Genomic DNA, 257974 nt, shown 5'->3' on the forward strand with positions numbered 1-257974 from the left:
GAAACAATAAGAGAGGTAAATAGAGAGCCTACATCCTGGGAACAAATCTTTACTCCTCACACTTCAGATAGAGCCCTAATATCCAGAGTATACAAAGAACTCAAAAAATTAGACAATAAGAGAACAAACAACCCAATCAACAAATGGGCCAAGGACCTGAACAGACACTTCTCAGAGGAGGACATACAATCAGTCAACAAGTACATGAAAAAATGCTCACCATCTCTAGCAGTCAGAGAAATGCAAATCAAAACCACCCTAAGATACCATCTCACTCCAGTAAGATTGGCAGCCATTATGAAGTCAAACAACAAGTGCTGGCGAGGATGTGGGGAAAAGGGTACACTTGTACATTACTGGTGGGACTGCAGATTGGTGCAGCCAATTTGGAAAGCAGTATGGAGATTTCTTGGAAAGCTGGGAATGGAGCCACCATTTGACCCAGCTATTCCCCTTCTCGGTCTATTCCCTAAAGACCTAAAAAGAGCATGCTACAGGGACACTGCTACATCCATGTTCATAGCAGCACAATTCACAATAGCAAGACTGTGGAACCAACTTAGATGCCCTTCAATAGATGAATGGATAAAAAAATGTGGCATTTATACACAATGGAGTATTACTCTGCATTAAAAAATGACAAAATCATAGAATTTACAGGGAAATGGATGGCATTAGAGCAGATTATGCTAAGTGAAGCTAGCCAATCCCTAAAAAACAAATGCCAAATGTCTTCTTTGATATAAGGAGAGTAACTAAGAACAGAGTAGGGTCGAAGAGCATAAGAAGAAGATTAACATTAAACAGGGATGAGAGGTGGGAGGGAAAGGGAGAGAGAAGGGAAATTGCATGGAAATGGAAGGAGACCCTCAGAGTTATACAAAAGTGCATACAAGAGGAAGTGAGGGGAAAGGGAAAAATAATACAAGGGGGACAAATGAATGTCAGTAGAGGGGGCAGAGAGAGAAGAGGGGAGGGGAGGGGAGGGGAGGGGGGATAGTAGAGGATAGGAAAGGCAGCAGAACACAACAGACACTAGTATGGCAGTATGTAAATCAATGGATGTGTAACTGATATGATTCTGCAATCTGTATATGGGGTAAAAATGGGAGCTCATAACCCACTTGAATCAAAGTGTGAAATATGATATATCAAGAACTATGTAATGTTTTGAACAGCCAACAATAAAAAATTAAAAAAATAAAAAATAAAAAATAAATAAAAGTGCCAAAAAGAAGAAAAGGATGGAAACACATTTTCAGTCACTGAAGTGTGTGTGTGTGTGCACATGTATGCATATATGTTGTCTGTGTTTGGACATTAGCTACACCCCAAAACCTTCTGGCAAAAGCAGAGGCATCTGGGTGCATACAAACCAACATCTACACAGGGGAGATGTTGGAGCTCATGTGCCTAAGAACATATGGAGCGAGGGGTTTGTTTTTCCTTTAGGATAGGAATTCCAGTGTCTCCAGAAGCTAAGGAGAGGTACAGACTGGAAATGGGCCAGAAGGTGACAGGCAAGGGCACACCCCAGGGAGGGAAAATTGAATAAGTGGAGACAAGAGTAACTGTCAATTCCTGGAGGCAAGAGAAAAGTTCTGAGTCAGAACAGGTCCCTGGCTTTCTAAGCTCAAGACTGGTTCTGCTTCACTGTGTAACCTTGGGGGGCTCTATCCTTACTTCTCTGGGATATAATGGCCTTTACATACGAGCTAAGGAGACAGGATAAGATACACAGACAACTGACAAGCTATCTGGTCATGGACCTAGAACCAGTAGAAGGAATTAAGTAAGGTAGAGGTCACTGGGGACTGAGACTTTCATCGAGATTTTCTGGAGGCTGTAGCATTTGCAGGACTGGAAGGACTGGATAGCACATGAAGGTAAAGCCATGAAGAATAGAGAGTTGCATGCAGAAAGCAGAGAGGAGCCCTATGGCAACAGAGGAGGTTTGCTGTGAAGGATCCAAGGAACAAGAATGGAACCAGATGGCAGGCAACGTCAAACAGTGCAGGCAGGGACAGAGAGGTTCAAAAAGAAGCAGCACCCACCACTCAACTCCAGCACCAGCACCTGCATCGTGGTCTATGCATGCCACAGGCACATAATACTAGCAAATGATGGAAGGTACCCCTCCTATTATGCAGCAGAAGCTTGAGTACAAGACCCCAGAGTCCCTGTAGTTTCACTTTGCAGCTGCCGTGCACAATACTGAACCAGACCCCCGTTCTAGAACCTAGAAGAGTCTGGGGTACTGGCTACTGCTGCATCCTTAGGGAACATGCCCCTTAGGCCCACCCATGCCCACTTTCTCCTTGCTAACTCTCCCCCTTCCTTCTTTGCTCTTTGATTCACACTCTCTTCCTCTAGAAGCTTTATCTAACACCCAGGCTGAGTTCATTTATTTCATTATATAATGCACTTCTGTTGTACCCCTGCCAAAACTGCTGAGCACACAAGGGTGGCCCCCCTGGGGCCCCTCAGCACCACTTGGTCCCCTACACCATAGAATTTACCACATCATGTTGTAGTAGCATGTTTAATAGTCTCTCTCTTTCACTAGACCCTGAGTTCTTTGAGATCAGCACTTTCATTTTATTAACCAGGAATCTCTAAAGCAGAGCTGCCATGTAGTAGATGTTCATTAAACGTCAGCAGACATGACTAATGCATGAAGGAGTGAATGAATAAATGAGTAACAGCTGTGCATGCAACCTATCAAAAGACATGCACAAGGACAGACAGAAGTGGAAGGAGGTAGAGGTCAGAGCAAATACATACTCGCCTAGTCTTAGGATTCCAGATTTGAACATTCCAGATTTGATGTTGTGGGAGGGGCCATTGGGAATCCTTTACATTGCTCCAAGGAGGTAAATGAGCTTTGTTTCATTTGCCTTGCCTGTGCTGTGTCAAAGAGCTAAAGCTCGCAGCTGCATGTAGTAGGGGAGAGATTGTGTTTGTAAATCTGAGCATTAGAAAGCAAACAACACGATGTTATAGAAAACATAAGGCCTTACAGATGAGGAAGACTGAGCAGGCTCGAGTTCTTCATCTGTCATTTATTACTTGCATAATCTTGGAAATTTGCTTTATCTTTCTGAAGCTCAGTTTCCTTATCTGTAAAAGGAAAAAAACTATAGAATCTGGAGAAGTGTGATGTAAAGATTAAATTAGGTCATGTCTGTGGTCTCAGCTAGTCGCTTAGTTCATAGTAAGTCTTCGATCCATGGTAGCTTCTAAAGTGAAGAGAAAAATTAAGAAGGAAGTAGGGAGGGAAGAGAAGAGGGAGGTAGAGAGCATCACAGGAGGTAGAGAGCATCACAGGAGGCGGCGGAGGGCCATAGAGCTGAGTGGCTGAATGAGGCCCTGCATGTCCGTGTGCCTCGCACACGTGTGCCTGTAAAAACATCTCGACACACCATCTTTCTTGTACTTCATCCCAGGGCAGTTTTCATGACAAGGCTTCTGAGACTGAGGTCCCCAGAGCAAAGAACAAATTGGTCTAATTCCGGAGACAGAGCCAAGGGCACCACCTACTGCACAGCAGAGGCATTGCCTTTGCTCCTCAGACCATTTCGCTTCTGAAATGCTCTGCCTTTTCCACTCTCACGCCCTCCCTAGGGCATAAGTGAAGAGGACGAACATTCAGCAATTTGGGTTTTCTCATTTTCCAGAAGATTATGGAAAGGATAGAAGCTGAACCTAAAGGAATGTCCGAGCTGCAGCTCCAGCCTCTCTCGGTTTACTGATCTCACAGCCATGAAATCCACAAGCTCCAGGGCAGCATTAGGGTTCCTGGGCTGCTCTCTCTTCCAGAAACACTTGCTCCTCAATCCTACCCCATCTTTTCCAGTTGAAATCCTGCTCATCTTTGCAGTCTTCAGTAGTTTCCCCTCGTTTTAAAAACAATACTCAGTCACTTAGCATGGCCTCCAGGGCTCAAGGAAGTCTTTGCTTTGGTGCTGCCTAAGCTCCTTCAACCACACTGTCCAGGCCTCCTGCTCACTTTGAGAGATCCACATCTACTAAAAGCTTTTCCATAGACACCCCCCTCCCTGGGAAGGTCTAGTACTCCTGTTTGTATGATTGCCCTATTTTAAAATTGTTTATGCATATTTCTCTTCCATTAGACTGTGAGCTTGTGTTGGGGAAACTCTACAGTGTTAATTTTCCTAGGTTATAAAGTACAGAAGTCCTTCAAATAATATTTGTTCAAAGACTAGAATAATCAAGCAATTAATTAAATAATCAACAAATCAGTGAGTGAGTGGAACACTTGTTCTAATCACATTTCTGGCGCTTACTAACGAATAATGTTTGGCCAGTCTCTTCATATCCCTTATCTCAGTTTCTCATCTGTAAAATTAAAGTACCAACAACATTTACTCCCGGGAATATAGCAGAGAACAAAACCAAATTCCTGTTCTTGGGAACTTACATTCTAGAGTGATAGAGACTAAAAATTAGCAAGGAAGAGCAATACAGGATAATATTGGAAGCACAGAGTAGGAGCTTTTAGACCACTGTCAGATATGATTATGACAGAAAAAAAAATAGAGAGATGACAATAAGGAATGAATGAAAGACAACAAAATAGGGGCAGTCAAGAGGCACTGTGAGTGTCATCCTGGGGAGGTTGCAGCATTGGGTAGGAAGGCCAGAAAGGTCTCTCATGGGGAAATAGAATGCAATAATGCAATTGGCTGGGTGGAAAGCATCCCAAGCAGAGGGCACAACCAAGAGATGGCCCTCATCTTCTTGCACCATTTATCTTGTATTCCTTTCCTAGGAAGAAGCTCCTGCCAAAAGCACACAGGGCATCTCAGAGCAACTTCTGCCTTGTCTCTGACATGTTCCTATATGGCCCACTGGGCTGAAAATCAGGCACAGAAGCTCTCCTTTGCCTCTTCTCACTTGACCTGGGAGCCTGAGCAGCAGGTTACTTGCTCCTTCCCTTCTGGTATCTATGTTCATCAATGCTAGTCCCTTAACACAATGGTCCCTTAATGGATGATGATCTCAGGGCAGTGGGAGTCAATTTTATCTTTTAAAGATCGCTTTAGCCACAGCATAAACAATGCATTTGAGGGTACAAGGTGAACAGAGGAATATGTATTAGAAAGCTGTTGCAGCAGGCCAGTAAGAGAGCATGGTGGCTGAAGTTCAAGCAGCAGCAGTAGGAATAGAGAGAAAGTAGGGCAGAGGAATTTATGAGTAAATTATTAACATCATTCCATGTGGAAGAGGGAGGGTTCGGGAATGGCATCTGGCTCTTACTTTGGCAAGTAGAGTTTAGTGATGTCACTCACTGAGATGGACAAGAAGAACAGAAATGAAGTAAAGAAAGATGGTGTGTTGTGTTGCATCTGGAGCATCTTATTTGTCAATCAACAAAGATATGAAGAGAGCTGAGGTTGTAGCTCAGTGGTAGAGTGCTTGCCTCGCACGTGGGAGGCACTGGGTTCTATCCTTAGTACTATATAAAAATAAATTAATAAACAAAGATATATTTTAAAAAGAAGTATAGTTTAAGTGAATGAATGTGCAATAAAAATATGAATAAAATCACTTTTATGTGGAAGAAAAGATAAAAATTCTTGGAATAAGTCCTAAGGAGGTACCTTGAAGCAGGACACACTTAGTTGCTGAAAGATATGTCTGGAACCCAGCCACAGGCCCAAAGGAGGCTGAAGGCTTGAGATCTCCGCAGAAATGAACCTGGTCACCACTGCCTCATCCACTTCTTCCCTCCACCCATCAAAATCTTCAAATCTCAGTCATGGCCCCATCCTAAACAAATCCATACACATTTGTGGGGGTGAAACAGGTGTGAAGCAGTGATTCAAAATATGTAAAAATTGTCTGTCTCTGTTGTCTGGGCTGCACTGAAATTGGGGAAGACATCTCAGTGCTGGTTGAAGACAAATTCTGGAAGTACAAGTTGTACAGGAGCTTCCAGTAGCTTCCTTTGGGTGGAGTATAAAGAGCACAAGTTTCAGAGACAGATAAGACACACAACCCGTGGCAAGCTTTTTTAATGAGCTTTATGGTGTTAGGCAAGAGAATTAACCTCTGTGACTATGGAATTCCCCGCATGAAAATAAGAAAAGCAATTCTTATGATATTCTGAGGAGTACCCATGATGATACAGTGAACACTCCACACATGTTTGTGGCTTTCTACTACTTCTTTTGAGCCCCTGTGCCACCTAACTTACCCAAATGAAATAAGAGGGCCCCCTTATATCACACTGTACAGGCAGATGACCTCAGTGTCTATTGTCACAGAAGTTCTTCAAGTTCAAATTGCAGATTCTATGAACCAATCAGTCTACAGGATGAGTTGGGATGTTACACTTGAATATCCTGAATATTCCAAATAAATTGCAAATAACTCACAAGTGTTAATGCCACCAAAACATAGTGTCCAGCGCCTGCTGGTCTCTCCTCAGTTCTTGCACCTGTACCCATAGCCAGTGGCAGGGCACAGTCTGGCCCAGGTCCACACCCATTTCTGCTGGTTCTCTGGCCTCGCCTCCCTGCTTCCATGCCCAGGTGTCAGCACCCACTAAACTGCCTCAGATTCAGCCCTGAGAGTCACAGGCTTTCTGCAATTAGAAGAAGAAATGACAGACTAATGCCCTTCCTCATACACTAATGTTTAAGTGAAATAGCTTGTTTTCCTTAATGAATTCTTTCTTTCTCTTCCTTTAAAAATGTTATGAATATATATATATATATATATATATATATATATATATATATATATATACACACACACACACACATCCCTTTGCATCAGTGGGTTCCAAACCTGTGAATTCCACCAACCCCAAAAGGAAAATAATTGGAAAAAAATGTGGATGTCCACTGAATATGTACATATTTTTTCTCATCATTATTCTCTTAACCATGAATCATAACTATGTACATAGTATTTACATCATATTATAAATGAAAAGTAATGTATCAAACTAGGTTATGTCTACATACTAATATGGAATAATTAATTTCATTACTAAATACAATTATAATGTACTGCAACAATAAATAAAAAATAACAGCAACAACAAGAAAAGTAATCTAGACATGATTTAAAGTATACTGTCAGGGTGCATGAATGTTATATGCAAGCACTGTGACATTTCTACATGAGAGACTTGAGTATCTTCAGATTTTGGTAACTATGGAGGATTCTGGAACCAGTCCCTATGGATGTCAAAAGACGTCTGTACGTCTGTAGTCATTTGATTTATTGCCTTTATCACCATATTTATGCATATTTCCATGACCAGCCCTTCAATGGGCAAGTGTTCTAAAATATTTTAAACATGTTCTTTTGCATAGAGGTGTTTAATTAATGGATTAGGTGACAGCACTCTTTATTCTAGTTCTTCTGCCTCCACCTTGACTTTCTTCCCTAGGCTGTGAGCATCTCCATGCTTTGGCTACCCTTCATGCATCTTCATCCCTCCAAGACTGTTTAGAACAGTCTCTGAACAGTAGTTCTTAAAAAAAAAAAAAAACCTTGTATCTTCAGGTGGGATCTAATTCTACCCTTTTCCAGAGACCTAAATATTACACATCTAAGAAGTTTGGTGTGACTCAAAATGATTTAATTATGCCTGTTGCCAATTTGTAAATTCATTAGCTGAGCTTTGTACGAACTGATGATTAAGAACCAATCAGGGCTCTGATAGATTCTGAAGGATAAAGAAAAGGGCTTAGGAACCATGGAGTAATTGTGATTCTTATTACAAATGTTACTCTTGACTTTTTGTTTTGTTTTGTTTTTGCTGTTCCAGGTTTTTAGATAGCTTTGATTTCACAAAAAGAACCCTGGAGTCCTAAGACCCATGATTAAATCCCATTTATAAACTTATTATCATCTTGGGCAATTTCCTGAAGTTTTTAACAAGGTCAGGCTTTCAAAGGGGAGAATAATGTGGACTGGGGCAGTATCTACTTGAAGCATTTACACTGAACAGAGCTGGAACTTTGAAGTAAAAAGTTATCAGGGATGGAGACCTAGCTCCCAGCTCTGGGGCCTAGCTATTTTTCCAACCCTCTCGAGGGTCTCTCTGTGGATTAGTATGTGGTGTGACCATATGGGTTGTTAAACGCTGAAAGCCTTTCAGATTAGTTGATAAATGCCCTCCATCTCCACCCCAGGCTCCTAGCATCATCCTCTGCCTTTCTCCTTAAGTCTTCACAGCTTTGGGGCCTTTCTAGAAAACAGAGAAATGCATGGCAGTGTGACTCAGGATCTGCTGGGGACCAGCCATCCAGCTTCTGCTGTAGTTCATCATATCCTTGATGAGCTGGTTACTGGCCATGTTGGAGATGGGGTGGGGTGTCTACTCTGTGTATCTCCCTGCCTCTCTCCTTTCTTGCCTCTGCTTTTCTCTGCACAAGATCTATCTCCTCTCTCTAATGTAAGACTTCCTGTGCTCCCTCTCAGCTACGCTTCACTTATAACCTCAGCCTGCACAGGACTATCATGAATGACCTCACCAACCCTGTCCACATCCTCACCCATATGTTTCAGCTCCTGTTTCTAACCACCAGTTTTAAATTCCTGGTGGCAAAAACCATGCTGACCTAGTTAATTTTCCTATTCAAAGTCATGTCCCTGACCCCTGGCTCCTTGACCTGGCCACAAACATAGCAGGATGGAGAGGAATGAAGGTTCAGTTTCCCTGGGAAGGTTGCACATACAGCATTGATTTGCACAGAACAGATAGTTTCTGTCAGAATTAATTCTTAATTAGTCCACAGAAATTCATTTAAAGGGCCTGGAACACAATGGAGAGTCAATAAGTCCTTTCTAAATCTGACTTTGTGAGAAACCAGACTTTAGTCAAAGGCCAGCACCATCACCTCCAGTTTGTGAATTTATTTTAGTGACATTCTGGAGTTCTGTGTCTTGTGCTACTATGTGGAGTAGGATTTGTAGTTCTGGGACTGCTTTGAGAGACACTGAATTTATAGAGATGAACACTAAGAGCTCTGTTCTATAAGGGTCCATAGGTCTGTTCCTCCACTCAAGAGCTGAGGGCAGGGAGCAAGTCACCCAACAACTTTCTTCTGACCCTCTCCCAAGATGGAGTTGGGGTTATTAAAAAACTGAAGCAACCCACATAATGAAGTAAGCTCCCGCACAGGATGGGCAGGAAACCCGATCTGGTCAAGCCTGTCTCTCGAGAGCGGTACTTGGAGAAGCAGGTTCCACTCTAGTTTCATCTTCCCATAAGGAAACATCTGTTGGGCTCAGCTTTGGTTACCTCTACCATAGTTGAACGTCCGCATTCCTCCCACCAAATTCATTTGCTGAAAACTCATTCCCCCTAAGATGGAATTGGGAAGCAGGGCTCTTACAAGGTGACAAGGTCATGAGAGTAGAGCTTTCATAATGGGACTTGTGCCCTTCTCAAAGAGACTCCCATCATGTGATAACATAGAAAAAAATGATTGTCTCTGAATAAGGAATCAGGCCCTCACCAGACACCAAATCTGACAGTACCTCCATCTCCGACTTCCAGCCTTCAGAACTACTAGAAATGAACGTCTGTTATCTATAAGCCACTGTCTGTGGTATTCTATTACAGCAGTCCAAAAGGACTACAACACTGTCTTTCCTAAACCAATCAGCCATGTCCCAGAACAGCTGAGTTGTGGAGAAGAAAGTTAAGGGCACCCCAGCGTGACTGCTGGGGCAGTGTCATAGGTGAAGATGAAGTGACATAAAACTCTATGACCTATCAGACACATAATTGGCACTCAGCATAGCATTACTACATGACACAGCTTTGCAACGTGTGAGCAGCTCATTATTTTCCTACATGTCTGTTAGCTAGCTGAACCTGTGCTTCACTCCATGGGAAAGAGAGAAGTAGAAGAAACTTTCCTATGTACGTACATGAATTAACACAGTGAATCCCAACATCAAATATATCCACAAGACACAACTTTAAAAAAAACTATAAACAAATTGCAGAAAGGTCAGTAGAGTATAGGAAGGGAAGCAGGTGGGGGGAGAGTGGGAGAGGGAGGAAGTTCTAGGGACTAAATTAGAGCAAATGACATTGTACCCTTTTTTGATTATGTCAAAGTGTACCCTGATGTTATATATAACTAAAAATGATTTTTAAAAATAACAATGAAAGAAATAGCCCTCTTTCAGTCTAAATGAGAAAATGGCAAGACACAGTTAAGGGCTTGATTTTATGAGACAGATCACAAGGTAAAAACACAAAGTGGAATGCCTTCAAAGAGGGAAAGGTGGTAGTAAATGAAAGAAAATTCCAAGAGACAAATAGAAGTGTTGTAAGAAAAATAATTTGGAAAAAATTGATTTTGAGGCTAGACTGGCAAGTGATTTTCTATTCCATTTCCTGAGCAATCTCAGACCCATAACAAAAATAGACTTATTTATAACACCATTGATTGCCTTGTGTATAGAGCTAAGAATATAAAGTAGGAGGGGAGTACATTCCATTTTGACAAATGCAGAAATAATATGAAAAATGCACTCATCATTCCTCCACTGCTCCCTCTGGATCTTGTCTGTTCTCTCTGACTCCCTGCCTTGCAGAACAATTTAGTTTTATCCCCACAAATGAAGCAATTTTCATGATTTGAGTTTGGCTTTGTTTGTGTATTGCCGGAAAATGTCCTATGCCTCCCCCATCAATTATCTTGAACCACATTGTGAGGATTTATTTGAAAATAAATTAAGAAAAACACATCATACACACACACACACACACACACTCAGAGAGAGAGAGAGAGAGAGAGAGAGAGAGAGAGAGAGAGAGAGAGAAATCATATACAGTATCAGAAGATAAATTAACATTCCTACTAATCTAAAGCAGGCTCTTTGCCCATCTAGAACACAGGACTAGGAGCATCTCTTAGTGAGATGAAAGGGCAGCAGAGGAGTCACGCACCAGCCTGTGGATTTTTGCCAGGGCTCTGCTTTCACCTCCACTTTATGTCCTCTCTCACGCAGGCATTTCAGCATTGCTGCATCTTGATTTCCTGCAGTGAGAGGCTATTTCATAACCAACAGTCCTGCAGTGCAGAAGACCAAGGATAGCTTGGACATGACACCTTCAAAGGAGGTGTCTGTTCTAGCTTAGAGAAGTGTGTGTGTCTGTGTGTGAGTGTGTGTGTTTGTGTGTGTGTGTGTGTTACATTAAGGTTATTTAAAGCTCCTCCTTAAAAGAGCTAGCTTTTCCAGGAAGAATAATACTGACCTTGTATTTTCCTTATCCACCAAAAAGAATGGCTAACAATTTCCTTGCTGTGTCCTAGGCATTTTATACCTGAAAGTACTCCTTAATCTCTCAAAACTGCTCAGTTAGGGTCAGAGCATTGCTATCAACATTTTATAGATGAGAAAACTAAGGCAGAGAAAGGTTAAGAAAATTGCCCAGATCAAAGAGCAGGTCCATTCTGGAGACAGGATTTGATGCAGGTGGTTTGAATCCAAAGCTTATACTCTAAATCCCTTTACTGTTCTAGCTGAAGACATTTGGAAACCCTCTTACTGCTACACACACACACACACATACCAAACTCAACAATGTAGTCTAAAAAAGACAATTTAAAACTCAGTTACAAGCTGGGTGCTGTGGTGCACACTTATACTCCCAGGGGTTCGGGAGGCTGAGGCAGGAGGATCACAAGTTCAAAGCCAGCCTCAGCAATGGCCAGGTGCTAAGCAACTCAGTGAGACCCTGACTCTAAATAAAATAGAAAATAGGGCTGGGGATGCAGTTCAGTGGTTGAGTGCCCCTGAGTTCAATCCCCAGTACCAAAAAATAAAATTCAGCCACAAAATACTCAATTTCAGATCCCTGGTTCAAAAAAATGGCCACACAACTTGATCTGGAATTGTAGCTCTATCTTTTTCTTGCCTCTCTGGTCCATGCCTTATTGATGCACTACCATCTTCATTCCTACCAGTGACAGGAGAGATGTCATTCCATTGCATTCTGCAGAAATGATCTCATTTAGAGTATTATGGCCCTTTCTGAATGCCTTTCTGTTACTGGCACATTGTCATGAAGTACCTGTTATATTCTGGGCTCTGTTCTAAGCATTGTCCATATGCACTGGGTTATTTAAACCATGTCACAACTCCATAAGGGTTATTACTGTTATCCACATTACCAAAGTTTGGGCATTAAATGAGATCTTGCAACTGAAGCTCATTGCTTATTTCACTAAGTATAATGTCCCCCAGGTTTACCCAGATTATTACAAATGGTAGGAATTCCTTCGTTTTCAGTCTGTATGTATTCACTGTACAGTAATCACATTTTCTTTATCTCTGATCTGTTGATGGACACTATGGTTGCTTCCATACCTTGGTGATCAAGAATAATAAACATGGAAGTTCAGACACCTCTAGTATTATTTGTCAATTAAACCTAAATATTTTTAAGAGTTCACTCCATAGTTTCTGTTCCATAGTAAACAACTGAAAATGCCATCTGTTGTTATCATTGTCATTGTTATCATTTATTATTATTGGACTTTTTACTATGGCTTTAACATTGCAAAGGAGATGCAGTACAGATTGGAACTTGAATCCATGTGCCTCAAAACACTGTGCGTTTCTCACCCTCATAGAGCCTCTATCCAGAAATTAGCAACCAAGGTAGTGAGAAAGCTGAGAACCAAAATGTGTGGGATTGATTAACAGACAGGGTGTGTTCAGCAGAGAGTAGATCAGACTCAGGCAATTGAAAATTATGTAACAGCTGTCCATCAGAGATTGTGGGAAAAATTTCTTGAGATAGTTTCAGGAAAAAGTTCCCAGGATGCATAAAGAATCCTGGAAGCCAAGAGAAAGCCTCTCCTCCCCCGCAGTTGCCATGTGAGTTGCAAGCCTTTCCCTCAGTTTACCTTTCTTTCTACCCCTTTCAAATCTCAGAACCTCAAAACTTATATGTGAACATTAGGAAAGTATCTGATTTTAGTGGGTCAACATGTTACTTCCTCTAATAAAAAATTTTAAAACAACCAGCAATTTTAACTAAACAAATAAGATGTTTCAGAAAGAACATTTTTTAATAATTTTAGATTATTAAAGAAAATTATAAAAGTCACAGAAAAAGCAAAACAATTTGCCTATAATCACCATCAAAATATTGGTGTATATTTTTCCAGAACTTCTTTTTAATTTTTGCAACTTAAAAGATAAATTGTGAAAATAGTCATGGCTTTGAACGTAGAAATGTTCTGTACAGTCAGATGTGTATATGGAAATTATACATGTTATACAAATCTTCATTGCATTCCAACAAATATTGAGTGTGTACCTATGTGCCAAACATTATATAAGTGACCAGCAAGACATAACCAAATAAGTCAAGATCCCTTCTCTTAAGACACTCATATTCTAGTGCAGGAGATCAACACATAAAAAATCTAATAAAAGCATGGGTGTCATATACTTTAACAAACACACCTAAGTTTATTCAGGCTCCTAAAAATAATGATCATAGTCACAAACATAATGACCATGATCACTATAGTAAGAGCACACAAAATTTTGGTGTTTATTTTAGCTGGTTTCAACCTAAAAATAACCTCAGGAGTCAGAAACATTTTGATTGTAATCTCCATTTTAAAAGAAAACAGACTTATAATGAAGACACTGTCAGGCTATAGAGCCAACGAGGTTCATTGAACTATAGATTCTGGCTCTTCTTAGCTGTGTGGTCCTAAGCTGGCCACTTCCATATTCAACTACCTCTCAGGTTGCTATCAAGTGTAGAAGTAATACCTTTAACATGCCTGACACATGGCAAATGGTCTCTAAATTGAAACTTACATTACTGGTCAAAGCTTGGGATGAGTCAGTGATTTGCCCAAGGTTGCACTAAGTGCTGTAGGGAGTAGGAACTTTAAGCCAAACTCTCTGATTCTAACCTATGTTCCTCCTTACAGTGCCCCTTATAGTACTTAGGCAATCATCTACTGTTGGCAATGGACAATGCCAAGAATACAGCAGGTACTGCTTAGATATCTTTATGTGTCGCGCACATTTTACGTATTTTTGTGAACTTCTTTTCTCCTTATGTGAGCATGGGAGGCAGTTTAATTAAAATTGTTGCCTACTTTTACCATTAAAAATCTGCTGCTCAGATCCCTAATTGCCCAGATATGAATACCAAGCAAGACCACAATCAGAAGAAGAAATTAGAAGGGCTTGTTTATGCCTGTGCAGATCAAGTCCTGGAAAGAAGCTCTGCTCAGATGACATGGGCTGTTCACCTTCTAAGCTATGACTACTGTCCTGTGGACTGGGCCAGAAGCCCACCTGAGACCTCTCAAGACTCCAGGTTACATTCATTTGCATCTGGTGGACAACGAATTCCTTTTACAGAAGATGCTCACCTTTCTTAGTCCCTTTTAAAAATGAAAGAGAGCTGATAAGGAGCACAAAGAGCAATGGTAAAGAAGAAATTGCCATTGACCAATGACCAGCCCCATACCCTGAGTCAGCAGGATAATGGTGCTGTGTGTTGTGACAACCACACAGCCTCGAGCTGCAAGGGACCTTAGAGCAGCTTAATGTAATCCACGATCAGATGTACATTACTCTATATAACAAAATTTTTATGAAGTAATTCCTGTCTTTACCACATGTGATACATTCCAATATTGCTTATTCTTATCCACTCTGTTTTTTACTACTTCCAAGTAAATTCATTTCTCAAGATGCTGTTGAATCACAACATGTCATTTAGGGGCAAAGAAAGCTGCTCTGGAGAACATCTCTTTCCATACCTGATACAATGCCCATGCAAATTCTGACTCATCCAAGCATGAGGTCATCTTTAAAAATGTCACAGTTATTTAAAAAATTTGAGCTTACTGATAATAATAAAACAGCATTAATAACACTCACCTACCATTTTAAGCACCTGGCACGTACTTGATCCTAGGCATGTGTTCCAAATCTAGACACTTTTAATCTACACCTTGAGCCATTTTTATCAATGTATATTGATTATACAGAATAATGAGTTTCATTTGTCTTTAGATAGTTTTATTATTACTTCCATTTTACAGATGAGGAAACTGAAAGGCCACCTCATCAAGGGCCCCTTGGAACTCAGTTGTTTGTATTTTATCTATTAATCATTGTCTGACTCATTTCATAATCTAATCCATTTGGAGTCCCACTGTTTTCAATAGAGTAGACATTGGGTACCAAGACATTTGTTTTCTTTACCCCTTAGCTGTCAGTTTTACCCTGGTCCTTGTCAAGGTAGAGAAATGCTGCAAAGACCCAGTGATCTTATGCCTTGAACAGTGCCAAACACAGAGTAGGTTGTCAAGAAACGTTTCTGATTAAGTGAATGAATCAAAATATTAGCCATAATGACAACATTTTGCCTGTACCTCATACTTTGCTAAGTAAAACTGGTCTATTGACTCCATAATATTTAAATGATATAAGCTTCATGTCAGTTGCGACCCTGTATGTATTGTTCAAGGTTAAACCCTCAACTTATGGCATAGAGATGGCATGTAATCAGTGTTTAACATATATTGGTTGAATAAATGAGTCATCAAGAATAATTAGGGATACTGTGTATGCCATTGTACTAAATTCATCCATTTAACCATTACTTATTGAGCCTTGCTACATGCTCTGTCCTTGGTGCTGAAACAATGAGGTTTTGGGGGTGCTTTGTTTTGTTTTGTTTTTCCTCACCCCATTTCCAGCCTTTAAGAGATTCTCATGTTTACATAGAATTTCATGTCATTCTTAGGTTTTTCCACAAGCAGAGGGAATAAAAATCTGCAGCAAACACAGGCCTGGTCGCTCAACATTGACAGGCTGCATGAATTTTTATAGCATAGAAATAATACATGGAGGTAATTATGCTGAAGGAGCTGAGGCAGAAAATGCAGGACTGGCTGCTGAACGTGTAAGCACACAATAACTGAAGAATTCCGCTGAGCTCCAGGCAGCAAAGGAGCCTGCAGGCCCCCAAGGGATAGAATGAGTTTTGTTAGTTGATGGAATAGGTAGTTACTGCAGATGGTCTTTTGTTTTATGTTTTGTGTTTTGTTTTGTTTTAAGCTATTGGCTTGAAGGAAGAAAGAGAAACATTTAGAAAATCATCATTCCTCAAATCTCCCAATTGGGAGAGTATGTCGTTTACAGGAAATATTAACCTTAGTTTTATTAACACTTCAATATCCCCAGATTTTTATACAAGAATTCATGAATTCTCAAAAGTTTATCTAAGACTATTTTTTTAGACCTCTCTTTTTCTCTGGAAATATTTCTCAAGATTCATGACTTCACAAAGAGATAATCACTTAACCACTGCTATATAACCGGTAACTACATAAATCAATGCTTTTGATTACCTAATATGTACAAAATTCTATGCTTAAAAAATGGTACATATAGTATCTCTTTTTAATTGAAAGATAAGGCCAGGAGGCAGGCACTTTAATTGTTCTCATCCTCTAGGTGAGGACTTGACCTAGTATGGAAGACAGACTGCAACCCTAGCAGTTCCAATTCCATGACACCAGGTGGACTAGGTGAATTCCATCCAGGTAACTATCCGTATGACCTTGGGTAGTAATGTATCTCCTCTTATTCTTTCATTCTTCTTTTATAAAACTGAGTTAATAATAATAACCATTTCATTATATTGTCATGAGGATTAAATATAAAAGTTTAGCAGAGTACGTGTCACATATAAAGTAGACAATAAGTAGTAACTACAATTATATAGCTCCACTGTTTAATTTTCTACTACTACATACTACAGATAAGAAAAATGAATCCCAAAAGAAGGTTTGCAACTTGGTCAAGGCCACAGGACTGAAGAAGACCACTTAGAGATAGATCTTAAATCTCCAATATTAGGGAAGAACCCCTTCTGTCTCATCCTGACAAGAACCAGGCAGAAGCAAGCAAGCCCAAAAGCAGTAAAGGTGATCCTCAATCTCAACTCACTACTGGTATTTGGAAACCTTTTGAAATACACATTAAGCAGCTATGTCCCATCTGTGTTTTTGTTGTTGCTGTTGTTTTGTTTTGTTTTTTGTCTGATTGTTTTTAGCTTATCCATTTTAGGTTGATAAGGTTTCTATTACTTACCTCCCTTCTCTTTAGGAATTGATAAAAGAGAAGGGAGGTAAGTAATAGAAACAAAGAATTGGATTTATATCTCTTTACAGAAAAATCCTGATGACATCACTACCTAAATCATTCTCTTCTCAGAATAACACAAAAGGATTGAGCAGTCAGAGGTTTGGAAATGAGACAAATCCTAGCTCCAAACCATGCAAGCTCATGTTGCTGGAGTCTAATGTGAGGTGAAATGCCTGCTCACCAGTATTGGCAAAGGAGTCAAATAAGAGCTTAAGACACTGAAAACAATGAAGTTCAGACTTGGAAGTTCAATACAGGAGAATTTGTCTCCTGATTCTACCACTTATTAGCTGTGTAGCTGAGCAAGGCTCTTCACCTCTGTGAACCACATCATCCTCAGCCATGTTTTGGGGATGAGGGTGATGGTGATGATGATGGTGGTGATGATGATGATGATGATATCTTCATCACAGGTTTTTGTGAAGGTCATGTAATCTCATATACATGTAGTTTGTTTAGTAATCTGGCAAAAATATAAGTATTCAATACGTGCTAATAAGTATAATAAATTATTGTCCTTCATAGTAATTTTTACTGAGATTAGTGCTGAGTTTCATTTGTCTTTAGATAGCTTAGTCTTTAGATAGCTTTAAAAATGATCTGCATAGTCATTCAAATATATATTGAATAACCACTACATATCATATTTTGTATAAGATTTTACAAACCAGATTTAAAAATCATAATACTCAAGAAAACACCCTACACAATTCAGAAGAATATGAAAGTACCTCAAATATCTGAGGAACTGTCACATAAAAAGATTTTTAAATATTTTTAGCTGTAGATGAACACAATATCTTTATTTATTTTTTTATATGGTGTTGGAATCGAGCCCAGTACTTCACACATGCTAGGCAAACGCTCTCCTACTGAGCCACAACCCCAGCCCCTATGATTTTGTTTTTATTTTAACATCTCCAGAGAGGAAAACGAGGGTCATGTAGTAAAAAAATATATATATATAAGATGTAATATTTCCATCTTTCATAAATTTTCCAAACTATATGAGATATTCAACAACATGATTATTAATCTCAAAAGGTAACTAGCTTCCCATTATTGACAAGACAGTGTCATTATCTTTCTTTCCCTGCCACATAGACATGCTATTTCTCCAAACACACCATACCACAACACATCTCTGTGACTCTGAGCATCCTGCTACCTCTGCCCAGAAAGACCTTCTCCCAACATGTTCATATGACCCTCTTCATGATCAAAATTTCATGTTCTCAGGATCCATCACCAAATTTATTCTATTCTCTGTGGTTCTATAAGAAGTTGCTCACCATCTATGGGAACATTGCCATTATTTTAATTTTTACAATCAATATAAAAATTACAATTGACTGCTCTGGATACCAGAGTCAACTTTCTCAATTTTGTGTCCTTTAGGGCAGCATTCTCCCTGAATGTACTATTCTCAATCAGCAAATTGCTCAGTGATAATCAGTAAATTGTCATATCCTGAGAAAAATAAGAGAAGAATTGCTCTAAACCTTACTAGACCACTCCTATATGGTCTGCTTCAATCAGACCAATTAGGTTAACCCTATGCTGAGACCCACAGAATGCCAAATCTAGGGCTTAGCTCATAGAAGTTTATTATTTCTGACTTGTGCAGAGTGGTGCATAGGTCCAGCAATTCTCCAGGAAACCTGTGCTCCATGATTGACTTGGGGACAAAGGCTGCTTTGGGTTGTGACTCCATCACCCAAATCGAGGCCTTCATTACCTTCACAGCAAGGAAACGTTGGAAAATCTCAAAGGTGGTCTTCTCCACCTCAGTCAGAAGTGACACACCCCACTTCCACTCACATTTTTTAGCCAGCACCAGTTCCATGGTCTTAGCTAACTGGGACATGGAGTATTATATAGGCCCAAAGGGGAGAACCAAGAAGCAGGATTTCTTGAAATCCTAATTATCATCTTTACCACATGGTCATTGGGAAAATGATAGCTTGGAACCTCTTAAACTATGTACTGATTTTTTTGAAAATTACAGGATGTCCATATACCTAAATATTATGTAGTAATTAAAATTTACAATAAAGAAAAGGTTTACAAAATGCTAATTAAGATGTCATGCAATAATAAATACATTATGTCAATAATTTTACTAAAAAGTAATATAGGCACATAGATGCACAGAAACACTAGAAGACCAGGCACCAATATGCTAATTCTATTTGTCTTCAAAAGGTGGCATCAATATGTTTTCATTGTCTTCCCTGTGTTTTTCTGTATTCCCTATTTTGTATAAGAAAGAATTATTACTTTTGATATCAAAAGTAGGAGATTTTCTCCTAATTTACCAAAATAATATTCCTACATAGCCCAGAAACTATTAAATCACAAGTGGTATCATCTTTTAGGGCTTTGAATTCTGGGTACTCCTGGGGATTCATAAAATTTGCCAACAGGGAGCAGAGCCTTTGTCTTCTCTTAAAATAATAGTTCTAAAAATAATACCCTGCAGATTCCAGACTTCACATGTGAGAAACAGCAACTCCAGACTTGAGAAGGAAACTCACCAGGCTGAGAAAGTGTTATAAGCCCAGCCTGTGGCAGGTGCTGGATGGTAGTAACAGGGACAAGCAGAGACATAGCAACAGCTGGAGCAGGTATCAGCCCCGTCTAGGAAGGCAAACTGAGGGCTTTGGAAAAATTCAGAAGGTCTGGTGCATTTTAAGACAGGGTAAAGATGGGGGAAGGGAATTAGAAGAGGGAAGGAGATGAGAGAATCAGAGGAGAGTATGAGTGATAAAATGTGAGGGAGAGGAAGAAGGACCAGGAGAAAAGTGACAATGGGCAATACAGGGGAGAAGAGCTTGACCATTTGGGTCTTTGAAGCCAACTACACCTCAGTGCAGGTCTTGCTCTGCAATTCATCACCTGTACCCCTGGTTGAAATATTTAACCTGATCCTCATTTTAAAATTTTCTTTACTTGCTTTAATCCAAATAAAACACAAGGATAGTTTTAACAGTCTAATAGTGTCACATGGCTAATAGAAGTCTACCTGCCAGCCTTTCTATCCTTAATTCCACTCTTCAAAAACACCACTTCAACTTTTCTGCTGATGCTTTGGGCATCTGCCCCCCTATTTCTAAAGAATAGGTCGCATCAAAACTTCTTGCTTCTTCCGTCTGGAACATTATCTACTGAATTCCCACTGTGGAAGATGAGAATTCCCCTCCTTTCTAAAGCCAGTCCGTCTCCCCTCAATTCCACGCCCCCCACCTCCCAGTAAAGAGCTATTTGCTCCCCTGCACCATCCACATGGTCACTTCTGGTTAAATCACTGCTCTGTGTTGAGACTATAATTACAACATAAGTATTATTCACTGCCGACCCAGGTTACAACACTCTCGTGGTCCTTCGACTTTCTGTTCGCTCTCATTTTCATGTCTAGATGTATTACTAAAGTCTAATTTTTCAGGCCTAAACAGCAACAAAATAAATTTTTTTCAACAGCTCTGATACATCAGGCTATAGGCAGTTTTAAATAACTGAAAAATTCTGTACCAACATCCCCTCCTGCTGTCCTTTGAGCCTCAGGTAAACGCCATTCTGCTCTCTAAGGAAAGACATCATGCAGTGTTTTCGAACTTCAGTCATTAGGGTGCATCTCACAGTTTTGTTTTTTATTTTTCCTAATGTTTTCTTTAGTTTTTTCTATAAACTGACCTGTGATTTTTTTTAATCAAATAAAATTATTTTAAATAAAATCATTTCCAAAGGAAACTCTAATTAACAATTAGAAAATCCTATATAACTACTAAGCTAAAGAACATTTGCTTAAAAAAAAAAAAAAAGCATCTACCTACCCTCTCTTGTATGTGTGTTAAGTTGAGTGACCCATGTGCTATTTTCAGATACTGCAAACAGTGTCTGAGGTATTTTGCGACTACAAAACAAACGAGAGTCACCTAGGACATGAATATCTTGTTCTATCAAGTTCATTATCACACTTAAATCTCACAATGATATGAAAAATGTTTTAATCTCCTGAATTTTATAGTTAGAAACTTAGGCTAAGGAAGGTGTCAGAGTTTGGCTAAAGCCACCTCACATGGCCAGAAAGTAGTGGAAATGGAATTTGCACTTCTGGATTCCAATGTTCCAAGCTTTGGGCACTGAATACAAAAGGCCATGTATGGTGAATGCTTCTATGCAGCGTGGGAAGGGCCATCACAGTGAACAGATGAGCTCCAATTCAGAAGAACCTTCCCCAGAGAAAAGGTGGGTCTACACTTAGCCTCCTCTTTAAAATATACAAAAAGGGAGAAGGGCCTCACAGCTCATCCAAATGCAAAAATAGACTCTCAGGAATGTCATGTGACTTGCATAAGGTCAGTTAGCACCTTTGCAAGAACAAGAATTTCTGTTTCTTGGCTCCCATTTTACCTTTTGATTTTGTTTGTATTTTCTCATTATATTTTGCCGCAGTCCAGCTGCAGCAGAATAACCGAGGGGTGACGAGCAACTTGTGTACATTGATACAGCAGGAGTGGGAACTGTTTATTGTAGGACAGGAGTGGTATATATACATTCCACACAGCTTATCTTAATTAGCATAAACTAGATACATCAGTCAACCAATAAGGAATCTGCACACTTAATGGCTCGCTGGCATTACTTAACAAACCACTCCCTCTGGCAAAATGCCAGGCGCCATCCAGACTTGTTTACAGACTCTAACAATATTTCATTTCTTTAAATGCTAGTCAAAATTTAATTACTAGTTCCTTGTCCAGACCATTGCTAATCACTTGTGTAACCTTGGACAAAGGTCCAGTACAGGGCTATCAGAGGAAAAATGATACCTGACCTAACTTCGTCAGGTTTGCTGAAGATACATTAATATAATAGACAAGAAAGTGCTTTTTATAAGTTGAAGGAAAGAGAAAAGTAGATGATTATTATAGAAGATCATTATAGAAGATAGATAGATGTTAGGTAGACAGAAGAGAGACAGAGAGATAATGAAAACCTTATCACCAATTTGATGGTATTAACAAGCAGGGCCTTTAAAGATAAATGATGTCAGTGCCCTAAAAGCCCAAAGAGTTCAACATGTAAGGGCACAGCAAGAGGTGCTGTCTGTGAACCAGGAGGAGGCCCCTCCCAGACTCCAAGTCTGCCAGTGCCTGGACCTTGAGTCTCCCAGCATCCAGAACATTTCTGCTCTTTATAAGCCAACAATTTATGGCATTTCTCTATAGGAACACAAATGGATTAAGACAAAGGAGCTGAAGGAAAGAGGAAGGGAGAAAAAGGGAGAATAAAAAAACTAGTTATCATCACATACCATAAGTATACCTGTTATCTTTCTATCACCCCACCCACCCAAGATATCCACTCGAATCTGGCTGGGGTGGTGTGGATGACCTGTTTAGCAGCACAGGATGCTGGGCATCCTGGGAGCCAGAGGTCACCATGATGAATTGTACTAATGCTGTTCAAGGAAATGCTTTTTCATATTACAAACTTAGATTCCCATAACTTCTTGCCTGCTGCCATCCCTGAGGGATTGAGCTGATAGACACCTTTCAGTGCTGGAAGAAAGCTGACTGTGAGCTTTCGCTGAGTGTGTGGTGGTCCTCCACAAACTGCCTGGGGACTGTGGCAAATTGCTCAGAAAGTCTCTGTTTCTTATAAACCATCCTGTTCTCATTGTGCTCTGCAGGATCTTAGCTGAAATCTGATTCATGGAGTGAGAATCAGAATACAAAATTATACATTTCTTCACTTTGGTTCCTCTTAGACATAATCTTGTCAAATGCTTGGGGCTGTTTAACTTTTATTAGTCATATTCATTCTCTCTCTCTCTCTCTCTCTCTCTCTCTCTCTCTCTCTCTCTCTCTTCTGAATTCCAGTTCCAAATATTGATCCATTAACTTTCTCTAATTTAATTTTCATAAATATTTGTCATACAATTTGTCTTATACTTGATGAAATAATCTTTCATGCATTTCTTTAGCAATATAGTGTGACATTTTAGCAATATGATGGCTATATAAATAGCCTATTTTAAGCAATATTAAAATACCATGTATAATTTAGCTAAAGAATATTGTTTTATGAACCAACAAATGTTCTTAGGCCCATGTTCACAAACTGACAGTTAAAAAGATTAAACTTGATGTTTAATTTAGGAGTGTGTTTGTGTGGCTTCTCCAAGAAGCGATACTGAGACCAAGAAGTTTATTGAGGATGATGTTCTGAAATATTAAAGCAGTATAGGGGAGCAGAATCAGGCATGGAGAGCCAGAGATTCAGGATAGGGATCAGATAAGTGTCAGCCCACTCAAAGGGAAGTGTTAGAACAAATGCTTCCCATGAGAGGTGCCCCACTTTAGACAGAATGGGCCCTAGATGCCCACCCTGCTGAATCATGACTGAGGCCAACTGAGTAGATCCCAAAAGCATTGACAGTTGCTAAACAAAAACATGTTTCAGAGAATATCAAACATGTTACAGAGAATATCAAACTGTAGTTTTACAGTAGTCAGCTTTCTGCAGCTGTGGACTCTAAACCCACAGTAGGAACCAAAGGAGGATCAAGAATATTCCCCAAAGAAAAATTTATTCTAATCTAAATATGTATGGACATTTTTTTTCTTATCACTGTTCCCTAAATAATACATTATTACAACTGGCAGCTGGGATTTGGTAGGGAGCCTCTATCCTGTGGTCCTTCAAATGGACAGTCATTCTGAGTCAAATCACCAGATTGAAGACAGGTAGAGGGAAGTAACTACCACTTCCACTCCTGAGAAATGAGGGCTCCCAGCAGGCAGAACACACAGGCTAATGCTGGGTGGGTCTCTAGAAGTTCTCAGAAAAGTGCAATGAGGTTCCACCCGTCCGGCTTTGGAACTAGCAGTCGAACGGACACTGACATTAAGGGGAACTATACTTTCTCTCTGAAAAAAAAAATACAGAAAAATAAATCCCTCTGTAGGAACCCCAGGAAAGCTTATTACTTTCAGAAAATATTTTTCTTCCTTTTTCAATGCTTAGTGAAGATTAAAATCAGAAGACAAATTGCACTGTTACTTGTTTTTATACGTGAACCAAAAACATTCTGTAAAGATTCAATTTTAAAATCAATAACATTTCTGGAAGAATTGTATAGTCTGAGGTTCCCCAGTAGAGAATCATAATTTAGGGGTGAGGAAGAGCAACACAGAAGGTTTGCAGAATTACTAATTAAAGAAATCAGCTCAAATGGGATGGTATTTCCCTGAAACATTCTGAATCATCCAATCTGGGGGCTGCTGAAGGGATGCAAGAGAGCATCTTGGCATCTTCCAGAACAAGCAGTTAACCAGAAAATCCTTACCTGTTCTTTTCCATAGGCCCTTGGACAATAAAAGAATGTTCCTTCTCCCTTGATAGTACAGCCAGTCAGAGAGTCACCAAGTCAATACTCATTGAGCACTTATTTAGCACCCACATTCATATTAAAAAGATGCCATTGGCATAATTGGGGCAAGCATGAGAGACAAAGCCTCCTGGGACGTCAGCCTTGTCAGTTTCAGGTCTCCACCCTTGCTATTCCCTCTTTTATTGATTTTTCTTCTCCATTCCTTCATCAGCAAAATGGGGATAAAATATCCACAACTTCATATGGTTGATGAGAGCATCACAAGAAAAAGACATGGGCTTTGCATTCAGAAAGCCTTGACCAGGATTTATCCATGCTTTGCCCTTCTGTTATCTGTATGATGTTGTCAAATCTCTGCTTATTTTCTTCAACTGGAAAATGAAAGTGCAAAATACCCTAATGAACTGTTGTGAAGATCAGAGACAATTTACACAGTGTGGAACACACGTGTCTGGTAAATGATTTACCTTATTTTCAAAGTAGTGCATAAACTGTGAAGTTCTGTGTGGATTATGGGAATGCCTTGCCTTAGCTGCGGCCTCTATGGTAACCCCGTGCACTTGGTGCATTGAACCCAACATGGTTGGGTATAAACATGAATGAGCTTTATTTCTCCCAACACTGCTTCTCCTCCATCCTCAATGCTCCCCATCAGTGTCTTATCTCAAAACCTTTTGCTGGCTGGTGTCCTCTTGCCTGGATGCTCAAGACTAGTTTTGAGGCTAAAGAAACACACAGGTCTTCAGAAGCCAGGTAATAGAAAGAGAAGCCTGGTTTGCCACCCTCTCTGCCTGACAGTTCCTTCCTGCTCTCTTTCCACCTGCCCAGGTAGGCTCAGAATAGACCAGTTGTTCCTGCTCCCAGCTGAATCCAACCAGGGCATGCTCTTCCTATCTTTACAGCACTGCTCCTTCCCTGAGCTACTGTGGAGTCCCCAACCACATAAACATTCCAACACCTCCCATGGTATGAGGAACACACTCCCTTCATCTTCATCATTCTCCTCTTCCTCGTCTCATTACCATCTTTATTTATAGGGTGTTGTTGTTTATTTATATAATAGAGTTACAAAATCAATGGCTAGTGTGATGTCTCCAGTTGAGCAACATCCTAACAAGCCTGGGAGAGGTGTCAGGCCCAGTTTCCATGGGCTTCTTAGTGCTGTTCCCTCTTTATATGTTTCTTGGTTCTCAGATCTGGATCTTGACTGCCCATTCACTCAGCACACTGGGACACTGGGCTCACCTTTAATACTCTCCAGAAGTGTCAGGTATGTTGAATGGACAATGGGACCCAAGCATTGTAGTGAGATTGAGACTCCACTCTGGAGATGGAAGAGGGATGGACATGGAGCAGGAATTATTTAAGAATTCTTAGATTGACATTCTTATTTTTCACATAGCCAGAATTATAAAGCAATTTTCTTTTCTTCCAGCCAAATACTACATTCAGAGCTTACATATAATTAGCTCCAAGTCCGCAAAGACACTCAGATTCTTTCTCATCATTTGCTCTATCTTTGGTCATGTTCTTTATATCTGAGTTGAAAAGCCAATTCTTATTACCAGTCAATAGGGTGCATGCATCATCAAATATTAGTTCATTTTCTCTACGCAGGCATTCTGTGAAGTAGTCATTGTTGTTCCATTCTTATGAATAAGAAAACAAAGCCTCTGAGAAATTCAACAGCTCAGAGATCAGAAATCTATTGTGTGAAATAGAGGTTTTCTGATTCCATCTTTTATGCTCCTCCCATCTCATGATATGACTGCCTCGCTTGTCCTTCCAGATTATTCTCCAAACCCACTTTCTTGAGACAGCAAAGGAAGGGGCAGAAACACAGGCAATGCCTTTGGGGTAGCCCCAGTTAACCCAGGCTCCACCACCCTCCTGCTCAGGCATGTGAAGCCATCGATCTCTCTGGATCTGCTTCTTCTTTAAAAACAAAAAGAATCACAGTGATGTCTGCATTGAAAGTTGCAAATACTAAATAAAATACCACATCTGAAAAGTGCTATGTAAACAATAAAGATCTCTAGGAGAGTTAGCTACAGCTTTTGTCTTCTCTGTGCTGTCTCATCTATTCTCACCCTGCTGGTCATTAGCTGCATGCAGTGGGTCTCTGACTCAGTTGGAAGATTCCTGAAGGCAGACACCATGTTCCTTTCCTCTCCACCCTCACAGTGCATGAGAGCACTGTGACCCAACACCACCTCACTCAAGGCACACCTGAAGAAAAGATGCAAGCTCACTAAAGAACACATGCTTCTCTCACACACTGCTCTTCAGACTGTAGATTGTGCACCAGTTTTGGAAAAGAGTGTAGCAGTATCTATTACCTTTGCATGCCATATGTCTAAGAACAAAGCAATTCCATCTTCAGGTGTATATGCAACAGAAATGCCTCTACATACACAGCAAAAAATAAAATGCTCTGGCAGCACTATTTATAATAGCTCAAACCTAAATATCCTCTATGGTTGAATGAATAGACTACAGTGTATTGATGTAAAGCAATAATACAAGTAGTGAAAAGTGAGCTATGAATACATGCAACAATACAGATAAGTATCACAGAAATAATGTTAGATAAAATAAACCAGACACAAGGAGTATATATCATTCCATTAATATAAGTTCACAAGCAGGAAAGATTACTCCATGGTGTTTGAAGCCAAGAGAGTAGTCATTCTTTTAGAAGGAGTAATAACTAAAGGGTTTTGAAAGGACCCTTTGGAGTGCTGGTTGTGTTTGGTTTCTTTATCTAAGTGCTGTCTACATGGGTTTATTTAATTTGTGAAAACTCATCAAATTTTGCACTTTCCTATTTGTATGCTTTATATCAATAAAAAAATTTAAGAAAGAATAAATTGTTTAATGAATGAATGGAAAAACACAATGGAAAATAATACAAGCAAATTTTGATAGAGAAGAGTTTAAAAGACCCAGAATGGCCTACATAAAGCCTTCTACAACCTAGTTGTTTTCCACTTCCCTAGCTTCATTTCTGCAATTCCTTCCATTCACTGTTTTCTTTTTTCTTTTTCTTTTTTTTTTTTTTGCTGTGCATAATTGTTCAGCATGTGCTATATTGTCAGTTTTACTGCATTCCCACAAGTTCACTGCAAATGCCTCCATACCTTGCACTTTCCAGCCTTAGCAAATGCTGCTGAATCAACACAGGACAGCCCTGCTAAGAGATTTGGTCCAAATATTGGTCTTAACTGTGTCCTTCCTTTCATATGAATTTACTTTTCCTCTTATGAGTGAATCAAGAAACCAAGTACTCCAACCACCAATACTTCACCTGTATTATTTTCTTTTTTATTATTTTTAATTGATTTTTAAAAAAATAAATGACAGCAGAATGCATTACAATTCAGATTACACATATAGAGCACAATTTTTCATACTTCTGGTTGTATATAAAGTATGTTCACACTAATTTGTGTCTTCATACATGAACTTTGGATAATGATGTCCATCACATTCCACCATCATTGCTAACACCCTGACCCTTCCCATCCCTCCCACCCCTCTGCCCTATCTAGAGTTCCTCTATTCCTCCCATGCTCCCTCTCCTTATCCCACCTTATATCAGAGAAAACATTCAGCATTTTTTTTTGAGATTGGCTAACTTCACTTAGCACCATCTTCTCCAACACCATCCATTTACCTGAAAATGCCATGATTTTATTATTTTTTATGCTGAGTAATATTTCATTGTATATATATGCCACAATTTTTTATCCATTCATGTACTGAAGGGCATCTAGGTTGGTTCCATAGTTTAGCTATTGTGAACTGTGGTGCAATAAACAATGATGTGGCTGTGTCCCTGTAGTATGCTGATTTTAAGTCCTTTGGGTATAGACCAAGGAGAGGGATAGCTGGGTCAAATGGTTCTTCCATTCCCAGTTTTCCAAGGATTCTCCATACTGCTTTCCAAATTGGCTGCACCAATTTGCAGTCCTACCAGCAACATATGAGTGTGCCTTTTTCCCCACATACTCGCCAATTCTTATTATTGTCTTCATAATAACTGCCATTCTGACAGGAGTGTGATGAAATCTTAGAGTAGTTTTTATTTGCATTTCTCTAATTGCTAGAGATGATGAACATTTTTTCATATATTTGTTGATTGATTGTATATCTTCTTCTGAGAAGTGTCTGTTTAGGTTTTTTGTCCATTTATTGATTGGGGTTATTTGGGTTTTTGGTGTTTAGTTTTGAGTTCTTTATATACTGAAGAGATTAGTGCTCTGTGTAAGGGGTAAACATTTGCTCCCAAGTGTAGGCTCTCTATTCATCTCAGATTGTTTCTATTGCTGAGAAGAAAATGTTAGTTTGAATCCATCCCATTTATTGATTCTTGGTTTTAATTCTTGTGCTATAGGAGTCTTATTAAGGAAGTTAGGGCCTACTTTTTCTTCCATTTGACGCAGAGTCTCTGCTTTAATTCCTAGGTCCTTGATCCCCTTTGAGTTGAGTTTTGTGCATGGTGAGACATAGGGGCTTAATTTCTTTTTGTTGCATATGGATTTCCAGTTTTCCCAGCACCATTTGTTGAAGAGGCTATCTTTTCTCCAATGTATGTTTTTGGCACCTTTGTCTAATATATCTGTAATTATGTGAGTTAGTCTCTGTGTCCTCTATTTTGTACCATTGGTCTGCCAGTCTGTTTACTTGTATTATTTTCAACTATAGACTATCATTAAACACACACTGGTCATGAATTGGTGATGTCTTTCCCATAGGACTTCATTCTCACAGTTACAGCCAAGAATCAGTATGTCCACCATCTATTCCCCAAATGCAGCAGCATGAAAGGCAAAAAAACAACAACAACAACAAAAAAAAAAAAAACAAGGCTCTAAGAACAGGATATATGCATTTATGTTCCCTGTCACAAACATTCCTGACTAGTGTCTTCGTCTACATCTGTATCATATCTGCAAACTAGATGAGTACAATACAGAGTGACACCTGGCCAGCTATTCCTTCATCATCTGAAACAAATGATACTGTTTTCTTCCATTTGCTTACAAGCAAGGGAGTAGTCAATCACAAAGTGGAGTAAAACTTGATTGTATTGGCGGCCACCATCCACACAGTTGTAGATTTATTATAAAGACTGATATGATTACAGTGGCAGTCAGATGATCAAACCGTTCTAGGACATACTGTATCTTAGTGTGAGCCTTTGTTTTGTCTTTTACTAACAATCTCCACTTTATTTTCTTGAATTGAGGGCTGCAGCCATGTCTCTAGTGACACAGACCAACTTCTTAGGACCTGGAGGAAAATGACAGTGCTCTCCAGGGAGATTTTGGCTCAGGCTCATATTTGTGTGAGTGTGCTAAGTAGCAGAGGCAAATGCTTTTCTCCCACCTCTCAATTCCTTATCTCTGATCAGATTTTCAGCTATTTCTGCAGCTTCTCTTTATTTAATGGCGTTTGCTCAAACTACCTTGAAGAGTTCTAAGGTGGGGGGGGGGGCTCTAGATGTATGCAACCATGGTCCTTCACACATATTTGGGGTAAAGCCTGTTTTAGTTAATTGGATTAGTTTAGTTTTTACTTTGATTGAATTAAAGCCTGTTTTGTTTTGTTTTGTTTTTTTAGTTCCTTGTGTCCATGTCTTTCTGCATGCACAAGAGTCTCCATTTCTCACAGATGAGAAAATGGTTATCACAATAACCTCTGAGTGTACTAGACATTCCAAGAATATCTGGTGAATTACCCTCCTTGTGGAAGAGAAATTCTCATTGAGAAAAATCAAAGGCCTCGATAAAGTCAAAATATGCTGTTTCAATTTTTCCATCCCTCTGCCACAGAAAGAAAACAGACCGGTTTGATGTTATCGATTCTTTGCAAAGCCTTGCAGTTTTTCACCCAAAACCTTGTGCTCTTATGTCTGCTTAGGGATTGATTTCTGGAGAGAGGTTTGGTTTGTTTGTTTCACACTATGACACTCCCATGGATCCACACCATGCCACACCACCCTCTCTCCTTTCAGGAGAACGGACTGAAATTGCTCCTTTCCTGCACTCTGACCACCTTCCCCCCAAGCTTCTTGAATCATTTAAAATCATTTCTAGTGGTTGCAATATCCCCAATTCGACTTCAAGTAAACTTGAACTCGCTGATTAAAAATGCAGTGCTCTTAGTTAAAATGTAACCAAGATTTCCCCCGGCCATGTCAATATAACAGTTAAAATGAAATTTTCTTAACATTGATAAAACAGTATATTTCTGCTTCCTCTTCACAAACTATTATGAGACTCCCATCTAAGTTAAAGTCTTCCCCACAAAACATTCCTGGGGTCACTGAGGATGTCTGGCACATTTGCAAACAAATCCTCTGGGCCCCGCCCCTGGGGACCCACCATGTTCTTCTCTCCCAGTCCCCTGCTTTGACTGTGTCTTCTTGTCATCAACCATGAAACCATCATGAAGTTGCCTTCCATGCCTGTGGTTTTGTTATCACCCACCAAAGAGGGACATCTGCTACCACTTCTTCACTTGAGAGAGAAGCTAATGTAGCTAATTCCCAGATGGATGAGACTGTGCTGCCTTCTGGAAAATTCTAACCTGCCTTGGAATCTCCCTAGAGTAGTCCTGCCTCAGGGATTTGCATCTTCTGTGCTTTTGCAGGGATGGTTCTTTTAGGTTTTACTCTCAGTCCCCTCTCCATAGGAACAGGCCAGGTATAACAACTGGGCCCTGAACAAGCTGAGTGGCAGACACTGGGCATGATTCAAATGACCCTGCACTTTCATGTAAACCAAAGTATTCCAGACAAAATCCTTTGTCCAAACTCTGTCTCTGCTCTGAAAGATGTCTTCCCCCAAGAAATTCGTAGTTCATCACAATAGAATGCTTGTGGGTGTGTCGAAGTGGCCTTTAAACATAACCGCATATATTCACATCAGAGTATATAGGGCTATTGTTTGGAGTCAAGCTGAGACCTCTACAGTATACAATAGGAAACTGACATCTGTACCCATGTACTCTCCTTTCCCATTCTCTCATCCTGTATTTTACCTTGTCCACAGATTATAGATAACATTTAAATTTTTCTATTCTTTAGTCAATTCAATTAAATTCAGTAAGGCTATACACAATGGTACATGCCTGTAATCCCAGCAACTCAAAGGCAGGAGGATGGCAACTTCAAGGCCAGCCTCTGAAACTCAGCAAGAGTTTCAAAATAAAATAGGATTGGGATGTAGTTTAGGAGTATAGCACTCCTGGGTTCAATCCCCAGAACTAAAAAGAAATTAGTAAGAACTTACTGAGAACTTCCAATATGCCATAATTGTCAGTCCTGGAGTGCATAGATAAATAAACCAGGAACCCTGTACTCCAGGTTTTTAGCCTGATGGAAGATATAAATAAGTATTTACCATGCAGGTTGATGATTTTTGTGGTAGGGGTTAAATACAGCTACTGTGGGAACACAAACAGAGAAACTTCTTTAGTTCAGGGATCAGAGATTTCCTGAAAGAGATAATATCAAAGTTGGGTGGTGAAGGACAAGTAGGCCCCACTGGATAGGCTGGATTGGAGACAATGAGGGCAGAGAGAATATCGTGAGTCCAGATTCTGAGGTAGGCAACCCATGGTGTTCTTGGGGGGGACTCCAAGTTATGGGGCATTATGAGAACATGAGTGAAGGATTAGGCAAGGCTAGTATAGGAAGTTGTATCTATTTGTGGCTGCTAAGACTTATGACCATATCTTTATATTTAGCTTATTTCCCATTTCCAGGCCATGAGGATTTGCATTTTCTCCATGAGTTTTCCAAAAGAAAGCACAATCATCCTAGCTACCTGTCACTTACACAAAAGAAGCTGCGTTTCTTTCAACTGGTAAAACACTTGTAACAGAAAAACTAAACCTTCAGCAGAGATAACTTCTGCTGTGATTTCTTCAAGCATTGGCGACTCACCTTCAAGGTCTTTAATTTACCATTCCTGTAGGTAGCTGCAGAGTTCAGCATCTATGCCCTAGGATACTGAAGAGAAAGGAGCTCAGAGGCTGGCAGTTTCTTGGTGAAGTGACATGCCAATATACCATCTCTGACCAAGGTGACTCCAACACCTTCATGTATGGTCAGCTTTTTTATGCACTTAAAACTGAAAGGCTGTCACTCAAAGCAGCTCCCTGACCACTTTTTAACTAGGTGTAGTGAAATTGTTCTGCACATAATACAAACAAGAGGAGGTGGCAATATTAAATCATCAGGATGGAGGACAGACTAACAAAACAATTCAGGAGTTTAGTACAAAAATTACTTTGCATGTTCATCTCCGAGTCCAATACAGCAGAGAGGAGCTCTGTTCCTGCCCTCATCCCTGTATCCAGGCTTCATCCATTTGCTGTTTAACTGTCTTCAACTGTCTTGAAAGTTTTCATGGAAGAGAAAAAGGGAGCACAGAGAATTTCATGGAAAAGGAGGTGTGAGTCTAGGAATGTTCGTCATGACTTCTGCACATGTATGTGCTCATGTCTGGGACTCAGTCATGCAGGCTCAATCCAATTCTAAATGTGCTCTAGAAGACAATGAGGCCGTTTAGACTAAACACATGGCATTACCTCAGACACACTAAGGAAAAAGAAAAAACTAGAGCTGACAATTTTCTTTTGTAGCATTGGTCACTAACTCAAGGGAACATATAGAAAACATGCAGTTATCACCCACTATAATAACTTTGTATTGAACATTAAGCCACTTCCTTGTGATGAGGTCAGGATGGACTTACCATCCTAGGCACTAAGAATGGCAGATTATACTTAAGTGCCTAGATATATATGTTTATGAACATTAGAAACATTTAAAAGAAGCTGTTACAGTTTGAATCTTTAAGGCCCCCTGAAAAGCTCATGTGTTAGACAATGCAGGAATATCAGAGGTAAAATGATTATGAGAGCTGTAACTTCATCAGTAGATTAATCCATTTGATGGATTAATAATCTGAATGTACTACTGTGTGGTAACTATAGACAGGTGGGATGCTGTTGGAGGAAGTAGGTCACCAGAGGCCTGACCTTGGGAACTATATCTGTCCCTGGCCTGGTCCTCCCCTGCCCTCCCTCTGGCTCTCTGCTTCCCAGCTCTCCTCTGCCACACCCTTCCAGCACGGTGTCCTGCCTCACCTGTCTCAGAGCAATGGAGTCATCTAACCATGCACCAGAACCATGAGCCAAAATGAACCTTTCCCCCCTAAGTGGTTCTCGTCAGGATTTTGGTCACAGAGATGAAAAGCTGACTAACACCAAAGTCTTGTAAATGACCACAGAGAACCAGAGAATGAAATGTACAGCTTTTGAAGCAATAAGAATCTGTGAGTTTTGCTAATAAATGCTATAGTCTGAGAAATGTCCTTTACTGTGTTCCCTTCTGAGTCTATACTGTTAAAGCTCCTATTTTTTTCCATATAACAAGATGTCACATTCATAAAAACACCCAGCAACAGCCATCTTCACAGACTACTCCTCATTGACTGCGGTTGCAAAAGAATCAAATTAAACTTGAGAGAAAAAAAAGAATGTACCTTTTCATCATCCAGGAGCAAATATCTACTTAATGACAGGGACTATGTAACATTTACACATAGATCTAGAATATTAGCATCTTGGGAGGAATGATAGAATATAAAGAAGGTCATTTTGGTTCATTACATCAGCTTATTGCAAAGCTTCACAGACTTCTGAGTTAATTCTACAATTTTTATGCTTATCATTTCAGGGCCTAGATCTATTTGTGGGTTGGGCATTTTTTTTAAACCACCAAAAAAAATTACAAAACATCTTTTTTTTTTTTTTTTACTTTTACCAAGCTTTAGATATTATAAGGGAATATAAAAGCAAATAGCTTGCAGAAAGACATTTCAGTTCAAGAAATACTTTTATAATGCTGGTTAGGGAGTGGTATTGAAATTCATCTTATGGTAATTGTCATTTTGTGTCAAACTTCTGTCACGTTTTGTGTTCCTTTTTCCACCCTTGGGTAATCACAGTCATTAATATTTTGATAATGTGAATCATCTTCTTATCCCTATTGGCACAGTGACCAAAATGATACAGGTAATCATGTTTTTAAATAATAAAATGTTGCCATTGCTCTTGCTTGACTTGTCCAGGCAGAGGTGGCTCTCTCTCCCCTGTATGCATTCCTCCATGACAGTTTCCTCCTCTTGGACTGTGATTATCTATCACACAATCAAGACTTGTGATAGGTCTAAGTTTCCTTAAGAACAAACTGAACATATTAGCTCTCAAAAAATATGTGAAAGTAGGCTTCAAGGAAAGCTAAATTGGAATGCTCAAATTACATGTTTTCTCTCCCTTTTTGCCCTCTTTTCTTCTCTCTCTCTCTCTCTCTCTCTCTCTCTCTCTCTCTCTCTCTCTCTCCCACACACACACCCCCATCCCCTTTCTCTCCATCTTTAGTTATGCTTCCTCAAAGAGTTTGGAGACATTCTGTCCCTGGGGGTAAAAGAAAGCTTACTGAGTCTCAATTTACATGATCTTCTAGCTTCTTAATTTCAGGAGGTACTCATTCTAAATCACAAGTCCTTTTGGTCCCCCCACATAGGAACTCTAATTGGTTCTCCTGGATGAATCACTCTGACTTAGGGGAAAGAGAATATTTGATTCTCAAGCTTTAGTCAGAGCCCTATTCACTCTGGATTTCAGGAAGTTCTCCCTTTAACCTCCAAATCAACACTTCTGCTTCTAGTGTACATATGACACCTTCAAGTGAAATTCATCTGAGCTGGATTCATTTGAGGAGGGACACTGAGAGCAACTTCAGGAGGACCACTTTGATGTGGAAAGGAGTGAATTTTTAAAAGTTGAGGATAATATGTGCACCACAAAATGCAGATTTGGGGGACAAATGGGGACGGCTAATAGAGGAGCATATCCGGTAGGTCCTGAGACTGAGGTGGAAAGAATTAGGGAAGAAAAGAAATTGATGGGAATAAAACCCCAAAAGAGAGAACTGTGGGATGTCTCATTTCTAGTGATCCAGTGAGCTCTTCAATTAGAGCTTTGGTTTCCTTCTCCTCATCTCTAAGAGTCAGGGGTAATAGAAAGAGCTATAAGAGCTACACTTTTGAATCACCTCTAGGATTCAAACTTGTAGGACACTACAGTTCTCTGTTCTCCAAAGTTGCTTCTAGGTCTTTCTATTAAAAGTGGATTAATGCAGGCCTACTCTGTGTTCAGCACAGAGCTTCTGTTTTGCAGCTGTCAATATAGACCCTTCTAGAGGAGTTTTAGACCAACTTCTTATGTCCTCAGGCCTTAGAGGATAATCATCTTTATAAAGTATCTTTATCACTGTCATCAACCATGGTCTATGACACAGTTGACCTTTACCCCACCTCTGCCTCTAGTGTCAGTCAATTTAGCATCCACCCTTATGATTCATTTACTGCCTTGACTACATAATTATCTTAATTGTGGCTTAAATAATGTCCTACTCTTCTCCATTTCACCCATCTAGTAATGTGTATTTTAACAGAGAACATTTATATATGATGCCTAACACATAAAGATAAACTCAGTTCAAATATATAAATTACTAAGGTAGAGGCCAGCAAGGAAGATATTTTGTACTCATACAGTCTTTTAGAACAATTCAATTTTATTATATTCTTTTATAACTCTCAGTCAGTCACCTATAATTACCTACCTGACTGCCCCCAACATGGACACCCTTTTAGTTCTTTCTATTTGCCTGTTCATATTTTGTTTTCAAAGTAAAATTAAGGGACATTGGCTCCATATGGTAATTCTTGTTCTGTTTTGTGAACTTGTCACAAGGATAAGAGCAGAATGCCATGTTATGTATGGAAATTTAGGAAACCCAGATGAGCTGAAACAACTTCCAAAAAAGAAGAATATTGGAGTACTCACTTCCCAATTTCAAAACCTACTACAAAGTTATGATAATCAATATAATAAGGATAAACATATAAGTCAATAAAATAGAATTAAAAATAGAAGCAATCACTAATGACTATAGACAATTTGATTTTTGACAAAGACAATTCAGTGGGTAAAGGAAGAGTCTTTACAGCAAATGGTGCTGAGACAAGAAAATACTACATTCAAAAGAATGAAGTTGGACCCCTACCTCACAAACTCAACTCAGCATGGGTCAAAGATCTCAATGTAAGACCAAAACTGCCCATCTCTTAGGATAGAACATAAGGTTAGTGCTTTTAACCTTGGATTTGGCTATCTATCTTAGATGTGACACTAAGTACACAAACAGGAAAAAATACATATGTTGGGCTTCATCAAAAGTAAAAACTTGTGCTTCAAAGGACACCATCAAGCAAGTGAAAGACAACCCGCAGAATTGGAAAAAACATTTGCCAATCATATATCTTATAAAAAGGATAGTTTGTGGTGTACAATAGAACTCTTAGAACTCAATAATTCAAAAACAAACAATCAAACTAAAAATTAGAAAGGGGGAAACATAATAAAAAAATAGAAAAAGGATATGAATAGATTTTTCTCCAAAAAAGATATGGAAATAGCCAATAAACACATAAAAATGCACAACATCATTAGCCACCAGGGAAATGCAAAATCAAAATCACCATGATATATCACTGTACATGCACCAAAATGGCTAAAATGGAAAAGATAGATGTTGGCAAAGATGTGGAGAAGGAGGAACTTTCACATACTGCTCGTGGGAACATAAAATCGTGCTTCAACATTGGGAAACAGTCTGGCAGTTCCTTAAAAGGTTAAAGTGGTATCATCATATGGCCCAGCCATTCTATTCCTACCCAAGAGAAAAGAAAATACATGTCTACACCTGTACATTAATGTAACATCCATCAAATGATGAATATGTAAACAAAATGTGGTATGTCCTTACAATGGAGAACTATTGTGGCATAACAAGAAATAAAGCACTGCTATATGCTACAACTGAACAAATGGGCTTTATATAAAGTGAAAAAAAAATAAGACAATTATGAAGGATTGTCTGGTTTCTTAAAAGAACACCAAGAATAAGCATATCTATTCAGACAAGGTAGATACATTATCTCATAGGGTTTAGAGGAAGTGGGAAATAACTTTTAATAGTTAGAATACTCTTTTCAACATGATTAAAATATTCTAAAATCGATTGTGATGATGTTTACACAACTGTAAACATGCTAAAAACTTTTGAACATTTTAAATGGATGAATTGTGTGGTATATGAATAATATATCTATAAAACTGTATTTTTTTAGTATCATGCAACTTTTACTAACCAAGATGAAAGAAAACAATCATGAGTTCATAAGAAAATTGTCTTCTGATCCTGACTTAGCCATTATTCTGAAAAACATGTTCTTTTATTCATATTCTGGAACGTTAGACAGGTTCTTCAATTCCCCAGTCATCAGGGTTTGAAATATGAAGGAATAGCCTTTAAAAAATCCCAGTTTAAGGGCTTTTTTGCAAATCTCTCATAAATGTGTCACCATGTTTTATGCCGAATGCTCTGTTACTTGAGAATGGTTTTGTAAATTCATTCTTCTTTTCAAGGTTAAGCATTTGATATGAAGACATATGGTACTTTCTTTATGACCCTCCAGTATCAAGACCTAGTTCCCTGATTTCTTCTACTAAAACCACTGGGCTAAAAAAACAACAACAAAAAAAAAATTAAAAGGTTTTACTATCAGGGGCAAGATCACAAGATCACAAGAGCTCTACTTCTTGACACTTGCCTTGATAAGGAAATCAGAGGTTTTCCTCTTGCTCTGGAGATTCAGCCTTTCAGAATCCATAGGTCACTCTGTAAGGCCACATGTAGGTGTCCGGTTGACAGCCCCAGGTTGGCACAGTCATTGATCACACGTGTGGGGAAGACGCCTCCAGATGAGTCAGCCCTCAGCTGGCTGAGTCACACTAGATATCAGGGAGGAGAGAAGCCACATCCAGAATGTGGTCTGAATTCTTAACCAAAAAAAACCCCAATGAGCATAGAAAAATGATTGCTCCGACACCAAGGTCCAGGTCATCTCTTACTGCAGTCCAGCAACTGGAACAGTCTGCGTCCTCCCAAGTCACACAAGTGACCTGAGAGACGAGAATGTATGTTTCTGGAAATGTGAGTCAGAATGAGGCAGATGGTAAGGAGCAAACTCAGACGGTGACACTGATTCCTGGAGGGAGTCCTCCAGGAACGAAAACTCAGACGCCATGGAGCAGAACTCAGGTCTCTAGAAACATTAATAAGAATACTGAGGTGAAGCCGAGACCTAACTGTGGATTATAAGAAGGAGGCAGGTGTGGGATAACTGATAGCAGGTGACTGCAAGCTGAGTTTCAGGAGGAAGGCAAAGGACCTTTTATGTTCATGATGATGATGTTTTAATCATTGTTTCTGATCTGAAGGAGGGAACTCTGGGGCAGGATGTCAGCATCAGTATCCTAGAAGTAGATCTACCAGCTTCCGCTCTTTCTCAAACTAGAAATCTGGGATTCTTCCCCACTGCCCTCTTGTCCTCACCCCCGTATCTAATAATGGGAGACAAAAGGGTAGAAGTCTTTAAGGAGCAGCCTTGGACCCAAATGTCTGGTTTTGATTCCCAGTGCATCCACTTCCTAGCTGTGAATTCTGGGGCAATTTATTTAATTTCTTGGGCAACTTATTTAATTTCTCCAAAGCTGTTTCCACATCTCTAAGTGGAGATTATAATACTAGCTACTATATGGGATTGTTCCAAAGACACTACGAGTTAACAGGTGCCAAGAACCCGAAGCAGTCTCTGGAATACAGTAATTCCTCAACAAATTCTACCTGCTGACCTCCTCACTGGTCAACTCTGGCAATCACACTTCTTACTGATCTTTTAAAGGTGTCCTCTCCACCTTTGTATGTCATTTCTTCTGGTCCTTCTCCAACCCACCCTCTACCATGACCCCAGTGTTATCCATCTACAGAGCTGGCCACTACCCAACTTACAGGTCAGCCAGAGGCCCCTCCTTACCTCAAAGTGCACGTGATCCCTGCCCATGTTTGGTCCCCTCATGGCCAATCTTCTCTCCCCGGATTTGGAATCTTGTAGCCTTTCTTCTTGTGACTGCACTGACCTTCTCCCATGTCTGTTTCGTCTTCAGCAATGAACACCCTCTGCCCTCACTCCCTCCCCCTCCCCTGTGATCATCTGTGACAAAATGTCCTAGCAAGGCATGCTGCAGTCTTAATGAGATCCCACTGACAGAAACCTCATTCTCAGAACTTTCTGTGCTTCATTCTGAAGCAAAGAAATGGAAAAAGGGATGTTCTCGGGAAGTTTGTTCTCAGGGAAAGAACCTGGAAATATAGTGATTTCCAGGTTCTTTTCCAAGAGTCCTTTAGTTTAAGCCACCTACTGAGGTCTGTGCTGACCACTCTCACACCCCCACCTCCCAGCGCATGGCTGTGGGCAATGCCCACCCACAGCTGAACAGCTGCACCATCCTTTACAAGCACCCAGCTTGCAACACTGTTCACAACTAAAAGAATCTGAGAATTTCTTTCTGCTCCGGGGAGGAGCTGGGAAGAAGGAAGAGCAGTTCAGCAAAGCCGTCCTGAGAGTAAGGAAACTGATATTATTATGATGATTGTGCTCTTATTTGTTTTCCCACCCTAACTTCCTTGACGCACATCCAGATAACACGGAAAAGGAGAGTGCACAGATGCTAGGTGTGAGACACACTGGGCGTGACACCATCGCCCCGACAGAGTGTACCTTTTTAATTTAATGCCTATACTCTTCCCTCCTCTTCATAAAATGCAAACCCCCTGGGACTTACTATTTGTGTCACTTTATACATGTAGTTCACAGCACAGTAGCCGCACATAGTGGGCTCTTCACACTAGGTGACGAATGGACGATGGATGACCGAATGATGGATATGACTCACTAAGTCATAATTGGTAGGGATCTTGCTACTTCACTTCACAGTCTTCAGTCTCCCTGGGGCTCAGTACTCTCATCTGTTTGTTTGGTTTGGTTTGGTTTGGTTTTGAGAGGGCGCAGCAAACACTTTAGAAGGTAAAATGTAACAGCAGAAAGAATTCCCTCTACTCACTCCTGGAGGCCCAGGAGGCACAGGGATCTGGTACAAAATAAATTAATTTAATTAATTAATTTTGAAAACATATCATCATCTCTGTGGAGGGGTCACTTGCTCCTCCAGACAGTATGTGGGCCAATTCCTCTACACTTTCTATTTCATCATCTTTATTACTGTTGATTGCTGTGTTCCACATGTGTGCCACGGAGAAGAACAGAATTTAAAGACCAACAGAGAAGAAACCCCCATAGAAAACTAACAGGGGCCAGAGGATAAAGCTAGAAACATACCAGAGGGCCATGGAAATGCTCTTTCACAGAAATAAGAATATTCACAGTGGTGGGGGGTAGAGCAGAGAAAGCAATAAAGAAGGAAAATTATAAATGTGGCCACAGCCTTCACAACATCAGAAAATTGGTCTCATGCAATTGGCAGATATTTTACAGTACAGAAGATATATGTTGAGCACATCAAACAGCTCCATGGACATCAGTTCCTCCTGAGAAAGGCCATGGGGAAATCATTTGTCACCTCAAGTAAGAGGAGGAGATGTCCATGTGTCAGTGAGTCAGTCACCTTTGTCCCTACACACGTACCTGGCACAAGGTGAGCAATCTAGGTGGCACGCTAGCTGCAGATCCAGGACTCCAGGCTGTGTGGAAGAAGAGCGCACTGTCACAGTTGAAGAGGAACAGTGCCACCCAGTGTTCTGACGCCCGCACACACCCAGTGTGCAATGCTGTTCACAACTGAAAGAATTTGAGGATTTCTTTCTGCTAAAACATTCTTTCAGCTAGGAGGAGAGGGTGCAGGTCTCAAAACCTTCTGATTTTTTTAGAAGGCTGTCGTTCAACAGGCCAAGGACAAACAGAAGGTAGGCACTAAGCTGCCAACTGGGCTAAAGAAAGGGGCTCAGGGGAGCAAGATAGCAAACCCCTCAGTAGAAGGAGATGTTAAGATTCTGCAGGACAGAGAGAGATGCAATTCATTTTACCTACATCATGGAAAGAATGAGATGCCGAACAACCAGAGTTCGAATCCCACTTGTACCACTTTCTCACTGTGGATCCAAAGACAAATTACTTTGAATCTCTATGAGTATCAGTTTCCTGTATGAAAATGGGGATGTTGATAACGACCACCATATTGCAGGCAGAATTAAATAGGTTTACATATATTTTATTTTTTTAGTTGAACACGGATACAATACTTTGTTTTACTTATCTATTTATTTTATGTGATGCTGAGGATCAAACCCAGTGCCTCACGTGTGCAAGACAAGTGTTCTACCACTGAGCCACAATCCCAGCCCCAGCTTCACATATTTAAAAAAGCCTAACACAATGCCTAGAATCATCAATATTCACTAAATGTGGTTTTCTCTTATTAAAAAAAAAGTTCAGAAAAGATTTCATTGGAAAAGTACCTTTTGAACAAAGCCCCAAAGAACTAAGACTTGCATTTTCTTTCCTGAAGAACCCTTCTTAATCCAGAGAACAGCTCAAGATGGATGCATATGAAGCACTGAGGACAGACACAGCTTTCCCTCCAGCCAAGAAAGGGACACACTGCTAAGGGTGAGTAGGTGATGCTGTCTCAGGCAGCTAACCCTGACATTCCAAAGAATGTGCAGGATGACCAGTGGAGAAAGACTACAGATAGAAGAGACTCTATTCCCAAACACCACTTTCTGCAGAGCTGCAGTTAGAGATCGGAGTCTCCAGTCTCTAGCTGTTTCTTTACAGATTCATGGGCTGTGTTTGAAAACAGCAGGCCTGGGAGATATATTTGTTAAAGACAGCAAGAGAGGTTATCCTTGCAATTTATGGGCATGATCTTCTGCTTTTCGGTATCTAATGGATTCAGAAGGCATTGTTACTGGAGAAGAGGCTTATTCTAGGCTGAAGGTACTGATTTCTCAGAAAGGCTTATTTTCCTGGCTGGTGAACCACACACCTTTAAATATTTCCCAGCTCTAACACTGGAATTTTCAGATCCCTCCAAGTCCTGATCAACAATCATAGCAACATTTCAGGGGAGAGAGAATAAATATGTATTGTGAAATTGAAAAGATTCTCCCTCCACACAGCCAAATAGAGGAGAGGCTCGCTGGCTACATGACTCTCCTACAGCACCACCTACTGTTGTGCACGAGCCTCCTCAGGCAGCAGATGGCCCTCCAGAACCTCAGGAAACCAGTGCTCTCTCACTTTAAATCCTGAAATCAAGAAAAATAGAGATCAGCACTGGACTCGGTGCCAGAATATGCCAAGAAAAATGGAAGGGGCACCCTCAACCCTAGAGGCATTTATTTTTATTTTTATTTTTGGTGCTGGGAACTGAATCCAGGGATGCTTAACCACTGAGCCACACCTTGGCCCTTTTTTGTACTTTATTTATAGACAGGGTCTCACTGAGTTTGCTTAGAGCCTTACTAAATTACTGAGACTGGCTTTGAACTTGTGATCCTCCTGCCTCAGCCTCCAGAGTTGCTGGGATTACAGGCGTGCACCACAGCACCTGGCCCATGAGGCACTTTTTTATTCTATGAGTAGGATGGGGAAAGACATCAGCACAGGAATAAATTTGTGAAATGTCAAAATTAAGTGTAATTGGATATGAAAACAATAATTGAGCACCTACCATATGCCTGGAATTGTGAGGTGCTGGAGGTACTACAGTGCTGGACAGGGACAGATATTTCGCCTCCAAGAGCTAACTTGAAAACAGACAATTCAAACAGACGGGCTGAGTATGGGGTCATGGTATCAGGAAGGTGCTTGGGAAGCACAAAGAAGACACACCTATGAGAGCCTGAGGACAGGGCCAGGGGTGCCTTGAAAAGTCTATCCAGGTAAAGGATAAAAGAGGAAGAGAGGGCTATTCAGGTTAGGGGTTTAATGGATGCATGCAGGGGTTGTCAGGAGCTGCCTGATTCATTGATGAGGTGGGGTCCTGCACTGCACTGCTCATGCTCTCTCTGACCTCCCCCTCCCCATGGCTGACCTGAGATGGGAATTCAGAATGGAGCCAATGCAGCCCCTGAGTGGACCCAGTTGCTGAGGAGCAGCCCTTTGCACTCTGTTGACAGAGCAGCTGATACATATGGTCTGTAGGTGGCGCTCGCCTATCAGGAGGCCCAGGCAGGAGGAACACAAGTTGAAGGCCAACCTTAGCAACTTAGTGAGACCCTGTCTCAAAATTTAAAATAAAATAAAATAAAAAGGGCTGGGGATGTAACTCAATGGTAAAGCACCCTTGGGTTCAATTCCTAATACCACCAAAAGAGAGAGAGAGAGAGAGCTATATAAAGTCTACAATAGATGTAAAGTCTACAGAAGAGAAACTATTTGAAGATCTTTCCCCCACCTCACTGCTCTCAGCAGCTGTCTCTTATTATTGTTGAAAGTTTCTTGTACTAGGAACACTGCAGCTGCCCTGCCCCCGGATCTGTTCTACACACAACGCTCAGGGTGATTCTGTTCAAGCTATAATTGGATCTTATCACTCACAGGAGAGCCTCAACTGTCTGGTGATTTTTTTTTTAATCTGTGTAGAAGCCAAAGTAACTAAATTTTAATTTCAAATAATTCACAAAATTCTGCGTGACCTTCCTGGTGATCCCCAGGACACCTGGAATCTGCTCTCCTACTGCCTCACTTTCTCCCTTGCTCATTCTGTGGGGTCTCCCTGTTCTCCCTGCTGCTGCCCACATGCTGTGCCTCAGGACATTTGCATTTGCTATTGCCACAGCCTATAATCTCTCTCTCCAGAGATCCGTGCAGCTCACTCACTTGCCTCCTTTAGGGTTTGCTCAAATATCAATGTTTTCACAAGATCTTTTATGATCTCTCCATAAAAAATTAAAATATTCTACCATATTCCTTACCCTTTGCCCCATTTTATCAGAAAATGTGTGTTCCTCTATTCCCCGAATAATTTACTAAACCCCAGTCACACTTCAGATGCTGGAGGAATATGTGCCTTCCTGGAACCCATATTCTAGTGGGAGATCTCTGTTAACTATGAATTCAATGAACTCGGAGGTGAGAATGGGGCCTACAGAGTGGGATAGGAGCTGAAAATAGAGACCAGCTCAGAGGAAGGGCCTGGTGGGTCACAGGCTTTGGTCAGTGGCTTCCCGAGCCTCCAAATTCCACGCCCCAAACATGACAGGTTTTCCCCTGAAGAACTACCTACAATTTCCTCATTTTCAGCAAAACACTTTGGACAAGATTGATTTCAACTTCAGCTCTAGGGGTGGGCCTCGACCTAAGAAAGCAGCATGGGTCCCTTTGGCCACTGACTGCTTACAGAGGAGCTTGTGACTCACTTCAAACTGGAGACATGTTTGTGGGGTGAGCCCACAGGAAGAACAGCGCAGTTGAGATTGGGTCTTCAAGAACTGTTGTAGCCAGGGCTACCATGAGCTAAAGAGTTAACGGCATGAGGTGGCAAATGGTGGCCAAAGCCACACACAGAGAATGGCAGTGTGGAGAGAAGGGCCCTAATAACATAATGAACACCTGGATCCCTCTGTGCCTGAAGCACAATTTCTGATCTTTTTCATCTTATGAGGCAACAAATTCTCTTCGTGGATTAATTTTTTTTTCAGGCTCTAAAATTAAAACATGAGGAGGGGGGTTTTCAAGATGGTGGAATAGAGGAGGTCACATTCCTGACTGCTCCAAGGCACGAAACCAAGAAAGCAGACAGCTTCTTAGCAAGGTGGGTGAACAAAAAAGAAAAGTGTGTGTGTGTTGGGGGGCGGGGGGGTGGGGACTGGAATTTAAAACTGGACATTCAAAGCAGATCGGGGATATGGGACATTGGAAATAATAAAATAAGGAAGAAATCCCCAGCGGAACAGCACAGCTGCAGCCAGGCCCCCAGCACCACCCACAGCAGTTCCTCCTCAAGCTAAGTGGAGGGATTAGGGAACTAAGGGAACCGCATTTGGGAGGCCTGAGGTGTGTCTGGTTACTAGAGATCAGGGACATTGCCCAACAGACCTGAAAGGCCGCTGCAGGATATCCCTGTGTGGGAAAGAAGCCCCCAGCTCTCCAGGGGCAGCATTGGGAAGACAAAGGAAGGGACCATTTTGCAGCTGCAGCGTGGGGGCCCACAGCTGATCGCAAACCCAAGTTTGTCCCAAAATACAAGCTCAGAAAACACACTGCATGACATGGAGTGTGCTTAAGTGACCAGGAGTAACCAAACTGGAGAGAGGTTTACACAGGGGACAACTGGTCGTGGAAATCCACCCAGCTCTACGCCTCCCTCTCCAATTCGACTGCTTGCAGGACCTGCTGGGAGACAGGGGGAACTTGGAAGGGTGGGAGTGGGAGAGAGTGTTTGGAGACTAGTCCCCAGACCAGGAAATGTGGGGTCTGCAGGTGATAGAGGGGACCAAGACTTGCTCCCCACCACAAAAGTGGAACCCAGGGGACATCCCTAAGGTAAAGTCTTCCAGTGTGGACCAGCAAGAACTGGGCCCTGGAGGGGCACTGATTTAAAATCTCCAGACCAATTAACACTCAACTAAGAGCCTGGAGCCTGCCCAAGCCTAAAGTCTGCCTCCTAGAACTCCACCTTAGGATGACCTCTTTCACTCCAGCAATCCAGAGGGTAGAGCATCACACTGCAGATGACCCCAGCTTCTCTGAGAAGAGAAGCTGAGAATCTTTTGAACTCCAATGGAAAGAATTCTTTAACTTTTCATCAAGATTTTTTTTCTTTTCTCTGCTTAATTGTGACCTTTATGGTACATGGATATTTACACATATTCATATTGGTTTTTTTTCTCATTTCTAGCAGTTTTGAAGCCAGTTATTTTTCATGGATGAGTTTTTTGAGGACTAGATTATTTGATTCGTATATTTTAGTTTTGATTTGTATTCCTTTATTTTTTAATTTGTTTGAAATTTTTACTTTACATATTTTTTTCTCTTACCTCTTGCCCTTGATTCTCTTTTCTTCTAATAACAGCAAGCTCAATTGTTTTCTTTCACTCTTTTTTTAACCTTTTGACTTATATCTTCTCTCTTCCCTCATAATCATCATATTTTATATCATTTCTGTTCTCTCCCTATTCACCGTTTAAAATTATAAACCCTTTTGCAAACTTGCTATTTTTATTGTAGACAATAATTGATCATATCATTTCTATTTATTGTGATAATTAACATCATAGACATCATAGTAGGATGTATTTGGTTTAATGCTATATATTGTTTTCACTGACTACTGTCATTATTTGTCTCCCCTTAAACAGTGAGGTACTGGAAACCTTCAGGGACACAAAAGGGATACAAGGTTGGTTCAACATATGGAAATCAATAAACATCACATTAATATACTTAAAGACAAGAATCACATGATTATCTCAATAGATGCAGAAAAAGCCTTTGACAAAATCCAGCATTCATTCATGCTCAAAACACTAGAAAAAGTAGGGAGAGAAGGAACATAACTCCACTTTGTAAAACCTATATGTGCTAAACCTAAGGCCAACATCATTCTAAATGGAGAAAAATTAAAAGCATTCCCTCTAAAAACTGGAACAAGACAGGGATATTCTCTTTCACCACTTCTGTTCAACATGGTCCCAGAAATTGGTCTAGTCAGAGCAATTAGAAGAAAGAAATTAAAGAGATATTAATAGGAAAATAAGGGCTCAAACTAACACTATTTGCTGATGACACAACTGTATATTTAAAAGAGCCAAAAAAATTTCACCAGAAATGTTCTAGAACTAATAAATGAATTCAAAGTAGCAGGTAATAAAATAAATACACATAAACAAAATGCATTCCTATACATCAGTGATGAATCTACTGAAAGAGAAATTAGGAAAACTATCCTATTCACAATAACCTCAAAAAAAATATTGGGATCAATCCAACAGAAGAGCTGAAATACCTATACAATGAAAATTACAAAATGCTAAATAAATTGAAGACCTTAGAGGATGGAAAGATCTCCCATGTTCTTAGATAGGCAGAATTAACATTTTCAAAATAGTCATACTACCAAAAGCACTATACAGATTCAATGCAGTTCCTATTAAGGTTCTGATGATGTTGATGGCAATTATCAAGAATACAATTATAAATCAACAATAAATATTAGCGAGGATATGGGGGAAAAGGCACATGCATACATTGCTTTTGGGACTGCATATTGGTGCAACCACTCTGGAAAGCAGTATTGATATGCCATGGCTAACTTGGAATGGAACCACCATTTGACCCAGTTATCCCACTCCTCAGCATATACCCAAAGGACTTAAAATCAGCATACTACAGTGACGCAGCCATAACAATGTTTGCAGCTCAATTCACAATAGCTAAGCTATGGAACCAACTTAGGTGCCCTTCAACAGATGAACAGATAAAGAAAATGGGGTACATATGCACAATGTAATATTACTCAGCCTTAAAGAAGAATGAAATTATGGCATTTGCCCATGAATGGATGGAACTGGAGGCAATCATACTAAGTGAAATTAGCCAGTTTCCAAAACCAAAGACTAAATGTTCTCTCTGATATGTAGATGCTGACTCACAGTAAGTAGGTGTGGGAAGGGAAAAGTGGAGGCTCACTGAATTGGACAGAAGGGAATAGGGGGGAGGGAAGAGGGATGGAAATGAGAAAGACAGTAGAATGAATCAGACATAACTTTCCTATGTTCATATATGAATATAAACCATATCATGTACAACTACAAGAATGGGAAGCTATACTCCATGTATATATGATTTGTCAAAATATACTCTACCATCATGTATAACTAAAAAGAAGAAATAAAAAAAGAGGAAAAAAAGCAAGTGAGACAATACATAGAAAACAATGGTTGCCTTTATAAGATTTTCCACTTTTAAAACTTATCTCAGAGATGAAAAGCTAAAAAGGCAAAATCTCTTATTTTCTTAAGGAAAATAGTATCAAATCTGTCCATTGATAATTACTTTTACTGTAATAATTACTCTTACAACAGCACTACATTTTTTACTGCTTTGTAAGAGATAATTGGCATAGATAAGTAGCATGTGAGCAATTTGTGCAGTTGGACAAGTTTTGACTCATATGTATACCCTTGAGCCCACCCCTAGGAGGAAGATAGTGAACATAGCCATCACCTTGGAGTTTCCTTGTGCCTTGGGGTTAATTCCTGACTGATGTCCCTCTATTCCCTCTAGCAACCACTACAATGTTGGCTGACACAGTAGCTTAGCTCAGCACTAGTTTTAATAGTCTGTAACTAAGCTAAAATAGTCCCTTTTACTCAATTAAAATTTGTTTTATTTCTTAACTAAGCAAGAGTAGTAGTTCTAGAGTGAGAAGGAACATACACAGGTGGTTAGAAATAACCCTTAATTGAGTAATGATTTTGCAGATTCTTCTTCATATTCCATAGCCTAATACTAATTGGATTAAAGATTTAAGGATCCAAGAAATGAAGTAAAAGAAGAAATGTGTTGATTTTAATAGTGTTTCTTTTTCATTTCTAATCCGTCAGCTTACTTCTAATGAATAAATGGATTTGCAAAACCTGGCCAAAAATGGAGATCAGATCACTGATAAATGTTCAGATAAGCTATATATGTAGAAGTCCCATGTCAATAATGAAATAAGGTGGACTGTTGGAAATAGTATTAAAGACTATCCTAACTTTGTCTTGTGAAAAGACGAGTTTACTCTCAATTTTACTAAAATATATAAAAATTATATATTCTCATAAGTAAAGATTTGTTTGAGATGGCTAAAAACTGTAGCAAGTCAGTTTTTTGTGGTTTGTAACCATATATATTTTGTTTTGAATTAGTTTTATAATGTATGCATAATAAATAATTTATATCTATCCTTTCAAATATACACCATTCTATTGAACTTGAAGGTATGCTTTTGCAGTTTGAGAGTGTTTTTATAAGATGTGATATCTGAAATAAACTCAACAATTCATTTTTTTAATATCATACATGTTTTCTGAAATGTGAGAAATAGTAGAAAGATATGTTAGACAAAGATAACCAGCCTCTTCCATGTTACCTCCCAACCTACCCTCTGAAAACCCCAATATTATGGATGTTGTTATGGGCTGAAGTGTGACTCCCTAAAAGTCATATGTAAAAGTCCTGATCCCAGTGCCTTAGATGTGAATATATTCAGAGACAGGCCCCTTAAAGAGGTAATTAAGTTAATAGGAGGGCATTGGGTAGGCCCTAATCCAGTGGCAGTATCCTTACAAGAGGAGGTCAGGAGATAGACATGGAGGGAGGACCTTGGGATACACATGGAGAAAGAGGGCCATTACAACCAAGGACACAGGTCTCTAAAGAACCAATTGCATCAACATCTTGGTTCTAGCTTCCAGAATTTTGTGAAAATAAACTTATGTTGCTTAAGTCACTGCTGTATACTGAAACTTGTGTCCCTCAAGACTTGGATGTTGAAACCTATCTCTATTATGGTGGTACTCAGAGGTGCAACTTTGGAGAGTTGATTGGGTGTAGATGGAGTTTTGGGAGTAGATCCTCCAGGCTGAGATTAAGGCCCTCGGAGGGGGATGAGATGCCAGAAGTCTCTCTCTCACCCCCCTGGTGAGGATGTAATTTTAAGACAGGTGCCTGCAAACCAGGAAGCAAAACAGACACCTGACTGTGCAGGCACCTGACCTGGGACAGCCAGGCTCCATAACTCTGAGAACCAAACTTCAGTTGTTGAAGCCACCCAGTCTGTGGTACTTTGTCTTGGTAGTCTAACTACCTCCTGCAAATTTGTATCTTTCCACACCTCTCTCCTTGTTCCTACAGGTACCTACAGCTTACTTACCAGAGTCAGTTCTATGCTGCTCTTCCTCAAAATTGAGAAGAGCAAAATCAATTTTGACATAGAACATTTTGCAAGCCCAATGACTGCAATTATGGAATAATGAATGACTGCAAACACTTCTAATCCAAGGGCTTGGTATCCAATATTTAGTTAAAAACTTTAGAATCAAGATCATTTTAACTACAAACTCATCATTTCTCTTTCTTATTTCTTTATAAAAGAAACTGTTCTTCTTATTTAAAATGATCTTCAGCATAGTAAAAGCAAAATAAAAATATATTCTTAATTCTTTTAAGATTAAAAGATAACTCCTTTCTCCATCAATAACCATGAGAAAAATGAGAACCCTTTATATGGCAGATTTACTAATCATGAAATAATCTGTGTTGAAATCATACATTGTGATTCCTTAATATTAATACTTGGTGGTACTCAGAGGTGAAACTTTGGAGAGTTGATTAGGTGTAGATGAAGTCTTGGGAGTAGATCTTCCAGGCTGAGATTTTATCTCATATTTTTCTTGTCTTCTTCTCCTTCCTCACAGCCAAGATAAACCGAGTCAACAATCTCAAGTATACCTTTGCAGCTATACTTTTCTTGGGCCATATAATCTTTCTATTGCCCAAGTTTCACTGTCCTAACATGACTCGAAGATTACAAGAGATGGACAGCTGTACCACAAAGGAGTGGCCTTATCCTGGTGAACAGTTTACAATCACTGGTTCCCAGGGATGCCATCATCCACGTGACCTCAGTGGTTGCTCTGAGGGCCTTGGAGGCAGACACTGCCCATAGCTGAAAGCAGAAGAAATAAGAGTGGCGGGAGCCTTCAGTCTTTGGGATGACTGCCTCTTGAGCACATGAGACACTGGAGGCTCTTCAAACTAGTTGGAAAAGCAAGATTGCGCTGCCTCACCACAGACCCAAAAGAATAGGGCCAACCAACTATGTGCAGTGGCTGCCAGACTTCCTAATTTTGCTACTCCTGCCAGACAATTGTATTTAGATGATAACACAGGAGCTAGACAACTAAGGTAGCAATCATTGCAAACAGCTCAGGTACATTAATACCAATCAGTTGACCTTGTTTTTATGCAAACATGCTTTATCTCATTTGACAGCAAAATTACAGACCCAAAGTTTTGTGCCCTTATAAATCAGCAAAATATAATAAGACAAACAGTTCCCATGTATCTTCCCTTTTAAGAGTTATTAACAAGCTCTGCTTCACTTTGCTCAAGGTGATCTGTCTTCAGCAAGGCTAGGAGAAAAAGAATCAGAGAGACTCCACACACAACAAAATGCTGTGTAGGTAGCAGCAGAATACCACACAAGATGGCCTCAGGTATGTGCCACTCAGAAAGCAGCTGCTGAGCCCACACAAATTTATGCCACTCCTCAGCGTATTGCCACTGTGTGTACCCTGCCAAGGCCTTTCCTTTTCCTGAGCCTCTGACTCCACCTCCTTCTCTAGCTGTTAAATATGTTCAGGAATCAAACATGCTAGATACATCAAGTCTTTAAGAAATTGGGCATTTTAATAATAACCAGGAATAAGACAGACTCTTCAAAAGAAATTATATCAGCAAAGGTTATCCAATGCTATGCATATGACCTATAAACAGATAAGAGGTTCAGTGATGCAATTTGAATCTGGAATTCCCCCAAAAGACCCTGTGTCAAGAGTTTGGTCCCTAGCCTGTAGCTCTGGTAGGAGGTGGTAGAAACTTCAAAAAGATCTTCTGGTCATTGGAGGTGCATCCCAAAAAGGGACTATGTGATGTGACCTTCACCTTCTCCTCCTCCTCCTCCTCCTCCTCCTCCTCCTCCTCCTCCTCCTTCTCCTTCTTCTCCTTCTTCTCCTTCTTCTCCCTCTCTCTTTTGCTACTTTTGGCCACAACAAGTTGAGCAGCCACTGACTGCCACTATATGTGCTGCTCACTGTAGTCCCCAAAGCAATGGGGCCAGCCAACTACATACTGAAACCAAGTCTGAAGGCCAAAGTCAAACTTTCCTCTATCAAGTTGATTATCTGAGGTAGTTTTGTTACAGTAATGAAAATATAAGCATTCAGCCTCACAAGTAAGGAATAGATGCAAATCAAAGATGTTATTAAATATGTTTGGGCCAAATAAAAGAAAAATAAAAACTAGAGTGTTGGTGAAGTTGCAACCATGGTGACATACAACGTTGATTGTAACTATGAAGTAGTACAAGCTTTGGAAAGATGGGAACTATAAAATAGTACAAGATTGCTGAAAGGCATTTTGTTAATGAATAAGCAAATAATGTAATCTGATCACTTTTGACCCTCAACTCTGTCTCTGTGAATACAACTTATTATATACAAGTAACTTCTCGTCTTAGAAGACTATCGAAGATACATGAGATTTTATGAAAGTATGAATAGGGGAACCTATTTCCACAGAGAAAAACATCTGTATGTATGTGCACACATGCATAAAGAAAATTCTGGAGGAATGTGCATGAATTTCAACATTTTTTTTCTGGGTTGAAGGGTTATGGAAGATTGTCATTTTCTTCATGTTCATCTGTAGTTTTTGTCTGTCATCACTACATATATATTGCTTTTTCACTCATATTTTCAAAGTTAAAATTGCAAAACAGAAACGGTTCCATTCTGTTGAAAAAATATACACACATGCATAAAGGAAACAAATAAACTTTTAACAGTGGCTCTCCATTTACGTTATTCTGTTTTAAAATTTCCTACAAGAAAGGTAGATAGTATTAGTGATTGTTTATAACTGGGAAGCTGTTGAGAGCCACAGTTTAGTTGGAATGACGCCTGGCATTTTGCTAGAGTGAATGGTTGAAAGGTGACCCTGCTCCTGCTCTGGGATTATTATTATTATATTAGCATTTGGTGGCCTGTAGGGGAAACCTGCGACCTTGGAGTTATCAGCACCAAGCTCTAAGGTATTTGCCCACAATGCCGTAGAGGGAGACATTGGGCTAATGAATGCTGCAGTCTGGCTGGGCACAAATAACCAAGCTGCCACAAAGCCTTGTAGGTTCAAACAGCAACTCTTTATTCCCCAACTCTCACCAGTGCTCTACACACACTTCCTGGGAACACACTCCCTCCACCGGCTCTGCGCGCCAATTCTCCCAGAACGGAACCCCAAAGTAGTGGGCTCCCAAAGCAGCAGGATCCACCCTAATCCCAGCAGGATCCACCGTAATCCCAGAGCCGCTCTAATCCCGGAGGGAAGTAGAACAGGTACAAATTGGCAGAGCCTTCACCATGTTCTTTTTTGCCAATCATGGTCTCTCCCCAGCCTTTCCTCCCCTGATGGTGCATGGCCCTTCTCTTTCCCAGATGACGATTTCCTTTGATCTATTTGCATCTTGTGAGGCTGCAGTGAAGTCAGCAATCTGCACTGGCCCTCATCAGAGCCCCACCATGCTGGCATCTTCATGTATATACACACACCCAAATGTTGAGATTTCTAGAGAGTCTGAAATCAGTGCCTATTCTTTATAAGCCACCTAGACTGAGGTGTTTTGCTATAGCAGCCTCCACTAACTGTGCACCCCAGGAGGCTCAGCTTCTTCAGCTCTGAGTCCCACCTTTACATCCTGCCCTAGGTGTACTTACTCAGCTCAGCTCTTTACCTTGTCCACATAGCCGACCCCTTCTTCAACCACCAGCACCAATCCCTGATCCAAAATATGAGTTGACTGAATATGAGCAATACCTACATTTTAAAAATATTTTAACATAAAATAGTGACTCATTAAGCACCTACTAGAGTCTGACACTGTGATACAGCAAATCAAATACTGTCACATCCCCATTCAAAGTCTACTTCATGCCAAGACTCTTTGATTATTGCAAACTGTGTTATGTGTAAATATGCATTTATGTCACGCTCACTGTGTACTATGTATGGCACTTAGTGTCTGAAACTATCTATTCACACAGTTGTTTATTTTCTGTTTCTTAACTAGACTATGAGTCCTTTGAAGGTATGTACTCTTGGGAGTCGCCCTGGCTCCAAAGACTAACTTCCCCATCCCCCAAGAAGAGCCGTCCAATGGTGAGCCCTGCTGGCTCACATGATCCTTACCCACCAATCAGACTAGCCCTGCTGGCTCACCTGATCCTACCCACCAATCAGAAAGCACCCCATGCCAACTGTCAAACCACCCCTGGCTCTATAAATATGCAGAGCTGTTCCTCAATAAATGGGCATTTGCTCTGATGACGAACCTTGTTCGTTCTTTCATATACCACGTCTGTTTTCCTTTATTACTGTGTCTCCAGCAGCCAGAACAGTGTCTAAAACATGATTAGGACTCAATAAATACTTGCCAAAGAGAAAATGTAAAACAAGTAGACATTTTTCTGAAAAGATCCGACCAACCAGACAACATCATCCGTGAGTATTATGGTGAGAGAACCACATACTTTTTGAAATGTTACTTATTTCCTAAGCATATCTCAAAATCCTGAGCACATGTTTTTCTGGAAAGTTCCTTGCTATTAGAAACATATTGAAATCCTAAGAAGAGCTCTAAGAATTTGTTTCCATTTCTAGAAGATATGAGCTTCTTTGTCTACCAGTTGCATCCCCACCACCAAGTCCCCTTTAGAAAACAGGAAGAAACATTAATCTCTGAAATTGCAATCATATACTTAACAAATTCTCTTTATTCTTTTACTAAATTCCTGGAGGTTTCCATTGTTAAACCAGGGTAAAGTTTCATTTGTGCTGTATTAGTGCAAGAAAATTTGCTATGGCTTAGATGTAGTTTGGATCTTTCTTCAAGGTCCATAGCTTGAAAATCTGGTCCATGGGGTAGTCATATTGGTAGGTAGCAAGACCTTCATGAGGTGGGGCCCCAGTGAGAGGTACTTAGGTCTTTGGGGGAGTTGCTCTGTGAAGAGATTAATGTAGCTTTCATCAGACTCCTGAGCTCTTTCAAGAACAAGTTGTTATAAGAAAAAAATTTACTCTTTTGGATTCCTGATTGTCAACATGATCTCTCCTTCTCCCCTGTGTCCTTCCATCCATCATGAAATTCTCACCAGAGCCAAGCTAATGCCAGTACCATGCCATTGAATCTCCAGAACTGTAGGTCACTAAACATCTTTTCTTGTTAAAGTTAACCTGCTTTAGATATCTCCTTATAATAACAGAAAACAGATTGACACAAATTTTGGCAAGATCTAAAAATATATAATTATAAGCAGTCTAAAAATATCTTTATACATGATTTGGAGAAAGATCTTCAAGGATATCCTTTGAGATATTCTTAAGAGAAAAAAATGCTGTGGGGCTGTACTCTCCTTGCTGTTTTTTCCCCCTTATTATTCACATAGAGGTGAGAACTTATTAATGACAAAGATGCCCTTAGGCTTTGTACTTCTACTTCCCACTGAGCTCAACAACTCTCACTGAATCATTGTAAGATATTTTGTTAACTTCTGCACTAGGGCAAGAAACAATTTTCAACATCTCAGTATTCTAGTCTGCTTTCAAAAACATATGTAAGCTGCATCATAAGGAATATGGAAAAATAGGTCTAATAGGTACAAAAACATAATAGAAGAGAAACATAGTAGAAGGTAGGGAGAGATAAAAATTGCCAATGGCTCCCTTTGTTTCCTATAAAGTTTAAACAGACCTAATTTTGTTGAGCCTGGATTGGGAAGAAAACAATGAGTTTCTCTTTGGAGAAGTTATGGTAATCAGAAATTGTGACAGTACTGACAGGCTGCAAGGCACAAGAGAGGCCTGATGGGGTTGTTGTATACTACAACCAGTTCCCATCTCTGTGAGGAAGGGATTCAGGGCTTAACTCACACATCTCTGCATATGAGAGCTCAGAAAAGTTTCTAGTCTGCAGGGTTGCATCATGGAGTTCCGAAGGATGGTGATATTGGTGGTGTTGTTTTTATCTTCTTTAATGTTTCCAAAATAAATAAAGCCTTTTCATTGTTATAGTAGGAAAGGATCTCAGAGTGCATGTAGTCTTTCAACCAGTGAGGCTACTGAAGCAAAGAAGTGTTTCTCAAGTTCAATAAATAGCATGGACCCCCCAAATGGCAAGGAACATTTTTAACTTCTAGTTATTAAAGCAATAGAATAGATTAGCAAATTATATTTTAGCTTTAAAAATCATATTCTCTCCACTTATCAGATTAATACCATTCATGCAGACAGAGATTTTTGAAGTTGAAATGAGAGAGATCAATGAGTTCCAGAGAATTTTGTTTTGAATATAATTGATATGACTTGATTATGTGATTGAATATGAGAACAGAGGAAGATAGAGATTGAAGACTTCAGGAACTTGACTTGGTAAACCCCTTATGAGTTCCATTAGCCAAGGAAGATTGTAGGACCTCATTTTCATAACCTACTTCTTAGCTAGGACTAAACCATGTTATTCATGCTCCACCAATCAAGTGCATCAATACAAGATGTTTATTCAAAAGTGAGCAATAGAAGGAGCCACCTGACACAGAATTCATTTTCTCAGAGTGAAATAGTGGAGGATCAAGCATACAGAGGCTAGTGTTTCATGTCTGGGTCAAGTATGGCATCAGTGAGTTCTGTTACTTAAGCCTTATATTGTGCTTTGGGCTCTGTCTCTGGAATAAAAAGATCCCAAGTCTGATTCTTTATTTCATAGAAGAGGTGTCTCCAGAGAAAAGTCCAAGGACTTCCCAGAAAGAAGGAGTAACTTCACTCGGAACCAACAGGATCCTTGGCATACATCATGGGAAAGAATTTCAGCACATACCAATCAGTGGCATTCACAGAGGTTTATTTAGGAAAGTTGCACATGGAAGGGAGAATATGGATAATCTCAGGAGAGAGACATTTCTGGGGTAAAGCAAGGAATATATGTTCAAGGGATAGTGCAGGCCATCTTGAGAGACAGAGGTACAATTCAGGAGTTCCTAGCTCAACTTTAAAAGGAAACTTACTATCTATACATAAAGGAAGGTATTTAGGAATGGTATCAGTTTAGCGACTTCAAGAAGGTTCCTGGTAGTCTGGTCAATCTCTGAATCCTTAGGCTGACATAGTCTTATTATCTGATCAATACATAACAGCAACAGAAAATCTCCTAAATTATAGGTTATCTTGTCTCTTTTTACTTAGTCTACTTATTGGGGGTTAATTAATAGTGAACAGGTAGATTTACAGATTTACCAGGAATTGGGGAGCAACAGGGTTTCAAGAGAGATTGTGGCTTACTGAATGAGAAGCTTAGAAAAGTATGAGGAACTTTAAGTTAAATTTTTATTTCCTTGCCCTTCCTTTATGCCTCCTTCTATCTACTTTTTGGTTTTTCTATCCTACACCATTTTGATTTCCTTAGGAGTTCTAAGTTATCTGTACTTGAGGGCATTTCTTTTCTGCTCACACCTGCTAGAAGGGAATGGTAGCTGGTCTCTACAGGTGGCTCCCTCTGAGCCTTACTTCCCAGGGTCTACACCCTCTTGAGTCTGGGCTGCCCTGTGACTCAGCCACAACAGAATGCAGTGTGGCTTCCAAAATCATTGTCAATTTCTTAGAGCTTCTAACTGTGCCTCTTGGAATGATGGCCCTTGGGATGCTCCACTTGGAATCCAGCTGCCCTGCTGTCAGAAGTCCAAGCCACAAGGAGAAACCATGCATAAGGAAAAAAAATGCTAATCAAAAATAAGAGACTTAATTCTTCCTGTTGAAAATAGACTTCTCTTCCCTTCTGGCAGCATTTACTTTAAGAACCATGTAAGTACTTTCTGCTCTCTTTGAAAGTAAATAAGTCCTTCTGAAGAAGAGATTGGGCTTTTGTCTGCTTTATGACTCAAGAATGCCTGTCTCTAGGTCCTGGGCACCCTCTCTTTGAAATGTAAATATCAAGGACAATAACAACCCTATCAATTTCTCTGAAAGGCTAGGGGCCTAACTTTGGTGACAACTTTCTTCAACTTATAAAACTACCTCCTCTCATAAAGAAATAAGTTGGCTTTTCCTCTGGAGAAATCCAGTTAGCTAACAAAGGGTCACCCCAATTACGAGGTAAACAGAGGATCAACTAGGTGTGAGAAATTGAGTTGTCAAGTCCTCTCATTTGAGGACTTGACTGTTCATTTTGAAAACGTGTAGGTTGTGGGTTACATCTCCTTGTCTACATAAAAGAGGAAGATTTTTTTCTGTCTTCACACTCTCAGCAGATTGTCTGTGATATGTATTCCATTCTGCCATAATGCTTTCTTTCTTTATTATCTTTTTAGTAAAGGGTTTCTGGGTCGAGAGAAAATATTATTTTAAGTTATATTTCTCCAACAGCAAATACCCCTGGTTGCCAGCCCCACCTGAGGTCACAGATTAGAGCCAGCATCACTTGCCAGCCATGGGAGAGGGCAATCCTAGATGTACAGCCCAGTGAGTCCAAGATGCCAAAGCCCAGCCAAAATATGACCATGACTTTAGGAGACAAACCAAGCAGAACTGCCCAAATGCACCCAAACAGAACAGTGAAAGATAGCAAGTTTTTGTTTAAAACACTGAGCTTGGGTGCAGTTCATTAAACAACAACAGATAACCAAAACAAATGACTTTGGTCTTTGTGACTCAGAATTCTGACTGGTGCATAAAACCTCTTCTTTCCTAAGTGATGGGTGTCCTGGGAAATGCAGGTCTTTTCCATTTCTGAACCTCCTCTTGTAATTTGTGTTATATTTTTTACAGAATAGTTGTTAATATATTTTCCTGTTGAAATCTTGTTCTGGACAGATTGGGGTTTAAATAAAATAAAAACAACAAATTGGATGCAATACATGTCAGTTGAACTAAATTGAATATTTTTATGTAACAACTGCTTCTAAAAAGCGTGTGCTTCTGTTTGTTTAAACACTTTGCCGATAATTTCCCTACAGTTTAAAGCCAAAACACAAGAAATTATGTTAAAGCCCTACTGAGTCTCACAACTGTTTTTAAGCTCTGCTTTTGATTCATTGAGCATTTATTTCTTATGTTCACTTCAGGTGACATCATCTGAGGTATTTCCACTTACATTTTCCCCATCTTAATGTTACAGTTAAAAGTCTACTGTTTGTTGACCATAAGGGCTTCTTTCAGAGGTATGAACATTATAAAGGCTGAAGCAAAATGGTTAGGCATACACACGCACAGATACACACGCACAAAGCCACTCTCTGGAGGGGCCCATCATTCCGCTTCTCTGGAGCATCAGTCTGTGCACGTAACAATTATTGGATTAAGTTTCTGCAGATGAAAGCTGCCTCCTGCTGTTTGACTTTCCCATTCCCCTGACAGATTACTGACTCAGAGGTTTGAAGATAAAAGCCATCCAGACATGGTCTTCATGCTTGTTCCAGTATTGGCAAATGCCTTTTAGTTGCAATTTAAATCGACCTTTGGAAACTTAAAGCTGCTTTCCTTACTCATCTAGGTCCTTCCTGATGAGATTAGTCTCTAACAGAGATACTCAGAAAACAAGAACTGCCAGCATCAATTTCCTGTCCTTCCCCACAGTCTGTCCAGGCCACCACCTCATGCCTGGCTCACTGAAATCTCCAATTTATTCTGTTATCTGTGGAGTTTGGGACAATGGCCTAAGGACAAGGAGTGAAAACTATTCAAGAGATTGGAGGAGTCAGGTGAGAGCACGAGGTTGGGGAGATGGCATTCATTCAGTCTCAGCAGCCCCATCGGAGGCATACACTTCCCACGATTGCTGGGAAGCCCCCAAATGATAAGAACGTTGGTCATCCCTGGAACACTGGGTCTTTGGAACTCTGACTCCATGTCACTTTTAGTATTGTCGTGTCCAGAGTAACACTGGCAGCCAAGGGCTTCTGTTTGGGGCACTATGGTTTAACTGCAAATGTAGAACTACAAGAGGAGAGGGAAAAGAGGGAAAAGGGGTACAAGAGAAGGAAAAGCAGGAGAATATAGAGGAATGAGGTAAAGAAGGGAGAGGAAGAGGACCAGAATGAGGAAAGACCTCAAAATAAAGCCAGAGGAGATTGTCTGCAGGCACTGAGAGCTCATGCTTAGAGAACATGGCACAGACATTGTGAGAACTGAAAAGAACGACAGTTAAAGGAACAGACTCATCGTTACATATCCAGTGCTAACTGTATGCTGGGCAAGCACTGTGCTGCAAAGCAAATGGGATCCCTGCCCTCTGCTGAACTTGGAGTACAGCAGAGGAGACAGTTAAGAGTGCTGTGTGCTGTGGTGAAGTGGGGGAGCCCACGCTGGACCACGGCATCTGAGTAGGTTCTGACAGTCTGGAAATGCTTCCCTGGCCATTTACTAGGACTGGGATACTGGGGAATCATTTAGCCACGGTGAGTGTCAGATGCACATTCATCAAATAGGAATAAGGACTGACCTGCCTCTTTGGTGTGTTGTGGGGAATCTGTGTAACCCCCCTGCTCGCAGACAGAGCTCCACATCCTAAATCTGTTTTCATCTGGGAGTGGGAGGACATAGAGACCTCGGGGTCTCTCCAGACTCCTCCTGGATGATAGAATAGGTGGAAAAATCCCTTGTCATCATCCACTGGTTCTGCAAACGTTTGCCTAGCACTTACAGCCCTGGCTCGGTTTACAGCACAGAGGAAATAAAGACATCTGCAGGTAATTGTCATCTAGAGATTATGAGAATGTATGATCATAATGTATGATGAGTTAGAGAGTCAGATTTCTGCTCAATAAGGAAAGGAGGGTGCTCCCAAAAGGAAACACAATTCATCTGTGCCTGATGTTATCCTGGGAAGCTTTTAAAATACAAGTGTCCGGTCCTCAGCAGGAACCAATCCAACCAAAAGGGCAGGCCATGGCATGATTTAAAAGCTACACTGCTGGAAAAACAAAGGCTGTCCTGGTGATTACAGAGTGCATCCAGAGTTAGGAACCACTTTTCTAGAATCTTTGCTGCCTGTCAAACATTGGCCTCAGGAGCCGCCCACGCTTTCCTCTTGGCTTTGCTCTCCTTCTGCCTGTTCTCAGTCTCCTATGGCTTTAAAACTTTTTCCTCCAGCTCCAGACACACATGCCCGCCTGCCTAATGGCCCATCTGGTGAGTGAGGCGGGGGTAATTCCACCCTCTGTATCCATCTTCTCCACCCTGAGGTTTCACCTCTGTGAATGGGGCTGCCTCCTTCAACCACACCCCACACACCCTGTCTGTCAGCCAGCCAAGGCCAGCACTCCCCCCCCCCCCAGCTCAGCTGCAGTTTCTGCCTCCACTTCACCTTCTCCATCCCCTCTGCCACCTGAGTGCAGTTGGGTCACTTCTATTTGCCTCATTCTAACTGGTCTTCCATCCCCCACACTGCCCCAATGCAGTTCTGGGCATGTTGCTGCTCTGATAAAAGTCCTTCCTGGCTCCCCATGGTCTTCAGAGTCCATTCCAGGGTCCAAAAAAGTCCTGTATAGCACCCATGGCCTGAATCTGCAGCATTTTCCTTTGGCATCCTCTCACTCTTGCCATAAACCCCAGCCCAGCTAAACTTCTCACAGGTCTCTTGCTTCCTTGCCTTGGCACATCATCTTCTCTTTATCTGGAATGTAGTTCCCATATTTGTCATTAGACAAGCACTTTGTATCCTCTGAAACTTATCTAGGACTCTCTCCCTGAGAGCCACGTCCCTTCACAAGCTGGAGCTCAGGGGTAAGTCTTCCTCCTGTGATCAGGAGTCCCAGTGCTCACCTGTATCACTGTCTTTCTCCTGTTGAAATGTACCTCTATCCCAACTGCTATTACAAAATACCATAAACTGGTGGCTTACAAGCAACAGAAATGCTTTTCTCATGGCTTTGGAGGCTGGCAAGGACAAGAAGATCCACTGTCTGGTGAGGGCCTGCTTGCTGGTTCATGGATGGTTGCCTTTTCACTATGTCCCCAAATGGGAGAAGGAATGAGGACTCTCTCTGGGTTCTCCTTTATAAGGGCACAAATACCATTTATGAGGACCCCACCTTTATGACCTTAATATTTCCCAAAGGTCTCCACCTCCTAGTAACATCACATTGAAGATCAAAATTTCAACATGTAAATTTTGGAAGGACATAAACATTTAATCTGTAGTACCCATAGTAGATACTCAGTAAAATTTTTAAGAAACTAGATTGAACCAGACTACAGAGATCCTTAAGAGACTGCTCAATATGGATGGTTCTGTTCCTGAACAATGTTGGGCAAAACTTGGAACTATAGATTGTTCCAATGGATAAATTATTATTCCTGCAACTCTGTATATTCAAGCATAAGACAGAAAAACTAACTAGGACAGAAATAGCTAAGTGACATTTACAAATTATGTGACATTTCTCAATTTCAGTTCACTCAGATATAAAATGGGAATAGCAACCACGTCTTCATCATAAAACTACAGTGGGGAATTTACCTGGTATCTAGAGAATCACACATGGGCAACGACATTAAGGATAGTGCAAGGGTTATTGATCTGCTGTCTCCTCCCAGGAAAATGTCAAAGCACTCATCCTGCCAGAGACTGTGAATGAAAGCTGGGAGACAGGAATGGAGGACTGGACACACAAGGCCCCTCCAGCTGTTGGGCCTCTGTGGACTCACCCCTTCCACTAATCCTACCCTTTCCTGGCTTCTCTGGAATCATCAAAGGGAAGGAAGTGCCTCATGCATCAGAGATGGCCACAACTGCTGGTGTATGCATCTGCAAGAATTACCATAATAACAAAGTACCACAAACTAGATGAATTAAACAACAGAAGTTATTACCTCACAGTTCTGTAAGCTAGAGGGCAAGTTCAAGGTGTCAGCAGGGGGGGTTTCTTCTGAGGCTTTTCTCCTTTGCTTAAATGTGGCTCTCTGAGTCTTTTCATATGCTCCTCCCTCTGTGTATATTTGTACCTAATCTTCTCATATAAGGACACCCATCATACTGGATTTGAGCCCAACCCAATGACCATATTTTAACTTACTTCTTTAAAGACATATCTCAAAGTATAATTGCACTCTCAGGAACAGAGGGTTAAGGGCTTCAGCATATGAATTTTGTGATGATGCAATTCAGCCTATAACTACTGGTAACCAAAATCCTTCCTAAAAGTCACGGGCTTTGAATTCTGCTGCTTCATTTACATTGACAACTTCAGTCACAGGATGTGGCTGGAAGGGTGATGTACCCAAGAACTTTTAGGTGTGCATGCTCAGAACAACCTCTTTTATCTATGCCCCAAGTCCACCCCTCATTGATTCTTCCTTTGTGCACTGCAAAGACCCATCCCAAATTTCTCCCTAACTTTATTTGAAGGTGGATCTTGTTAGATTACAGTTGTTCCATTCTAAATTATTATTTGCTTTATTTTTAAAGGGATTTTCTCACTTTAATATTAATGTGAGAAGAAGGCTTTATCCAGGGTAATCACAGTGACACATCCCCATGACCTGACTCTGCCTGGCTCTTGGCTCTCATCTCCTGCTTTTGACTTTATTCTAATTCCTTGGGCCTTGGCTGCTATTCAAATGCATAAGACAGTTCCCCTGAGGGGCCTAAGAACTTCTGATTCTCTGTATATGCAACACTCTTCCTTCTCCAAATGAGAGTTCACTCCTCATTGCATTCAGTTTTCAGCCCAAATGTCACCTTCCCAGAAAGTCTTTCCTTCAACAGCCTATTTGGAGAGACACCTAAAGATTTATATCAGTACTTCCTGAATTTCTATTCTGGCCCAGGCTGAAGCCAAGAAAGGACTGATCCACAGAAACATAAGGCATGACCCCAGTCCTATACAGAGCATCTTATAGGCACATGTAGACATAGTATCAGAATTCACCAGTGAATTCACCAGAATTCATCCATAATTATTGATGATACATGTAATATCGTAATAATTTCAGTAAATCCTAGTAACAGCAACCATTTGTTGAACACTTCATGTCAGACTGGCTTAGCGGCACAGTTGTGAGGGCCAGCAGACTCCTTAGAGTAGAAAAATGCAGCAAAAATGTGAAAGTAACAACCAACTCCCAGATTCCCCAAAGATATCATATGACAATCATCCATCATGCCCTCCACTGGCAACGTATAAAAGGGAGGAACAATGAGATGATGATGAGCCCTGAGAGGCCGGCCTTCCAGGCTGTCTCATATCTGAAGTGTAGGTCAGGAGCAGAGATGTGCTAGGAGCAAGCATGGAACCCAGGTTACCGGTTGTTATAGCTCCTGTGTCCCTGAACCCCATGTTCGCACCCTGGCACCTGGCCCTCTGGCAGAACCAGGTAAAGCAAGTGTTAATGTTGATTTTTTGTGTTATCTTTACAGGACCACAGGGTTATGAGAGTTTGGTCAAACATTATTCCCGGTGTGTCTGTGAGGGTGTTTGTGGATAAGATTAACATGCGAGTCTGTAGACCGACTGTACTATGTCTTCCCCAGTGTGAGGACCTGAGTAGAACTGAAAGTCTGAGCAAGAGAACAGTCTTCCTGTCTGTTGAGCTGGGATACTGATATCCTCCTGCCCTTGGGCTGGAACTCAACACCATCCATTGGCTCTTCTGAGACTCCAGCTCACTGACTTGCTTTGCGAATTGTGAGAGCCAATTCTTTAAAATAAATAGTGAATAAATCTTATTGGTTCTGTTGTCTGGGGGAACCCTGAATAATCTAGCAGTCATGGAATTTCGTCTGACTTCTGTGACCTATTCCCCCAGAGGACTAAGAGTGACTGGTGACAGTGACGGTGTGAGGTGGTGTGGGGAGCAGTAAGGACTACCAGGGGAGACCACAACCTCCCTGAGGGCAATGCTGAAACACAACCAGCTTCTTCATGAGATGACCCCACGACTTGCTAGGTGCAGACACTGTTCCAGTGTGGAATGCTCATGACAACCCTGAGGCAAAGTCTTCCCCCAAGCTTTACTGTGGAGGAAATGTCAGGCACTTGTTGAAGGTCTCACAGGTATATACCGGGACAAACTAACACTGAGTGTGACAAGTCAAAGTGCCTAATGACTTTCCTTAGTCTAGCAAAGACATACTCCACTGGGGAAACTCAAACTCACCAACATTTTTAGTCAGTAATTCAAAAGGAAATGAAGTGGCAATGTTTAAAAATTGTGAAATTTCACAGGAAATTTGTATTTCCAGCTTCTTGTGGAAAATAAGAAAATCTGGTATCTCTGCTTCCACAGTTCCATATGGCCACAGTCGGCAGGACATGAGTAAGAGCTGCCATTTGGGGCACATTTTCGGCCTTCAGTTTGCGATAGGTCCCAATGACCCACTTCTCTTGGACAGCTCCTGCAGGCCCTGCAGGATTCTGAATCGACTTCTCTAGGACTAGTCTGCTGACTATAGCTCAAATTCCTTAAGTCAGCTCTGACTCTTTTTGCTACCTCCCCCTCTTCATTTCAGCAATACTGAATAATCTGCAATTCCCCCGTGATCTCTGTGCTTCTGTTTCCCCTCCTGTTCTCTTTGCCTGGAGGATGAAGAATAAATTAACTCTTGCTGAGGTAGATTTAATTATGTTTTCAAGGGTGGAAAGATTTGACTAGACAAAGCCATAGGATAAATGACACATCATCCTCTGGATAGTTTTAGCCTCTTTAGGCAAGAGGTTAAAAAAAAAAAGGCTTAGTAATATTGATAAAAGGGAACAAGTGTGCTGTGTACCTGTTGTTTCCTTCTAAATAAAGGGACCTACATTACAGAAACACAGCTGGCCTCTCACCACCTTTGCTCACTCTTCCCAAGGGAATAGTACAATTCAGGAGTTTAGAAGAAGGAACTAAAAATGCACATCTTAGCCTTTTTTCTTCACCAATTTATCTATAGAAAGCATATTTGTCTTTTTCTCTGTCATGTGCTGAAATGAATCTGCCCCAGTAAAAGTGAGTTGTAGGTTCCTAACCCCAACTATGTCCTGGTGGGTAAGCCTGTGTGGTACATTATTTGCAAAAAATAGCCACGATTATTCCTCATCCTTATCCGTCTCTGTAAGTAATCCATATGGCTTCTGGGAGCAAAGAGCTGGAGACAAGGGGGAGACTAGGTTTGGGGGGCAGTGTGGATTGTAAGACATCACCTTTCAGTTTCAATCCTGGATCAGTCTGTTGCTTTGCTTTCCTAACTAGCTTGTTCTATAGAGGATAATCATCAATATTTATCTATTTAACACTTGACTTTTCTGGAGATAAGGCAGAATCCACCCCCAACTCTGCTTTCTGAAACGCCAGAACTTTGCTTTTCTATCTTCCCCCTTAGCAAGAGTGCCCTCTCTACTCCAAAATCTGAAACAGAAGTTTTCCCTGACCACAGAGGTTTTCTAGCAGGTCCATGGAATTTCCAAATGCCTTATTCATCATCACAGTATTGCACTCAACATTGCTTCTGCATGAGAACCTCATTTTATAGTAAAAGGGGAAAAAGTAATATATTTAAGGAATCTTTTCGTATACCTGTTGCTCAAGGACTCGTGGCCTTCTGGAACAATGGGAGGCTTTTTACAAAATCTCTGTTATAATGTCAGTTGCTTTCTTATGCAAGGCCAAGTTATAGATATTCATATAAAATGTAGTAGATTCTCTGAGCCAGATAATAATAATAAGACATAGTCTGTTTCATCTATACCCAGAATACATTGCATTCTATTTTCACAACTTTGGACTTTAATGGTTTAGAAAATTTATTGTCCAAGAGAAGAACATTTCTCCTAGGATACACGACACTATTTTCTTTGACGAGAAGCAATGCTACCATCTGCTTACTCTGGCTCCTCTGTTAGAGGAACTAGGGGAAAAGAATTTTAAGGAATTGTTTGAGTGATTCATTCTGACAAATTAAGAAGCCTAGATTGCTTACCTCATAGTAGGGACAAGGGAGGGTGTCTCTAAAGTCTAGCAGATCTGCTGTGGTGCTTCTTAAGTGTAGCCCAATATGGCAGTAAATGTTAGTGGAAGGTGACAGCAACCCATGTAGGCAAGTAGGACTTCTCAGGGATGAAAAATTGGCTCTCTCAACCCATTAGAGGACCTCCAACAGCTGGAAGCTGATGAGGTCAAAGGCAACAGGAAAGGAGAATTAGAGAACTCCTCAATCCCCACTGTGGTCTTATAAACAGCTACAGTAACTAGTACTCAGCACCTACTGGCACTCTTTCCTCATTATCTTGCATGTATCCAAATACATTGGCTAATTTTATTTTTGTTCTCTGTCCTCCCCTGTGCTTTATAAGACATATGAGTGATAACTTCCCTAATTATTTCCATAGCATACAGAATTATTGGGATGGGATTGTGACAACTAGAATCAGGATGGCACTCTAATCCTGGAGATGGATTTAGCAATGGATGACTTTGTGTTGGCTTCTTTATGGGCAGAGATAAGAATATTTTCAATTTCGTAAGTGATACTTACATAATATTAGTGAGGTTTCTATTAATTGGTTGATCTTGTGTATAACAGTAAAAATGCAAGGAAAACAAAGTTAACCTTTGATGTTGAGACGCCACATAGTGGGCAATTGTCATGATTTCTGGTTGTCTAGGATCCAAACCCTCCTATGTGTGGAGAATTGCTGTAGTGTGAATGTTGAGTGTCTCCCAGAGATCCATGTATTCAAGGCTCAGTTCCCAGAGTGCTCTAGGAGCTGGTGAATCCTGTAGGAGGTGGGGCCTGGTGGGAGGTCCTGAGGTCATGGGGCATGTCCTTGGAGGGGACTGTGGGACCCAGACCTCTCCCTCTTCCTCTCTTTGATTTGATGAGGTAAGTGGCTACTCTGCCACATGCTTCCCACCATTGCTGTCCAACACCCAACCAGGTGTCCAGAGCAATGGGTCCAAAAATCTTGGACTGTAACTTCCAAAACTGTGAGCTAAATAAGCATTTTAACTTTATAAGCTAGTTATCTCAAGCTTGCCCATCAAACATACCCATACCAAACTTTGAATTGTAAAGCTGTGGTGAAAAAGAAAAAGGAGCAGGAACCTCTCCGCATGTCTGCTTGGGACAGTTGACAGCAGATGTAGCAGAAGTCATCCTGAGCTGCCAGAGGCAATCACAGCAGTGTGCAGAGCCAGAGAGAAGAGCTCAGGACAAAACTGTTACCAGTGTTGCAGGCAGCACCAGCCAGTTTCATGTGACTTGGCTGTATAGACATTGAGCTAAAAACCTCAGACTTTCCTACTTATTCTGTGATTTACTCAGTTGTCTTTTACTAAATTCCTTTTTGGCTAACACAAAACCCACCTCTAACAACACCCCTTCTCAGTCAGACTTGGTTTCTGTTGATTGACATTTAGCACCCATATTGATATATAGCATGCATTCTGAAAACACTGACCATGTGTCAGGTACTGAACTAGGTGCTGTTGGATGCCACAGGTCCCATAATAAGCAAATGCAGATTTGGTTACTGCCTACATGCAACTTACAGCCAGGAAAGGAAAGATCAATTTAATACTAATGAAAATACATTTGTTGTCTTTTTCACATTTAGGATTCTCTGAAGTCTGTGGCAATTACATCTCCTGATACTAAAGTCTGAGTATTTAGACTGGAAGGAAAAAGGAGAAAATCTTACTTCTGAGTAGGAGTGAGGAGATTAGACATAACCGGTCTTTTCTTCTGTATACTTTCCTTCATTTTCCAGATTCTCTGTAATTGGCACACATGTCCTTTAAAAACATAATTTTTCCACTAGACAGATTGTACTTCATTTTCCAGCTGGAAATATTGGAACCTCCAAAGATTCTTAGTTAATGCAAACAAAAGCTGCTTTCCACAAGCCCACATCATTATAACAGCAGTTAGAAACTGTAGATGATTTATGTGAGACTCTACTAAATTTATTAGCATAATATATCTTAACATGATTTAGAAGATATGTTTTTTTCTTGTTAGCACAGTTATAAAACTAGTAAATACTGGTTACAGTATTTAAGAACAATTTTATTTAATATTAGAATAAATAACTATGAGGAAAACCATTCTTGAAAAACTTGCAATTAAATCATTTTAAAACTGACTTCTCAAATGTCTAAACTCTGGCGCCTGCCTAGTTATGTAAAATCCTATGGCTTAACCTCTCCATGGTGCATGAACACTCATATCAACAGAAACCAGTGACATTTTCTCCCTTCTCTTTCCCCATAGCTCATTTTTCATGCTGGGCTTGTTTATCTGAGTCATCTAATGGTCCCTTATGTTCATGCCTCTGCATTCCACCAAGCTTGCTTTGATGGTGCCATTTTAAAGTGCACAAACTTCACTGAGATTTTCCACAATTAGTTCAAGACTCAATTTAATAGCAAAATGGGAATTCATTTGCCATTTATCATGAACCCTTGGGGGTTTTCTGGACCAACTTAATGGCTTCTTTAGTTGGATTCCTTATGGTTTACTGCCAGTCTCCTAGACCTTCGGCCTTCTTTCCTCACTATCTCATTTTGCCTTCATTTATTTGTAAACTATTCAGTTAAAAAATGCACTTTCTATTGTTATTAGTGATCATTTAACCTCCAAACTCAAGAACCTATCTCTTTCCCAATTGGAGACTTCTGTAAATTATTTAGATTTCCATAATTTTTCAAACAAGTCTGTTCATTTCTACTGCTACAGCTAACATCTGACTTTCTCATTTTCCCCAGTTCAAATACTGGATAGAGAATGGACCTCTCTAGAACATAGTGTAAGAGTCAATTTGAATTATCAACTTGATTGGATTAAGATGTGGCCATGATTAAGAGGTTTATGGGTGTGTCAATGAGGGTGTGCCTAGGAATGATTGACATGTGGGATAGCCAACTGAAATGGAGACTTTCCCTGAGCATGGGCAGTAAGGCCAATATGATGATGGCTTCCATGGAATAAAAGTTGGAAGAATAAGGAAGCAGCAGCAGATGTAAGCTCCATTCTTCTTGAACTTGTTCTTGATTGCTACTGGGATAGTCTGAGGATGTTGGACTCTCGCTTCTTCACTCTTCCAAAGCAGAATCTGACAGTGATTCTCCAGAAACCTTAGGTCTCCCACTAGGCCAGCAGCACTGATCCCTCTTGTTCTGGGGCTTCAGCCTCTTGGACTGCGCAGCTACTGGTTCTTCCAGCTCTCCAGCCTGCAGACAGCTATTGTGTGTGGACTATCCAGCTTCTGGATTCATGAGCCAACCTAATAAGTCTCCTTTTTATAATTATACATCTTATTGATTCTATTCCTGTAGCAAACCCTGATTAATACACATGGTCCCAATCTCACTCTCTAGATGGAAGTAGATTTTTATTGGGCAGGTGCCCATCTCAAGGAGACCCAGAGTTATCTCATGTGTTTGTTTTCTAAATAATTCTTAACATGTTCTTTCTCTGTATGACAAAATATTTTTGTAATGATTATAATCAAATATAAAATCAATTTTCTTTTAAAGCAATCAAGTAATTTTTACCTAAAATATTATTCAAAATCAGTAAAATAGTTCCTTTATGAACAAAAATTTGTACTTAAATTATGCCTCCCAGTTCACAATTATCTGTTTTAAATTTTAAACACAAATAAAAGCTTCAAGTTGACACAAAACATGGAAGTACTTCAAGTTCTGTTTCTTAGTCATAGTGCTATCACTGTTTATTTCAAATCTACTTTTTAATTGCAGGCATATGTTATATCATAGGGTTTCATGAGAGAAGTTGAATCAGAATCAAACTTGAACAAGCTCAGAACCACTTCAAACCCACTGTCAGAATGAATATGTATCTGTGTCAAGGCCCAATGTTATAATTAGGAGTTCTCCAAAGTAACTTCCATATCGATTATTATGTTTATTAAGGGATAAGTAATAAAAATGTACTAATTACATATCAAGTCTTAGAACTCAACAGCAACCACAGAAACTGATTAGGACTAAACTAATTAGACTGTTTCAGAGAGTAATTTTATTACTGATATTGCTTACAATAGCCAGCACATGGTGATAATAAAAAGCAGATAGCTTTTAATTGGTCTTATTATTGTTGTTAAGTTCTTTACAAAGCTTGCATCCTTTAATATCCTACATCTGTGATGAACCATTCATACCACCCCATCTTTGGTAAGTCAATGAATGGAAAGGCCTCTCTGACCTCTAATAAATACATCTCAATGCTTAATTTCTTTAGCAGAGAATTCCATTAATATATTTTTAAAAACTTAACACAATTTAAATTTTTTTTTTCATGTACTTATTTACTGTCTGTGTTGCCACATTGCAATCACTGAGTTAGCAATGGTTCTGTCCCAGCACCTAGAGGAGTGCCTGGTATATGGAAAGAACTCAACACATTTTTTTTTTTGAGAGAGAGAGAGAGAATTTTTTAATATCTATTTTTCAGTTTTCGGTGGACACAACATCTTTATTTTTTTATTTTTATGTGGTGCTGAGGATCAAACTCAGTGCCCCACACATGCCAGGTGAGTGCATTACCGCTTGAGCCATATCCCCAGCACAACACATTTTTTTTTAATGAATGAATGAAAATCTTGTTCAGTTCGCAGTGGTCATAGAGATAAGGTTGTATGATACTAGCTGGCAATTTTTACAAAAACAAAGCTGTGACTGTGCTTGCTATACCTTGGAAAGCCCTGGCCAATTTACTCACCCCAATTAAAAACATAGGAAGCCATAGTATGTGAGTTAGATGTACATGTGATGAGAACTACAACCATTAGAAAGGGCAAGGATTGGCACTGGTCATATCAGTACATTCTTTCTTATAAGAATATAGATTAAGAATCAAATCAAGACGATTAGTGAATCTAGGATAGGGACAGAAGAATTAAATGTGTGCTTCAGCTGTCTAACAGAAGATTTATTTGGAATGATTCTCTGAAGGGGGAGAAGAGGGAACAGGATTTGTAGGAGAGACGCCATCTTGCTAAAGGAAATGCAAGGAAAACCCTCTGTGTTTGGCAGTGAGGGCATACCAAGAAGACAAATCCCGACCCTCCTCCACTTGCTGTGCTCTTACTCCTTTCTTTAGACTGGAAGAGTCCTTTAACTTGTGGGCTGTAGACCAGGGTTCTGGAAGCAAAAGGAAAGACAGAGCAGCCATGGCTGGAGAATGGAGGAGAATGTGCTGCCCTGTCCATTCTCTGAGCGGTTCCTTCCTTTCTGAAGCTTTACCATGAAGAGGGAAGATCCAACAACATATTGTCCACCAGTCAGTGAGAGAAATATGGTGACAGAGTGACAAGAGCACACCTGCGCTTATAGCATCAGAATTTCCTGCCTTCCCCCCAAAGTCTAAGAAACTATCCTTTCCCTGGGAAGGTGAGGTAGTGTATTTCCTCAGCTGAAATGGAGTGCCCCAAGGGATGTGCACTGGGTGGATGGCAATGACAGTTCTCTGAAGTGTAAAATCCTCAGCAACATGAGTACTTCTCATGAGATATGATTTTAACATTCATAGCTTCACTCAACCATTCATTGTTTGTGCCGATTCGTATGGAATATTAGCTTATTCTTCAAAAGTGGTGTGAATTAATTCCTGGAACTGAGTTCCAGCGTCTTGTCAAGGAAAACAAGTTTAGTGGAATTTCTCAAAAGGATTGCACATGGTAGTATGATCAGGTTTCTAAATAAAAGGAAGAAATTTGCAGAGGTATACAAAGAGCGCACAGTATAAACTTCTAGATGAAGACTCTATTTGATACCTGGAAGAGCAGTACTGGGAGGTGTTACTAATTGATTTTGATTCATTTGGTGAAGTGACAGATTCATTACTGTTTTCTTGGGAAGAATTGATACCTAGAAAAAAAAAACTTAAAATGTGATTGTAACAAAGGAGATGCTCTCAAGCAGAATTCTCCAGCCCTCAATTACACAGCGACATTGTGGTACATCTCAGCCCCTATCAGGATTATCCATTGCTCAGGGACCTCTTTGCTGGCAGAAGATTCTCACAAACTAATACTTTTTTCTTATTCTGAAAATAATCGGCCTTAGGATGATTAATTAGAGGGCTAGAGTTCAAGAGTCAAGGAGGACACCATCCCTGCTCCAGGAAGCTGGGCTCAGGCCACAGCTTCCTGTATGTCCCTCACTGGATGGAGTGGAAGTGGGCAGTCTAGAAATTAGCAGCTTCTTATACCCAGTATATTCAGCTAGGAAGAAATGAATAATGTCACTACTTGTAAAAATAATAAATAGATCTTGAGCATAGGAGACTGTCTTATTAGGGTTTTAACTCTACTTTGCATCTGCTTAAGTTCACAACATTATGGTTTTGTTTGTTTTATCTTATTTTTTGCTTAATTGAATTTCCTATCACTGAAAGCAAAATCACTCCGCCTGACATCAGTTAGAAGTATTTCCAGCCTGAACTTGGACAAGGAGTGATAGTTTTTGCTCCATTATTCAGTCATACCAACTTCCCTAGCTTTGAAAACAATTTATTATTATAGTCAGTAAATTTATGATTAGAGGAGATTTGCATTTTAGAATTGAGCAAATGTAGTGTTTTGACTTTATAGCTTCACTTGTTGAGTTGTGTCTTTTTCTCTTCCATTAGATGCCTTCAAAGTGAGAGAGATTTGCTCTCTCTGATGTCTCCAGAACCACAGTACATGTTTATGAATGTAGCAAAGCAGTTTGGTCATGCGATTTGCCAAAAACATTTGAAATTCCTTTCTCTTGGTTATGCCTAATTCTTGTGCTTTAAAAACAAATATTGTAGTTGAAACTCTAGTACACAAATATAGATCATTTAAAGTGCTAACTACAATATTGACCCTGATTCTCTAATAAAAACTGTGTCACACAACAACAGAATTCTTCAAGTTGATTTCAGCCATTTGCTTGTGAGGTTTCTTTACCCATATTTCTAAGAAGGCTTACCACCCCTGTCTACCAATTTGATGGCTGTAAGTAGGATTTGGTTGCAACTGGGTTTCTGCTTTAAGGGCATAAAGTGCTCTGCTTTTATTTCTAACACTCCATGCCCCTCATTCAAGATTCAAGGTAATATGATGAGCAATGACAATATCTAGCCATAAGTCTCTTATCTTATTCAAGGTAAACTTAATAGACAGCCCTTTCCTCACCCATTACTAGTTACATTAAAGACTGAGATGGCACAAGTTGACAAATTTGAAAATAATGACTAGATGTTTCTTACAAGGAAATAAGCTCTGCTCATGGGATACAACATTTTAAAACTTATTTTTCTAAGATAGATGAACATCAATATCAGCAGAACTTATTTGAAAACTATAGTCAACAGTCACAATGTCTTATTTCTATCTTTTTTCCAAGTGAGAGAAAAACAATTACATCGTGGTTGTAATTCAGCTTCCAGCCTGTACAAGAAGAATCAATATAAAACTTACAGGCATTCTTTAAGGATTTGGAAATCCATGGAAAACCTGTTTCCTCCTGTGGAGGATTTGACAGTTCTTTCTGTAAGACAAATTGGAAGAGAAACAATAATTGCCTCTTTAGCTGCACAGTCTGTATGTGCATCTCTTGTTGGGCCTGTAATTTGCTCTTCAGTTGACTATGCAGACTGTAGTTAAGTGCTTAGGTTTGGGGGCAGACAAGCCTGAATTCAAATTCCAAAACCATTCCTTACCTGTGTGGCTTCTGAAGACTTATTTAATCTTCTCAAGCTTCAGTGTCCTCATGCTAAAGCAACAAGGATCCTTGTATATTCATAGCACTTGTAAGGAAGGATTATGTTAGAAAAGATATTAAGCATGTTGCTTGGCACTTACCAATCAAACCTTCCTTATTTCTATACACTTATGATCAGTTAGCTGTTGTTATAATCATATATAGTAATTGTGACAAGGGGGTACATAGCTGACCCTCTCAAACTCAGTGGCTTAAAATAACCACTGTTTGTTCAACTCAAGCCTCCATGTGTTAAAATTTGGGCTGGTCTCAGCTGGCAGTTCTTAGTTGGCTTTGGTTGGCTCTCTTGAATCTCTGCTTATGGGTTGGTCAGCAGCACCTGGTCATGGCCACCTCTTCCGGGATGGTTGGGATGACTTCAACTGGGAAAGCCTTATACTTATTTCCTATAAACTGTAAATTTATTTCCTAAGTCTCAACTTATCTCATGTTAGTTGAAACTTTAGTACACAAATTCTCCCATTGACCAAAGCAAGTTGTAAGGCCAACCCACATTCAGGGGTAGAGAAAGATTGACCTCTTTTGGGACCTACCTATGTCTCTCCAAGCTTCAGTTTCCTCATTTAAAAAAAATATGTATATGTGTGTGTGTATGTATGTATATATATATATATATATATATATATATATATATATATATATATATAAAATAAACCGCATGCTGGGCACAGTGGCACACACTTGGGAGTCGAGGCCAGCCCCCCTGCCCCGCAAAAAAAAGAAGCCTCAGCACAACTAAAGAAAGAAAAAATGAAGCCATTTTTCTAAAGGACCACAAAGAGCTTCTACTCCCTTCTTTTACCTATCTATGCATCTAAGTACCTACTGTGTTCCCTGACAAGGGATACAGCAATAAATACGATTTGACACTAAGTGCTATAAAAATCTTATTAAGTACCTCACTGCCTAGATTGCCACTGCCATATTAAAAAGAGAGTTTTCTCTCCTCTTTTAGCAACTCCACTATACCCCAAATCAAATGCTAAACCTAACTGCTAACGTTTTAGTAAATAACAGTGAGAGATAGTGGTTTCCTCTAATTGTTTAAAATGATAGTTTTCTAGGGAAGGGTTTCCAGCTGTTTTGTCTGATTTAATTAAGACCTCTTAACCTTATTATCTCAGGATTTTGCTCCCTAGCCATTTGCAATTCTCTTTTTAAAGCACAGATGACTAAGACATTTGGCTAGGGCATGATCCTGTGTGTGAGCCTTGCACAGGGTCCTAGTTGGCACAGAAAAGGTTGGGCAATGGTTAGAAGCTTATCCTTTCTGTTTATTTTCATGAGTGTTTTCAGCTACTTTTGCTAGCACATGAGTGAACACATTACTTTGGAATTCAGAGTTCAATGGTCTCCAAATGTAGGGGTGGCCTTCTGCAGTACAGGAGGCTCCGAATTAGACTTGCACCATGCTCAAATCTTCCCGAAGACAACAGAGCACAATCTTGGCTATGCTATAGAGACAGGAATGTCTGGGGAGCTTGTCAACTAGGCCAAGGCCATGCTGCAGACCAACCACTGAATGAGAATCTTGGGAGTGGGATCCAGATATTTTGTTGAGTAAACTCATAGAACATCACAACACAAGGGGGGATTTCTTCATTTTGAAATTGAGAAAAATTAAGTGCAGGAAGGTCAAAGCTTGTCAAAAGACCAGGAAGGGGGAAGGCAGGATTCATCCCCAGGTTTTCTAAATCCAAAGCCTGTGCTTTTAGTGCCTCACAAACACTGAAAAGTCCTGAGTCACTATTGAGTAATGGGAGAAATAACATGGAATGATTTTTTTTTAAAGAGACATATTATTGATGTAAATATTTAGTGAGGAAAAGAACTCTACAACAACATCAAATTACATCATTATGACCTTTTGGTAATAAGTTCTTGGGAGAAGTAAATAGCCTTATACTTATTTCCTATAAACTGCAAATTTGCTAGCAATTACCTTGGAAGCACTAAAAAGCATGCTAATTAAAAGTGAATCATCTCAGTGCAGGGTTTAGAATTTGGAACAAATACTGGTCTAAACTGGGAGCAGGGCTATTTTGGGCAATTTGGGCTAAAAGCTAGTGCTCTAATAGAATATTGACAATGACCTTTCTAATATTATTTTTGACCTTCTAATTATTTTCCGAGAATAAATAAGACACAGGGGACAAAGAACTTCTATTTTTAATGGCCTATAGTCTGAAAATGTACCAATAAACATAAAAAAGGAAAGTGTTCTCCTATTTAAGTGCTAGTGAATGTTTTTCTTGATTTGAAGCTGACATTAGTTTTTGAAGAGTATAAATACAATAAAAATACATTATTATTAATGATTAGTGTATAGGTCATTATGTAACTAACGTTCTAGGCCTGACCAGCCTAGAGGTATAAATGAGGGCATGCTAATACCAAAATTCTGTTGCTTTTCCCAATGTGTGCTTGCAAAGTGTCAACAGCCCTCCTGAGAATCTGCCCCAGTTACACCTGGGGGTCCCTGCACTGAACCATGAGAAATCTTATTCTTTTGGGGGGAGGGATATTAGGGATTGAACTCAGGGCACTTGACCACTGAGCCACAATCCCAGCCCTATTTTGTATTTTATTTAGAAACAGGGTCACACTGAGTTGCTTAGTGCCTCACTTTTGCTGAGGCTATATTTATTTGTGATCCTCCTGCCTCAGCCTCCAGAGCTGCTGGGATTACAGGTGTGTACCATTGTACATGGCAATTCTTTTCTTTTTTATTTCTCTGTTCTCATTCTCTGTCCCTTCTCTCATTCTGTATCATTGTAAAAATTCATATTGGTTTGTGTATTTTTAACTTATACAAGCAGTATTATGCTATAAATATCAATGACCTTTAATTATGTCACCCAACTCTATATTTTTAGGATCAAGAGTTTGGCTGATATGTATCCATAGCATGTGTGAATCCACCACATTTTACAAGTGATGAACACCTGAGTTCCTCTAAGTCCCCCCTGCCATGGATAGTGTTACAGGGAACCTCCTTACCTGTACCATTAATGGATACTTATGAGAATTTTCCCAGGGTATATACTTAGGAGGATGATTGCCGGGTCTTAGGTCATTCTTCATTCATGAAATACTCACTAGACTTTGGAAGGATGAACACAAGTTTCCTCCAGTAAGGGGGTGTAGGAAAGGCCACTCCTGCTGGGGAAACAGCAAGGGAGAAAGAAGAAAAGAATACCACAGCATGATGGGGTCTTGCGGTGGAAGTCATCAGGGCCAGAGGAAAGAGGAATATGGGGTTGGCAAGGGAGAACTGGAGAGGTCTCAAGACCATAGGTATATAGGAAAGCCTCCTATATACCTATGACTAGCTAGGGATTTGGATGTTAGGCAGGTAAGAAGCATCTCTAGATCTGTATGTTAGAAAGGAAACTACCTACCCTGCACCCTGAAAAAGGTGACCTCAAACACTGAAGTGGCTCAAACACCATGGCAGTGCATCCCTTCGTGAAGAGGGATCTATATAGCAGCCACCTCAATGTACACAACACCCACTGTGCCCAAATGCTAGGCAGTGTGGGGACTGATGGAGATGCCTATATCCCCATTTCTACCAGTCCAAACTAGGCTTCATGAAAGCAGCTCTGGCAAGAGGGGATAGATGGGAAATGGTGTTTGCAAGAGGGGAAAAAGGAAGTGGTCCAGGGGAGGCTAAATCTCTGCTTTTAGATCAAGTACCAAAAGTGGTAGCGACAAAATCATAATTCTCATCATGGGGGGTTGGAGAGTGCACAGGGAGAAGTGGGATCCGGAGGGTTTGATAGAGACAGGGGCTCTAGATAGTAACAGTGGTACCCAAATCCTATGTACACTAACTAGGAAAACAATATATATAACCCTAACATTATGACAGTATTATGTCTGACTTTCAGCTGTCCTTCCTCAGAATCTTTGGTTGCTGATTTTATTTCTGGCAGCAATATAAAACCAAAAGACCAAGGGGATAAAGACACACACACATACACACACACACACACACATTATGGGTCGAATGATCTCAGAGTTTGGGGATCTGCATCTTTTTTAAGTAATTCAAGTAGAAATGTCTGCTTTGGGGAATTATACCTCCCCTTGGTTTTCAGGAAACGGTGCCCTCTGGATCTCCTCTTTCCTGACCTCTGCTGGCTCCACATCCTTCCTCAGAGAGCTCTCACTGATACCCAGCTTCAGCTTCTGTCCCTGAACAAAGATTCCCAAGTCTCCCACTGGAGATCCTGCAGCTCATCTTCAGCCTGGTGTGCCCAGCTGCCTTCAGATCTATTCACTCAGATGACACCCTTGAAAGTCACCTCAAGCTCAGTATATCAGGGATACACACATCCTTTCCTCACATCCTTCCCCAAACAGCATTCCTTCCCAACCTGTTTTCTGCTCTCCCAGCACACAGCTTCCTTGTTCCAACCTTGGAGTTACATAACCAACAGATGCCTCTCTATTGCTCTCAAGCCAGCAGCCAACAAATCCTAGGGTTTCTGTTTCTGCAGTAAGATTCAGCTCTTTCCTTTCCCAGAACCACCACCAAGAAAGCCGAATGCTCTCTTCTGTACCCACATGGAAACCTCCTAATTGTCTGCTTACCTTTATGGTCTCTTCACTGTGTTGTTTAGAGCCCTATTTTTAATAATTAAAGGCTATTGTCCTTGTTCAGAATGGAATGGTTTGTTAAAGGATGACAAATATAAAGGTGTTTATTAACTACTTCTATTTTACCTGTTTTACTTTCATATTCTTGAATAAACAGTTATCCCTCAGTATCTACAGGGGATTAATTCCAAGATCCCCATTGGAAACCAAAATCCTTGGATGTTCAAGTTCCTAAAATAATAACATATTTGCATATAACCTACACACTCTGTTTTATGCTTGAAACCACCTCTAGATTACTTATAATACCAATACAATGTAAATACTATGCAAATAAGTAGTTCTTGTGTTGTTTAGGGAATAATGACAAGAAAGTCTATACATTTTTAATTCAGATTAAAGCTTATTTTAAAAAAATATTCATATCTGAAGTTGGTTGAGTCCAACTAAGGATACAGAGGGGTTGTCTATATGTATTTTATTTTTATAGTTATGAATTAAAACACTCCAGCTCCCTACTGTCTGCCAGACAAATATATGTATTCATATCTACATCTCTATATATGAATTCACATTTATATATTTATGAAGAGGTTTTGCCATTTTCTAAAACATATATGTACCAAGTGGAAGAATACAAGCACTTATGGCAGTTTAATTAGGACTCAAAGGGAAAAGTTCTACAGTAGAGGCAAATCAAGATACTGTGAAAGTCTTGGGGAGAAAGCTGTGAGTAGGAACGATATTATAGGTGATAAATGTATGCAATAGTGAAAGCCTCAGAGTTTGTCCTTTACTGTTAGCAAGGGACAGTCTTTTTTTTTTTATGTCAATTGTACATACTCTCCTCTCACCGTTTCTATGACTCACTCTAATGTGCCTTCCATCTTCTTCAGTCTCTTAAAGGGCTCCCCAGGTCTTTGTTAATTCAAATTCTGCTTTCTCCCAAGTTCACCTGAAGACTAATCCTCCCCCACCCCCACCCCCCATGCCCTTCCTGGCTCTTATCATCATCTTCTTTATCTTCTCTGCACAATCTCTGTTTCCCTGTCTCTCTCTCTCTCTTTTTTAACCAGAGCGTTTGCACTATTCTCTAAGACACAGGTTCTCCGATTTAAGTATGTGTTTAAAATCACCTCCCATGTAATTCAGTGGGGTTAGCTAAGAACCTAGGACTCTACTTTTTAACAGGCCTTCCGGGTATTGAGAACATCGTTAGATCTCTGCGGCTGGTTTCTGCTTCCCCATACAGGCTGTTCACAGCCCAGGGTGCTTCTCAAAGTGTATGCCTTCTGCCGGATGCTCTGTCTCCTGTGGGTGCTCAGCTCAGTGACTATTATGGCCATCAACTGTTAAAGATACCCAGCGTCAAGAACAGTAACTCAGCCAGGTGTACAGAACCGCCCTGTCCGGAGGAGACTAACTCACTCTGAAAGTCACCAGAAGAGCAAGAGGAAATGACATTTTCTGTCCTCTGGGGGGGAAAAAATAGCTATCATTCTAAGTGACCTTAGTGCGCCTCAAATAAATCATGCTTTTAGCGGCTGCGGGATGCTTTTCAAGTTAAGGAGCTTACAGGATAAAAAGCCTACAGGTACGCAATGCGCCCAAAGCCACTATCATCCTGTCACTCACAATCCTAAAGCTATACACCCTGCACGGGTTGAATAAAAACGAATGCCAGGTAAATCACCAGCATCTGAAAATAAAAGCGACCTCGAAGCTGCTCGAGAAGCGGTGCTTCCCCTGGCCCTGCTGGTGAGGGCTGCCAGTCCGAGCGGAATCCGCCGGCGGGGGCGGGGCGGGGCCGGGACGCCGGGGACGCGCTGACGTCACGGGCGTGGGTACGCCCAGCGCGTCGTCCGGCGCGGAGCGGGGCTGCCGCTGGCAGCTGTCTCCCCCCGCTTTAGCCCCTCGCTGGTCCGGGCCTCGGCGGACGCCAGCCGTCATGGTGCCGTTGGCGCGGCCGGCGCGGCCCCGCTGAGCCTCGGTGCGGCGGCGAGCGCGGTTCGGGGTCGCCATGCCTACCCGTGAGTGGGCGCAGGCCGGGTGGTCGGAGGGCGTTGGGGGCGGCCCCGGGGGCGCTCGCTGGGCGGTGGGCGCGGCGCGGCGGACCGAGCCGGCCGTGCGGGACCGTGCCAGGAAGTGCCGCGGGCTGCCGAGTTACTTTCGTTTCGACGCAGCTTCTCCGGGGCTGTCGTGAGCCCGCTGACAGACGGGGAAACTGAGGCCCGAGCGTTGAGGAACACGCCGGGACGCGCGTCCCGTCGGTGACGGAGCTGGTGGTCCCCGAGACCTGTATTGGGGTCCAGAGTCCGGGCGCTTTCCCAGCCCACCGCTCACCTTGGCGGGACGTAGGGGAAACTGCCCGTAACTGCGGCCCCAAGGTCCAGGCCTGAGGCCGGGCGTCCCCGGGTGGGAGGCGGCGCCCAGAGCCCTTCGCCGCGGCCCGCAAGTCCTCGCGGTCTGCACCGCATCCGGGGTGGTTGAAGGACTGCCGCTGGAAGTCGTTAGCACAGGCGCCTTGAAGTGCAGCCCCTGGACTCAGATTCACCTGGCAGCCCATTAAAACTGCTGGCCTTGGACACCCCTAGGTACACTAGCTAGCTCGCAGCGTGGGCCCCAAGTCGGCCTGTCCAGAGAGCCTCCCACCGAGGTGTTTCTGAGGGACCCCGAGGTTCAAAAATCACAGAGTAGTGGAGGCTTTTTGGACAGCTGCTGTACCACCTAATAGAATGACCCAGAAAATAGCAATGTGACTTTAACCCAGTGGCCCATATGAATTTGTATGAACTGGGATAGCTACTGACGTGGGAGTGGAGTAAGCACTATCCTAATTGATTTGAGATTCAAGTTAAGGCTCTTTTGAGTGATTCATATATACTGTGGAATCTTTAAACACTTGTGAATATGTGTCTTAGAATTCAAAACTAACTCCTACTAGTTGTCCATATTTTTATGGATGTATGGAACACTGAATTTCTAGGTTCAAATACATGGTTTGTCTAGTGGTGAGTAAAGAGACATTATTTCCTGGCATTAGAGAAGTTTACCTAATAACTGGCAAAGTTTACCTAATAACTTCACATCTTTAATCTTGATGTGGAGATTACTTTCAACTTTCCAAGTATTGAGTGGATTTTGTTTTCTTTACATAATGTGGGTCCTTAACTCATGTTTTGAACTTTGTATCCAGTAAATATGTTTACTAGATACAATCATTGGTGGCTTTGTTTTTTGTTTTAAATCTAGAATGGAGAGGTATCACCATTGTCTTCATTATCATTTTTTAATTTATTATTTCCAAAATTATGTTTATATTATTCAGTGAATGAGATTAGCAAGAGGGCATAAATGACTATTTCAAAAGTTGAGACTTCAAATGGAATTCATGTAAAATGCCAGTCAACATCCTACAAAATAAACACATTTTTATTTATGTTCTAGAGATAATATAACTTCATAGATAGGATACAGAAAACTTGTTCCTCTAAAATATTTAAGTCACTCTGCAGAATTAATTTAGGATGAGCTGTAGTGTAGTTGGCGTAGTTTAAGATTTCACATTTCACTCCCTGACTGGAAAGCAAGTGAAATATTTATCTATCATTGTTAATATTTGTCCTGGCTCATTTTCTGTGACTGAATAGAAGTGTGCTCATATGAAGAGAGTAGGATTTGTCTTCCTTTGCTGATCAGAACCATCAAAATTGCTGGGTAGTGCAGTGGACTGTACTATTCTTAGAAATTCTGCATAGAATAAACTTCTAACATAGTAAGTATATAAGCAGAGAAATAAAAATTATCACTTTCTTTAGGAATGCTTTTAAGAAGAAAATTTGGTTCAATTAGCCTAAGTATTTTTTAAATGTTAATTAAATGATGAGGATACTTATTTATTTAGGAGTTTTAGTTATTTACTTATTAGTTATTTAGTTATTTATTTAGTTTTATTTATTCTTTAGGAGTTTTAGCTAAATAAAGGTAATGTTTTCTGTAAAATTGGTGATTGTCTCTTGGATGTTTCAGTTGTAAAAGCAACTCTTGCTCTAAATCATAATTATTCCATTGCTATTTTGTTGTTTATTTGGGATATTAATAGTCACTGAAATTGATGTTGATGAGTAGAATCTGGTTGAACATGGTATAGCCCTAATAGCTAAGCAATTGTATAAGGTGTGGATGTTAATAGTAGCTTCATAGGAATTATTTTGGAGATATGCAATCTCTTTGAGAAAGCAGATAGCTGGAAGGATGTGTGACAGGAAGCTTCTGAGCACAGAAACAGTTCTGTGGTCCTACTGTCTATTTCCAGTCTGTAGTTTGAATCAGTCATTAGGCATAGATTTCAAGACTGTGTTACTGAATGATCTTGTCAAACCTAACAAGCGTTTAATTTTATACATGATTTCTCTAAAAGCCTTTATTTGATTCTCCATGCAAAGGAAATTAAGAAGCTTTCAATTTCAGAGGTTTTTCACACTTTGGATTAGTACTTGACTTGGAAGGAAAGTTAGTTTCTTAGCTTAATCTTTTTTACACATTCCCTCTCCACCCCCAATCAGGAGACTAAGAATCTGAGTTTTGGTGATTTTTCCCTGAGGTCACAGGTGGAGTACAATGTGGACTTGAACATAGATCTGGCTCCTATAATCAGTAATTGCAGTGAGCATAGATATAATGATAATGGATGCAACAAAGTTGATAATAATCTTTCCCCCTTTGAGTTACATTAAAACAAACATAAGTTAGGCCAAATTTTAAATCAAAATTTCTGTGCGTTTACAAGAACGTTTAACATTTGCTTTGGCTTCTGTCTTGTCACAGGAATCTATAGGAAGAAGGCGGTGGGTCCCACTGGTATGCTAAGTAGATGCTTGATGATATGGCATAGACTCAAACTTTAGTGAAGTACTTGTAAGGAAGGGGTTCTTTCACGTGCCTGAAAACAAGTCCATTAAAATATGCTTTTATTAAATATGGAAAGTTGTATATTGACTGGAAGATTCTAAACCACTCAGACACTGTTTGCTCTTAACTGTGCTTTCAGTAATTGTATGGTTAATGTATTTGGGTATTGGCATTGACATCTGGGCAGATTTGCTGAGACTGTGGGAATGTGGTTATGTTTCCACATTTGTTTGTTTTCCCCATGGTTGAAGCTAATTATTTTAAACTATTTTTTCAGTTCATTCATGAAAGAAGTCCAAAATGACTTGTGAAGTGAAAGATGGGTGTTAGTTGAAATGTTCCCTTTACAAACGTGTAACATGTAAGCTTGACCTACACATTCATATTACTGGCTTTGGAGCCTTTTGTGTTCCTTCACATTCATTCATATTCTCATTCTTTCTTACTCCTCTCCTTCCTTTCCTCTTTTCCCATCTCTCCCCCATGACTTCCATCTTCCTCCACCTAGCACCTTTGTGTTGCCAGAGTTAGAGCAGAAGATTTTTCTTTCCCACAGTGACCTTGGACTTGACATTGCTTTGGTTCCTGCCAGGGTCTTACCTTTTTGAATGTTATGCAGAAAAGCAATTAATTTCACTGAAAATGTGTTCAAGCTGTCACAATCACAGTTACAATAACTATTTTATAGGCATACTAGCAGTTTCCAATTTATTGCTTGCTATAGTTTGCTATTAATATTAGGAATTTTTGAATACTGATTGTAGCTAGGCTTAGTATACTTTGCACTTTACATGAATTATCTTATTTAACTCTCCTACTTTGGGAAAGGTCCTTTTCAACCTGTTGTAGAGGTGAATTGATTGAGGTTCAGGAAAGTTAAGAACATGCCTAATGATAGTAAATGATAGAGCTTGGAACTAACTGTCTAGCTTCAAAATTGCACTTATTTTTTCATACTACACTTCTCTGAGCCAAGGCAAGAGTTGAATCAGAGCCTGTGAGTTTTTTTTTTTTTTTTAACTGCTACTGTTGCTTAGTATTGGGCCCAGTTACATAGTGGGTATTTGCTAAATGTTCAGTGAATAAATTGTTGAATCTTGAGTCAGAAAAGCTAATCTTTGGATAACCTGAAGTAATTTTTTTTTTGGTGGAACAGTTTTATGAAAGTTTTATAATTTATGATTAGGTTTTTACCAGAAATGCCTGTAACATGTTTGAGGTCTGAGATGAAAATACAAACAAAGGCCTGAAATAAATGGGGGGTTTTCAATCTTTTCACTAAAGATATCTTGGACCAGATGATTTTTATTGGAGTTGGGAGTTGGCAGCAAGGGGCGGTCCTTTGTATGCAGGATGTTTAGTAGCAGCCTCGGCTTCCACCTACTAGAAGCCAGTAGTTACTCTCCATAATTGCCCCCAAAGTTGTGAGAACTGAAAGCATTTATAAACATTGCTAGATGTTCCCTGGAGGACAAAATTGTACCGGGTTGAGAACTCCTGATCTAAATGTTTAATACTGGTTAAGCTGTGCTGCATTGTGATCTATCTGTTGATGCAGCGAATTATGGTAGTGCTAGCCTATCTTTGCTGATGTGTCACCAGTGATGCAATTTTTCCTAGGAGCTGTCAATTGACTTGGTGTCGTGGCATTTCTGTATCCTCCTCCCTTCTACTAGTGATGGTCTAATTTTGGGGGCCAACAGAGGTGAGGCAAAGAACCTCACCCCCCCCACCGGCACCAAGGCCAAATTTGGGGGCCAACAGAGGTGAGGCAAAGAACCTCACCCCCCCACTGGTGCATAGGCCTATCCACAAGTATGGCTATATGCTGGACCGGTAGTCAGTGACGGGTATGATCCATTGCAGTGGTATCAACCTAAGACAGGAGGCTGATGCCTAGAGGTCAGTTTTCCGATGACGGGTAAGAACCATATGTTGAATTGGACAAACCTAACAGACAAGGTCCCGAGCCACTTTGCTTGTTGCTTAAGTAAACAGAAGGGGGGAGATGCTAAGAGTCAGCCAAGTATATGATGCGTGGCATTTTTGGTTGAAAGGTGACACCAGCTAGCCATTGAGATGATATGATTATGTTAAGATTTGCATTCATATGGATATTGGACTCCTGCTGTTCACCTTGGCCTGCTACGGGACTCCTGGAGAGTTCCCATTGGTTGGGGAAGTACAGTAGGAGGGAGTTCGGGGGAGGAGCTTGCTCTGGGGGTGCCGGGAGAATGCCGCTGTGTGTGGATCAGTGATCTTCCCAGGGGGCATACAGAACATTGGTGGCAGTTTCAAAAAATAAAGTTTGTTCCTGCTTGAGTGGCTCGTGATTTTGTGCCCAGCCAGACTGCGGCAGTTACTCTCCATAATTGCCCCCAAAGTTGTGAGAACTGAAAGCATTTATAAACATTGCTAGATGTTCCCTGGAGGACAAAATTGTACCTGGTTGAGAACTCCTGATCTAAATGTTTAATACTGGTTAAGCTGTGCCGTAGCCTGTGGCAGCTTCCTCAGCCAATTCCCCAGAGATTGCCTTCTTAACTCAGGGCAAAGTCTTTTAGGGCTGATCTGCTCAGCAGCCATCTGTTGGGGCAGGTAGGGTCTTGCCTGACCCTGGGCAGGGACTGCCTGTATCAGGTTCCTTAGGGAGCCAACATGGGCAGGTTGCCCTTCCCCTTACCTTGTTTTTCCATGTCATAATTTCTAGGAAGTTCTGTGTACCTCCCCAAACTGTACTGTGTGAGTAGTAGGACAGATGGCAGAAGGAAGTTTTCTGGGGAATTCAGTCTGCCTAGACTTCTACTTGGGTAATTTGTAATGGGCAACTTTAAACAAAAGCAGCTGCAGCCATCTTTTTCTAGTTTTCTAGGGCAGTGATTTCCAGTATCATTGCTCTGACCTGGCTCCACCTACACACTCTTAAACAAAGAAAATCCTTTGTGTTGGGGAGGTAGAGGTTTTTTTTTTTTTGAGGGTCAAGTGAAGATACTAGTTCTGAGTAGAGATGGTACCCTGTACATGGTTCAGTTCTGGTGTGGAATGATCCATTTGTCATGTACAGTGTTCCTGTGGTAGTGAGATGGATTATTTCACTTAGCATGATATCTGTAGATCCACTCACTTATGGATTACAGTAGACAAATCCTGTGATTCTATGTAGGTCATCGTGTGTTTGTGTGTGTGTGTGTGTGTTTGCTGTTTATTTATTGCTCTTTACCTTTAGATGTTAGATGGCATGACTCATTACTTAGGTATTTTCATCATACCTCTGGAATCATACAGTGTTTCTATCATTTCCATTACAGGCTCCATTTTTATATGTCAGGAACTCTCTCCTGGAGGAGGCCTGTGTAGGAAGTGAGCATTCCTTTGTCCTCTAGTGGTAGTAGAAAGGTTTTTATTGAGATTAAAGGAAAGGGGCCTTGGACATTCTGAGAAATGGAAGGGTACAGAAAATGCCCATATGGTCCCCAAGTGATCCAGGGAGGAAAGAGTGGATCAGAAGATATGCCAAGAGCTATTCATCTGGGAAAAGGGTCTTAAATATTTTTGTTAAATGACCCTGTTAAGAATCTGTTGAGAGCCATGATTATTCTTCCCCAGGGGGGAAAAAAAACAAAACAAAACAGATTTTCTCACAAAGTATGCATATAATTTGAAGCCATTTAAAGACACATGAGGTGGCTTTCTTAGAAAAACAAAGCAGATCACCTGAGTGGAGTTAAGATTATCATTATTTGCTAAATATATCATGCCATATTAAATACTTCTTTCTTCTGCTTTTGTTGTATTTTTCTATATGCTCTTTTCCTTATTTTTTTCTTAAAATTTTCTGTTACCCTGTTGACATCTTTTTATTATATAGATGAATATTTGGTAGACTTTTTTTTTTTAATTTAGAGACAGGATCTCACTGAGTTGCTTAGCACCTCACTTTTGCCGAGGCTAGCTTTGAACTTGTGGTCCTTCTGCCTCAGTTTCCCAAGCAACTGCAGTCTTGTGCCACCATGCCTGGCTTGGTAGACTTTTCTAAAATTGATACTATGAAGAGAGGTGGTTTTAAGAATTGCAGGATCACCAGAGAAAGGGACATACAGTAGAAGAGGCAAAAGTGTAAACTGATTTAGCTGATCTGGAAGCAGTTTGAAAATATATTATTAAGTGCTTTAATAAGTTTTGTATCAACTAACTCAGTAATTTCACTTTTAAAAACATAGTACACCAAGATTTCTGCATCAAGATGTCTGTCGTAGTAATATTTATAAAATAGTGAAAACATGGAAACATCCATAATGCAGAAGTGGCATAAATGGATTATAAAACATCCTTACAACAAAATATCATGCAATTATTAAAAATGATACTTATGGAGGTGCTGTGATTCTAATTTTTAGTTTCTTTTATAATTTGTGTTTTTCATATTTTCTACCATTAGCATTTGTATTATCATTAAAAAAATGCTTGAGATATTTTACAACTTTTTAACACGTTTTCAGAAATTTGAAGTGAAAAATTAAAATATTGCATTAAACTCATTCTTCTGTTAGCTTGTAGAAAAGAACTTTGAATATCTATCACATAACGTGTTTACACTGGCTTGGGAAAACAGTGTATTGCCGTCTGATTGTTGTCATATGCTTGGGAAATGGAAAATTTTTGAGAATGATGTGAGCAATGGTTGATGGACTATGTTCTCAATTTGGGAGGAAAATAATGGGAATTTTTTTTATCATTTGTATATTTTTTTAAAGGAAGAAGAAATAATTTCTGCCTGATTAAGTGGTGACTTCAATCATGAAAACCTTAAAGGCTGAGATGAATCATTATATGGGGGTACAATTTATTATGAGTTTGTAGGGTTTGTGTTCCTTTTTTGAAATGATTATGCATTTTATAGAGGAATACAGTTCTTGGGAAGTGTGATCACAAAGTGAATGCTGATAATTCCTCCTATGATTAATATGTCAAACTTGTCAAAATTCTATCATCATGTGTGGAAAGTTCCTTCAGTTCTTGAAATGAGCCAACTCTCAAGTATGTTCTGAAGCAAATAGGAGCTAATACTCTTTTCATGTAGAATATCATATTTTTTCCTTTTTCATAATAAATTCTTGCTCTCTAACTTTAGGTATTATTGGATGACAATAATTCAAGTTTTTATTGAAGAAGCAATCACTACTCAGGTTTTCTTTTTTCATTGTGCCTCTGAATCATATTAGCCTGTTCTAAAAAAGGCATTAAACCTTTGCTCTTCAAGAGGGGTTCTGTCTAGCTGCCATTATTTTTGCTTTTATTCTTGGTTTTGTGAGTTATTCAGCTCTTCCCTTTTCTTTTTATACCTGAACTCCAGGATTTATCTGCTGCAGTAGTTTTCTGGATAATGCTAAGTAGTCTTCACACCCCTGCTATTTAATTGGTTTTTAAACAACTGTCTGGCCATGTTCCTGGAATTGTAGTTGCAGTTAAATTTAAATGCATCTTAACTCGTGCTGAGCAGAAAAATGAATTGTAAGGTGTCCAAGGTTAAGGTTATTGATTCCTGGGATCTCACAAACTTTGCAAAAGGTACTGTGTCAGCTTAAAGGACTTGTCTGGAAGTTGAGAGGAGTAGCCCATTTATGACATCTGACTTAAATTGATTTATTTTAAGAACTTAGTTAAAAGTATTTTTACTAGCTGTTTGACTCACTAAATGGAAAAACATAATATCTTCTAAGAATGTTTAGATGCAATAGGATTTATGAAATCATGCTTTAGAGGTACAAATGTTTTATGGACATGTTGTTAAAATCATATATTGGCAGAGAAAGATAGTTGCTTCTGGCTTCATCCCATTATCTGCTTCAGTTGGTTCTAGAAGGGCGTTTGAGAGGGGAGGATACAAATGTAGGCAAACACATAGCAGCTAAGATTCTGAGTCTGGATATCTATGGCTTCTCTTATTCTCTTGGCTAGATTGGACTATGTGAGTATCAGAGGTTCAATTTTTTCATTTTTCAGCCAGGTTAGAAATATATTTAAGTGACTTGTTCACTCTGCCACTTTTTCTTTGATTCCATCCTGGTCTTTGCATTGTCTTCCATGCAAAAGTATTGTTGAGAGGCTGTCCCAGGTTTGTCTTACTGCAGCTGGCTTCATGAAATGGACTGGTTAAAGTCCAAGACAGTGGTGACAGAAAGACAGGTTTCTGAACCACTTCAGTCAGTTCTGTTTATCACATTTTTACAGTAGCTTCTTCCTTGGGTGCAGGATCCTCATTGTTGGTTCCTAAAGATTCCATATTGTTCTTTACCCATATTGGAGGGTGGTTCCAGGAAGGCTTGAGATGCTTTTAGAGCTGAGGTTTTCACAGTGCCTTGCATGGACGTGTAATAAATAATAAAGATGTGTAGAAAGGATGCTGAAGAGTCTTGAGTAGGTGGCCCTGGTCACTCAGCCCAGCTTCAGCTGGAATGGCTCTATTTTTATCTTGTTTATTTGTGGGATTTTGCATTTGATTTTAGTAGGGAGCTATAAGCTATAAGATGTTTCAGAATCAAAAGCTTGGGAACCTAGAGGCAAAAAACAAAGTCATTTAACTAATGGTGTCTGACCTATTTTGCTCTAATGATCTCCAAGACTGAAAATTTTGTAGTCATTTCAGTGACAGACAATGTGGCTATGCTTTTGGAGTCACACATGTTCTCTTCCAGCTTTGCTTGTTTTCTTGTTGGCTTTCTTTTAGGGACTCATTTATTTAGTAAACATTATAATGCCCACATTTGAAAGACACTGCTAAGTGGAGAATACAGTTTAATAAAGCAGCCCCTAGCTTCCAAAAATTTATTCCATTTATTAAAGGGTGTATAGGTAGGTATAACCCTGAGAAGGAAGTGGCAAGCATCATGAGAACGGGCTCTGGGGATTCAGGGGAAGAGGAAGGTAAGGGGAAAATGAGTGGAAGATAACCTCATTGACTCCCAAGTTTTTAATTTTATTTCAACAAAATTGACACAGAACATTAAAATGGATTGGAAATAATAATCTAGAGCTTATATAGTATTACATTAATATTATAGTTGTAATTGTATAATGATGTAACATAGATGTTCCACATCTGGGACAGTGGGGCAGAGTGTTAGGAAGGTTGAGTGTCTTAAAAACTATTACAGAAATAATGAACACAGGGGAAGTGCTGGTTTAGGGATAATGTTTGAGGTGAGTCATGCAGGTGGATATAACTTACAGGCAGTGGAGGTGACATTAATACTGGGGAAGGTGAAGATTTGAAATGCTGTGTGTGTAGATATGTTTTTATATATTTGGAGAGAAATTAGTTATTTGTCTTCTGTTCAACACATTTTTACTGAACACCTAATATGTGTTATGTACTCTGCTAGACACCGAGGATACTGTGTTATTTGCATCCTGGGCATGTGGACATTATCATAGACATTGTCCTTGCCCATTGAAGCTTAGTCTGGTGGGTATGAGGACTATACCTGTTTCCTTCACTGCTGTATGCATAGCTTTTGCTATAGGCAGTCCCTGACCTATGCTACTAGTCAGTGTGAATGAGTGAATCGAGTAAATGTAAAGTATGTTAATACAAGAGAAGCAGGTTGCTGTGGAAACATGGAAGTGAGGTTGGGGGAGAGCCGCTAGAGGTTATAAAATTATAATAGTCTGAGTGAGGAGCTTTGAACTTGGATGGTGATGGTAGGATAGGATTGCAGTGGACAAATGTGAACACTAATGAGGAAGTAATTGATAAGATTAATTGGATGAAGGGTAGAGGTAGGAGGAGGAGTCAGGATTCACAGGTTTCTGGCTTTCTCCTGTGAGTTAATTGCTCTGGTTTTCTATAAGGATTTTTTGGAGGAGGAGTAGTTTGGGAGAATTGAGTTGGAAGATGAGTCCATTTTAGGATATGATGAGTGTGTGGTGCCTTATGGGCATTCTGGGTACATTTGTAGGAATAACTGGATAAAATTACCAAAGGATAGGTTGTGAAGAGGCTGAAGACAAATCTTCCAGGAGCATCTTCATTTAAGGTTAGAATGAGACAGGAGACCCAAAGAGAGCAGGTAGGACATTTTTGAAACAAATAGCATTGCCCAAAATGTTTGCATGACAGGGTTGTGCAAAACTCAGATGATCTTCCATTTGTTTTTGTTTTTTTTTTGTTGTTGTTTTTTGTTTGTTTTTTAGAATTTGAATATTCAAAAATAGCAAGAAAAACAAAAATTGGGTAGTCTGGTATAGTTTGTTCTGTGCTGTTATAAAAGAGAAAATTTGTGAAATGTTATGGCTCACAGTTTGCTGTATGTATGTTCTTATTACTACTTCCTGACTAGGGGAAGAGATTGTCAAATTATACTTGGGTGAGAGGATGTAAACTCTTAATTGTGCAGTTTGCAAGTAGAAGTTAGCGCACCTCCACATATGTAATCTAAAACAAATCATGTAAAACTAACTAAACTGTTAGTGATTTATCCTGCCTATGCTGTCTCGTTTGAGTCTCATTATTGTGTATCTCTGAAAGAACTGGATGATTTGCTGGCAGCAGATATAATGTGTATGTGAGGTTACTGGAGATCTGCTTATTTCAAAGAATTAAGGGGCAGTTAGAAACTTACAATAATCAGTGAGCATCACTCCTTCCACAGTGAATGCTACTCTCCTTTCTGTTCCTCTCTGATTGTTACTATGTATTTGCTTGGCATGAAAGTGAATGAATTCTGTTCTCTTTTTTGAGCAACACAGAAATATTAATATTCTTTCCATTGGGTTTCCCATGATATGGTGCAGCAACGTGCTGATGGAAGATTGAAAAATTGTTATAGTCCTTTGTATGCTGGTTCAGAGAACATTAGCAAAGGCTGGGTGTAATTGTGGCTTAGTTGCTGTGTTCTTGCCAAAATGGCAATTGATTCAACCATTTTTAATATTTTTATCTGAAATTACACTGTAATTCAGCACATGAGTACCAGTATAGAAGTGAGAAAATTTTCTATGGATTCTTTTTATTTTGAAGAGTAAAATAAGTTTATTTTTCTAGTTGCCATAATAAACAGAATAGCACAAACATGCAGCTTTCCAAAGATTCTTTCTTTATATATAATGCTACTAAAAATGGGTTTGTGTATTTGTATTACAAGCCATCACTAGTAATGACCCTTACCTTTAAACTTGAGGTAATTTAGCAATTCATTGAATTCCTAAGGTAGCATCAGATTTTAGATTGTGATCCATTTAAAAATATTGATTAGCAAAGATTTGATTGCCTTCTTTGTATATATTGTGATCACTGTGTGTAGTTGGGATAAATTTTTTAAATGTATATATAAAATTTAAAGTATTAGGCTTTTGACTTTGTATGACCTAAAATCTCAAAATGAAATAAATGTTTAGAGTTTCTGTTTCAGTTGGAAGTTTAGGGAGAATATATTAAGTATAGAAACTTGAGTATTTAAATTAGTAATAACTTTTTATTGAACTTTCCACTTAGTTAAGTCTGCCAAGCATATCCTGTATTATGTCTTGCTGTCTTCAAACTGTGGATAAATTATTCAAAAATGTATTCTTTTAAGATAACGTAATTAGAATATTACCTTTCATTTCAGTTATTGTTTAACCAGAGAATTTAATCCTCTCAATGCAAATGAAAATCTTTTTAACATATGGCATAGATGATGTGGGTGTTGTAGAATCTATAAGAAGAGTTAGTGCTGTTGGTATATTAAATGTATTTCTTCTAAAAATAATTTTGGAAGTTAAAAACACTCCCACAGATTTAACACTTTTTGTTACTCTATGACTAATGAGGAAATCAAAGTTTGTTAAAATTTAAATAATTCAGGAATTGTAAAGTGGTTTTGGATTTTGCCTGAAATAGCTCATATTCTACTTGTGAAATGTCAGAGGACTTATAATTTTAAATAATCCAAACCAGTCTAGTTAGAGATCCTAGTCATTGTCGATGATAGATTTGCTGTATTTAATATGGTAACAGTTACTATCTTTTGACTATGGGTTTATTTTCTTAACCTATATTGTCTTTTTTACTTAAGTAGACACAGTGCTTTTGTTAGAGCTCAGCTAAACTGCAGAAAACTCCACTTATATCTATTATTATTAATATTATTCAGGTTTTCTTAGTGGAAAATAGAATAGTAGTAGTGTTTTGAACTGTGACCTTAGTATTACAAAAGCATATTGAAGTCACAATAAGGATATTAAAGAAAGAATAGATTTTTAAAAATGGCTTCATTGATACAGTTTTAAAGATTATTTAATCATAACATTAATCTATGTTTTTTTAAACATTTATTTTTTAGTTGTAGTGGACATAATACCTTTACTTATTCATTTTTATGTGGTACTGAGGATCGAATCCAGGGCCCCGCACTTGCTAGATGAGCGCTCTACCACTGAGCCACATCCTAGTCCTTAATCTATTTTTAAAGTATGGGAATACTTTATTTTTGTTCAACAAAAACTTTAGAAGGTAATTGAGAAGTTTTGGGAAATATAAATTCCCAGATTTATATTTCTTTCCCCCTAGATTTTGATTCAGTAGTCAAAATAAAAGATTCAGAAATTCCAGTTCTTTTAAACCTTCTTGTTAGAGATATTAATCTCTGAATTTTTAAACTATGTGATACATTTTTAAGTTTAAAAACCTGAAAGTATCCCTTACCAGATTCCTATAATTAAATTAAAAATTTTTTTTCATGTGGCAAGGGAGAATTAAATAGACTTTTCCTCTGCATGCTCAAGAAGACTGCCACCTTATCTTTGCAAAATTAAAATGGGTCCTTGGCTTCAAAACTGAAGCTTGCTTAAGGGTATATTTGCTGCTAGAATTTTATGAAAGACTCATAAATATGTCCAGTATTTTCCTTGTTAGTCTTGGGACACTCTTACCCAAGTGTGTCATGCAATTGGAATTCATAGCACACTCTGTAAGGGAAAACTTCTAAGACATCCTAGACCCAGCTGTGGCTGTTATGTTGGGAGTTTACCAGTAACTTCTTGTAGAGGCACTCTTAATAGCCACATTAAGGCTTCTCATTTTTTTCTTTCATATTTTTAGGAAGATTTTAGAGTTCAGAGTAACCTATAATAAGAAAAGAAGATAATTTCTGGAGCTGGTAAGCTTTGTAATGTGACAGTTTCTCAGGTAGTTCTCTAGAATCATACCTGTTTTTTTTAACCTCAGGAGAGTAGATGTTAATAATTGAATAATATTTTGATAGCTGCAAAACATTTTGGCTATGTTGCTTTAGTCTCCAAATTAGTTCATATATTTTTTTTAAGTGCCATCTCTGGAAGGCATTGTAGTACACAAAGTGTTTAGAGCACAAGTTTTTAAATTGATACTTCTAGCTATTGTGACCTAGCACCAATTACTTTTACCTTTCTGACTCTCTATTTTTAGGTATTAGTACCTAACTTATAGGGTGATTCTGAAGATGGAGTAAGATAAAATCTAGAATGTAGTCAACACTAAAACATTTGTTGAAAGCTTTTGGAAAGAATGAGACTGGCAGATGAAGGGTATATTAGGTCCTGTAGCTATTAATGACCTCTAGGTCTTTGGGTTTTTCATTTTGAACTTTGTCCATGAAACCAGAATTTGTGCCTCTGTCAGACACTTGGGTTTATTAATTGATGTGGTACTAGTTTGTCAGGGCTGCCTGTGACAAAATACCATAGCTGAGTGGTAGATAGTAGACATTTATTTGTCTCATAATTCTAGGGGTGAAATCTGAAATCAAGCTGTTGGCAGGACTGGTTCCTTTGAGGATTGTGAGGGAAGGATCTTTCCTAAACCTCTCTCTGACTTGAGATGTCCATCTATCTGTAGTTCTCCTGTGTACGTGTCTGTCTCCAAATACCAGTTGTATTGGATTAGGGCCTGCCTTAATGATCTTACCCTAACTTGATTACCTCTGCAAAGACCTTTTCACCAAATCTGGTCATATTCCATGGCATTAGGAATTAGGAATTCAAGATAACTTTTGTGTATGTGTGTGATGGGGGATATAATTCAACCCACAATAAGTGTATTTGAGATATGAAAGTGGAACTGATTTTTTTGTTGACAATGTTTTAATTTTTTAATCTTGCTCATTTGTAAAACTTGGATGTGAACTGATGGTATAATTACTTTTTCTTTACTAAGACCAGATATTTATTTTTGCTTTGCACCAAACTGTCTCTAAACTCAAGTGAAGCACTTGAAACAAATTGGTAGACTGAGGAAAAATTCCTTATTTCCTTGTTTCAGTTATTTTTGTATTCTATTCTTGGGGTGGGAAAAGAATGCTTCAGGTTGGTTGACTGAAATAGCAAGGAATGAATTAAATTCTCTGGGGGTTGACTTAAAGTCTTTTTGGCATTTGAGTTAATTTCAGGATGGCACATGTCTATTAAATAGAGAGTTTAATGGTCTATGTGTTATATGAAATCTTATTTGCATTAATTTTTTAGAACTGCCATCACAAGGAACCACAAACTAAGTGGCTTAATACAACAATATTTTCTTCTCACAGTTCTGCAGCCCAGAAATCCTAAATCAAGGTTTGAGTAGCAGCAATGGATTTCACCTTCGAAGGCCCTAGGAAGAACTCTTCCTTATCTAGCTTCTGGTGTTTGTTGGCAGTCTTTTGAGTTCTTTGATTGGCAAGCGTCTTCCTTTCTTCAGAATACCCACGTCTTAATAAAAAGTGGTATAGATAACACACAGGACATTTTTCCTGTGTGTCTCCATATTTTTCTTTCTCTGTATACAATAACAGCCATTGAATTTAAGGCCTACCCTAATCCTGTGTGGCTTCATTTTAACTTATTACATTTGCAAATCCCTTACTTGCAAATAAGAGGAACTAGGGCTAGGATTTCAGCTTTTTTTTTTTTTTTGGCAACACAACTCAGCCCTTACAGTTGTCCTTTGCTTTTAAAAATCAGCTTTACTTTAACTTCTCTCTTTAATCCTCCAGTTTCCACAAATTGATGTACTTGAGCCTGACAACTCATAACCCTCCCACTTGTTCTGACCGTTTGCCTTGGTTTTCTAGGAATATGATTATGCTCCCCCCTCTTTGTCCTTCTGTTTCAGTAGTTTGTTTCTTGACTTACCAGTTCAGTTTTATAAGAGCTGTTTGAAATTGTTGGACTGTCTATCTCATAACTTAAAAAGAGATTTCATCTCCAGAAGTTTTTGTAACTGGAATTCATATTATCTCACTTTGAATGCATAGTCACTTTTTCTTTTACTAATATCAAACCTTCATTTAAGTACTTGAAATATGAGTATTACATTAGAATGAAAAAGTGAGTAAGTATTTGGGGGTTTGTAGGTATGTTCTGAACGAAGCATCTTACAAATGGTTTAATTGAGGATACTATATTAATAATAATGTCTATTCTCAATGTGTGATATAAAAATGTTTTATACTCACAGTCCTTTTAATATGTTCATTTTGCCTTATGTAAACTTCAGTCTTTTCAGTAGCATATACGGGAATATCAGAGTTTTTCTGTTTTTGCTTCTAACAAGTTGGATGTGCTACATTCAGATGTCTTCTCGGAAAGAATACAGGCTCATTATTGTGGGTATAGATTTGAACTGTAAAGGTTTATGTGGTTTTAGTGTAGTGTTTTGTTGACCAGGAATATAAGTAGATTTTCTTGCCAAGTACATAACAAATTAATTTCTGAAGGGAAGTATCAGTGTAAAAAATGAGAAAAAAATGGGAATAAGTTATTAACTAACTGAGTCAGAGCTTCTTATTTTAACTTTCATTTCTGGTGTACAGTGTGAGGAATTGCTTTGCACCAAACTGTCTCTCCAACTTTTGCTGTATCCTTTGACCTATCAAAAAGCAGTGACAGTAGGAATGTGCATGGAGTAGACTTGGAAATAGGTATTGATAATTTAGGCATTGATAATAAGTTTCTTCTTTCTTTGAATAATTAAAATTCAAAACCTAGTGCACATGGATTAGCATTTTTTACTTTTAACTTGCATTCCAAGTCTCTGATACTTTATTGTAATTAGTGTATCTTGCTGAAAGTGTTGCTGTTTCATACAATTCTTCTTGGCTTATTAAATTGTTTCTCATGAACACTGAAGAGCAGTGTACAGTTATTTGTTACCAAAGTAGGACTATTATAGTACAGTATTCATTTCTATATACCCTCTTCAGTAATTTTTTGTCCTTAGGAATAATATTATTAATAATATCTATTAAACTGATTAAAGCTATTTTAATAGAAGTCTGAAAATATGATATTTTTTTAAAAAATTTACTCTTTAGTTGACTTAAGTTAATGCTTTCATTTATTTATTTATTTTAATATTTATTGTTTTTTAGTTTTTCGGCGGACACAACATCTTTGTATGTGGTGCTAAGGATTGAACCTGGGCCGCACACATGCCAGGCGAGCGCACTACCGCTTGAGCCACATCCCCAGCCCACTAAGTTAATGCTTTTAAATTATTACTTTTGGGAACAGTTGACTTAAACCAGGTTTTAATCAAAAGATCTTTGAAGAGCTGGGTTTGTAACTCAGTGGCAGAGCACTTGCGTCGCATGTGTGAGGCACTGGGTTCGATCCTCAACACCACATAAAAATAAATAAAATAAAGATATTGTGTCCATCTACAACTAAAAAATAAATAAATAAAATCTTTGAACCTTACTTTGTTTGACTCTGCGTTTTCCTTCATAGTTATTGTAGATTATTTTAGATTTTTTTTTTTTTTTTTTAACCAAGTATTCTTTTTGGTCCTTAGACACTGATTCATAATTGCACTGTTTTCATCATGCTTCTACCCTATTCATATATTTTGTGTTCTTCACATTGATTGCAAAGTTAAGTCCAAATTTACCCATTTGTGCAAGATCTTCAAAAATTTTGAGGATCTGCTCAGCAGGCTTAGGCAGGAGGATCTCTAGTTCAAAGCCAACCTCAGCAACTTAGCAAGGCCACAGACAACTTGTTCTATATGCAATTTGTAGAAATTGAGAGAGGCCAATTGTTTTTGTCGATCCTTATCTATAAATGTAATGAACACTTGTATTCTTTTAGGTCATTAATAAATTTGGTCATTTGTGTTTCGTGGTGTTGGCTGGGCAAGAAGATAAAACAAGTACTTAGAATTGTTTTTCATTATGGGAACCTTAAGATCTGATGTGCTGCCCGGTGAAGTGGTATACACTTGTCATCCCAGCAGCTTTAAGGTGGAGATGGGAGGATCACAACCTCAAAGCCAGCCTCAGCAATTTAGGAAGGCCCTGAGCAACTTAATGAGACCGTGTCACAAAATAAAAAATAGAAAGGATTGGGGATGTGGCTCAGTGGTCATGTGCCCCTGGGTTCAATCACTGATACAAAAAAAAAAAAAAATTGTTTAAGGTACACTAAAATGAAAGCAACTGATACGGAAAGCAACACAAATACACTTTGTGGCTTGTCCCACTTCCTCCTGCATTTTATTCTGCAGTTAGCCAGTTTTGTTAAGGATTGTGTTGATGCTGATTTGCAACCTTACATTTAGCTCTCTTACTGGAAATTGACTTATTTGTTTTTATTATTTCAGCAGAAGACAAAAAGAAGTGAGCACATAAGAATAGCTCTAGCTGCATGAATCGACTTGGGAACAAGAACAGATATAAAACCAAACCACTTGAGCCTGTGAATTCTCAATCTTTTAGAACTTGTTCATCATAGTTTCTCAAATATTACTGACAATAATTCTGCAATTATAATCTTAAAATTGTCTTTTGGCAAAGATATAATATCTAGAATACTTAAAATTTTACCTATGTATTTTATACATGGCACATATACATAAATTTATGTAGTTTATGCAAGGTACTATGGTACCTTGCATGTAGTGGGTACATCATAAACCTGCTTTGATTAGTTGACTGGTGAAGTGGTCAAAATGTTCGATTGTCTTGGAAGAACTCTTCAAAAGTGGAATTTCTGTTACTGTATCTATTATTAGAATAAGAACCCATTCTTCATCCTTTTGGAAGAAACCCTGCTCTTATCATATCTTCAGCAGCAAATGCCAAATGGTGGGGTTTCTGTAGACACTTAATTCTTTTACCCTTCAGTTATTTATTTTAGTAGAATTTTCCTTTTACTTTGGTCTCATTCTAATCAGTCATTTTCTACTTCAAAAATTGCAAAATATAATTTAACTTCTATATTTTAGATAGAAAATTTGCCTTTCTAAAAACTAAGATAGTGATAAAATGTTAGTGGATTCTTATAAGGGATACTTCTTGCTCATTCTTTTTAATAAGAAGCTGTAATTTTGTAAACTCTGTAGTCAGTCTTCCCACATTATCGTAGATAATTTTCAATCTAGTCATTCTGAAATTGACACTTTTATTTTAGGCCAAATATTTGATTCATCTAGTTATTTTAAATTATGTCACTGTAAAATCATGTTTTCATGTTTACTTGCATTGAAAAATATTCTTAATTTCTTTTTTCTGTTGTTTTCTTATCCTGGAGCATTTTTAGAAGCCCCTATATCACCTATCCATGTGATTGATAGTTGTGCAGAAAAAAGGACCAGATTTGAAAAACCTGCTCTTTTTTCCCCAAACACTCTATAGTTGTCTTCCTGTTTCTTCAGATGTCTTCTGTTTCATTTCCTCCTTTGAGGTGGATCATTCCTTTAATAATTCTTTCTCTCTTATGCTTGTTCCATAGCAACCTGTTCTGTCATAGTTGTTACAATTCTCTCTGCATGTGATTATCTTCTCTCACCAATTGTGAGTTACTAATGGCCAGAGGATTTCGGCCTGTATTTACCCTCCTACACATGAATGTATAGGTGTGTGCAAGTACACATTGAGCATAATGCATATTAAAAGAATAAATGAGATTGAGTCTACATATTTTTCCCAATCAGGTATATTTCTGAGACATCTATATTTGTTGATTTTTAGATGGTAGCAGTCCCTTCTGAGTTTGGAGCTAACTGAAACATAGCTTTACTGCTAGTAAAGCTGGGTTGGAGAATGCATCTTGACCTTTTCCCATCACTAAGCTTTCTAGTATTTTCCTCACAAATCTAGATCTTCCACCAGTATATCTAAGGGGACATTCCAGGTCAGCAAAACAAATACCCAGAATTTTTCAAGGTGCTCATACTGACTCAGACTTCTGTAATTCCGAATTGGTCACGCAAAGAGGCAGACTTCCAGCTGCATGTGTGCTTATCACATAGAAACAGGAAGAGTGAATCACAGAATAAAACTCTGTCAGAGAAACCTTTGAGCATTGTTTTGTTTGTTCATTCCTTCAGTACATTATTCATTCCTTCAGTGCATAGATATTGAGCTTTTACTTTGTACTGTGCCCTGTGTAGGTGCTGCAGATTTGGAGTTTGTCTTAGGGCATGCTCAGTTCCTGTTAGACTCACTAGAAAATAATTTACTCTTCCTCTCGTATACTATAGCAAAGGTCTTCTGTAGGGCAGATAAGGACACTAGTTCTTCCAAACAGTGTAACTCTTTCTCTAATGATGGCATGGGAAATAAAGCCCAAGAACTGTGGTAATTTTAAGGACATGGTAGTATGAAATACAGAAAGGCATTCTAGAGCAATTTTAGGAAAAAGAAAAGTCTGAAAAATCTGCTTGCAATTATTAAAAAAAAAAAAAGTGAAAAGTCTGGTCATGTTAATTGGTTTTCCTTCACCCGTAATCCTTGTCTAGTGTTTTAAAGGCTATTTATGACCCCATCCTGATTTATTTCCAGCATGAGGCTGCAAAGTATTTCTGTATACAAATTGCTTGGAAAAATCTACTTCCCAGGAAGAAATGCTGGCAGCATTTGAATTCTAGAAATGTCTGCCACAAATACCAATACATTGTTGCCAGTGTTAGGTCTTTACCATGTCAGCATCTCCTGTGAAGAATTTTCTAAAGGTCCTTGCATTTATCACTTCTGTTACTTATCTGGCATCCTGTATAGTGCTTTATGTAATTCAGCTGTTGTGATAATGCAAGATGATCTTATAGGAGCAGTATACTTCATAACTTTTTATCTGTTGCATAACTTAGGTAAGGAGAGTGTCTCAAACACCTGAAGTACATAATAAGGCAAGCCCTAGACTTACTTCTTTAAATTGTTATACAAAAGTCTAGTTCTCTAGAGCAGTGTCTCTGAAACTCAGATGAGCACAAGGGTGGCGGCATGGGGAGGAGGGTGATGCTGATATTTAGAAATAGGTATCCCAGTGTCCTACCCCAGGGATTGATTCAGAAGGTCCAGGTTGGGTCAGGAAAACATGCACTTTTAAAAGTGTTTCGGGAGATTCTTCAGGCTACCCTGAGAGTCCTGGTAGTATAGAGACAGACTGCAGAGGTGACATTTAACATAAGAAAATAAATAAAAACTGTACAAATAGTAGTCTCTTAAGGATGTTGATTTTATTAGGGAGTTGGAAGTGATGGTAATTATTTCTTGTAGATGTGTTAATGTTAACAATATGACAGAAAAATCCACATAGTTAGGTCTATGTAATTCTACTAAGAGACTGAGGATTAGTGCAGTCATTTGTCTTTATGATGATTTTGTTTGTATCTTTTATTTTTATCAGAGGAATACTTACATTTTCTCTAATACTCATTTTTTTCTCTAACACTCATTTTTCTTACAATCTTAGGAATCACTTTTATGAGTTAATTGCACATTACCTATTTGCTTAGCTAGTACCTTGAATGTAGTAGACATTTTGTAGAACATTTTAATCACCAACATTCAGGTAATTAACTTATAAAAATTATTGCATTATTTGACATATTATGATTTTACGTATATACCAGAAATATTAAAGTTAGGTAAATGCATAAAGTTTTTTATTTTGTTTTAAAATGTTTTTAAAAACCAGGTTTCTTTCTTTCCCAGGTTTATATGTTTACCTTATTTTATCTGCTTTGGTTGGATTGTAGCTGCTTTTTCCTCATTTTTTAGTTGTAACTGTGAAAATTTGAGTGTATTAGATGCTTTTTAAAATGTCTGAATATTCAAAGAGAGTAAGTAGAATAATCTAGGTCTTGGTTTGCCTGGGAGAGTCAAAGTTTATGCCACTGCTGCTGCCATAATTAATAATACCACCCTCAGTTCCTCTCAAGATGCTAGATTATGTTAACACCTTTAGACCTTGAGACCATCTAAATCAGTCATTTGCAAATTCATTGCTTGCCTTTCTTGCTTGTTCATAGGGGCATATCAGGAGTTTCACACCCCATCTTTTGTTGTGTTATTAATGGCTCATATTTTGTAGACCTTCAATTTTGGCTATCCAATAAGTAGCACGAGTAAAATCTTGATTTTTGATAAGAATTTTTATGATTTGTATGTGTGATTTTTAATTTAGTTGTATATTTGAACTAGAAGCTTTTGGCTATTTCAAGAAATGTTGTTCTTTTAAAATGGATTTGAAATGGTTGAAAATTATTGGACCATTAACTTATGTCTACTCATCCATATAACAAAAATAGTTTTCAAAAGGCATATAACATTATTTTGTAGTGATAGATGATAATTTGTTTAGGTTACTTAATAAGAGTCTTTTGCAGGAAATATGCAATTTATAAACAAACTAAGGAGAAAGTCGTAAGTTGGTTTGTTGTTTGTTTTCTATCAAATTAAACTGTCACTACATGTTGAATATCTATTTTATTTTTAAAGTAAAAGATTGCTATATTTTTGGGTAGCTTTACTATTTTGTATATTTGCCAAGGTTAAATCTGAGAAGTTGAAGTTAATTCCTGTAGAAAGTGCTGAAGGTATCAATTTATTGAAATATACTCCAGAGATGGCTGGAGTTTGCCAACTTTGCCTAAGTGGATGTTATATATCCTTTTAAAGATTAAGGGATTTAAAACAATATTTTTAAAATTTTTGTTAGTATTTTTGTTAATTTTAGTAGGATTCTTAAAAACATGCTGGTTGGTGTTTAGTATTTTACTTTGTAAGTTTCGTTATAAATTCTGTGGAGTCTGATTTGCTTGTCTCTTGCCTTCCTGTTTTTCTCCCTTTAAATCATGATTCCTAAAGCTCTTTCTAATCTCTGTCATGGATCATTACATAGTCAATCCTCTCCCTCTGAAAAGTAACATCACTAGAGTGGTTTGGATTAAAGAGGAAAGTCACTGCTTACATATTGTCTTCAAAAACAATCACATACACAAAAAACATTAACTTTTCTTGTAATTTTGGCATTATTCTACTACTGGCATTACTATTTCAGTTTTCTTAATTTATATATCACAGTGGAATGCATTACAATGCATTACAATTCTTATTACACATACATATAGAACACAATTTTTCATATCTCTGATTGCATACAAAGTATATTCACACCAATTTGTGTCTTCATATATGTATTTTGGATAATAATGATCATCATGTTCCACCATCATTTCTGACCCCATCCTCTTCCCTTCTCCTCCAATCCCTCTGCCCTACCTAGAGTTCATCTATTCCTCCCGTGCTCCCCCCCTCCCTTTCCCACTATGTATCAGCCTCCTTATATCAAAGTAAACATTTGGCATTTAATTCTGCATCATCTGGTTACTTACCTTCAGAGATTGGGACACAGGAGTGGTGTACTCTCCTTGCCAAGACTCTGCTGCCTGAGCACATTTAAAGACGGTCTGTGATGTGCATTGTCAAAGGATATGGTCTTAGAAATAGAATGGACTACGTGCAGCGTACTGTGGTGCTGGGTTGGAGTGCTTTTCTTTCCTGGTTACAGATCTGGTTTCTGTGTCATTTACTGGATTGCTTCTCATTTGTGTGTGGACTAAGTCAGCATCAGCTGAAGTGAATAGGAATTATATTTTACAGTTTTAATGTCTGTATCAAGTTTTTTCCAAATGATGATTGCAGAAAGTTTTTCAAATGAAATTTTTCAGAATATTACCTCTAAAAGCCAGAATTATCCTGTATTTTATTGCTCTTGTCTTTGAGTAACTCTATTGAGCAATATTTAAAATTTTTTCAGATAAGCATGATGGTACACAGTAATGTTAAAACTAGGTATAAATCGGTAAGTTGACTCCTTTTAAGTAGGAGGTATCTAGTATCTAATACTTTCTTATTAAAAATTCAGTGCTAGGAAAAATATCTGAATATAGATGAATCATAAGTTGACTCTTAAAAAAGCTTTTTTTTTTTTTTAAATACAGATAGTATCTCAGAATAGTTTGGGGAAATGTACAGGGTATTGTTTGTTACATCTAGTGTAGAGCAAACTATTGCAGAGCAAGAGGAAGGCCATCCTCTAAACAGAATTGGAGTTTTAATTCCATTTATTGCTTTGTTGTCCTCTTTTCCATAGGTTTATGTGTCTGGGAATTAAAAAAAAAAAAAGAAGTAGTGAAATTGAGAATGAAAGGAGAGAGGGTGTATATTACGTGTGGAAGGAATCATGTAATAAAATACTCCTCTAATGGATTAAAATCCTTTTAAAAGGAGCACTTTCCTGAAGATAAGAGTCTATTTTCTTCCCTTTCCTTTGACTCCATATCTTTTAAGTCACCATACTTTTCTCATACTTCTTTTGGAACACTTCCCTTGTTTCTTTCAATGCTCTGGGTCCCTAGGTATGTGTTTTTATTTTTCTGTGGGCTATCCTTCTTGGTGATGCTCACGTTGTTCCAGTTCACAGTGCTCCTGCTTTGCTGTACCAGATTTGTACTTGTAATCCTGTTCTGCTTGTTTTTCAGAGGAGCCCTGAGCATTCTACTCTATGTCCTTGTTCCTAACAAAGTCGCTCTTCACTTGAGTTCTGTATGTTCTTCTTTGGTGGTGTGATCATTTGACTTTGGAAATCTTTTTTCCCCAAATTTCCAAATTTTGTTTTATAACTTAATTTTTAAACCTGTGTCAAGTATTAGTTGCCATTTTGATTCCCATAGTTTTTGGCAGTGTTCTTAACAATTGTTGGTATAGAAAGAATACCCATGTCATAGGCTCTTTGTGTGTGTGTGTGCATGTGCGTGTGTGTGTATAAAATGTCCTAGTGTTTGGAAAGGGAATATGTGAATAGAGCTGTTTTATTGCTAAGTGTTTTTGATTGTCTGAAGTGAACGTCTTGTTCTGTCACTAAGTGAACGAGTGACTTGACTTTCAATTTTAACCTTGAAGGGAATATGAGAGGCATACACTTTGAAAGTTTTTGGACACCACAGAACTACAATTCTTGAAGTTATGAATTTTAAAAGTCTTCCTGTACAAAGGTCTGTCTCTTTTCACTTTGATTGCAGGAGGCCTCTACTAGGTCTAAAAATAAAACATGAATTGTTAAACATGATTCAGTTGACATTGTCATCTGTTTGCTCAAGAAATTATATTGTTCTGGCATTTACTGAGTGCTTCATGATCAGTGATGAGCTTTATAGTTATTTGATTTTTGTAGCACATAGCTATAAACATTAAATTCATTTTATGTATCCGTGAACTTTGTGTGTTTGTTTAAGGAAAGGAACAGTTTTGTAAATCTCTGGTAGATACCAGACATGCACAACAGCATTTAAAGTATGTGGGCTTTGCATCTGAGGGACTTACTATGGTGATACAAACAAGCATATGAATAAATGCAATAAATGGTTATAGTGCAATAATGGAAATATATGGTGAAGACATAAAGAACCAAAATCCAGTAATCCATTCCCATTTAAAAGTATGAAATTTGAAGACTTCTGTGTCACTGAATTTCCACTGTATTACATGTAAAAATTAAATAAGATAATATAATTGCTACATAGAAGGTGTGGATGCTGTTTGTTTTCTTCTTTTAGAGATGAAACAAACCTAACCAAAGTTATATAGTCAGTTTCCAAAATAGAATCTGAGCATGCTTCAACTCCAGTGATAGTGCTGCCAACAGCATTTTTGTTTTGGAGCATAGCTTTATCCTAGGTACCCAGTAGCATGGTAGCATTTAAGCAATGGGATTTTCCTCTTCTCTTATTAAGTCAGATTGCTCCTGAACCTATTATACTACTAGAATATGCAGCCTGCCACTTTTTTGGTCATAATTTCCCTTTCCATCTGTGCCCAAGTTCTGTTTACCCACTGTAGTCATCTTGCATAAGCCTTCCTGCCTCTTCTCCTGATATATCTTTGCCAGGGGTTCATCTTCCACATGCTGTGGGGAAAGAATAATTGCTTTCTCTTTTTATATGCTAAAATTAAATTTAAAGGAAAATTTACATTGCTTAGACTTGTTAACTGGAAGAGAAAAATCGGGAAGATATTGAAAAATGGACAGTATTAGGATGCAAAGTGAATTTGTTGGAAAAGGTCTTAGGATGAGAAGGAATAAGGACTGCTCTAAAGAAAAAAAGCATAAGTAGGCTGACCTTTAAATGATACGAAAACTTACTTTTATTAAACTAGCAATATTAGTACTTTAATAGTGTCTTACTTAAGCTAATTGGCCTTGCTAGCAGAATTTGATACAGATATGATCAAGTTCATGATAGCTTCATATTTGATGTCAACAAGTTAGATAAGAAGCTACAGTACTTTAGTGTCCTCTGCTAATTAATTAGAAGTAAAGTGAACTAGATGCTTCCTGAACAGTAGGTAAAAGGATATAGAAGCAGGAGATCAACTAGAACATAGTCTCACACAGCATGAAGGACTATGTTCAGGTACCTGCTGCTGAACTTGAAAAACCGTATGAATTCACTTCACCAGGAGAGTCAGCGCCATTTTTATACCTGAGTAGGTCCAATAGTTTTATTTTACATATTCTTATAATGTTTATAAGTACAGTATTCTCTTGTTTATAGAGTAATTCTTTTTATGATTATTTCAGATATAGTCATTTTAACCTTATTATCTTTGATATAATTTATAAAGACCTGAGTAAATTGAGTACTTTTGTTATATTTATTTTTTTAGTTGTAGTTGAATATAATATCTTTATTTTATTTATTTATTTTTTTGTGGTGCTGAGGATCGAAACCAGGGCCTCATACATGCTAAACAAGTACTCTACCACTTAGCTACAACCCCAGCCTATAAATTGACTACTTTAACCTAATTTCCCATGTCCTCTTTATGGTGGGTAGCTTTGTATTTATAGTTAGTGGACAGGAGGTGTTTTTGTTTGGTTTTGGGCTTTCTTGAGAAGCTCTGTGATCATTCATTTCCCTGTATGGAAAGTGCAGTTCTCATCTGTTAGGTCCACACATTCTTGCAATCAGATTTATTGGTCATGATTTATTGGTCATTTATTGGTCATGCTATATTAAAAAAAAACAAAAAAAAACCCCAAAAAAACCTTTTGTGGTACTTCAGTTTAGTGTGGCAATTGCCCTCTGCAGTCATCAGATCTGGGATGGAATTACAGTTCCTTGGATCCTTAACATTTGTGTGTTATTGAGCAAATCAGCTTGTTTCCTCAATCATTAAACAAACCACCTTAGAGAGGTATTCTAGGAGTAAATGAGTGATGTTGTAAAGTCCTTGGTATAGTGCTGAACAAGTGGTGATAAGAATATAGCAGTTACTCCTATCTGGTAATGATGCTTAAAGGTTTTTCATAAACTATATATGAAATTTGTTGTAAGTTTTAAATCATTAATTTTCAGCAAAGGTTTTCACCTAGTTGGGAATACAATCTAAAGGCCCCCTCCATCTCCTTCTGTTTACCCTGGTTGTAATACTACTTTTACTTCACTACTGGTAATGCCTGCCATTTTGTTGAATGCTTAATGAGAGCCTTAAGTACAACTTTATAATTTTTTTGCAATTATTCTGGAGAAGGCATTATTACTTTGGTGAGGAAACTTAGGAGTAGTAAGAGAATGGGAGCTGCCTGCTGAGCTGGACAGTTAGAGGCCTTAGACTCACCTCAGATATGAATCCAAGGTTGTTGTTCTTTAGCTCGAGACTGCCTGTTGACATTGTGCCTTTTGCTCATCTGTCTTCCTCAGTAGACCTAAGCTTCTTGGAAGTGGGAACTGAGGATATTGTTTGTATTTCAAGTTCACTTTTATTTTTTAAGCTCCTTTAAGCTAAATGTAGTGTATGATAGCAGAATGTGTCAGTGTAAGTGAATCTCTTTTTTTTAAAATATTTATTTATTTATTTTTAGTTTTTCGGCAGACACAACATCTTTGTTTGTATGTGGTGCTGAGGATCGAACCCGGGCCGCACGCATGCCAGGCAAGCGTGCTACCGCTTGAGCCACATCCCCAGCCCTAAGTGAATCTTAATAGCTTTTTAAGAATCTTCTCACTGAAAATAACAATTTGCCATTCTTATGAAAATTTGCAGTTTTAGGACTTGTTTTTAAGCCCCATAGCCCTGATTCTTTGTCATGAGAACAATTTGAATTTACTATATTTGACCTTGCATTACTGTTAGCAAAGTATTTACGTGAATCTTACCATATTATTGTGATACCTTAGAACTATGAGAGCTGTTCAGTACATAATGGATTTTAATTAATTTTAATGCCAGTATTAATACTTATCTGATGTAGTTTTTATTAGGTGTAGTAGATACAGAAAGGTGATTTTGCTACTTTGGCTGTTATCCCCCCTCCCCGCCATAACCAAACCTTTGTTTTGCTTTTGAAACTAAACAGGATTCACGTATTCTGATGTTAATAATCTGAAAAGATAACTCTTTGAAATATTTGAATTCTTTCGAATATTTTGTCTTCTAATGAAAAATATCCTGAACAATATATAGCATTTTACAAATATCAGCATATAGAGCCTAAGTATGCTTACTTACACATACTAGTTTCATAAATCATGAGAACCCAGGGATGCTTAACCACTGAGCCACATCTCCAGGTCTTTTTATTTTTTATTTTGAGACATCTTGCCAAGTTGCTTAGGGCCTTGCTTAGTTGCTGAGGCTGGTCTTGTACTTGAAATCATCCTACTTTAGCCTCCTAAGTTGTTGAGATTATAGGCCCACTTATCACTCTTGTTATGCCTTCCCCAAGCCATGTAGCAATTTAAGAGAAAAAATTGGACTAGACCCAGGTTTTCTGGATCATGTCTTTTTCTATTTATTTGTTGGTCATATTTCTATAAAAGTTTATAAATTAAACATATGTCTTTTGTCATATTTGTTTCAAATCCTTTAGTCGTTTTTAAAATTTTAGTCATAAGAATACATATTCTTACATGTTTTTACAGAATAAAATATGTTCATTTAAAAATTAAACTATTTTGGAATATATTAATTTTATGAAGTATAAAGAGTGATTAGTAACAAGAGATTATAAGTTTTGAAGGATGTTATGTTAGGACATTTCTACATAGTCAGTATCAGTGAGTTGTTGGAGGTTCACTATAATCATATTGCTAGAATTGGGCTGTAAATACCCTCTCTATGTGGTAGCTATAGGAAGAGGCTGGGGGACATGTTAGGAAGTTACATAAGAAATTGCAAGTAAGCTAAATCAGAGCTACATTGTAAAAGTAGAAAAGAGCAGTAAGGAAGGCATTGTTAAAGTAGGGACAGTACAGATTCATTCATATGTGCATGCACTCACTCCACAAATATTTGGGTGCCTGCTGTGTGCCCTGTGTTATTCTGAATTTTTGGGATTCATGTGTGAGCAAAACAATTATCCTTGCCTTCACCTGAGCTATTTCCTGGTGAGGGAAAGCAGTTCCTAACCAATAAACACAGTAGGAAAATTATTTAATATGTAGGGTGTTAAGTGCAATGGAAAACCAGAGCAAGGTAAGGGTGGTCAGAGATTTAAATGAATAATCAAAGAAAGTGACAGTCTGATAAGATCTTTTGACATGTTCTAGGCAGAGGAAACAGTAACATCAGAGATCCAAGGAGGGTACCTTGGATCAGGAGAGGGACCATTGTGACTGGAGTAGAGTGGATTGGTACACACAGGTGGGGATGTGTTCAGAGAGTAGTGGGAGAGGAGCTCAGAAAGGAGATATGGGGGGAGGGCAGATATAGATCATACATTTGCCTAATAGGATGATTTTGATTTGGGGTAGAGTCTTAGTGCAAATTCTTAATAGCTACATGTCTTTGGGAAAGGGAAAAGAAATTTAATTTTCTTACATAGCAACTTAATTGAATTTGCATGCCTTTTCTATTTGTGACAGTTTGAACTTTTTCTTTGTATTTTAAATCCTAGATCACTAATATTCAGAAATGAATTTCTGAGTCAGTTTACAATATTAATTTCTATAACTTTTTTTTTTTTTTTGGAACAGGAGTGTGTTGCTGCTGTTCTGCTTTGCGTCCTCGCTACAAACGCCTGGTGGATAACATCTTTCCTGAAGATCCAAAAGTAATTTGATCTACATCTACTGATCCTTCTCTTTGCTGACCCCTTCTGCCCCCTGCTGATCTCCTTAAGGTTTCCCTACTTTGATTTCTCTACTTTTATCCCTACATCTTGTCAAGTACACTACTTTCTTTTATACTTTTTCTTTTTTTCTTTCTTTTTTTTTTAATTTTAAGTTTACCCATGATTGATTGTCTAGTTCTCAATTATTTTCATAGATGAGGCACAAATCTGGGATGAGAGGTGGTTGTTTGGTAATCTATGTACTGTTTAAGTAACAATCAAAAATTTATGAAGCAGTGTCAGATGATTTTTAGTTTGTGCTCAGGATACAACTATGTACACAGACATGATTTTCTGCTCACACTGGGCTCATGCATGAGACAGTTACTAGTTTCAAAGCAACTGGGTGTGGGTAATTTTGTTTGACACTACCTTACACACTTTCTAAGACTCCTTTGGTCTCATTTAAAAAAAAATATAGACACAAAATGTTACAATATTTGAGTTTGATTTCCAGAATTTGCTTTATTTTAAAATGTAGCCAAGTATATGGAAACCTTTTGGACATTTTAACTTTAATGTTGATATATGTTATTTTTAATCAAAACTGTTTGAATATTCAACTGTATGGAGGAGATTATTCATAAATACTATTGGATGTCAGAGATCCTGGATAATTTGTGGCATATTCAAATCCCTAAGACAGGCCATTATGGAGCTTTTCATACATTGATATAAAACAAAAACATATAAGATAGTAAATCACAGTGTATAAATCAGTAAGTAAAATGTTAAGTAAATCAGGGGGTAACATTTTGGCCTCTAAATCAAGGGGATACCATTGTGGGTTGATATCTCTGGGAAGTGTTTTCAGAGGAAATGAGATTTTCTGAGCTTTAAGGATGTAGTACATCTGGAGAGGTAGAGAAAAATAGCCACTTCATTGCATTTGAGGGCAAAGAGAAACAGCATTAGAAAGCAGGAGATATATTTGAGATCAAGAGCAAGTTGATCCTTTAGACTTAAAATGAATGTTCCTGTATTTTAATTATAGAAATAGTGTTGACCATGGTTTCCGATTTGAAATTTAACATGTATTAGTTAATAGATTGAATATTCAAATCATTATTTCCTTGAGAAGTCCAGGACATGCAGTTACTGAAGGCAGGGTAGAGAACAGAGTATGGTGGAATATGAAGGGCAGACAAGGCTTGTCTGCTTCACCCACTTTAACTTGTAGACATGTAGAAGTTCTGAACACTTGGAGTGATGACCAGTAAACTAGAAGGTGGTTACAGAAAGAATCTTTGTTTTGCCAAGTATTCAAATAACAATCTGTAAAGTAGGTTAAAGAATAGGCAAGATTTTTATGAATTTCACACACACATGGCAGTTAGCAGGGACAAGAAGCAATTTCCCATAATTACTAGCCATTTGATATTGGGCAAGTTTCTCATGTGTAATGAAAATAATAAATAGTACCTGTCATAAAGTTCTCTTGAAGACTAAGTGAATTAATACATTTCTTTGCTGACTGTGGCTTCTCTAGGGTTTATCTCAGTGCCTGGCACATAGTTGGCACTAAATTAGTATTTGTTTAATGAGTGAAAAGAAGTATGATTGTACTGCTGTGTGTTCTCTTAGTGCTGTGAACTAAAAGAATGTATAGTAGGAATATCTGACCCCTTGAAGGGTCTTTAGAGGAAGTTGAGACCTGAAGGTTGAACTCTCAGTGAACTAGAGAAGGGTCCCTAGGTTGAAGTGGCCAAGGGGAAGAAGACATACACAAGAGCTGCAAACTCTCTGATTCCATTGCAGAGTGGAGCAAGTGCACACTAGGAGAGAGTAGTGCCATTAGGGAGGGAGCAAAATTCCCAGAGAATGAGGGGCCAATTGAAGTTGAAAAAACACTTTTATAAAATTTGTATTTGTAGATTCATCATCTAGCATAATTTTCTTGTATCCTTTTCCTCCTCCAGTTTTCCTAAGTAGCAGTCAGTTAGTTGAATGATGATTTCTGGCCAAGAAATTTGGGTATGGTGATTTACTCGAGGTTACATGAGAGTGGGGGAGAATCATTAGATCTACTGCATGTCATCTTTAGAGGATGGAAAGGAATGATATTTTATAATCTTGTATAAGGATCCTGTGGCTGTTGATGTTAGTTTTTTTTAATACATCAACTAAGCATAGATTAATATAGTTCCAAATATTTTCTCTTATTAACTACAACAAAACTTTATAATGATATAAGCAGGTTCTGACTCATTAAATGAAAGCATATGGTCACCGTTGTATGTGTAAAGGAGTATAGGCTTAATAATTTAACATTAAATTAAGCAAGTTTTGTTTGAAATCTTTTTAATAAAATACATTTCATTCCCTATATACTGAGTTAATTGCTCTATAAAGTGTTAAGAGTCTAATTCATTGTTTTGGAAGGGCTGTTTAAATTCTTTGCCTAAGTGGGGTGTTTCTTTAGCTTTCTTTCTTTAATTTTTTGAAAGTTGCATGTATCTAGAATAGTAAATATTATTAGAACTGAGAACATTATACCTGGAAAGGTTCAGCTTAAATGTGAATTAATTCCCAGTCCAGAAAGGAAAAATGTGAAACAGGCAACACTTAAAAATACAAGAAACAAACAAAAAATAAGCATGAAAAGATAAATAATCTGGATACTTGTCATTATTTTTAGGATGGCCTTGTTAAAGCTGATATGGAAAAATTGACCTTTTATGCAGTATCTGCTCCAGAGAAGCTGGATCGAATAGGTTCTTACCTGGCAGAAAGGCTGAGCAGGGATGTTGTCAGACATCGTTCTGGGTAAGGAAACTAATATAGCATCTTTGGAAAATTTTTCCTTGGCTAAATTATTCTATAAATTATTGTGCCATCTGATCAGACAAAGATCATGTTTGTAAGATAAAATAGTATTATTATAAAGGAAATATATAAAACCCATAGATACTCTAGCTTATATTTTCTGGTGGTGAGGTCTTAGGAACCTGGTCAGGTTATTTAACAGAGTTGGCATTAGCTTTAGCATCTATTAATTTTTGAAAATACCAAATAGTAGAAATCTACTTACTTGGTCTGTAGTGTGTGTCTGAAAATCTGTCTCTAATTTGAAAACAACAGATCCTGTTAACAACTGGTTTGGGTACAGCTTCAGTTTTACCTCTCAGAGGGGTAAACGAGTATCATGTTAGGATTAGATACTAAGATTAAGAAAATGTAATAAGCATGCTGATTTGGAACTGGTATGGATATATTGCTGCCTACAAATTAGGGTCTAGCATTTTAACCCGTTCTCTATGCTTGAACAGTAATAACTTTGCAATTTTGAAATATGAACGCTTTTCAATATTGTCATTTTATGATCTTAGTTTCTTTAGAATATTCTGTCTTCCAGCTGTATGTTGACTTTCTGACTTGCACATTATTAGCATATACAACAGTGGTCATGGCACAGGTAGTCTCATAGTTGATTGTTAGAGGAAAGTTGTCTGAAAACTAAATTTAGGGCACTTGCAAGATTTAAAATCTGTGGAACTGTAAAATAAAATTTATGAGACATTTCCTTATATTATTCTTTTGTTTCCAGTATTGTTTTATCTACTCATAAGTATAGGTAGGTCGTACTGGAAATTTAGGCACATTGCTTTACTATTTTGGGGTCATATACAAATAAATACAGTTAAAAGTCTGGAAAATGTCCATGTTTACAAAGAAAAATTACACAAAGGTAATATGAGAGATTTACTCTGAAAGAGTTGTTTTAGGAGGAGGAGAAGATGGGAGTAGTACCATATAGTTTTTGTATTCTTCAACACTAGGATTATTTTATAATCTACTAAGATCATAAGTGTTGTGTGAGAATTAACATTTCACTTAGAAGCTGCTGAATTTGTCTTTCTGTGTTGTTTTAAATAAATATATTTGAATCATTTCAATGAGAAGAGCCTTTAGGAGAATTAAGAGAGCTAGAAACATTTTGACATTGTTTTTCTTTGCATTTAGGTATGTGCTAATTGCTATGGAGGCCCTGGACCAACTTCTTATGGCCTGCCATTCTCAAAGCATCAAGCCCTTCGTAGAAAGCTTTCTTCATATGGTGGCAAAGCTGCTGGAATCAGGGGAACCAAAGCTTCAAGTTCTTGGAACAAATTCTGTGAGTAAAAACTATTCTCTTGTTAATTTTTAAGTTCAGTTAGCATATCTCAAATTTATATCCTTTTAAAGAGTGTTTGCCTGAGAAAGGCCAACTCCTTGGACAGGGCATTTGGATAGCTAGTGTAGATGAAGATTAGAACACTTTGTCTCTAGTATTTTCTATCACTCTTGGTAAAATCTGTGATACCCACCATTCATGATGAAATACCTGACCATAAATGAATTGATAACTGTCATTTTACCTTCCCTGGGTTATCTGTTATAGAAGTAACTTTGTGTCTTGTTCTTCCTTTGAGTTTCAAGCTTTGACAAAATAGCAGCTTTATAGCGTTCACCCTTACAAAGTATGCTTTGAGTGTCTTTTTATGTTTAGAGAGTTGTACATTCACCACCCCTTCATGCCCTCCTTTCCCAACCCCTGGAAGCCACTAATCTACTTTACTCTCTGTGGATTTTCCTACTTGTAATATTTCAAATAAATGGAATTTTTTTTCTTCTTTCACTTAGCATAATGTTTTGAAGGGTCATCTGGGTATTGGCATACATCAGCACTCCATTCCTATTTATGACATCACAGTCCAATTTATAGATATACTATACTTTTGTATACCCATTCATTAGTTTAGGATTGTTTGGACTTTTTTGGCAGTTATGAACATTTGTGTACAAGTTTGTGGACATAGCTTTTTCATTCTGTTGGGTTTATATTTAGCAGTATAATTGCTAGATTTTAAGGTTAGCTGTTTGTTTTCCAAAGAGCTGCATCATTTTATATTACCATCAGCAACATATGAGTGTTCCAAATTCTTCACATCCTTACCAATACCTGTTATTGTTTGTCATTTTGATTATAACCATCCTAGAGGGTCTGAAGGGGTATATTTGTAGTTTTGATTTTCATTTCCTTAATGACTAATGATGTTAAATATTTTTTTTTTTCATGTGCTCATTGGCTTTGTATTCTTTGGACAAATGTCTGTTTAAATCATTTGTTTTTAATTGGAGTAGCTTTTTATTATTAAATTATAAAAGTTCTTTAAATATTCTTAATACAAGTCCTTTATCAGATATATGAGTTACAAATATTTTCTCAAATTCTCTGATTCATCTTTCTATTTTTCTTGTTCGTGTGCTTTTATTCACTAAAGTATTTAATTAATAAAGTCTAATTTGTCTAATTTTTCTTTTATCACTTCTTTTGTGTCCTTAGTCTCACATTCAAGAAACCATTGCCTAATCCAAGGTCACAAAGTTTTACTTCTCTGGTTTCTTGTGAGAGTTTTATAGTTTAGGTCTGTCATCTATTTTGAGTTGCTGTTTTTATGTGATATGGGTTAGGGGTTCATTTTCATCCACATTTGGCCTATGGCTATTCAGCTGTCCCATTGCTATTCTTTCTGTTCTTTCTCCATCATTTTTCCATGAAAGTCAGGGTTTCTATCTTCATTCCTTCTTAGACTACTTTAGAACTAGTTCTCCTTGCCATGCTCATTTTTTTTTTTTCTGTCCTGAATCATACATAGTTTGTTGGAAAGGAAAAGGAAAATAAAATACAGTGATTAACCGTTTATTGTCTTTATCTTACATACGTGAGATACCTTATATATCTTGTCTTCAGTCTCATTGTATAACCTTCTGTTCTTTTGAGGACTGTATGTTATACAATATGTATGTGTTATATAGTATGTTCTTATGCATTTTTTTATGAACAGCTAGTCAAATGATATATCACCTGCTATTGTTTATGCATAATTATTTTCTGACACAGGAAGAGGAAGTATAAGTGATGACTGCCAGCATGGATTCCAGAGTCCACTTGCCTTGGTTTGAATTATGGCTGTAAAACTCTAGCCATTTATCTTTGGCAAGTTATTTAACCTCTGCTTGCCTTAGATTTTCATCTGTAATATAAGGATAATAATAATAATTCCAATTTTATGAGATGATTGTGTGGTCTGAGTTAATATATATGAAGTTCTTAGAACAGTGGCTAGCATTGATAATTATTATTACTATTAAGAATAGATGGTTAAAAAAGTAGAAGTATACAAATGAAATTCTTATTCAGAAACCCTTAGTATGATATTGCATATTTCCAGATGCTGTTAGTTATGTGATTGGCTTAGTTTTAGGCAAGAGAGCTACTGAAGTCTCCATCTGTTTCCTTCATAATTAGAATGGGAAAGTTTAGGGGAAATGGTGTAATAGCTGGGGAAAGGATTTAGCATGCATTCCCAGAAGTTTCTTTACTTGCAGCCAGCAGAGCTATTAAAACTATTTTAATGAGTTATTTGGACAAAAGACAAAATCCCAGGTTACCTACTTTTAAGTGAATTGTATTAAATCAAACATAATATTTTCTTGACCAACATTATTTATCTAATATTCCCTGAAAGTCTAATTTTCACTTTGTAGTAGTGCTGAGTGCCATATTTTATCAGTTAATATTTTTAATTTAGTATTTGATATTTTTATATTTGTACATTTTATTGTTGACATTTACCTTTTGGTGCTGATGCCAACTCAGTAAGACAGTAATAGGTATCTGTGGGCTCTCTTGGTCCAGCTGAAGCCCACCGAACAGCTGAGGAGGGTGTAGCGAGAGTCAAAAAGAGACCTTCTGAAACCAGTTTCAGAGAACTCGATCCACTTTATTATTGCATAGGCAAGCCTTTTATGTATAGTCTATTACTGGGAAAATTCAGCTGAAGGCTGTAATAATCCAGTGAACTAGCAACACCCTTACGAGTGGCAACCAATGGGCCAATAGGTCAGAAGCAAAAAAGCAAAAGGAATGGAATATGCTGTGCACCTGTGGGTAGCCAGGTTACCATGGTGATGGGGTTAGTAATGGTCAGTGTTCCAAACTACAAATATCCCAGACTCAGTGTGCCAAGCCCTAAGAGCCCCTCACATAAACAACATAGGCTGCTTTCCAGCTCACGGGCCCAGGCCCAACAAAGATATTATTAATTTAGGATCTCCTATGTTGGGTACTTCTTATTTTTACTCATTTTTTATTATAAACCTTTACAAATGCAGGAAAGAACACAGTATACCTGTATGTACACAATTCAGAAAAGAAAAATGTTAAGTAATGTTAGTACCACTGTATAATAATATAAGTTGAAAATCCCTAATCTGAAATGGCAAATGCTCCGAAATCCAACTTTTTGAGCACTGTAACTAGATTTTCAGATTAATGATGCTCAGCTGGTGCTGAAAGTCTATGCAAATATTCCAAAATAAGAAAAACTCTGAAATCTGAAACATGTCTGTTTTCCAACATTGTAAGGAAACAATTTTTGTTTTAAAATCATAGTATACAATGATTATAAATGTTGATACTGTGCAACTTTGACTTAAGCTTTTTGGAAAAATAAAATAGTGTGTGCTCTAGGTACTTACATATATTGTGTCATTGATTTTTATAAAACCCCTGAAGCTTAAAAATATTAGCATTTTATGTATAAGAAGTTGCAGCTAAATAATTCCAAAGACCCAGGAAAGTAGTGCCGTATTTAATATGGCAGTTCAATCCTAGGCATTCTTACAAAGCTTTTCTTCTTTATGGTATAATTATTCAGTCATTTTTGTGGATTAAGACTTAAGGAAATCATAGATTACTTTTCTTTCTTTCCTCCTCTTGTATTTGGTTGACACATCTCATTTTTTTTTTAAGCCTCATTGCTAATCTTGACCATTTTGTATAAATGTTGACAGTTGTCCACAGAGACCAGTCATTGAAACCACTCACTACACCAAAGCAGTGGTTCTCATCCAGGACAGTTCTCTTCTCTCTCTTCCCTCCCTGGATATTTGTCAAGTACTGAAAACATTTTTTAATTTATATGGTATAGGTTGGAATGCTGGTGGTATTTAGGAAGTGAGGGATGCTGCTGAACATCCAGTGGTGCCCAGAATAGTTCCTATAGCAAAGGTTTTATTGGGCCCAGAATTTTAATAGTACTTAGGGTGAGAAACTGCATTGCTGCTGCCTTTCCGTGTCTTTTGAAATATATTTAATTCCCCACGTAAATTTTTAAGTGGATAAAAAAATAGGACATATGTTTTATTGTATATATGCAATGTGCAAGGCATGGTGCTACCTGTTGTTTCTCACCAACCACTTAAGTTAGGCATTCACAGGTAACACATGCAGTTATTAAGTGTGGTGCCCAAATCCAGATCCATTTAACAGAGCCTGTTCATAATCTCTGCATGGTACTGAAGTAGGACAGAAGAGGCTGGACACCCAAGGAATTTTCAGGAAGCAGGTTTATGGACTGTAGGAGATCCTGAAAGGGCTATCACCTAAAATTCTCTGAAGGCGGAGCTTGGATATTCTTTGAACTTTATACCCAGTGGGAGGAAGGGCTTGGAGGTTTATATAAAAATGATTATTTTTCTTTGAGTTCCCAGAAAGTGAATTTTAGGACAGACAATGGTCTTTTAAATTTTTACCAAGAAAGCAGAGATAATATCTTTTTTACACAACAAGCTTGACTGTAGATTCTTAACTCTGTCACACCTTTTGCGTGTAAACCTGGCATTTACAAGCAAGAGGAAGATTCAAACTACAATTCTCTCTGCAGACATCCTGCTGATACTCTTTGTAAAAATCTTCCTGATGAGAGGAGAAGCTTAATTATGGCCAGGGTCTTCTGGGTGGGGGTACCTGATCTGCTGCAGTACTGTGCCTCATTTTCTCTGTTCTTGCATGTGATAAGTCTGCAGTGTGTGATAAGTCTGCAGTGATAATACTTTTTATTGAAATATTTTAGAATAAACTTTATGGGTTTAAAATTTGCTAGTTTCCAGAATAAGGGGAATTAGATGACTCTCCACAAAACTGGGAAGATGTGCTTTGTGCAATTCCCTTGGAGCTCAGAGCCACCTTTTTATGTTCAAGGGCAATTGGAGCTGCTTCTGTAAATGATCACTTAGCTTATATGATTATTTGTGACTTTGATTAAGTGAAAATAGAATTAAGTTTTTCCTTCAAAGAATTCCCCAGGACATTGAAAATGTTAATGGAGATTTTTATTTTATTTATTTTTTTCTAATTTTAAAAACAAAATGTTTATTGTAGTAAATTTGGATAATGCTAAAAAATATAAGAGTAAACTAAAGTCATAGTCACCTATAATTCCAAAATTCAGAAGTTGTCCTTTAACTTCTTTTTATAGATATTAGAAAATGGGGAGCATAGGGTATAGACAGACCTTTTTGTGTTTCTATTTAAATTTTTTGAGTATTTCCTCATTATTCATTATTTATTTTAATAAAAAGTATAAATATTTGGTATAATATTTTCTAAAACTGTTTTCATGTGGTAGTATGTAAAATAGGCATCTGGACTATAATGGCAGTTTCAATAATCACTAACTGTTGCTGGTCTTCAATATCTCTGGTCCTCAATATCCTTTCTGTAAAATGGGGATAATGATACCCTTTCAGGGTTTTTGGAATGACTAAATAAGAACTCATGAGAAAACACCTGATGTGTTGAGGTTGCTACAGAACAGATGGTGCTTATGAGTTTAATCTGAACCAGGTATAGTATTTGTGGCCCTTTTTAAAAAATATTTATTTATTTATGTATTTCTTTAGTTTTTAGGTGGACACATTATTTTGTTTTTATGTGGTGCTGAGGATCGAACCCAGTGCCTCATGCCTGCTAGGCGAGCACTCTACCACTGAGCCACAACCCCAGCACTTTGTGGCCCTTTTCTAGATAATGGTAAATCAAAGCTCAAGCTCAACTATTTTAAAACCTTTTTAGTATCATACTTCATGTATTCAAATTCATTCCATCTATTTCAGTTTTGTTTACAACAGAAGTTAGTAATTCTGATTATTGTGATACTTCTCTTGAATAATACTTTTTTGGATATAGTCTTTTGAAGTCAATATCCTGGCAGGTATTTATTTATGTATATTTAGATATGTAAATGAGCTAACAGTTTGTTGTGTTTAGACTGTCTGGTATACTGAAGTAATAAATGAATTAGAAAACTAAGAAAAAAAGGTGCATATTAAGGAATTGTCGGAGTTAGGTCTGTGCACATGTGGGATATTCAAAATTTCCTAAACATATGGGGAGATACACATACACACCATTATAAAGGAGGTAGAATGAATTTTACCATCTCCATATTTTTTTTTTCTACTGAGACTGTCAAATTTTCTTCAGTTAATTTTCCTTTTCTTGTCCCATTTTTGTATGAAGTTTGTTCACTCATGTGTTTTTCTGTCAAGGGAGATTTTCTACCCACAATTAAGCAGTAATGTTCTGTAGAGATTGTGGCCTAATTACGCTCTTCACTGAAAGAAACATTATCAGAGTGCAGGAAATATGGAAGAGTTAAGAGCAAGATTGTTTCTTTCACAGAGTGGGCTTGCTCTCTGAAAGGGAGCTGCATTTAATGTCTAGAATACTATCCTTGATTATCTGAAAGTTCATTATCAAAAAATTCCTTTTGTGTCTATGCAATATTTATATCTCATACATTTCATTTGCTTCTTATTTGGCTATTGCTTGTTAATATAAAAGATAATAAAAGTAAATGTATTTGTCCCACACTTTCAAAAAGTATATTGTAAGTATTGTTCTTTTTGTTTTTTAGTTTGTCAAATTTGCAAATATTGAAGAAGATACACCGTCTTATCACAGACGTTATGACTTTTTTGTGTCTCGATTCAGTGCCATGTGTCATTCCTGTCATAGTGATCCAGAAATACGAACAGAGTATGTATTACTTTATTTTATGATTTATAGTAAGTAATCTATAGGTAAGTATTATGTTTATACTTTACATAGTGATTATTAAAGAAATAAGAATGTCCGTGAAACAGCTTTCCATTGCTGGTAGAAGATAAAACTGACTGAAAATGCAAAATCAGAGTAATTTCTTAATTTGGTCACTAAAATTCAGTCTTTAGTGTAGCCAGAATGTTCCTTCAGCTCTCCCTGCCTATATCTGATCCTGTCAGTCATTCCCTCCTGCTTTCCCTCTATTTCACACATGGATCTCCTTGATATCTCTTGAATACTTTAGGGCTCTAGATACACTTTTTTTTTTTTTTTTTTTGCCATGACCAATTACCCAGATACCTGTGTGGCTTGTTACCTCGATTTGTACAGAGTTTTCCTCTGATATCACCTTATCCCAAGAATTCTCTCCTAGCCACCTTTTATTAACTGTCAACCCTCCACCCCACCCTAGTTATTCTTCTTAAAGTATCTTCTGATTCTTGTACCTCTATGGAGTATAAATTTCAGGAACACAAGGGCTTTGTTTTTGAGGACTACTATATCACATAGTAGGCTCTAAATAAGTCCTTTTGAATCAATAAAGAGTTATTAAATGAAGTGATTGTACAAAACTAAATTATTGTCATTCTGACGTCGTTGACTACTGACATGACACTTTATTTAAAATACTTCTAGCATTTATAGAGGTATTTGGAAGTGAACATTTAATTACAAACCCAGTCTATATGTTGATATCTATGTAGAGTGTATTTTTTTTTCTTTTTGGTTGAACCCAGTTTTTACCACATGCTAGTTAAGTGCTGTACCATTGAGCTACATTCCCCAGGTCAGTTGATATCTGTATAAAAATGAGAAATTTTAAAGTTAAGATTTAAAGTCAACATGACCTTGGTAAATATAGAAAGCAATTTGAGCTAATGCTCCATTGTAATATACCTAATAAAAAGAAATTGGCCTGAAGCCTGAGAGTTATTTTCAGCAGTTGGTAATCAAGATATAGCATGTTTTGTAATTTTTAGTTTTATTTTAAAGGAACTAAGGGAACATGTAGAGATGTAACTAGCTTTTAGTTTGAATCTGCAAGCTACAGTGTTAATTTCCTTGAATGAAAATAAATGTAAAAGTTATTTTAACTTGGAGAAAGAAAGCTGAGAGGTAATAGTCATTTCTCTGTTAGTGTATTGTTTCCTCAAGATAGCATGGGCCATGAAGAGTCCTGTTTTTAATGCTTTGTTATGAAGTGTGAAACTTTAAAGATACAAATACTAGAATTGCCTTACGATAATTAATTTCCTATTTACCGTAGTGACTACTAATATCTTTTTTTCTATTACTACAGGACGGGTAAAAATATATATTTTTTAAACAAACCATTACATATTTCAAATAGAGCTGGCAAAATTCTTTCTGATGTATCAAAGGTAGATTCCTTATTTTTAGGTATTTATCGCCCCCTAGTGAAATGTCTTTAAAATTTTTTTTCATGTAATGTTTTTCATTATTATTTACCAAAAAAACACACAAAAAAACTTGAAAGCTAGAAACATTTTCTATTCTGGTTTTGGTGGGGCTGGGGATTGAACCTAGGACTCGGTTCCCATGCTAGTTGAGTTCTTTACCCTGAGCTATACCCCCAGTCCCAACAAAAAGAGACTTGAGATTTTCTATACACAAATGAAAGACTTACAGTACTTTTCCCTAATTCTAGGTCTTTCCTATACTATGTAATAATTTGAATACCAATATTTCATTTGAACTACTGCGAAATAAATGAGTAAAATAAAATGGTTTAAGATACTTAAGAGTAATTGAAGTTTATCTTTCTTTGCCTTAAATAAAACCTATTTAGTTTTCATTTAGGTTGTAAATGTTCCATTTCAGGATATAATTTAGATACTTTTTTTTTCTTTTTTTATACCAGGGATTGAACCCAGAGGCACTTAATCACTGAACCACATCCCCAGCCCTTTTTATATTTTATTTTGAGACAGGTCTTACTGAGTTGCCTACAGCCTCGATAAATTGCCAAGGCTGACTCTGAATTTGTGATCTCTGTGCCTCAGCTTCTTGAGCTGGGATTACAGGAAAGTGCCATCTTGCTCAGCTAACTCAGATATTTTTTGTCAATGCTTTTTCTTTCCCGTACTAGGAGTGGAACCAAGGGCCTCGCACATGCTAAGCAAGCACCCTACCACTGAACTATACTCTTAGCTCCTATCCCTTTATTTATAGCAAAGCCGTACCATAAAGAACCCAAAGAGATGTAAGCAATAGGAGATGAGCTGTTAACTATTAATATTTTCTTAAAATATTAGCCATATAGAAATGGTTCTCATTTGTAAACTCATGTATCACAGTTCTAGCTGATTTCTTAAGCACTTCAACTGTAGCAGAAATAATCATCATCATTATAATCATCATCATCATCATCATGGTGACTAACAGTAGCAGGGGCAGCTAACAGTTGTTGATTGCTTACTGAGGGTCAATTATTGTTTAAGCTCTTTATTTTAATTAATTTGTTTAAATCTGTACAGCCTTCCTGTGCTGTAGACACCATAAATGTTATATTTTACTGATGGGGAAACTGTAAAACACCTTTGAAGCTCATGGCTAGTAAGTGCTAGTCAGGCCAACTATTAGATCTGGACTGGATGCTAGCTGTGCACTGTAGTAGCTATTGGTAGTTACTAGTGTCACACATATTCTTAAGTCCCAATAAGGGGACCACCATTTGCTGCTACTCCATTTAAGGTATGAGGCATGACACATGGCATCTTACCTGTTCATATGGTCTATGCCACCTTGGGCTTGACCTTCTTGTTACCAGTGGAGCAGCAGCAGGTATGTAAAGCAAAAACGTTTTGTAGTAATGTTAGGCTTGCTCACTTATGATAGATGCATAGAGTCTCTTAAATCTTCTTCATACTTTAGAAAGCAGCATATGTAGACACATCTTTGAAATAGGCAGAATTTGTCTCCTTGTCTCCCAATTCACTTTTGAATATGTCTCCTACTTCATTCTCACCTATTCAGTGGCATATCATTGCCATCTCCCCTTCTCCTTATTTGCTGCTCTTGAATGCCTGAAGTCTTTCCCCGTGGGTTTGTAAAGCAGTATTATGTCCCTTCCCCATATCTTCCATTCTTTAAACTGATTTATAGTTTCTGAAAAACAGTATTAAGTAAGCTTAATAAACCTCTAATTGGTAAGTCTTTCAGGTAATAGGAGAAAAGGAAGTAAACAATTACAGTTCAAAAAAAGGAAGCATTTATCCAGAAGAAATATATATTTAAGACTTAGGGTCACCAGGTTGGTTCGGCTTGAGACTGTTCCTCTGAAGCTTTTGTAAGCTATTTTTTAGTTCTTTTTTTCCCCCCAAGAAGAGCAAGGAAGAGCTTGAGAAAATTAGGGGCTATGGAATCTGAAGAAGCAGGCAGGTGTTAAGAAACTGTGAAATTCTTTTTCTACCTAACTTTGCGACTTCCAGACCAAAAAAAAAAAAAAAAAGAATCTTTCATGTTGTTTTTAGTTAATATCACCATCACCATCTTAGGAAAACCTGTGCTTTTGATTTTTTTAGTGAAAAAATAATATTTTTATTTTTAAAATAAATATTTCTATATTTGAAAGTTCTTTTGAACTTTAAATGCTAATTTTAAAAAGATGATTTTCAATGTAAAGCTCTTTTGAACCTATTGCTCTCTAACTTAGATTTTTGGAGATTTTAACCACTTAGACTTAACTGTGTGTTATTTTTAAGGTATTTTATTGTGAAGATAGCCATATTTACTTGACATCCATTCTCTTGGCTAGACAAAAAAGTTGCTTTAAATAACTTTTTCATAGTTATTTTTTCCTTCTTTATAGAATTCGAATTGCTGGAATAAGAGGTATTCAGGGTGTGGTTCGCAAAACAGTTAATGATGAACTTCGGGCTACAATTTGGGAACCTCAGCATATGGATAAGATTGTCCCATCTCTTCTTTTTAACATGCAAAAGATAGAAGAAGTTGACAGGTATTGAGTAAAGGTGTTGGAATTGAGGCTGTGTTGCTTTTGTGTATATTTATTTGTGTTCCCTGCTATAAGAATGCTTTTAGTATTATCTAAGTAGTAATCTCATGAGGTTAAGTGAGTTTAGAAATATGTTCCTTTCTGGAGGAAAATTTATTCTGGTGACCTCATTATGCTTATTTTTGGATATACGCTGACTTTCTGTCCATGGTGCTCCCTGTGTGCCACCACCCCTCCATTCAATTGTACCTGGAATGATACACTTCGTTTCACTTTTTCAAGTGCCAGTTCATATCACCATCACATTTCTGTTGCCCTACATAGAGAAGATGTGTGACTAAGCTTCAAAAGCAGAATTCTCGGTTTTGGCTTATTAACCTGACCTGCTTGCTTCTTGCCATTTTAAGAAGAAAAGCCGAAACAAATTTAAAAAAGATTTAACTCTGTAGTTCTAAAATTTTTATTTGTAATTTTCAAGATTATATGCACAGTATCAAAATGATCTAACAATTAATAACTATGATAGCAGTTCTATCTGTGCTCATTTACATTTATGCTAATTACAGAAAGCATTTATACTTAATTTTTCAGGTGTGATTATCTCCAGATTTGGAGTCCTTTTCTAATGTCTAAAATTTGTTATGCTTTAACTCCTTTGATATTTTCCCTATTCTTGGCACTATAACTAAGGCCAAAATTTTTCTATCAAAATATTTAAACTTTAAAAAGTCATGAACTAATTAGAAATCTATTTCCCATAATTATGGCTCTTATTTTTCAGGGCTGGCATAAGTAACATAGAGTAAATAGAGACCACTGTTTGCTAAATTTAAAAAAATTTTATTCTCTCATGGTGTAATTCCAGTGCCACAGATACACTTTTTCTATATTTAATTATTGTTGCATATAATTTGCCTAAAATAATATTTCAAGATGTGAACCAAACAAGTGCTACCCACCAAGACTTCTACCTTTTTAGGTGTTCTAATCAGCTTTTTACATTTTTTTCTAAACAAAGGCTGGTTATGGTTTTTCAGTGCACTGTATTTCTTCTGCTCACTTGCAGTTAAGCTGGGGATGCCTGACGGTGTCCTTAACTGAGATTTCACATGAACGTGAAGTTGTATGAACAGGAACAAGTAGTGAACTGCTCAGTGTTTTACATTAGGTAAAGGACAGTGTGTTGGAAACAGGCTCCCAGCTAAATTTAGTTCTCCTTTTTTGAAACATTATATAATTAGTTTTTGTGGTGTTAGATTCATGGCCTTAGAATTAAGCTTAAAGATATTTGGGGATACAAAAGAAAATGCCATATTAACATTTCTGAGAAGTAAAGTCTATTTTGTCTAACCATGAGAACTAATATTAGAATTCTTACATTAGTTTTTCTTGATATCTCTTTTTTAGTCGCATAGGCCCTCCTTCTTCTCCTTCTGCAACTGACAAAGAAGAGAATCCTGCTATGCTGGCTGAGAACTGTTTCAGAGAGCTGTTGGGTCGAGCCACTTTTGGGAATATGAACAATGCTGTTAGACCAGTTTTTGCGTAAGTAATTGTTTTTCTGGTTGTTTGTGACTTTGCCACGTTAATTCTCTCTAATTTCTTACAAAATTAATTTCTTAATTTTGTATGAGTGAGATATTATTGGAAGCAGTGTAGCATTGTAGAAGTAGCATAGCATCCAGTCACATCTCATGCATATGCATCATGCTGGTTCAGTTACTTAACGAGTTTTTACCCTTTAAATATAAAGTATGTGCTTAGTAATAATAATAAAATTTAATTTAAGTAATTAATTATTGTTGCACATATTACTTAATAGTAATAATAATAATAATAATAATAATATGCATCATTTAACTATCTACTTACATTCTTGGAAGTGCATAAATACAGTCAAATATTAAAACAGTGTCCAAACTTGATATACCTTGTTTTATTAACTTATGTGGTCAATTCCTCTTATTCTCTAGTTTCTGTTTCTTGACTTTTCTGTTTACCATCATCATTGTAATTTCTCTAAGTTTCATCTTATAACTAGAGATTAACCGGAATAAGAATATCAGGTGTCTCATTGCTACTCATATGCCTTCTTCTATGCAGAATACCTTTATGAGCTTTATGTTTCTCCATATAAACATTATCTCTCAAGCCTTGTTCATACTTGTATTTCTAATTCAGTTATCAGATGATAGATCTACTCTGTATTACTCAGTTTGTTTCTGGACATTTTTTGCCACTCTTTATTTTGTTAAAATTCACCGTATCTTTACTACCTTCTGACTGTAATAATTTAGCAATATATCGAGTATTCTGAATGTAATATCCTAAATTCTATATTTAGAGCAGATGTTTCTGTCCTCAGGTTCAAAGTCAAACTTTAGTTATAAGAATTTATAAACCACAAAATTATATTTAGAAATAAGAGAGTCATTAGATTTTAAAAGGGATCTGTGATCCTTCCCCCTATCCTGCCTCTTCATCCAATATTGAGATCTACTCTTTTTTTTTTTTTTTTTCATTTTATAATACTCTTTATTTGATTAAAGAATTTACTTTCTTTGTGTACACTGGAATGTTATATTCCCTATGTATTTTACAGGGTTACAAAATGTCTTTCATTTTAAATATTACCCCAAAAGTAATTTCAGAAAAAAAATTTGTGAAATTATACTTGACTTTTTAAAAATCATATAGACAAGCAACTCTCAAAACAAAAAAATGGATTAATAAGATTTCTTGCCTATTTAACTACATGACAGACTTCTTGTCCCAGTCCCCTTCCTCAGAAAAACCTCATGTGGAAACCAAGCCAGAGATAAGGATTCTTCCCTGATGCAGTTAGGGGAAAGGGAAAGGCCAGAAATTTCTTTGGCAAGCAATTCCAGCCATGGCCCATTTGTGATTGCTTTGCTTCAAGTACAGTACACTCTTTGCAGGGAGGGCCAGATGTTCAGAGGGAGCAGTGGTCTCCAAACAGCTCAAAGAGCAGGAGGTCATCTATGGGCCTGCAGCCACTCAACCCCTCACCCTACCAAGTGCAATACTGGGTTAAAGACCAAAGCTAGGCTGGCTGTTGTTGTTCTCCATTGAAAAAGTAATGGATGAAATGGAGCTGAGAAACAATCATTACATGATGATACTCAAAATATTTAGGGGGAGGAAAAAGATTTCAAGAGACAGGCTGGTGGAAAATGGTGGGTTGGCTGCAAGGAAACATGGTACACAAGAATAATCCCTCCACAACCAATACAATCAACTGCCTCTTGAAACACTACAACTTCAGTGTTAGAGATGGAGTTTCTCTGATAGTTCAGGGCTAAACAGACTGGCAAAGACTCACTGAACCCACAGCCTCCAAAATCATAACCTCTTTTCTGCTAGAAAGGAGAGGACTGATGAAAGAGTGATCAGGAAGAGGGAGGTGGTGAAGTTGAGGAACGTGAATGGATTCCAAAGACTGTTTTGGCTCAAGTACCCAAAATGTAGAGAACTGGAAGCTTGGGTTGCACTAGCAGCAGACATGATTACATGTAGATGTGAAATTCCTTACTGAACACAACTATTCTTCTCCTAGACATCCTGGAGAGGGGACTGCACCATCTGAAAGCTGCTTCTCAGCTATATTTAATATTGACACAAGTAGGAAAGACAGGCCTTAACAGGAAAACAACTTGGCAAATGGTAGAGGGATAGATGGACAGAAAACAACCTTTTCCTTTAACTTCTAGACTCCATACCCCTTAATTAGTTCACTTGTATTGTCCAAAAATCAGTGGGTTAGATAACCACATCAATAGACTTAAAAATAAGAACCATATGATCATCTCAATAGACGCAGAAAAAGCATTCGACAAAGTACAGCATCCCTTTATGTTCAAAACATTAGAAAAACTAGGGATAACAGGAACTTACCTCGACATTGTAAAAGCTATCTACGCTAAGCCTCAGGCTAGCATCATTCTCAATGGAGAAAAATTGAAGGCATTCCCCCTAAAATCTGGAACAAGACAGGGATGCCCTCTATCACCACTTCTATTCAATATAGTTCTCGAAACACTGGCCAGAGCAATTAGACAGACGAAAGAAATTAAAGGCATAAAAATAGGAAAGGAAGAACTTAAATTATCACTATTTGCAGATGACATGATTCTATACCTAGAAGACCCAAAAGGGTCTACAAAAAAACTACTAGAACTAATAAATGAATTCAGCAAAGTGGCAGGATATAAAATCAACACGCATAAATCAAAGGCATTTCTGTATATCAGCGACAAAACTTCTGAAACGGAAATGAGGAAAAACACTCCATTCACAATATCCTCAAAAAAAATAAAATACTTGGGAATCAACCTAACAAGAGAGGTGAAAGATTTATATAATGAAAACTACAAAACCCTAAAAAGAGAAGTAGAAGAAGATCTTAGAAGATGGAAAAATATACCCTGTTCATGGATAGGCAGAACTAACATCATCAAAATGGCGATATTACCAAAAGTTCTCTATAGGTTTAATGCAATGCCAATCAAAATCCCAACGGCATTTCTTGTAGAAATGGATAAAGCAATCATGAAATTCATATGGAAAAATAAAAGACCCAGAATAGCAAAAGCAATTCTAAGCAGGAAGTGTGAATCAGGCGGTATAGCGATACCAGACTTAAAACTATATTACAGAGCAATAGTAACAAAAACAGCATGGTACTGGTACCAAAACAGGAGGGTGGACCAATGGTACAGAATAGAGGACACAGAGACTAATCCACAAAACTACAACTATCTTATATTTGATAAAGGAGCTAAAAGCATGCAATGGAGGGAGGATAGCATCTTCAACAAATGGTGCTGGGAAAACTGGAAATCCATATGCAACAAAATGAAACAGAATCCCCTCCTCTCGCCATGCACAAAAGTTAACTCAAAGTGGATCAAGGAGCTAGATATCAAATCAGAGACTCTGCGTCTGATAGAAGAAAAAGTTGGCTCCGATCTACATATTGTAGGGTCGGGCTCCAAATTCCTTAATAGGACACCCATAGCACAAAAGTTGATAACAAAAATCAACAAATGGGACTTACTTAAACTGAAAAGTTTTCTCTCAGCAAGAGAAACAATAAAAGAGGTAAATAGGGAGCCTACATCATGGGAACAAATTTTTACTCCTCACACTTCAGATAGAGCCCTAATATCCAGAGTATACAAAGAACTCAAAAAATTAAACAATAAGAAAACAAATAACCCAATCAACAAATGGGCCAAAGACCTGAACAGACACTTCTCAGAGGAGGACATACAATCAATCAACAAGTACATGAAAAAATGCTAACCTTGAGATCTACTCTTTAAAGGCTCTGTATGCTTTACGAAAAAATAATCAGAATTTTGTTAAAATACTAACGGCAGGTTTACTTTTTATGTTCAATATCTGATTTAATATCAGAATTCCATGTTTATCTTATTATTCTTATTGAGAGATAATTTATGAAGTCTTAGGGAACTAGCCTAGAAGAAAGGCATCCAAATTAACTTGAATTGAGTAACTTGAAGTGGGCTGTATTCTATGTAGAACTTGAACTTAAATCCTGATCTTGTGTTAGTTAAATTAAAATGTTAATTAAATATTAATGTAATTACATGTTAGCTATTTAATTAAATACCAGATACCCTCTGCAAGGAAGGTTCCAGGTTATTTTAGGAATATCTAATGAGTTATAAACTTGATGTATGATTGACATTATAATAATTATAGTATGGATTATAAGAAAAGGCCCAATAAATGATCTAGTACTTCAAAGCAAAGAATTAATGTCTATTTGAGAATTTAGTAGTGGTGACTTTGAGATAGTGGAAATAGACATCAGAAACTACTCTTGAATAAAGAATTCTTCATTTTAACATTGTAGTGGGTTTTCTTTCAGTTGTTACTTGATCTAGTAATAAAATAAGTGATTCAGTAACAGTTTTGAAGATCATATTTCTAAGCAACAGTGAGCACAAGATACTGGTACCATTGGCAGGAGTTTTGAGTACAGTTCAGGGGTTAGTGTAGGGTAAAAAGAAGAAGGTTAAGTTTATGCTGAAGAGATCTTGACATTTGTATTTAAGTCTCTTAATAAAGAATGGAGATCCTTGATCAAAGTTGTCTTCCAGAATTGCCCTCTGAGAATATTAATCATATAGATCTATATAGTCCTGCCCACATCCCACATGAGTGGTGGAAATGGGGTTCCTCTTGGTGGAATGGGCTGGCTGTGAAATAAAAGCTAAAAAGGTTGAGCGGCAAAAAAATCTCAACACAGGAAATATTTTTAGAAAGTGGGGCCAGGGTGGGCTAGCCCATCTCAGGGATTGAGCTTCCACACTGAAAATAGAGAGTGCAAGCAAGATGGTGCCTGTGCTTGCTTTATTTATATTGGGGAATATCAAGATTTTCCATGGAATGTTCTTTGCCAAATAATGTAGGAGGTAGGCTGTCCAGTTCCCAACAGGGGTCTTCCTAGTAGAGAGGAGATAGAGGTCATGTGCATTGGGCAGTCTAATGCACATGGGGGAGCCGGGATAGTTCCCAAGGAAAAACCTAAATTTCCATGGCTCCATACTGAGTGAAGACCCTCAAGTAATTCACTGGTGACTCCCCACAATATAGGACAAGTTTGAACCAGGGTAAGTATGTTAGTAGGTTACCATAATACATTTTTTTCTTACAAGAAGACTCAAGGACTGTAAGCAATAGCATAGAAATAATAATAATTATTATTATTTGCTCAAACTGAGTATATTATGTGGTCAATTTTCATTTTAGAATTGTTTAAATTGAATTTTTTTGTTTGTTTTGACTTTCAGACCTCTCAGCCAGCTTAGTTTGGCTGTAGCTCTGCTTTTTCATCCTTGTACATGAGTGACCCCTCTATCAGGGAACTCTCTACTTTGGAAATATTTCATAAATAATAACTTGTTTATATGAATCTAGAACAGTGGTTCTCAAAATGTAGTGTGCATAAGAATCCCTAGAATGCTTATTATATACGATTTTAGGCCCCCAAACCTCTGGATCTTGGTGAATGAGCTGCAGTAGCCTGGAAATCTGTTGTTTTTTGCCTTGTTGATTCTAATCCAATCTCCAGGTGATTTTGAGACACATTGTTTGAGGAACATGTTTTGAGAATCACTGGCCTTGTGAGATGACTCTTTTATATAGAGAAACAAATTTATTTAGAAACTTTTCTCCTTTCCATTTCCTTCTACTTACTTCTTACTAAATGTCTAGGAAAAATATAGTGTATATTAATTGCCTGACTCCTGAGGGCTGGGTGTGAGGCTGAAACCTGTGGAAGGGCTTTTGTTTGTCAAGGTGCACTTAGAGCCAAGACCTCAGTCTCTTACTACAGCAAGTTCCCCTTGATTCTCTGAGGGTGGTGTCTCTTAATTGCTATAGGGATCTCTGATCTGGGAGCCTGCCTTTCTTGGGTGGACCCTGAGCTTTGTCTCTAGACTTCCTATGTTCAGAACCTTTGCAACTACTAGCTCTGGGGAGTGGGGTTCAGACGGTATTCTCAGAACCCTGCTGGCTTCCATGTACACTCACCTGTCCAGGTGTTTTCCTCTTGTGGCATGTGGACTGAGAGGACTTTTCTTTCTTGCCCTCTCTAGGTATTTATAGTTTTATATTCAGTCAGATATTTTGTTGTTGTTTTGTGACAAGGGTTGATAGTTGAGAAAAATACGTACATTTTCTGGAAGTGAAAACTTTGGTCTTTTTTTAGATAACGTTCAATTAAGCCTTTCCTATTGTTGAATGTTTTAAAGGAAGAAAGTATTATAAAAATAGGGAATTCTTAAAATAATTTTTAATTGTTAATTACAGGCATTTAGATCATCACAAACTGTGGGATCCTAATGAATTTGCAGTTCACTGCTTTAAAATTATAATGTATTCTATTCAGGTAAGGTTTGTTAATTATTATATTTTAAGTAATTTTGGTTCTGTATAAATAAACACATCATGGAATAGAAGTAGAATAACTGTAGGAATAAAATATTCTTCATTTAGTATTTTGTCTGTTTTCATTTACCACTTAGTTTCTTATTTGCTATGATGAAAAAAATCTAATAAAAAGAACTATATGATTTTATGGTGGTGCTCTTTATTATGCATTTATTTTTTAATGCTGTCACTTTTCCTCCCTCCCTCCCTCCCTCCCTCTGAGCTATATCACCAGCCCTTGTTATTTTTTATTTTGAGACAGGGTCTCATTAAGTTGCTTATTGTCTTGCTAAATTGCTGAGGCTGGCTTAGAACTAGTGATCCTTCTGCCTCAGCCTCTTGAGCCATTGGGATTATAGGCGAACACCACCACACCCAGCCTACTATTTACATTTTTAATATTCTAAAAAGTCATCATTGCTTTAAAGTAGATAAAGTCATTAGAAGCAGAACATATTTTAATATATGTTATAGCAGGATTTGCATCCTGTATGTGATGTTTACTATCTATGTGGACTTGGAAAATTTATTTTAACTTCTCTGAGCTCTATTTTTCATCTCAGAAAAAAATTTTAATGAGTACACTAAATGGTTTTTAAATTCTAATTGAAGCTACCATTTATCAAGTGCTGTCTGTGCTAACTTACATGCTTTAATCTCATTTAGTCTTTTTTACCCGCTGAATATTTTGATCCCCATTTTATAGGTCAGAAAATTGACCTTCAGAGAGGTCAAGTAACTCATTTAGGGATACAGTTAAAAACTGAAATCAGGCTTCAAATTCTGATCACTTTATTCCAGAACTGTGGTCTAAATTAACTGCTGAGATTGATATCACATGCCTAGCATAAAATAGGTTTTTATTAAATGATAGTTGTAATAAAGGTAATTTACATAGGGATGGACAATAGTCTTTTAAAATTTAATTTTAATTTAGTAGATGAGAAGTAATCAGTGCATGCAATCAGTGGATATAATGTAAGGCTGTTCTGGTCTTTCCTAGCCTTATATTTCTCATTTATTCACCCTCCTTTATTCATATTTAGTTCCTAATACAGTTCTTCTTTGCAAGAAGAAAAAGCAAATTAATAAGCTTAATTACAAAGTTTTTAAAAACTGAGACTCATTAATTGTTTATTAAATGTTCAGAAAGCAACATCTATTCCTATCATTGCTTTAGAGATAGCTTTAATTACAACACGTATAAAGCCCATTAATCAACAATTACATTGTAGTGTACGCCAAAAGAGGAATTTCCAATTAATAGCACTATCTTGGTATCATTAAAACTTCTGATAGATTGTTTATATTATCCTTTACATATAGATGCTAATTTCCTGTGTCACAAAATCGATGTTAGGTATCTGTCATTATTAGATAATATTTTAACCTCTTTCAAAACAGTAATCAGCCTAAAGCAGATTTATCCTAAAAGGATTTCATAAAAATAGTTTGAAATACAGTAGCGTATATGTGGGAAATAAGGGAAAATAGTTTGTTTAACAGTTTTATACCAAATTGATTAGCTGAAGATAATAAGGGGTGATTAAGAGCAGGGCTCTGAAATCAGATGAGAATGTATTTTTCAGCCATTCCTTAGAATTTCTGCATGACTTTCAGCAAGTTACTACAATCTAACTCATTTGTAGTGTGAATTGTGCAGAATAATTGAGTTGAACCTAACTCTTAGTGCTGTTTATGCACACAGTACATATAAAAGTGCTTAGGAAAGTATCCAGAATCTGGTTACTTCTGAATAAATGATCAAATGCCATTTGTCATTATCATTTTTGCTATGCTCAGTGTTATGGTAATATATTAGCTCAAGAGGTATCAAGTGAAGAGTAGTAATGAGGGGTTGGGATTGTGGCTCAGTGGTGGAGTAGCATGCTAGCCTAGCACGTGTGAGGTGCTGGGTTTGATCCTCAGCACCACATAAAAATAAATAAATAATAAATAGATTGTGTCCAACTACAACTAAAAAATATATATTTAAAAAAGAGTAGTAATGATATGTAATATCTATCAGATTGAAAGGTTGAAGGTGTGGCTCAGTGGTAGAGCACTTGCTTAGCATGTGCAAGCCCTGGGTTTGATCCCTATCACTGCCAAAAACAACAGATGGGAATGTGTATATTGCTTTTTCACTCAGTATATCTGAAGTATTTTCTGGTATCCCTATTTATTCTTAAAAGGAATGGTTTTTAATGGCTCCACGTTATCTGATAATGTAAGCACCAGTCCCCTGTAACTGTCTATTCAAGTGTACATGGATTTTCATTCTTATACATCCCACTAGGATGTATGTGCTTATTTATATTTTTGTACTCTGTGGTTTCCTTTTAGGCTCAGTATTCTCACCATGTGATCCAGGAAATTCTAGGACATCTTGATGCTTGTAAGAAAGATTCTCCACGTGTTCGAGCAGGTATTATTCAGGTTCTGTTAGAGGCTGTCGCCATTGCTGCTAAAGGTTCCATAGGTGAGTGACAGAAAAGAATAAAATAAAAATATTCATTAATCTATTCCAAATGTTCTTTCAGTAGGCATAGCAGTATCTGAAATGCTCTTTAAGAATATCTCCACACATTTTTATATGTATCACAATTTCTTTTGAAATTTGGGGTTCATATCATTATTCTTAGGTTGAAGTAGAGCATACTAAAGCATTTACCTCCAAATCAGTCTCTTTTAATAAAAAGTTTTTATTTATATCATCTGTGTATTGAACATTGGGAGAATACAGATTAAGAAAAAGTGGTAACAGGTCGGACAACCTCATACAAAATTTGAAAATCTGAAATGCTCCAAAGTCCAAAACTTTTCTGAGTGCCAACATATTGGCACACATGGAAAATCCCACAATTAACAGCATATGACAGGTCACACCCAAAATTCAGGAGTGCTAAAACTACCACAAGAAATTATCTTCGGCCTCTATGTACAAGGTATACATGAGGCCCAATTTTCTGTTTAGCTTTGGTGTCCTGTTCCTAAGATACCATAATATATATGTGGATAATCCATAATCTAAAAAATTCTGAAATCCCAAACATTTCTGGTCCCAAACATTTTGGGTAAAGGATATTCAGACTGTAGTTTACTTATAGTTAGACAACTCCACCTAACAATCTAATACAAGCAGACTTCAATTATGTATCATGAGATACCAGGGTTCAAAGAGAAGGGAGGGGAAAATGGATTGGCATGAGCAAAGTTTTGCTAGAATGTGTGATGTTAGTTGGGAAGGAGTCAGAGAACTAGCTTTTAAGTTAAATTGCAGCCAGAATATGGATGAAGTTCTACAATTGATAAACTGCTTTAAAGATTTTTCTCTAATCTTTATCAGAGATGTTATATAGGATAATTCATCTAGCAGCAAAATATAGAAATAAGTTTCTGGCATTGTTGAAGGCAATAGGGGAAGAACCCACTCATGAATAGCAGCAGAGAAATGAAAATATAGAACTTGATAACTGACTGACTTTAGGTAAAGAGAAGTAACAAATCATAGATCATGATGCTGCATGTACAATGATTAGCAAAATGGAAGAATCCATGATATAGAAATAGAGAAATTAGAAGGAGAATCTGATAGTAGTTACTTTGATTCAAAATCAAAGTAGAAATATATTAGCTATTGAAATATTCTAATATTCTTTCAGTGCTGAATAAAGGTGAATATTTTTGATAAAGACCTTTCATTATTTATCTTAAAAAGATGAAAGCAAGTTGCCAAATTGGCAAGATATTTAATTTCAAATAGGAAATGAAACACAATATATTGAATCATCACACTAATCAACATCTACTCTTTGGAGGGTAGTGTGTGCTGGGCTTTCTACATTTGAAAAAGCATTTAGTCATGGCTACCTTTCTAGAGATACTTATAATTGATAGGAAGCAAAAAGGGAACCCCTAGTTAAAATATAATGTGATAGAGAATCATGGAAATTATTAATGGGAAAAAAGTCAGTTTACTTGCATCTGATAAATTCTGACTCATAATTAAGGGAAGTTCTTTAAGTCTCAAAAGATGCAAAATAAATCTTTTGTATTATATAGGTATATTATCATAGTTTTATGGATTCTGACCCATCAATCAAGTTAAATATTGTCCTAGTACACATTACTTTGAGAAAAATAATGTCTCAGTACACAGTAGATAGAGGATAAGTTTTTGGCTGCATATTTTATGCAGATTATATAAGAGATTCAGTGAGTTGCTCATTGATGCCCAGTAAATGTTGGTTGGCATAATTAAGAGACTTTATTATTTAGATATCTCTCATGTACTTGTAAAAAAATAAATTGGTTATTTCATAATTACATAGTTATTATGTATTTTAAAGTGTATAAAAAATAACCATAAGAAAGGGGGACTAATGAATACAGAAGGAAAACCAATAGAGTAGGGGAGAGGGATCCAGAGGGATGGCATAGGGAAGGACTTGGGAAATGCGGGGAAACAACAGCTACCAAAGTATGCTCTGTCCATGTATGAATAGACCACAATGAAAACCACTTATGTTTATAATTTTAATGCACTAAGTGAGGTAATAATAATAATTGAAGGGAGAGCAGCAAGTGGATCAGGGGGAAGAAGGAGGGGAGAGATAGGGAAAGTACTAGGGAATTAAAATGATCAAATTATGTTATGTGCATGAATGAATATGGCATAATGAATCCACTATTATATGTAATTATAATGCACCAGTAAAAACTTTAAAAACGGAAATTACCAAAAAATCTATTGAGAAATACGAGAATTGCTTTTGAATATAAATAATACTGGGAAAGTGCATCTGCTCACATAGATGATCTTTCACAGGGCCGACAGTGCTGGAAGTCTTTAATACCCTATTGAAACATCTGCGTCTTAGTGTTGAATTTGAAGCAAATGATTTGCAAGGGGGATCAGTAGGCAGTGTCACCTTAAATGCAAGTTCTAAGGACAATGATGAGAAGATTGTGCAGAATGCCATCATCCAAACAATAGGTGAGTACATTTCACTTTTCAAAACTATCATGTACAACAGTGGTTTAAAAAGCTCTCACATAAGGAACGTACTTGTCCATGATGAATGATAGCTTATATTTCTAAAATCTTTTTATTTGGGAAAAGCAAGCATAAGAACAGGACAAAGAACACTGTGTATCTTTTACACAGATTCATAAAATGTTGACATTTTATGCCATTTTCTTTTTCATTTGCTCCCCACCTATCCCTCTCCTCTCACTCAGTGTGTGTTTGTGTAAAAAATAAATACATATACACCTATATGTTTTTTCCTAAACCACACTATAGCATTTTGCCACTGAATTTTTCAGTGTATTTTTCCAAAGAATAAAGATTTATTTTTTTGATATAACCAGGGTAAAATCATCAACATCAATAAAATCAGTTAGTTCATTCCTGGCTAGAATATAGCATAAAGTGATATGTTTTTCTAAGAGTGGCTCACCAGAGGTGCATAATGGGTTGCTCTTCGTTGATAATGTTAATTTTATCAATCAGGGTGTCATCTTATTTCTATACCATACAGTCAATTTTTTCAAATAATAATTTTTGCAAATATAAGCAATCTGGGAAGTCATTTTTAGACCATGCGGATATTCTGCTCTTAACTCAACCTTCTCTGCACATTTTTCATCCATTTGTGATTACTGTTTTATCATGATGGCTGCAAAATTTTGGATTGAAACTTTAGCACTCCCTCCCTCACTTCCAATATTCTAGTGTAAGCAAGAGCCCCCTTTTTTACCTTTATATGTATGTAGAAATGCATTAATTTATTATTTATATGGATATTTTATGTTTATAATTTATTATGGTACTTAGTGATTTTGGTGCTCAGATATTATCCCAGGTTTGGACAATGGGTGCCCCATTAGGCTGTGTTCTTTGTTGTTTAAGCATCTTCCCAATTTTTGAGTACTGTGTTATTTGGTAAGCTGTCTCCAGCTAATTTTGTATTTCCTGTGTCAGACCTGCAGTTTGGTATTTTTCCAAGGAGCCATGATTTCTTTTAAATGGGAAATAGTGTTAGACACCACAAGCTAGATGCTGAGTTCTAGGCTCCACTAAGATGTCATATCTTAGTGGATATTATATTTTATATTCTAAGATAATATATCTAATCGGCTAATGTATTGCTTTAGTAACTTCTAATTAGTGTTAGTGTTGTCACCTAGAATAATGTATTGTTTTTCAAGTATTTATTATAAAATATATATAGCAGACTCATTATTTCTATGATAAAACATTCAGAATAACATAGAAAAGAAATGGCAATGTTGCACAGTGAGTAAAATTTCTTCTTAAAAAATCACACCTCTGATTTCCTTCTTATTTTCCTTTAGAATTTGTGAGTATTCTGGTAGCTCTTGGATCTTAGGATGTGTCTGTCCCATATGGACTGTGGTCTGGACTCTTGTAACTTTTGCACTTTGGGTGAGGCTCTTTGCCAAACCCATCTTTCTATTAAAATACTCAAAAACAAATCTCCTTGCTCTGTTCTTTCTTTCTGGGCCCATTAACATTTCTGTTCAGTAGTCCAACACAAATAAGATGAGAAGTTTTTGAAGATTCTGTCCTTACTTTTGATCATATTGGAGGTTCCTGCTCAATTTTAAGGCAAAAGAAAAAACTTGTAAAGCATGAAATAGTTGAATTTTTATCTTACTATGATTTTTGTCAGTTCTTTAAGTCTTACTGTATCTAATTAACAGACATATTGGACCCTGTTGAACATGTACTTGGGAAAGAAGAGGAAGCTTTTCCCCTTAAGGCACTAGTTTTTAAACCTAGCTCTACATTGAAATTATCTTAGGATTTTAAAGAAATAACAGATGCCTGGACTCCCACACCCATATATTCTGACTTAGTTAAATTGGTATATAATCTGAACATTAGCATTTTAAAAGCTCCCCAGTTAATTTTAATAGGTAGCAAAATTTGGGAACCACTAAATTAGAGGAAACCATTCCATACTTTTTGAAAAGCTGAGGTTCAACCATAAATTAATGATGGTTGAACCTCAGCTGGATGAGGTTGACCCTGGATGCAGGGAGGTGTAATAGTGCTTTTTACCTCTTTTTAAGTATTTAGTAGTACTATAATCAGTCTGATGCTGTAGTAAACACAAGTGCAGGCTATGTTATGTCAGGTGGTAATGATTGACATGTTGGGCACAGAAAATCCAGTTTGCTTCAGTGATTAGGAGTATATCATATTTAAGGGGCTGGAAAATTAAAAAAAAAAAAAAAAGCAGCTTACCTGGAGAAAGTTCATTGATGACCTTTCACAATGATGAATAGAATGCTTTGACTTTTTATAAATATATTATTAATTGCAATAATAGAAGCTAAGGAGTTAAACTGAAGAACCAATTTATTCTTAATGATTATGCTGAATTTTAAGAACAAAACTAACCATGATTTGATATCTGTTCTGATCTTAAGAGAAATGAGAAAATTTGAAGTGTGAATAATTGAAAAACCTTGTAAATCTTTTATGTCCAAGAAGTAAACCATCAAAAGCTACAGCAGAAAAATGTAAAATATCCTCAAAACCCAAGAGTGCCTGAAAAAAAATTACAAGTAAATCAGCTAAATATTTATTTCTTTAAACATGTTAAATTATGTGCATTGAAATAACTCACAAGGTTAAACTGTAAAACCTGACACATTTTAATGACTTTTTAGAATGTTTGGGTAATCCTAGGAAAACCAGAGTAGTAACTGAATTATAGACTTCTTTACTAAAATGTGGCCTAATTATGCACTTCCCTATTGAACAAGAATTGGGGCTCACAGTATTTGAACAAGTTTCATCAGACACTAGTCAACATTTTTTGTCCTTTTTCTAAGACTCCTATCAATTAAACTCACTGATGTTTGCCACTACTAATTACACATAAAAGACTTTCAGGTATTTATCATTTTATGGAAGTATTAATCCATCATATACATCTTTGTGTTAGACATGATTTTGGACATCTGAAATTGTAATAGCTTTATTGTTATCTAGCTTCAAGACAACCATTTTTTTTATCACATATAGAAAGCTTTGGTTAAAAGTATAATTTTTTATTATATAGAAAAAATAGCTTTGTAATTTGTAACATTTACCTTAATATTTTTGTAGGATTTTTTGGAAGTAACCTACCAGATTATCAGAGGTCAGAAATCATGATGTTCATTATGGGGAAAGTTCCTGTGTTTGGAACGTCCACTCATACTTTGGATATCAGTCAACTAGGGTATGTTCTTAGACTGTAAATTTTAACTTAATCTCCAGTTACATTTCATCTTTGATCTAGAAAATATTTATTAAGTCAACCTTTATATGGCTTTAGAATCATTTTTCAGCTTATCGTTTTTCAGCTTCAATTTTCTATGTCTTTATTAACTAAATAAAAGTCTTGATTAGCTTAGGCATTGTGTATATGCATCCATATATGAACTAAAGTTTCAGGTTTTCTGTAAAAATTTTAAAAATTGTCAGTATGTGAGGAATGTTGACTTCTTCCTGCAACTATATAACCAAAATTGATTTCAAAGATCTGTTTTCTTCCCTTACTATATAGCATGTGGTTTGATAGCATGCTTAAGCTTTAGTTTGTGACTGTTTATTTTTTAATTTAATAAGAAAATGATTATACTGTACCTCGTAAGTATGTATATCATTAAGTGCTAATCAAGAGTTTTTTTAAATGTTTAGGTAGATGGAAATGTTAACTACCCTGATTTGATCATTATACCCTATGTATATCTATCAAATTATTACCCTAGACCCCATGAATAGGTACAATTAAAATAATTTTAAAAGAGTATAAATTGGAGAAAATATTTACTATAAATATGGTAGATGAATATGATAGTTTCTTAAATAATAAACAGGTAAGAGCAGATAATTTAAAAGAGAATTAGCAAATAGAAAAAGGGTTATTAATTTATGGTCAAAGAAATATGAATCAAATAAGGAAATATAATTTTCTTTAAAAAGTATTTGAACATATTCATGGGGTAATGTGATAATTTGATAGATTTATACACTTGTGTAATGCTCAAAGAAGATAGCATTTCTGTCTCCTAAAACACTTTTTTTTTTCATTAACATGTAATCATAATTCATATTTGTGGAATAATTTGGGGGTTATATGTGATTTTTCAGTACCATTGGGGTCACCTAATTGTGTATTCATATGATTTAATTTTCATTCCATCACATGCATGAATTGTTTCCTTTGAGAGCCAGTTAACCTATTTTTTAAATTTTTTTTACATATAATTGTTTTAATTCATATGAAATGTATTTTAGTACATAAAGTGAGACTCAACTTAAGCTATTATGAAAATCTAGTTAGCTTATAAGAGTGAAGTTTAGAATTGTGGAATATACTAAAGGAAATGAAGTAATGTGAATATTAATTAGCATTAATAATACAAGCATTTTGTATATTTTAGGGATTTGGGAACCAGACGAATTCAGATAATGTTGCTGAGATCTTTGCTTATGGTAAGGTGCTTCATGCAGATGAAGGACACACACTTAACCTCAAAGCATGGGAAAGATTAAAGGAATAATTTCACATTGTCTAATTTCTTATTTAATAAGAAAATGTGACTATTTTTTGGTGTGGTTTGTGTACCTAAATATTAAGCTCTTCATTTTTTAAAATTCTGTGCTTTGCACTGATATTCTTCTATTATTTTCTTTGACCTTCATTCTGATGAATCAAAGTGGGCAGAACTCTTGCTCTCTCACAGATGGAGTTGCCTAGGCTAAGAGACTTTGAGTGGAAGGACTTGAGGTTCACTGCGGTCAGTGAGCTAAAAGGTAGATCCTGGACTTGGAAACCCCAAGTTCCTTTTACATATTGTGCTATTTTCTACATACTGTCCAAACATTTTCTTCTTGTTGGGAAAGCAAATCATAAAAATGACAATTTGTCATTTGAAATTTGGAGTGGCAGTAGATAGCCGAAAAGGAAATATATACCCCAAATGGGAGATGTTGTGGTTACTTTATAGCAGTTGCACTCATGTTTGATTCACGTGCACCTAGCATAATGCCATGGATATAGTAGGTACTGGTTGTTTGAAATGTGTGTCCTTCCAAATACTGTCCTTCGAATTTATTCTAGAAATCGAGGCCCCATTTTTAAAGAAAATATCTCACATCTAGGATACGTATGAAATATCTTCCTTTTTCATTTTTAATTATTTGTTGCTTGGCTTGCAGAAGTTTTAAATTGTAATATAGCTAGATTATCAGTTCTTTTCTATGGGTTTTGCCCCTTTTATTTGTGTCTGGTTTAAGAACTCTTTGCCTATTCTGATGATATAAACTCATTTGTTTTAGCATTTTTACAAAAATATTTGAAATTTGTCTTGTCATGGTTAGATAAGTGGTGTGAGGCATGGAGTATTTTTAATTTTTCTAGATAGAAAGAAAATTGTCCTATTGATTTCTCTACTAATTAATAAAGTCAACTTCACCTCATTAATAAGTGCCCAAATACAAATGTTAAATGTTCCATGTATGCTTATAATCCTGAAAATAAGTTGAAATTATCCACCTGAAATTTTGTTTGTTTCTAAGACCTTTATATTAAACAAATTCCACAGGTAATTATGCTTTAGAAGATATTGATGCTCTCATAAACATCAAATCAAGTAACTAATGAAGTATAGCTTTTCAGAGTGGGGGGATATTATATATAACCAACTTCTTTATTTAAAATAGAAAAATAATTGACAAACTTAAATTTAAAATTTGCAGTTCTCGTCTTTACTATTTGCCACCTGGTCTCCTTATATTCATCTGTTTCGTACTGACTACGTATTCTGTATATTCTTAACCTGTCAGAACTTTAATTTCCTTTTATAAGATCGGGATATATTAGAGCCTGTCTTACAGGGATGTGGAGAAGACAAAGTTAATACATATATAATGCTTAGAATTGTGCCTAGCAAATGGTAAATTAATTGTTATTTTATTCTTATGAAAGATGTTTTTGTACATTCAGTAAAATCCTTCATCACCTTATAAACTTTCTTTGTATCTTTCCTTTAGGCTTATATCCATACTTTCTGTTTCCCTAAATGTATGATTTTAGAAAATAATGTGAGAACTTTACCAAAGAAAGACTCTTGACAAATATTTTTCATTTTTTTATTTTCATCTTTATGAATAGGTAACCTCTGGTTACAAAGCCAAGACGATTGTTACTGCACTGCCAGGGTCTTTTCTGGATCCTTTGTTATCACCATCTCTCATGGAAGATTATGAACTGAGGCAGTTAGTCTTGGAAGTAATGCACAATCTCATGGATCGCCATGACAATAGGGCAAAGCTTCGAGGGATCAGGTGATGTGTCATGTTAAAATGAGCTACATAATGTTTTTACTCTGGATTAATATGTTACTTAAGTGTTGTGTGATTTTTTTTTAAATGTAGAATTTTCAGTTTTTTAAATTGGTGTGGATTTTAATATACTTTTCAGAGTTCTCATCTACTAGCCATGTCTAGTTAAGTGGATTTTATTTTTACTTTGTAGTTTTGCTTTAAATTTAGTAATGACAAGCAGTCAAGATTATGCATTCCTTAATTAAACTTGATAATTCAGTAGTATCATTTCAGATAGGCATATTTAAAATGCTTATTGAAATGAGTATTAAATAGTTCATATTCCTGAGCTTAAATATAGTTTTCCATGTAAGACATGATATTGTAACCAAATGTACTGTTAATTAAAAATAATACATTGTCTCTAGAATAATACCAGATGTAGCTGACCTAAAGATAAAAAGAGAAAAAATTTGTAGACAAGACACAAGTTTCATGAAAAAGGTAAGATCATTTTCTAAAAATAAAATGTATGCTATAAGTTATAGTCATTTGAATTGTTAGCTGTTTTATGTTGATTTCTTACCTTAAAATGAACCCCCTGAACTTAGAGTTTAAAGACCTCATGCTTCAACTTCAGCCTCCTTCCATGCCCCTGGCAGTCCTGCAGTGTCTCTTCTAGCCTGTGTGTGAACTGTGGGTTGTTAGGCTGCTTCAACATTATTTTGAGAGAAATTACTGCCCTGTTTTCCTCCCCTACCCAAAACACACACATGAACCCACTTTTAGTGGCTCTTTTATAAAGAGCTTCAAGTTTTTGAAAATGGCTATCTTCATTGAATGAATAACTATAATGAATGCTTACTATTTGTTAGATTGTATTCTACACAGCATTTGAGATATAAAGATGAGTTAGGTAGGGTCTCTGCCCTTAATAAGTCTTATCTGGCTAGATTTCTATGATGGAAGAATAAATTCTGTATGTCTGTTAGAAATGTTCAAATTTAGAAAATGATGCCAAGGTCATTTAGTGTTTTGAGAAAGCTCTCTACATAGTTACTAGTTATCCAGAGCTTGGTCGCCTAATATTTGGCTGACACTGAGCTTCATGTTGAGAGATGTACACAGATGCCTTTGATTTTAGTGAGTAAGAGGGCCCTGTGTTTAGAGGTGCAGAGATGGGAGACACTTGCAAAGACAAATCTAATCCGTGTGCTCCTTTGCCTCTTTAGTAGACTGTTCTTTCTCCCTGCCATCATCTTTAATGTTACTGGCCCTATCAATACTTTTGATTGTTATGTGTCAAGTTAATACCTTCACAGTTTAAAACTTCATTGGAAAAGTAATTTATAAAATATCACTTCTTAAATCAGTCTTATCCTTTGAATAAAATTAATTCTTTAAGTTTGGCTGTACTATGGACTTAAAAACTAGAACTAGACAGAGACATTTAACTCCTTTTAACTTCTTAAAAACATATATCTTTATGTGACTCAGTTAATAAAAGAAATTGTTTCACATAACTGAGGAACTTGTAATCATGACTAATATAATGAATTTTGAAAGCACGTTTATGCTTTAATATGACAACCTTAAACAATCCTGAAAATCAAGTCTGGATTTTATCTTATGTGTTATGATAGCATAGAAGTAATACCTCTCTGTGATTAATTGTGCTTCTCAACTAATTTTGAAAGGCTATGATTTAACTGTGTTAAATTTTGAATGCTTAGCCTGTTTTCAGATTCAATTATCCCTCTGTTTTATAACACAAATAACTTACTGGCTAAGCATTTGTTACCATTAGTGTAAACCATTCCTAATGCAATCTTTTTCTTTAGATGTAATCTCTTCACATTTCTTTCTTTATAAAATTTTTATTTTCATAGTTTGGTATCCTTTTTCATTTATTTTCTTACTCATTTTATTTGTAAAAACGTTTGATTTTCAAATGAAATTTTACTTGGTAAAATTTCTGCAGCAATCCAGAGAAAAACAATGTGATTCTAAAGCCACAGGATAGGACAATGCCCCTCTGTAAGAGCATCTTTTCGTTTACCACATGTTGTGCACCACAGAGCAGCACAATGTGTTCAGGCAGCTGTTTTGCTGGTCCCCACCCAGCCTAAAACCGGTCCATCTGCATGTTTTGGGGACATCTTAGACATTGAATCTGTTTGAAAGATGGTCCCAGGACAGGTCCCTTACAGTTTACATCAGGGAATGTTGTTGTCTTATCTCCTTGTGAAGCTTTTAGAGAAAACAGCTGCTCCCACTGAGACTCCCACTGTGAACTCATCATATAGCTCCTTGCCTTGTGAAAGCTCTTTTTGTTAATGTAGGAAAAGGAACATTTTATTATTAATTATAAAATATAGTCATTATTTTAATTATTTTCAAGTGAACAAGTTTAAACAAAAGTATCCTACATTTCTTGTCTTCATAAGTCTATCCTCTCCCCACAGGTAATCCTTGTTTTGATGTTTTAGACAATTATTATTGAGTTTTATCTGTTTTTGTATTTTGTGTGAAAGGAGCAGTATATTGTATATTCTTTAATGTGTAGGGTTTTTTTTTTTTTTTTCATTTTGCTCTATCCAGGTGTATAGCTTTAGTAGTATTTTTGATACAAATACAGAAGATATCTGTTCTTTTGTTGGCAGACATTTGAACTGTTTCCAGTTGGGGTGTTATAATTTGTGCAGTTGTAAACATGGCAGTGTGTGTAGTATGCTGTATATAATTCTCATTTTTTAAGGTCTGTATGAGAGGAATTCCTAAGTAGTAGATTATGCATTCTTTAGACTCACTAGATAATGCCAATCCACTTCATGAAGTCATTACACCTAATTAGACTACATTTTTATAGTACATATTGCCAAATCTTATTTTTATCTTATATGGTGGTCATATAGTAGATGATTAAAAAAAAATTGAATTACTTAGGAGACCTGAGACCTGAACTGCCATGAATGTAAACACTGCTGTAATATTTGTGAATGATGTTTAGGAACCATAGGTTTCAAGAGCAGTCTTAGAATTTAGAGAGTCTACCACATTAGACCCTCTTTTCCACCCAAATATTGAACCATTTGAGAAACAGAGAAACTAAGGATTGAGAAAGGTTAAAACCTAATACCAACTTCAGAATAAAGGATTCTAGTGGGATGCTTGAGCACAGCTGCATTTTTGGAACCCCAGAAAGATGTGTCAAACACTGTACCCAAATTAAACAGACTTACATAGTCAGTGACTGTCAAAGCTGGAAAAAAACAGACCTTGCTACCAGAATGGGACCTTAGTGTAAGTTAAAGCACAGATCAGAGCATTGCATGACAGGCAGGCTGCCTCCAGAAGAGTCTGTGTTGTTCTTGCTCAGCAGGTCATTCCAAATTGATCAGTCTGACAAATCCCTTGAGAAAGAGGCTGGAGCTGTAGTCATTGCACATGGGAGAGTGGCCTCTAGTGTTCTTAGCACTGTCCACATATTACCCACCTGGGGAACCATATACTTTAGAAACACTGATGGGCCACTGGCCAGTTCCATCATACCAGGGGAGGCAGAAACATGGTGGCCATTCCATTTTTCCTGTGTTCTGGTTTACAGTTAGGTTTGAGGGCTAGCTCCCCAAGTGAACCTAATTACCACACAGTGACTGGAAATGGGAAACACCCTCATATTTCTTTTAGCTCTCATTTGGAAGTTACATCTATCACAGAAATAGTTTAGATAGGAAAGGCTTTTATGTCTTTTAGTGACATATTTAGGATAATATTTTAATCAACATACTTAGGTCTGGATTAGGGGGGTCACCTCTGTGTAATAGCTGGGGAGTTACTGCAACCTCCTCCTATAAATAGGCTTTAGACTCATCTTTGGAGATTCATTCCAAAGTATAGGAGCACCTACATGCTATTTCCTAAAGAGCTCCTATGCCACAGCATGGGATTGTTCTCAAAACAAGAAAGCCAGAGTCCTTTCCCCTCAGCAAAATGTGCTTTATTATTACCAATGCTGTGTTGCAGTGGTATCTCCCAGAATTCTGCTATTCATTTCACATTTTCCTCAAATCAATCCATAATTTGCTTTTTCCCCCCAAATAATTACTAAAAGCATTTTTATTATTTACTGTGGAACTGTTTCTTCATGTTTTTTCATAAGATTTATTTTCAATTTTAATCTTAGTTTGTAGTTGTAGAAAATAAATTTGTGATATTAATCATTGCGGTACAATTTGACTATTCGGTTTGATGAAAATTTCACATTAGGGTATGAAATAAGATTAATTACTTTGTAGAAGGTTATTTGCATGTGAAATCTGCTCTTATTACATCTTAAGCAAAATTATCTTTTTCTTGTCTTTCAGAATGGACAGCAGCTATATAGGCACATATACTTAGGCTGTAAGGAGGAAGACAATGTCCAGAAAAACTATGAGCTACTTTATACTTCTCTTGCTCTTATCACTATTGAATTGGCCAATGAAGAAGTGGTTATTGATCTCATTCGATTGGCCATTGCTCTACAGGTGTGCTTTGTTAATCTTTTACTGGAGAAATCTTTTTAAATGAAGCCAATGTTATCTCTAAAGAGTTGTTGCCTTTTTTATTCGAGAACATTAATTTTGATAGAGTAATGTTTTGTTGTAAATTTTAAGTTCTCAAGATTATGGTTACATTCGTTTGTTCTTTTAATAAATGAATATTGACTGCTAAATATCGAAGCTGAATACTGTGATGAAAAAGGTAAACACAGCCTTTTACCCATACTTTCAATTTAAAAGAGAAAATAGTCATTAAATTATAATTATATATAACATTGTTTAATTAGACTGTGTACTGTGTAATAAAAGGACAGTATGCAATGTTGTACGCTTGGGCACTCTGTGTGTGTGTGTGTGTGTGTGTGTGTGTGTATTTATATATGTGTATAAATAGGAAAGGTTTTCCTAAGGAAAAAAACATTTAATAAATTGAAAAATTTAACTCTGCTATAGATAGGCATTTGTTCTCCTTTCAGAATTCTTTTTAAAAATAAATTCTAAAAAGTTGACTTTTTTTTTATCATTTCAAACTGCTTGCACTATTCCAGTGTAATTATAGAGAAAATATTGATGGAGTTCTTAACCTGTCAGATGTATTTGTTTTTTATTAAAAGGATAGTGCAATTATCAACGAAGATAATTTGCCCATGTTTCATCGTTGCGGGATCATGGCACTGGTTGCAGCATATCTCAACTTTGTAAGTCAGATGATAGCTGTTCCTGCATTTTGCCAGCATGTTAGCAAGGTAAGGTATTTATGGAGACCATAAACTTGAGGTTGAACACAAATGATTTATTTTAAGTGATAATTATTTTTAACTTTGATGATTATGTATCAAATTATTATGATAATCCTGTAAATCAAAACTGCAACTAACACTGCAGCTATTGTTTTATTAGAATTTTTTAATGTGGTTGAATAGAATACATGCTTTTCTTCTGTGGTATCTTATTCTGTACTTTTTTTCCTTTGAGCCATTATGAATCTTTATTTATCTAAATGTTCTTAAGTTATATTATTTTTTATTTTATTGCTATTATTATTTTATACCGGACAAATTCCAAAAGTTGAATGATTAATGTACCTCTTTGAATACTGTTGTCTTTCAAGTATGCTTAGCTTTTTTCAGCAATAACTTTATTTTTCTCAGCAAAAACTCCTGAGTAACTCACATGAATTAATATATATCTCAGAGCCTGTGACTTACCTGAGAAAGACCACTTGTAAAGACATTTGTCAGAGAGAACCTCATTTTTATGAAATTGGAAGCATGTCTTTCAATCCTTATTGTAATATAGGTTTTTAATGCATTCCAAGAAAACTCAATCTTATGTTAAACAAACATGTGACTGTTGAATGCCCACCTTTGGAGATATTATGAAAGCACAAATAATATTTCACAAATATTATGAAAGCAGAGGACTCCCTTTAAGTTGCTTTCAGATCCTTTGAGGAGCAAGACCTCACACGTGCTTTGAGATCTCATGACAGGCTGCAAAAAGTGCACAGAAGGTAGAAGATGGTGGTTCATAAAGGGTTTACCAAATGAGTGATTTTATAGTAGCTTTAAGGAAGTATAATGCATCATTATTTTTTTACTTCATTTATTATTTTCATAAGTTTATTTGCTGAATTTTTAAATAATAAATGTGTAAACAAGATGAATTATATATCTGGACTCTAAACCTAGCTTGAATTCCAAAATAAAGTGATATTTTACATAAATGTTTAAAGGTTTTATTTTGAATACTGTGATGTTGTTTTTCAGATTGTCTTAGCCAAGGTCCTAAAGAGGTGAAGGTTTTGAGTTTTGTTTTGTTTTGTTTTTGGATATTTTTCAGGTTATTGAAATTCGAACTATGGAAGCCCCTTATTTTCTACCAGAGCATATTTTCAGAGATAAGTGCCTGTACGTTCATTCAGTATATTTTATGGAAAGGCTTATTAGAAAAAACAATCAGTGATTATAAGGGAGTAAATTATTGTTATAAAAATTTTCTAGTGTTTCACAATCATCACTTTGGGTTTCCATCGTTTAATTCATCTAACTTCTTCCCTTGTTGTAGAATTTTTGCATTTTGTAAATGTAGACTCATGCATGCATGGAGGCAAACTTGAAAAAAATGAAGAAAAAAAGATCTGTCTTGCTCTTTAAAATGTGGGGATCTCTCTCTTAACTACAGCATTTTTAGATGCTTTCATACATAATGAGCATTCCATTAAGAGATTATGATATCTTGACTTTCAGTGATAGATAAGTATACTCATAAACTTGTGGGGCAGAGGCTAAAAGGAAATGTTATGCCCATTATTCTTCCTTGCTCTCCAGAGAAAAAAAATATATGAATAATAATAATACACTCATATCCGATTCAAGATCTTGGGCTCTGAGAGCATGTTGTATCGAAAACATCAGCCTGTGATACTACTGGCCCTGTGAAAGGAAAACCAGACCTCAAGTGGTTGGGCAGGTGTTTTTGTCTCTTAGCTGGCTGGGGATTCTCATTAGTGATCAGTGAGACGCATTTTTAGTTTTCCTCTCAACAGATTTTTAATTAGCACGAAAGTTAAAACTGAATTCAATGTTCTTTATTACTTAGTGTTTGGATATCAGCCCAGTAATATAAGGTTGAATTCACTATTGGAGCATTACTGGGAGAAGAATACTAACAGTGTGGCTAGGATGGGACCACAAGCCAAGTGATCTTAGAGAGTGCAGATTAATGACCTATAGCATATTGATGTTTCTGTTATTAATTGTAGGTTAATTTATGTTTATCTTAGAATAATGAGGCTTTTGCTCTGCAGTATTTTGTTTATTTACTTACCTTTGCTCAGCATTAAGTAATACTGACTAATTATTGTTTTTATCAACCTGAACAGACTTCCAAAATCTTTAGAGAAGCATGACAAAAATCTGTACTTTCTGACCAATAAGATTGCAGAGTCACTAGGTGGAAGTGGATATAGTGTTGAGAGGTTGTCAGTACCATATGTACCCCAAGTAACAGGTAAGAGGAAAAAAACTACAGCTCTTTTGGTGATTATGTTTCAATTTTTTCATTATACAATTAGTAAGGAAAAGTAATTCTTTTTATGTACACCCACTATGTAGCCCAGATTTTTTCAACTGTTTGTTTTACTTTTGAAAACCTTTGGTAAATCTCTACAGATGTAGATATGATTTTACCCTAAGCAAATCAAGTGCTTAATGATTTATTTTTGTTGATATTACATTCATGGATTATTATGTCTAATGTTATCCTTTAAAACAGAAAAACAAAATGAAATCTTTCCTTCATTATACATAATTATATCTAACACAGAAATTACTTAAGTGATTTGTAGGAATTGTTTAATAAGTGATTTGTGATTATTGAGCTTAATGAATTAGGAAATGTTTGTCCTTTGAAAAAGTATAGACTCCTATGTAAAGAAACGTACAAGCTTTTTACATTTCTTCTGTCTGTATACTTCCTTCTGTTCTTTCCTTCACCTGAAATAATGCAATTGTGATTGAAGGCAAAACTAAATGGTGTCTTGCTTTCAATTTTTTCTTTAAAAAATAAATCAAAGAGTTTCTTATACTCTAATTTTAATGATTATAGGAATGCTAAATTTTGTGGAAGAACTAATTTATCCTTTGGGAATACCTTTGTTCTATTAGAGAACTATTTGATTTCAGTTAGATAATTTTTTAGATTAATTACTAAAAGTAGTATAGTCTTTGTAAATGCCGGTCTTTTCCATAACATGGGAAATATACACATTTCTTACAGTGATAGTTTATAGTAGTTGGAATTGTTAATGCTTTTGCATTTTCTTTTAAAATTTGTAGTATAAAAGATTGTTTCTCATAAATTCCATGGGGGGAATAAAAATGCTAAGAATGAGACATTAATAGAGCTTTGTAGTTTAAAGTAATTTTTTAAAAGGATATTTAAAATATTACATTTTTATAATTTTGAATTTAGCTCTCTTTCCTTCAAGCAAAAAACCTCATAAACCCAGGCACAAATACAAAGGTAAATGCAACTGACAAGTGTAGTGTGCCTTTCCCCACCTGTGCCTAGGAGCAAGCTTAGTCACATGGGCCTTTTAGAGATGGAGCCAGTAGCCTATGTGTTTCATATAGTTGTAGTGGGGACATATATGTGTTTCATTTAGTTATGACTTTGCTCTTTTTCCTTATAGCCATAGTTTTTCATTTTTCTGCTATTTATTTTTTTATTATTACTTTATATTCTAATTTGTTATATATGACAGAATGCATTACAATTCCTATTATACATATAGAGTATAATTTTTCATATTTCTGGTTGTACACAAATTAGAGTCACAACATTTGTGTCTTTATACATGTATTTAAGGTAATGATGTCATCTCATTCCACCATCTTTCCTACACCCATGCCCACTCCCTTCCCCACCTCCCCTTTGCTCTATCTAGAGTTCGTCTAATTCTCCCATGCTTCCTCCCAACCCCTTTATCTTTGTCTTTTACTCTCTACCACTGGTCTATGTGTCTATTTTTATGCCAATACCATGCAGTTTTTGTCATTTTTATTTTGATGGAGATTATGTTGAATCTCTGTAATGTTTTTGGACATGTGGCCATTTTAACAATATTAATTCTGCTTATCCATGAACATGGGAGTGCTTTCCATCTTCTGAGGTCCTTTTCAATTTCTTTCTCCAGCGTTCTGTAGTTTTCATTGTAGAGGTGTTCTTCTTGGTTATATTTATTCCTAGATATTAATTTACTTATTTATTGAGGCTATTTTGAATAGAATTGTTTTCCTGATTTCTTTCTAAGAGAGGATGTTATATGTCCCCACCATAAAGAATTGATAAATACTTGAGGTGATGGATATGCTGATGACTCTGACTTGATTATTTCACATATGTATACACACATTAAAATATTGCATTATACCCCATAAGTATGTTTAATTATTTGTTAATTAAAAATAACACTTTCCTTAAAAAAAAAAAGACTGAGAAAACACTGCTCTATTTAGAAAGAACAAAAACCTCATAATTTTCTGAATTTTAAAAATCTGAAATAAGCAGTGTTTACAAATAAAAATCAGTGTAACATTTATAAGTAACACATAATGAGAGAAAACAACTTTTATTTTAGATGAAGATCGTCTTTCTAGAAGAAAAAGTATTGTGGATACCGTGTCTATTCAGGTGGATATTTTACCCAATACCATTCCTTCTGATGATGTGGTAAGTGACTGCTAGTTCATGGAATACTGTGTTGTGATAGATATCAGTTAAAAGAAATTTTTACCCTCCATACTTTTATACAGGAGAAACTATAACTGTATCCCCAGATCAACTGAATTGTTAATAGAAATTAATCTGATTTAGTTTATTTTTTATAATTTCTATTACAGAATCCATTGCAGCTATCTAAAAGATATATAAACTTAACACTGTATGTTGTATATACTAGATTTTACATTGTAATTCAATGTAAAAGGGACTATAAAGCACAACTAATTTTTTTTTTTTGGAAATAAATGCTAGATAAGGCCTATTGTTAAATTAGCAGGATCTCTTAGTTCCTGTTTATTTTCTTAAAATTCATCAAATATTAATTACAGAAACAAATAGAATTATACACTTTTAAGTGAAGTCACATGCTCACTACATTTAGAAAGTGTCATAACTTCACTTGTGAAGGAAAATTGTTGTATTATTATGAATAGCATATATGATGTGTGTAGCTTAAGCTGAATCAATAAACTGTACTCTTTAAGAACTGTGGCTGCTCTCCTCCTGTTTCAGTAGAGCATAAGAATGTGCCCTCCTGAGTTATAGAAAGGAGAAGCAGTCAATGTTCTCTAGGACTTATGTTACACAAATCATCAGAGTATGCTTTGATAGGCCAGTAAAAGTACTGAAATGCCAACCTGCCATAGTGTATCTATTGTTTCCCTTCCTAGGGTATTTACTATTTTTCATTGGCACAATAAAAATAATTAAAGATATCTCCATATAAGAAAAGAGAAAGAAAGAAGTTGTCTGAATTAGTGCTTTCTCATTCTCCTTTCTCCCCTATCCCCTGTCAGTTAATTCGTTTTCAGAAATTAAAATTATTTAGTGATCAGAGAATAGTAAACTAACTTGTATGTTCTATGTTCTGTTCATTTACACAAAATTCATCAGCTATATTAAGAAATTATTAGTAGAGCATCAAAAGTTGTTGAACAGGCAGTTCTTATGCATTTTGTGAAGCCACATATTCACTACCTTTATAAATTATGTGTCAAAACTTCATCTATGAGGGAAATTAAAGGCATTAAGGCATTAAGATTGGTTTAAAGTTGCTTGCCAGTATAAACTTAAGAGAAATCTTCTCTAAATTTGCCTCTTCAAAGTCATTTTAATTTTATACATTCCTAGGAAGGAGAGTTCTTTTAATTATAAATTTGCTGGTATTACCTTTGTTAGGGAAGAATTCATTCAAAGCCTTAGTTTATAGACTTAATTTTTCAAGGGGTGCAGCATATATTATTCCATTCTCCTTTTTAAAAAAATTTTTAAATTTTATTGTTTTTTTTTTAAATTGTGCATGACTGTAGAGTCCATTTTGACATGATTGTACAAGCATGGAATATATATACTAATTAGGACCCTGTCTTGTGGATGTACACGATGGCAAGATTCACTGTGTACATGAATATATTCATAAATGTACAGAGGAAGGCTTTCCTTTCTGTTTTTGTTAACTAATTTTTAAATTTTCATACAAAAATATGTATGTAGCACTTGAAACTTGACAAGCGTCAGTTTGTTTTGATAAAATGAATTGGAAACACATTTGCACAAATGTAATATAGGAGGAATATATTACATTTTACATTAAGTGCCCACGAATACATTTATTAACTTTTCAAAAACTTTGTTTTGCTAAGTCCTAAGTGTGAGACATATTTGTTTAGCATTGAGTATATAGAAAGTACAATTTAGTATCACATTTATTTGAGGACATTTGAATTTAAAACTCATTATTAACAATTGTGGAATCTGCTTTTATATATTAGAAAAGGTTGTTCAGATACCAAAAGAGAATAAAATTACCTCCTAGGCAAAATTTAATTAATTAATTTCATAGAAGACCAGAGAAATTTATAAAAGCTATTTACCAGTTACTGCTGAATACTTGCTCAAACTTTAAAATAATCTTTATAAACTAAAAAAACAACAACAACAAAAAAAAAACAGTGTAGCAAGAATGCTAGCATTCTCATTTCTACTGTACTTTAGTTGTTTCTTAAAAGTCTCCTGTCTTTGGCGCTTAGCCACGTCTAAAACCAACAGAGAGTCATTTTTTTCATTAAAGTACTAGATTACTTTTGGTACAGGTAATTAATCAGCCAGAGCCTAATCTTGTATGTCTGCTCCAAATATCTAGAACAGAGCAACTGAAGATTCCCAAGTTTAATCTGACTTCAACTAGAAATGTGAACCCTCAGTAGGAAAGCTGAGGTAGTGGATCTCTTGCTGCTTGGTTTCCAGCTAAAGCCTTTGTATTACAGAGAAGCTAAGGTGCAGAGCGGGAAGTCTTTTGCTTTCATTAGTCTTGCTGCCTTAGACTTAGCAAAAGAAGCTCATGAGCTAAAATTAGGGATGACCAAAGTCCAGGCAAGTACTCACATATCATTTTTTCATTGTTATTCAGAGATACTGTAGTAACTGGATGTATTATTATGCCTTCTGACAACATGCTGGTGCCACAAAAAGTGTTCTGAACTTTTTTTTAAAAAATCATAAAATGTTTGATTTCATATCTTTTACATAATTCCAAGTAAAAGATATTTGAGAGCTCCAGTTGAAGGACACTTGCAGAAAATAGAAATTTGGTGGTTGACCTCACAAGATCCAGAATATGCTTAAGATGTTGATTTTGTTCATTGAACACTTGCCAAAATAGTGATTATTACTTTTAAACAGTTTGAAATCTTAGATTATTTCATTTTTGAGTTGTAAATTACATATAACACCAAAAATTTAGAGGCTATAGAATATTTAGTTCTTATTTACCATATAGCTAAAAATTTTCATAAACTGGGCATGGATAATCCCAGTGGCTCAGGAGGCAGAGGCAGGATCACCAATTCAAAGCCAGCCTCAGCAATTTAGCAAGGCTCTGTCTCTAAATAAAATATAAAAAAGGGCTGGGGATGTGGCTCAGTAGTTCTACTGGTTTCAATCCCTGGTATCAAAAATAAATAAATAAACAAACAAATAAATAAAGATGTATGTCCATATAATCTCAGCCTGTTTCAAATCATTGATCATACATATATCACTCACAGTTGGGTCGGGGGGATATCTATAGTGGAGACTATTCTGTAATACAGAATGGCTGAGTTGCTGCTGCAGCCCTATTTCTGCTAGTCTCATGCTAATCTGTAGGCTTGTTTTTGGGAAACCCTGCAGTAGGCCAGTGTTACACTTAGTGAAAAAGTGGAGACTACTTGATATCTAGAGCGTAAGTCACAAATGAAGCCAACATAGAGAAGAAGAAATTGTTGTGAAAGCTCCTAGATGACTCATAACTAGGTGAAGGTGTTATTTATATTGACTTTTCTTAATCCTTGTTTTACTTGAATCACTTTTCTCTAGGTTAGTAACACTGAAGAAATTACCTTTGAAACATTGAAGAAAGCAATTGGTGAGATATCCTGCACTAGTTAACTCTCTAATATCTAACTCATCTTTTTTTTTTTAATGTTGCCTGCTTTTTATTATCAATTTACAGATCCAAAGACCACAAACTTTCTTTTATTGTTCAGTGTTCAACTCTTTTAACCATGTGCAAAGGGAGCACGTGGCACGATACCTGACTATACTTTTTTCTTTTTTTTAGTTACTTTTTTTATTTATATGTGACAGTGGAATGCATTACAATTCTTATTACACGTATAGAGCACAATTTTTCATATCTCTGGTTGTATACAAAGTATATTCACACCAATTCATGTCTCTATACATGTACTTTGGATAATAATGTCCATCACATTCCATCATCATTTCTAACCCCATATCCCCTCCCTTCCCCTACCACCCCTCTGCCCTATCTAGAGTTCATCTTTCCTCCCACTCTCCCCCTCCCTATCCCACTATGAATCTGCCTCCTTATATCAGAGAAAACATTCAGCATTTGTTTTTTTTGGGATTGGCTAACTTCACTTAGCATTATCTTCTCTAACTCCATCCATTTACCTGCAAATGCTATGATTCTATTCTCTTTTATTGCTGAGTAATATCCATTGTGTATATATGCCACATTTTTTTATTCACTCATCTATTGAAGGGCATCTAAGTTACTTCCACAGTTTATCTACTGTGAATTGTGCTGCTATAAACATTGAAGTGGCTGTGTCTGTGTAGTATGCTGTTTTTAAGTCCTTTGGGTATAGACCGAGGAGAGGGATAGCTGGGTCAAATGGTGGTTCCATTCCCAATTTTCCAAGAAATCTCCATATTGCTTTCCATATTGGCTGCCCCATTTTGCAGCCCCACCAGCAGTATATGAGTATACCTTTTTCCCCACATCCTCACCAACACTTACTATTGTTTGTATTGATAATGGCTGCCATTCTGACTGGAGTGAAATGGTATCTTAGTTTTTTGATTTTTATTTCTCTAAATTGCTAGCAATATGAACATTTTTTTTTCATATATTTGTTGATTGATTGAATGTCCTCTTCTGAGAAGTGTCTGTTCAGGTCCTTGGCCCATTTATTGATTTGAGTTATTTGTATTTTTGGTACTTAGCTTTTTGAGAGAGATACCCTAGAGATTAGTGCTCTATCTGATGTGCATGTTTATGTTGGTGTTTTTTTTAGATGATAAAATAACTAAAGGCAATATGGTAAAAAAAAAAACAAACAAAAATCCTTGTTTTTTTAAGTAAATAAATTATGAATAAAACTCATTCTTTAAGCTTTTAAAATTGTCTCACCATATCTGTGTTCTTTAGCAGGCAAACACTGTTATGTCAGTAATATCAAAAAGATACATTTGTTATTTTACTTTTTCACAAACTTGAGTGAGTCGTATATACATCAGCTTAATATAAAAACCCCTTCCCAAGTTGTGGTCAGGTTCAGTGTGATTCTGTGTGACCCAGTCTGTATTTCTGTTACTTCACTCAGCGTCAAGAATCAGTCAAGCAATATTTAGTGCTTCATATGTGCAAGGACATAGTTATAAATAAAGGAATCATTCTTCAGGAAAGCTCTTGATGTTGTTTGACCTGTAGAAAGTTACCATTCTCTCTCTTTTTTTATGTTTTTGATAAGAGAGACAGACAGAAAGATTTTCTGCTATGTAGCTTTAATTCTGTTCAGTTTTTTAATGTGTGTGTATTATTTCACCTTTAATGAGACATTTTAAGAATGTTATGCCTTTTGCTTTTTTTCCTTATGGAATAGTTCTTTAAATTGCCTTTATTTTTGGTTGATAGATCATTAGCTTTTTTGATCATTGGCAGGATTTTATGAAACTATTCCTTTTAATGGATCCTTATGTAAACTTACACAGATACCAATGGAATGGAAGAACAGGAAAAGGAAAAGAGACGTCTTGTGATAGAGAAATTCCAGAAAGCACCTTTTGAAGAAATAGCAGCACAGTGTGAATCCAAAGTAAGTGAATAGATGGTAAAAGTGGTTTTGTAGAAACTTTGGTAATTGGTTGGTAAGTTCCAAACTTAAGGCAAATCAGAGAACACAGGGATAGGTACTAGACAGGGACAAAATCTCTCAGGGATTAGCTGTGAAGCCTGAATTATTTCTTAATGGGATATAAGCTGATAGAAATGGCAGATCCCCACTGGATATCAGTGAATATTGTTGCTTTGATGCTTTTTCCATAGTGGTTTCTGGTGATTTTGCTGTGATTGTTTTTGTGTTTGTCAGTTTGTAACTAAGAAAGAACAATAAGAGAAAATAAATTCTAATAAATGAGACAAATCAAAACATTAAAAACAATTTTTACTTCCAGATACAGTTGCACGTGCCTGTAATCCCAGCAGCTCAAGAGGCTGAGGCAGGATGATCAAAAGTTCAAAGCCAGGCACAGCAACTTTCTGAGGTCCTAAGCAACTTAGTGAGATCTGTCTCTAAATAAAATATTTTCTTTTAAAAAAAAAAGGCTTCAGTTGTGGCCCAGGGGTTGAGTGCCCCTGGGTTCAATCCCTGGTACCAAAAAACACAAACAAAAAACCCCACATTCTGTACTATCTAACAGTTACAGCTGTGATTGTTCATTAAATTACATTTGTATTATTGGGTATTTGGAAAATTATAAATCCTTTCATAACATTTTTTTCTTCTTAGGCAAATTTGCTTCATGATAGACTTGCTCAAATACTGGAACTCACCATACGGTAAGGGTTTTGTTGCAGCAACAGCAGTAACACAACAATAGAAACTACTAGACTCCTATAAATTTGTGCTTGATTATGTTTAAGTAATTGTCCTTTTCATTGAGGGAGCATGAGATCATAAAGGTGACCCTTTGAGTGGTCATTCTGGTTATCAGAGAGAATCTTATATCATTTTTTTGTAGTTGTCTTTTAGCATTTCTAGCTTCCTCTTTTAGATTATTTATTCCTTCATAATGGTCCTATAAAGATATCTGAATAATCTGGAAGACCCACATTCTAATGTTGTGTTTAACTAGGAAATTGCTGATATTTAACTGTTTTAACTTACAAAAACTGAAGTTTAACATAGTTCTGCCTCATTGTTTTCTAGGACGATAATGTTTTTCTACCTGTGCATGTGGCTCATTTGAATTATTGAATTTCCTTGAGCTTTCCTATACCATGTTCATTGGAGTCCTGTTAGGAGTTGTTATACGCCAGAACATGGTGTCTGTGATAACTGTGGTCATTCTTTGTCTATACATTATTAAGTAATGCAGCACAGGAAGAGGGGAAGGCAAGCTGTAAGTTCCCTACAAAAAAATAGAACTTCACGTGGTCTTACATTGACTTCACTGTGGAAATCAGCCTAGTAAAGAAGTCATACATAGCTGTGCTTATGGAATTTTTTTTCTCCATCAGTTGTATTTTTTATATTTTTAACACCTATATCATATAAATGGAAGAGACTGGTAAATGCTCTAGTCTGTTTGATTTTTTTTTTTTTTTTAAATTTCAGTATGTTTTCTGCTTTTATAAGCAAGTTTACGGTATCACATCTTATTCTAAACACTTCCCCACATCCCTACTGCTTCTATTAAGTAAAGAATCACTCATTTACAAAATTTCAGGACAGATAATTGAATTGAAATATGCAATGTGTTGTGAATCTAGTTTTCAGAGAAAATTGCTGAGTAAGGGCATTTACTTCTTTGCTTTCCATTAACTGTAATACCAAATATCCACCGTGTACTTTATCTTATACTACAGATTTCTTATTGTTATTTTTGCTAATCCTTGCCACAACCCTGAAAGGTAGGTAGAGGATGTCTTTTTCATTTTCAGGTGAAATTACTAAGGCTTAGGGAAGGAAAGTAACTTGCTGAAGGTCATGTAGCTAGTGAGTGGCATAGTCAAAATTTAAATCCATAACTCATGTTCTTAAGAGAAAATTTGCTAGGTATCACTGTTACATTTAGTCACACCAACATAATTATATGAATTAAATAGTTTAAAATAAAGTGTTATGACTATTTCCATTTTGTTGGTACTGCTGCTTCTCACATTTATTGAGCACTTACCACTAATAGTTAACATTTATCAAGCATGGTGCTCTAGACACTATGGTAAGTGCATTGGTTCATTTAGTTTTCACAATATGCCTAAAAAATAAGTCATGATTTTCCTCATTTTAAAGTGTACAGACGGGCAGATGGAAGTTAGGTGACTTATCCAAGGTCACTTAGCCAGCAAGTAGCAGTTCTGGGATGGCCTGCATGACACAGAACTAAAGTCTAGCTATGAAGTCCACCTTCACAATCTTCAGACTTGCCAGTACCTTTTCTCATGTTCATTTCCCTTGCCCTAAGCAGCCAGAGGAGAGAGTTTGTGCTATCCAGAAAAGAGACCAAACAAAGAGTCTTATACTTCAGTCCCCCCTCTTTTATTCACTGTGACCTGGGCACGGGAAAAAAAAAATTGATGTGACAAAAAATTAGTTTCCTCATAAGAGAAAAAGATATCTGAGTAGGAGTGCAGGCAGTGGATGCAAGTAGATAGTTTACATATTCAAAAAAATTATAAGGAGTTCAGAGAAGCAGTCATAAATACACTGAGAGGAAGCAACATCAGATTATCCATTTATTGGAATTAATAGACAAGGTACTTAAAACTGCACACACCCACACATGCATTGGAGTTTAAAGAAAAGCTACCTATATTTTAGTAAATAAATGTGATGGAACTGCTTGTTCTCACTTGTTCCTGTTTTGTTGTATTATTATAATTGCAGATTCTAACATTGTTCTCATAAGAGTATTAAAGCATAACAATAAGAAAATTCAGAAATTTGAATATTATCATCTTAAGTGTCCTTTTAAAGAGATTTGAATAAAAGAGATTTGAATTAAAGAGATTTTTGTGTCCTTTTAAAGAGCACACAAAAAAGTTGACTTCTCTCTGCACACACAGAGAGAATGTTGAGGTTACCTTGTTTGGACAACTGCTAAAGATTGTTCATCAGTGAAGGAGGATTCCTACATCATTTCTTTTTCCCAAAATAGAAAAAATAACTGTTTGTTTAGAAAAACATATAGAAACACTAGAATTTATACCAGATATATTTTTCATAATCTTTGTTGGAGGTGTTAACATAACTGAAAAACTAAAAGTTAAAAGAAAATTGAATTTTTTTGTGTAAGATTCTTAAACATTTAGCCAAAAAAGAAATTGATAATTAAATAATGAATTGGAGAAAAGCATTTGTATCATATGACAAAAGATTAGTTTCCTAAATTTATAAGAGAAAAATATCTGAGTAGGAATACAGGCAGTGGACACAAAAAGTGTACATATTTAAAGAAACAAAATGAATACTATAAAGATGTTTGTCAGTAGTAGTAGTATAACTTAAAAATTGAAAATAAAAATAGGAATGAATTCTGTTTTGCCTGCTAGGTTGGCAAGGATTTAAAAAAAAAAAAAAAAAGTATCCAAGTTTTTAACAGTATAACAGAGGACAGGTACGTTATTAGTCAGCTTTTCCCAACTGTAAAAAAAATACCTAAGAAAGCAACTTTATAGAAGAAAGATTAATTTTGGCTCATTTTTTTCCTGAGATTTAAGTCCATGCTTGCCTGGCTCCATTGTTTCTGGGCCTGTGGTGAAGAGAACATCAGGTTGAAGAGTACAGTAGAGCAAAGCTGCTAACTTCAAGGAAAGTTGTAAACAGAGAGAGAGAAGAGAGAGAAAAAGGGGTCAGGGAAGAGAAATACACCTTCAGTGATCTGCCTCTAAGAGGCCACACTTCCTGAAGTTTCCTCCACCTATTTACAAGGGACATCATCAACTATAAACCCATGAGGTCAGAGCCCTCATGATCCTATCATTTTCACAGAGTACCACCTCTGAATGTTGGCTGCAGTGGAGGCTCAGCCTTCCACACAGGAGCCTTTGGAAGACATGCCAGATCAAACCATAACATACTTAAAGTGCTGAAAGTATACATTGCCAGTATCTTAAAATATATGCCAAAGTCAAAATTATGAATCCCCTTTGACTCAGAAGTTTTACTTGTAAATCTATTGGCCAAGGACTCAGGCAGGATAAGTTTATATGCATAAGAATAAACTTATAAACATTCACAATAATGAAAATAAGCCTGTGTTTTTCGGTAGATTTTTTTTAAAAATGATTATCCATATGGTAAAATATACTGTCATCAAAAGGCCAGCATTTATACAGGAAAGAGTATTTGCTTGTGAAACAGAGTATCTCATAAGAAAGTAGAGAGTGTAATCCTGCTGTAACAATTATATTGTGTGTGTGTGTGTGTGTGTATACACACACACACACATTATATAAATATATGTACATACACATAGGTATGTTTTTTTCAAAGGAAAATGTCTAGTTTAGACTTAAAGCTGAACACCTCAGTTGTTGAAACCCATACAGCTTTACAACTGGCCAGCACCTACATCTTGTTGATCTCTCCAGTTAAGGAGTCTTACTTTGTGGTTTGCAGATAGTAGATTGAGTACTCTATGAAATGAGCAGCTTCTAAATATGCCTGTTGACAGTGTCATGTTTTTCTTTTACAGTCCTCCTCCCAGTCCATCAGGAACACTGACCATTACTTCTGGACATGCCCAATACCAATCTGTCCCAGTCTATGAGATGAAGTTTCCAGATTTGTGTGTGTACTGAGTGGCTCACGAAGATCTCAGCATAGGATTTTAAAGCCTAAAAATCAAAGCCAAGCTGAGTTTTCAGAATTTACTTAATGCATATTGACATACTTCTTGAAAATGATGAGGGAACTTATCTTTAACAAAATGCTTGGCATATCATATTAGAAGTTTGGGAACTATATGATTTATAGTACTTTTAAAGATAGATTCATGCCATGTTATTTTGTTTTGAGGTTTCTGTTGGCTTGTAAATTTGAACATGTGTTTGTCTCACATTATTCCATTGTTAAAACAGTATATTTTAAACCTTTCAAAACATGTAATTTTTTTAAAAAAGGATTAAAAATGTATGAAATGTTTACTGTATTTCTTAAATGTCTACACAACTTCTCAGAAATAGAATTGCTTTTATTTTTGATTATCTGCAAAAGTAAAAATATTCCTAATCCTGGGGTTGCAAAACTGTCATGTGGCTTTCCGTCCCCATGCTTAAGAAGTTTTGATAAGCCTCCCTCCAGTCCTCTACTGTAATAATGTGCACTAGATATTCTTCAGTGTGTTCACAATGACAAGACATCTGTTAATAGTATTCCTAGATTATGACCCTGAGTCGCCATACTTTACAATGTCTGTTCTTGCAATACTGTGTTTTCTGCCAAGAGTGTGACCCCTTGAAAGGCTTAGAGCTTACTCTTGCAGTACCGAATTGTGCAATATTTTTTACATCCTAAGATGTATTAGTTTACAGGCTGTGCTTTGAAATTATAGTAGTATTTTGCTGTGGCTACATTAATTAAATAAAATATATATTTAGTATAGAAAAGACAGACATTTAAAACAGCTACTAGTTCACCTGTGAGGAGTCTGTACATTTCAATTTCTATTAAGAGCACATTAATTTAGATTTTTATATGGTGCATTGTTTTAAATCTTCATAGTCAAAAAATTCTTCAGATGGACTAAATTAATTTTTAAGAATTGAACCAAAACTTGTGTGTATCTCTGTTTAGGATTAGTTACGTTACATTCAAAAAGAGTGTCTGTTTTAATAATCAAGTGTGCTAAGGTTTGTCAATGAAAGCTGCTTTTGATTTCAGCTGCCCAGGTCATAGGGACACTCTGCCTTGTGGATTTTAGTGGATTCTATCACATGATAAAAATGAACAACTTTCTTTGCAATTCTTAGAAAATTCTTTTAGGGCATTTCTATAAAATCACCAGCTTTATAGTTCTGCCTTTTCAGATTCAGTTTCTTTTTACATAAAATAATATACATATCAAAAATTGTAGCTCAAAAACAATTCAGGTTTGACTTTTGTTTGAAAAGTTACAGTGAAGGATTGGATGTTTTGACTTGTGTTTATGGTTATTAGGGCACCTTTCATAGAAACAGAAAAAGTTTAGGAAACTTTTTACTGAACTTGCACATTCAGTAAACCAAAGTGCATCATCTTGAAAAAAATGTAATCATATGTACTTAGACATCCTGGGCTATTGATTAATGTAGATAAACTAGACCTTGTTTTCAACAGTACATCACCCCTGGAGGACCACATGGCTCTGTTGCAGTTGTCACTGTAGCTTTCCCTCTTACAAGGTAAAATGTGTCACTAGATAGTATGCCAAGTGTTGTGTTTTTATTTTCCTTCTTTTTAAAGAAATATATTAATTTTTGACTGTGCATATAAAATCTAAGCAGGAGGACATGCAAAAACAATCATCATCCACTTGGATGTCATTTTATAAATTTAACACTGTGTGCTTTTGTATGGAAAATATATACAGTTTAATAGCTAAGAAAAGATATATTCATTTCCACTCAAGCAAAATACAAACTTTGCTTTACAAAATTTGTTATTTCTCAGTGATTTAAAAATGCATGTATTGCATGTAAAGGAAAACCATTGCAATTAATGTTTATCATACCTTTCTCTTCGTCTTTGTAAGCAGTTGACTTGGGTTTTGTGAGGAGATTTTTGTTTTTATTATTTTAAATCACAGTAGACTTCTGTGTATCCTAGTTTCAATAGACTGAAACTGATATTGTTGACAGGGATTTTCAAGAAATGGATCTTTCCTCTGGCTGAGCCTTCCATGTCTGGAGGGGTTTCTGCAGGGACAAGGTGTGCATACTCTTTTGGAACCCATTCAGATACAGAAACGTGAGGATTTGTTGAAGGTCATTGAATTGCTATATTTTTGCTAGATGTGTAAAACTCAATAAATTATTAATCATTCTCTTTTTGCTGTATACAGTTGTTAATATCATTCTTTTGTGTGGCATTGACAGTTAACATTTAAGTGTCCCTCATTTACTTGTGTTGTCTGTGGCGGCTTACATAGAATTTGCTTAGAATTTACCTGAAAACACACACACGATACTTCTGAACTCATTGTCTTTTAGAGTAATATCACACTTTACCAGCAATTAACTTCTTACTCCTCAAAATGTTTCCTTCTGTCTGAAAATAGAAGTTATTTGTCTTATTCGTGCTGATATGTGCTAAATGTAATGAAGTGTTTTTAAATGTAAAAATTTACTGTGCAATCATATGTGAGCAATAAAACCAAATTGAACTACTTGTGTATAAATACATTTTTATAGGAGCTATTACTTTTTTTGATGCCTTTATTTATTTATTTATTTATTTTTATGTGGTGCTGAGGATTGAACCCAGGGCCTCACAAGTGTTAGGCCAGTGCTCTACTGCTGAGCCACAACCCCAGCCCAGTAGCTATTACTTTTGCCAGATTAAATTTATTCAGTATTTGCTTCAGTTAAACTTGAGGGCTTTAGTAAAATCAAGTTGCGTAGTGGGTCCTCCTCACCTACACTGGAGGCATGGAACCCCATCTATTGGTCCTCTGGGAGATCTGAGGAGAGGCCCTCAGCCTGCGCTCGCACAGTTGCCTTCTCAGTGTTGGTCCTAATGACTTTCTCTTTAGCCCTAACTCCTTGCTCTCTAAACACCACCAATAGAAGTAGCAGCTCATCTCTGGTACCTGGTTCACCCTGTGTGGCCTGTTCTGCCACTCAGGTAGCTATGCATCATGGCGTGCTACTGGTCAGGGGCGACCTGTTAGCATACTGTAGCATGCTAGTGAGGAGCATGGGCTCTGGTTCAAATCCAGCACTTCCTGGCTGAGGGACCTTACGTGAATAATTGAACCCTGATTTTAAAATGAGGACCATAGGTTGTGCCTTCAGACCAGCTGTCAGGAATAAGGACCAATAATAGGAGGTCCCCTGTACCATTATACAGTGTAAGCATGCAGAGTTTACTAATAATCGTCCTTGAGGTCACTCTGCTAAGGTATAAGGGACCTGGACTGTTGTGTCAGCTCTAGTCTTGGGACAAGCATTCCACATGTCTGAGCCTGTTGGCATAGGTGTAAAATGCCATCACCTGTGCCTACCCTCCCACTGTAAATGGCTGTCATCCTGATGTCTGTTCTGTCCTATGATACATTATCTCAAGTACCAGGGTTGAATTAGTGGCAAGCAGAGCCAAGTGGGGATTGAACTCTGCCTCTCTGTTCTGCTGTGTTGGGCCTTTAGCTTATACTTGAGGCAGAGCAGACTTTAAAAGGCAGGTCGATATAGATTTCTCTTAAGCAGAGTCAAAGAATCATGTAGGTGTTACTTGGGGGAAGTTACCCCAAAAAACCCTAGCAAGAGACTGGGTAGTAGAACATAAGGACATAAAACTCAACAATCCATTATTGAATTGGTCATCACTGGGTGCCTGGAGATCCCTCTTGATGGGCATTCTGAGGAGTCTAATGAAATCATTTGAGAGCTATCCACCTGCAGGATGAAAATGTGAGAAGCAATTATCCTTTTTCATTTGTTCATGACCAAGGTGGCCCTCTGGACATTAATTTCCCCATGTGTGTTCCTGAATGCTGAGCTGTTGCCCAAGGCACCCATGCCTAATTCTCAGAGAAGTCCTGGGTCAGATTGTAACAAGAACGGACACAGAGTATGCCTCGTGGGGCAGGTCATAGTCACAGCAGTAATAGAGGGAGTTAGAGAAGGTGAAGTCCAGCAAAAATGTCCACATGCTAGCACCGTCTAGTCTGGTATTTATGAACAAGACAGTTTAGGGCATGTGACTGACAACTTCAAGTTGCCCCCATCTTGCTAAATGGCTTTAGCTATGATAACCTGGTGTACTGTTCTTTCTGCTGCTCCCTCGTTTTGCTCATCCTACTCCAATTGCTAAAATGTTCTATTGTTATACTAGTAAAGTTCCTAAGAAACTGGAGTTGAAGGGATCTTAAGAGTCCGGCTTGTTCAAAGCTTTTCTTTGACAGGTGAAAGCATTGAAAGATGGCTACAGCTGGCCCAGAACACTCCGTCTTCAGACCCCTTAAACCAGTGGACTTTGGATTGTGGCATGAAGTTTAGCATATTTAAAGAATAGGAATGCCATTCTATGCCCCTAGCGTAAAACTGAAATGTAAAAAGTAATCTCAAATGTCATCATAAATCGTGTAAATGAATACAGAAATTGAGATTTGGGGTACACTGATGAACCCAGCCTAATTCCATCTTAAAATTGAGAGCCATCTTGTCATGAAAAGTTAATTTCTGTTTTAATATAATTTACTGTGATTTCTAAACTTGCTTGGAATGCCTGCCGGTGCCTTGTATTCACCCATGCCTGGCTTTCCCTGACCAGATAACAACCCTCTCTGAAACCTTAGTGGCACCTCATAAATTCTGGTGTTGGGAGCTAAATTTACTCCCTAACTTGAAATGTTGAACCATTTAGATCATTAACCTACTATCTACCTTTGTATTATGCTTGTCAAAATCCTGTTATCTGTAAGTTTTCAAGACACTCTCCTTTGCAACTTTTTGTGCTATAAAAATACGCTCCTAGAGAGCTGGGGTACTGTTCTCTAACCCAAGGATTCTGGGAAAGACAGTCCCAGACGGAATTACAAGCTTGCTTTAATTAGATTTAAAATTGGAATTGGTGGTCTTTTCTTTGCATCGTGGTTTAACAACACAGCATTCAACTTAATCTTGAGCAGTCTTTTTAATTTTTAAAAACTCTAGTTTTATTGAGATACAGTCACATACCACAAACTTCACCCTTCTGAAGTGCACAATTCAGTAGCTTTTTAGTATATTCAAAAAGTGAAGCATTGATTCTACTAACTTCCAGCTATCTGTAGATTTGCCTATTCTGAACATTTCCTGTAAATGTGATCTTTCAGTATGTGTTCCTTATGTCTGGCTTCACTCCCTTAGCATGTTTCCAATTCTCATCCATGTTGTAGCTTTTCAGAACTTTAATTACTTTTCATGGCCCAAGTAACATTTCATTGTGTGGATGTACCACATTCTATCAATATGAGTTATTCTCCTTCTGTTTTTGTAAAGTCAGGCAATGGTGGTAACCAAAAAGGAGGCAGATTTAAAAAGACCACTGAAGGAGGCTTTATTGAGATTCCACTCCCTGGGGGAACTCTATCACACTGACAGAGCAGATAAGAAGAGGGTCTGAGGAGAAACTGCATGGGGGCTCCATCTGACTGGAATTTTATGAGGTTTAGGGCAGGAAGGGAGGGCTTGGGACAGGAAAAGGGGTTTTTAGAGTCCCTTGTCCCACTGGAGTTGGTTTCCTGGACTGCCAGGAGACCCTACTGGTCGGTGTTTCTTTCACTTGCGTGGGCTGCTTGGTGCTTTGTTCCTAAGTCACCTTCATTGCCCTGCCAGTTTGTAATAAGTAATGCTGTGACAAACATTTGTAGACAGGTTTTCATCCCTTGGGGTTGTACTAAATAATACAAACATCCCATGTAAATTTTTGAGGAATGCTAGTGTTTTTCCAAAATGCACCATTTCCAATCAGCAGTATGTGAGCGTTCAAATTCACATCCTTGCTGACAGTTTCTTTTTGTTCATATTTTCTATTAAAGCCATCCTACTTGCTTTAAAGTGGTGTCCTACTTGGTTTAAAAGAATATATTTTTCAAAATATGTTCTTAGGAAAGTATCTGAAATCTGAAGATGTGCTAGGAAGCATATAAACTAAAAGAGAAAAAGAGTCTATTTCTCTCATTATTAGTTTGCACTGTGGGTGGGGAGGAATTGCATCAGAATCATGATCTCTGGAAACGTATCTCAAAATTCTCTTCCAATTCCAGCTGTTTATGATCCAGCCTACAGGGTAGTTGTCATACCCCAGTTTCTGGTGACGAGTCCTGCTCCCTCACATATCGAAGTATAACATTAGAGAAACACACTGAGGCAAGCATATAAAGCACGGTCTATTTAAAAAGGGGTAACATAGACTTCTCCCAGGAGGAAGAAGGGGTCCATAGATACTATGCTGGTATCCCAAGAAGTGAAGGTGTTTGGCCTGTTTATATGTCCTAACTTCCTTTGTTCTGCCTCCTTCCCCTCATCTCTCTCCTTCCTATGTATGTGACTAGGCCCAGGAAATGCTCTTGGGATGGCCAAAAGGTGAAAAGCAGATGGATGGGGGAAGGGCCAGGTGGAGCAGCCTGGACACATTAATTAAAACTTTATGACTCCCTGGTGGGGGGGGGGGTGCAATCCCTGGGACAGGTTACCTTAGCAACAGGTTGTTGCCTCCTTGGCATGTTCTTGTTAAGAGTGGAGGAAGGGCTCTGAAGGAATTAACATTTCAATCCCTCAGGGCACAGTCTCCAACTTCCTGGACTCACTCAAACAGGCCTCCTTGACCTGACCTGACTCCATTTATCTGTGTGTACTGACTGCCTGTCTAATTCAGTGCTGTGAAGAATAGTTTCACGGAGTCAGAGGGTTTCACCCCTGGCCTTTGCATTGCCTGTAGGCCTGGGGAAGCAGCACAGATGCCCACACTCAGGTTACTGCCATTGCCGTAAGAAGTCCTTTGTCTCTGACCCAGGTGTTTCAGGTCTTTTGCCAGCATCCATGAACCACAAACTAACTTGTTAGGTTGAAAACAAGGTAAAATATCAAGCCTTCAATGTTCGAGACAGTCATCGGCTGAGAGTGAGCGTGAAGCTGGGGATTTGAAGAAAGACAAAAAGATACCAAACACTTGTTTTAGAGAGCAGGAGAGTCAACTTATTAAGAAAATGTTGATTTCCTCTGCTATCCATTTGTCATTCAATAGCATATTATTTTATCATTGATTTCTAATTTGATCCCATTATCATCTGATAGAATGCGGGGTATTATCTCTCTCTCTTTTTTCTTTTTCTTTTTTGTGTTTGCTAAGTGTTGTTTTGTGGCCTAAGATATGATCTATTTTAGAGAAGGATCCATGTGCTGCTGAGAAGAAAGTGTTTTTAGTCATTGATAGATGACTATGTATGTCTGTTAAGTCTAAATTATTAATTTTATTTTTTTGTTCTATCGATTCTTTTTTTAGTTTTTGTTTCCAGGATCTATCCAGTGGTGAGAGAGGTGTGTTAAAGTCACCCAATATTATGGTGGTGTGCTCTTTTTGATTCTTGAAATTAAGAAGGATTTGCTTGATGTATGTAAGTGATCCATTGTTTGGGGCAAAAATATTTATGATTGTTATGTCTTGCTGTATAATTCCCTTAAGCAGTATGATTTGCCCTTCTGATTAACTGTGGCTTGAAGTCTACTTTATCTGATATGAGGATAGAACCCCTGCTTTTAAAGTCAAATTTATCCAATATAAGGATAGAACCCCCTGCTTATTTATGAGATCTGTTAGAATGATATGTTTTTTCCATCCTTTTACCTTCAGTCTGTGGATGTCTTTGTCTATGAGATGAATCTCTTAGAGAATATTGTTGGGTCTTGTTTTTTAATTCAATTTGCCAGTCTATGTCTTTTGATTGATGAGTTTAGGCCATTTATATTCAATATTATTAAGAAATGATTTTTATTCCCTGTCATTTTCATGTATTTCTGATTTTTAATTTGAATTAGTTTCTCCTTTGATTGATTTGACTTTTGTAAAGCAGTATGGAGATTCCTCAAAAATTTTGAATAGAATCAACATTTGATTAGTTATCCTGCTCTCATTATATACCCAAAAGACTTAAAATCAGAATACTACAGTGATGTGGTCACATCAATGCTTATAGTAGCTCAATTCACAGTAGTTAAGCTGTGGAACCAACTGAGGTGCCCTTCACCAGATGAATGGATAAAAAAATATGGTATATATACACAATGGAGTATTACTGAGCCATAAAGAAGAATAAAATAGCATTTGCTGGTAAATGGATGGAACTGGAGACCATCATGCTAAGTGAAATAAGCCAGTCCCCAAAAAACAAGGGCTGAATGTTTTCTCCGATACACAGATGCTAACACACAATAAAAGGGGGAGAAGAATAGAAGTTCATTGGACTAGATAAAGAGGAATGAAGGGAAGCGGGGATGGGAATAGGAAAGAGTAGAATGAATTGGATATATATAAATTTCCTCCGTTCATATATGAATACGTATATTTCATGCCAGCCCAGTTCACCTGGAGTGACCCTGACTGGTTTAGTCATGTGTTGCAACACCCATCCTGATTTCCAAGACTGGTTTCAGCAGGCACTTTAGGGCACATACCAGAAGAGCTGTCATTGCCTGTCCTTGGCCTATGTCACTCGTAGCTTGTTGGTAATGCACAGGTGATCAAATAGACCCACCTGTCTTTTTGTGGTACTGTGGAGTGACCTCAGGGCCCATGAATGTTGGACACTCCACCTCTGAGCTATATCCCCAGCCATCTACTTTTTTTTTTTTTTTTTTGATAAAAGAAAAAAGTAGCTTTCAGTGATTCCGGAGTTGAGATACTGGTGTGTGAGTGGATCGGAAGGTGGGGTGACAGAGACAACAGAGGAAATAATATGGTTTTGGTCATCTCACTTCACACTCCACTCATGCGCCTCTATCTACAACTAAACAGTCCTTAAAATAAATAAGCAGAACATGGGTTGGCATATTTATTGAACTTCCAAAGTACACTACGGGAAACTCAGAAGTTGTGCCGCTGCCTCCTCCGGTGCACGCTCTTGTGTGAGCTGGCAGATGTGGGGATGCTCGCGGGCCAGGCGCTCTGCCTCTGTCCCCTTTGCATCTCTGCTAAGGCTCCAGTGGATGTAGAGGGGTCTGAGGGCCAAAGAGTTAAGGCAGGCAGGAGCAGAGCTACAGGGCACGCTTGTCCTGCCCACTGGAATCTATCTGCTGTGGCGTGGCCTGGTCCCCAAGGGACCAAGTACCTTCCCCAGAAATCTTCTGGTTCTTTTGAGGCTCTCTGTGCCAGGTGCTGCCTCCTCGCTGTTCTCCTCGGAGCTAGAGCTGACAGAAGAGGTGGAGCACCCTCCGAGCGTGCTGTCTTCACAGGACATCTGCCTGCCCTGGCACTCCTGTCCGCTTGGCGACTTGAGGCTCTGGTTGAAGGAGGCGGAGGCCATGCACTCGGCTGCCGTCTGGTCACAGGCACATAGAAGCTTCTGGCACAGGCTCTGCCCCACACCTAGAGGGCAAAAGCAGAGTAGCAGACATGAGAGATAATGGGACAGCACCCAGGGCCTCCCTGGCCTCCTGGCTGCTCCTTCAGCCCGTCCCCTCCAGTCCCCTCCCAGGCCCCTTCTTGGCATCTGGTCTTGCTCCAGCTGGTAAGGGACCCTCTGCAGGGGCTGCTCAGCCTTCTGCCTGGTGGACTCATGCTTGTCTGTCTGGACTCAGCTTGGCATCCCCTCCTCCAGACAGCCTCCGGGAAGGAAGTGTCTTTCCTGGGGCTCCAGTTGAACCCACCAGATGGTTCTTCCCATCCTAGCAGGCTCTGAGATGATCACATCACACAGCAGTTGTGTAAGTTTTCACTCTTCCCTCTTGCTGGACAGCACCGTGAGGACCAATCCACATGTCTGAGCACGTAACTCACTCCTCAACTTGTATTTTCCAAGTAATATTCGCTGGACTCAACTAGCATGTCCTCCCTCCCTGATCAGCATTTGTCAAATGGAGATTCTTGTCTACCCTATTTTAATAGTAACAGAAAAATACAGGATGACCTCTTAAATTTGAATTTCAGATAATATGTCTGAAAGTTTGATCACTTAAGACATATATTTAAAAAGTTATCCCTGTATATTTGAAATTTGAATTTTCCTAGGCTTCATGTAGTTTTTCTTGCAGGCTCTGGAAAGCCTACTCTTGCTTCAATGTGTAAGTCCCATCCAGGGGGTGGTGTGACTCAGATGAGTTGGCATATCTGAAGGTGCTAGACTTAGATAAGATTTCTGCAAATATCTGTGTCATCTGTAGTTTTCAGTGGGCTAAAGTTCTCGGTTTTGTGTGTGTGTGTGTGTGTGTGTGTGTGTGTGGTGTGTTTTCCTGTCTAAACTTACTTGAAGCATTAAACTATTTTTTTTTCTCACCCTGTACCACACAAACCTTCTAAACTTCCTGAATTGGCCCCTACATGGGCCACAGACAGCAACAGGAATCAGGAGGAGAAGGAGGAGCCAGTGCAGAGAGGAGATCACCCAGGCTCTGCTCTGGAGGAGCTCTGACTTTTCACGCTGCACTTAGGATCCAAACAGCCCAGACCAGGCTCCGAGATGCCCTCACTTCCCATGATCTACCATGGAACACCTGGTGCAGGACACGAGCTCATGGGTCACAGAGGGCTGGACTGGAGCTGCACACGGTTCCCCTGCAGATGCCGCTCTTCTGGACTCTGATCCTAGGAGAGGGAGCGAGCCTCTGGCAGCAGTAGGACATGATATCTACCTAATCCTGCCACTCCAAGGTACAAAACCCACCCCTGGCTCCTGTCCCTTCTAGGAAGAAAATGTGTTTGAGTCTTGCTCCTGGCTCCTTCAGGTTCATGATCTGGTGACTATCTAGCTCTCTTCACATTGTGCCACTCAAGGCCCCCACTCTACTTTCTCTTCCAGAATATAGACCCATGTTTTGTTCTGAAGCCTCAGGGCATTACAGAATACCATGGTTTTTCTCCTTCCCCATGCCCATGCCCAGCATGACAGTATGGGAACCGGAGAGCCTCCTGCCATCTCCCCTCACCACCCCTTCTGATTCCTTCCAGGCCCCCTGTGCCCACGCCCAGTACCCCTGTTAGCACATGCTGCATGAGATCCTGGTCTCTTCCCTGCAGGCTGAGGGACTGGAGGCAAGGACCAGGCAGCTTCACTACTCTGCTGGTTCCTGATGAGGGTTTGTTGGCCAGGTGGATAAAAGAGCAGGTGGGTGAGGGACACGTGAGCACACAGCACCAGGGACCCATGGTCCATAAATGACAATGGTCCCACACCACCCAGAGCTCCATGCGCTGTGCTTAGGGAGTGGAGAGGCAGGAGCGGGAGGAAGGCCCAGCCAGTGGCTCCCCTCCTAAGACTGAGGAGGAACAAAACCTTGCCGGGGAATTCTCAGGGCAGCATTTCCTTTCTGGCTACAAAGCCTGAGAGATGTGCACCTCCTGATGGGCAGGGGGACAGGGCACCGGGAAACCTCTTCTGAAGGGGCTGGGAAAGCCTCCGGAAGCTGAGCTGAGCTGAGCACTCACTGTGCAGCAGCAGCACTTACACTTGACCGTGTGGTCCTCGCACACCACCCGTGACGGAGGAAGCCTCTCCAGCACGCAGCCCAGCCGCCTCACGCGCCCCAGGCAGCAGTGGTGGGACACACAGCACCTAAGATCCAGAAAGCCCTTTACTCCTTGGAGCTCCCCACGGACCCAGGACCCTCGAGGCCTGCACCCAGGTTCCCTGTGGTAGTGAGAGAAGCCAGTGCCTCCTGCCCTGTGCACATGGGGCTGACTCATACACACCCTGCGTGTGGTTGTTCAGGGCACCTGCAGGGCAGCATCAATCACATTATATGAACCCTATTATTTAAAAATTTTATATTTGTTGATGGCAAATATGGGTGATTTGCATATTTATTATGGTAATTTTCAAAAGATGGAAATAGGAATCTTCAAGAAGGGGTACTTATTTTTAGTTTGCACAGAGGACCCATATAGACTAGCAGTGACCCCCTCATCCAATCTTTTAATCCTGTATTCTTAGGGCACTCACCCTCAGCTGAAAGAGAGCACAGTGAGTATCTGAAGCATAAAGAGGGCCTAGATCTAGAACAGCGTCCAGTGTACAGCAGGACCTTCGTAAACACCTGAGAACAGTAAATCTGTTTCTTGTTTCTGGACCTGCCTTTCTGAGCAGATGTAGCCTTATAATCTCCAGTGTCCCCCTAGTCAGATGGATATCCTAGGACAGCGGTGATGGCAGTAGCCAATAGGGAGCTACAGTTGCTGCCCCAAACCTCCCTTTCCAACACTTCCCTGCCCTTTCATGACTCTGGCTCCCTTTGAAGACCACAGACCAAGCAGGGATGAGTCATAGATTTAGAGAATTTTTTTTTTTTTTTATGGTATCAGGGATTGAACTCAGGGGCACTCAACAACTCACAATTTTTTGACAGGGACAAGCACCCTAGAAAGTAGATGGCTCCACTGGTCGGGGTGGGGGGTTGATTTCCAAATACAATTATCTTTAAACATTATCAGCTTCACTTTGGGAATGTTGCTGAAACTCTGATGGAGTCTTCCATAATTTCCTGTTGCTTCTATGTTTGTCATATCATGTGGTATTTTTGCTTAATTTTCCATCTCTCACTAGGCAAACCTCTATTGGCCATAAGTGGTATTGCTTTACTGAGCTGCAGTCACTTTTGTATCCCCACCATCTAGCACAGCCTGGCACAGAGCAAAACCTCAAGAAATGTGGGTCAACTGCATACATCAATGAATGAACGTCAATCAATGAATGCGTAAAATCAGAATTCTTCCAAAGGTGGTGGGAATAAAATTTAACAGTTAAAAGTTGCTGAGAAGATCATTTCAATGGGACCTTCTGTAGGGCAAACCAAGTGAAGACCCCAAATCTGTATGTTGGCCATTGCATCATAGATAGGTTTAGGATCCTCTGAAGTGTCTTTGCAGACCAGCCTTCTCATGGCAGCTGAGCAGTATTTGTGGTGTTGCTAGATTCCCAAATCAAAAGATCTGGACTAGTCTGACTTGGCCCTTTCAACTAGGGGAGGAATTGCAGACAAGTCAGCCTTTGCACCCCAGCTGCTCATCAGGAGATTGGCCCACATGCTGCCCAATGCCTGCAGAAACTCTTTGTGAGGCTGAAGGCAAAATGCAGCACAGCTGTGGCCTGTTGGCTCTCGCTGCTGTGGATGGCCTCGGCCTCCCTCGCCTGCCACCCTCTACCTGCCATACCTGTCCAGGGCATCCCTCGGCTCGCCTCTTCCTTCTCGTCCACAGTAACAGCCATAAGATTCAAATTCCTCCGGACACCGGGTCGTCAGACAGAAGAGCATCTCCCCAAGTGGCAGCATCATCTGCGTGTTGTCCTCGCTCCCCAGGTGCAGGAAGGTGAGTCTGTCACAGACTGGTTGGGAACAGAGACTCTCAGGAGATCAAGGAATGTCAGCAGAGTTGCCAAGAGGAGGGCTGTGTTCCAGGCTGCACGAGGACAGCCCTGGGTGGCACGAGGAAACCTCTGACAGAATGGGGCTGTGGCTGGTCCTCTCTTTGGGATACACTGTGTCACAGATACACTGTTCCCTGGCTTCTAATACTCTACCAGACTCTCCATGAGATCCTAAGGGAAGGGGACTTGCTGGGACCAAGGATGGTCTTTATAACTGGACAGAGCTGAGCATCGTAAGCAGTCTTGTCTGTCCTCCTGGACTTCTGGGCCAAGTTAAGCTAGCACACTTGGCAGCCATGTCTTTCTGAGCCCTTGGTTTTCTTTTCCTGTGTTTGTTCCTTAGCCTCTACCCTCCTACCCTCTCCTCTGCCTACAACTTTCAAATGCAACTTTCTCCACATCTGTGCACTGCCCTCCAGAGAGGGTCTGTTCAGACATCAACCAGGCTTCCTCTGGACCCAGCTGACAGTGGCTCCTTGCAGGTACGGGGCCTTTAATAAGACATCAGTGGGAAGAGGGACAAGGGAAGGATTATTAAGACCCAAGTGCTTCATTCTTTACAGTAAACCCTGGTGTGGACCATGGCAGGCTCTTCCCATCTGGGCCATCAAAGGCAGAGCTGTGGGAGCAGCAGGCCAAGGGTGGAAAGGCCCTGGATCCGACCCAGGTTTGGCCTCACAACAGCCAGTGACAACAGACAAGTCACATGCCCTGGAGCCTCACTCTGCTGATCATTACGGGGAGGATACCCCACAATGTCAGAAGCCGGCAATCAGACGAGATGGCCCCAGGTTCCCTGTCAACAGCCTAACCTCAGGATCTCAGGGTGGGAGGACAGTCATCCTCCAGCTGCCAGCCTCTGCCTACCTTTTCTAGTTGCCTCCTCAGGTCCACTTGCAGAGGATGGCACCGCCAGCCCCGAGGATTTAAGGCCCGCAGGGATGAGGGTGGCCTCTTTGGTTGTAGCAACCTCTGCAGATCCTAAAATGCACACCTTGAGGGTTAAGATTCAAAAAAGCAGCTCAAGGACAGGTTTGCAGATGGACAAGGCGTCTCAGAGCACAGGAGCTTTGGGAGACTGTGCCCCCACCTGGGTCTGCAGACATGACAGCAGGTCCTCGGGGTCCACGAGTTCTATGTGAGGATTTCCAAGTGTTTACAGAGGTCCTAGCACTGACGGGAGCCTACACTCGACCACAGGGGTGGCAGCTCATGCACAGAACAGTGGTGGCTCCTCAGGCCTGTTTGTGGATGGTCAGTACACCCACAGCAAAGGGAATGGAGGAAAAGGCCACCTCGTGGTACAAGGATGAAGCCAATCTCCAACTTCCTCGTCCTGTGCAGCACCGCAGGCTTCTCCTCATAATTTAGCATCAGATGACCAGCAAAGCTGCCGGGTTCTGCCCTTGGTCCAGCAATCTTCCCTCTTGGTATTTACCCAAACAAGTTAATGAGAAGCAGATGGGCATAAAGTATGTATCTACCATTCATAATAACAAATGTTGGAAGTGATTGGTTAAATAAGTTGTTTCCATATAAGGAGACATTGTACAGGCGCTACAACTCATGTTACAGAAATGTGATGTCTACTGTCATGTCCAATGACAGGATGCTGCCCCACACTGCTTCAGACACACCTGGACTACAAAGCAAGGACATGAAGCAGTCGCAAGTTATGCTCATAGATATGCTAGAGGAAGACTGGGAAAAAAATCTTCAAATATTAAAAGTGTCTTTGTCTTGTTGAATTATGAGTGACTTAAATGGAGCTAAAAGTAATTTTCTGTATTTTTCTGAATGCATCTTTTTACCAGATATCTCCCATTTCTTCCTAAAGAATCTTTTGATTTTATTTGTGCCCTTTTTGGATGGACAGGAATGTAAAAGTACATTGGCTTCCGTGACTCCTTCCATTTGGGGTTTGGCCTCAAGTCTCATCTGGAATGCTTTGAATTCATAAATGTTTGGGGATGATGACATATACAGGAAGAAGGAGCCAGGTGTGCTTACCTGGAGGGGGCGTGGCCCTAGCGGCCTCCGTGCCTTCCGGATCTTGGCCTGGCTCTGGAAGAGGAGAGAGAGGAGAGACAGGGTAAGTGCTGACCTGGCCTGTCCCACCTGGGGGCCAGATGCCTCCCCTGCTCCAGGTGCAGGAAGTCAAGTGCTCTTCCTGCTGCCCTTTCTCTGTCTTCCGTGGTGAGGGCTTGTGGGAGAGCAGAAGAGAGGTCAGAGGACCCCGGCCTCAACATAGGCTCACTGTCAATTCAGCTGCAGCGCGAGGGCTGGAAGCAGGGGAGTTTGTTGCAATACCTGGGAATGTGGCTTCTCCAGAATTTGGAGGACAGAAAGACGAAAAGAGAGGGGAATGGGAAAATAAACAAGGAGAGAAATGAATTACAGTGGATGGGGTAGAGAGAGAAGATGGGAGGGGAGGGAGGGGGGATAGTAGAGGATAGGAAAGGTAGCAGAATACAACAGTTACTAACAGGGCATTATGTAAAAATGTGGATGTGTAACTGATGTGATTCTGCAATCTGTATTTGGGGTAAAATTGGGAGTTCATAACCAACTTGAATCTAATGTATGAAATATGATATGTCAAGAGCTTTATAATGTTTTGAACAACCAATAAAAAATAAATTAAAAAAAAAAAGAAAAATCGCATTTTTGACCAGAGAGCATGCAGTACAGAGACAGCAGGATGCATGGTGGACGGTGCTGGCTGCTTCTCTGTAAAGTGAATGACTATGGTAGCTATTAAGCACTTATTGTCTCTGACCTGGCAATAGGACTCTCTTACTCTAACTCTGGGACAACCCATGAGCTGGCAGTAGCATGCTCATGCTCCTTTAGAGGGGGACAGGCAGGAAAGTCAGCCACTCTCCAGGCCACCTAGCTGGGAAGAGGCAGGTGCAAGCCAGGCTGCCTGGATGAAGCTGGATTAGGGTTAGGGTTGATCAGCTACCACGCCACGTCCCACTGGACCACAAAGAGCCAGAGATGCCCAGGGAAAATTCTGTGGAAATGAGAAACCGCCTTCCCTGTCACATGCTCACACCGAAATGGCGGCACTGTGTGAACACCAGGCTGGGAGTTCTCCAGCCAGGGCACTGTGCTCCGGGGAAGAGAAGGCACTGGGCAGACTGATCTCTTCAAAAACAAAATCTACAGACCCAGAGCGAGGACTTGAGCTGAGCCACCTGGGCAACCATGCTACCCTCTGGGCTTCTGCATCTGTAACGTGGGGACAGCAACAGGCTCCTAGGACCAGCCTAGGACCAGCCAGGACTCCTCAGAGATGGACAGCAGGAAGGGACTCAGAAATACACCAGCACGTTGGAGGCACCCGGCAAAGCCACTGCCTGGGGTCCATTTGCTTTCTTGTTCGTTCTGAGTGACTAGCAGGTCTTTATTCTCAGTTCCTTGTACTTTTTAAATAAAGACTCCATGGTTTTTAGTCACCACAAGCAAAGCAAATGGCCAGGTGAATTCCACCAAGAAATTTTGGCCTAGATACTTTTAGGTAAGACAGTGTGTTCTGTGTCACCATAGAATAATGGAAGAAAATAGTCACACAGCCTCAAGTTGGACTCAGAGACCAGGCCGCCAGGTCACTTGCCGAGTGACTTAGAACTGTAAGCTCCCTGAGCCTCAGTGTCCTGCATATTCTGTGAAATGATTAAAATAGTTCCTCTGGGCCCATTAAGAGGTCACTAGTCACTGGAACAGAGCACATGTTTGGTGGCACCTCTCCACCGGACCCTGCCTGCCTCCTTCAGGATCTGTCTGCTTACTTATCCTCAAGAGAATGACCAGTCTTCCGCCTCTGGTCTCAGGAGCCACTGTGGAAAGAAGCCGCCCAGCTTCAGTTATGGATCCAGGTGGGTGCCCTGAGCCCAGAGAGGTCACCTGCTAGGGGTGAGGACCGAGAAGTGAAAGCCATGACCACATATCAGGGCTGTGGCCGCACACGGTGCCTTAGGAGGTTCCAGTCCAGTGGGTCAGGGCCAGGCCTTGTTCAGGCAGAAAGACCAGCAGGAAACCTCTTTAGGAGTGAGAGGCCATTACTTCCCCAGATTGGAGCCGTCCTAACGGAAGGCAACTGCAGAGAGAAGCTGGTCTAGAGGTAATGACAGGACCTTCCTCCTGTCCCAGCCGCCCTGCCACTTGGCTGTGTGCTGAGGATACTGCCTCTGCACCTCAATTTATTATTTTAAAATGGACATCATGGCAATTTTTTCCTAGAGTCGTTTGAGCATCAAATGCAATTATATACTACAAGCAGGTCATCCAGGGTTCAGCTTGATTGGTGGCATGTGCTTGCTGTTTTACATAGTCACACCAGGTTCCTGGCAGAGGCTGGTCCAGTATCTGCAGGGCCTACTCATGCCACACTTAGGGACAGGTACAACCTGTCCTTAACAACCTGTCCAACACAGCTGAAAAATGGAGAGGCCAGGATTGGACCCTGAATGTACCCTGAATTAACCCAATGGTATGGTGATAGGATGGTGAAGACAGTGACAATCTGTTTTTTTTTTTTCCACAAACTCCCCCACCTGCACAGTGTGACATGTTTTCTTGACCCCACATGCAGGTGGCCTCTGCCTGGAGGGATGCCTGTCCCCGTGTGTGAGTGCGTGTGCAGGCAGCCACCTCCATCTAGGCCTTAGACACCTCAAGGAACCTCATTTCCTTTCCGTCTTTCCCAGAGATAAACCCTGTGCTTCCTTCATACCCCAAGGAGAGGACAGTTAAAGCTTAAGAACTCAGACTTTGGAGAATGTGCCAGTTGAGGGTTATTTCATGGTGGTCTGATGGGGCCAGGATTGCACAGCAGTTCCTCAAGTTTGGAGAATTTGCCCCGAAGAGAATGCAAATCGCCCCTGTCAATCATGCTTGGCTGGTTGTTGGGTAGGATATAGAGTGGGGTGTTACTTGGGTGATATTTTCTCTTCTCTCTGAACATGGACCTAAGGGCAGGCTGTCTGGGAGCTATTGGATGAGATGCCCTTGGCCACTTTGGGGACGGCCAGGAGGGAAGAGCAGCATGGCCTCTGCTCCAAGCCTCTTGGCCCAGCGTCAGCAGCTCTGGAGGAGGGAAAGAGCCAACTCTGGGAAGGTGGTATGCAGAGTGACCTTCTGAGGGGCAGGCTGGTCTGACTTAGAAAGCAAAACTATGGGATGCCCAGCTACCTCTGGATTTCAGATGAACAAGAAATAAGTTTTTTGTGTTGTTTCATACAATCCCTGAAACACACTTATCTCATAAAGGTGCTCCTCTGAAATTGAGCTCTACCAGGGTGGGCATGCTGCCCTTTACTTGGTAGTCATCCAGCGATGGGGACAGGAGAGTGAGGGAGGAGATTTGGGGTCAGGAAGAACCAGGGGCTCTGGAATGCACTTGGTCAGTTCCATAATCGAGCAAGCAGGGTAAATTTTAAGGAAGCAGGTGCCAGCAGGTGGGGGGTAGCTCGATTGAGATGAGGATACTGGGGTCCACACCAGCCCTCTTTGCTCACCTTTTCCTGAGACGGCTATCAGGCTGGCATCTGTGGGTTCTGCAGGAGCCACTGGGGAAAGAGAGACCCGGACAGCACTGACCATGCAACACAGTGTCAGGACCAAGCACAGAGAGTAGAAGGAGAATCGTCTGGGAACCGAGGGACCATGGAGCTGGGGTTGGGGGAGGGCTGAGCACAGGTTGCCAAGGGGGAGCTGTCCATCCTGCATGAGGGTGTCCTTGATCTCCAACTCCCCCCAAAACAGGGGCCGCCCAGCTAGTGACAAGGTGATCTTGTCACCAGCTCAGGAGGAACTGCAGAAATGGCAGGGTTCTGATGGGGAAGGTAGGCCCTATCAGACATGGGCAGAAGGGAGTGAGAAGATTGCAAATGCCCAGCACCTCCTACAGTATGTCAACTGTTCAAGAGGCAGCACAGATGGCAGAGGACTCAAGCCCTCCGTGATGGATGTGGACTCGGAAGACACAGAAATATAGCATGCATACCCACAGCCCCTGTGTGTACACCCTTAAATACCCAAGCATCTACCCACATACATATCCCCCACACACACCTACACACATACTCATATGCATATGCACACACACACACACACACACACACGTTTGCTCTTTAGCAAACACTGCACAGCTAGTTCTGGAAGAGGCCCCTGCCCCAGGAGAGGAGGGATGTTCTGCCAAGGTGCACCTGGGGCCTCCCATCCTCCCATCCCCAGGTGCCCAAAGGTGCCAGGATTGAGAGCTGATGGAGATTTTGGTGAGCTAGGACTGGCAGGCATAAACTTGGCTCCCGTCTTTTCCTAAAATCCACATTTTACAGTAAGAAATATCATTTGCTTGGTTCGGTGGACCATGATGAAGAATCAAACCTGTCCAGAAAAGACACATGAAAACAGCTTCCCCTTCTAAGTGCCTGGGCTGGATCCAGGCTGCCCCTTCTGCCCAGCTCTGGTCAGCACAAGGAGGGATGGGAAGGAGGACAGGGGAGGCCTGGGTCTGTCTCCAGGAGTCCATGCAGCTGCAAAGGGCCTTGCTCCTCTGAGCACCAGGTCCTGTCCTAGACATGCCCATGCCAGGGATCTGACTGGAGACGGAGAGGGGGGAGACAGAACTGGGATCTCCGTCCTCACTGGGTTAAGCTGACACCTTGGTCAGAATCATAGACAGTCCATTTGTGGAGCCAACCATTAGCAAGGGACAGAGTTTGCTATGGGCCCATTTGATGTTGGGTGTCTGCACTGGGCTTATCAGAAATAATCACATCTTCTAGCTGCGGGAGGTGGGGACAAGTCAGATGTCACGGGGTGCTCCAGCTTCTGTGAGGTGGGCTTAGTAAAGGAGGGGTGTCCACCAGCTGTCCTCACCCCAGGGCCTGGTATTCCCAGTAAGAGCCAGCTTCCCCGGGTGGCCTCACCTCCAGGCAGCAGAGCCGTGGTGTCTTTCCTGCTGCTCGTCTCTGGAAGGGAAGTGCACAGGAGTGTTTAGGGAGCGGGTGGGACTTGGCTGAAGGTGCTGTGCGTGGACCCCGGGAAACCCACCAACAGCCCGTCCCACGCCAGCTCTGACACAGGGCCCCGTGCGTGCTTCCTACCTGGAGTCTGAGCCAGGCACGAGGAGGTGTCCACAAGGTTCAGGGAGGAGTTGACGCCAGACTGAGCCAGGCACTCAAGGGCAGCCTTGTCACAGGTGCACAGCAAGTGACTGCAAGGGTCTGCAGACTCTGGGCACAGAGCAAGGGCAGGGCAGGGTGGAGAGAGATCCCAGTGGGTCTCAGAGGCCACAGGAGTCCCACAGCCAAGCTCCCAATGCGCCCCATGAGGCCACCCCCCCTGCCACCTTCCTCCTGTCACTCACATCAGTGCCACTGCTTCAGAGGACCTGCCTGGGAGTCACCGTGGCCCTTGGCCTCACACTCAGGCATCCACAGGCATCCACAGGCAGCCTTGTGGGCTCCACCTTCCTTGGAGTTAGTCTGGCCCTATCTCCACATCTCCACGCCACGCCCCCCTCCCCACGGAGCCACTGTCATCTCCTGCCTGATGGCATTGGTGGCCTCCCAGTTTGGCCCCGTCCCTGCCCACCGTGACCTCTGTGTCCTCATTGGGAAGACAGAATACACTTCAGGTGAGCATGGCTCTTCACTCAGAACGCTGCAATGACTTCCTGACGTGGCCTAGGGAACTTCCAAGGATTGTCCCCCTGCAGCTGTCCTCCCCTCCAACACCCCTCCTCACCTGTCTTTCTGTCCCCCTTGTTTCTCAAGTGCTCCAGGCACCTGGAGCCTCGGGCCACCCTAGTGCCCTGCCTGGTCACCTCTCCCCTGCCCTGGGAGCTGCTGGGATGGCTCCCGCCCCTCCTTGCCCAGCCGCCATCACCCCAGGAGGCTCCTCCTTCCTAACAGGGCCCAGGCCAGCCCTGCCTTTCCCTGACTCTTCGTCCTCCACAGCTCTTGTCACCACCTGACACATCACTTGTCTTTTGGACTACCAGGGTCTGACAGTTGTGAGGACAGTATGGCAGGTCAGGAAGTCCCCACACTGAGGTGACTGTCCTTGCTGGTGTAGGCACTCACCCAGGGCTGGCCATCAATGGATGGGTCCTGCTCTCTGCTCACAGGTCCCTCGCCCGCTGGTTCACAGCCAGCGCCTCCCTCCATCCTTCCTTGATACCCCATGCACCACCCTGTCCTTGTGACCTGGACTTGAGAGTCGGCTGACCCTGGGTCCAGACCCTGTGGTCCTGCCACTGGGCAGCTATGTGACTCTGGGCAGGTTATTTAATTTCTCTGGCTTTTCCCTCCTTTGTCTGAAAACTGAACAAAGGTCCCCATCTCATGGGTCTGTCAGGGGGGTTAGAGCAGCTGTGCATAAAGACCGTCCACCAGGTGTGCGTCAAGATGGCCTTAACCTGGTCCAGCAGGCCTTGCCTCTGTGCCTTCACCTGCTCTGCTTCCACCAGGATTGCTGAAGACTTGGAATGTGAGTCCTGGACAAGGTGGAGAGCTGAGACCTGCCCCTGTGTGTGGTGACTCTTACAGATGGCAGCCACCGTGGGCCTCATGCCCTCATCCCCACTTCCACTTCCAGGGACGTCACTGAGGTAGTGTACACGGTGACTGCAGAGGTCATGTTACCAGCATTGCTTACTTCATAATGCAACCCTGAAGTAGGTTTTCTCCTCCCCATAGTGAGCTTCAGAGAACTTTAGTGATTGCCCCACCCAATGTCCACAATGCAAAAGCAGCAAACTAATTGCCCCTCACAAGCCCCAGGGTTGCTACAATTACAAAATTACAAATCTTCAATTTAAAGAAACGTTTATCGCACATCAGGCCTCGGGTACCTAACCCTTACCAATGACATTGCCAATGGCAACAACGATGCAGAGACCCCAGGACCCCTCAGCCACACTCAGGCCTGGGTCCCTGGGTCTCCACCCAGCCCCAGGACACCTGCAGATGCTCACCACATGTGACCTTCTTGCTGATGCAGTCGACTTTTGCGCTGAGCCTGGAGGGGTCCTGGAGGCAGTCCTGCTCAGAGGCTTCCTCGTAGCACCTGCGGTGCTGGAAGCAGCAGCTGTGGCAGCGGCAGGGTAGGGTGAGCGGGGTTAGGACTGGGGAGAGGTGGGCAGCCCAAGGTCACCCTGCATCTCTGGATGACCTCAGAAGCTGGCTGTTTCAAATACTCTGTGTGTGTATATGTGTGCGCGCGCACATACACACACACACACACACACACACACACACACACCCCACACACATACACACCATCTGCTAACTCTCAAGCATCAGAGGGCAGGTCTGCATGTGCCTGGCACGCAGGCTTCCATAACCAGCAGGATGGGCTGGATCTCAGCCTAAGGACTGAGTGTGAAGGTGTTTCTGAGAAGGTAAGGATCAGGCAGGTAGCGTTCTCACCTAGATGCTAAGCCTCTGAGGGTGCTTCAGTTACCACTCCCTGCTACTGTCCACTTCCTTCTGGGAAGCCATCCCATCTCATAAACAGCAGCAGTTTGGCTCCAACTCTGCCTGGCCTCGTGCAGTGGCCAACTGCCCTATCTCCTGCCTGCTTGTGGGTGGTGGCAGATGTAGCCTTATTGGGTGCTTGAACTGACCACTGGAGACAAGGCCAAGGACACAGACCCCAGGAGCTCTGCAGCAAAGGGAAGAGGAGGCTTCACATCATTCTGCATGGAAGGCCCTGCCTGAGATGCACAGAGCAGCTTAGTGGGCAGGTGGCTTCTTTATTAAAACCCCCTGTCTCCCCTTGTATCTGCAAAAGGTGTTTGAGATCCCATTAAGAGCAGGAAGACAGAGAGGAAAGAGCAACTTTCATATTCTAGAGGTGAGGTGATTGATTAAATACTAAGACCTGGGCTGGACCCAGTGCCTCAGCAGTCAGACACAGAACAGCTCTCTCAGCCAGAAGAGCTTGGGTTGTGCCAGATGGCATTAAAATATGTAAAGGGCAACCCTTTGCTCTGAATGTGCAGCTTCTCACACCACTGTGTAGACCTGGACTTTGGGGCCAAAAGAGGAGAAATGACTTCTCTGAGGACACACAGCAATTTAGTGGCGGAGTCGGGGACAGGCACAGAGCAAGATGTGGACATAGGATGCTGTCGAACAACACAGGGCGATCGGCTGCTTAAAGATAGAACAAAATCTGAACTAGACAAAACGAGAACCAGGGAAGGCCACATTCTCTGCCAAACATTGTAAATAGAGAGTTCTGTTGGCTTGAAGAGAGTGTGGGAGGCTCCCAGGTTCCAGAGCTCAGCAGTATCTGAACACCAGCAAGGGGAAGGGCTGAGGCAGAGGTGATCCATGGCACTCGGATGACACCCCACACTGGGAACCTGTCTCTCCCTCTGGTGCCATGGAGCGGGGAGAGTTGTCACTCTCTACTCCCCTTGCCCACCCAGCAGCACTGTTTGGGAGGATGCAGTCCCAGCCTTGCCACCAGCCCTGCCACTCTGGCTCTTGGGACAGGCTGAGTGGGGCTCTGCAGCTGGTCTGAGTCTACTTGCACTGATGACCTGTGGTCTGTCTTGGGCAACTTACCCCTTTTTCAAATTTACAGTATTTGCTGGGAGGAAACCGAGTCTCAGAGAGGCTCACTATTAGCAGTTACCATTTTTGAGCATTCCAGGGACTGCTCTAAGCACTTTACATTCAATGAGCCTGTTGGGAATGGAGAATCTCAGGTGCAGGGCCCACGCAGGACTCCAATCCTGTGCCTGGGGCAGAAGGATGGGGCTAGAAAAGTATCCTGGGAACTGCATGGCAGAGCAGGGACGGGAATGAAGCCGGCAAAGGAGCTCCTGCAATCAGACACCTCTTCCTCAACAGGAATAAGGACAATGACTACTGCTGCTTGTTACAGCAGCTAACATTTGCTGAGTGCCTACCATGCAGTGGCCCCTGCTCCTAGAGCTTGACAAGGGTTAATGCATCTATCCCTTAAGTGGATCCCAGGCACCAGCTGTGACTATTACTATGGTCCTTTACATATGTGGGTGCTGAGACACACAGGCTGTGACTTGCCCGAGGTCCAGCTTGTTCACAACACATGCTGATGCTGGAGCTGGGTGGCTCTTGCAGTGTAGACAGATCAGTGAGCATTGTAAGGAAGAAAAATCACATAGTCAAATGATGACCTTGGACAACTCACAAGGATTTCTAGGAATCAAGTAAAGATCTATCTAGATCCTATTATGTATCAGCCACTCAATCAATAACAGCAATGATTTTTGGTGTCTAGTAGTAAGTTCAAGATGGAAATAATCTGCACTGTGGAATTTGGAAGTTCCCACCCACCCATTGAACTGTATAAAGCAATTGAAATTGGGTGCAGCCCACTATTCCACTTTGATCTTTCATCTGGGATGGGAGACAGTGATGAATTATTGCTTCATGTCTCCGACTGCTAGATTTACAAGGTCTTGTAACAATTAAATGAAGGGGTAAGGGTGGACCTGAAATGAAAGCAGGTTCCCAGAAATGGCCCTGGCCCATACCCCACGCAGAGCCAACCTCTTCAGGAGTCAGTTTGCTCCTGGTCCTTAAGGTGGGAGACTGCCCCTTTGATCCACTGGAAACCTACACACTCTCGCAGGTTTGGAGGTGGGATGGATTTATTAATTCCAAAACCATTGTTCTTTGTCATCCAAGTATTGTTATTTATTTATTTGAAGCTTTTACCACTTTTTATTTAATTGTTTAGTTCTTTGAATCTTGGAAAATCAATTGGAGGTTGATTACCTAGACAATAGTTACCTCATTGAGTTGCTACTACATGCCGGGTATTATTATCAGTGCCGGAAGCACAGAGAAAGAACAGGGTGCAGACCCTCTGTAGATAGTGTGGAGTGGAGCAGGGAGACAGGCCCTGTGCCCACACTCTTGCCTGTGTAGGAGCAGGTGTCTGGGGAGCAGAAAGGTTTCCTTGGTGCTTAGGGGTCAAGATATCTGAAGAGGGTGTCCTGGAGGAGAAAGAGCAGGCCAGGCAGGAGCTGCCCAGCGTATCACATATGGGACCCCTTCCCACCTTCTATGAGCCCACATGGGCTCACACGCTCCACTGCACTGGATTTGGGCATAAGGGTAAAAGCTGCGAGTGAGGGGCATGGTTCATGGAGGGGTTGAGGCCTGGGGAATCCATTTCCCATTTCCACATGGATTCTGCTGCGGATGCTGCTGTTACTATGACTACAGCCACTGTTATTATTACCACCACTTCACTAGTCCCCTCTGGCTCCTGCTGCTGCTAGAGCTCTTTCCACTGTGGCTACCAGTCACTAGTGCTCTTGGGGTACCTTCTTCATAAGCCAGGCAGAGGCCCGGCCGCCTTAACTTGAATTCGGAGATTTAATACTAAATTATAACCCTATGAAGTAGGTGTTCTTAATAGCAACTTTTAAAATTGGAGAGCAAACAACTTAACTTGCCTAAGATGGCAAAGTCAGAAAGGAAAAGAGGCTTAGAATCATGGGTCGCAGGCAACATGCCTTAAAATTTTAACAGAGAGCACCGCATTTCCATAACTCAAGGGCCCTCCTGCTTTCTGTACCTGCTGGCATATCCCTGCTTTTAGGTTTCAGGTTTCGTTGACAATCTTGGGATCTTGCCTCAGTGGGCGCTTCCCTTGTACATGTGGATGCGCATATCTTTACTGGACACTTTGATTTTCTTATTTTCCACAGTAGACATTTTCTTCTTTAAAGCAGGGGTGATTTTCTCTTTTCTTAAGCACAATGCTCATATATCATCATATTTTTGTTTTTATTTGTTAAAAAATGAATAGAAACCTTCATAGTTGTCTCACCTCTGGTGGCCAGAACCACTCCAAATAATAAACTATTCTTAAATTTCATTATGCAGAAGAGTCAAAGGGAGCTTGTTTAAATGTAGACCTCCATGTTCCACCTAAAGATAGCCTGAGTAATAGGTCTGGGATGGATCCCAGGAATCTGCATTTTCTTAAATACCTTTGTTTTTATTTATTTATATGCAGTGCTGAGAATCGAACCCAGTGCCTCACACATGATAGTCAAGCGCTCTACCACTGAGCCCTAACCCCAGCCCCAGGAATACGCATTTTTAACAACCACACAGGAGATTCTGATGCAGGTGACCAAACTTTGAGCAACATCACAATGCGGCTTTGCCATTTGGCCATCACATGGGCTCTTGGTATGTGCCCACCACCTACAGCAGGTCACAGGTCACATGGCAATGTAAAGAGGAGAAAGCATCACCCTGCTGGTAGCTAACAGGATGGAGACCTCTCCCAAGTGAGTGCCTAGTCCAGGGCCCTTCCCATCCATCAGGCCCCCAGGGTCCACCCATGGGTCCTGCTCACCTGTCCGTCTCATCCATCGGGAGTCCATCCATCTCAAAACTGCAGGCGCAGCCATAGTCTTCAAAGTCCCGAGGACAGAGATCAGCAACGCACTTCATTCCATGCACAAATTGGAGCAGCAGAGGGAAGTTGGTGAAGACGGCCTGCAGCCAGGTGAAGCGGGGGCCCAGGCAGTCTGGGGAGGAGCGGTGCAGGGGCTGGTGGGCACTGGGAGCCAGGCCCAGGAGGAGCCTGTTCCCTGGACTCTCAATCCCTTGGGCTGCTGGGTCCTCGTCAGCATAGTGAGCGCCCACTGTGTCCTCGTCAGCATAGTGAGCGCCCACTGCTCTGAATAGCTCAAGGGAAGCAGGCGTATAAGCCATGGTCCTTGCTGGCTGCCACCAAACAGCCATCTGTTTCTCCTTCCTTCCTAACAAAATTGACATTTCTTAGAGAAGCCAGCCTTTGCCTCAGTTTCTGAGACTGTTTCATGTCAAGCACGGTGACCCCATGCTTCTGTGCCAGTGATTGATCTAGGGATGAGCTTCCGACCCAGATCTGCCAGAAGCACTTAAGAGGAAGTCTGTGTGAGGCTTCTTCTGGGACTCCTTCTCTCCTGAGAAAGAGTGCGGGCACGTAAGGACATCTTTTGATCTACACCTTTCCCTTGTTCAATGCAGGTGAGGTCATGTGGGTTGTGACCACGTTTCAACCATGAGGCCCCAAACCTAAAGCTAATACCCTGCATGCTCGGGGAAGAGGCAGAGTAAGACAGAGTGGGCCTGCAGGGTCTCTGACACCTGCCCTGAGCCAGTTCATCCATTCTGGTGCCTCAGACCACTGTCGTGTGAGATAATGAACTATCTATATGATTTGTTTCTTTTATGGTTGGTTTGTTGAATGGATCTCACAAATAGCACAGTAAAATCATACAAGTAACACTATAGAATTATAAGCCAGGCTAGCAAGGAAAGGTGTACTGACACACAGTTTCTGAGCACCTATGAGCCAGACACAGTACCAGGTGCTATTAAAAGTTTAGATCAATAGAGTGCATAAGATGTGGGCAGCATTTATTTCATCTATTAGTCCATAAATTTCATATTAATCCTTCTAGGTGCATGTTGCTCTGTTGTCACTGTTTCACAGGTTAGGGACACTGATGGTCAGAGCCATGCCCAATACCAACCAAGAATAATGATTTTCTCTGAAGTAGGCAGCAACCTAATAGGCAGGAAAACAGGACTGACTGTTTCTGACTCTGTGACTCATTGCTGCCCTCCTTGTTCTCTGTCTCTGACGGTGGGGTCACTGGGTGCTAAAGGAGATGACCCACTCTACTGTCTGGATCAGCAGGGGGGTGAAGGAGTGTGTGTGAGGACTGGTCCATCTGCCTGTTCTCCAGTTTCTTCCCACCTCACTCAAACTTCTTTCCCTGGGTTTTGTTTCCAAAAGCCCTACCTAAAAAAAAAAAAATGTGGAGAAATTCTCTCTGAAGATTACATGTGTGTTTATGTAAATATGCATTTTCATTCAATGCACGTGTGATTTCAAAAATGCACGTGTGACTCACAGGGCGCCAGCTGTGAGTCACATGTGCATTTTTAAGTGTAGCATCACTAACCATCTAACCCCACAGCAGTGGTCAACCACAGTACACTCTTACTTTTGGGTACTGTTAATAATCGACGGTAGGAACCATCACAGCACCCAACAGTTGTATAATGGATATGAAATTGATAATTAGGATGCTTGGCAGCCTTTAAAATCCTCAAGTTTTACATACATTTATTATTGAGGGGGGGAGTGAGACCATTTTTGTTCAGGGGACTACACTCTGGACTCAGCAGTCTCCCTTCTAGCTGGGTGGCTGGCACGTCACTTCACTCCCTTGGGCTGTTTCCCTAGCTGTAAAGAGGGGCTATCATTCCCTTCCTGGAAGGTCTGTAGTCAGGACAAGGAAGTAAGGCACATGGCATCTCAGTGACTCACCTGAACCAAAAGCCATCACTACCCTCATCAGACCTGGGGACATTGAAGCTGGCTGGGGAGGCTGTGGACACTCAGAGGCAGACACCAAGGCCCAGGTCATTGCCTCAGATTTCCTAAACACATTTCATGTCTGACACTTGGTGGATAAAAGCAATTTCAGATTTACTTACCAAACATTTCAGCCACACTTTCCTCATTTTTAAACATTCCATTGATGAATGTGGTATCTAAGTGGAAGAAAGAGAAAACAAAGAGTCTCAGTTTCTTCTCCTTTCCCCCTCCCCGTCTGGGGAAGGTCAAACTTTTTCTAAGAACAAACTTGACCTTGGGCTAACTTTCTAGTAATGTTGGTTGCCATGGAAACCTGATAAAAATGAAATGTGAACTGGGTTACTAGGCAACATCACTAGATGGCACAAATGACCCTTAAATGGCAGGGGGCATGAGATCAGAAGTCTTCGTCTCAGGGGCTCTTCCAGTGTGTGGCTCTTGTGCCTGAGCATGTCCCCACTGGACATCCTGGATATACTTGTGAATGGTCACTAGAGTTACTGATCCTCGGGGAGAATGAAGCTTCTAGGTCAGTGCTGGCTCTGTGGCTGCTCCACCCGAGTCCAGCTCCTTTGTGCCCAAGCTGATCCTAGGTCCCCTGGACCACTGTGCAGATTGCCTCGAGGGCTCCTCCTGCTGGAGAGAAATGCCTGCCGGGCCCTGGCCTTCTAAGTGCCAGCGTGGCCTGGTCTAAATGTCCACTTAGAGACATTTGGAGGACATTGTACTTCCTCCAAGAGTGCTGTCATTTGGAGAGAGGCCACTTGTCATTAAGGTCTGAGTGGATTCAACACTTCGTATGGGCTCATTCAACCTTCCCCTCTGAAGGGTAGAAGTGAGCTCTCCATCTGGGGCTCACGGCACCAGCTGACTCACTGGATTGATGCTCCAGCTGCTCTGTCCTCACAAGGACCCTCCTGAGAAGTCTTCATGACCCGTCACTGTGACAATTTTCCCTTCCCCAAAGACAAATGTGGATCCTCCTTTCTCATAATCGGAGCACTGCAGTGCACCGGTGCCCCTCTTTTCCTGACTGCGGGACCCTCGGAGACTCTCCATCTGCTTCATTTGCTGCTCTCCCTTCCCAGCCGCCTTTGTCTTCTGATGAAACTTGAACTTTGTATCAAACTAGAGACCACTGTGGGCTCAGACACCAGACACTGGCTCTGGGGCATGTTCAGAGGGATATTCTCTCTGCCAATGTCCTAGCTGGTGTTCTAAGTGTCATCTCCTAAGAAATGTTCAAAGAATCCTTACTGATATGTTTTGAGAGTCCTGGAGGCAACACCTGGGGAAAGTGTGGGGTGTCCAGAGCATGGGCCCCTGTAAATAAAAGGAAACAGTGTTAGCACAAACTCTGTCCCCACGCCTTGCTGGGCTAAGACTGGGAGGTGACAGCCAGGAAGACAGTGAGGATGCCCTAAACTCAGTTCACAGCAGGCTTTCCAGCACCTGCCGTGTGCCTGGTCTGTGTGGTGGGCGAGGAAGGGCTGGAGTTGTCCTGGGGGTCGGCTTGGACCGTGGCATTCTGGCTGGAGATGGAGAGATTTGGGGACTTATTGGAAGCTTCTTTGCATATGAAGCCTACAGCTTTATTTAGATTGAGTGCTGGTTTTAGAGTTTCTTAACATAAAGCAGGGGTGGGAAGAAGTAAAGACATGGAAGAGCCCTCAACCCCAAGGAGTTTGTAATGGAGGACGAGGGTTTCCTCCAGACTGAGCATCAGAATCACTGGGGATACAGGCTCAGTAAACATTCTGACTCCACAGTCTCTGATCTGACCCTGACAGTCTGGAGCAGGACTCAGAAATAGGCATTTTAAACAAGTGTCTCTGCTAGTTTTGAAGCTGCTGATTTAGAACTTCACCTTGAACCATGCTGCTTGGAGGTACAGGGATGATGGGTAGGGACCACACCAGTGCTTGAGATAACTCCACCAGCAGCCAGCTCAGCACCCTGGTGGAGCACAGGGTGAAGCCTGGTCATGGGGACAAGCAGACCTCTTTCCTAAAGACTCAGGCTCCCATTCCCCCAGTGATGGAAAGCACATGGTCATCTGAAACAGTAGAAGGACTTTAGTCTTTCTCATCAAGTGGACAGTTCTGTAGCCAGGTCTGTCAGCTTGGAAACCTTCTCTAACTGAAAGCCCAAGAACCAACCGTCATAGAAACGCATGGTGGTACCATCTGCTCAGGATGATGCCGCAGAGAATGCCTGACCAGGCCCTGCTTGGCTCAGAGCAGTTTTCTCAGCCTGGTGTTTTGGGTAGAAAATGTTCTACTGCAGGAAACTTTCTAATGCATTAGAGGGTTCTGGGCAGCACCTCTGGCCTCTACCCACTAGATGTCAGTAGAACTGCCCTGACCAGTGATGCTGGGTGAGGCTGTGTGTGTGTGTGTGTGTGTGTGTGTGTGGGCGCGCGCGCGCGTGAGTGTGCACATGCATGCACGCACACCTCCATGTGTGCACATGTGCTTGCCTGTAAAACACCACCGGGTAAGATTCACCAGCTGAAAGACAAGGACCTGGGCAGAGGTGGGATCCTAATGACAAGGGTCAGCAGCCAGCCGGCTGGACTTCACCTCTTGCTATCCCTTGACTAACATTCAGAAGCTACCACTTTCACTGTCTCCTGAGAAAATTCATTCATTTGGAGATTCCCCCAAAGCTTTGCTTAGGAAGTCACCGGCTCTCACCCCTAGCCCACTGTGTTCTGGGACCTGGGTGGCAGCAGCCTCTCTGACTTTTCACCTGGGAAACAGGAGGGAAGGAGGGCTCAAGAGTCGCCTTGGCCCTTGCAGTCAAAGGACAAGGATCCTCGAGTTGTCTGCCCATTCCCGTGGTGATGATACCTATTGATATTGGAAGAAGAAGAGCCAAGGTATGGAGTGTGCCTAATGGGGTCCCAAGGGAAGCTTCCCTGCATTGGCAGAGGGCGTCTGGAGACACTTCAGAGCAACAGAGTTTTCAGGCAAGAAAGATGGGATGAGATGCAAGCCAGGCCACGGTGATGCACCTGTGTGCTGCATTCGGGGCCGTGGGTTGGTACTATGGCTCCTCTTGGCCTCTTTGCTCCAGCCATTCTGGATGGTTCTGTTCTCACCAGGTGCCCTGGGCCTTTGCATGGCCTGTGACTTCTGTGGAAAGCTTTGGCCATGGCTCAGCCCAGCAGCCCCTGCTCACTACGTAAGGCTTACTTAGCACAATACCATGTGGAAGTCCTTCTTCACTCCTCCTCTGACCTGGGGGATTCTAGGCTCTTTGCCCATCCTCTGGCCTCCTGTCCCCTGTTTCTAGTGACCTCCACTGTGCATACCTTTCATTCTGATTCCCAGGTCTCCTTACTTACCAGCCTTTTGCATTAGACTGACTCTGGAGGGCAGGAGCCTCCTGGCTGCTATAGCTTCAGGGCTGATGCCTCACTTAGAAACTTAACCAACAGTCACTGAGTGGATAGAGGAACAGTGAAGACTGGCTGAGGAGGCTGAGAAAGAAGCCGGAAACCCAGTATTCTTGGGCTGGCTGCACTTGTCCAGGACAGAGAAAACGAGGTCCAGGTTAGGACCCAAGACTGCAAACCCACGCCTCTCCAGGGCCAGACAGACGTTGTAGTAAAAGGAGCAAGCCCAGAGCTGGGCATCAGCAGGAAACAGTGGGGACCATGGAGAAATAGAGGTCCAAGCCACAGCCAGAGGGACAGCTGGGCCTCAGCCCCAGGCCTTGGGGAAGGAGAACCACATTTGAGATTTTCACAAATTTGTTAGAAATCTGAATTCTTGGTGACATCTTTCAATTTTAAATTCTTGGCTCCAATGTAAAATAAAATATTTTGCAAACTGAACAACACAGGCCTGTCAGTTACCTTTGGTTTGCAGAGGGAAGAAAGGCTCATGCTGGAGCGCAGGGTGGCTGGGGCCAGTTCTCCACGTGCCAGTGGAGGAGAGGCTCCTGTCGTCGGGTCAGGGCCAGCTTCTCCCCGTGTGCCACAGTGTCCACATGGGGAGGGAATTCCCTCCTTCCTGGGAACTGTGGAGACCTCCTGCCTCGAGCCCTCAGACCAGGACAGACAGTCCTGACACAGTTCCATCCGAGCCCTAGGCACAGAGCCCCTGGGATTGCCCTGGCATACTTCACACTTGGCATGATTGCCTGGGAAATCATTTCATCAGCCTGACAGCCCACAGCTGAGTACCTGCTGCCTACTTCTGCAGCGATTGCAAGATCTTGCTGCTCCTGGGTAATTACCTCACTCGCATTCCTTAGTGCAACTGATAATTAAATTCCTCTTCTGGAGGGCGGGAGGTGAGCTTGTCACCCCTGCATGTTAATAAGGCATGCTCTCCCCCACACTCTGCTTGCTTGCAGGAGATCCACGCCCACACATTTTCATTAGCAACTAGAAAAGTCATCCAGGATTTTAAATTGTTTGTCCCAGAGGACTGAGCCGGTTCATTCCTAAGTCTAGCCAAGGGTGTGTGTTGGGAGGAGGGAGGACAAAGTGGAAGATCACAGGAAGTATGAGGACAAAATTCACCTCAATAAAACTGGTGCCACATCAGTGAAGTGTGTTGCTACTGGAGAGAGGGTGGTAGCTCCATCCTGCTGCAGGGCAGAGCTGGCGCAGGAGGGTTCAGGCATTGCTATGTCTAAGTCCCCCGGGAATGCAAGGCGCAGGTTATCATTGCCGTGTTATAGACCACAACCTGAGACCCTGTGGAGCAGCATGGGTGTCTTCTGGCCCGGCGTGGCTGGTTTCCCCAGTCTCATGCCTCTGCAGTCACTCTTCCCGGGACCTCATGCCCTGCCACCTTGCAAGGCTCTGGCTTTCCAGACACCAGGCTCTTTCCTGCAGTCCTGCCTTTGCCTGTGCTGTGCCTGGGGCCTGATGCTCCCCTGGGCCCACTCCCCGAGCCTCCTACCAACATCTTATGACTCCTCTCAAAGTTCAAGAAGCCCCTCCTGGCCCCTAAACTGGGCTGTGTGAGCGACACCCCCCCCCCCTTGTGCTAGCATAATGTCACAGATGGCTTGTCTCACTGTACTTGTCCCTCCCATGTTGCAATCATCTATTTTTGTAACTGTGTCCCCACTGCACTAGGGACTGAGTGAGGTAAGCACTGTGAGGATGCATATGTGTATATTCACATCCTGTATAGGAGAGAGGGTGGGGGGGAGGACAAGTTCTGTTGACGTCATCGGGAGGGTGAATGAACGTCCATCAGTTGAACTACACCACCGAATGGCCAGTGAGTGACTGCTGGTGAACTGGAAGTGAATGTGGAAGATGCCCTTTCTAGGATGGGGTGTGACCAGGTCCACCAGCAGGTTTAAGTGGGAGTACATGGTGGAGTGTTGCACCCAGCTCAGCCGGGAATGCCCAGCCCACCTTGATGCCCCACCCTTCCTCAGGGTTCTGGGAGATGGGCACATAGAGGACATGGAGCGGGAACCCACACAGTAACTCCAGGGCGGAGCTCTTGGATGGAGGGAACATCTGGTCTAGGTGTCACATCCAAGGCACTTCTCTCTTAATGCCAGCTGACTGCCATTCACACTGCCACCACCCTCGGGAGTGGGAGTGAGCCAGCTTGGAGTGAGACAGGGTAGGGGACAGCACCTGCCCACTCTGTGGACAGAGCAGACACAGAGGCTCCTCCTTGTCCTGCTACAGGGCCTGAGCACCAGGACAGACCTTGTCATGACAAAGACCCTCCTGGCCATCAACACGTCCCTAGGGTTTTCTTGAAGTCTGACTCAGATCACCACTGGGCAGATGTTACCAGGGCTCCAACCATGGAAGCTCACTGGTGAAGGCCCCGCGGCTGAGCTGGGGAGTCCAAAGCAGCCCCTTGGGTGGACTCTGCCTAGAAGTCCTGGCCAGACCGTCCTTAAGCCCAACCGCAGTCTAGGACACGTCCACCTCCCCCCTTGCTACCTCGCTGCAGAATTGCCTGATGGCCCCCGCCTTGGCGGGTGGCTGCAACATTTCTCCTCACAGCTGTTTCCGGAAGCCATGCGCCTCCATCTGGGCTTGGCATCTGTCTCCAGACTCAGAAACAGACTTTCCTCCCAGTTTGCACCCAGACTTGGTGAGTGGGTGGGTGGACAGTCCCACGTGGCAATGGGCACACCCTCACCCCTATGGAACTGGGGCTGCAGGTATAGGACACTCAAATCCCTGCACTTGTCCTTTCTGTGATTATCCTTGAATGCCAGGTGTTTGTATTTGGGAGTAAAATTTCTCTGGGTGTACCAAAATGTGTTCGTCAAACACTTTATAACAATTGTTTGAAGATCCTATTATCATTTTTATTATCATAATATAGTGGCAAATTAATAAAAGAGGAAAAAGAGAAAAAATAAGAATAGGGAGGAAGAGGTTTTATAGTCTCAATTTTATAAAAATCTTTTAAAAATTTAAAAGATGCATGTAAAAGGCGGGGGTGATGTCATCCACGGAGTTTTGATCAAAGGCAAATGTATTCTTTTGAAAGAGGAAGATGTTAGTTACCAAAGAAAATAAGCAAAAAAAAAAAATTGGAAAATGAAATTTTGTGGGTAAGATCTCATTTAAGAGAAAAAAATAGATAAGAGACTGAAAAACTGTAGAATAGACTGAAAAACTGTAAATATAGTTTTACACATTTTTGTCACCCAAAATGAGGCAAATTAGGATTGTAGTTTGAATTTGTGACAATTGTCTCAATCAGGAAAGAACACAGTCAGGAAGTAGGCAACCGAGGCCCAGCAACAGGTAGGTGGTCTGCAGTGCCCAGGAGGGCAGGGCTGGGAAGGGGCTGCAAGGATCTGGGCCTACAGGGAAGACTTTTAGTCTCATGTCAAGTGGGTAGAGTAACTGTCAACCTGCAAACCTCTTGTGCTGTCCACTAACTTGGTCATGAGCAGTGGGTTCCCATGGCCTTACTCCTCGCTGCCGTGTGCAGGAGGCCCTGGGAAGGGCAGAGTGTACCCGAATACAGGACGGGAAGGAGGAAGCCCCTGATCAATGAGTGGTGCTGACTATGTGGACCCCGCACCCAGGTGGAGGGAGGAGAGTGTAAGCCCAGGTGTTTGTGAGCCCTACAGGGACACGAATGATAACACAAGTAGGAGAGCCTCAGATTCCAGCCAGGACCCCATGCGGACTTGAAATCGCCACCCCAGCTGCCAAGGAGCTGCTTAGGTGTCCTCAGGCTTGGCTGGTGTGGGCGACTATGGGATGAGGAGGGAAGGGTGGTCCTCCCACTGTACCTGCCTGGAAGGGGACAGGGACGCTGCTGTGTGGCAGGAAGTCCCTGCTGCTCCGGAAATCAGCCAAACCAGGGGCAGTCGTATGTGACTGAAGGGTGTGGAGAGGACTCTTGGGAGAAAGGAAGTTTATAAAGGGTGTCTTTGCACAACATCCACCCTGTTCTCCACTCAATATCCCACCCCACATCCCATGCACATTCCTTTCACCCACTGAACTGAATCTACGGCTCACTGTTGATGTCCGATTTCTGTCACTCACTAGGCAGAGTACTCCTAAGTACTCAAAAGTACTCCTGAGCAGGTCAGATGAAGTTCGACAGTGCTCCCAGTGTCAGAGCAAGTGATTACATGCCAACTGGAAATATCATGTCAAACAGCGTCACTCACCAACACGGGGAACCATCAGCACAGTCAGCAGGAGCACAATCATAGCAGGAGAGCAGGGGCAGGGCTCAGGCGTCGACTGGAACGGCCTCCTGGGGGAGAGGTCAGCAGAATGTGACGAGGACACCTTCAGCAATCCATGAAAGAACACAGGAGTTTTGTCCTCTTTGTGCCCCAAGGTTTGTGGCCAAAGGAGAAAGTCCTGACTGGTTTCTGTCCCAGCTTTGCAACACTGACTAGCAGTTTGACAATAAGGAGACCCACTTCCCTCTCTGAGCTTCCTTCTGCCATCTGTAAAGTGGAAACAGCCGTGAGCTCCTTGAGGATGCTGCTCGGGTCCCACTTGTTCACTCACTTATTTCATAATCATTTATTCCAGGCCGGCCATGAGCCAGGCATCAAGGTTCACAGTCCAGGGACACCAGTGAGGACAGCACCACTCCCACCTGGTGGTGGCCAGCATTCCAAAGATGCCCTGGGCAGGCTGGCTTTGAACTTGCATACCAATGTCACTCAGCTCATGACCATGCATGGCCACGTGGTGGCGCTGCTGGCTAGCAAACGTTTTCCAGCAGCGTCTCCTCCTTCCCTCTCATCTACTGAGTCCTAGGGGCTCAGTAGATGTGCCTCCAGGGCTGCTCCGGGGACAGAGGGATGAGGTAGGCAGAATCCAGGAACCCTACTGCATTTCAGCTACAGCTGCCTGTACTCAGATCAGCATTTCACTTCAAAGGGCACTCTAAAGCTGGTCAACCATGTATTTAATAAGGATGAAAAAATATAAAATGAAATAAAACAGAAGGATTTTAAAATACTTTTAGCTTCTTGAGAATATGACACCCTAAAGATTGTAAGAGGTTTGGATTATTTGTTTGTGTTCTGCTTTAGATCTTATATTTTAGGGCCAAATATGAATGATAACACAGCATGATCCATGCTACCCAGGGCTGGAGATAGGGTTGTACACGGTGAATACTGCACAAAGGGTGCTTGGCCTAGGGGTAAACAGGTAAAAAACCAAGCAGCGCTCAACTCCCAAGTGTGTCCCTCACAAGGCTGCATCATCCCATAGGAAGGAAACTGCAGTGTGTTCTCTCAGGGGCACGAGTTGCCCCATGTCTTAGTGGCCCTGCACATGCAGCTAGGGCCACAGTGAGTCATTCTGCTTATGAGCAGGGCTCAGTATTGGGAAAGGCTTGTGAAGGGAGAGGACACTTGGGCTGTAGGATCACTATTGGGATCCCCTCTGGAGGGGGCACCATCACTGTTTGCTGGATGCACTCAGAAAGCAGCAGCGTGAATGCCTGGAGTCTCACTTGGTGCAGGCTCTAGCTGTCTGGCTGCTGTCGGGGCACAATGCTCTGCTTTATGAACTTGGGCTGCACAAAGACCTAGGGCAGGTTGATTTTCAAGGTTCAACCTGCTCTCTGGTGGTTCTGCAGAGAAGCAGTTCTGAATGAATCCTTCCCGGCTAACACCACACTGAAAATGATGGGTGAGACTTGAGAAGTCTTCTGACGGACAGCAGAGCTCTGATGGTGAGCGGCAAAAAAGTGTTTCAGAGGATCCCAGAGACCCCTTTGAAGTCATGCCCACGTGACATGACAGGCCGACATGACTTGGGCAATTGAGTCACTACCTGGCACCTGCTGCGTTGGGTCTTCTATTATTCTATCATACCAGGCGAGATAGCTGGGTGTCTGGGCTGGGAAGGGACCTAGGCATCATCTCACCCAAACATTCATTTTACAGATGGCTGTAAGACTCACAGAGGCTCAGAGGCTGACAATTTATGGCAAAAATGTCCTGCTTCCCAGGACTCCCGACTCCCAGTCCAGAGCTAACACGTGACAATCCCCATAAAGGCCATCGCCGGGCCTGAATAGGTCAGTCCACAGGAGGCACAGGAGCACCTGAGGTTCAAGTTGCTCGAGTGCATTAGGAACTGCACTGACAGCGCCCAGCCTTCATGAAATGCTCGACAGACAGCTGCAGGATGGTAACAGGCCCACGGCCACCAGCTCATGCCCTGCCTGCACAGGAGTCCCCATCTGGGAATAAAGGAGGGGCTGGTGTAGTGCCAGCGACCTCTGTCCCTCTCTTCTTGTGATGCTTACTTCAGGGGTGAGCTCACCCAGGTGGTCCTGCAGCTCAGAAAAGGTACGGGGCTTTCCCCACCTTTTTATTCAAATGCAATTGAGCAAAGAAACAGATTATAGTTACAACCTCCACCCACTCTAGTTCATTCCTGAAAGTAATTTAAGGGAGCAGGGTAGGGAGTACTGGCTTAATGGGCTCAGAGTTTTGGTTGAGGAAGATCAAAAAGTTCTGGATGTTGGAGACGGCTGCACAGAAATGCTAATGTGCTCCATGCTATTAAACTGCGCACTGAAAGTAACTAGAATGGTAAATTTTATGCTCCATGTATTTTATTACAATTTTCTAAAAAGTAACTTATAAGCTTTAGGACCTTATTTTTTTAATTTATTGAGTCATTCTTTGTTTCAGGCACCCCACCTAGTATGCTCCTTATACTGTCTGAGAACAACTCTGGGACTCTTTCCATCACATGCCTCACTTTCTAGAAAAGGGGCCGAGAGCTGGGAACTTGTCCACCTGCCTTCACCAAGAGGCAAAACTGCCAGGGGGTGCCCGGCCACTGCTGGGCCCAGGCTTCAACCTGAGTGGTCCCATCTGACTTGGGTTCTGCCTGTGGACATTACCCAGTGCATCAGGCCACAGCCTGGGGTTTGACAGATGACAACTTGCAGATCACAACCCCCTGGTGAGAACCAAGAAAGGGGAGTCCTGAGGCCAGCTAGAAGGTGGCAGTGTGCAGCCAGCCCCGGGCAGAGTGAGGGCACTAATCTCAGAACGTGCACCTGGGGAGGGGGTGGGAGCCAGCTTACAGCTGCATCCTTCAGTTGTTGGTCTAGGTGGGTGGGCTGATGTGGTGCCATGGAGGTTTTCCCCAGGGAAAGCCACCAGTGGCCGTCCACCTGGCCTTGCATCTCCTCACAGAAGGGCGGCTTTGGGTTTCCAGCTACAACCAGGAGTGAGGTTGGGGCCTCAGCCCTTGCCGCACCCCTCCCTCCCCGTCTCCCTGCATCCACTTCTCCCTCCACCCTCCTCTGCTCACCTCTTTCCTTCCTCCTTCCCTCCCTCTTTCCCGCCCTCCTCTTCCTTCCCCATTATCCTTCCCTTTCTCCCTCCCGTGTCCAGTCTTTCTCCCGCCCTCCTCCTCCTCCTGCCTCCAGCTGCTCTCACTGTCCAGGGAAGCAGGGGCCTACCGTGCTGCGCCCCTCGAAGGCCAGGCCGTTGGACAAGCGATGTTTGGCTCTGAGCCGATGGAGCAGAGCCCTTTATATCCCAGGAAAGACCCCGGTCGTGGGCCCCCTCCCTGCCACATACAGAAGACAGGCTTTCATGAGCCTCGGCAGGTGGGCTCCTCCGAGGGGGTCACCTAATACTATGGCTTGGCACAGGCCAAGGCCCGCCCCAGCCTCGAGGAGACCTGGGCTCTAATTAGAGAACAATGCCCTCCCTGTTTCCTGCACCAGCCTCACCTCAAAGGTTGAGAGGCTCGGGATTATGTCCCTGGGTCAACAGGGGAACCCTGGGGATGAAAGAGATAAAATCCTCTCGGTTCTCCCACAAGGAAAGAGCTGCCGTTGTCTGGTCTCCCTGTTTCTTCAGCAAGAGGATCGGGGGCGACTCTTCTTGCCCTGGCTCTGGGTTCTCCGAGCAAGCTGAGGGCTGAGTGAAATGGGGCCTTCTAATCAGACACCTTGGGTTGCCGGTCCTGCACCCGAGTAGCAGCATGGCCTTGAGCTTGCCGCAGCTGAGCCGTGGCTTCCACATTCACTAAATGGATCTTATCCTATCAGAACGGGAGGAGGGACCCTGTGTGGTCTGTCTTGCAACCCCAGCTCCTTTCTCTCCTCCCCGGCCCTTTTGTGAGTGTCCTGTTTCCTGATTTTTAACAAGGAGAACAAGCATATTGAGTGTCTAGGATGCACCACGGCGTTCCACAGGCCTTGGCCCTGTCACCCTATAGCCCTGCTGCTCTGTGGTCCCTGGAGGGAGAGGCCGCTGGCTCCTTTTCACAGACAGGAAACGTGATGTCATCAGCCTGAGGCATCTGTCCACGCTCACATGTGACAGATCATTCTTGGGGATCGCTCAGCCTGGTCAGGACCTTGTGAGCAGCTCATTCTGCCACTAATGCCTGTAGAAGGTGAAGCCAGGGCTCAGCAGCGCATTTACCAAAGACCACAGAGGGGCTTCTTCAAATAAGTAGCCCTCCTGGCACAGGGAAGCTTCTGTTTCTAGGTCGCTACTGGTGTGCAGCCCCTCAGGGGCATCGAGGGGTGAAGCTGCAGTGGCCGCCGTCCTCCCTCACTAGCACAGAGGAGTGCCACCTCCCAAACTACTAAGTCCATGGGGATACAGGGCTCAGTGTAGCCAAACCCAAGCTTTCTACAATCAAGAGCCCAGCTTCCCACATGATGCTAAAGCACAGTCACAACCTGCTTAGGCTCGCTGTTCTAGACATTTCTTGGGAATTTGAGTTTTCTTCCCATAACCTGTTTCAGGTATCTGAGTACTGGGCATTTGGGCAAGATCATTCCTTTCTGCGAGAACTGTCCTGTGCATTGTGGAGTCACAGGTCACCACCCACTAGATGCCAGTAGCCCTGTCCTCCCTCACCTCCACGAGTTTTGACAACTCAGATGTCTCTAGACATTGCCAAAAACTCCTGGGGTTGGAGGCAAATCACCTGATTGACAGTCACTGGGTCTCCAACATCCCTGGAACTGTGACTTGACATTCTGTGTTGATGGAATAGGTCAAGATTAAAATTTTCACAAGAACCCAGGCGTAAGAGTAAAAGCAGTGTTCTAAATGAGAGTTCAAGGTTACAGGTTTCATCATGATGGCAACTGAGTTTCTCACTCACATGGACCAAACCCACAACAAGCTCACCTGTGCAGTCACAGGGACACCCGCTCAAACACAGGCAGAGCCACAGCCTGCGGCCAAGAGACACAAGTTCTCCCCATCTCTCTCCTCCTCCTCCCGCCCTTCCTCTCTCCTGCCCTTTCCAAATTAGCTTGTCTTTGGGCATGAATGAAGCAGAAATGTGAGCCCCTCCACAGCTAGGAAGGGCTCAGTTTGCTGGCATTGCATGTGCAATTAGTACATGGTCCCCTCCACCAGCAGGGGCATGGACCGATATCTCTTTTGTCTCACAGTTAAGCACAAGTGGCCAGAAACACACAGATTGGATCTGTGGTTCAGTCTCTTCAGTCTCACCCCTGAGACTTCCTTGTCACCTGTCCATCACTTAAGCCAGGATGAATTTAGCTCTGGAGTGCTCAGGCCACCCTTAATCTCCAGACCAGTGAACTGTGCCACTGGTTCACTCTTGGGTCCTGTTTCCTCCAGTATCACTGTTACTATGGCAGATGATATGACAATAGAAGCCCTCTACCTTCCCGGTCCGCCTCCCCCCACCTCCCCCCCTCGCCCCCTCACCTCCCCCTCCCCCCCACATGGTCCACTGAGCCTCTGTCCTTAATGCTAGGTCAGATTCCTGCACAGGCCTCAGAGGGACTCCATATTCAGGGTTTTTAAAGGTTATGGTCATGCTCAGTCATTTCCAAAGAGCAGGGCAGACAAGTCCACCCCAGCTCCCCCACTAGTGGAGAACGCTGTTCCTGGGCTCAGACCATCCATCCATCCTTCACCTCCCTGGTGATGAGTTACTCTGTGGGGAACTATGGAGTCCTGACAGACAAAGATCCTTAACTTCAGCTTCATCCATCAGAAAGGATCTAATCAAAGTAACCCACACCTAGTGAAAGGGACTGAGCCTTGGTTTACCCAGGTGGATGTTCCTTTGACCCTTCAAAATTTGTCATATCCAACATCATCTTTACAAACCAGAGGGCCATTTGCAGCCCCCAAAGTCATGACAACAGGTATGTATGAGCTCAACACATGCATCAATATGAGGGTCTCTCAACTGTTCTGGAGATTTAAAAGGAAGATTTCCATGTGATGGTCAGGGACATTTCTGACTGCTTCTCTCCCCACAGTTACAGTTCTACACCCCCAGATACACCCCCAGGCTGCTAGGCACCCAAGAGTCTTTCATGGGGAAACTGTTTTGTATTTGTATTATGAAGGTGACTTTTGTCACCAGGGAGCACCAAGGGAAGTGTGTATGCAGGTGGGAGGAAGGGGAAGGGAGGAGGGGTGCCGAACACCCCAGGAGGCACGCTGTCCTCAGCCATGAGGGGTGAAGGGTCCCTGCAGAGCCACTGAGAGAGCAAACCTGCTCGGTGATGCCCTGCAGAGTCTGGCATCTACCAGGGAGTTGGAATCTGCAGACCTGGAAACAATGAAAAGGGACCCGATACAATAAAGGGGCCCTTGGTGTGCGGGTGTGCTGCAGGCTGGCTCAGCAGGTGCAGGGACTCACACCTGTACCTTTCACAGGAAGGCCCAGTCCTTGAACAGCTCCTGGGGAATCACTGCTAGACCCTTGGACTATCCTGACACCGTGACTTCACCTGTGGCCACACCAGACAGCTTATGTGAGCATGTACTATATAGTGGGGGTCTTCTGGAGAGGCCAGAGACGGCATGACAGTCCATACCCACTGACTGACCTCAGCCAAATCCCTGGATGCCAAGCTCCGGCCTCCCTGTTGGGCCATCCTCCATGTGGGCCTTCCTTACAGTCAGTCAAGTGCTGGCTGCACAGCCTACCTGGGCAGGAGAACCAGAAGCCCGTACCTGGGCTCCCGTGGAACTGGCTTTACCTGCCTTGTACCTTGGCTGATTTTTATCTGAATCCTTTTCCTGTACAAATGGTATGTGTGAAACTAAGGGTTTTTCTGAGTTCTATGGTCTTACTAGTAAACCATTGAGCCTGTGGGTGCTCTTGGCAACTCCCAGATACAGAGGGGCACACAGAGGAGGAATCAGGATAAGATATCAATTAAAACAATGCCCTACAACGCCTCCTTTTGTAGTTTCTCATCGTCTCCTGTTTAGGAACGTGGAGATTATGTAGACTACACAGCACTGCAAGCCTGCTTAGTTACATGCAACTAAAATTTAGTTAACAATTTAGCAAGATCGTATGTGACTCTCTCCAGGATATGGTTTCAGTCTTTCTCAGTTTGTAATTTTTCTGTCTTTCCAATGTCCTCCATTTAGGTCACCTCAGGCATTATTGTGTCAGCTCAGGCTGGGCCGGTGTGCTCTGACCCTCTCCGTCAGCTTTCCAGCTATCAGGGTGGTCGAGAGCCTCATAGGAGCTTCTGGGGCACAGACATTAAGTTTCCATCCCTTGGAGGCAGGCAGGTGGGTCTGTCATGACAGCATTAGTCACAAGGCCTCTACCTTGACTACCCAGTTCGCAGGGGAGAAAAAGTGCCACTTCTCCAAAGAACCACATTCGATGCATGGGTGATCTCGCTGGAGCCTGAGAGCTCTGCAGACGTGGCCAAGTTGGGTGAAGGTCTCGGCCTGAAGACGGGCAGGTTCTCACACTGACTCGCAGATACTCTCGAGGCACTTTTGCTTTAAGGCTGAAAGAACAAGAGTGAGGAACTGGGCACGAGGTGGGAACACTGCAGAGACATGGCGAAACTCCGACAGCCCCAGTGACCATTTGGGATCTTCCAGAGGGCCAGCACGGGGCAGTATGCTACGGGGAGGGGGTCCGTGTCAGCCTGCAGAGGACCCAGGTGAGACCCCAGCTAGTCAGCCGCAGAGTGGAGGGAGGAGGAGCCCGTGCTGCCCCGCCGTCTGCTCAGGGCTCCTTTCCAGCACCCAGCCGTTATCTCCCCGGGTTGCCTGACTGCAAAGTCATCAATGCTTTGCCCAGTAAATGTGATACGTTATGTGCATAGACACTTCAATGTGGCAAGGACAAAAGAAGAGCCACTGAACTATGTATTTCCAAGATATGTCTCTTTCGGAACCCCTCACTTCCAGGGTTTGGCTTCTGCTATGCCACATGAAGGTGGTGGTAGAGAGCCTGTGAGACCAAGAGACACTGCGAGGCCAAAGGAATGCGGACAGTATCTAAGAAGTGTTGGCATGGGACGCCGTTTGATGATGTTATTTAAGGGACACAGGGAAAGTCTGAGAGGCTGAACTCTTTGTTAAAGGTAACCCCTGTTAAGACTGGGCCATGTGAGCACCCAGCTTATACCTGGGTTACAATTAAGAAGGGATTTCCCAAAGAGTCTAACACAGCTCCATGATTTTCAGGAAGCCAGAGGCCCTTGACCAGATAGATAGCCTATTAGATGGCATGATCTGACACCAAATCAGTGGTTTGGGAATCGGACCTACCAGACCAGCCACTTTTGTCTGTAGAAGTGGAGAAAAAACCCAAGTGAGTTCTGTGGGTAATGAGGCTTTGAAGCCATCAGGACGGGGAGAGGAGTTCCACTTTCAGGACGTCATGCAGCCTTCTTTTCCCATCTTCTTTGGTTGGGAATTTCAGTGTTTATCTTTCCTTCCAGTTTTTGTTTGACTTTTGAGCTTACTTACTCAGAGGCTAAGAAACTTGCCTGAGTTCACACACAGGGTAACAGTGCATGTCAGGCTGACTCGGCTTTTGTTTTCTATACCCTACGTCAAACATTAAGCTCTTTGTTGGAAAATCAGAAATAGCTTAGACTCTGTTTTCTAGACTTAATGGATACCGTGTAAGCTACCGCACACCTTTGGCTGCAGGTGACAAGAAGACCTCTCAAGTTCACAGAAACCTTCCATAGGGTGTAGTGACTGCAAACCTACAGCCTCCTCAAGCTGGGTACTTACTGTGTGAGGACAACACCCTTTTCACCCTCTGGCAGATAAATGTTGCATTCTTCAGAAACCAGGAGTAATATTCCAGACAGTACCTAAAGATTTAAGTCAGAGTTGGGAGCAATCACGATCCTACCTGGCTAGGAGAAGACAGAATCCAAAGAGCAATTACATCATCATGAATGTATGGCCAACTATTCACAGCAAGGAACCCTCCATCCATCTTTAGAGGATATGGAAGGAAAGGAAGGGAATGGGACAGGGTAGGAAAAGCTCAGACTTAAGGGCCAGCCAGACTTACTTTAAGTCCTGACTTTCCGATATATAGATGTAAGGCAATAATGAAACCTACACTCACAGATTTTTTGAGGATTAGATGAGACAGCATATGTAAGGTTCCCAAGCAGTACCTAGTAGGTGCTCAATAAATGACAATGTTTTCTTGTTTGTTTCTGTGGCAGGTGGAGAGGGCAGAGTGCTGCTATTGCTAACAATGCCGGGGTGTCAGCAGGGGCTGTGGTGAAGAGGCCATTGACTGACATTAGGAAGCAGACCTCAGTGCAGCCTGTGTCTGTAGCTCACCCTAGGACCATGGGGTCTACATCTCCTTCAACCCACATCTGACATCTGATGAGCTTGGCCTAACCATGCTCTGATTTCTCCTCCGCCGCTCTCATTCTGCAACTCTACCGTACTCTTGGGCGCTCAGCAACTAACTCCCCAAGCAAAGTTCACTGTGAAGATTCCCCAGGTGATACCATCCTCCGTTTACAGGAAACGGTAGAATTGAGCAAATGGAGGCACAGAGAGTTACTGGGTTGCCCAGGGTCACTGTGTTCAACTGCTAGTGTTGACTTTAGCCTCATCGTCCAATCCAGGACAGAACCCACTGCATTCTCAGGGGACAGCCAATAGGTGAGCCCAGGGGGCAGAATCCAGGTGGCTCTCTGGAGGCCTTTAACACTGGGGACTGGGCATAAAAGGAGTAGAAAGAGCCAACAGGAGAAGGTAAGGCTGCCCCACCTTCCAGGAGTGAAGGGACAGGAGGAAGCATGCAGCTAGAGCAGGAAGGGAAGGGCTCTGGAGCAGCTGGGACCACGGAGCTGGGCTGTAGGGAGAGTGCTTTTCCAAAACTGGAACCACCGAGGAGACCAAGCCATTCTAGAAACACTCCCCAAAGCAGAAAGGGCCCAGGGAGAAATTGCATGGCTTCTCCTGGCTCCTGCCCTCCATCTCCTGCCAGTCTCTTCCATTGCATTAGCCAACGGGAAGCTGGTTGGCAAGGCATTTTGGGAAATGCAGTTTGCACACGTGGAGACCTTCAGTACAAAGCAGGGCAGAGAAGAGGCAGGGCAGAGCACAGAGGCACATGTGGAACACCACAAGGCTCCCTCTTCTCTGAGCATGGGCTCCACACACTCAAGGTGACATTTCAAAAGCAGAAGAGATGGGACGTCAGGTCTTATCAACTCGACAGGCTTCTAGGCATTTGGTTACCACAGCTGCAACATGTCCGAGGCTCCAGAGACCAGCGTGGCTGCAGGGCAGGAAGAGCAGTGAACCAACAGCCACGGCCACATCCACGCCAGCTACGTCCAGGGGCTGGGCAGGGACAGCTCGAGCCATCGTTTCATTTCATTCCATTCTCACAGTACTCGGTTGGTATGGCAAGAGTGCTGCCGCCCTTCTCCATGAATGGTGCCCTCGGACTTGTGTGACATGTGGAACACAGGCAGCGTGGCCCAGATAAACAAGATAAGCCAAGGTTCAGAGGAATTAAGTGACAATTCCAAGGCCACATAACTTAGAAGTGGTAGAAAGTAAATTTAAACCAGGCCTCCTGGCTTCAACCTGACCTTCCCCACAGCACACAAAACTGTGTGGAAGCTTCTAGCGTTGGGGCATTTCTTTGGCCTCATCTCACTCCCCCTTGGCTTGTGTGACAATGTGCACAGCAGCAAAACCCTCTAGAAAACTCCCTCCACACTGAGGACACCCAATGACCCTGGGGAGCAGCTGCTTTAGAAACCATGCTACTATGTGTGGGGCTGACGGAGGGGGTCCCTGAAGCTTCACACCACCAGGTGGGGACTTCAGTGGTCACGACTGCAGAGACATGGCCCTCTCTGAGAAGCCCCAAAGCTGCTGTTCCAGGCCTTAGTTCACTTTGGCAGAGGAGGTGGCTGGCAGAGGAATGGAGGTTTCTTTCCTGGCATTATTTAGACATGACACAGAGCCAATAAAGCATCCCCCAGTAAGCAAACAAGGAAATAGGAAATGGGAACAATAGATAAATATAGTGGCTATTGCTGCATAAAGAATGAGGTCAGCGTTGCCTTCATGACAAGATCTGTGCTCCTCACGGAGGCTAGAGCAGCATTTCTCACGTAGAAAAGGCTGGACGTTCTTCCAAGAAAGCCAGCTGTGGAGGAGTCCTCCAGCGGCATTGCCAGGAGCAGAACAAGCCGGGACCGTGTTGAAGCCCCTGCTGTATACACTTCCTCACATCAGACCAGACCCTGGCTCCATGTGGAGGTGCAGCAGTCTGGAAAGGGCAGGAGCCCCAGAATCCCGCCTGGCACCCAAGGCACCAGAGTTCATAGGCATCAGGAGGGAAAGGAACCGGGGCTTTGTCACCCTCGAAGGGGAACAGTGTGTCCCAAGGAAGGTGCTAGGGACTCTAAATAGGAAACATTTCAAAAGAGGACTAGGAAAGGGAGACAATGTGGGAGGAGGGACGTTTAGGGAACCAGAGTTCAAGGATGGACAGAATGAAGGGCTGCACTTGAACCTCGGCCCGTTTTGCGTTAGATGTTCTGTGTGTTTGGATGTTCTGTATGTTTCTGGATGGTGGACAATGGGAAGTGTGGAGGGGCATCTGGAGCTCTGTGACAGGCAAAGGAAACTTGTTAGTGAAAGGCCACCTGAGTGGAGGATGTGGGACACAGCGGCTGCCATTGCTGCTGCAGCGCTGTTGATCACCCCAGTGCCCCCAGGGGGCCCCGCTGCCTTCCACCCCATCTTCCCACAGCCCATGCATTTTCCTTCTAGTGGCCTCTCCCATTTTGGGGCCTGGAAAACTCCTACTCCTCCATCGAACCCTGTCACTTATCTCCTCGGGGCTCCCCGGCATGTGATTCAGGGTCTGCCACGCACTTGTCACTCTGGTGTGGAACTTGTCTCTTTCTATTGCCAACTTCCTCACCAAGTCGTGCTGTTTCTTAATCTCAGAGGCTCTTATTGTGCAAACATACTGATTGACACCCCTCGATCTGCCACGTGGTGTTCTTGTCCCACATTCCGAACTCCATGCGGGTCTATGGAACAACTCACACTTCAGGGAAAAGAGGGAAGAGCTCAGGTTAACAGTGGCTTCATTGCTGTGAGTTTAAACTCAAAACTTCTGACTTCCCCACCTGTTCTTTCAAGTGTGATGTTTTCCGAGGAGATATGACTGCAGGGTTTTGCTTGGACACATGACTTGGTTCTACACCAACTATCTTGCAATTTGTGTTTATGACCATTTCTTCCTCTTGACTATGCGATCTTCAGGTTCTGGGCCTATTTCTGACCCACCACCATAGCCTGGGCTTAGCCCAGTGCACAGTGGGTACATTGTAGAGATGCAAAATGCATTATTGATTTAGAAAGAGCAACTGAGAAGGACCCAATAGGGAGCCGATCCCAGGTGATGCAGAATGCTCTGCTTTGTAGCTTCCCTCTTCCTGAGGCTTGGCCTTGGCTGTGGAGAAGTGCCCAGCCTCGCACACTCCCACCCTTGAGTCTCTGGGTCTTCCTCATTACTTTCTCTGGATGGAGGAAGCAGCCAACCAACGAGGGATCCAAGTTCAAGGCCAGAAAGGGGTGACGGGAAAAGACTAAACACCTGGACTTGGGACTGGGTCCTAGCAGAGATCTGAGAACCTGCAGGATCTTGTGAGCAGACTGGGAACATGACATCAAAGATCCGAGAAGCTGGTTCCCAGGCCCCTGGAGAAGGAGTATCCATCTCTGTGATTGGTTCTGAATGTATAGTCAAAAATAAGTCCCAAATGACAGGACAGTAGGTCAGTATTGAAGGGCAGGGAAGTGTCCATGCCTGAACCTACTTAACTTAAAATGTAGTTTGAATTCTAATTTTATTTTTACAAGCTTCTATTTCCACTGGCAGGTGACTGCTAGGGATTTGTGGGAGTGGATAGATAGACCTGTGCTTTGGTTACTCTGTCCTAGAAAGTTTCCTCAGGCTGAGAACACTGGGGTTCAAGGACCACTCAAAGTCCTCAGTGGTAATGCTGCTGGGTACAGGCACCTCCCTCAGCTCACCTCAGCCCAGCCCAGCTCATCTCGACCCAGCTCAATCCAGCTCAGCTCACGTGCACTTACTCTGTCCAATAAGTACAGCCCTGAATCTGTCCAGCCTTGGGCCTCGTTATGGGGACCCATAAATTAATGAGGTTCCATCATGGCTCCCAAGGAAGTGACAGTCTAGTAGAGGACACATAAAAGATCCCATTCCTTGAGGTCCCCTCGTCACCGGTCTTTGGGTTAGTTAATGCCTGGCTACCTTGTGGCCTGCAGAGAAGCCACACAGAATAAGCAGCTTATAAATATTAAATATGTAAAGAAGCCACTGGTTACCTCATGCTCTCTGTCCTGGGGTTCCTCTGGCTCACACAGAGGCATTGCTGGAAGAAGCGGCACAATTCCATCAGGCAAGGATTGAGCTTCTGGGTGGCCAGGGTGAGAGGGGCAGCCGTCACGGCCCCCTCTTTGAGGAGCGGTTGAGGACACCCTAGAAGATGAATTTCAGACCAGTCAAGTCAACAAGAGTTTAGCCAGCACCTTCCCCTGGTGGGGACCTGTGTCAGGAGAACCCAATCCTGCCCTGATCTCCTGTGGCTCAGAGACAGGCAGTAACCACGGTACAGCTTCACCGCCCAGTAAAGCTACTGTGAAATATCAAGGTATAGGCAGAGAGAAGGTGGTGACCGACCTCCTGGAGGAGATCAGAGAGGGTTTAGCTGAGGAGCAAATGTTTAATAGACATGCATCAGAGGGAGGGCATTCCTGGGCAGGCGATGGGGTCCATGATGTTGAGCATGGGTAAGGGGGCGGCTTGCCCAGGGGAGATGGAGAGTCGTTTGAGGGCGGGGGCTTAGGGTGTGTGTACCTGTGCCTGCCGGTGTGCAAGGAGGACGAAAAGCCAGGCTGAATGAGGCAACCTGGGTCCCCAAGAACAGGGCTCTGGGTCGTGAGTTCTCTTCCTCCAGAGGCTGAAGATTAATTATGTTCAGTGATCCAGGTTTTCATTGTTACTTAATATGTGGCTTTTATAAGGAGTCAAATAATAACAGGATAAGAAAACAGATTTTTTTAGATGAATGGATATAGATAGATGGATAAATGATGGATAGAGTGATATCGATCAGATATATAGCTCATATATAGAAAATTGCTGAATATAGATAATTCAGAAATTACTGGATACAGATAGATGACTACTGAGGGACGGGTGGGTGGGTGAGTGGAGGGGTAGATGGGTGGCCACGTAGAGATTGCTATGTGGTTCCACACACAGACATGGATATAGAGGCGGCTTGTGTCCTAGAACTTGACCTGATGAGCAGCCCTGTCTGCACCACCAGTGAGCTTCTTTAGAACTCCTGGGGGAAGGGGAGGTCATTTCCTGTGGTGGCAATCACACCTTTGTCTGAAAGGCCCATTCACCATTCATTGCAGGTAGGAGGGACTGAGGCAGAGCTGGGGTGATAGGAAAAAGAGACTATTCAGGTCCCAATGATTTAATGGCCTTCTGTTGACATACAAGTGAAGGGTGCCAGAATGCTTGCAGAACTAGGGTAGAAAGGTATCTGGGAGTGAGAGGCACCTGATCCATCCAGCTTTCAAGGGCTCATTCTATACCAGTTTCTCCCAGAAACCAGCACAACAGAGGAGAGGAGACGTCTAGCAAAAGCTGGAAGAATCAGCAAAACCACTGAAAATCAGTCTTTGGGAATTCTGGAAACTACTTCAGGCCCAGCAAACAGTTCTTTCCTCACCCCATGAGAACCAAGTACGCTGGGGGTGGGGGTGGGGGAGTGGGCAGGGTGTCCTTCAGAACAGAGAAGTAAATGGCCACCCAGTGAATGGCACTGCCCTCTCTGTCAACACCACACTTATTAAGAGCACCTTCCCTTTGCAAGGTACCCAGCTCACTGGTACCTTTGATATTCCCTCAAAGACTGTTAACTAACCTAAGTCACTCAGCACTCTAGGGTTCCAATACACTGTCACACACATTATCTCAATGCAAAATCTTGTAGGAAAGAAAAACCAGACACAATAATTGGAACTTTTTTTATGCTATATAGTGGAGGAAACTGAATCCTGGAAGTTGAGCTTGGGTTTGAATGCCAGCACTCTAGGTCTAAATTTATCCAACAAACCTCCTTTTATTATACTTCACAACCCTGTCTGAAAGAAACACAAGCCTAGCAATCAGGGGGTGCTGCTACTCACTTGAGACTTGATGGGGTACTGGGATTAGGGCTGGTTCTTCTCCAGGAGCAAATGGCCACTCTGCAGGAACATCACCTGCAAGGGGCAAGAATAGTCTTCCAAAAATGAAAACGAAGTTGCCTTGGGTTATACCACAACCAGAGAATCAAAGTCCCTTCAGGATAAAGAGTTCTGGAAACCCACAGAAAATCATAGCCAAGGGGAAGTGATTTATTCAGGATCACCTGGCAACTTAGCAGCACGCAAGACTTACAAACCAGTTCTCCTGCCTCTTTCCTGTGAGAACCAGTGAAGTACAATAACCAGCATCCTCTGAGTACTGGCACCCTATCCCTGGGGTTCTGCCCCATGCAGTTCTTCCCCGCCGTGGTACCGGGTTTCTTTTCCCACCTGTGTGTTCTCACCTGTCTGTGGGTCTTTGGGGGCTGGTGCCTTGGTTGGCCTTGGCGTCTGTGTGCCAGGGGTGACTGTTCCTGGGATGAGAGGAGAGAGGGTGAGCCTGCATCTTTTCAAGGGGACCTGATTTGGAGAAGATGCCCCATGCCACCAGTCCTGCCCTATCCAACCAACACTGGTTATTAAGCCAGGTACCAAGCAGGATGTTGAGGCTGCAGAAGTGAGTCAAGAAATGGAACCCTCAATGGCGGTGCTCCAGATAATTACAAGGGAACAGGCAAGTGCTGCCAGTAACTGTGGTACCGTGTGATGGAAGCCCTTGGGAACAAGTTAATAGTGGTAAGATCAGGTGACACTGCTTGGGGAATGATGGTGTTGAACAGGAAGTGTGCAAGCGTGGGAGCTCTGGGCAAACAGGAAATGGTACGCTTCTCATTCACCTGCGCCTTGGCGTACTCCATCCGCACCCCAATAAACTGCCTGTCAATCATTGTCATGGTGGAGCATGGGCTCAGTTCAACAGTTCTTTTCATCATGTCCTTGGTTTAAGGACTGCTACAGGACCTGGTTCTTGCTGCCTGGAGCTGGCCTCTGGCACAAGAAGCACAGCAGCCTCCTTCTGAGGCAAAAGGAAGATGCAACAGGAAATTTCACTCATGCATGAAGGGGAAAGAAGGGGGAGGTTCCAGCACAGTCAGCGGGCACCCAGTTCAGCTGGGGCAGGTGACGTGGACCAAGACCACGGGTACAAGGCTAATGAAAGCACAGGCTTCCCCGGTAGAGTAGGGAGCTTGTGCAAAGACCTCCAGGAGTGGGTAGCAAGCAGTTCTCTGTGGCTGATCCAGAGGGAGGAGGTGGAGGGGAGATGAGGCTATGAAGCAGGCAGACGCGGAGCCCAGCTCTTACCACAGAGTGGCACAGCTACTCTGCTGTGTCATGCTCCTTGGCAAGGACAGAACACTTCAGGGTGGGATTCCACAGGACTGTGTTCATGCCAGAGATGAGTGCTGTGATCCATTCACACACAGATGATTGCGGGAAGGAGCCCCAACTCTACAGGGCCATCCTGCCAGTTTCTAAGGTGGGTGAGAATCTGCTCCTGATTTTGTGTAGGCATCAGACTGTAACCCCTAACACAGAGGGTGTCTGTTAGCTGCCTGGATGTGCTTCTATGTAGTTCTAGATTAGTCTTAGCTATACCACATACGATGGCTGCTTGCAGTGTGACTGACTGGTTGCAGAATCGTGGAGAATTGGAGTAAAGTGGACCTGGGGCAGAAGCAAACACAAACACATATTCCCCTCTGGAGGGCTTGTGTCTCCTATAGCTGCCCTCAGTGCCCTGCTGCAGGAGGGCTCAGGCAGAACAGTGGCATCCACTGAGTGCTTCCCAGGTGACATTCACTGAACTGAACACCCTGCAGATATTACTTAATTGAACCAACACAACAGCTCTTACAGCTCCCATTTCATCAGTGGGGAACAAGGACTCAGATGGGTGAAGGAAGGTGCCAGGACACAGTGTGAGTGTGAGGTCCACTCCAGCCCAGGCCGTCTGAAGCTGAGAGCCTAGCACAGAGCTCCACAGCACCACGTCCAGCTGACTAGACCAGAGTGTGTCAGCTTCCAATTTCCCCTGAAATAGCACAATGCTTGAACCGACTAAGATGGTGCCCTGGTGTCAGGTGGTCATAAGATTAAAGCCATTGAAAGGGCATCTCTCAACCTGTGAGTGCAATTGTGATTTTGAGCTTGAAGTTGAGATATTGAAAATTCATTACTCCTCTTCCTGCATTCCTTCACAAATTCAGTAGTTTTACAAACTGACTGAGTGGCTGTTGCACTTCACAGGAGCCTTCACAGCCCCCCAGGAGGCAGAGCCCAGAGGGAGGAAAGTCAAGCTGATGGACCCCGGGATCATAGCCTCCATGTGTGTTATGATCCACTGACTGTGGGAGCTGGGGGGGGGGGGCTCTCAGCCGTGCTGCAAGCAGCAGAGGCAGTTATCTTTAAGGGAATTACTTTTTGTCTGACTATAGGAGTATAAAGAATGGAAAATTCATGAAACTGGAGTGAAGGAAACAGAAATCAGAGGGACTCTCCTTCCCAGCTATAATCTGGGAACACTAAAGTTAGGCTCAAGGTTAACAAGTTGTGAATTTCTTTTTAGTTTTAGTTTTGCTTTCTATTCTCTGTGTCTACTTATTACACATCTACACTACACTGTCACACTTGACAATGTTTCTCCTGCATTTTAGAGTTCAAGTGTTCCTCATTACATGATTATACATTAATGCATACATTTACATATGCAATTAATAGGCATGTTACATTACATTGCATATACATGATATATAAGTAATTAATGTAATAATGATCATATTATGCCAAAAAGTCAGTTCATCCCTGTCCTGAGTGAACAGTGTCAATTTCTAGTGGTTACTTGTTTAGTAGTGAAACAAGAAAAAAAATAGAAAGTGAGTTTACATAAAAGAGAGAGGAGAGGGGGATCCCCATGAAGAGGGAGCATTCATTCATTCATTCAAAGATGAGAAGGAAAGGGTGGGGTAAGGAGAAGAAGGAGAAAGAAGAGTCGGCCTCATGGTCAAACCAAGTATTGCTCCCTTGGGTTTGACTTTTTCTCTATGTATTATAGTTCAAAAATTTAAAAAGGTTTTCAAGACAGACAATGCTGAGTGTCACTGGAAAGGGGAGGGGTGGAGTGAGTCTCTCTCTTACCTGAGGTGGAGCTGGGCTGGGCTGGGCTGCTGGGTGTGGACATTGCCCCAGTAGGACCCGGGAGGCTCTCTGTGTCGGTGGCCCCTGCAGCTTCGGCAGATGTGGGTGTGGAGGAGGGTGTCTCCCAGGGGGGACCCCCAGGTGTTGTCTCATCCTTGGTATGAGCCCTGGGTGTGGAGAGCGTGGAAGCCCAGGTCTGTCTGTTGGTTGTCACCCATTGTGTTCCAGCCACTGTCCTGGTAGCTGCACATTTAAAGTGACTGTCACAGGAGATGGCTGCATTCGACCTCTTTGATTTATATAAAATTGCAGAGGCATGGGGTTGCTATCAGAGGGCAAACACAGGGCGTGGGCATAACATGGACATTCTAGGAGTCCTGCACCCTGCGCTGAAGCCCATGGACCAGAGGGAACTTTGTTTGCCCAAGCAGAAGATAAAGAGAACTCCTCCAGGTCCCTGGGCACTCAGCCAGCAAGGGTGTGTTTGAGGGTCAGTGGCTGTCTCAAGTTTAAGGAGCTTATTTCTCATCCTGTGACCTGGTGAGAGACTGAAGGACTTGAGGGGAAGAGACCTGGAGGCAAGGTTGAGCCCCTGCCTCCTCCAGGCTGTGAATTGGGGTAACTTCCTTAACTCTTTAGCCTTATCTTTATTATGGGGATGAGAATAATAATAACAATAACAATCGTGGTCATAATTCCTGTCCACAACATCACAGGATCATTATTAGATTTGTTCATACAAATCTTCCCTAACCGACCTTTTAAAAAATTGTTAGATGTTCTCATATGCTCATTCCTATGGTAAAAATTCAAGATTTTTCTTTCCAGTTATACAAAACTAATCTTATTAAAGAATTTGACATCTATGAGTTAAGTTGGGAACAGATACCATCTTTGAAATATTCAGATTTCCACCTGGAATATGGGACATCCCTCCATGTATTTAAATATCTCTTTATTACTTTCATTAAAGTTTGTAGTTTTTCTTATATAAAGCCAGCACGTTTTCTTTAAGGATTATGACTTTTCTTGCCTCTAGAACCAAAATTTTTCATATTATACTGGAAACACTTCTAATTTGGAGTCATTGTCATGATGATGCCAGGTATTGCATGAACCGTTTACAGTAAATCTAGACACTATCTAGTTGGTGGGGTTGGTTCCTTCTCCTCTCCACCTCCAGTCCTCCCTGTTTCCTTATCTGCCTGCCACCTGTCCTTCCACCTCCCTGGGCAGCCCGTGTCTCCTGCTGTGCGGGGTGGTGGCACACCCTCACTGGCCTGGTGACTGTCATTTCCCTGCCCGTGTCTCCCTCCCCGGCCTGGGATCTCAGGGAGGAGCAGGAACACCAGTAGAGCCTCTGTCAACACTTGACCTATGTCTGGAAGCAGATGCGTGTTTTGATGAGGGAGTGAGTGGATGCTGAGGGCTCGGGCCATTGGTGGACAGACAACAGTGACTCTTAATGAAAGAGAAGACTCAGCTTGGAATTATTTCCAAGTAGGACATGATGGGGAAGCAGGCACTTTGAGTGGCCGGTGACAACACTGCTGACTGTGTGCTCCATAGGTGGGGAGGGCAGGGTCCTGGCGAGCCCCTGGGAGCAGCTTTCCATGCTGCTGTGCGGTCACTAACGTGTTGTGCAGCCAGTGGCAGATTGACCCACCATGGCATAAGATGCTGACTCGTTTCACTTTCTGTGACTTGCCAGAGAGAGCACTAGGTGCTGGGCTGAAGTGATAACGCTGTGCCACAGTGAGCCACGAGCGCGGGAGACATGGCCCTGGGGAGGCTGGGTGAAGGGTGTCAGGAAACTCGTGGAATTTTTTCGCAACTTCTTGTAGAAGCGTCCATGTTAGTGGTCCACTGGGCCACTGACATGGCTGCCTCTGCTTGTCCTCATGGGCCCTCCACTGGCTCATAGACATCTCTTATTTAAAGTAAGCTGGAGCCTGGTGTCAGGGGGCAGACTGGGACAAAGGTGTGGCTCATTCCTGTGAGCCTGGAGGGACCCGGACGGAGACTCAGCAAAGCAGAGCACAGGGTGAGATCACATCTTACCTGAGCCTGGATGGGTGGCAGAGGCCCTGCTGGCTGTGGCCGTGGTCCCTGCAGGAGGCCCAGGAAGCCTGCCTGTGCTCCCTGTTGCCTCTCCCTCTGAAGGAGCAGTTGTCTCCCTGGGCGGGGAGGCGCTCAGGGCAGAAGCCAGGTGTGTGCTGTGGGCCCAGCGCGGGGGGCCTGTCCTTGGTAGGGCTTGCTGGCTTTGGGTTGTGGGCTTTGAAATCCCAGCTGTTTCCCTGGTAGCAGCAGCACCTTTGGGAAGAAGGTCAATGGCAGCTTTGATAACTTTGATACTTTGGACACAAAGAATTGCTGAATCACTGAAAGATCATCAGATAGCAGATATGTAGAAAGAATAAAGATCTCAAACTCATTCCCAACAGTACCACGTGAAAGGTCAGTCTCCAAAAAAGCTGAATGATGAATCACTGCAGTGCACACGCCTCAGACCACAAAGGTCTTGACATTTAACCTGTCTCTTGATCAGATGCCAAATCTGTTCAGTGTCCTCAGTTACCCCGTGGCTCCAGGACTTGTCCTGGATGAGGAATTGGTCTCCTTGACATGCTCTGTGCGTATAACTAGGAACCAGAGGTGGAATTTGGGAAAATCAGGGGCTTTCAGGGAGAAATAGCTGGAAAAATGAGCCCTCCAAAAGATAGACTTTAATAGAAAAATGAGCCCCCCAAAAGGCAGATTTTGGAGAGAAATTTACTCCGTGCTTCTGTTTGTCCCATGAGGAAAAGGTGAAAGAGCCTGTGGTGTTAATTTCACCTGACCTCCCTAGGAAGGCTTGCTGGTGCAAGTGGGCATATGGCCTGGGATGGGCATATAGGCCAGTGACTCCCACTGGCCTGTAGAGTCACCTGCTCTGGGTGGACAAAGACTCGTGTTGGATTTTGGTCCCCACTTGTCCCTTTGGCAGGCAGCTGTGTGTAGGGAACAACTGACCCAACAGCAGGAGTTACGCCTGCAGTCTCATGTCCTTGGCTCAGGGCCCACAGACACCCCACAGGCAACCCAGCCTAAGCCTTGTTGCATGTTGGACATGGGCTAAGTGCACCCCAGCCAAACTATCACCTGGACAGACCAACAGCCACCAGGCACATCAACCTTAGTGTCCAGTTGTAAGTATGTTCCTTCTTCCTGGGCACATGTCCTTAAAGTAACACCAAAGGGGAGACATCATTGAGATTGGGGGTGGGAAGGTCATGGAAAGACTGAATAAATGAGATTCACTCAATCCTCTGATCTGTCCTCAGAATTGGGTGGGTAAAGGCAACTCACTAAATGTCCATTTTAACTTCTACCAAGTGTCTTTGTCCCATTAACAAATGAAGCCCCTCCACAGGATAATCAAGAGATGCCCCATGATAAACACAAGTCACAGTAACCCACTGAAATAGAATTGGGGAACTGAATTGCTGGGTCCTTCATTTGACTCCGCGAGACACTGATGAAGGACCTGCTATGTGCAAGCATCTCTGCGAGGAATAGAGGGGGAAGGCAGACAAAGGAGACTCTCTCTGCCCTGGAGTGTCACCATGGAGGAGGCACACCTGTCAATGCCACCGTGATGGCACCTGGTGTATCAGTCCAGAAGATGTGCAGAATGGTGTTCTAGGGCCACAGGATGCAGAAGACTGATTTTGACTGGGGATCCTTGGGCAAGAGGAGGCAAGTGCTGGCAGTTGACAGGCACACAGGGTCTACAGCATGGTGAAATAGGGAGGAGCTGTGACAGATCGCAGCCTGAGCCAAAGGCACAGAAGGCATGAGCTGCTCGCCGCCTGCAAGAAGGGCAGGGGTTCCAATGGGTGGTAGCAGAGGACTTATGGGAAAGGGAGGAGGAGACGAGGGTGGGCATGAGGGCAGAGGATGCTTCTCCAGGCTAAGGACTTGGACCCTCTGGGGCTGACTGGAGTTCTGAGTATCGAGGGGACCTCACCCACGTTGTGTTGGAAGACCATTGCCCTTGGCAGTGAATGGATATTTAGAGACACAGGGGATATGACAAGGAGCACTTGTTCAGAGGCTCTTCCAGTTCGAAGGTAGACGACGAGGACTTGAGCCCAGATTCTCAAGCAACAGCAGGGAATCTCAGAGGCCTGGGGAGGTTTCAGGCACTTCATTCAGCTAGCAATGCCAGTTACATGGAGGGGAGAGAGGAGACTTAAACCGGTTCCAAAAGTGCCACCTGGTGACAGGGAATGGGCAGGAAGGTGGTCACGTGGGGGTGCAGAGGATGGGTGGCTGGAGGATGTGCATTAGAGAGTGGCAATGTCTCTAGGACTGGGCCCCAAACTAAAACATCTATAAAAGCCAAATAGTTAATGTAAGAAAACTTGTGCAAGGCAATAGAGGGCAGAGAGAACTCTGGGAAATGGGAGAACAGTCCACTCCTAAAGGGGAATAGGTACAGCTGCCACTCAGCTCTGGTTGCTTTTTGCCGTGGGAAGAAGAATCCACAGCTGCCAGAAAGTCTTTTGCAACATATTCCAGAAAATTATTTTCAGTGGTGAAATCCTCTGATTTTTAACACAGGAGCTAAATAAAATGCCCCAGGACTGCATTGTTCTCCACGGTAGGCATTTGCGGGTGTACTCACCCAGAACTCCAGAGAGGCTGCTGGTAAACGTGTAGTTGATCACAGGGGATTTCTCCACCATCTCCCAGAAGTCAGAGAGATTCCGCCCTGCAAAGGTCACACCCACAGGAGGAAATCGTGGGCTGGTCCCCTGGAGACCTGTGCTTATTGCCCAGTCCAGAGAGCTGGCAAGGGCACCTCGGCTCACCTGACTCTCCGGCCATGACGCAGATGAAGAGGCAGTCAGATTCATTGGTCTGACTCACTGTAAAATGAACCAGCACAGGACAGGTCAGCAAGGGGTCTGCAGCTGTACTTCTGGTTGAAATAAAATTTGAACTGGAAGTACCTAGCTCAGGACAAGATAGGGGAGTAAAACTAACTCCTTATAAGGCAGCTCTGATTTTCTGATTTACTTTTGTTTGTTTGTTTGGTGGGGCTGAGGAGGCAGGAGATGGTACAGTACAATGTAGTGGCTAAGAGCACAGTTGGGTGGCAGGGGGTCAATTTCCAGGGCTACAGTATCAACTCGGCCACTTACTAGCTATGCACTCTACAAATGACTGAACTTCTTGACTTCTCCAGGACTCAGTTCACTCACCTTTACAAGGGAAAAAATTCAAATTCCATAATCTTGTTTTTTGTAATTCCCCAATCCCCAGATCTCGTAAGGTGGAAAGTTTTGTATGACCTTGATGGTTAAAACCTGACTTGACAAAAGTGAGATTGTATAGTCTTTACCTATTCCACTTAGTGCAAGGGTCAAACATTTTGCTGAATGAATAGTGATGTGTTTGATCACCACAGGCTTTCCTGGATAGAGGTATTATGTATCAGTATGGTGTAGACTCTCCATTAGACCTTCAAAATCTGAAAACTTCTGAATTCCTAAGTATACTTGTTCCTGGGGATGCTGCTTAAGAGACAGAGGACATGTGGTTGCATGCTGCTTAGAGGATTGTTGTGAAGACCCAACGAGGTGATGTGTGAAGTCCTGACTATGGTGCCTGGCAGAGAGAGGAGGCTTGTCCTTAGCCAGGGTGAGGACTACAGCTGTGTTGATGTGTTACTAGCATCATGTGCAACAGCATAGTGACCAAAACACAGGTCAAGAGCCAGATTGCCTGGGTAGAATTCTGTCTCCATAGAGTGATCCTAGGTAAACTGCTCAGCCTCTCTATGCCACAGCACAGTTTCCTTGTATATAAAGTGGGGCTAAACGCAGTAGCTACCCCATGAGGTTGTAGTGAGAATCCAGTGAGAGGGGATCTAGAAGGTGCTGGGAGAGCCGCTGGCACCTAATGACATCTACTGAGATTTCCCCTTTTCCCTCCCTCTTGCCTGCACAGCTGTAGCTGCCCCGTAGATCACCATATCACCAGGCTGCTGAGACCAGCTGCTGGGCTGACATCCAGATCTGTGCCTTTCAAAGTGGATTCCAGTGGAGTGTGATTTGCTTGGGGGATTCATGAAGCCACCTCATAAATGAGGCATGTATTTCTTAATTGCTTTTAAAACATGGACTTAGGCTCCATGTGGATCTAAATCTGAATTCTGGCATCAACATTAAGCAAGATATTCAACCTCCTTGGGTCTCAGCTTTTTCTCATCTTTGAAAGTGGAGGACAGATGTCAACCAGAAGCTGTTTTCTGGAATCTGCCGAGATTCTCCTAACTTTGAGCCTTGAATTTGTTTTCCAATTTCTGGGCCCCAAGAACAGCTCTGATTGAAGAAGGAGCTGCCCAGTGCTGGTATCAGAAATTGGAACGTGAGGATGATCTCAGTGAGGCTCACATGAAGGTTCACAGCAGCCCGACCCATGGCAGGGGAGCACGGGAGACCTGAGAGGCCTGGTTATGCCCCAGGGATGGGTGCCAACCTTGTGCTTGCCAGGAACCATCAAATAAACCCACCTGAGAGGATGGAGGTTGACTTAAAGATCTCAGTGAGGTAGCTGGTAGAATTTCCAATGATGTCCACAAGGAGGGCTGTGAAATCTGCAAAATGGGTTTAGGAGGCTTAAATTTATCATTCAGAGATTTAGGGGAAAATAGAGTGTATTTGGATTTTTCAGAATAGATTTTACAAGTTTGATTTATTCAATGTACTAAGTAATATTAATAATCATAGAGAGAGAAATTACTAATCATGAAGAAATCCATAAAGGGTCAATTACATACAAGCAGAAAACTTTGTTAAAATTTTGTTATAATCCCCTTTCTCCTTCCATTGCCCTCTTTCCACCCGTTTCTCTGCTAGCAGCAAAGAGATATGAAAGGCTACATCATAGAATAATGGTTTTCTGGGTTTTCCCTCATTATTTCATCTAATTGTTTCAGAGTATCCAATCCTTCTGATGTGAAGCAGACCTATAGATATGTAGTGCAGATTTCCATAATTTTAGAATTTGAATATTCAATATCAAACTTAGTGGTGGGGTTACAAACCCCAGGTTGTCAACAGAGATGAAGTGCTTTATAAGTATCCTTTATAAAGAGCCTCTCCTTCTGTCCACTTGGCTAAGAGGGAAGATGGGGGTAGACTGGGAGATTTTCACAATAATCCAGGTAATAGAATCATTGAGAACTTTTTGTCTGGGCAAGATTTGGACAGGAGCATTGGTTGGCATTTGGCACCATTGGTCAATAAAACTTCTTACCATGCTCCTTGTTAAACAGCTGCCACCTCCATTCATTCATAGCTTTCCAGGACCCAACATGTTGGCACTTTAAATGAGAAAGTCCTGCTATAGGAGCTTCAGACAGTGATTTTCTAGAGGAAGTTTCTTGGGTGAAGCATGATTTCCTACCCAACCTTGCACAAAAGTGTTTTCACTAAGTAATAGGATTATGAGTTTGGACAGGAGCAAGTTGACTAGAAAACACAAAACTCATATATTCAAGAAAATGTCACATGACAATCCATGGTTTGTTTGTGCACCAAGAGGAAGTGGGCATCCCTATGTGGGAGCCAGAGCCAGGACATATTCTACTACATCCACATGCTTAGTTTCCTGGAGCAAAAGGTGGTAATGAACCTATGCAGATGTAGACACCTGTCCATGCAGCAAGTTGGTAAACCTGGGCATCCTCCTTTCTACATCTATGCAGAAACTAAAGAAGGCTAAGTATCTCATTACTTACTCCATCTATTTCTCAAAATTCTTCTTTGTTTATCAATTCATTTATTTAATAAATGCTCATTGAGTCTTTGCAGTGTGTCAAGCACCTGCTAGGTACTGAAGAGTTTTGTAAAACATACAGAAAAAGCTGAAGTTAGAGTGAAACAGACTCAGAAAGAGGACAGTGATGTGCAAGGTTGGGATGCACTAAGAATAATGCACAGAAGCTGTGTGCACGGCTCTGGAGCCAGACACCAATGATGGGGCCATGTTCTTCCCAAGGCTCAGAGGGAAGATGAGATTTCCCAAGATCTGACAGTATGTGGCAAAGCCTGAATTTTAGCTGAGGTCTGCCTTGGGCCAGAGCTTCCCCTCTTCCCTGTATTCCCACCTTCATTCATACAGCCTCTTACTCAACTCCTCAGCCAACTTCCCCTTTAGAATCCCTTCCACTCTCTATTAGCAGCTTGGAGGAGAAACTGTTATTAGTACTTCCAAAATCTTCTTTGTTTTAATGAAAATTTTATTATCTAATTTACTAAAAATGCTCACAGAGAAATTATTTCTGACCTCATTCATGTATAAATAGGAGGTAGGTAAAAATCCTTTTTATCTATCCAATTGGTAATCATTTAAGACTGTTTCTTAATACTCAAGGTGGCATGGGTTTGGAAAAATTATGCATTGAAATATTGTAGATAAGAGTGTAAACTTATGCTCGATTTCTAGAAGAAATTTCAGCAATTTAGATCACCACAAAATTGTTTCCCTGTCAGCCAACAACTCGGTTTCAAGGGCTATCTCCTACAGGGATAATTGGGCAAATAGTCCAGCGAGTCTACCCAGGTGCGTTATGGCATTGCTTAAAATTGTAAAAATATCAGGAATCAGCAGTTTATATCAAGAGGAGATAAATTAAGTAAATTATGTAACTTCTTTCCATGAATACCATGAATTCATACAAGGTGAGGAACACATACATCTTGAAAATGGAGTTGTTTTAAAGAAATCCTCTCCCAAATTCTTTTAGTAGGAGAACATCCAATTTCAGCTGGAGAAATACTGGGTTAGTGTAATGACTACACTTTCAAACTTGCTTTGCAGGTGGGTGTGGTCATGGCACTAAATTCTGGGCAATATAAAGTGAGAGAGAGGAAATTTAAAACATGTCTATGCTATGCACAAATAGTACTGCCTTCCAACACATCTCTCCCCATCCTTTTAACTGGAGGGTGGGGTAGCCACAGCCACCTTGCACTTTGACAAGGACAGTATCATTTGGGAGGCAGAACAACAAGCTAGAAGGACCTGGGCCACAATCATCAAATGACCAGTGCAGCTCTGGCATGCCCACTCACATGGTCATGCATGAAGGCAATTCTCTATTGCTTCTTTATGCCACCCTATTTGGGGGCCATTTGTTGTAGTAGCCCAGCCTGTATTCTAAATAATGCAGAGAGTGGGTTCCTATATATAGGGTGGAATGGCTTGATAGATGGGTAGGTATTTGGAATGCATAAGCATGTTAGATGACTGGTAGAAGGTGGTTAGGCAGATAGATTAGGTAGCCTTAGAGAGAGTCCATCAGAATGTTAATAGTGACCACCTACGGATGTTGTGCTTTCAGCTACTCCTGGTTTCTTGGTTACATTTGTCCACGTTGCATGACATCTTGACATCATAGTATGTTGAAAATCTAAACTATTTCATATGAGGGGGAAAAGAGAGAATATGTGAATCTACCTTCAAAGGAGGGCTCTATGTTAGAGTTGAGAATACTAAAAAGAAAATGATCCAATCTGAAGATTATCCAGAGAGACATCCCCCCGAAGGCTTTGAGCAACGGCACAGTGTTGGCCCAGGAGCACAGGCCCTCACGGCAGCTGTCTGAGGGGGAGAAGTGTCAGGCTCATTGCTCCTTTTCACACCCTGGGGAAATCGCTGTGGCTTACACAGCAGCAACACAACATGCTATTTTATCAGTAGACAGCAATCAATTATTTTCAAATAATTATTTCAAGTTTATGGAAGTATGCTTTGGTTCATGAAGTACAATTAAAACTGTCTCTAGGCAGGTGTGACTTCAAATTTTCTTTCTTTCTTTCACACATCAGGATAAAGATTCACCCAGTATAAACCTTAATTGCAAGGCTAATGAGATGGTAAGAAAGACATGATTATGAAGAACTTTCTTCCTCTCAAATGTATTTTGTTAGATCCCAAAGATTCAAAACAACCTTGAACCAAAAGAGCAATGCTAGAGACATCACAATGCCTGATTTCAAATACACTACAGTAACAAAAGCAGCATGGCACTGCCCCAGAAACAGGCACATTGACCAGTGGAATGGAACAGAAGACACAGGACGAACCCAGGCAGCTACAGCCATCTGAATCCTGACAAAGGGGCCAAAGTCATTGGAAGGAGATAGCCTCTTCAACAAATAGTGCTAGACACTGGTCATCCATGTGGAGGTGACTAAAATTAAATCCTATCTCTCACTGCACAAAAGTCAACTAAATATGGACTGAAGACCTAAACATAAGACCCCAAACTTGGAAACTGCTAGAAGAAAACACAGGAGAAGCACTTCAAGGGGTAGTCACAGGCAATGACTTCCAGAACAGGGCTCCAGTAGCTCAGGAAATAACAGCAAGCACCAACTAATGGGGCAGCATCGGATTTAAAAACTTCTGCACAGCACCACACAGTGAAGAGAGACCCTGCAGAATGGGAAAAATCTTTGCCAGTTCTTCTTCTGATCGGGGGACTCACATCCAAAATACACAAAGAACTCAGAAAGCCTCACACCAAAAAACAAAATAAAACAAACAACCCAATGAATATAAGTAGGCAAACAAACTGAGCAAAGACTTCTCAAAAAAAGAAATACAAATGGCCAATAATTATATGAAAAAAAAGTTCTACATCTTTAGCCATCAGGGAAATGCATATCAAAATTACATTGAGATGCCATCTCAACTGTCAGAAGAGCTGTCATCAAGATACAATAAACGATGCACATGCTGGCAAGGACATGGGGGAAAGGGACCCATATACACTGCTGGAGCAAGGTGTAGTTAGTTCAGCTACTACAGAAATCAGTATGGAGGTTCCCCAGAAAACTAAAAATAAAACCATCCTATGATCCAGCTACTCCTCAGCACATACCTGAAGGAATTAAAGTCCCAGACTCTCTATAACTGCATTCCCACAGCCATTGCAACACAGTTCACAGCAGCCAAGTTGCAGAAGGAACATGGACACTGTCAATGGACGAATGGATAAAGAAAATGTGGTGTCTATATACTCAGTGGTGCGTTCTCAGCCATAGAGAAGAAACCAGATCATTTGCAGGAAAATGGATGTAACAGGAGATCATAAGACAACTCAGAGTGACAAGTGCCACATTTTTCCTAACTGTGGGGTCCAGGAGGGAACTAAAACATGAGAGCTCCAGGAAGACTATCACGGAAGAGGAAAGGTGACATAAGACCCCAAACTTGGAAACTGCTAGAAGAAAACACAGGAGAAGCACTTCAAGGGGTAGTCACAGGCAATGACTTCCAGAACAGGGCTCCAGTAGCTCAGGAAATAACAGCAAGCACCAACTAATGGGGCTCCGATACACACCTTGCTGCTCCACCTGGCTTATTTTAAAACTCGCGCCAGTTTTTGCTTTCCTTCCCTAACACAGGGTGAAAGCAAACTAACACTTGTCCATCCAGGCTCATCTATCATGTCCCCCACTGCATGGAAGAGTGTCCCTGCCCACAAGAGTAAAGAAGCCCCCATCCCGGGACCAGGAGCAAGGGCTCCCCCGTGGACACCTGATGGACACTGATCAATTATATCTGCTGATAACTTGTGGACCCGGGCCCTTGTTTTCCTCTTTTAAAAGCCCGGGGTGTCCTGACAATGGGAATCACAGCTCTGGGACAGGAGTGCCCGATGTTTCTCCTTTGTTAGCAAATCACTGAACTGTTTCCTTTTTCCCAGACCTTGTCCTCACTATTGGATCAGCAATGGAGACACGGACTGAGTTTCGGTATCAGGGTAGGGTAGGTGGATATCATCAAAGGATGTTATTTGCAGGTACCAATATGCCACAATGAAACCCATTATTCTATGTAGTTTCTTGAAATTTGCAGGGTGAGTTTAATAAGATAAGACATATTAAGTACTCTGTGCAGGGTCTGGCACAGAGTACTGATATTATAGTAAATCTTAATAATTATTATCTTTAAAACTTTCAGTGTTGGTTTAGAAATTCCACTTTGGGGAGTCTGCGTTCCTAAAATAATCTGAAACAGGGAGAAACTTTATACACAGAGATGTTCAGTGCAGGATGGTTTATATTGGGAACAACCTAAAATCCACCCAAAAGTCCAACCACCATTAAGGAAATGCTCATATTCACAGATCGCACAGCCAGTGCTAATGCCTGCCAGAGTTTGTCATTCCATGGAAAGCATTTTATATTCGGTTAAATGGGAAAGGAGAGAAGGTTTTAGCAGCTTTCTGTCCTTGATTCCTTCACCATCTCTTCTTCAGCAGACAAATTCCTTATGGTGCAGTTCCCACTTGCTGCTGCTCTGTTCAAGACTACAGCTTCCTTTATATTCAGAGGGAAACTTGGAAATCCTTGAGCAGGCTATAAACTCCCACTCGACCTGCAGCATCCTCTGCACCCCACCCTCGCCTATTGATTCATTCCCTATGACTCTTGACCTGGATCACCTGCTCCAGACACACTGGACCTTTGCCCTCCACCACCTGAACATCCATCGGCCCTTGTTTCCTTGGAGATTCTCCTGCTACCCTGCACACAGCAGCAGCTCTGCCCCATGGCTCTCTTGCCCTTCCCCTGCTTCTTTGTCCTCATGGTCAGACAGTCAGTCCTGTGCATTTCCAAATTATTCACTTACTCTCTGTCCCCGCCTCTTAGCTCTGGAGAGCAGGGCTGTGTCTACTTTGGGGTCCTGAACACCTGCAAAAGTGCCTGGGTCATAGTATGTGCTCAATAAAGAATTTGTTGAATGCATGAAGTAGTGGGAATAATTTTACTTCTATTTTTCAAAATTCTGTAAATATAAGGATCATGGATACACTCTTAATGAAAAAAAAATCAAGATAAAACAAGTCTCCATTTAATAGCAGTCTCTACTCCAAACCACAGACTCCAGAAATTGCTGATCTGGTGTCCAGATACGTACAATGTTTTCATCAATAATAGTGTATTCTATGTGTCACTTTGTAATTTTTTTCCCTTTTCTCTTCTTTTTGTTTCTTGGAGTGCCAGGGAGCAAACACAGGGCTTCACATAGGCAAGGCAAGTGCCCTACCAGGGAACTACATTCCCAGCCCCTGCCACCTTCTTATTCTAACTCAAAGTTTCTGGGACATTTTTCGATGCAGAGGAAACATCTGGCCACACCCACTCATCTGTGGGTTGTCTGTGGCTGTTTTCCAAAGCTTGATCACACATAGCCCATCTTCCTGATGACAGATGGTCACGCTGTTCCCTGATGGTGCTGTGTGAACCTTGTCTTTGCCCCTTTGTGCACACACAGCCATTCCTCTACAGTAAAACCAAGCAAGTAACTTTCTGGGACAATGAATGTGAATATATTTAAACACAAAAGATCTCACTGTATTTTCCTACCTTACAACAAAGGGCGGGGGATATGTTTAAAAGGGCACAAGGGAAATTGGAAACGCGGTTGAGTCTTGCAGCCGGCTCCACCCACCTGATAAGTCGTTGGTGTGGTTGTTTAAGCAGTAGCAGTACCTTGTGGGGAATCTGGCCGGGTCCACTGTCTTCAGGTTAGAAACTGTGAAGAGAAGCCATCACACAGTGGCCCAACACCGGCTGGCCTTCCCCACCAGGAGCACCACCGGGAAGGGCCAGCGGCACTCACTGTTGTAAATGGCCACTGAAAACTTGTGGAAGGCAAAGGAGCTGTAGGAGGTGATGCTCAGGAAGGAGAACTTCTTGCTATCTGTCCAGAGATGGAGATGAAAACACAGACCATAATAATAAATAGACACTATTCTCGAGTAAGCAGACAGTAAAATCAATAGCATAATAAGCCAATGATGAAAGTGAACACAAATAATAAAACAACAAAAAACAAACAACCCGCTGCCGTCCGCCTTCCCCTGGCTCTGCTGTCTTTCTGAAGCCTTGGCGACTCTTTGAGTAGGAATCCCAAGCATGGTAGTTCCCTGAAGCTGCTGTCACCAATTCCCACAAACTTGGTGGCTTTGAACAGCAGAAATTTGTGCTGCCACCGTTCTGGAAAACTAGGGAGGTGGGTGTGCCTAGGATTCTGAATTTTAACAAGTGCCTGAAGTAAACTTTTATTTGTGTGACTGTGACCCACCAGGATAGTGGCAGGGACAGTAGAACTGATGAGGCCCATTCTGCCTCAGTTCCTGGACACAATCCCTTAGGGCCTGATTCCATACACCAGGTGGGAAGCCCTGACCGTGTCCTGTGAGCTCCTTGGGATATGGGTTCTGCAATAGTCTGAATATGCAAGCACTCAGTTCCTCGAGGTTTTCTGACGGTAAGAATTACCAAAGGCCTATGGTAAAAATGTACTTTCAGAGTCACAACTAAGACTAAATGAACCAGAATCTCCAGGCCAAGGGTCTGGGAGCCACATATTAAATAGATGTTCCAGGTGTTTCTGATCATGCAGCAAGTTTGGAAAACCTTGGGTGAGCTCATGGGCTTGGGTTAAACTGACCTGAATTCCAGTCTGAATGGCAGGGGTGTGCCTGGGTTTCTGTGTCTGCGAAATGGGAGTGGGAGCACCTTCTCGTAGGGCTATGCGGGTTAGATTAGGCATTGAAGAGGCTGAGCTCCTGAAGGTGCCAGTCACAGCTTTTGATTCTGCACCACTCTGCAGAGCCTGGTGCAGGGCCTTGCAGGGGACAGGATGGGGTTAACAGGAGCTCCGGCATGCAGCCTGTCCTGCTGTCTGCTGCTTCAGTCTCTCCAGAGTTGGCACGATGATCCATCACTCCCTGCTATGGTACATGTCCCCAGGCAGCTCTATTGAAGGCAGCTCTGATGTGAGCAGCATGAGTGGGGGGGGCATATCTTTGCGGCTAGAGCTTCACACATTGAGATGGGGATGGAATAAGCCCTCAAATAACGTTGGATAAGTAAATGACTAAGTGGACGGGCATAAAGCCACCTAATACAGTTGTGTAATGTGTGTACTGCACCATCCTAGGGAATGCCATGAACACAGACCTCAGTATTTGAATGAGGCTCTTCAGCTCCCTGGCCCTGCAGGGCGTCTCCATTCTCTGCTTGTCATGGTCGCCGCTTACTTTACCTCTTCACCTCCCAGAATATGAGTCCTCCAGGACAGGGATCTTTGCTGGATTTGTTCACTGTTTTGCCACCAATACTTAGAATAGGGAGCACCTGGTACATGACAGGTGCTTCGCAAATATTTATTGAACAAAGTGTAATATAGATAATGAAGTAAAGACTGGGCTTTGCTTTCATGCTTTGCCTCATTTTAGCAGGTCCTACTTCTAGCCATCTACCTCCTAATTCTTATTATAGTAGATTCATACATTCCCATTTATTAAGCATATACTATCAATAAAAGTTAAAAGAACATAGAAAGGAAGTTGATTGCAATGATATTGTAAGCACTCAGTAGGACTCATTATGCTTTAAGGAGAGAAATTCTGGATCATATTAACTTATCCAATGGATAATTATTGCTAGATTACGGCTATAAGAGTTCTGTTTATGACCGCTGCCCATACAGCGTGTCTGGGGTGTAGTTTGCTTTCAGAATGCTGGCAGACTCCTACCTCTCACTGTTATTTTCAGTCTCCTTGTGGGTTAGACAGCACACTGTATTCTCCCCACCCCTAGCATGGAGAGACCGAGGCGCAGTAGAGGGGTGTATCTGGCCCAGGTGGCAGACGGGTCCAGAAGAGAAGGTGTAGAGGGTGCGGACAGAAGTCCTTACCTTTTAAAGCTCTGCTCAGCATCCCATTCACGAGCTCTGTCAGGTTCAGCGCTGACAGATCCACAGACCTTGCAGGGACCTCTGGAAGAGGTGAAAAGGCAAGGCTGCCCGCCGGCTGTCTTCGCACAGAGACAGCCTCTCCTTTCTAAAGGGCAGGCAGATGAACTTTCACTTTGGCTGGGGGCTGCACACGTGCCCAGTGCTAGGCACAGGGGGCTTGAAGACAAGGGGAGGTTTCTACCAGGAAGTAAAGAGGCGACAGTCAACCACACACATGGTGACCAACATGGTGACCAAAGGAAACCCAAGAAACCCTCAGGATTGTTTCACTTCTGCCTTGGAGGGGCTCGGGGTTGGTGGGACACCTGTCACCTGTAACCGGAAGCCCACGGATATCACAGGGGGTCTAGGTGGCTCTGAATTTGGAAATAAGTGCTTGTGTGAAAGAGGGGTATAAATCCTGGTGGGCCACTGACATCACCGGAGAAGATTTGGTTTCAAAGTCCACGATTTTGATGCTTGGGCTCCCTCCTCAGAGCTCCAGGTTTCATAGGTCATCAGTATGAAAAAGGAAAACCCCCAGGTATCAATGTGTGCAGCCACGTGGACGGACACTGCCAGGGGAAACCTTCTTCTCCCAAGTGTTGCTTGAAACTGAGTGGACCTGGCAGCAACGGTGCTCCATGCTCCTCTTAATATTGCTGCAAGCCTTGTCTTCAAATTATACTAAATGCTCACCTAACAATTAGAGATGCTGCTACCCCTACTGTCGGGGAGGTTCAGGGAGGTGGTAGAATGTGCAGCATCCCATATCTGTGTGAAGTGGTAGGGGGGAGACTCACCGGTGTTAGCGAGAAATGCCACCCCCTTTTCCTTTCTCTCTTCTCTTCTAAGGACAGACACTAGGAAGGAGAAAGTTTTCATGACCGAAATGCAACTCCCCATTCCCAGCCTCAGGGAGCTGGAGAAGTTGGAGCCCTGCTGTAGCTGGCCTCAGGCTCAGCAGTATAATAAGGTCCCTGGGGGAAACTGAGAAAGGCAGGTCCAGAGTCCTCTTGCAGGCACCCTCACTCCAAATCTTAATTTCCCAGGGATGGGTGTGGCCTGCAAATCTACATCTTAATAAATATAAAAAATGATTACAATACAGAGAGTCTAATCTACCCAACTCCTTAACTGCGTCAGGAAACTGAGGTTCTGAGCACAGCAAGAACTTGCCTTCACTGTACCAACTGAGCAATGGTAACAAAGGGCTTAGAATCGACTTCCTAGAACTGCAGAGAAGAGGTCCCTCCAAAGCATCAGGTTGCTTGTCTACTTGGCAAAGTTTGTGATGTCCAAGAAAATATCAAAGGAAATTTTGAAATGTCAAAAGCATTCATTCATTTATTCAACAGATACTCATGGAGGGCCTAGCAAGGTGCTAGGTGTGGGGTACAATGAGGTAAACTGGAAATAATCGTCTCTATCTCCAGGAAGCTTCCTGTCTGTGGCTTGGGCAGCAGGAGATTCACCTGTAATGACAGGTGACATGGAATGACAGGGAACAGCAGGGTGCTGTCAGCACTCTTCTGAGCTCACTGAGCTGGGGATGGAGAAGGCCTCCTGAGGAAATGACTGACCTGGAGGATCAGTTAGCTTGCATTAGAGGAGTTACTGCCACACTGTACCTGCTGCTGTCTTTGCTGCAGCCATAATTAAACGTTAATGCTGGGCTGCGGTTGTGGCTCAGCGGTAGAGCGCTCGCCTAGCACATTCGAGGCCCCGAGTTGGATCCTCAGCACCACATAAAAATAAATAAAGGTATTGTGTCCAACTACAACTAAAAAATAAAAAGTTGATGCTTATTTTCCACGTACATTTATATGGAGAGGGTGATTTATGTCCATTTTATAGATGGAAGAACCAAAGGCCCAGAGAGTCTGAAAGAGGTACCCAGTGCTCCAGAGAAGCCAGGGTTAGCCTAGTTACCTGTTGCTCCTGGGAGAGCCCCATCTTTCTCCTTATTAATGCCTCTGTTTCCAGACACTGAAATAAAAATTTTTATCAGGAAAATAGTATCCTGGAAGTGTAGCTCCATATAATTTATCCATCTGAAGGGGGAGAAAATTGAGATGCATAAAAGTTAAACCCATAGCCAGCTAGAGGCTAAGATAAAACCCTCTGCTTGACCGTGCTGCTTCCACCTGCTTTTTTTTTAATTTCATTTTAGTGTGATAAGAACAATTAATATGAAGTCTACCCCCAACCACATTTTTCAGGCACAGTATGGTATCATTAGCCATAGGCGCTGTGTTGTACGGCAGAGCTCTAGAACTCCTTCATCTTGTAGATCTGAAACTTTATACGTGTTGAACGACAAACTCCACGTCCTTCCTCCTCCATCCCTGGTGACCACCTTTCTCCTCTCTGTGCCTGAGAGTCTCCCTCTTCCAGAGTCCTCATGTAAGTGCCCTGCTGTGACTGGCTTATTCCATGGAACACTATGTCCTCAGAATTCATCTGTGTTGTTGCAAAAGGAAGGATTTTCTTCTCTCAAAATTGAATCATATTCCATTCTACGTATAGGCCATAAGTTCTTATCCATCCATCCACCGATGGCTAGGTAGCCTGTGCCCTCCAGCTTTTCAAGTATCCTACTGAAGCTGAGGTCAGGTCAACTTTTGGCTGCTTACACCATTGTGGCTTTTTAACAGTTATCAAAGATTTTTTGGTTAAATACCAGATATTCCAGGGTTAGAGGCACATGGGGGCTATGAATTCCCTTTCCCATAATGTGGCTGCCAGAGGTAGAGGGGCTATGTTAGAACAAAAGGAACTTTGAGACAAACATAAATTATTAAGCAGGTCAAGCTGTCAAATAACTTGTTCACTGGCTTGGAAGAGTCCAGCTCTATCTCCTCAGGTGCTCTGAGTAGCACTGTACCTGCACAGTCTGCCCTGGAGCAGCCCCTGAGATCTGGCGGGGGGGGGCACCCCCAGGCCTGCCAGCTACCCACCCAGCAGCAGCAGCCTCTGTGCAGGGTACAGGGCTACTGAGGGCTGCTGCCTGGCATGATGCCCACACCTTTCTGCCACCGTGGTCAGCCTGGTTCAGTCTTTCTGACCATAATTCTCTCTCTCTCTCTCTCTCTCTCTCTCTCTCTCTCTTTCTCTCTTTCTCTTTTATTATTAGTTTGCTATTTTAAGTAAATAAATCTACTCACATTGTTTTTACTTCCATAAATTTAGGTGTATTCTAATTGATTTGATAGTAATAATTTTAGATTTAATAGAATCTAATAAAGCATACATGATTCCTGCAAAATAATCTCTCAGAAATAAATGGAATGGCTTCAATGAGTCTATCCCATCTTCTTGAATTCATACTTATGGACTATGCATATGAAAATAAATATTAAATTAAAATTATGCCCCCATAATTATTATATTTTCTGACCATAATTCTTGAACAGACTCCTTTTACTTAAAAAAATTATGCCTAGCACTCCTTTTTCTAACTGCAAATCCTTGGGTGGATTTTAGTAACACTATTTGAAGTGTGAACTAAATACCCCTGAAGCACAAATTATGGAATAAGATGTTATACACAGAAGCATTTTTCAAATAAATTTCTGGATAGATTATATAAATTCATTATTCTATTCTATTTTTGGATAAAAAAGCAACCTTGGAGAATGGGTAGCTCAGTGGTGGAGTGCTTGGTTAGCATGTGGGAGACCCTGGGCTCCATCCCCAGCACCTCCAAAACACAAGCAGACAGTGGTATCTTTACAACGGAAGGTACCTGACACATCTCATGCTTCTTCACACTGAGTATTTTATCACCTCTCATCCTTTATGATTATCTACAGAACAGGAACTGTGTTTTCATTTGAGGAGGAGAAAATTGGAAGTTCAAATAGGGTTAATATTCATGAAAAATGATCCTACTTGTTCACATTTGGTGCCTCTGGCATCCTTAGGGAAAGGGGAGGAGTGGGCTGGGGAAGCTTTTTACCTTTATATACCTTTGAACCTTGTGTAATTGAATTATGAGAGTGTTCTAACTAATTAAAGATAAAAAATTAGAAAATTAAAAGTAACTTTCATGCCTCTCCCCTGAAAAAAAGCATATAAAAATTGTTTGCTTATTTATCAAAAATTTAGGTCAGGCTTGGTGGCTCACGCCTGTAACCCCAGTAAGTCTGGATGCCGAGGCAGGAGGATCAGAAGTTCAGGGACAGCCTGTCAACTTAGAGACACTCTGTGTCAAAATAAGAAAAAACAGGAAGAGAGCATTGCTCCCTGACTCTGTTCCGTACAGTGCCAGGTATTCGTCATCTCTGCACAGCCAATTTCATACCATCACAAAGGAAAGGCAAAGAGAGATGAAACTATTACGAAGGTGATGATGGCCAATGACAATGCTTCCCATTATAAAACCTTCTGTCACTGGTGGAATGTCACATCGGTCTCGGTGATTTCATAAGATTGTGAGAGAATCCAAGTATCCAACAAGCCATAGGGTCAGCTGCCGCCCATGGGAATGATGACGGTGACTGTCAGAGCGTTAGCTGCAGACTCAGTCTCCGGCCATGGAGAGAGAAGGGAGGCACAGAGGGTCATGGAATTTGCCCAAGAATGATGAGCGCAGGAGGAGACCCTGCCCATTTACCTGTTATAGGTAGGAAGGTCATTCCCTTTTCTTTCTTGGATTCTCCCTTAACGCCAGACACTAAAGTAAAAAATGTTTCAACAGAGAAATTATAACCCAGAGGTAACATCAGAGAGAATTCAAATTGAATTGCCCATTTTATAGATGAGAAAATTATAATCTGAAATTGTGATTTGCTTAAAATCCCACATGTAGTCTGCTCATTTGTCCAATCATTAGCCATCAAATACTTAGTGACGAACTGTTAGAACACTAGAACTTGATGACACCATGGAGCAACAGGGTCTGCTCAGTGTTGTGAGTGTGGACTGTGAGTGGGGACAGCAGGAGCCTGATCTCATGTCAGTGACCTGGAGGCCTTCGTGTAAGTGTGTGTGTGTGTGTGTGTGTGTGTGTTGGGGGGCATTAAGCCCTGACTTGAAGGATGAATCGTGTTCGGGTAGGATTTAGCTGGCCAAGAGGGCCTTCCATGGGCAGGGTAGCATAGCCAAAGGCCTGCAGTGGGCACATTACTTTGAAGAACTGACAGAAGGCCAAGGTGATGGAGCCCATGGGAGAAAAGAGGTGGGGATTTATAGGAACGGGTGAAGGTGAGAAAAGAAGGGCCTGTGGAGCACCTGGGGCTCAGGACAGTCCCCTGAAGTAGGGCGTCATTGAGTGATGTTTGGGGAGTGAAGGAGAGAAATGGGAGGAGGAAACAAAACATAAAAACCAAAATGGACTTACAGTGGCCATTTTGATCAGATTCATTTAGGGTTAGGGTTGAAACATTGGCTGCTGAGATTCTCAAAGCACAATGAATACCCAAATTTCCTATATAGAGCAGATACTTCTGGAACTGACCAGGCCTACCTGTGTTCCCGAGGGACAGGACACAGGCAAGTCCCATGCACAGCCTTAGTGGGGGCCCATGCAGAAGGAAGCTTGGCATGTTGTGATCCTCTGGCCACCTGGAAGCAGACAAGTTGGCACTTAGAGGGAATAGGGTTGAATATTAAAAACATGGATGCAGAATGTACTTTGAGAGCAGCACATGGGGAGTCATTAGAATAACAATCTGAAAAAGGCTTTGAAGTAGTTAGTATAGGTTGGGTTAAGCTGAGATAACAATATTAACCCCATTATTGTCTCAGCTTAATTCAACAACAAAATTGATTTCTTGTATATAATCCACACTTGACTAAAAACAATTTGATAGTGAACATGGACTCACTGGGCACAGGCAGGGGCGGGGGGCCCCTAGTTGGTGGTTCTCCCTCTTCATAGAAAATTGCATTTTGAAAGGTTTTGCTTACGTTAGGAATGAAAATTCCTGTGGAGTTTTCTGGAGATTTCCCAGAAAACATTTTAATTGCTTTTTTATTCTTGGTAGGTGCCTGACTGGTGTTTCTTCTAAATGCCACTCTAAACAACGACAGACCTTACAAAGAATCAAAAGGCTGGGGTTTCTTGGAGTTCTTTTTGGAGTTCTCTTATCCCTGCTCCATCCTAACACTGAAGCATCTGGGATCAAGTTCCTCACTCACAGATTTCGAGGGTCGTACTGAGAACATCACACCGGGCATCAGGCCCAGGCTGCAACAGAGGGATGGGTTAGTCATGCCTTTCTCCTGAAGTTGTAAGCCACTGGGAGGAAATAGACGCATCTCCAGCTCATTCCCACTGGAGGCCACCTGTGCTAAGACCTCCAAAGGGAGAGAGAGGGAGAAGGAAAGAGGCTGGGGAGGCCAGGACTCAGCAAAGGGCTGTGGCTGTGAAGGCCAGGAAATGTGGAGAACTAGGTGAAGACTCTTCCTAGTGCCTCGGCTGCTGGGGAAGCTTTGCCCACCGGCCTCTCTGAGTGTCACTCACAGAATGGACAGTCACGGCTCTCTCTGTGTTTCCTGAAGATTCAGTGAGATGGTGAAACACAGTGCCTAGTGCAGGCTCTGGGATGGGGTAGCTACTTGGGAATCTGAATTCCTGTCTTGTTTTCTTTTCTCTTCTTCCTCTTCCTCTTCTGTCTCTGTGCTGGAGCTCAGGATCCCAGCAGACACAAACTTACAGTAGAAAAAGTGGTTGTTTAGCAAAATAGCTATATAAATCTACATTTAGATTTCATATAGAGATTGTATATCTAGATGTCATATTTTATCATAAATAGATACTATAGATTTACGTAATCTATATGATAACTATATTTAGATACAAATTTCTTTTCCTTTTTGACTCATTGCTTGCTTCATTGTTACCTTTATCTTCCACTTACTAAGCGTGAATATGCTAACATCTATTACTTTAAGACTGCAATTCCTGTTGGTTTTGTTCATGTGGAAAGAAAACCCCCTCCCTTCACTTTCGGCTTTCTGTGTGCCCTTGGCCACATTACTATGTGGAACAAGGCTGGTGGATATAGCAAAGAGAAATGGATACACAGGCAAATATAAATTTGAGATTAAAAAAATATTTTAGCATGTCTTGTTCTGTATTTGAAACAAGCCTGGTTTGGAGATTCAGGGGGTTAAGGAACTTCACTGCTTACCCAAGTTGACCAGCTGGGCATCACTCTGTGGTGAGAGCGAGATCATCCAGCCTCCCCAGCCTCCCCTGGCAAGCCTGGAGGGACAGGCTAGGGCACCAGGAGAAGCCTGGGCTTAAGGTTGGACAGACTTAATTTGCTTCCTGGGTTGGTCACTGTGATCTGGGCCACGCTGGACCTTCACCCACTCAGAACATGATGGGAGGGCTTGGGGTAGTTGCTGCCGCATGGACCCAGGAGTCAGAATGGCTAGGTCTCCTTCCTGACTCAGCCACCCGCTAGCTGTCCAGGTTACTAAGACTCTCTGTGCCTCATTTCCCTCACTCCAGGCTGACACGAGGACGAAGCACTTGTTATGTATAAAATGCACTGGGAAGTGTCTGGCGCAGGGCAGGTGCTGCAGAGCTGTTCAACAAATCAACCAAAGTGATGGTGCTCAGTCAAACATGTCAGCACTCTAGTAGGCAAGGTGATGTCCCCGTGGAATGGAATCACAACCCTCAAAGTCATATATTACAAAGACTAGCCAGCTGTCCAAAAAATTGCCCTGAAACAGAGTTATCTTTATTTTCCTGCATTCCTCATGGTTATTATTGGATAATTTTTTGCAAATCATGGCTTCTTCAGAGTCACCTGCAGAGAAGCAAGTCATGTAACCATGGGACAAGAGCAGTGTACTGGAGGGGATCAGAATAAGCCACCCCAAAATAAACCGCTTTAGCACATGGATTATTTGGAGCTGAAGGTCATTGAGAATTGAACATAAAGACGCTTCCTCAAAGCTCTCCCTCTCTGACTATGTGCATAAATTTATAAGAAATACGGACAATTTAAATCCTCTTTCCCAGGAGAGTCTCATAGCCATGAAGAAGATGGAAAATTGGCGCTAAGCAGGCCCTGCATGAGCAAATCACTAAAATAATCCTTCTCTTCCATTAGTGTCCCCAGCATTTACCTCCCCACAATCTACCACCTCTAGAGGCTTGAAATGTTTTTTCTTTGACTTGTCTCTTCTCCCCATTTTACTGATCTCTCATTGAAATGGTATACAAGCCTCTGGGTGTTTTTTTGGATTTTCATCTGATCTCTGTGAGGCCTGCCCTGAGCACATGAAATAAACCTTTATTCCTGTTAGTTTATCTTTTTTCAGTTCAATTTGCAAGGCCCGAGCCACTAAATCTAAAAGAATAGAGAAAATTTTGTTGTTATTGTTGTTTTTTTTTCTTCCCCAATAGTACAATTTATTGAGCCTCCGCTTTGGGGACAAGTTCTTTATTGTTTTACCTTGCCAAGTATGCTGCACCAGAGAGACGTCGATTAATCTGTTACACAAGAGAAAGACCTGAGGATCAGAGTGGAGCCCCTCCAGCCCAAGGCCACATGGCTCCAAATGGGAGAACTGGGATTTGAACTTGGTCTCGGATTCTGAAGACAGTGTCACTTTCCAGCTCATTCAGTTCTACTCTCCCACAAGCAAAATATCCTAGAGTGTCGCTAAAGGATCCATTGTTGAAAACGAACAAAATTGATTACTTTCAAGCACTGTGGTGGGCAGAGGGTTAGAAACCAGTCACATTCCCAGGAGAAGGGCTAAGAGGTGTCATTGAGACTGAGGATCCAAGAATCTGCCCTTGAGTCTTGTGAAATTAGTCTAGGACATGGACATGTCTGTGTTCTATCAGTAACAGCCCTGTGGCTGGGAATGAGGGTGCTAGGGACAACACCTCTCAAGTCTCAATGGAACATTGGGTTACTTCCAGGTAACAAGGACCACAAGTCAACTACTCTGTTCAGCTGGACCAGCAAACCTGCCTTTCCCAGTGTTCTTTGCAGCTGAAAGGCACCCAGTTAGATACAGAATAATCACAATGCGCAACATGAACACGGTAAAGCACGTGTTGAAGCACCTCCGGGTGTGGGTGGCCTCCTTGAGTGCTGGAAGGTCTGGATGATACATCCTGAAGGCAACCATAGCACCCTTCCACGTCAGTATCAGCTCCTTCTCCTTGAGGCGGAACCAGAGGCTTGGGGATTCTAGAGAGTGGCCTGAGATCACTAAGCTGGTGGGACAGTTCTGGGTTTTAATCTCAAGCTGTCACCCAGAGAACACTGAAGAGTGAGTGTCTGCCTTCAAAAAAGATTCAAGGAAGAAAAAAAAGGGAGGCATCTAACACTCCTTGACTGTCCATGGGAGTGTCCCATTGGTGACCCTGTGGTAGCCTCTGGGTCCTTAAGCAACCTACTCATTACTGGCTATCATCTTTAGTTTTTAGTTTGAGGAAACCAAGGCTCAGGTGAGAGTTGGTGGCAGGAAGTGCAGCTAGGGGAGCCAGGCTTGGAACTTGTCCGTTTACCTCCAGGTCCACCGTGGGCAGACCACTGACTCAGAGAGCAGAACTTTTTAGCGGCTGCCTTGCTGCCAGCCATGCTTTAGGGGATTCTTTTGTTCTCATTCCAATTCTTTGAATTAAAGATCATGTTTCCTCTATCACAGATGTGAGGACAAGTCCTCCTCCTGGCTGACGACTGCATTAAGATCCTAATCGATAGCTTAAGAAGAAAAATGGAAAGCAACCCACGGCCATCAAGGGATGGAGTCTTAGCCCGGTGCAGATAACTGGTTGATGGAAACCGCTCGTATCACTCAGCATCCGGAGCCCAGCTCAGGAATTAGAGCAGATGCATTTCTTAGCTGGCTTTAGCTAAGGAGGCTTAAAATATCTACAGTATAGGACTTACCTGTCTCCTGAGCAGGACGAGTGACTTCAAAGAACTTAAACAGCCTGAAAGATTAACTGCTAGGTCTGTGCCTTGGGATTTATATGAGTTCTTAGTGAAAGATACAGGGGGCGGGGAGAGGCTTGATAACTTTGCTTTAAATCCTTTGCAAAAAAGGGGGAAAAAAGCAGCAATAATCCTACCCAAAACTCTGGGCAGTGAAAGGGGATCAGCTCCATTGGAGAAAAATGCCCGTGATAAGCTGAATAGAATCCATGGAGGGACTGACAATGCTGTGATTCAGCAAGGGCTGGGAAAGCTTTCCCAACTGTAATGACCACATTGAAGGAGCCACACGGGAGATAGCAGGAGGTGACTCTCCCTTCCTGTCACGAAGGTCTGTGGGCTCAGCATCACCTGGCACACAGCCAGCGGGGAATCTTCTGAAGCAGCTGGGGCTGCTGAACTGGACAGGGCCGGCAGGAGCCTGGAGCAGAAGCACCATGCCGGCTACCTATGTGAAGCGAGCCCTAAGCTCAGGAGAACTTTATAGCTTCAAATGGATGGAAAAAAAAATGAAGAATATTTTGTCGACATGTAAAAATGGCGCCAATGAATTTCAGTGTTCTTCGGCAAACTTCCATTGGAACATTGTATGGTCATTCATTGATGCCTCCCTCACAGCAGCCCAGAGCTGAGTTAGCTGTGACGGAGATGGTGACCTGCAATACCTAAAATATTTGCAATCTCGTCCTTTATAGAAAAAGTAACAATCCCTGGCTTAGAGGAAACCACATAGCCAAGTTCATTTTATCTCTAGGATCTGAGTTCAAGGTTCATCAAGCTTGTCTAGGCTACAGGAATTGCCTGCTAACCTGCCACTCTTGCTTCCCTGAATCAGTTTCCCTTATGTCAGCCACAAGGATCTATTTTTAAACCAGTTTGGTGAAGTAGAGTTGACATATTATTAAATTCACCCATTTTAAGTGTGCAATCCAACAGTTTTTAGTAAATATACCAAGTCACGCAACCACCACCAAATTCTAGTATTAGACCATTTGTGTCACCCCAGTAAGAGTCCACACATTCAGTTACTCCACAGCTCCTGCCAAGCAGTCCCTGGAGACCACTCATCTACTTTTAATCTTTATAGATTTTCATTTTCTGGATGTTTGAAGTAAAAGGGATCATGCAATATGAAGTTAAGTAAATTGCTTTAAAGCATGACCTGGCTTCAAATCCATCCATGGCTGTCCCCAGCACCTAGAATAAACTCCCAATTCTTTGGCCCATGAGGACTGACACAGGTGCTGCCTTCCAAAGTCTTCAGCCACATTTCAAGATGCTATTTTCCTTGTGCACATTCTTCCAGTGACAGCCCCAAGACCTTTCCATGACTGTTCCTTCTGGTTGGAATGTTCAGTGTTTCACATGACTGATTCCTTCCTACCCTTCAGTTATCAGTATAAATGTTACCTCCTATGGGATATTTTACCAAAGGATGTTCTTATAATGATTGCACATGATTATAACTCTATTGTGTTTGTTAATTGTCTTGCTTAATTATGATCTGTTTTCCTGCCAAAGATAAGAGATCAATGAGATCAGTGCTCTCATTTGCCATATCCATTCACCACCATATCCCAGGATCTAATGCAATGCCTGACATTTTGAATAAGTGGGTGAATCAATCAGTCATTATTCAACCAGGCTTTACATAACATTTCCTAATGCTTTTTCCTCTTGAATTCATTCTCTGTACCTGTGACATTCAATAGAAATACTGTGCAAACTCCATTTGTGTCACCCCAGTAAGGGTCTGCAAATTCACAGTTACTCCACAGCTCCTGCCAAGCAGTCTCTGGAGACCATTCACCTAATTTAGTCTTTACAGATTTTCATTTTCTGGATATTTGAGATAAAAGGAATCATGAGTCACAGAAAACAAAATACGGACTTGTCCAAGAAATCAGAAAAGGGTGGGAGCTGAAGATATAGTGTATGATCCTCACAGGGGCCATGGAGTCCAGGCGGGGGTGGGGAAAGGAAGAAAGGGCCAGAGAAGGTGCTCAGATTTAGGTGCTTGCGCTAGAGTCCCAGTGATATTAACAGATTGTCTGTAGATAATCAGTGCTCTCATTTGCCATATCCATTCACCATCATGTCCCAGGATCTAATGCAATGCCTGACATTTTGAATGAGTGGGGTCTTTTAAATTGTTTAAATCTTCTAATAGCCATATTTAAAAGTAAAAAAAAAGCAGCTGAAATTAACTTTAAGAATATATTTTATTTAATATAAGAGATCAAAAATATTATCATTTCAATATGTAACCAATTTCATCATTTCAATATGTAACCAAAATCATCAATATCAATAGTTTCTTTTTTATTTGTACTATCTTCAAAAGATGGCATGCATTTTGCACAGACAAAACATCTCAGGAGGAGTAGCCACATTTCAAATGCTCAATAGCTACACAAGGCCAATGGCTGACATATTGGATGACACCATTATACATGGTCAGTGATTTTCCTTGATTGTAAAACTGACTGCATAAGCAGGCCAAGTTCCCTGCCTTCCAGGCATGTGGCTTTCAGTTTGGGGCAATTATAAGTTACCTCAAAGTCACTTTTCTCATATGCAAAACAGAAACCATGATTGTGGCCCCTGGATAGGTTTGTCATGAGGATATAGTAGTCATGCAGAGCTGGGTTATGATAAACATTTGATAATCACAGCCCATTACCTGTCAAAAACGTCTGTATTTCTGAACTTTGTTGTTTTCTTGAACTTTGTTGTTTTGTTGAAATTTACCTATTGTTCTAGTGATAGTACTTCTGGAACAGGCAGCAGGAACAAAAGCCATGGTTCTGGTCCTGCTTATGGGGCTCTGTGGTTGTGAGGCCTTGAATAAGCTGTTAAATTTCTCTGAATCTCATTTTCCTGATACTTGAAAATGCAAAGTAATCAAACTCTCTTGGAACATGAAAATCACTTACAAATGTAAAGTATTATCATTGTAGCAAACTCTAGTATCTAGAGACAATCTATTGGTTTCACTGGGACTCTAGTCCAAGCTCCTAAATCTGAGCACCTTCTCTGGTCCTTCCTTCCCTTCTTCCTCATCCTGGACTCCATGGTCCCTGTGAGGATCACACACTGTATCCTCAGCTCCAATCTCTTTCTGATTCCTTATACAAGTCCATATTTTGTTTTCTATGACTCTAAAATCAAAAAGATCTGAAATGCAGATTGTGTTATTTGATTGTGTTATTTGGTAGTGCAATGTAACCAGTATCAACAATGGATATTTTCCTTTTTATTTGTACTGTCTTCAAAAGCTGGAATTCATTTTGCACAGACAAAACATTCTCAGTAGGAGTAGCCACATTACAAATGCTCAATAGCTACACAAGACTTGCATTTTCAAGTACCAGGAAAATGAGACTCAGAGAAGTTAAACAGCTTATTCAAAGCCATACAGCTCAAATTGCACTGCAAACTACCACCTGAACCGACATTATGCTATTTATTATCTATTGATCCTACTTAGTGTGAGCAATCATAGGTTTTGCTGCAGAAATATTATATTTTGATCGTAAGGAGCAACCCCAGAATGTAATAAGTCTACCATGCAGGATATGCATGCAAACAGCTCTTTACAATCTGAAATATTCTGAATTCAGAAATCTCACTGGCTTGAGGGATTCAGGAAAGACCCTGCCGTTCTTCAGCAGACCCCAGTCCTGCCCAGTTTTGCATCTCTGCCCACTCTTACTGGGGCCCGAGCTGCTGACCTGGCTGAAAAAAGACACAGCATTGTGTGGACTGAGCTCTCCTTAGAATCCTGAGTCTAATGCCCAGGGGGCCCTTGGTGCTACTGTGAACACTATTTCCAGGGCCCATTTACCCAGGCATCGCCATGAATCTCAGTCTCTGAGTTTGATTGACGTTCTGGCATCTCCTGTGGTGCTGAGCTGGAGGGACTACTTTTCTTAGGCCAATTCCTGTTATTTGCCCTTGAGCATTTCTTTCCTATGCAAACAAATTCACCCAAAGCCCACTCCCCCAACCAGCTTCTATATCGGGGTCTTATCCTCAGGGCCACTAGTCTCCTGCCCCAATCACCTTAGGGCCAGCACCAGACAAATAAGCACAGCTCCTGCACTACAGAGATTATTCAAAGGAAATTCTAAACCTGTTTTCTATGCCTTCCCTCTTCCTTCCCAAGAAAAACCTGGTAAAAGCTCTTGACAAATTTCTCCTGTTCCCTCTACCTCTTGACTGGCCCTGGTATTTCTCCTCCTCCTGTGGGTCTTCCCTGCCCTGTTCCCAGGGAACTGTGAGTGCCTTTCTTCCTTCATGACAGTGGTTTCTGTGTCTGCATGTCCTGCCGTACCTCATTAACACTGAGCCCGGAGCCCTTGAAACAACCCACCCACTCTCCTGTCTCCAAGACCTCCTCTGCCAAATGTACTCCCCTCTAATGACCTGCCCTGAGAAAATACAATTTGGAGGGTTTCCCAGGGCTTCATCCCATGCCCTCCGTCTGCAGCAGGGCCATCTCTGCTGCGTTCTTTCCTATTCTAAGGATGAGATAACTGGCTCCTAACTCTTTTTTTTAATATTTATTTTTTTAGTTTTTGGTGGACAGAATATCTTTATTTTATATTTATGTGGTGCTGAGGATCGAACCCAGTTGCCTCATGCATGCTGGGCGAGCACTCTACTGCTGAGCCACAACCCCAGCCCCCTCCTAACTCTTGCCTTCACAGTTTCCCTTGCTACAAGCTCATTCTCATTGGCTTACATATAAGCTGTCATTTTTCTCCATTAAAGCAAAAACTAGATCTGCTTGTCCTTATATCCCTACGGCTCCTTCTCCGTTTCTCCGTTTCTCTCTCTTCCATTGTACTGAAACTTCTCAAGTGAGTGGTCTCTTTGAAGTGCACCGATTCCTCTCCTTCTCCTCTCTCTCAAGATCAGTGTAATTGGTTATATCACCAACACCACCAGAACTGCTCTTGTCATGGTCTCCAGGGCTTCCATGTGGCTAACCTCTCCCTCACACACCATCTCAGCAGTCCTTGGCGCCTTGAGCCAGTCACTCCCCGCTTGGGACACTCTGAGCTTGGCTCCCCCAACACTCCCCTCTCCAGATTTTCTTCCTGTTCTTTGGCTGATCTTGCTCAGACTTCTTTGCTGGTTCCTTATCAAGCCCCTGATCTCTTGACCTTGTAGGGCTCAGTCCTTGGATATTTTTTTTTCTCTCAATTCACTAGGTTCACTAGGTGATTTCATCCTCTTTCATGGCTTAAGATGTTGTGTTAAAGAGTGTGAATGGACAGATATAGACACAGGGACAGGGACAGGTATATCTTTGGCCCTGAATAGCATCCTTAACTCCATACCCACCTGCCTACTAGACATTTCCACCAATTGTCTCATATGCATTTAAAATTCGACAAGTACAAAACCGGGTTCATGCTCTTATTGCAGAAACTATTCCATACCCAATCTACTCTATCTCAATTAATGATACCTTCACCGTCCAGGAACTCAAATAAAAGACAATTCACCATTATCCTAGATTCTTCTTCTCTCACACTTCATATCCATGTCAATCACAAATTCTTCCACCTCTGCTCTTGAAATGTACCCAGATTCCAAACATTCCTCACGACTTCCTCTGTTTAGCCCTCGGGGCAAGCCACTTCCAGTTCTCATTTGGATCATTGCTAATATGATACTGCTCCTGAAAAAATCTTCCTCTTCTGCTCTTTTACCTTTTAGCATTACATATTTAGCAGCCAGAGAAACTATTTTAATATAAATAAATTGTTGTTGCTTCTCTACTCGAAGTCCTATGGTGAATTTCCTTCTGAATCAGAATAAAAACAAAACTTTTACAATGGCCGGGGAAGCCCTGTGATTGAACCCCTGCATCTTCTCTAACTTCATCTCCTGCTGACTGCTCTGCTAACTCCCTTTGCCTGCCCTGGCCTAAGGCTGACCTCCCCAGAACCAGAAGGTAGTCTTCTGGGAAGGTTTTCATCTGATGTGGGGCTGGAACCAGGACAACTGGACTTCTCTCAGGAGATACCTTTCATAAACTCAGTCCTTCGTGTAGGCAAGCAACTGGGTTCCTGGTTCACTGGATGCTCATGCTCACTGTTGTAAGCTGACATTATTAGGAACAATAACTGGTTCCCAGGAGTATCTGAAATGTGAGGTTATGAATGGGCTTTTGCTGTTTTTGTGCAGATGAAAGGGATTTTCTCAGGGATATAATTTTTAGGCTCTCTTTCTTTCATGCATTTGCCTGAGACTGAGAATGAATACATTTTTGAAAGGGAGGAATATATGGCCACAAGTTTCCTATATCTGCAACATCAGCCAGAGATCTTTGCCACACAGCTATAGACCTTGCAGCTGGAAGATGCCTTCTAGCAGAAGGGCACTGGCTGTCCATCCTGGTTCCAAGAGGCTACAGGGCCTATCTCTGCAGTGAATCATGTCCATGGTCATCGTAACCAGCGTGTCCATCAAGAGCCAATTTTGTTACTTAATTCTCAGAATGAACCATGGCAACCTGGCTGGAGTTTTGCTTACCTTTGTTCTTGTAGGATTTTAAAGTGACACCTTAACCCCATATCCCTTCTGCTGGCCTTAGAGTTCACCTGCAGTGGCAGCCAACTGTTCCAGCATGCTGACAGCTCTCCAGGGGGCCATGTCTCTTTGCTTCTTGACCTAAGGGCATTATCATCTTAGAGCTTGCCCAGCTGCTGCAAAAGGAACACTGCCTGTGTAGGGAATTTGACATCCCAGGGGCAATCCTCAGCCAACCAAGAGCAGAAGCCTGTGTCCAGTTGGGTTATTCTTTGGTGCATTTTGCATGGGTTCTCACAGGGATTTTGGTAGAACTGAGCCCATTTGTTCCCAAGGATCAATTCCTGGGGTTCTGGCTCTGGTGGCCAGCATGTGCTGAAGTCTCCATGCTGTGGCTAGCTCTGGGATATGATACCATCTCAAGCTGACTTACCTAAAGCCTGATCAAATCTTTGAAAGCAATCCTTACGTAGTCTCCTCAACTTCTTTAGTGTGAGAATGGCTTTTTTCTGATTTGGTCTCTGACTGATATAACGCCACTGTGCAGTTGCTGGAGATGCAGGTGGTCAGGAAGCAGACTCACATTAAGTGTCTGTGGACATATCCATCCCCTGCTTAATAAGTGGGGCATCTTGTTCTAAGTAAAAGGGCCTAATGCATTAGCAGCTATGAATCAAGGCTCTGGAGTCAGACTTTGAGTTTGAATTCTGCTTCATCCACTTACTAGCTATGTGATTTGGGGCAAGTACCAACTTCCCTAAGCCTCAGTGTTCCAGTTTACAAAAATAGGGATCAGGATAGCACCAAACCCAAAGAGGTTTACTGCAAAGATTAATGAGACAATTCATGGAATACATTAGTAAAATGTTTCTCATATGTAAGTGTTCAATAAACTCAGCTACTTTTCTATATCTAATAGAATGGAGCTTGGGAGTTTATAAAGTCTATTTCAGGGAGGAGGCAAATAACCTTGTTAGCTGGAGGAGGTTTCTGAGTACTAATTTCCCCAGCTCCTAAGACAGTGCCAAGTCCAGGCTGATGCTGGGAATTTCTTAATTACCTAGTGTGGCTCGGGCTCTAAGATGGCACCGATTTTTTTCCCCTCCTAGAATCCACACCTTCATGTTATTCCCTTCTTTTGAAGCAAGATCTATGATATTTTAATGACAAAAATGTGGCAAAGGTGACGGGATGCCAGTTCCGATCATGCTACGTTAGACGGCAGCCTCTGTCTGTCCTGTGGGCTCTCCCGGCTGCCTCCCTATAGCAAGCTGTTGGGCTGCGGGCAGCCGTACGGCAAGGAACCGAGGCAGCCTCTGTCCAGCAACTGTCCCAGAACTGAGTCATCACTGAAGTGTCCTGGAAGAGCATTCTTCCCCAGTGGAGTTGAGATAAGACCACAGCTCCATCTGCAGAGCAGTTAGTGAAGCTGAGCTGGAGTCCTGGTCCTCAGAAGCAGTGAGATAAGTAAGAAATTTGTGTTGTAAGTTTGTGGCCATCTTGTTATGCTGAGGTACATAACTAAAAGGACTGTGAAGTGGCTCTGTTCACTTGCTTCCTTCTCTAGCACTGGGTGGCCCTCTCTGAGGTCCTGAGGGCAAAGACTCAGTTTCTACCCTCAAGCAAGTAGTGGTGGGGAAAGGCTGACACTGAAACCACCGAGGATATCACAGAAACACAGAAATTTGGATGTCTGGCTGGGACACGGCCAAAGTAAAGGGTGTTCTGGAAGATGGGGGATTCAGGAAAGATGTGACCTTGCTGGTGGATTTTAGCAAGGTCATGGGAATGAGTGCTTCCTTGGCCAAAGGAACTGTGTTACCCAGGAAGAACATTATTAGTTAGTTAACAGCCTGGTGTGTTCAGGGGCAGATGCAGGTCTTTATGGAGTTGAAGAGCACAGAGTGTGTTGACATAGAAGGCATGCTGGTGGGGACGGGACCCCTGTGTAGACAGGAGTGGTGGCAGTGCAGTGAGATAACCATCAAGGATTATGTGTTCAAAAGAAAATTCTAAGAATTTCAACCATATATGATGTAGAAGAGAGACTGGAAGATTTAAATAGTGAAGCAACATAATTGAATTTCTGTTTCTTAAAGACACTATGTCATTGTAAGGGATGAACCAGAGGGTAGAACCTATAGTCGGAGGGACCAGCTGGGAGACTAGTGGGGGGGGGGGAACAAGTGTGTCCGGAAGATGACCATGGAGAAACAGCAAGGTAGAAACCATGTGTCACCATCACAATGGGGGTAGAGGGTCAAGGTTGACTCCCAGGCATCTAGGACTAGGGTCCTGCATGGGGTTGGGGGGAGGAGCAGGGTTGTTCAGGGTAAGAAAGGAGGGTAGTGGGTGGGCTCCTTGGGCCATGACATTTGTTGTTGGAAAGAGACCATAAATCTTTCTGCTGATGAGAGGAACTGGGACCAGGGCTGGGAGAATCTCTCCAGTCTCTATGGGAAGGGAGCTGCTCCTCTGAAGGGAAAAGCCCAAACAAAGCATCCTAAGGATGGTGCTGGTGTTGGGAGGAAGCATGAAGGTCAGAGGAAGCATGAAGTGCATTGATGTAGGAAGAGATTTCCTCCCTGCTACAGGATCTCCTACTCTTAAGGAAAGAAAGTTCCAAGAACTCTAATGCGCCTTGAAGCCCCCATCTTCCCGGACCATTCTCTTTCACCTTTTCTTCCCTCTAGGCATACTAGCCTCCTTACAGTTCCAGGGATTCTCCCTGCTTCCCTGGGGTGTAACTACCGTTGAATTATCCTGCCCACCCCCAGTGGATGCCATGACAACTAGAATGTCAAAGAGCAGCTTTCCTTTAAACAGAACCGACCTTGTCCCATGCCTCTAGGGCTTTCCCCACCCTCTTCCCAACGTCTGACAGGCCTCTCTTCCTTCTTCACAGTGGCTTTGCAAAATCACACTTAAATATTTCATTCAGTACCCATTTCCTCTAATAAGCCTTCTCTGCTACCTCTCCTATGAGCTAGGAACTCTCTTTGTGTTTCCATAGTACTCTTGATTGTCTCCACCATCACACTTCTCAGAGAATTGAAATGATCTCAGGCCAATATATTTCTAACATTAAATTGTGAAAACGGGCACCTCCCAAGGTTGGCACATGGTAGCCATTCAATCAACATTTTTTAAATAAATAGCCAATGTTTCTTGAACTGAAATGAATAGTTTTGGTAGGAAAAAGCAAGGATTACAACCAACATCCAAATGTTCAAGGAGACAGAGTTGAAAAACTGCCTATGAAGGTAATATATTCCCTATGAGTCCCATTCATAATAGAGAAATGTTTGGATGCATTTGAGTGTACATCACTAATGGGGAACTAGCTTTTGCCAACAGTTTGAAATTAAATTTATACCACATATATATATTTGTAACTCTCATGGCACTCAGGAGAACTTTCTGGCTTCCTGATGCCTACAATTTGCATAGGGCTGGGGGGAATAATGCCTACACTTTGTTACATCTTGCCACCATTTACTACTAACAATGAAAGATATGAGATCAATGGTGACATCCTTGTGGTGAGCAAAGCTATAGGTTTAACACATTTCCTCACACTCTCAGGAAGATTACATTTCCTAGCACTCCTTGCGGGGTTATCATGGAATGAGTTTGGCCAATGAGAATATGAGTAGAATTGATGAGTCACTGTGATTCCAAGGCAGAAATTGGTATGTATTTTCCATATTTCTCCACCTCTGTGCCTAGAAGCGAAGGACTCCAACATGTCAGATCCCATGGAAATAGCCTACATCTTTGCATCAGTCTTTCCCACTGAGACAACCTACACTGGTCTGTGATTTGATCAAGAAATAAATCTTTGTTGTGTTAGGTCACTGATACTTATAGGTTTTTCTGTTGCAGCAAACAGAATTGTTTATTATAAATACTACAATCTCACAGAGCTGTTTTAAAGTAAATAACATTCCTCTACATAACCATTAAAATGTCTATTTATTAATAACTGGTGCAGTGTTTATTTTAAGATAGAACATAAAAAATCAGGTAAGAATTGTTTGCATAATATATATATTTATATGGAAATCAACTTATTAAAGTTGTTCAAATATTGGACAGAGCCAGAATATAAATTACACATACAGTTTAAAAATTACAGGAAATCATATTATAAAGAGCACTAAAGGCCACTTGTGGAATAGTTGTGTTCCCGTGTAAGCCAGAACGTGAAGAGAGCCTATTCGTAGCACGGAGGAGACAAGTCCAGGGAGCAAGGCACCAGAATTCTATGCCAGAAGAAGGGGGTAAAAGAAGATATGACCCACATCAAATACAATGGGTTCGCATCATTGGAAACCTCAATTGTTCTTCGATGACTGATGTTTTTGATCCCTGCTACATAGAAAAAGGTGGGGGGAAATAATCCTATCCCATCTGAAGCAAAGTAGAGAT

The 257974-nt window shown here is 40.9% G+C and overlaps 3 protein-coding genes and 1 pseudogene across 6 annotated transcripts; 2 read left to right on the forward strand and 2 right to left on the reverse strand.

Annotated features, from left to right (window-relative positions):
- The first annotated feature begins 64716 nt into the window (after positions 1-64716).
- Positions 64717-73325, forward strand: LOC124107051 (cell division cycle protein 123 homolog; annotated as a pseudogene).
- An 8344-nt stretch (positions 73326-81669) lies between these two features.
- On the forward strand, positions 81670-168830 carry Efr3a (EFR3 homolog A). 4 transcript variants are annotated; one of them, XM_046464732.2, is made up of 23 exons: positions 81673-81818; positions 111956-112032; positions 114731-114858; positions 116056-116206; positions 122838-122959; positions 126858-127007; positions 128412-128549; positions 134868-134946; positions 137334-137469; positions 139819-139986; positions 143137-143251; positions 144459-144510; positions 146192-146364; positions 146772-146847; positions 150711-150872; positions 151502-151633; positions 152730-152797; positions 153772-153899; positions 156031-156122; positions 159531-159579; positions 161454-161557; positions 162251-162300; positions 166161-168830. In XM_046464732.2, exons 1-23 carry the CDS (start codon positions 81809-81811, stop codon positions 166264-166266), a joined length of 2466 nt encoding a protein of 821 aa, XP_046320688.1. In that variant the 5' UTR covers positions 81673-81808; the 3' UTR covers positions 166267-168830. The 4 variants fall into 4 exon arrangements, with proteins under 4 accessions (XP_046320690.1, XP_046320688.1, XP_046320689.1 ...); XM_046464733.2 differs by lacking the exon at positions 81673-81818 and adding an exon at positions 92615-92768 and having other exon boundaries at positions 111956-112101; XM_058585741.1 differs by lacking the exon at positions 81673-81818 and adding an exon at positions 92616-92768.
- A 6396-nt stretch (positions 168831-175226) lies between these two features.
- On the reverse strand, positions 175227-203071 carry Oc90 (otoconin 90). The gene is made up of 13 exons (XM_046464951.2): positions 202770-203071; positions 196389-196454; positions 195251-195307; positions 193110-193284; positions 188710-188822; positions 186836-186964; positions 186659-186700; positions 185243-185293; positions 181731-181784; positions 180588-180701; positions 179507-179678; positions 177805-177911; positions 175227-175729 (listed from the first exon to the last, which is right to left on the reverse strand). The coding sequence occupies exons 1-13, from the start codon at positions 202810-202812 to the stop codon at positions 175431-175433; spliced, it is 1422 nt and encodes a 473-aa protein (XP_046320907.1). The 5' UTR covers positions 202813-203071; the 3' UTR covers positions 175227-175430.
- Positions 203072-210326: 7255 nt separating this feature from the next.
- Positions 210327-242626, reverse strand: Hhla1 (HHLA1 neighbor of OC90). The gene is made up of 16 exons (XM_046464632.1): positions 242548-242626; positions 241696-241755; positions 237881-237940; positions 237039-237119; positions 234954-235034; positions 234783-234866; positions 227824-227907; positions 226118-226174; positions 225931-226017; positions 223323-223574; positions 221262-221504; positions 218531-218599; positions 218127-218201; positions 216246-216399; positions 211617-211699; positions 210327-210370 (listed from the first exon to the last, which is right to left on the reverse strand). The coding sequence occupies exons 1-16, from the start codon at positions 242624-242626 to the stop codon at positions 210327-210329; spliced, it is 1593 nt and encodes a 530-aa protein (XP_046320588.1).
- Positions 242627-257974: the final 15348 nt, after the last annotated feature.

The sequence above is a fragment of the Marmota monax genome, unplaced genomic scaffold (assembly GCF_021218885.2).
Source record: "Marmota monax isolate L192 unplaced genomic scaffold, Marmota_monax_Labrador192_F-V1.1 WCK01_AAM20220418_F8-fsc00003, whole genome shotgun sequence".
Classification (NCBI taxonomy): domain Eukaryota; kingdom Metazoa; phylum Chordata; class Mammalia; order Rodentia; family Sciuridae; genus Marmota; species Marmota monax.

Coding starts and splice junctions, on each gene's coding strand:
- Efr3a (XM_046464732.2), top strand. Junction 150,873..151,501: donor GATTGGCCATTGCTCTACAG/GTGTGCTTTGTT, acceptor TTTTATTAAAAG/GATAGTGCAATTATCAACGA. Junction 161,558..162,250: donor CAGCACAGTGTGAATCCAAA/GTAAGTGAATAG, acceptor TTTTCTTCTTAG/GCAAATTTGCTTCATGATAG.
- Hhla1 (XM_046464632.1), bottom strand. CDS start 242,626: ATGCCAAGCTTCCTTCTGCATGGGCCCCCACTAAGGCTGTGCATGGGA. Junction 241,756..242,547: donor CCTGTCCCTCGGGAACACAG/GTAGGCCTGGTC, acceptor TTTTTACTTTAG/TGTCTGGCGTTAAGGGAGAA. Junction 211,700..216,245: donor CCCAGGACAGAGAGCATGAG/GTAACCAGTGGC, acceptor TTAAATCTTTAG/GTACTGTCTGGAATATTACT.
- Oc90 (XM_046464951.2), bottom strand. CDS start 202,812: ATGATTGTGCTCCTGCTGACTGTGCTGATGGTTCCCCGTGTTG. Junction 185,294..186,658: donor CACGGCTCTGCTGCCTGGAG/GTGAGGCCACCC, acceptor CTCTTTCCCCAG/TGGCTCCTGCAGAACCCACA. Junction 175,730..177,804: donor CGAGGACCACACGGTCAAGT/GTAAGTGCTGCT, acceptor TTTGCCCTCTAG/GTGTGGGGCAGAGCCTGTGC.